General features: G+C 38.5%; 2 protein-coding genes across 2 annotated transcripts in view; one reads left to right on the top strand and one right to left on the bottom strand.

Moving 5' to 3' along the window:
- Positions 1-12,375: 12,375 nt before the first annotated feature.
- On the top strand, positions 12,376-227,709 carry DYNC1I1 (dynein cytoplasmic 1 intermediate chain 1). Its single transcript, XM_083376361.1, has 17 exons — positions 12,376-12,399; positions 25,050-25,165; positions 27,765-27,879; positions 29,295-29,385; positions 45,866-45,925; positions 47,890-48,005; positions 121,855-121,944; positions 126,635-126,797; positions 131,830-131,929; positions 136,897-137,022; positions 163,167-163,313; positions 170,025-170,138; positions 176,824-176,957; positions 177,610-177,754; positions 197,634-197,774; positions 206,650-206,775; positions 226,775-227,709. The coding sequence occupies exons 2-17, from the start codon at positions 25,058-25,060 to the stop codon at positions 226,883-226,885; spliced, it is 1,887 nt and encodes a 628-aa protein (XP_083232487.1). The 5' UTR covers positions 12,376-12,399; positions 25,050-25,057; the 3' UTR covers positions 226,886-227,709.
- Positions 227,710-229,898: 2,189 nt separating this feature from the next.
- The window catches only part of SLC25A13 (solute carrier family 25 member 13), a 153,744-nt gene continuing 128,515 nt past the window's right edge, over positions 229,899-255,127 (bottom strand). The window contains exons 14-18 of the mRNA XM_083376358.1: positions 250,834-250,974; positions 240,314-240,452; positions 232,200-232,358; positions 231,708-231,798; positions 229,899-231,462 (exon numbers count right to left, since the gene is read on the bottom strand). Coding sequence (XP_083232484.1) covers positions 231,285-231,462; positions 231,708-231,798; positions 232,200-232,358; positions 240,314-240,452; positions 250,834-250,974 — 708 coding nt within the window. The 3' untranslated portion in view covers positions 229,899-231,284. The remainder of the gene's footprint in view (positions 231,463-231,707; positions 231,799-232,199; positions 232,359-240,313; positions 240,453-250,833; positions 250,975-255,127) is intronic.

Below are 255,127 nucleotides of genomic sequence, written 5' to 3'. Positions count from 1 at the left end.
AAATAATATTTCATCCCAGTCCACAACTGAGACCTACAAATTTTGTGTTTCGTGTTTTTCAGAACCAACCTTGAAATTGTTCTTTATATTTGTTCTCCAAACAATTTGCTGTTTGCTGTGTGCATGATGGATAATTTTGGTGGTGAGCAGAGGACATGAAGGGAAAGGGTAGAACATGACCAACTCCTATTTGTTGTTGTTAGCTGCGAAGTCATGTCCGACCCATCGCGACCCTATGGACAATGTTCCTCCAGGCCTTCCTGTCCTCTATCATCTTCTGGAGTCCATTTAAGCTCACACCTACTCCAGCCACCTCATTCTCTGTCGTCCCCTTCTTCTCTTGCCCTCAATCTTTCCCAGCATTAGGCTCTTCTCCAGTGAGTCCTTCCTTCTCATTAGGTGGCCAAAGTATTTGAGTTTTAGCTTCAGGATCTGGCCTTCTAAAGAGCAGTCAGGGTTGATCTCCTCTAGGACTGACCGGTTTGATCGCCTTGCAGTCCAAGGGACTCGCAGGAGTCTTCTCCAGCACCATAGCTCAAAGGCCTCAATTCTTTGGTGTTCGGCCTTTCTTATGGTCCAACTTTCACTGCCATACATTGCAACTGGGAAGACCATAGCCTTGACTATACGCACTTTTGTTGACAGGGTGATGTCTCTGCTTTTTAGTGTGCTTTCTAGATTTGTCATTAGGCGCCTGTAATAGTGAATATATTCCTCCTCCTCTCCAGTCTTTATTGGTCGATGGTGTACAGCATGGGAGAAAGCATGAGTCTTTGAAGTCATACTTCACTTTCAGATCCCACATCTAGTGGTGAGTTACACTAGCAGCTTGTGTGCAGTGATGGCAGTGACTAAACCAGAAGATTTCTCCAATTTTAGCCAGATGCTTGCAGTTTTCTGACTCATAACACAGAATGAAATGAGAACACTAAGGACACTATTTGTAAAGGTTGTTCAGTTAATAGAACAGACTTGAACTGTTTATATAAAAGATTTATATTAAAAGAACCTTGGTGGAGCAGTGGGCTAATGCCTCCTTAAGTAACACCAGCTGCCTGCAATTAGTGCAGGTTCGCATCCCACCAGGCTCAAGGTTGACTCAGCCTTCCATCCTTCCGAGGTAGGTAAAATGAGGACCCAGATTGTTGGGGGCAATTAAGCTGACTTTGTAATAATGCCACTGTGGTGTGTGTGAAAGCCCTAATAAGCAGGCATATACATAGAATGAAGGCTACTGCTAAGCTTGTAAGCCCCCCTGAGTCTTCGGAGAAGGGCGGGATATAAATGGAATTAAAATAAAATAAAAATAAAACATACTCCTAGTTCTGCCCTGCCATCCCATGGGCAGCTACAGTATGTACAGTCACTGCACCTTAACGTGCCCTGCAGTAAATGACTAGGACAGAATTATTCACCAGCCTTAATATAGAGAAAGCGAAGTTGAGATTGGCTTTAACACACCCATGTAAGAGTGCTTAGTCTAAAGTTTGATATGGTGATGCTAAACAGTAATGTGCCCTGCACAACATACTAGAACATTCCCTGACTTTCAGCACCTCCCATGTATTATTAAGTAAGAACCACACTTGCAGATTTTGTTAAACTGCAAAGGGGGAGGGGGCTGCTGCTGATCATTTGCATTGCACCGACAACTAATTAGCTATTGTGTCTCTCTAGCTACCGCCCCCCAGGAGCTTTTAAACAATTTCCCTCCTATGTCAGCAATTTGACAGGAAGTTAAGAAAGGACACTTGTGAAGCCTAGATTACACTGGAAAGCCTGCAGGCAGCTGACAGGTAATTATTCCTAATAAGGTGTTATGAAAACCAATGCACAGCAGGTGCAGTGAGGAGGAAGAGACAATCTCCTGCTGTGTTTGCATGGAGATCAAAAGCTAAGTGAATGGATATGAATGGAAAGAATCCTGGTATTGGCATAAAAAATTAGAAAGCACCAGAAAATGGACTTTCCCTAACATTGGTTGCAACATTTTGCTAAAGGAGAGGTGCCTGGGGTTAAAGTCAGAGGGGATGCCTCTCCCTAATTTTAGTTAGAGGAAGTGCAGCAAGCTTCTAATCTATATATCACTGGCAGCTGTTGCTGTTTTCAGCTGTGCGCTGCAAGCTGGTTGCAGTCTCTGTGTAAATTCATCTCCATTGTACTTTGCTCCTGCAAAGATTTAAAGTGCCACTCTCAATTCGTGTACTTACTTATCTGCTCATTTGCAATATTTGTAAATATTATTTGTAAGATTTGTAAAACTCCCAAATTTCAAAGCAGATAGGGTCCTCAGCAGGCTGTCTCAAGCAGAGTTACATAAATTTCTTATTTACCCTGATATTATGCCACATAAAGCTTTATGAACCATGGTGGTACAGAGGTTAGAGGTACTGCAGGCTAATTTTGCTGACTGGCAGCTGCCTGCAGTTTGGCAGTTCAATTCTCACCAGCTCAAGGCTGACTCAGCCTTCCATCCTTCCGAGGTTGGTAAAAATGTGGACCTAGATTGTTGGGAGCAATATGCTGACTCTGTAAACTGCTTAGACGGGCACTTAGAACTGGACCCAGAAACCTACATCCATATTGATTAACTTGGTATCCTCACACAAGAATAAACCCTGATTTCAATCCCTAACTTATAACAAGCCACAATGCCTGACTTCTATGGTCCCTTAAATAATAAAAATCCATAGAAGAAACTTCCATGAAAGACTGCTGCTAGCATGCAAAGTGGCCTTGTTAAAATTTTCACATATTGTCCCTACAAAAACTTGCTTTCAGGTTGGGAGAGGTGCAATAGATGGCCAGGCCATTCTTGGACAATATCCTAGCTGATTATTAAAGTCAATATGAACTGACTAAAATGTATATAGTATATTTTATGTGTGTGTCATGTATGTGTTTCACTTTGAGAGCAGACAACTAAATTTCATTTTTGATGTGTGCCATTGTGCCCACAGTAAAAATGACAATAAAAGTTATCTTATCTAAAAGGCCAGGAAATACAACCCAGAAAATAGAATAGAAGTGGTGATAAAATGGCAATTTTGTATGGTCCCCTTATCGTGGCACAAATAGATCATGGCAACTATCTTTATGATGAGTCTGAATATGAGTCTAAAATGACCAGCTGAGGCATTTTAAAGGCATTCTTCTGACACAATTTGGATCAAGGCATGCTCTAACAGTCTTCATCAAATAAATGGTTGATGATACTGGCAGAAGTTGGATCAGCCCACTTCCTATTGGTTATTTTGGCTGCTGTTAACTGGCCCCCTTTCCCCTGGGCAGTGCCCTTCATGGATATTTTGTTTTGGGCAGTGCTTTTTTTGTGTAAAAAAAGGTGCTGGAACTCACACATGTCATACAACCCCCCTTGCCTACCCTACAAGGTTCTATCCAAAAAAGGTGCCGGAACTCCATTCTGAGCGTTCTATGGGGGAAAAAGCCCTGGTTTTGGGATTGTAGCAAAAACTGGATACTTGGCTTCCACTGGCACCTCTGCCTGTATAATGCCTGACTGAAGTTTTCCAATGAACCTGTCAGGCCTCATTTTAGCTCCTTGTATAACTGGGTTTAGTGCTTTTCAAAGAGAGCAGATCTGTTTTTTTATTATCTTATGACTATTACTCAGTGTTGTATTTTATGATTTATGATGATTGCATTTTATGAGTATGATCAAGATTTATCACTTGTTGCTTGTATGGACAGTGAGAGCTTATGCATCAGAGACAAATCCCTTGTTTGGCCAATCATATTTAGCCAATAAATAATTCTATAAGTTTTTCTATAATTAATTGAGAGTGTGCTAGTTCTGTCCTGCATAGCTTGATCTATGACTTTGATTTCCTAATCTGATCAACCTTGCAGGTCTGGTATCTCCAAGGATATAAGCCAATATAGCAGCAAAAAGTAGATGACATCCAACTGTATTTCTAATATAGGTGAGGGAGTTAGTTTTCTGAACCAGTGCTTAGGATGAGGACTGAAAAACTGAAACTTTATTCAGACAAGACAAAGTATGGGCAAAGTGGTACCTTGCCTCTGTCCTACATGATGAGATTTTGGGTTTGGATGCACTCCTACTTCCAACACATTGCCACTAGAAGACAGGTGGCACAACACCATTTGCTGACCTCCTTACTGAAGGGGTTAGCAATTTGGGCGGCACAATTTATATTGGCCGACTCATAAACTGAAGCACAGTATTTTAATACAGATATCTATTGGTGTTCACTGTTTGCTGCAAGGCATTAATATAGACACAGTGCCTCTTTAAAATGAATAAGAATTTAACGCTGCCATTTAATGGCTCCCTCCTCCCCAAAAAAGAAGGAATTGTAACATAAGGAAGGAACTTGTCCTTCCTTACCTTGGTAAGAAAGAGTTGCCTCTAGATAAGATGGATGGTAAACAAACAAACAAATAAATAAAAGATACTGTCATTTACATAACTAATGTTTGAATGGTGATCTTCTCCCCCAGTAGCTAATCTATCCCAACTTAGCTTTGATTAACTTTTTGATATTTATTAATGCATTTAGTTATTTCCATGTTTTTCCACTATGCATACTTTATTAATATTTAGAAAGAGCCAGTTTGATATAATAATTAAGGCACCAGGCTTGTAATCAGAAAACTGTGAGTTCTATCCTATCTTAGGATGACCCATCTTAAGCCAGCTGGATGACCTTACACCAGTCATACTCTCTCAGCTCTAGGAAAGTGTCACTTCTGAAATCTTGCCAAGAAAACTGCACAGACCTGTCCAGGCAGTCACAAAGAGTCATTACTGATAGGAAAACATAAAATTAATAAAATAAATGTACTGTTTAGCTGATTTCTCATCTCTTTTCCATCAGTCAAATGATCTTTGATATTTTGCAAAAATTTAGGCATATTCAGAATTTTCATTTCCACAAAAGGAAGATCTACAAATATTTATGGCTGCTCTTTCTATAGATAGTCTTTGACTTACAAGCACAACTGCACCTGGAATTTTGTTCGTTAAGAAGCAAGGCCTCTTTAAGGAAAAGGTGGAAGAGACAGGATCAGAAAAAGGAAAGGAGTTGTGCAGGAATACAAGCTAATTTGAGGGCTAATCCACATGGAGCTCCATTTCCATCTGTCCTGTTTGCCATCGTTCACTCCCTAGAGACAAAAATGGATGATCTAAAATTTGAGCTGGCCACAAACAAGGAGTGTATATCAGAGGTGATGACCCTTTGAGAGCTGTACGCAACTAAATTTTATTTTGATGTATACCAATTGGTGTACATTCAAAGTCACAATAAAGTTGTTGTTGTTATTAAATTATGCCATTAAGTCAATCATCATGACCAGATGTGATTTTACAACTAATTTTACTGCAGTTGTTAAGCAAATTACTACAATCATTAAGTGAGGTATGAGATTATTTATTATGTGAATCACACAACCCTTAAACAACTCTGACTTCCCCAATTGAGTTTGTTTGTCAAAAGCTGGCTTGGAAGGTCCAGATTGCAATCACAATTACCGTATATACTTGAGTATAAGCCGAATTTTTCAGCCCACTTTTTGGGCTGAAAAATTCCACTTCGGCTTATACTCCAGTCAACAAAAAAACTTACCGAGGACTTGTGCGCGGCCGAGGCTTTGGTGCTTCCGGGATCGCGCGCACCTCTCCCAAGCCACCGCCGTCCGGAGACCTGCCGAAGTTTGGGGAGGTTTGGGCACCCCCAAACCTTTCCGCTGCGGAAAGAAGCAGGCAGGCAGGGCGCAGAGGTCCGGAGACCTGCCGACGTTTGGGGAGGTTTGGGGAGGCGCGCACCTCCCCAAACGTCGGCAGGTCTCCGGACCTCCGCGCCCTGCCTGCCTGCTTCTTTCCGCTGCGGAAAGAAGCAGGCAGGCAGGGCGCGGAGGTCCGGAGACCTGCCGACGTTTGGGGAGGTTTGGGGAGGCGCGCACCTCCCCAAACGTCGGCAGGTCTCCGGACCTCCGCGCCCTGCCTGCCTGAGTGGAAAGAAGCAGGCAGGCAGGGCGTGGAGGTCCGGAGACCTGCCGACGTTTGGGGAGGTTTGGGGAGGTGCGCGCGCACCTCCCCAAACCTCCCCAAACTTCGGCAGGTCTCCGGACGGCGGCGGCTTGGGAGAGGTGTGCGCGATCCTGGAAGCACCGAAGCCTCGGCCGCGCGCAAGTCCTCGGTAAGCTCCGGGCGGTCACTTGCTTCGCGTCTCCTGAGGGAAGGGGGGGCGACTGGAGCGGGCGTGTTTCTTCGCCTGCTGGGCGCCGCAATTTGCCCGGGGAACACGCGGGCCCCGAATGGCAGCGTGGAGCGAGGAAGCGGACAGCCAGGGCTTCCCCGAGAGCCGTGGCCACACAGGGTATTCCTGTGTATTCAGGCTTGCAAAATGGCGGATCGAGCCTCTGCTGGCGGCAGAGGCTTGCAGAGCGCGGATCCAGCCTCCGCCGGCGGCGGAGGCTTGCAGAACGGCGGATCGGCTTATACTCGAGTCAATAACTTTTTCCAGTTTTTGGGGGTGAAAATGGGGGTCTCGGCTTATACTCGAGTCGGCTTATACTCAAGTATATATGGTATGCTGCAACCATTATAAATGTGAGCCTGTGGCCAAGTACCTGGACTGTGATCAGGTGACTGTGGAGATGGTTCAACATTCATGTACGGATAGTCTTTCTTGTATAGAATGTCCTTGACTTACAACCATTCATTTTAGTGACAGCTCTAAGTTACAATGGCACTGAAAAAGTGACTTATGACCTGTTTTCATACTTATGAACACTGCAGCATTCCCACGGTCATGTGATCAAAATTTAGATGTCTGGCAACCAGCCTGGGTTTACAATAGTTGCTGGGTCATTGATCATCATCTGTGACCTTCCCAGCTGGATTTCTACCAGCAAAATCAATGAGGGAACCAGATTCACTGAACAACCACATGATTCATCTAACAACCATAGTGACTCACTTAACAATTATGACAAAAAAGGTCGTAAAATCAACTACCTTACTTAGCCATGGAAATTTTGGCCACAATTGTGGTCATAAATTGAGGACTATTGTATATGTGTTGTTTGCTGTTGTTTCTGTTTTTAAACTTTCTTTTAAGGCTGTTAAATGTCCAGAGCCATGAATTTAAGATGAGCAACCATCTTAAGATGGTTCGGGAGAAGGGCGGTATACAAATTAAATTAAATTAAATAAATAAATGAATAAATTTGCTCACCTGGAGATGATGTCTTAGAATTCCATACCATACAAGACAGGTACAAAAAAGAGGAAAAAGTTAAAAAAAACGTGAGGCAGAACCAAAAGAAGATGGACACAGCATCAAAGACACAGCATCGATTAACAATGGTTGAGGTAGCCAAGAAGAGCAAGAATTAGAACTTTATATCTCTTTGACACCCAAAGCGGTAAAAGAGGAAGAAGAACCATTTAAATTGAAATAAATAAAGTCTAATCAAAATTCCTAGACTTCCTCTACCAAGCTGAAACTTAATATCTAGAAATTACAATACCTGAACAAGCCTCTTCCAAATCATGGCATTTGAAACAAGTTAGGGATCTCCTTCTTCTGCTGAAATATTCAGAGGACTTCTGATAGCTGCTGATGATTAACCATGGTGAGCATGAGAAGGAGAATTGTGGCTTAACTGTATCTTTTCTGCATCTGCCAATGCCTGATATTATAGACCTTCCCATTAAGGAATAATAGAAGAGAAAACTCAAGGTAGTCCTCTATTTGCCACACACACACACACACACACACACACACACACACACACACACACACGTGTGTGTGTGTGTGTGTGTGTGTGTGTAAATTTTAGATTGCTAACAAAGAATTAAAGGGAGACTGATATGCATTTCAAACTTATTTGTTTTCATCAGTCAGCCATACCTTTCTGAGATTCGAACCTGGCAAGGTAATCTAAATAGTTAGCCTTGCTTCTCAGCTAACAAAGTGAGATAGAGCTTGTGGCCTGGAGGTTAAAACAACTGCCTAATGTGCAATCAGCCCAGGTTCGAATCTCAGAAGGGTATGGCTGACTGATGAAAAAAAATAAGTTTGAAATGCATATCAGTCTCCCTTTAATTCTTTGTTAGCAATCTAAAATTTACACAAATATGAACTGTCACTGTTGTGACTACTGCCTGTGGACCCAAGGTGCAGACTATGCTGAGAGAGACAGTCCAACAAATAATGGCAGGGTGTAAGATGCAGACAGGAACAGCATGCATTGAAAGGCACAACCAAGTAGCTGGCCTTTGTACAGAAACATCTGTACAATATCTGTACAGAATATGGGCTAGACCTTCCTTAGTCTAGATGGGAGATCCCACAGAAAGTTGTGGAAAGTAAGAAAGCTAAGATCCTGTGGGATTTCCAGATCCAGACAGGCAGGTAGGTGCTGGGCAGTCAACCAGACATAGTGGTGGTAGACAATGACTAAAAGACAGTGGTGGTACTAGATGTAGCAGTGCCAAGTGACAACAATCTCAGGAAGAAGGAGTATGAGAAACTGGAGAAGTGCCAGGTCCTGTAGGAAGAACTAGAGATGATGTGGAAAGTAAAGGCCAAAGTGGTTCCAGTGATGGTAGGAGCACTTGGGAGTTGTGAGTCCTAAGCTGGGAAAGTGGCTCCAACATCAGAATTCTCTGTTCCTGCCTCGTGCTCTGCAAATTTGTTGGTGAACAATTTCCATAATTCCCAATAAATATGGAAATTGTAGTCAGACACCAATATAATGCCCCGTAATACAACTCTTTTGAAGACAGATATCTCCTTTCAGATTCAAAGTAAAGCTTCATCCAGTACAATACCTTTATAATACCACATTATTATTCATGTAATTTTAAAATCAAATATAAGTAATTAAACATTTTAATTATAAAATGTTTTCAAAACAGGCAATATTTGAAATATGTACTAGTATCTTTGAGAATACCCACCTAATTCTCAACTTGCATGATAATTGTATGATTTATAATGCGTAGCTATAGGTATTTCTCTTTTATTTATATGCCAGCATGTTGCTGATGCCACAGCTACCAAATCTGTGTGCTTATTGATAGGTTATCTTTGCTGTAAGATTAAAGTACATTACAAAGAATGTGACAGTTTAGTCATCTTACACAAAATGGTGAAACATAATAACATAATTCTGGAGAGATTAATTTATTTTTGTCAGAGCACTGAATTACTGTATGATTTGTGCATAATTGTATAGTGTGTATATACTTGGTGACTATTTTAACTCAAAGAATTTTAATACTACATCAGTTGAGGTTTAGAAGAAAATTGTTATTATTATCTCCATGTAAAATACAGATTTTGTAAGAACATGCAGGGAAAACTAATACTAAATAAATTGCTATAATAGTTAAGACAATTATGCCTCTGACAGCCATGTAACATTATTATTTAACTTCTTAATCTAGTCTTAACCAACCCTCCCCATACTTTATATTTTTATTCATTAAATGTTTATTTGTCCTTTGTTATAGCAAAAAGTTTTAACAGAACAGCTTGTAATGTGATTTAAATAGAGCTATAATTTAAAATTTTAATATGAAATAAATAGTTCTGCTTTAAAACACTGACAATATAACAAATCTTACAAAATAGAAAGATCTTTGGAAATGTGTAACATCAAAAAGTGAGAGAGAGCCTGGTCAATTGCTTTGGAGAAACAACAAAAAGGAATACATATTTCTGCAGCAATAAAATTAGTAACATTATCATTTTGAGAATTTTCAACTATTTTCTGCCCCTGAAATATATTTTTATAGTCGATAGCCATACAACTTTAAAGAATTCTATATAATATTCTTCATATCTTGGGATATGTATGTATGTATAACCAAAATTAATACTACCCAATAAAAAGAAAGGAAAAATAAAAAGAAAGAGGTCAAAGGGAAAGCCAAAAGTTCAAGAAAGAAAAAAACTAAAAAATAGAAAATAAAGAAAAAAGATGTAAAGAAGTAGCTTTCATCTACAGCAATTATATGTACAATTATAAATTTACATTTTATCTAAATCACAGCATGTGTCTCTTCTTTTTATAATCTATCCTATCTAATCACCAAAAGCATAAACAGTAAGTTCATTTTTTCTGTTTTCCAGAAAAATTCCATAAGTTATATAAGTTATAATATTGTTGAATAAATGGTAGTTTATGACTGGTCTTGTCTGGCCATCCTAGCATCCTGAGGTCACACGATCAAAATCTGGGTGCTTGGCAACACATTCACACTTATGACAGATTGCCAAGCAACTCCAATTAGGTGATGATCATTTGCAACCTTCCCTGCCAACTTCAACTGGCAGGGCTAACTTTCTCCCACCTGTGCACTGTCCCTTCACCACTCTGTGTTTATATTGGCCATTCATGCACTCCTGTGCACTCTACCCAACCCATATCACATCTTTGCACCCTGCCCAACCCATGAGGCTCCTCCCTTCCACACCCTCTTCAATCCTCTTTGACTCACACTTTCCTCAATTTGTGCCACATTTCTCTGATCCCCTTGCACTCTCCCGGACACATACCGTTCTGAACTGCACCCCCTTGTTCCCTTCTCCGCCACCTAACCTGTTGCAGGCCTTGGACTTGCAACTTCCTGCCAGCTTCTCCACTGATTTCTTGTTATGGGAACTCAGTAGGAAGTTGCCTTGCCTAACAGTCATGGGATTTAGCTAATGATGGCAACCAAGACTGCAGATACTGCCATTGCTAAATGATGTGGTCACACTTTACAACTACATTGCTTAGCAATGGAAATTCTATGCATTTCAGTTAATTAATTTCTCAAGTGTAAGTTGCTTAAGTGCATTCTCATAGGTATGGACCTTAAAATGATGCACATAATTCAAATTAATCCATCCAGATCATAAAGGAAAAGACATCAGCTTTCAAAGCATTGAATTCCATTCATGAATGAAAAAAAAGATTATGCTAAGCTTGATATTTGGAAGTAGACTTGAGCTTTATTACTATGTATTTACTGAAACAGCACTGTGTCTAAGTTAAAATGCTATTTTTTTTCAGCTAAAAACTGTTAGAACTGACTTATTGATTGGGATATCAGAGTGCTGTTCAGAAGATTCAAAGGTATGCACAGTCATACCAGGTGTGTAGAAATTTCTAGAGAATCCAGTGAATAAATCTGGGAAGACGGAGAAAAGGATGGGCAATTGTAATTGCAGTCAGTGATATCAAAAGAAAAAATGCAACTGAGTCCAACTGATTTTGATTTCATAACAGTTAGAACAAGTTAGAACAGTTAGAACAACTAACCAGTGGAACAACCTGCCTCCAGAAGTGGTGAATGCTCCAACACTGGAAGTTTTTAAGAAGAGACTGGACAGCCATTTGTCTGAAATGGTATAGGGTTTCCTGCCTTAGCAGGGGGTTGGACTAGATGACCTCCAAGGTCCCTTCAAACTACTTCTTCTTCTTCTTCTTCTTCTTCTTCTTCTTCTTCTTCTTCTTCTTCTTCTTCTTCTTCTTCTTCTTCTTCTTCTTCTTATTATTATTATTATTATTATTATTATCAGCTGTTCTTGCAATACTGTAATACTAAATACTGTAATAATAAAACATTTAGCATTTACCCTGATCTAAGGAATACTTAAATATAATGATTCGGGTTTAGGAGGCTTCTGTAGGATAAAATCTGAACCTTGGCTGCAAAATAAAGTTGTCTTCGTCACTCTGTCTAGGCATCGTTACTCACTCAAATCCAGTGGTGGGATTCAAATATGTGAACAACTGGTTCTGTGTGTGGATGCTGCTTCTGGAAGTCCATTCTGGGCCTGGGCAACAAAAAATTAGCTACTGGTTGTGCTGAAGTGGTGCGAACTGGCTGAATTCCACTGCTGGTCAAATTTATGGCTAAGAATAGTTTTAGGTACATACATTCAGAATCATATCCTTCATGTAAAATATAGAATAGTAGATTCCTTTGAATCTATATTTGGTGACCTTTCCCCCCCCTCCCCCGCTTACAACTGATAAACAGTTGTTGCCCATAGACCAAGGCTGGCTTCCCCCTTCCCTATGGCTAGCTGCAGAATGCGTTAGTTTAGCCTTCTCTGACCTAGAATCGTTAAGGTCCTGTGAGGAGGGCAATGTCGTCTGAGCCTCACCCGAGGTGGGAGGGAAGCAGCCGCGGCGGGGCGGAGTCTGGCCGGCGTGAGGCAGCACATTTCTAGAAGAGGCGATCGTCGCAGCAGCAACCGGGATTTCTGCTCTCGGTGGCAAAGAGAAGCCAACCGAGCATCTTTCCAGCAGTAACAACTGGTACCACCTAGCCCGCAGTCTCCCCCTGCTCGCTCTCTAGAAGCTGCCTAAAGCAGCAAGACAGCCTAGGATAAATCCTTGCGCAAGGTAATGCTAGCCCTGCCACTGGGTTGAATTTGGCTCTCCGTGGGTGATGCCCTGTTCTTCCTTCCTACCTCCCATCCTTACCCCTCCCTTTTCTCTGCCCTACAAGATGCTGCGGTTGAATCGTTTTTCGGGGTGGATCTACCTAGATAGCGACCGAGAGGGAAGGTATATTCCGCAGTTAATCTAAATGCGGTTCATGACTGTAAGTCTGGACTCCAAGATGGTTTTAAGGGCTTCAGCTGGCAAGGAGATGGTGGCTCGTGAATTTTCTGAATGTATTTATTACGCGCTCCCCCCCCCCCCGGAACTGTTTGCAAAATATGAAATACTTTGGCATTAAAAGTCTTTCTCTGAAGTGGGAGTGTCTTCCCGTAGAGAATGACAGGAACATTCCCTAGGCTAGTATCTGAAGCTGGTGCAGGAGCTCCGTAATTGTGGACATGATGGTTTGGTCAGATTCGATGATGCTTTAAACCGGTTTCCATTTCAGCTTCCTATAGAGGAGGCTCATTCGTTCACAATCGGTACTTGGTGGTAGAAGGAAATAAAATACTACTCTTTAGAGCAGTTCTTCCCAATCTTGCAGTGTTAAGATGTGTGGACTTCAGCTCCCACAATTCACCAGACAGGAGTCGCAGTATGCACATTTTAAAGTTGCTAAGTTTGAGAAACATCGTTTTTTTTAGAGGATGATTCGGTTTAGTCTGACAGGAAAGAGATTAACCCAAATATGGAAAAGGGTAACCTATTGATTAATTTAAAAATAAATGCCAGTTATATTTTTTGGGATTCTAGTCTTTATTTACATATTTATTTTTGCAAGTGTTTGTGGATTGCCTAGCACTGACAACACCTGGTAGTTTAACAACAAACAAGAAATAAATATGGCCTCCCTGTCACCCAAATATTCCATAGCAACCGGCTTCCAATTGCCTTTCATTTTTTTAAATGGTGTTTTTCTATCTTATAGAAGATCAAAGAGGAAGGCAGCTAAGCACATCTCCAGAGACAAGGTGTTCCTAGGGTCTTGACCTATATAAGCTTTGCTTCTTGCAGATATGGGATCCCAACTGTTCCCTTTTGTGCATAGAAGGTAATTTGTAATAAATTGCTGTGGTTTTTATAATAGGTTTAACTCCAAGTGGATTAAAGTGCTATTGGTTGTCCTGGTCCTCATTTGTCATAGTTCCATTGAACATAGTCAAAGGTCTCTTAGTAGGATTATGGGAATTTAAGTATCAACTCATTGGTAGAATATCAACTGAGAAAATATTAATTAGGATGTAATTCACTATTAAAATAACAAGACATTCAGCAGCTTTCATAGTTTTTTGCTGTATAAAGTAGAACAAGAAATTCACATTTACTTCAGTACTACTTACTTCTAGGTAAGTGGTACACATTTGTATTAATTGATATATAAGCTAAGGAGACTAAATAAAATATGTTAATAGGTTTCCTATGAAATATTTCTTAAAATATTGAATAATGCATGTTATGTGAATTTAAGCTTCATAATTATTTCACTTGTTCATTATGGTGCCTTTTTAAATTTAGAGCAAATGGTGAGGATTTTAAGTACCTTTGGAATGTCATCTAGTGAGGTTCCCTGATTCCTTATGGTTTTTTTTTAATATTTTGTGATGTAGTTTAAGGGAAGACTGGTCATTGTGGAGAATTCAGCAGATCATTTTCTGTTGGTGCATGAAATAAGGCTAGAGGTTATTGTTGGAACTGGTCAGCTAGATTTCACCTAAATATTGGAACAAGGATTAAGAACTGTGTCAAAGTAAAGCTGATACCATAGAGAGACATTTGTTTTTCATTCTCTAAAAGTATTAAAATAGACAACTATCTGTTAGAGGTGTTGTACTTGCAAGCTGCCTATAACAGGGCACAGGTTGTTCCAGGTGATTTTTAGGATCCCTTCCAATATTAAAAACTTAACAATTCTTCAAAAAAGCAACCAGTTATATATTTAAAATGTTGCCAACTTGATTATTCTGTGCAAATATTAGGGTGTCAAAGCCTACTAAACAATATCTCAAGCTACCTCCCAGTTGCATATACTATGTCTTCCCCCTTTTTTTCTACATTGCATAAAAGCCTCCTGGATCTAGCACAGGGGTCTTCAAACTTGGCCCTTTTATGACTTGTGGACTTCAACTCCCAGAATTCCTCAGCCAGGCACGCTGGCTGAGGAATTCTGGGAGTTGAAGTCCAAAACTCATAAAAGGGCTAAGTTTGAGGACCACTGATACTTTCCAGGAGATCTGGGATTCTAACCTTCAGAATCTCTAGTCCATGTTCAGTAAAAAAAATAGTTTTAGAAATGCCTACAAAAAAGAGAGAGAGACCTTTTCTTCTGAACGTTAACCTTAGCAGAATCTTTCTGTATGCCTTCATTAATAAGACACATTTTCAGTGATGAGGCAGCCTATTTTATTCTGCTACGTTGGGACGGCATGAAATAATACACGTGGCTATCACAGAAAAGATCAGTTAGATTTGCCAAGTTATCTATAAATAACAGATGGGGGGATTTTAGAGCAATATAAAATCAAGTTGCAAAAAGATTGCCATCCCATCTTTCTATCTCTATAACGAAGTCTGTCAATGAAAGGATGCTAAGTGCAGTTCACTAATTATTCTTCGGAGAAGAAAATAAACTTTGAAAGGATTGAAATTTTAATACTACATTATCTAAAATTTTAGAAACACTATAACATATTATAAAATTATCTATTCTTTTAGTTAGCTGATATCCCTAATCCCTTCCAATGGTGATTATAAAAATTACATTGTTTTTATAATTTTATAAAAACTTATGTTAAAAGTGTAGTGTCATTTTGCTTGGGAGAGAATGCTTCAGTTATTCCCTTCCCCTTTTTGTATGTGGAGAACAGCAAATGACTTTACTAATGAGAAAAAAAATGCAGTGTCTGGATAATTGTGCATAGGAAGCTTGTTTAAGTGCTTTGAATGTGCATTCCGGGCCAGCTAATTTTTGGCATCTTCTTTTTGGTATCTACATGAAAAAGCTAACTGTTGGATCGGAAAAGTCCAACAGGAGTAAAAAAACATTGCAATAATCTAGTATTGAGGTTTGATTTTTAGTTATTATTCTTTATAGCTTAGTTACTCAAGTAAGAGAGTATTACATAAATAGTCAAAATGGTCCCATCCGTGTTCCATGAGCCAGAATGTTTTTTGTGAAAAGTTAATTATATACAATAATACAATAAAATAACAGAGTTGGAAAGGACCTTGGAGGTCTTCTAGTCCAACCCCCTGCTCTGGCAGGAAACCCTATACCAGGGGTAGGCAACTTCGGTTCTTTTATGACTCATGGACTTCAACTCCCAGAATTCCTGAGTCTGCTGAGTTGAAGTCCATGAGTCATAAAAGAGCCGAGGTTGCCTACCCCTGCCTTATACCATTTCAGACAAATGGTTGTCCAATCTCTTTTTAAAAACTTCTACTGTTGCAGTAGTAGAACAACTTCTGGAAGCAGGTTGTTCCACTGATAAATTGTTCCAACTGTCAGGAAATTTCTTCTTAGTTCTTTTTTTTTTATTGAAAAGTTTTACAATACATTTTATCTTTAACAATCCCTCCCCCGCTCCCTCCGCCCAACCCTTCCTAACCCTCCCTAACCCTCCCCCCCTTCCCCCCTCCCCCCTCCCCGACTTCCCAGAGCTAAATACAAGGTATAAAAGCAAAAAACAATCATAAACAACCATATGTTAACAACAATAAACTATTAAGTCTATCGCACTCTAGCTCGTATGAAATGACTACAAGCAATACTAATATCACATAAAAAAAAGAAAAAAACTTATTCAAATGCTAAGTGAAACTTTTTGGTCCCATATTTGTTCTGGATATAATCAATCCACTTTTTCCACTGCTCGGGGGTCGCATAACTAGTTCTTAGTTCTACGTTGCTTTTCTCTTTGATTAGTTTCCATCCATTGCTGGTTGTCTTGCCCTCAGGTCCTTTGGAGAATAGCTTGACTCCCTCTTCTTTGTGGCAGCCCCTGAAATATTGGAACAGTACTATCATGTCACCCCTAGTCCTTCTCTTCATTAAACTACATACCCAATCCCAGCAATATGCATAGGGGACAAATCTGTACTGCGATGTTTTATTGTAGATTCAGTGTGTCTTCTTTTATAAGAGATGAGTGAAAGCTGAGACCTCAAGAGTCCTTATAGGTTTCATATTCCTTTTATTTGCTCTCTAGAGCTTCCTCCTATGACAATGGCCAAAAACTGATAGAGAGTTTTCCCATTTGAGATGGGGAGCATACAGATCTGTGTTATAAACTCAAAAAACAAAAAAACCCAACTCCTTTACCCCAATCCCAGGAAAAAAGCTAGCCTGAATAAGACAAGACTCTATTCATTTTGCAATATAACTCTGGACTGATTGTTTTTCTTCTGTCTACAACACAGTCCTAGAATCCTTAGAAACCAAAGAACTGAGTACTTCTCTAGTCACTTAAAGATCAGAAAGCATATCCAACTTATCTTCAAGAAGAATTGTTGTATTTTATTTTTTGTCATTTACATATCTTCCAAACAAGTCCCACTGTATGGCTATCATTTAGATTTCATAAAAAAACCCATAACTTATGAAAGCACAACAATTAAAATGTAACATCTAGATCAGGGGTGTCAAACTCAATTTCATTGAGGGCTGCATCAGCATTGCGGTTGCCCTCAGGGGGCCGGGTGGGTGTGGCCTGGGTGGGCGTGGCCTACTGGGTGGGCGTGGCCAGCTCTACATCATTCGCATCAAGGGTGCCTATGGGGACCTGGACAGGAGTGGGACAGATCTGAGGGTCTCTGGCAGGAGGAGGGTCTCTGGGACAGGGCCAAAGCAATGGGGGCCGTTCCCTCACTGTTTCCAGGATGGCTTCGCGGGCCACATGAAACCACTTCGCGGGCCGGATCTGGCCCCCGGGCCTTGTGTTTGACATGTCTGATCTAGATTAACAACATCTGAATTAGATCAGAGTTCCCCAACCTTTCCAGTTTTGTGGACCATAACGGAGGCCAGAGAGGAGGTGGTTTCATGTGAGTGGTGCGCAAGTGAATGTGTACACACAACTCCATTTGCGTGAGCGGTGGGCATGCTTGCCCACTGCTCCCGCAACTGGAATGTGTGTGCATGCACAAGGGGAGGGATATGCATGCATGCTTGCCCTCCATTTTGGGTGGCCTGTTTTGAACAGCTCATGGCTCAGTAGTGGGCCATGGCCCAGGTGTTTGGGGACCCCTGAATTAGATCATTTAGAGATGGCTGTGTATCCTTTGGGAGAAAGAGACGTATAACAATAAAATGTGTATATAGTAGTAACGGGGAAAAGAAAAAGTGATATATGTGTGACTTCTCTTTTTTGTTCTCATATTAATAGATTTGTAGGTTTATTTGTTTGTTTGTAGATAATAGAAAAACATGAAAGAGTTATAAGCAGAATACAGGTAGTCCTCGACTTTTGACCACATAAATTTGCTATTGAGTTTTTCCCATTTTATGACTTTTTTGGCCACAGTTGTTAAGTGGATCACTACAGTTAAGTTAGTAACAAGGTTGTTGAGTGAATCTGGATTCTCCATTGACTTTGCTTGTCAGAAGGTCACAAAAGGTGAGTGCAAGACACTGCAACTGTTCTAAATATGAAACAGTTGCCAAGCATCTGAATTTTGATTACCGTATGTGAGTGTGGGGATGCTTCAGTACTAGTAAATGTGAAAAACAGTATTTATTTATTTATTTATTTATTTGTTTGTTTGTTTTATATACCGCCCTTCTCCCGGAGGACTCAGGGCGGTGTACAGAGCAAAGTAAGTATACAATAAACCAACAATAAAACAAATAAAACCCCAGATCTACAAATAAAACCCCAAATCTATCAGGCCAGGCCGGCTTGCTGGAATAGATAGGTTTTTAAATCTCGCCGAAAGGTGCGAAGGTCGGGGGCCATCCGGATTTCGGCTGGTAAGCGGTTCCAGAGGATTGGCACACCCACCGAGAATGCTCTCCCCCTGGGGGTCAACAGCCGGCATTCTCTGACCGGTGGCACCCTGAGGAGGCCCTCTCTGTGGGAGCGCACAGGACGGAGGGGTGTTGACGCTGGCAGTAGGTGCTCCCGTAGGTATTCCGGACCCATGCCATGTAGGGCTTTGTATGTCATCACTAGCACCTTGAATTTCACCCGGAAGGCAACTGGAAGCCAGTGCAGCTCACGAAGCAGAGGTGTAATATGGGAGTATCGGGGAGCCCCCAAAAGCGTCCGTGCAGCTGCACTCTGTACCAGCTGAAGCTTCCGAGTGATTCTCAAGGGCAGCCCCATGTAAAGAGCGTTGCAGTAGTCAAGACGAGAGGTCACAAGTGTATGGGTGACTGTACGTAAGGCATCCAGGTCCAGATAGGGTCGTAGCTGGCGCACCAGATGAACCTGAGTGAAAGCCCCCCTAGTCACAGCTCCTATGTGATCTTCTAAGGAGAGCTGTGAATCTAGGAGGACACCCAGGTTGCGAGCCCTATCTATGGGGGGCAGTAACGCCCCCAATATTAAGGGATGGAATACTCTGAATATCCTGACATGCCGGTATGTACAGCCATTCAGTCTTGTCCGGGTTGAGTTGAAGCCTGTTCCTCCCCATCCATTCCCGGACCGCTTCCAGGCAACGGGACATCACGTCAAGGGCATCACTGATGTGGTTTGGGGTCGAGATGAAAAGCTGGGTGTCATCAGCATACTGATGATAACCCACTCCAAAACCACGGATGATCTCACCTAGCGGCTTCATATAGATGTTAAACAGGAGAGGTGAGAGGACTGACCCCTGAGGAACTCCATAAATGAGAGGCCTCGGGGTCGATCTCTGGTCACCCGCCAACACCCACTGTGAATGTTCCAGAAGGTAGGAGGAGAACCACTGAAGAACAGTGCCTCCCACTCCCAATCTCCTGAGACGCCGAAGTAAGATACCATGGTCGATGGTATCAAAAGCCGCAGAGAGGTCTAATAGGACCAGGACAGAGGAATGACCCCTGTCCCGAGCCTGCCAGAGATCATTCATCAGAGCGACCAATGCCGTCTCCGTGCTGTGTCCGGGCCTGAAACCCGATTGGTACGGGTCTAGATAATCAGTATCTTCTAGGAACAGAGGAAGCTGATGCGCCACTACACTCTCAACAACCTTCGCAAGAAAGCGAAGGTTGGAGACCGGGCAAAAGTTGTTTAAAACAGCTGGGTCCAGGGAAGGCTTTTTGAGGAGGGGTCTCACCACCGCTTCTTTCAAGGCTGCGAGGAAACTGCCCTCTTTCAATGAAGCAGTTACCACTGCATGGATCCAGCCTCGTGTCCCATCCCGAGCCGAATAAACCAGCCAGGAGGGGCACGGGTCCAATAAGGATGTAGTGGAGCTTAGCTTCCTCATGATCCTTTCTACCTCCTCCAGAGTCACAGGATCGAACTCTTCCCAGATAACATCAACAAGACTGTCCATGTTCTCATCGTCAGACTCTGCCCAGTTGGAATCCAGACTGGTCCGGATCCGAGCGATTTTGTCCAGCAGATGTTGGCTAAATTCCTCAGCACGACCCTGCAAGGGATCCTCCTTCACCTCTAGATTAAGGAGGGAGCGAGTCACCTTAAACAGGGCGGTCGGGCGATTATCTGCGGATGCGATAAGGGCAGCAAAGTAATTAGACCTTGCCCTCCTTAGCGCCGCGAGATAAGACCTCGTAAAGGACCTTAGTCGCGATCGGTCGGATTCGGATCGGCTGGATCTCCAACAGCTCTCTAGGCCCCGTCTCTGCCGTTTCATCTCCCGGAGCTCCGTAGAAAACCATGGAGCCCACTGGGATCTGCAACGGGTCAGGGGCCGCATGGGTACAACTCGGTCGAGTGCTTCTGTGGCTGCCTTTTCCCAGGCTTCCACCATGGCACTGGCCGAGCTATGAGCAAAGGAGGCAGGTGGGGGGCCAAGCGCTGTTTGGAACTGCCCAGGGTCCATAAGCCGCCTAGGGCGGTACCATTTCATTGGTTCAGTAACCTCACGACGGGGAGTGGCAAAGCGGAAGGTCAGCCGCAGGAGATGATGATCTGTCCATGACAGGGGCATAACAATTGGAGAGCCCCCACCCAGATCATCTAACCACTGTCCAGATAGGAAAATCAAATCGAGCATGTGTCCTCCTACATGAGTTGGGCCCTGGATTATCTGCGTCAGGTCCATGGCCGTCATGGAAGCCATGAACTCCCAAGCCAACTCAGATGATCTCCCCAGGGATGGTAAGTTGAAGTCACCCAAGATCATAATTTTGGGGAACTCAACCACCAGTCCCGAGAGGATGACAAGAAGCTCGGGCAGGGCTGCTGCTACGCGACTAGGTGAAAGGTACACTAGCAGAAAGCCCAACTGAGCCTTAGGGCCACATCTAAGGAGGAGAGACTCACACCCGGCTATTTGGACAACAGTGGCCTCTCGCGGATACAGGTTCTCCCTCACCGCTACTGCCACTCCCCCGCCTCTTCCCTGAGCCCGAGGCCTGTGTAGCACCCGGAAACCTGGTGGTCAAAGATCTACCAAAGGGACACCACCCTCAGGTCCTAACCAGGTTTCCGTAATGCAGGCCAGATCCGCATGTTCACTCTCAACCAAATCTCGGATGAGAGGAGCTTTATTGACTATGGATCTGGCATTAAGATATACAAGCCTGAGCTCAGGTGGTTGATTATCTTCGCTCCCGGTACCACGGGCCGAAACCAGAGGGTTGGAGTGCATCACCGCTTGAAGATAGCGGGGACGCACTCCCGGATGTTGATGCTGTCCTCTGTTCGGACACCTACCGTCGTTGGAATAGGTAATCCCAAACTCCGCTTCGGGGCCCCGAGGGTAGCCAGTCTAAGCTCCCTCTCAGCGTGATCAATCTCAGGCCTGGCCTGAGTAGCGGTTGGTGGACACCTCCCGGTATCTGACCGAAACTCTAAACCCTCCCCTCTCCCTAACCCCATAAAAATTTAGCTAGAAAATTAACCAGGGACCTCTTATTAGGTTTGTAACCGAGGCCCCTATCCCTGCCCAGCCATCTCTCTGGGTCCCAACAATTGGGCCCTTCATCAAGAGGTAGATTGGTAAGTGAGGCGGGTCGCATCCAGGAGGAGGGGGAACCCCTAAGGGCGAATAAGGCAGTGATGGAGTACTTGAGACGAGTCATTGATTAAAGAGTGACTTCGTAGCTAATAGACATGTCCATGTAAGCCATTATTTACAAATGGGGAAGATGTTAGTAAGATGTTAAAGTAATAAGGGACTCAATATTAATTAAAATTAGGTATTGATTAGGTAATAGGTATTAGACCCGGTCAATTGCTGCCATTGTTGCCGTTGCCGCCGAGCTCCAGAGGGGGGAGGCAAGGCTACACAGTCAGTTGTTTTGCCAGTCAGTTGTTTTTGCTCTCCCCCTCCGAGTATGTACGTCGGGTGAAGTTGTTCTAGTCCGTATGTAAGGCAGCGGTGATCGATTGAGGCTTGAACGGCGTTTGTTACTTGATTCTGGGGCCAGCTGATCAGCGGTAGACCCGGTCATTCCTGCCGTTGCCGCCGCCGCTCCTCTGCTCCGGAGGGGGGAGGCAAGGCTTCACACCGCAAAACGGTGCTAGCCTGCTGTTTTTGCTCTCCCCCTCTGAGTATGCACATCGGCCGAAGTTGATCTAGGCCCATGTATAAGGCAGCAGGAATGGATTGAGGCTGGTGGAGGCGTTTCAGAGTTGATTCTGGTGCCAGCTGATCTGCGGTAGACCCAGTCATTGTTGCCGTTACTGCCACCGCTGCTCTGCTCCGGAGGGGGAGGCAAGGCTTCACACCGCAAAACGGTGCTAGCCTGCTGTTTTTGCTCCCCCCCCTCCGAGTATGCTCCTCGACTGAAGTTGATCTGGCCCCATGTTTAAGGCAGCAGGAGTCGATTGAGGCTGGTAAAGGCGTTTCGTAGTTGGGTCTGCTGTTTTTGCTCCCCCCCCCCTCTGAGTATGCACCTCGACTGAAGTTGATCTGGCCCCATGTATAGGGCAGCAGGAGTCGATTGAGGCTGGTAACGGAGTATGATGGATGATTCTGGAGCCAGCTGATCAGCAGGAGACCAGGCCTTAGCAGCCGTTGACGCTGCTGCGGAGGGGGGAAGGCAAGGCTTCACACCACAAAACGGTGCTAGACTGTTGTTTTGGTACTCCCCCTCTGAGTATGCACCTCGGCTGGGTCCCAGTGAGCCCCTTGGTCACCCATTGTAATGGCTTAATGTGGAGCTCACCAACTGCCGTCCATGGTCGCCGCCATCTTGGGCAAAAAAAAAGTCATAAGTCACTTTTCTCAGTGCCCTTGTAACTTTGAATGGTTATTAAAGGAACTGTTGTAAGTTGACTACTTATATAGCATTGTCTGGGCAGCCAATAAAATCATAGTTTCATAGAGGGGATCTTGCTGGTCTTTTAGTCCAATACAGGAATCTTCAGATTTTCTGTACAAATTCTTGAAAACTTTCATTGATGGAGCAAGCACCACTTCCGTAGGCAGGCTGCTCCATTGCTCAAAGGCTCTTACAGTCAGGAAATTCCTCATTTCAGTTTTGGTTCACTCACTGTAAAGCTTCTACCTACTGATTTTTATCTTACTTTTGGGTGCTTTAGGTCCCATGAATAAGGTATGACAATTGCACAGCAAAAGCTAGTGTAAAAGTACCCATGGTCATAAGAGAGAAAAAGAGATCCTTCATTATTACTGCACTTTTTGGATCTGTTTGACTAAACTGCCCAAATTCTAGAAATTGGAAGTTCTTTACTAAATTCCTCTTGGACTTGTTAGATAATAGCCTTTGGCAGCTTGTGCACTGATTGCTTCAAAGCTCTGTTGATGTATTTGAACAATGCTGCAGAGTGTAAAAGTAAGCATAACTAATGGGTTTCCTTGGGCTCTATGTGCCTCTGATGGAATCTTTGCTCAGTTGTGCTGAACCTAAATCAATAATAATGCTGTTAACTTGTTATAATCCTGAAACTATTATTTCTCTTTAGCCTTTCCCTGTCCTTAATCTCCCCCCATCCCTCCATTAACAGTGATTGGGATTACAGTAATCACAACTAAGGCTAATTGGATTGTTTTTTAAACTCAGAATATAATCGGAGTGGGAATTAAGTTACAGGTTGAGGGGGGGAAAAGAAGTTAGTCAGAAACACAATTCTTCGTAGCTAAAATAATGTTGCTTGTCTATATAGTCATAGTTAAACCATATGTGACTGGAGGAATGTGGAGAAAATGTCGTGACTTTGAGTCAACAGTGAGTCATTGGCACATAATCAGTCAATTCACCAATCAGTCAAGGGAAAGTAATGTATATTGAGAAGGATTATATTTCAGAAGCTAGCTTCAATTAGTTCATTAAAAGATGATTGAAGAAAGTTGTACTCACATTTATACTCAGGCCAATCTAAATTGTTCTTCTGAGATTATTATGCAAATTGGAGGTAGATCTGTTCTTCAGATTATACCTGCCTGTGATTTTTTCAGTTCTAAGTTTAGAAGTTGTTCAAATGATTCATTGGAAAGCAACAGCTGATGCTATAATCATTGTCCCCTTTATGATGTTTCAATTTTTTTATTTCCTACCATTTATTATGTGAAAATAATTTAATGAATGAATGAATTAATAGTAGTATGAATAACAACAACAACAACAACAACAACAATGGATAGTCCTTTAACCCTTGGGGGCCAGTATTGACCATTTTCAGAACCTGGATTAAATAGAAGGTAAGAAAATTGTATTTGTAAGATAGGACTGAGCAGTTTTGGGGACACCAAAGACTGCAATTCAATCTCCTAAGTTTCTAGAGGAAACTTGCAATCCTCTTGCAATCCTTTTGCAAACCGCTGGCCAAGCCATGGTATTCCTCGACCTAGGAAAAGTTGCACGCCCCTATCATAGCCGTTAAAGCAAATTGTTTTTAGTTTTACAGGGGCTGACCAGTATTTATGAGCTGCAGAAAAAAATATCAAATTGTCTTGTAAAATCAATGTTTTGATAATGTATTTACTCTATTGCAGGGGTGTCAAACTCAATTTCATTGAGGGCCGCATCAGCATTGCGGTTGCCCTCAGGGGGCCGGGTGGGTGTGGCCTGCTGGGTGGGCGTGGCTAGAGTGCAAATGGCCTACTGGGTGGGCGTGGCCAGCTCTACATCATTGGCATCAAGGGTGCCTATGGGGGCCTGGGCAGGAGTGGGGCAAATCTGAGGGTCTCTGGCAGGAGGAGGGTTTCTGGGCCAGGGCCAAGGCAGCGGGGGCCGTTTCCTCACTGTTTCCAGGATGGCTTCGCGGGCCGCATTCAACCACTTTGCGGGCCAGATCCAGCCCCCGGGCCTTGTGTTTGACATGTCTGCTCTATTGTATATTTGCTTACCTTTTTCCAATATAATTAGGCTATTATCAAGGAATTCTTTCGATCACATCAAAACTCTTTCCTCCTTTTCCACTCTAGATGCCAATCAATATTTGACTGGAGGTAAATGGAGGTTAAAAAATATTATTTTTTTCTTCGTTCCCAACACTGATCATCTTCTGTTTTTACTTCCTAACCAGTAATCATCATGTCAGACAAGAGTGACTTAAAAGCAGAACTGGAACGTAAAAAACAGAGATTGGCTCAAATAAGAGAGGAGAAGAAACGGAAAGAAGAAGAAAGGAAAAAGAAAGAGGTGTGTGTGATGTCTGTTAAGGTATTGTTCCTACTTGTTATTTATGCAAATAGTAAAAAAAATACAATCCGGTACAATGTCAATCTTTGATGCTCTCTATCCATCTTATATTTTGTGTTCCCTGTCTTGTAATTCTCTGAACTTTAATAATCATATTTATTTCCTTTTTAGTCTATAACTTGTATCCATGCCCAAAGTATGTAGGTTTCTGCTTGCTGACAATTGCCACAAGAGAGCCATTGTAAGTGGTTGAAGCTGGCAAAACAGGATTCAAGCTAGACAAAATGATTATGCAAATGTTAAGCAGATGTACCCCATTGTCAAGATGGGAAGAATATAACCACATTTCCGTTTGCTTGAAAAGCAAAAAGACAAAAAGGCTTAGCTCTTAAATTGTGGAACTTTTATTTACAATATAGGGCATGATATTGGTGATCTGAAATAAAATGGACTTCTGTATATATTTGGCTTCTATCTTGCCTGTCTGAAACAAGTGATCTTAGTTGTGGCTTTCTGTGAACTTCTCCTCTAAATAAGGTTAAGAGTTTAGATGTATCACCATGCCTAGTATGAAGCCTAACAATGGCCAGTTTTAATTTGGTTGAGGACCTATTGGTTGTTCTTTCATTACTTAATACTTTGTATCACAGTTTGCAGACCTATAATCCAGAAGTGTCTAGCTTCTTTTTCTTGCTTTTTGGGGCCTGATTAAACGGGGAAATAAGGCTGGTGTTGTTTGTAATTGGGGTATAAATACAAAATGCTGTTGATAGATTTCAAAATAGTTGTGGCTTGAAATTGAATTGTTTATTTGTGAAAATGTAATTTATCTGTCTGTCCATCCATCAGTCCATCCATTATCTATCTATCTATCTATCTATCTATCTATCTATCTATCTATCTATCTATCTATCTATACCTATCTATCTATCTATCTATCTATCTATCTATCTATCTATCTATCTATCTATCTATCTAAAGCGTATTTAAAAATTCAGTTGAAGTCTGTATCTCCCTCTCATTTTATCGCTGGCTAGTTTGGTTGCTAAGGTAGCAAATTTGCATTTACTGTTCTTCAGCAAAATAAATGATAATTACTGTTGCATTGTTGGCCTCCTGACTTTAGGCTTGTTCTTTTAATTTGATATATTATTTGGTATATCCTTGAGAATGCACATGGGAATTTTTAATTAAGGAATTTATGCTCCTCTCTTTTTAATTCAGTCACAGTGCAAAATAGAGATGAGAACTGTCAGTGAAATCCATTTTCAGACAAACTCGGGAAAGAATTAAATGATGGTATTTCTCCTTTTGTCAACAATAGCTGCAATATAAAATATCTGTTATCCTTTGGATATCATAATGGAATTAATTAAATACGTATTTTACAATTCCCTAAATATTTGAGTAACTTATGTTCTAGAAAATACAGACTAGCTTTTTCAAAAGCCCGATAAATGTATTGTTATCAGCTAAGCTATGTGGTAGATTTCAAATAATGCTTATCTCTCATAGACTTTGTATCTGTAATGGTGCTGATCTTATTATAGTATGAATTTTATAAGAGTCTTAAGTGGGAAGTTAAATCAGGATGCTTCTGAGTATGTAAGCATTTTACCAGCAGATAAAAATAGCAAGATTACACATCCATGTACATGGTTGTCTCTTTCATACGTTCACACAGACATTACACATGACGTTTGTATAATAAGGCAATGACTGTTTCATCACTAATGATTTAAAGAACCTTCTAGCCTAGCCTTATCCAACATGATTGTTGCAAGTGATACCAAGTTTGACTTAATTAATGCATTAAAGGCACAGCGATGATTGGATGATCTAGATACTATACTACCTGCCCACTTGCTATGCAGTTAGAGTCTTGGTGTCTGGAGAAACATCAAAAACTGCTTCTGCTCCACGTGTTGCATGCAGAACTGATCTAGATTTGGCCAGAGCTCCAACACACGGTTAGACAATTTCTGACATGCAACAGATATTTCTTATTTTGGAAAATATTAATCTCATTTTTTTCTAGCTACACAACAGCAATAGCAGTGCAAAAGATTAAAATTACCATCTTAATATATATATAAAATCTAGACTGATTTGGTACCTAGCTTGGTATTCTATTGGTGTTGGAATTATGTGATTATGTTAAAACAGCAATAAAAAGACTTGTTGGCAGGGCAAACTAGCCAAGATTGTCCACCATGTTTTTACTTTTTCAGAGGCCAGTTGAAAGTTAGGGAAAAGGGGCCAAATTTACTTCTGAGAGTTTAAAGAAGCTGAAGGTATTCATATACAAAACATGTGTTTTATGGGAAATTAAAAGATATTAATTTAGTAATGGTTGTTGTTCTCTTTGCAGTACACTGTATGCACACATGCAATTAAAGTGCCTTGTTTTTCCTTTAAAAACCATATATGGTTACTGAGGTAGAAATTAGGATGAGCATCGTTTTCACTTACTCTGCAGTTTTGTTGAAAATCCCACCACTTAACCTGCTACCTATCCTGGGAGAGAAGCTGCCACATGTCTGTGAATCATTCTACTTATTTTAATTCTCTGCATAATTCTTCAATATTGTTAATTCAGGCAGATTCTCAGCAGAAGAAGGAACCACCCCCGGAAGATTCTGACTTGGATCGCAAGAGAAGAGAAACTGAAGCTTTACTGCAAAGCATTGGTATTTCCCCAGAACCACCTCTAGGTACTCTAGTAGATCCATTAATATTTTTCAGTTTCTGTAACATTCATGCATTATCAGTGCATGCTTTGCTTTTATCGTCTTGATGTGTCTGTGATGAGATATATGTGGATTATACATCATGTAATACATGATTGTATGGCTAGTTGACTGCAATTCTCATTATCTTCTTTGCTGAATGTTAGTTTAGTATGACAGCATAGTTGTCATTCATATGCCACAGCTACACCATTAATAGCTTGTGTTCCATCCTTCTTGGTCTAGGTTTTGAGTTATTTATAATAGTTGCCACTTTCAAGATAGATTTACTTATTGAACCCAATAATAAAATGCACATACATAAATTATAAAACAAAAACAACTTTATTAGTTGGTTCACTTGGATTTTTATTCAGTATTTTCCCCTCACACACACACACACACACACACACATATATATACATACATATACATATACACACATATACACATATACATATACATATACATACACACACACACACACACACACACATATATAATTTAAAATAAATTGTTTAGATACAGAGTCAAGCAAGAGAACTTTAATAAATGCTGATTGCATTTTACATCTGCTGGGCTGACTGGAGGTGTGGGGAGGGGATGACTACTTGTCCCCCCACAAGCCAGAAATGGGAATTATAACATCACAAAGCAATAGTGGTCCCTCTGGAATCCCCTTAGTTTTCTCCCAGGAAATTTGAGATTTTTGTAAAGGATAAGGAGTAATATTTTTATTATGCTGGCAGAAAAATGCCAAAGATGTTGAAGGAGGCTTGAAAAAAACACTTCACTATGAATTCACTTCTGCTGGAATTATTTACCATAAACAACCAATTTGAGCAGAAAATTATGTACTATTACACTAATAAATATTAGTGATCATAACGACCCAGGAAGCCATCCTGTTTTACAAATATTCAAATAAATGCCCAAAATATCTTTTCTTTCTTAATTATACTTGTTCTTGTTTTCAAGATTTCAAAATTGCAAGGCTTTTTTTTTTGCTCAGAATTGTCCATTATAATTTCATTTTTAAGTAGCAACAAAAACATTAAGCCCTAACTTTGGTAAAACAAAATTATTTAAAAAATTTCCAACTGCCTGCCCATGCTGAAAAATCAGTTTTACCTGGAGTCAACCTTGACTTTTAATTTTTTAATATAAAAAATTGGGTGCTGATATTAACACAGTACATGGGCCAATTTAAACCTCCCTAAAATTTATTTAGAACTGACTAATTTGTTTCCTTTGTCCTCCTGTTTTACCATTTAAAATCCTTTTGCATGTGCAAGCATTTTTTTATTTGGATCCCGGTTTATAATTTTCTTGACGGTGCTCTACATCAATGCAATCATTGCATGTTTTAACATGGGATACCTGTTATTTTCATTATTTAGTCCCAACCCCTATGTCTCCCTCTCCGAAATCAGTGAGCACGCCCAGTGAAGCTGGAAGTCAAGATTCGGGAGACTTAGGACCTATAGGAAGGTAAGATGAAATTCTCACTGTCTGTGCTGTCTACTTTCCTTGAGGATATTTTTTATGGAAATATATGTCTGTAGTGTGAGACTGAATACTCTGTTTTAGATAGCATAGGCAGCAAAATTAAATTATATCAGAACGATGACTCACGGTTGTTAATATCACTATGCAAGTCTATAAGATGGTTCTAGACATAGGACATTAATGGAGCTTATCCATTATGGTAATGAGTTGTGATGGTTGTAAAATGAGTCATCTGACTAGACCCATTTTTATGACCTTTTTGTGGTGGTCATTAAATGAACACTGCGATTGTTTAAGGAATGTTGCAGTTGTTAAACCCATTATTCACTGTGGAATGTTTTGCAAAAACTGGAAGTAAATTCCCATTTTCGGCATAATTGTCATAAATTGTCATGTGGCCTTAGCACCCTGCAAAAAAATCATAAATGCAGGCCGGTTGCCAAGCACTCAGAATGCAGCTACATGATCCCATGTGGGCAGTTGGAAATTTGGAACTGGGGGAGAGGTTTGTTACAATTTCAAATGGTCATCAAGCAACTGGTCATAAGTCAATGGCAACCTGTAAGTTGCATTTTTATGTCATGTCATAGCAAACATTTCATCACTTGTTCCCCGTCTTGCCTTCCCTCCTCCACTTGCGATATTCATGTTGCAGAATAAAAATCCTGTATTAGAAGGATTGTCAGAGGAGTTTCCTTTCATTGAAGCTCTCTATTTTGATATTGACTTGGGGCATGAAGACTGCTGGCTATTTAATTATGATTGTTGAAGAAGCCACCATTGCATGGATTTATACAAAACCAAGCCAAAACCAAGCAAGCCATATTGTGGCTTAGCATGATGCGTGAATGCTTCTTGGTTTTAGAAAAACAATATTCTCATCCATTATGTTTTAACAGCTTTAAGAAAAATATGGAATAAAAAGTAGCAGCACTCATTCACTGTATTTTCTGACACAGATGTCGTTTGTACACATATATCTTTTAACTGATACAGCTATTAACAAATTGCCTTATAATTATTAATTTTAAAATAAAAATTGTCCTGCTTTTGTTCTTTGACATGAGATTTCTAGGATGAAATAAATTTCCCCAAAATTAAACCTTTTGAAACATAACTATAGAATTAGTTTTTATTTATTTATTTATTTATTTATTTATTTATTAGTTTTTATAAACCGCCCTTCTCCCGAGGGACTCGGGGCGGTGTACAGAGGAAGGAAGGTATACAGATGAACAATAAAAGTAATAAAAACAATAGTGAAAACAAACTGGGACCCCAATTAACGCTATCATGCCAGGCCGGACTGCTGGAACAGGAAAGTTTTTAAGTCGCGACGGAAGGTACGGAGGTCGGGGGCCATCCGGATTTCGGTTGGTAAGCTGTTCCAGAGGGCCGGCGCACCCACTGAGAATGCCCTCCCCCTGGGGGCCACCAGCCGACATTCCTTGAGCGGTGGCACCCTGAGGAGGCCCTCTCTGTGGGAGCGCACAGGACAGTGGGGTGCTGACATCGGCAGAAGGTGCTCCCGTAGGTAGTCCGGACCCATGCCATGTAGGGCTTTGTATGTCACTGTTAGCACCTTGAACTTCACTCAGAAGGCAACCGGAAGCCAGTGCAGCGCACGGAGGAGAGGTGTGATATGGGAGTATCGGGAGGCTCCCAAGAGTGTCCGTGCCGCTGCACTTTGCACCAGCTGAAGCTTCCGAGTGGATCTCAAGGGCAGCCCCATGTAGAGAGCGTTACAATAGTCTAGGCGAGAGGTCACAAGGGCATGGGTGACTGTACGTAAGGAATCCAGGTCTAGATAAGGCCGTAGTTGGCGAACTAGTCGAACCCGAGAGAAGGCCCCCTTGGTCACAGCTCCTATGTGGTCTTCTAGGGAGAGCTGCGAGTCTAGGAGGACACCCAGGTTGCGGGCCCTATCAACAGGGGGTAGTAACATGTCCCCGATGTTAAGCAATGGGACATTCTGAATATCCTGGTTTGCCGGAACGTACAGCCATTCAGTCTTGTCCGGGTTCAGTTGAAGCCTTTTCCTCCCCATCCATTCCCGGACCGCTTTCAGGCAGCGGGACATCACGTCTAGGGCATCACTGATATTGTTTGGAGTTGAGATAAAAAGCTGGGTGTCATCAGCATACTGATGGAACCCTACTCCAAAACTGCGAATGATCTCACCCAGCGGTTTCATGTAGATGTTGAACAGGAGAGGCAAGAGGACCGACCCCTGAGGGACTCCGCAAGCGAGAGGCCTCGGGGTCAACCTCTGTCCCCCTGTCAGCACCGACTGCGAGCGACCCTGGAGAAAGGAGGAGAACCAACGCAGAACCGTGCCTCCCACTCCCAGTCCCCTGAGGCGTCGCAGCAAGATACCATGGTCGATGGTATCGAAAGCCGCCGAGAGGTCTAATAAGACTAGGACAGAGGAATAGCCCCTGTCCCGGGCTCTCCAGAGATCATTCATCAGAGCGACCAATGCCGTCTCCGTGCTGTAGCCCGGCCTGAAACCCGATTGGTACGGGTCTAGATAAACCGCTTCATCCAGGATCTGAGGAAGTTGGTGCGCCACCATGCTCTCAACAACCTTCACAAGGAAGCGAAGATTGGAGACTGGACGAAAGTTATTTAAAGAGGATGGGTCCAAGGTGGGCTTCTTGAGGAGAGGTCTCACCACCGCCTCCTTCAAGGCGGTGGGGAAGTGACCCTCACTCAGAGAAGCAGAGATGACCGCTAGGAACCATCCACGTGTCCCCTCTCGAGCTGCATAGGCCAGCCAGGAAGGGCACGGGTCCAGTAAGCATGTGGAGGAGCTCAACCTTCTCATAATCCTGTCCACTTCCTTAGGAGTTACAGGATCAAATTCATCCCAGATGACGTCGATAAGACTGTCCATGTCTTGTTCTTCCATCTCAGCCCAGTTGGAGTCCAGGCCAGTTCGAATCCGAGCAATTTTATCCAGCAGATATTGACCGAATTCCTCGGCTCGACCCTGCAAGGGTTCCTCCCTCACCTCTTGGTTTAATAGGGAGCGAGTCACCCTGAACAAGGCAGCCGGGCGATTATCTGCGGACGCGATGAGGGTGGAAAAATAGTTGGATTTTGCCACCCTTATCGCAGCGAGATAAGACCTGGTGAGGATTCTTAGACGCAATCGGTCGGATTCGGATCGGCTGGATCTCCAACGGCTCTCTAGGCCCCGTCTCCGACGCTTCATCTCCCGGAGCTCCTCGGTGAACCATGGGGCTCGCTGGGATCTGCGCCGGGTCAGAGGCCGCAAGGGTACAACTCGGTCCAGAGCCTCCGTGGCTGCCTTTTCCCAGGCTTCCACTAAGGCATCCGCCGAGCTGTGAGCAGGGAGTGCATGCGTGTCCCTAAGCGCTGCCTGGAACTTATCAGGGTCCATTAGGTGCCTAGGGCGGTACCATCTGACTGGCACCGTGCACCCACGGTGGGGGGTGGCAAGGGGGAAGTCTAGCCGCAGGAGGTGGTGATCGGTCCATGACAGGGGCGTAACAGTCGTGGCATCCCCACCGATATCATCACGCCACCGTCCAGACAAGAACACCAAGTCTGGGGTGTGGCCTCTCTCATGAGTCGGTCCAGAAATTATTTGCGACAGGTCCATGGCCGCCATGGAAGCCATGAACTCCCGAGCCAGTTCGGACGATCCTCCCAGGGACGGTAGATTAAAGTCGCCCAAGACCATGAGTCTTGGGAATTCAACCACCAACCCTGAGAGGGCATCGAGTAGCTCGGGCAGGGCCACCGCTGCACGATTAGGTGGTAGGTACGCCAGCAGCAGGCCCAACTGCGCCCCTGGGCCGTATCTCAGTAGGAGAGACTCACACCCGACCATCTGAGGGACGGTGGTCTCTCGCGGGCTAAGGGATTCCCTGATGATAACTGCCACTCCCCCACCCCTCCCATGAGCCCGAGGCTGGTGCAGCACCTGGAAACCTGGCGGGCAGAGGTCAACCAGGGGAACACCACCCTCTGGGCCCAGCCAGGTTTCCGTTATACATAACTTTCACTGATTATCTTCTTTTCAGATATATTTCAGGGCAGATTTTTTGTTTATGGAAAGATCCACGATAGTGATGATTAATTTTATTTTCATATTGCTCTTCTTCTTGAAGAGCCAGCACGTTAATGTTATACTCATGCTGCTTTGAAAAGGCCACTCAAATCTGGCTCATAACCATTCAGAGGATGGTCTTCTTTTGAAGAGTTATCAAAAAAACCCAATGCTTTTTAGGGATGTTCTCTGGTGAATAGCTGTCCAATCAATGTAGGGTCTACAATGTAACACATTGGCAGGTAATCAAATTTTCTTTAAAAAGCTTGTATAAAAATTATTTCTGCTATTTTGTCTTTTATATAGCAAATACCTGAAGACAAAACAACAATACTTTTGAGCACTTGTTGTGGATTGCATAACTGCAGCCAGACTCTTCATGTAGATCTTGTTCACCCTCTTTTTAGGGGCTACCATTATCTAGTTATTTCTCTATGATAGGGACGGGGAACCATAATCCACAATTTGTGTATTGGGAAGTCCTATGAGCCTTATAGAGCATGTCTTGAGCAGCTTAAGTTTTTGTCATAGCATTGTGGGTTATGGCTTATCTTAAGGTATAAACTGGCATTATCCTCTTATTTTTCTTAATAGAGAAGTTAGCAGATGTGGAATTTTTAAGATCCAAAATGGATGCCTTAAGCCTCTTGTACTATTTTGAATTATTCTCAAAACTGGACTGAAATTTCCTTGTCCATATTCCAGTGACATTAAGAATTCATTGCCTACATCCCCTTTCTACAAGGTGTTTCTCAAGATACCTTTTAGGCTATATCAAAATGTCCTGTGCTCCTCCATCAGATCTTCGGCATCATTTTGAGGGTTATGGCTTTCCATAAAGTATAAATAACATTGCCATTAAGTTCCCATTCCTGACAGAGAACATTTTGCTATTGATCCCTATAAGTTGTTTCTTTAGTGTGGTGCTGTCCAAAACAATTTTTTCCACTTCTGCCCTAGAATGTCATTGAGCTATTTGATAAATCAGAAGTGGTAGCAGAAACTAACATGTCATTATCCTCTCTGTGATTACACAAATGAAAGCCACCTCAGATAAATGGGCAGGTTTGCAAGCAGGAGTGGAAGACCACTTGGCCTTCATATTGAATGCCAGGGTGCTGGGCTTGTGATGTGGGGGCAATGAAAGGAATAGAGATAGAATGATAATGGGCAGTGTAGGAATATTAAGGCTGTTAGCTGATATTACTTGTAAGGAGGATATGGTTGTAATTGGACTTGCATTACATTTAAAAGAGACTTGTAGATTTTCCATCTAACTTTGGATTCCGTAAACTTTTATTTATTGTGGTCTGTTTGAAACTCAAGTTTTCACCTGACCAATTCGATGCAACACAATCTTTAATGACAATATGGGTATGATAGTTGGGTTTTTCTTGGGTTTTTTGTTTTGCTTTTGTATAGGGTTGGAAATGTATATCATGAGGCTAGTGTGCTTCTGAGACATTCTTTTTGGGCAATCTAGATACAAATTATCTCTATCATAATCCAGTCATAGAAAATGATATTTTGTTTTTATAACCTTTGATTTAATTAATATATACTTGACATGCATTTTTTAATTCAGTTTTAGAACACTTGTAGAACTTTCTTCATAAAAGACACAGACATTTAGGCAGAGTTGGTATAATTTCAGTTTGCAAACTTAGATAATGAAATTCAAAGATATATTTATTTATTTTATTTATTTAATTAGATTTGTATACCGCCCTTTCCCGAAGGACTCAGGGCGGTTTACAGGGTAATTAAAACAAGAAATACAAAAGTTAAAAACGATTAAAAAAAATTACAACAGTCCCTGAAAAAGTAAAAGCCCCCAATTGAAATTAAAATTATAGGTCATTACCAGCACCTTGAATCTCACCCGGAAGGCAACCGGAAGCCAATGCAGCTCGCTATTTTCTATTTCTGAGTAAACAGTCAAATGGCAGTCAAGATTTCAATTTCTTGGACTTCCGGTTTGCCATCGCGGCCTTGGCAGATGCATGGAGGTGAGCTTTGTCTCCAGCGTCCAATATTATCCCACTGGGGGACCCTGGAAAGGGTCAGAAGTTGCCCTGTAGGGTGACGAGCAAGGAGAGGACCCCTGCTTGATCGTGGAAGGGCAGCAGCCCTTCTGCTTGATCCAGGGCAGCTCTTCAAACCAACGGGAAAAAGATCGGCCATCACAATATGGCCCATCACTCAGCTGCTGACAGCCGAAGTCAAACTTACTACCAAGCACACTGAAGGCAATGCGGATGTAGCTGGGTGAGATTTTATCTTCTCTCTAGCCTAACTATTTTCCTGTAAAAGCTTCTTGAAGTATTATCCCCCTATGAGGAGAGAGGGAAGGGAATTTCTATCCCACCCTCCAAGAATAGTGGCGCCTAACTACCCAGGGGAATTAATTGAATTGGATTTATATGCCTTTGAAACTTGGGGACCCTAAAGTGTCCTATTCTTACTGGAAATTCTTGTTATTATCTGCAAAAAAGAAATAAAATTGGAAAAGAACCCAGAAAAATTTGGGATTTAAAAAACCTTAAATGGTACCAGTGACATCTTGTGGTGAAGCTTGGTATGGCAATTTGTTATTTCCTAAAAAGAGGCTTGGCTCACAGCCTAGACCTAGATAAGACTGTGTTGACCTTGGCACTATTCAACTGTAAGAGAACAGTGAAACTGGCCTACCTAAACGGTGAATGCAAACCCTTACTGATTTTTGTTTAATAAACAACTTTTACTAGAAAGACTGTTTACAAATACGCGAAAGAGATGGATGAAGACCAGCAAAAAAAAACCTTTCCATGCTAAAAGCAATACATGAAACCATCCTTGAAGCTTGTGGCAAAGTGAGACCTAAAATAAAAGACCAAGACGCCAGCTTAGATGCACAAAGCCAAATTTGGATTGCAACTAAAGAATCAACAGTGCAAAAGACAGCAGAAGAAGTGGAAAAGCTAAGGACTCAATTGACCAACAAGTACAGTTGATGGATAATTCAGACAAGGAAGTGACAATATTGAAAATAGAAATGACTTTCTATGTAAACCAGGAGAAATGTCAGAAAGAAGAACAGATTGAATTGAAGACAAATATACCAGAGCAAATATGGGGGACTGGAATCACAGGGCAACAATTTAATTAATACAAATAGGCCAGTCCTTCCAGAAAACTGGCAATCAAATGGTCTCCTTTGATTCAAATAACACATATAAAAATGGAGGGAGATTTATTTAATGATCTAAAAGTTATTGATATGGAAAAAAGCTAGAATAAGGTTGAAAATTGGGATTTTGATTTATTAGAGGGGATTTTATATTGTCAATTAAAGGGTTAAAAGGAGATGCTGAAATAAGGGGAATTTAGGTTATTAGATTCAAAATAGACATTAGTGGAAAATAAGGATTTGATTTGTTTAATATTGAAAAATTAGATTTAAAAGGGAAATGAAAATTAACTATCAGGAATATGTTTGATTTATTGACTAACCCAGGCAATACACACACACACACACACACACACACACACACACACACACACAGACACACACAGAGTTTTGATCTATTAAAAGGGGATATTTTATTATTAAGTAGAAGATTTAATATGGTGGAAAATAGAAAAGTTTTAGGAAATAGAACAAGATTACATTTAAATAGGTAAAATGTGTATTTTGGATATTATAGTTTTTTATGAAGCGAGATAAGGGAAACCTTGGTTACCCAAAATTTGAAAATTATGGATATTAAAGGTTAATTGGAATATTGATGAGAAATTAAAAATTATGTAAAAATTAACAACAGGACATGGATTGTTTTATGAAGATTAATTAAAATATGTACAAGCTAAAAATGTATCAATAAATGTAATAATGATGTTTTCATTGAGTTGATATAATTAGAAATATACTAGCTTGAATATGAGATAGTAAATGTTAAAGGAAAAAGAGAATAAATATTTGATTATGTAACCTGAGATTTGTACTAAAGATTTTGTTATTGAATTATTGTTTAACCCCGCCACCACGTTGCATTTTAAATACTTAAAACTGGAAAACCAATAAAATATTATTAAAAAAGATTTCAATTTCTCCTACTGTCTAGATATTTTCCATAATCAGTATTCTGTGATTTTCATCACGTTCCCTAGATTCAGAATAAATAAAAGTACTTGTTAAGGCAGGACAACTGTAAAAATAATACTTCTAGTAATCAAAAATATTGAATCAGTAATAGCTAATTACTATTTTGATTTGTTTCCAGGAAAAAAACTGGTTCTTCTGAAAGTATAACTATAGGTATTACACATCTGAAAGATTAACATTCCCCACCCCACATTTTACAGCAATAAATTTGTGTTACAGTTTTCACTTACAGGTAGTCCTTGGCTTATGCCAATTTGTTTAGTGAGTGTTCGAAGTTACAACCTCATGAAAAAAGTGACTTATGATTGCTGTTCACACAACTGTTGCAGCATCCTCATGGTCACCTGATCAAAATTCAGACACTTGGCAACTGAATCATATTTATGACAATTGCAGTATCCTGGGGTCATGTCACCATCTTATGTGACCTTCTGGCAAAGAAAGTCAATGGGGAAACCAGATTCACTTACCAACCATGTTACCAAGTTAACAACTACAGTGATTAACAACGGTGGCAAGAAAGCTTATAAAACTAGGCAAAACTCATTTAACAACAGTCTCACTTAGCAACAGAAATTTTGGGTTCAATTGTGGTCCTAAGTCGAGGACTACCTGTAGGGTAAAACCCCATAATATTCTCAGTAAGGACACATCAGATATCAGATACAACTGTGCAATGTATACTTTTAGCAGTTAAAGTTGTCTCACTTTATACTTGGCTAAATTAGATTAGATTCTACCTCTCTGTTATCTTTGCCCCAAGAAAGGGAATTAGTTTCGGAGAAGCCAGAGACCTCAGCTTAATGAGTCATTTTGCATGTGGAGTTTGTGGCATCATTAAGTATGCTGATACTCTCATTCCTCAAGGAAGGGTGGAATTCCATTCTCTGTGCTGTTCTTCTCATTAGCAAGTTTGTTATGCTATAGAGTAGTTCAGAGAGGAAGGGTTTTCCTGTTTCCCTAAGGTGATATCTAGGGTGCCTTACCAACCAAACTTTTAGCACTGACTAGTATTAATTAATGTAATATGTTGCAGCTATTGTAATTAGTGGCTAGCATACATTGATCTAGTCATGAAATCCTTAATTAGATTGCTTTTCTTTTAGAGGTGGAGACATCTACTAGTCCCAAGGAAATCAGTGATATAATTTATATAAATTATAAATATAACTAAATAAATAAATAAATAAATAAATAATTTACTCTTTCTATTGTATACCCATAGAGAAATATACATGAAAAATGCTACATGGAATAACAGAAAGCCACATGGATGCTTTAGCAAGGCTCCTGGAAGCCAGAACCTCAAAGGAATACACATTTGCTCAGCAGCTAAAAGCAGCTTATTGTTGGCAAAATCCACTTTTGCAAATTTGCATTTTCAAATCTTTTATGTTTTATCCCTAATTTGTAAATCTATTACATATATCAAAGTGTTTTTTTAAAAAGAAGTAATTTGTATGCATGAGTATGAAAATATATGGCACTCTCCTTATAACTTGAATGCCACAAGAAAGTTTCTACATTTCAGTTGCTCATCTCTTTCTGAGATGCTTTAATTTTCTTAATGGGGATTAATGTTTATGATGCTTTAAATGATGAAGTTATATTTCACGCTTTTAATTTGAGCCCTGAAATTATTCTAATTAATTATTTTGCCATGTCATCATGTCGTCTTTACATTGCTTTAAAGTCATCATATTAAAAACACTTAATCAGTATTTCTTCAGTTAAATCATTCCCTTGCAGTGACAGTTTAGTTACTTTCTGGTTGCTTTTTGAAAACAAATGTGATGACTATTGGAATGATATTGCAAATTAATATTCCTCAAGTAATTACTATAGCTTTAGAAACTGTGTACATATGGTTCATTTATTACCTGTACAAGACCAGCTTAATTCTTAATAAAATTTTATATATATTTGATGCCCTGCAGTGCCAAATTATTTTTTACATCTTGCTGTCTTTTGGTCTTTTGCTTCTAAAATCCTCAGTGAGGAATTCTGGCTGTTGAAGTCAATTAGATCTGCAGGTCAGCAGTTTATAGAAGGGAGCTGTTAAACAATATTAAGCTTGTCTGGTTGCAATTTGTTTCTTAGTCAGATTAGATTTTATTCAGGCTGTGAACTGATATAATATACAATATTGTATTTGACAAAAATACTGAAAATGCTCTTGAAATAATAAAGGATTAAAGACCTGTTGATTTCCAGATAGGACCCATGGATCACCAATCCGAAAACTAAATTTCACATATCTCACCAATTTATGGTTGCTTAACTACATCTTGCTAAAGAAACCTTAGTAACCTCAAGTAATTTGTTGAATCATTAATAATGGTTTATTATCTCAGTGTCTAAATTTAATAATGTTCTAAGCCAAAATCATAGAAACATAATGATGCCTGAGAATTATGTGTGAAACCAACTTCTGAGTTCCCAAAGAATCATTAACATGACTTGGGTTTTTATTGGGAAACCTTTTCAGATTAACTAGATTTAGGACTGAATATATAATGATAGCAAATACTTGTGCATGGGTATGAAATGTTCTTTTACATATCATTGTTCAATCATAATTAATTCCCCTGAAATAAAAAGAAGCCAGTTTAAGGCTGCAAGAAATGAGCAAATGCTCAAAATTAGCTAGTTTCTCATTTCCAAGCTTAAAGAAACATCTTAGTCATATTTGCAACAATTATATAACACAGCCACTTCTATTTATAAATGATGTATATGGGTCATTTCCAGTCCAACTAACTGCATGAAGTATCACAACAGATGGGATGTATCATTGTAACTCAGTGATATGCATCTATACCACACACAAAAGACTGATAGGCACATCTCTAATAGTTCTGTGCAATCTTTGTCTAAAATTCTGGAAACCTGCTTCCCAGTGATGATAAACAATATGGAGCTATATTAGAAGTTAGCAAGCTATCGTCATTCAAATATTAATGAATGGCAGTTCCTAGCTTCCTTCACCATGGATTTTACTGACTAGTTAATCACAAGAGGACATAGATTGCCTAATTTTGAACTGAACATTAAGTTTAAATACGTTATAAGGAAGTTAAGCTATGCATACCGATGTATTATGTGGGCTTCTTTATGCATGATGTCATGCTACTTTCCAGGTTGTTTGTATATTTCTGGACATGATTCAAAGTTTAAGTTATGAATTTTGAACTCCCAAATCAATGATATGCTCTAATATTTGGCCACATACTGCAATGTATATGAGATTTTACTCAAAACTAGTAAAGCTGCCTACATTTCCTTTAATTGTTCATTATTCTGGAGGCCTGTTTGCTTCTGCATTACTTCTCTCACTTCCTGAGATCATTAAGATCTGCAGGAAACAGAACTCTCTCTTGACACACTGTCCATCTTCCCAGACAGATTTGGCATTGTCTTTGCTTCCTTCAGTTCATTTCACACTCTTTTTTGGAAACATTTCCTTGTCATTTCTTATCTGGTATACTTGTCTGAGTCAGTCTTGAAGTCTTTATTTTATTGGGTTCATTTTGGTTGTAAGTGTTGTGGTGATGTCTTGTGCAACCTACTTTGACTGTTATCAGATGGAAAAACGGAATATTCATGAAAGTAGTAATTAACCTCAGGCACTCAGAAGTAGGTTAAATGCTGGAAATCAGAACTTTCAAGAGAAAATCTCATATTTAAGCCCCTGGCCAGCCTTCAAGATAATCCTGTTCATTCAGTAACCTCTGTTGTTTTTTCCTGCTGAGGATTGTGTTCTTAAGCTTTTTCTCTAATGACATTGTAATGGTATCCTCCCTAGTGGAATATTGTTTGTCACTTGGGGAACTTGTCGCATTTAAAGAGGATGGTACAAAGGAGTAATGAGTGCCACAAGCAAGCTATGTGTATTTTTCTCTTTCTTCTAAGTAATCCGGGATGTTCTGGTATAAGTGGCCCCCTGAGATTCACAACTTTCAGCTCTGGTGCAGATTCAGAAACTCTAATGCTTCTGAGGTCATTAAACCATGAGTTTAACTCCTCTGTATTCAGTGAAAGTTCGTGAAGATTTATAGTCCTGATATGCTGCAGTTCTATTTCTGATTCAGAATATCCAGGATCCAAAGTTTTTGAAATTTCTTGAATGTAAGTTTTATTGAAATGAATGGCTTTCCTCTGCAATTGATTGTGTAAATATGTTTTATTGGTATTATACAGTAGTATTGACTGGCAGTAGATTTAGGATAGTTCTTTTAAAAAAGAAGTCACGTAACAATAAATCATGGGAATCTGGATGAGTTTTTTGTTCCAAAATGTGTCTTAAAAATCTGTTATGTATCACAGAATATTTCTTTTTGTGCTTTTTATTGACATTGTTCTCAAAATGTAAAAGTTTAAAGAAATTCGTCAAATATTTAGAATTATTTTATCAGAAACCATTGAATGAAATGGGCCTTGTTCAAAGTGATTTGAAATTACAGTAGCCATATTTTCTTAAGAAAGATAAAGGGACAAACCTGAAAAAAGACAAATCTGAAAAAGGTTCATAAGGATAAAAAAAGTGGTTTATAAACTTGCCTTACAAGGGAAAATTCAACAGCAATATTGAAAATTCAATAAAAACTGCATATTCTAATAAAAATATCTGAAATCAAGTAGTATATGTAAATTTATTTCCCTGTTTTTCACAGAACTGTGAAAGGTTGCATTTAGTGATACAATTTGTGTGGGAAAAAGTTATATGACCAAAATAAAGGACATAAAAAGTGAGTTTGTGAAAAATAAATCTAAAGTATAGCTTTCTAAAGTAAAACACTTCATAAAAGACGTATAGTCATTGTACTTGAAAACCATCTCAATTACCAAGTAGAATAGGGATGAATAATCTGAAGAGATTCCCAACTCTCCTTTCTCCACAATAACTGGAGTACTGCATTTCTCACACTTTTTCATTATTTCCCCCTTGAAAACAGCAGATAATAGGTGAATTAATCTCTGATAAGCTTTAGAAACTTAAACTAAATAAATAAATCAGGGAGAGAACTTTCATCACCACCTCATGTTATCCATGGCTGCTATGACCCTGTGACAAATAAAAAGTGTGATCCTAAGTTGCACAAAGTTTGTCTATCTTGGGGTAGAGAAATCACAACTAGCTTGAAAATTCTGATTGCTCAAAAGCCATAATATCTGAAGATAAGAATAGAAAACTATACTGAAAATGGATTGGAGTTTTGAAAACAGAAATTAATAAGACATGTTTCGGTACACAGTTATGGAAAGCAATACTAAGTCTACTTCTAGAGATGTATATTTATTAAAACTTTATATTTAGATGGTACAGAAGCTGTTCCACAATGTTCAGCTTCAGATCATATCCATACCTCCTAGGGAGGTTTTTTGAACAGCAAAACTCTAACAAAATGTAAGCATGGATTTGCTCAGAGTGAAATGCTTTTAAAAGGCCTGGGAAAAAAAATCTGATATGACAAGGAAAGTATCAGTTGTGACTCTGACTAAAAAATTCTCCAGAAGGAATTGCTGCTGTTGAAAAGATTCTTCCTCCACCTTTATGACAGGAACTAGAGAAGGGTTTCTAACAATCCTTTTGGGTATGGACATGCTGATGGTATGTGTAGGGATAATCCACCAGGACAGGTAAACCACTGCAAAGCAGAGCTGGCCTGATTATTGTCTAGGAACTGTGTGTGTGTGGATGTACCTTGAAGTCTTCCAAAGGTTACAGTAATGAGAAAAAAGACCACCCTTTTAAATACATAGAAAATAATTATAGTAATTTCATTAACATTTAAATTAAATTTACTTTTTGTCTTGATCACAAAAGGTTTTTTTCCTGGCTGTAAAGCATTGCCATCTTGTGAAATGTAAGAAATATGCTTTCTTTGCAGCTGTATTTAACCTGTGGAGCTGCACCCTCATGGAGGCCTTGGGGTAGATTGCAATCATCTGTTCCTTGATAGCTTATTCCTGATTGTCTTGTATTGGTTACAATCCCCAGCGCATAGCTATGTATCATGGTTGTTCTCTATTTCATTATTCTACGGAGTTATAATACTAAAATATAAGACTCTTAAACTTACTTTGATAATTGAAGCAATGTACAATTTGATAAAAAATAACATATTTTTTACTAAAAAATAGTAATTTAGGGTTGAAAATGTTTCAGTTTTCTACCATAAAGAATAAAGTCCTAATGCCAGTTCCATAGTGCTATTTTCTTGCAAAGGAAAAGGCTACTGAAACAGCCAGAATTATCAAGACTTCCCCAATGTAAATTATGTAACTACCCTTTGCATCTTGATTGCTATAATGCTGGCTGCAGGAATTCTTGAAGTCCGTACAGCTTAAAGTGTTGAGAAACACTTATAATGGGAAGCATTCATCAATCTTTGAGGAAAATTAGTCAAATACTTTATGAAATAGAGTTTAAAGTGATATACAGCTATACAGATTTCTTGATTCTAAAAAAAGAAAAAAATGAGTAATTTGCTGTCATAACAATCTTTGCTTCAGTCACTTCGGGAAGGTACAGTGTTAAAAAAAAGAATTTACCTACAGGCTTTTCTTATAAAAGATATCAAACATCCCATTAAGAGCCAAGCTCAACATGCCATTTATCACATCCACATGAAATTATATCTGTCCCTACTTCCATAATCATTACCCATTTCTAGACTTGGCTATTCATAGAATTATTTCCCACACTTCGTTCAGAAGTATAAACAAGGCATAGGTAATCCTTGACTTATGACCACAATTGGAACCAGATTTTCATTCACTAAGGAATATGGTCATAAAATGAGATGTCATATGTCATGTGGTCACATCACTTAGTGATCACAATCCCAACATTGCTGTTGTTAGGTAAATTTTACTTGTTAGCCAAAATCTTACCCCAATCCAAGCCATTCCAGGCTTGGTCCCTCCAGCTTTGAGCCTCAGTCAGGTAAGGGACTGTGTCCAACTGCCTATCTCCCTCTTCCCCCCCATTTCTGTGCCCTCATTTGCAGGGCATTGATCACCCTGCTTTGTAGGGCATCAGAATCCTACAGCTGCTTGCCATGCCTTGGAAGCTGCAGCTCTCTCCCAGTCCAGTTGCCCTCTGCACTTCAGGACCCCTGTCACCCTGTGCTCTGCTGCCTTGTGTCACCTTTGCCATCTTCTTGCTCTCGCTGCTAATGAGGCATGTCTGGCCTGTCTGCCGAGCCCTGCTAGGGCTGGCTTTGTACTGCAAAAACAGAAAATTAAAGCTGAAAGTAGCTCCTGAGGCATAATATGCCAAAACAACCCTTTGTAAAGATCTCATAGGCAGCCCTGGGCTGACTTTGAGCTGTTTTGGCTCCCCTTTTCATAGTGCAAAGTCATTCTCTGAAATCCTGTGATTCTGTAGCTAGTGTCTCCCAGCAACTAGAGCAGGCACATCTTATCAGCAAGTGGGAGCAAGAAGATGGCAAAGGTCAGCTGGGGTGGCAGAGGGCCTAAAGGCCATAAATGAAATGAGAGATAGGCAGTGGAGGAATTGAAGTGCCCTTGTGGTTGTAAGTGTGGGGAAGCTGCCAAGTGCCTGAATTCCACTTCCCTCCTTCCCCTATTATATCTTTTCAGAGTTCTTACCTCTAATGTTGATTATGCCTTAACCAGAATGTGCAAAATGTCCCATACATACAGCACCAAAGGTTGCATTCTGAAATTTCTTTGATCACTCCACATTTTGTGCCTGTGGTACAGTCAATCAGCATGCAGCATTTCTAGAATAATTAAACTGCATTGTCATTCCAGTGCTTTTGAAGTGCTCACTTATTTATAAAGACTTCCCTTTGACTTGTATATTGTTGTAAAAACAAAGTGGGAATCTGACCATATTTATTTTCTGTTGGAATTGTTCATGAATAATGGTTACTTATTAAACATCTGAAGCTCATTCTATCATGTTCATTATTTGTAATTAAGCATAGCTTGGCAAAAATCACATATTTGAAGCCTTCAATACTTGCTGGTATAATGTTTGTTAGATTGACATATAGTCTTACTGAATTAACCTGCTCTTGTCTGATAAAGAACACTGTGATCCTACATGTGTTTTTCTATGGTGGTTTTGGAGCTGTGTTCTGTGCCTGTACAACATATTATGGCAAGTGATGAAGTGACTTCTTTTCCTTCATCCTTTCAGTTAATTCTGTATGTTCTTTTCCGCCCACCCATTCCTTTGTCCTGTGCGGCTGATTAAACCTGGCTAGGACCCTGCAGTGGGACACAGACCCTTCAGTGCTCCAGCTTCAGTCTGACTCTGAACTTGGGTATATGTCCACTCTTGTTGTTTTATGTTATAGTATGACTTCATTGCATGAACTGACTTCCTAAGTAGGTTTTTTTTTTCTATATTATTTTCTTCTCTATCCTTATTGTTGTGATTGTTATTAATAACTTTATTTAATTCTATTCAACTTTCCACATCGTCTGTTCAGTTCTGAAAATTTGGGAGGAGCCATATTATGCCAAGAAAATTTTAGCAAGACTCTCTGAAAGGGTCACTTCTGAGCCATCCCAAATTTATTCAGATGTGGAGTTGTGTCCAGTGGTGGGATTCAGCCAGTTCGCACCACTTTGGCAGAACCGGTAGCTAATTTTTTGTTGCCCAGGCTCAGAATGGACTTCCAGAAACAGCATCCACACGGAGAACCAGTTGTTCACATATTTGAATCCCACCACTTGTTGTGTCGTCTACTTTCACAGAACTCTGGGGGTTGTAGACTTCTTTTTGTTTCACTGGAGATGGAATGTTGAAGCAGCATGTTTGTGGAAACTGTAACATGCATGTGGATATAGTCTAACAACATGTATTTCTCTAACGTTATCAGCATGCCAAATACTTTCCCTACTATGCTTTTGTGTTCATTGCTAGCAACATTCTTTTCATATAGTACATCAATGTCTTTCTCTTTTCGCCTTATACAATCTTATTTGTATGATAATTTTGAAAGTTACAGCCAATAAATAATGAATGTAGTTAATCTTTAATTCTTTAATGTAAAATATTAATGTAATACTTCTGCCCTGATTGTTTTTAACTTAAAAAGGCTGTCATGTTGTGGAGCAAGTCATCACCCTTAGCATCATCCACAAGAAAACCTTTGGATACTACTTCCGCCGTATAAGTGTTTGTAGGAAAAACAAAATAAATATATAACTGCAATTTGGAGCTTTCTTTGGAAAAATTTCTGTTTGTCTAACAAAACCAAAAGGGGTAGGAAAAGGGTTAACGATAGGCAAATGGGACAATTTGGTACAATCCTAACAGTTTGGATTCTGTAGATATTTTGTGAATCCACCCACCTACCTATAGGCATCTGCTACAAATTGCAGTAACAGAATATATTGTGCAGTGGCATAAGTCACAGGGTCTGTGTCATGATGCTCCAATTCTTGTTTCATCACTTGCCTTATCCCCTAGTTGCTTATGCTTATTCTTGCCATTTTATGAGAATATTTATGACATGTTCCATAGCTTTGCCTGCTCTAACACAGATAAATATGTGTTATTATTTCTGGAGTAAAGATAGCATAAATGAAGTGTAAATTTAGAAGGAACTCCACTGGATATGTGCGAGTTTATTTCTGAATGTTTAGCCTATAAGAATGATATAACAAGGTAGCCTGACTTGAAGAACAGTGCTTTTAGTATAGTCTTAAACATAGAAGTACTGGTTTATTTGCATTCTACAGAAAGAAATCTAGGAGTGTTGAAGAATTCATATTGTATATCATAATAAATAATGTGTCTGATCTTTTAGAGCAGCGATAGTCAACCTGTGATACTCTACATGTTATTTCCAGTGTCCCTCACCAGTAGTCTGGTGTCCTGGTGTCCTGGTGTCCTGAGAATTACAGTTTAGCAACATATGAGTGTCACGGGCTTTTAATTCCTCTTATAATACTTTATGGTGGTTTTTTATTCAAACTACTGTGGTAGATAAAAAGATCATCCAAGAATTGGAGAAACAAAAACTATGCTTTTCTTTTAAAGGCTAAGTTGCTACAGAAGTCAGTATCCAATTTGTGGAATTTTTTGCTAGGTGCAATATTCCAAAGCAATCTGGAATGCAAATCTTATCTCCCTAGTTGCATGAATATCTTGTCCTCTAAACTAAGAGAGAAATCAAGGGAAAAGATACCTCATCCTGGGAAGCTGACACCCTCCCCCCCCCAAAGAATTTCAGGAAGCTTGTTTCAGTCCTCAATGCTTTGTGTGTGTTTGTTCTAGTCGCCGTTTACACAAGCTTGGAATCTCCAAGATCACCCAAGTAGACTTCTTGCCTCGGGAAGTGGTGTCCTATTCCAAGGAGACTCAGACACCGTTGGATACTCATCGCTCTGAAGGTAACTTTAACTTCTTATACTTCAGAGAGGAATTTTATTTCAGTATTATTTTAAGATATGACAATAATTGATACTTCAATATTAATTCATATTCTTTATTAGGAATCACAAATCAACTTTTGCTGGCTTGTTTTAGAAGCAGTCTTTTTCACAGTTGTTTGATTAAATTTGCTTGCTGGCTTATTTCTGATAGAACTACGTTTTTTAATTATTTACTTTTCAAGCTCAGCTAGGTAACTTTTTCCTCTTTAGTTTTTATTGGTTTTTTTTGGATGATAGATATCATCCTTGACCATCACTAGTACCCTGCTTCTCTTTTAAGCCTTTAAATTACTTGAGCCCAAAGTAATTAAATAAAAGCTAAAATTAGATTCTTCCTCTCTGATTATCTCTTTGCAATTGGAGAGCTGTGATTTAAACAGCAGGGCCTTTTTGGTGCAAGCATTTCACCAATATAGGCAATTAGCTGCAGTGTTGTTACTTTAGAAGATCTTCTGTGGAGGAACAAAAATCATTTTTTCATCATACTGAGTTCGTTTTCCTTATGCTCTACATTCCCTTTTGTCTGTGCATATTTTTCAGCATGTTCTGCTTCTGCTGAGTTCTGGAATTTGGGACAGGGGGAGGAGTGTTTTGATGTTGATTATTTCTGATGATTAAGCACACTTTGTAAATTTGATTTCATTGCCAGCCTACTCTTTGGTGAAGAACAAATGAGATATAACCTTTAAAATAAATTCATTTTCTGGGACATTTGCCTACGTGCATTAGATTTCTTTTCTATTATGTCCATGACCCCTTTGGCATTGCTCCATTTAGTTTATGAAAAAGCAGTCATTGCCTCCAGATTTAATGGAGGTTCATTTCAGGAGGTGTCAGTGCTCATCATAGAAAATACCAACTTGGAGAAAGGTGATCTAAACATTTACTGCCTAAGTTGGTGCCTGGAACAGGTTCCAAAGTGTTCAAAAACATTGTTTCTTCCTCAAAAATGGGTATTGATGAAATTAATGTGCCATTAGCTGGCTATGATAATTTGAATCCAACATAAAGCTATTATTTAACATAGTTAAAAATTCTACTATGTAATTTGACAGAAAGAGACTTCTCCAAATCAGAAACCTGGAAGCAACTTTTCTAACAAATTTCCTTTAAAGACATTCATTCTATAGACTAACATTGCTCTCCTTGTACAATGTGTGCCAGACTTCTTGTAGATTTTTAAAGGTGAAAATCAAGTTATTTTGCAAGAGAAATATGGTTTATCAATGGCAAAGGCTTACTCTTCTACTGTATTTCATTGTTTTAAAAGGGAATTTTATTATATACTTCAGAAATTTACAAAGGGTACCCTCTAGTGGTTCAGTTAAAACTGACATGGGGGAAATAAAGGAAAAATAGCTTGCAAATTGGTGGCTGTAATACATATGGACTTAAAATTGATTTATCTATCTGGAAGGAGCTAAAAATATATGGGTGAGATTATAGAATTTTCCTCTTACCATATTAATTCTTCTTATACATGTACTTTTGCTTTGTTCCCAGAACAAAAATAAGTCTTCTTCTATGAAAAATTGTTGTTAGTTGCGAAGTTGTCCTATCACGTCCCCATGGACAATGTTCCTCCAGACCTTCCTGTCCTCTACCATCTTCTGGAGTCCATTTAAGCTCACACCTACTGCTTCAGTGACTCCATCCAGCCATCTCATTCTCTGTTGTCCCCTTCTTCTATTGCCCTCATTTTTTCCTAGCATTAGGCTCTTCTGCAGTGAGTCCTTCCTGGCCAAAGTATTTGACTTTCAACTTCAGGATCTGACCTTCTAAAGAGCAGTCAGGGTTGATCTCCTCTAGGACTGACCAGTTTGAATGCCTTGCAGTCCAAGGGAATCACAGGAGTCTTCTCCAGCACCATAGTTCAAAGGCCTCAATTCTTTGGCGCTCAGCCTTTCTTATGGTCCAACTTTCACAGCCATGCATTGCAACTGGGAAAACCATGGCCTTGACTATATGCACTTTTATTGGTAGGGTAATGTCTCTGCTTTTTAGTATGCTGCCTAGATTTGCCATAGCTTTCCTCCCCAGGAGCAAGCGTCTTTTAATTTCTTGGCTGCAGTCCCCATCTGCGGTGATCTTGGAGCCCAGGAAAGTAAAATATGTGACTACCTCCATTTCTTCCCCATGTATTTGCCAGGAATTGAGAGGGCTGGATGCCATGATCTTGGTTTTCTTAATGTTGAGTTTCAAGCCCACTTTTGCACTCTCCTTCTTCACCCACATCAAGAGGCTGTTTAGTTCCTCCTCACTTTCTGCCATTAGAGTGGTATCATCTGCATATCTTAGGTTGTTGATATTTCTCCCAGCAATCTTAATTCCAACTTTTGATTCATCTAGCCCTGCCTTTCTCATGATGTGCTCTGCATATAAGTTAAACAGGCAAGGTGACAGTATACAGCCTTGCTGGACTCCTTTCCCAATTTTGAACCAAACAGTGGTTCCATGTCCAGTTCTCACTGTTGCTTCTTGACCCGCATATAGGTTTCTCAAGAGACAAATAAGATGGTCTGGTACTCCCATCTCTTTAAGAACTTGCCACAGTTTGTTGTGATCCACACAATCAAATGCTTTAGCATAGTCAATGAAGCAGAAGTAGATGTTTTTCTGGAATTCTCTAGCTTTCTCCATGATCCAGCATATGTTGGCAATTTGATCTCTAGTTCCTCTGCCTCTTAGAAATCCTGCCTGTACTTCTGGTAGTTCTCGATACATATACTGCTGGAGTCTAGCTTGTAGGATTTTAAGCATAACTGAGTGCAATGAGTGCAATGGCGCGATAGTTTGAACATTCTTTGGCATTGCCTTTCTTTGGAATTGGAATGTAAACTGACCTTTTCCAATCCTGTGGCCACTGTTGAGTTTTCCAAATTTGCTGGCACATTGAGTGTAGCACTTTTACTGCATTGTCTTTTAAGATTTTGAATAGTTTAGCTGGAATACTGTCACCTCCACTAGCTTTGTTGTTGCTCAGCTTTTCTAAGGTCCACTTCACTTCACATTCTAGGATGTCTGGCTTGGGGTCAGTGACCACCCGATCGTGTTTATCTGGGATGTTAAGCTCGTTCTTGTATAGTTCTTCTCAGTGCTTTTTTTCTAAAAAAAAAAAGGTACCGGAACTCAGAGGTGCTGTCACTGGGAGCGATGCCAGTGTCTTGCTACGGCGTCACCACCCGTCCTTTGCATCCTGCCCCTGCAGCTTGGAGCCACATGCCACAGGGATTCCCCTCCCCACAGCCACCGTGGGGATTCCCCTCCCTGCAGTTGCCACGTCACGGCCCATGCTGAGCCCCCACCCAGAGCTGCTCCGAACCCCGACCCAGAGGTGTGTTCCTCGTGGGAGTGGTCTCCAGCGCTAAACAGCTGATGGCCTCTGGCACCGGCACTCATTCACTTACTGCCCCATCACTTCCAAATGCAGTGAGTGAGCGAGCAAGTGGCATTTGGAAGCGTTTGGAAGCGATGGGGCAGTAAGTGAGTGAGTGAATGAGCAAATGGTGTTTGGAAGCGTTGGGGCAGTAAGTGAGTGAGTGAATGAGCAAATGGCGTTTGGAAGTGATGGGGCAGTAAGTTAGTGAGCGAGCAAGAGGCCTTTGAAAGAGACGGAATGAGTGGGGGAGAGACTGAATGAGGTGCCTTTGAAAGAGAGAGGAGTGAGTGAGAGCGACTGGAGGCTTTTGTGTGTAAGGTGTGAGTGAGTGGGGGGGGCTTTTGCAAGCGAAGGGTGAGAGAAAAAGGGAAAGCCAGGCTTAGGCAACCTTGGCTCTTTTATGATTCGTGGACTTCAACTCCCAGAAGATGTTACATAACATAACATCAACTGGAAGATGTTAAACTGTCCTTCTGTTTCTTTCCTTCCCAAAAATTGTGTTATTGAGTACTCTCTAAGCTCTGCTGATCAGCTTGTCCTGGATTGTTTTGCCGCAAAATGGAATGGTTTGCAAGTTGCAGTTGAGACATCTCATTTTAGATATATCACATATAATTGAAGATTGTAATTAGTTGCATGTACACGTTCAGCAAGTGTGATGTATTTGTGCTGGCATTTCTAGGCCTCTTTCCAACCACATCCAGAAAAATTTGTAACAAACATTAGAATTCTTAAGGCCATGTTTGGTATTTCCCAACAATCTGTTACTGGAAGGAAAAAGCAATCCCTGATGTGTTACTGATCTCAGAGAAGCATTTGCATGTATGCAGGTATCCTTAGGGTGCCATAGTTATGGATGAGAAATATTGGTTGCAAAGTTGGCATTTCTGGATGTAATACAGACATTTTGGACTTATTTTTGTTTCTTTGCATGTTTGATATTTTTAAAAAGGCATACGCTACTGACTACACTTATGCACATATGTAACATCTTTTGCTAGGATACATGACCACTGCTTGTCCAGAATGTGAAAAGTGAAAGATTGTGACTAAACAAAATTTTAATGTACAGATAATACCACCAGAAATTATTTTAGCTTTTTTTAATAAATGTTGTTATTGATGTTAAGCTCACCATGGAAAACATCATATATTGTTATATATATACTAAGTTAATTATTTAAAGACTGAAGTGCAATATAACTAGATCCTAAATAATCTATTTTTCAAAACACACAACAGTCCAAACAGTAAAAGTAAAGTCCAAATTAAGAATATTTCATTCTTAAGAATTGTTTAATTTAAAGTGGTTTAGTTGTAATAGATGGTTAGATTCAAAATAGTTTTCACGAGTATGTACAAAAGATACTATTTTTTCCTAGCATCAGCTAAATTAGATATATTACATTGAGAAAAATGTTTCTCATTTCTTTCCTGTTACCTTTATTGATTTCATTGCAGAGATGTTAACATAGGAAATAGATTATTTTGTTATCTAATTTTACCTTCCAAAAGACAGAAGTAGATGAAAAATGTGAGGGTCTTTCCTGTTGGCTTTTTTGAATTAGCTGTTTTTAGATTCTAAAAGTTTAGTTCCTAAAGAGGTAACCCTGTAAATAATTTTAATGTCCTCCTCTAGTGCAGGGTAGGCAACCTTGGCTCTTTTATGACTCAAGGACTTCAACTCCCAGAATTCCTGAGCCAGCATGGCTCAGCTTGGAAACCTCTCCCTTTCCTCTCAGCATGGCTGGCTCGGGATTTCTGGGAGTTGAAGTTCATGAGTCATAAAAAAGAGCCAAGATTGCCTATCCCTGCAATAGGCTTTCGAAAGCCAATAGAGGGAGCATTTTTTGTTGTTTTTTGCAGAAAAAAAGGTGCCGGAACGCCGTTCTGAGCGTTCTATGAGAAAAAAGCCCTGGTTCTGTGTAGTTTTGCTACCTCTTCTTAATCTCTTCTGTCTCTGTTAGGTCCCTGCCATTTTGGTCTTTTATCATGCACATCTTTGCATGAAACGTTCCCTTTATCTCTCCAATTTTCTTGAAGAGATCTCCGATCCTCCCTATTCAATTGTTTTGTTCTACTTCTTTGCACTGTTCATTTGTGAAGGCATTCTTATCTCTTCTAGCTATTCTCTGGAATTCTGCATTCAATTGGGTGTATCTTTCCTTTTTCCCCTTGCCTTTCACTTCCCTTCTTTTCTCAGCTATTTGCAAAGCTTCCTCAGACAGCCATTTTGCTTTCTTGCATTTATTTTTCTTTGGGATGATTTTGGTTACTACCTCTTGTGCAATGTTGTGAACCTCTGTCCATAGTTCTTCAGGCACTCTGTCTATCAGATTTAATTCCTTAAATCTATTTGTCACCTCTACTGTGTATTCATCAGGGATATGATTTATTTCATATCTGAGTGGCCTAGTGCAGGGGTGTCAAACTCAATTTCATTGAGGGCCGCATCAGCATTGCAGTTGCCCTCAGGGGGCTGGGTGGGTGTGGCCTGGGTGGGTGTGGCCTACTGGGTGGGTGTGGCTAGAATGTGTATGGCCTACTGAGTGGGCATGGCCAGCTCTACATTGTTCGCATCAAGGGTGCCTATGGGGGCCTGAGTAGGAGTGGGACAGATCTGAGGGTCTCTGGCAGAAGGAGCGTCTCTGGGCTAGGGCTGTGGGGACCATTCCCTCACTGCTTCCAGGATGGCTTCGTGGGCCACATGAAACTACTTTGCGGGCCGGATCTGGCCCCCGGGCCTTGTGTTTGACATGTCTGGCCTAGCGCTTTTCCCTACTTTCTTCAGTCTAAGCCTAAATTTTTCAATGAGAAGCTCATGATCTGAGCCACAGTCAGCTCCTGGTATTGTTTTTACTGACTGTATAGAGCTTCTCCATGTTTGGCTGCAGAGCATATACTCAATCTGATTTCTGTTTTGGCCGTCTGGTGATGTCCATGTGTAGAGCCATCTCTTGGGTTGTTGGAAAAGAGTGTTTGCTATGACCATCGTATTCTCTTGACAAAATTCTATCAGCCTGTGCCCTGCTTCATTTTGTACTCCAAGGCCAAACGTACCTGTTATTCCAGTTATCTTTTGGCTTCCTACTTTAGCTTTCCACTCCCCCATGATGATAAGGACATTATTTTTTGGTGTTAATTCTATAAGGTGCTGTAGGGCTTCATAGAACTGGTCAATTTCATCCTCTTCAGCACCGGTGGTTGGGGCATAGACTTGGTCTACTGTGATATTGAATGGTTTGCCTTGGATTTGAACTGAGATCATTCTGTCATTTTGGTGATTGTATCCCAGTATTGCTTTTCCTACCCTTTTATTGACTATGAAGGCTACTACATTTCTTTTGAGAGATTCTTGCCCGCAGTAGTATACCTGATGGTCATCTGAATTAAATTCACTTATTCCTGTGCATTTTAGTTCCCTGATTCCTAAGATGTCAATGTTCAGCCTTGTCATCTCTTGTTTGACCACATCCAGCTTTCCTTGATTCATGGATCTTACATTCCAGGTTCCTAAGGAGAATAGATCTTTACAGCATCGGACTTTCCTTTCACCACCAGATGCATCCACAGCTGAGCGTCCTTTCGGCTTTGGCCCAGTCACTTCATTCTTTCTGGCGCTACTAGTACTAGCCCTCTGCTTTTCCCCAGTATCATATTGGACACCTTCTAACCTGAGGGGCTCATCTTCCAGCATCATATCTTTTTGCCTTTTGGTACAGTCCATAGGGTTTTCATGGCAAAGATACTGGAGTGGGTTGCCATTTCCTTCTCCAGTGGATCACGTTTTGTCAGAACTTTCTGCTATGATGTGTCCGTCTTGGCTGGCCCTGCACGGCATAGCTCATAGCTTCATTGAATTATGCAAGTCCCTTCGCTGCAACAAGGCAGTAATCCATAAAGGGTTTATAGTGTTTAGCTTTCCATTTAATTAATATATAAACAAATGCAGTGCCAGTTCAATGGTATATGGTGATCCTAGGCCACATTGACTGATGGTGCCACTTCCCAACAACACAAAGATTTGCATTTTTACAATTATTTGAAAAACAATGGTTTTGGTACCCCTAAAGTTTGCTGCCCTAAACCAGTGTCTACTTGGGTATCCCTTAAAGCTGGTTCTGAACAGATGGATCAGGAAGCCTAGGTGGTGTCAAAGGCCTGCAAGCATGTCAGGAATCACAAGCAGCATCTGGAATAGCTCAATAATAACAATTCTCTTGTACTCAAGACAAAGAAGAATTCTTTCCATCCGTTGCTAGTTAACAACAAAGACAGTCACTTGTCTGAGATGGTATAGGTTCTCCTTCTTAAGCAGGGGGCTGGACTAGAAGACCTCCAAGGTCTCTTCCAGCTTCTATTCTATTCTATTCTATTCTATTCTATTCTATTCTATTCTATTCTATTCTATTCTATTCTATTCTATTCTATTCTATTCTATTCTATTCTATTCTATTCTATTCTATTCTATTCTACCGTATTTTCCAGCGTATAAGACTACTTTTTAACCCATGAAAATCTTCTCAAAAGTCAGGGGTCGTCTTAAATGCCGGGTGCTGAAAATTTAGGGACAGGGCTGGCTGGAAAACCTGGAGCGGATTTCCCATTTAGTCTGCGCAGGGAAAGCGGGACCAATTGGAGAAGAAGCTGCAGTCTGTGATTTTTTACAGGCTGGGGTCTGGGCGTCTTTCCTTCTAAAGTTGAAGAGCAGCTGTAGTATATCCCAACTTGAAAGGCAGGTGGGGAAGGCAGCAGCCAGAGCAGCGGCTTAGCTCTAAGAACACATCTGACTCAGGAACTGGGCGGGCTGGCTGGAAAACCTGGAGCGGATCTCCCATTTGGTTTTTTTTTTAAATCCCATTTATATCCTGCCCTTCTCCGAAGACTCAGGGTGGCTTACAATTTAAAGCACAAATCAATGTGCTTAGCAATAGCCTTCATTCTGTGTATATGCCTGTTTATTAGGGCTTTCACACACACCCCAAGCAGCATTATTACAAAGTCAGCTTATTGCCCCCAACAATCTGGCTCCTCATTTTACCTACCTTGGAAAGATGGAAAGTTGAGTCAACCTTGAGCCTGGTGTGATGCGAACCTGCACTAATTGCAGGCAGCTGGTGTTACTTAAGGCTCTGCGCAGGGAAAGCTTTAGAGTGAATTAGGAAAAGTGAAAAAGTTAATTAGGAAAATAGGGAACGGTTGCTGGAATTGGGTATGTGTAGTTTAACGAAGAGAAGGGTGAGGGGTGACATGATAGCAGTGATCCAATATCTCAGGGGCTGCCACAAAGCAGAGGGAGCCAAGCTATTCTCCAAAGCACCTGAAAGCAGGTCAAGAAGCAATGGATGGAAACTAATCAAGGAGAGAAGCAACCAAGAACTAAGGAGAAACTTCCTGACAGTTAGAACAATTAACCAGTGGAACAACCTGCCTCCAGAAGTGGTGAATGCTCCAACACTGGAAGTTTTTAAGAAGAGACTGGACAGCCATTTGTCTGAAATGGTATAGGGTTTCCTGCCTTAGCAGGGGGTTGGACTAGATGACCTCCAAGGTCCCCTCCAACTTCTTCTTCTTCTTCTTCTTCTTCTTCTTCTTCTTTTTCTTCTTCTTCTTCTTCTTCTTCTTCTTCTTCTTCTTCTTCTTCTTATTATTATTATTATTATTATTATTATTATTATTATTATTATAGTTTAATCCACTTGCACTGTTTTATGTTTACATGTTTGATGACAAACAGCCTTGTGTTTATAAGTGACAGTTTTCCTACTAAGCACCTGCATGTCATAAGCATTTGAATTAAAATTACCATATTAAAATCAAATCTGATGTTTTTTAATTTTTATTTGGTGTGCGTTGGAGGAGGAGTAGTCTTATACGGCGAGTATAGCCCAAACCCTATAATTTAACAGGAAATGTAGGGGGTCGTCTTATATGCCCAGTCGTCTTATATGCCGGAAAATACGGTATTCTAATCTAATCTATTGAGTGCTGTGGGAAACAGAGCCAATTCCCAGTTCTAGGAACAGAATTATTCATATCTTGCCTAGCACATAAGTGACAAGGAATAGAATTCCTTGACCAACTGAATTTTGTAAAGAAACCAAAGAATGGTTACCTCTGTTTGTTGTGAAAAAGAATTCTGAAATTTTCATTTGCTTATGGCACTCCAAGGGAATTCTCTGTAAAATAGAATCATTGGTTTATGCTTCTGTCTTGTGACACAGTCTAATTCAGTGCTCCCCAACCTTTTTGGCACCAGGCACCAGTTTCATGAAAGACAATTTTTCCACACAATGGGAGGAGGGAACTGGCTGTGTGGTCTGGTTCCTAACATGCATGGACCAGTAATGGCCCATGGCCTGATGATTGGGGACCCTTGATCTAATGTATACCACCTATAGTCACTTGTCTGTGAATGAACAAATAATAATAATTAGATTATGAACTTAGGAAACTGGGGTTCATCTTCTTGCTTGACCATAGTTCTTAATGGGTTCCTTTGAACCATTCATTCTCTTTAAATTCAGCCTAACTCAAGGATTTGTAATGGGGAGAAAGTTAGGAAAGGCCCCTTAGACAGTACCTGAAGAGACCAAAAGAGTAAGTTCAAAGAGCTTTTATCTAATACTTATTTATACCTGGATAGAATACTTTGTTTTCAATAGAGAACTGTGATCTGTTTCTTATTACTACTTCATGTCTCTTTTATTACTTCTTGGGGATGATTTATGATTTATTTTCCTCATTGTTTGTTCATCAGTGTAAATATCCAGCGAGGTTCCCAGTTCAATCCATTAAAACAAATGGGCAGTTGACATGCCTGATGAAAACTAGCCCCAGATGATGGCTGATGGCTTTGATTTCAGAGTCTTCATGTCGGCTGCAAGTAATGGGCTCTGTATTTTCTCTCATCCTCCTGTTCTGACATTTGAAATCAGCACTGTGTTGTGCACTTGGAGATGACCCCTGTATATAAACGTAACCCCATTTAGTTAAAAAAAAGGAAAAGAAAAACATTTTCAACTAAGAAAAGTCCTGCAGCTCAGCATATCTATCTAGTTAAAGTTCACTAGTCAAACAATTTCCTTCCATGATCTAAATGTTTTAATGCAGGTGTTTCTTTATATGCCATACAGGTGTATAATAGCTGCAAGTAGACCTATTCAACTTTGTAAAAGCAGAAATGTGACTTTTACATTACAGGCAGTCCTCAACTTACAGTGGTAATTAGGACGGGAATTTCTGGTTGTAAAGCATGAGGCCACGTGACAATTAGTGATGGAAATCCCAGCATTCCTGGTTGTCATTGTTGACTGAATTCCACCATTCTTAGCCAAGAATCACCCCAAGCTAGCTATTCTGGGCTTGGTCCCTTCCAGCCCCGTGCCTTGATTTTTTTTCAAGTAAGGGCCTATCATCCTTCAGCTATCCCCAAACAGCCTCTTCCCTGCATCTCTGTCCTTTTGGCTGTTTGTCACCTAGAATGGCAAGCAGTCCTCAAACTGCGTAGCTTGTGCTGTGCATACTGAGACTCAAGGGCTTCTTGGCACTCAGCAGGTCTGCAACCCCTGAGGCAAGTACAGTGTGAAGCAGCAGCTGCCTGGCAGCAGAATGCAAAGCCCCAGCCACTCCAGCAGAGTAGTGAAAGCCACAGATGCCTCAGGAAGCCTCCAGCTACCCTAAGTGGTACAAAGGCACAGCTGCCCCAGTTCAATCCCAGCTGTATTTGCCTTTGCTGCCCTGCACTCCAAGGCCCTGTGCTCTGCCACCCCAGTTGACCTTCATTGTTTTCTTGTTCCTGCTGCTGCTGAGGTTTGCCCACCCTGTCTGCTCTTCCCCAGGTCTCATAAGGAAACAACCTTGTGAAAGGCCAGTCAGGGCATGCTTGGTTGGCAATGGAAGCAAAAATGTGGCAAAGATAAGCTAGGGTGGCAGGGGCCATGGAATGCAAGTGAACAAAAGGGCAAAGATGGGAAGAAGATAATCTGCCATTAACTGTGCTGTTATAAAATGATTTGTAAATGTCACTGTGATAGGTTTTGTATGACTATTTTATTTTCGTTAGTAGTATAAGTAGTCCTTGAAATTGACAGAATAACAGAACAGAGGGATAAACAAGTCCAAAATAAACCTGAATTAAAACACTGATTGTGATCCTAGGTTTTTGTGGAAAGACAGCTTACAGACTTATTGTAGCTGATTATAAACAGGAAGGCTGTCTGGGTGAGACCAAAGACCAGTATACTTCCCAAAATGGTGATCCTGAAGTATACAGAAGTCCAAGTAGAACATATTTGCAATTATTGCAGGAAATCATGGGTCGTAATGACTAATTTCATTGATAGGGCTCATGTGGGGCCTGCTAAGTTCTGCAGCTCTGGTGGCTTAATACAATTGTTTTATTACATTAGTATATTGACAGAAAAGCTGGATCTGTAACTGTCTAGAGTAAAAACATACAATCCCTTTCTTAAACATTCATAATCATATGAATGAAATACTCAGAAGGGTATGGCTGACTGATGAGAACAAATAAGTTTGAAATGATCATATCGGTCTCCCTTTATTCTTTGTTAGCAAGCCAAAAAAATTTACACAAATATGAGCTGTCACTGTGTGACTACAGCCTGTTGATGGCCTTGGGCTAGGCTGAAACAGGAAATAAGATTTGTCCCATGTCTGGGACCAAGCAAGTGTATTCCGAATAAATTAAAGATTTTACCAATTCATAATGTTTAAGTAAAATATCCTTTTGGTAGCCATTTATAAGACTGATATCACATTAATTTCGTATCATGTGAAAATAGTATGAAAAAACCACATATATTCAAGGTCTAAAAATGGATTTATCTAATGCATTTTAATTTAATTATTCCAGTAGTGGCCTATTATATTATATATGTCATTTAACACAATCATTTTTGACAGATAAAAGTGCGCTGAATGATGGATTCTCCTGTCTTATTCTTCTGTGGTTAAAATTTCCTTGTGAAATCACCCACATGTGGCTGACCTTACATGTCTAAACCTATAATCTTATGCACATTTACTTGGCAGGAAGCCACTGTGAACTCAAAAGAATTTACTTCTGAATGAACACATGTAGAATCAGTCTGTAAACTGATTTTTAGAAGTATACCACTTTTAATACCTTTGATATAATAATAATCCTTTGATGTGGCTCCAGATAATTGTTAATAATAGTATGCCTCAGTTATTTTTCCTCCTCATTAAATCATATAGTTACATGTAGTATTATAATTTTAGACTTTCATCACTTAATATTAAATCTTGGACATATTTATCAGGGTCCCTCTCATTGTTTACTGTTTTCACAAAATGGATCATCATTCTACTAAATGATATGATATGCTATATGACATGATACAAGTCTTCCAGTACTTGAAGGACAGTCACAGAGAAGAGGAGGTTGACCTACCCTCCAAAGCATCAGAGAGCAGGACAAGAAGTAATGGGTGGAAGATCATTAAAGATAGATCCAACTAGAGCCAAGGAGTAATTTCCTGACAGTTAGAACAATTAATCAGTGGAATCAGCTTAGCTTTGGAAGTTATGGCTGCTCCACCCATGGAGGCTTGCAAGAAGAGACTGGACAGCCATTTGTCCAGAATGGTATACTTGAGCAGGGAGTTGGACTAGATGACCTACAAGGTTCATTCCACTTAACATTCTGTGTTCTAAATCAGAAATGTATCTTCTGCGAAACTTTGACTGTATCTTGCTGTAAAATTTTACAACCACCAACCTACATTAAGGGTTTTTCTCAAAGATATAAGCTTTATTTTAATGTTTTTCATTTCATTATGGATATCTATTTATTTTACTGAGTCCTTAAATACTGTAAAATAAATGGGCAGTTCTAATCAGATGACACATGAAAGGAAAGGTATAAAGAAATCCATAATGTGAAAGATACACTCTCAATGCCTCTTTGCTTTAATATATAGGCTTGAATAATTAAAGTTAAATATAAATTTCTACTTAATTGAAAAAGTTAATATTAATTCTGGATTCTTATTGGTTATGTCAATTGAAAAACTGTGTCTTAGCTATTCCTTTTATCAATCTACTAAAAAAAGAACTTGGAGGATACTAGCTATATCTTGCAATAATTTTATAAGTATTACTTAGTAAATATCATGTGGGGATTCTTGATCTTCTTTAAATGTCTGCATTTAGTCTGTTACCTCCCGTTGATAGGGCACGCAATTTAGGCATCCTCCTGGACTCACAACTCAGTTTTGAAGATCATATTGGAGTCGTGGCCAGGGGGGCATTTGCCCAGGTTTGCCTGGTGCGCCAGTTGTGCCCCTATCTGGACTGAGATGCCCTACGTACGGTCACTCATGCACTCGTTACCTCCTAGATAGATTACTGCAATGCTCTCTACATGGGGCTGCCCTTGAAGACCACCCGGAGGCTCCAGCTGGTGCAGAATGCGGCCACGCGGGTAGTGATGGGAGCATCCCGATACTCCCATATTACACCCCTCCTGCGTGAGCTGCATTGGTTACCGGTTGTCTTCCGGGTGAGATTTAAGGTGCTGGTACTTACCTTTAAAGCCCTACATGGCCTAGGCCTGGGATATTTGCAGGACCGTTTGCTGCCGGGAACAACTTCCCATCGCCCAGTGCGCTCACACAGAGAGGGCCTCCTCAGGGTGCCATTGGCTAGACAATGTCAGCTGGCAACCCCCAGGGGGAGGGCCTTCTCTGTGGGAGCACCAGCCCTGTGGAACCAACTCCCCCTTGAGCTCTGGATGGCCCCGGATCTCCGGTCCTTTTGCCGTGGCCTTAAAACTTTCCTTTTTCATCAGGCTGACCTGGACTGACGACAGGGTTTTTTAAAATGTTTTTTAATTTTTAATTGTTTAGTTTAACTTATTTATTGGGGCTGTTTATTTAATTTCTTTTAACTTTTGTATTGTTGTTTTTATTGTTGTTAGCCGCCCTGAGTCCTTCGGAAGATAGGGCGGCATATAAGTCAAATAAATAAATAAATAGATAGATAGATAGATAGATAGATAGATAGATAGATAGATAGATAGATAGTCTTAGCCATCTACATCACTATTATTTTTGACAAAATAGATTGGACCTTGGACATTGTTGAATGTTCTGTTTGCCAAAAGACAGAGAATATTTAATGAATTTAATTAAAACTATGTGTAGTTCCTGAAAAGAAACTCAGCTGTTTTGCCATCTTGAATTAATGAAAAATTCATTAATGCACAAGGATAACTTCAGATTGTATTCCATGCTTATTATAGAGTATGGATTGATTATAGCAATGTGTTAAATTGTAACACCTCTTCTCCGTGAGCTACATTGGCTTCTGGTTGCCCTCCGGGTGATATTCAAGGTGTTGGTAATGACCTATAAAGCCCTAAATGGCTTGGGTCTGGACTATCTAAGGGAACACCTGCTGCCGGCATCATCTTCCCATCATCCTGTGCGCCCCCACAGGGAGGGCCTTCTCAGGGTACCGCCGGTTAATGAATGCCGGCGGGTTATTCCCAGGGGAAGGGCGTTCTCTGTGGGTGCGCCTGCCCTATGGAACCAACTACCCACAGAACTTAGGACTGCCCCCGACCTGCGCTCATTTCGCCGGGACCTGAAAACTTGGCTCTTCGATCTGTTTGGTCCAGACTGTGGGGTTGTTAATTTAACTGGGTTTTAGATTTACTCTTGGGGCTTGAATTTAATTTAATTGTTTTAATTGTTTTAAATTTTTTGTATTCATGGTTTTAACTGCCCTGTAAACCGCCCTGAGTCCTACGGGAATAGGGCGGTATACAAATCCAATAAAATAAATAAATAAATAAATATTATTGGACACAGCTATTTTGAGGGCAGAGGAATAAGGTTCTGATGCCTCCTGGGAAATAAACAATGAAACGTAAATGATTTTTTAAAATGTTTCTCTTAGATGTTGTATTTTTATCAGCTGATGATAAATAGCCTGAAAATTATATATTTTATATTATTATGGATCCCATATAATTGAAAATTTGGCAAGTTTCTAGACAGCCACCTAATGAAACTATATTGAAAGTAAATCCATTATAATTAGTAAAACTTAAGTATATTTAAAAACCTATATTGGAATATCCTGCAAGTAAAAGACCTCAGAAACTTTGGTTAATATTATGGTATTCTATTATGATAGAAACAGTAGAGGGAGAAAAATCAAACCAGAAGAAAAAGAAACACAATGGTACTGTTCTTTTCATTCTTAATGGGTAGCACCAACTGCGTAATTACCATAACGAAGAGCATCTAAAGTTGAAATGTACAGTCGAGTCTAATTTATCCTGAGTCTAATTTATCCTGAATTTTATTGCCTACTGAAACATACTTGACAAAGTAAATGAAAATTAAAAGTGTAGTTTTGCTTTATGAAGATGAGAAAAAAATGAGTTTAGCTTTGACTACAAGTCATCCTTTATTTATAATCCTAATTGAGCCTGGAATTATGATTGTAAGTCATTGTGGATGTAAATTTAGGCATCACATGACTGGACCCAATTTTTAAACATTTTTTGTGGTGGCTGTTAGGGGAACGCCATGATCATTAAATGAATCAATTTTCTCCAATGGACTTTTTTTTTGCTGGAAACCAGAAGTAAACAATGGAAATTGGCAAGAAATGTTGCAAATCTGCATATAAAGGTGAGCTGGTTGCCAAGTACCCAAATTGCAGTCACATGACCATGGAGAGGGGGTATGTGCAAAAGTGATCATAAGTAGGTTTTGGGGGTCTGTGGTAACTGAATGGTTGTTAAGCAACTAGTTGTAAATCAAGGACTACCTGTTCAGTGTACAGTAACATTCCTTGTTTGAAACAAGAAGACATTATGGAATTGTATTAACAAGACTAATTAGCTGAATGACAGTAGCTATCAAGGCTTTGAATTGCCAGTGGGATGTACAGTCTCCTGCTGTGACTGTGAAGCTGAACACTGAATCTGTTGAGCAGCTGTTATTATGATTGTTTGATGGTGTGTATATCACTAAAAAATACTCTTCCATGTTAAATTATTGCAATAGTTACATGATTGTATTTTTCAAGGATTTATAGTACTGAGTGTACTTCTCTATATTTAGATTTCTAGTAGACAGATACCTAGATAAAGTTAGCTATATAATTTGCACTGTCTCTTTTAAATGTTGTTCTTAAAATCTTAGTTTGTTTCATTGCAGTTATCAGAACTGAGTTTGTTTCATCAGAATTTTTCCTGTTTCATAAACCAAAAAGGAGGATTGATTATACTTCCCCTTTAAATAAGCAATAGGTAGCTGATGAAATGATTTTGAGCAGGAAAACGATGCAGGAGAACACTGTTCTTCCTTAATGCTCATCAAAATAAATCTGCAACTTCCATCCTTTAGAGGTGAGGAAATATTTATTGAAAATGCAAAATAGCTGAAGAAATGATGATAATCCTAAATTTCTAGATGGTCATGAGAATGTACATTGTGAATTAATCTGCTTCCTCTGAATACCAAGATGTAGGGGATCTATGTTACATAAAGCAGCTTATTTGGGAATGGGTATTGAAGAATAAGGTGAGAACCAGCTGACATTTCAGAGCACATATCAGATCAACATTAGATGCTCTAATTGTTTTCTGTGAGTGTCAAAATATTTTAATATTAATATATCTACTTTCTAATACAAATTAGTAAAACAATATCAACTCTGGATGTGGCATGCAAAGTAAGACAGTGAACTACATTGAGCTAGATATACGAAGTATAGAAAAAGTATGTAGATGATGAAAATGATGTATTAATTATTTTAAATAAAAAATAACATGACTGAAAGATTGGTTAGAAGATGGCTATCTTTTTCAATTCAGGTTAGACATCTTATCTGGAAATCATAAGCTGTGCATTAGATAATGGCACTTACTGATGTTTATAAGAACATTGATGTTTATTAGTTGTTTCTTCTACCAGTTTTTTTCCTCAATAAGTTATACATAGCTGTTAAGAAAAATAAGTGTTAATTAGAATACTAGTTGCAGCCCTTAATGGATTTTTAAAGTATTAAAATACTTTATTTTATGTGTGGGGTTTTTAAGGGTGCCAAATTTGTTGGCACCATAAAGAGCTTTCATAAATAAAGCATTGAATTCCAAGGCAGAAAAACGCTTTGGCCCTTTTTAGCACTGGTTGGCAACTTTTTGAAGCACTGCACCTTTTCCTGAGATTATGAGTCCTGGAAAAAAAATAATTTTCCTGAATGAGTTGTAAAGAGTGCTGTGTCTGTGTACACACAAGCTATAAATCACATTTTTGCCTTGGAATCCAGAGCATCAGACCATCCTTATGTTATTGCTAAAAGGCATGTGGCTCTGCTTATTGAGTCCTCATCTTTAATGGAAGATGTGATGCCAATCAACAAGCATGAAAATCTGATACATTTAAAAAGTGTTATGGTTTTAATCGTTCTTTGAATTAGTTATATTAGTTGGTGCTTAATTTAGCTTATCGAAGAAATTATGCAGTGCTTCTAGACAAAGTAAAAAAGCAACTTAATTTGCATTCCTATCCCTCAAACCCCTCTTTCTAAACTTTCCAATGAGTTTAACCAGCTGGTGGATGAGGTTTAGCTACAGAAAAATAAACCAGACTTTGCTATGACCAATATTCAATATCAAAAGGAGAATGTCAACATGTCTTATTCTTTATTGAACAGTTTGTGGTGGTCAGATTGGTCGGAAAATTCCATCTGGGTTTACTGGACATAATGTTAAATGTTGCTGATCAAAGAACTTCAGATCAAAAAGGCAACCTCCCACCTCCAGAGTCAGTTGGCTTATGTGTCTTTGGAGTAGTAGTGTATGTTTGATTACAAATTGTTTTAATTTCTTTCTCTGTATTCTTTTCCCTTATTCTGAGATAACTTCATAGTTGGGGATTTATGTCATCCTATTGGATCTGGGTGTGAAAGTTTTGGTCAAACCAAAAAGCCTCTTTTATTTAACAAATCTGGCAGATGGGTTTCTTTGGCAACAGCTGCTTGCCATGTGATGTAAAACTTCCTGTCACTATAATTGATGTGTTTTTATTCTTCTCACTTCCTGAAGCCTGATCGGAATTAAAATTGCCATTGGAATTTCCTGTCAAAGCAACTCATTTATTTGCTGGGCCAGAGCACTGACAGTACTTTGATTGGACTTTGCCTTTAGCTATTGTTGAGCAAGCAGTTTGCTTCAAATTATATTCCTTTGCAAGATTTGACTTCCATATACACCACATCTGCAAATATATACAGATTGTCCGTCAGGCAATAACCTCATTTTTTTCCCCATTAATGAAAATCCCACATGTAAAACTGTAATGATTTGAATATCAGTACCTCGCCACCTGCTAAGACCTTGGCTTTTGTATTTATTTGGAAAAAGTCCCTGAGGTATTAGAGCTAGACTGTAGTATGGAAGGTTGCCGTAGTTGTTCACAAGGAAGATCTCAAAATTCTCTTAATTCTGTTTTAAGTTATAGTGATGTGCTAAACATTGGATGTTTTCCTTTTTCACATACACAACCATGTGTTAGGCCAGCAGTTTTTGCATGCATTGTGAATTGTGTTTTCATTTTTTTCTAATACAGACTGAATCCTGAAATATAATGTTTAAAATTTCTAAGCTGTTCCAGTATCTGTCCCAAAATTTATCAAAAATTGTCTTCCCCTGCAAAAATGGCTTCTGGTGTTTTGTTTTTAATCATATGCTCAGGTTGACTGAGGAATTTTTTTCAAACTTATATTGGGGATGTTATTAAACTTTTATTGTTGGAGATATTGAAGGATATGACTGCTGTATATTTTCTGTGTGATATCTTTCTGTCTGTTTAAGGCGTCTCTCCACACCTACTCATCTGAAAAAAGCTGATGGGGGTGTAGTTCCTTTTGAGTACCTGTACTTTTTGGGTACCTGAACACATATAAATTTAATTTAAAAAACACTGCAGAGAGAGGGAGGGAGAAGAGGAGAGAGAGAGAGAGAGAGAGAGAGAGAGAGAGAGAGAGAGAGAGAGAGAGAGAGAGAGAGGATGGATCTTTGAGCAAAGTTACAATCATGGACTTTTCCTATAGAAGGAAATTGGTTAAAAGGTTTTAGTTAGTAGGCAGAGCTGAAACCAACTACTTCCACAAAAATCTAGGAAGTTTTTGTTGAAGAAAAATTAAAAAGCTATAATGAAAGAATTCCAGCATATGCAAGACTCTTTTGTGCCTCTCTTCTCCCCCCCACTCCCCGATATAATGGGTTGCTTGGCCCCAGTGTGAGCAAAAGGTCAGTTTCCCTTTACAGTTTTTATTTGGGTAATAGCTAAATATGATATCAGAATGTTTATCTGGGACAACCTAATCTCCGTATAAGGGGAGAAGATGATTTTTGTTAATTCTCTCAGACTCTGTAAGTTTTTCTGTATCCTGAATATCTTGTAAGAATTGGAAAAATTTTGGGACAGTCTTGGAAGCTGTCAAGGCAAAGGAAAATAAGCACAACTTCAAGTTCATGTCCTGCAGATATGAAAGGGGTAAGTGGTAAGATGGCTCCTTCAAACTCAAGTCATTATTTCCATTATTGTTTCTTTTCCAAAGGACACACTTAGATTTGACTTCTCTTAGTTCTGAATTTATGATCTGTGTGCAAAGAGAGGCATTTGCACAGACTTGAGGAAGTTATTCAAGCTGTCTTCCTTAGTATTTAATTGAAACATGGGGAAATTTTTAGAAAGATAATTATATAATGAAATACTGGATATTCAGATGCATCAATTGACCACCTTGTACATAAATAAAAACAAGAAGTTCCACAATGATCGTTTCATAGATTCAAACAATATTGTTTATTAGGGGAAAAATCCATATCTTTATTATATATTAATTCATCCATTCCTCTGATTGCTAAGAGTCAACAATGACTTGACACATAATCACAGAATATAAAAGCAATACAATTAAATGGATATTGCTGAAATATAGCAAATTAATATGCTTAATATGATTCCATATTGAGAGAAAAACAAATTATTCTGTGATTTATCATAGCCCTTATTTCTGCTACTGTTAGATGTGCCTTGTATGTCTTTATAATTTGGATTATAAATTAAAATTCAGCATTGATTCTGGGTAATGAAGATGAAGAATTAAACCAAAAAACAAAGCAAAAAGTTCCTCCTACTATATTAACATTTAATATAGGAGGAGGAACAGCCTAATTGAAACAGACTCTATAAAATAGATGGACATACTTCAACCTATACCAGAGTTTGGTGGAAAACACAGGTTTTCAGAGATTATTTAAAGATTTGCAAGATTGAAACTGTCTGGTCTCCATGAAGTTGCTATCTCTAATACAGGTATGCAACAGAGAATACATACTTCCTAGATCATGGCTTAATTGATGAGATATGAATAATGCTTGATGTGTTAGATGTTACAAAGCAAGCAATAAAGAAGGGAGAGAGGTGTTATCTCAGATAATCAGGCCTTGACTTGATAGGACTTTGTAGAGGATAATGAACATCTTGAGTTGAATTCAGGAAATCAGTGTTAACCGCTGCATCTCACTTGGCAGAGATATTACATGAACATATTGAGAGATTCCTTGACTTGCTTATTTGATTTTGTTCTGGATCAGTAGCAGTGCCCAAGTGGTCTTCCAAGGTAGTCTCATGTAAGTGCATTGGAATAATCCACCCACAAAGTGACAAAAGCATGCTTGACTTTGAGCAGAGACTTCTAGTCCAGAACAAGGCACAACTGGTATTCTGCATCTGTGCTAAACCCTTCCTTTTTGTATAGATTTTATTAGTTTTCATAGGGTTGCGGATAAGGTGGGGTTGGAATTAGGGTTGGGTTGGGGTTAGGGTTAGGATTGGGGTTGGGGTTTTTCCAAATAACATTTTCAATATTTAGCAAACAATATAATGTCTGGGTACCTGTGTTTAACTAACAATAATAGATATAGTTAATTATCATAAACAGTACATTAATTGATGCTAATATATATTCAAAATTACATATCACGTTCCTTTCTCTCTGACTCGTTTTTCTAACCATTGATAAAAATTGTCCCATGTTCTAAAATACACTGTCTTCTTTCTCTTTAATTTTTAAAGTCAATCTATCCATTTCTGCACACTCTAAAATTTTATTAATTAATAATTCTTCAGCCGGTAAGTTTTCATTTTCCCAATGTTGGACAAATACAATTCTTGCTGCCGTTAATATGTGTAGTATTAAATATCTGCAATCTTTCTCATAATTAGTTCCTATTATTCCTAACAAAAATAATTCTGGTTTAAAGTCTATTTGTTTTTTAATCATTTTCTCCAACCATAAATGTATTTTAACCCAAAATCCTTTTGCTTTGGGGCACATCCACCAGATATGAAAATAAGTACCTGGTCTTTGTTTGCATTTCCAACAGTTGTTTGAAGTATTTTTAAACATTTTTGCTAATTTCTCTAGTGTGATATGCCATCTGTAAAACATTTTATATAAGTTTTCTTTACACAACACTGCTTTAGTTAATTTAAAATTGCTTTCGCATAACTTTTGCCAATCTTTTAATTCTATATTATATCCAAAATTCTTTGCCCATGTTATCATTATTTCTTTTACTTGTTCTTCCCCCCTCTTTAAATTTAACTGAAATCTATAGAGTTTCTTAATCAACTTTTCATCTCTTTTTAGCAGTATCTGATCTAATTCTATCTGTTCTTTATAAAATCCCATTGTTTTAACATCTTTTTCATATCTCGTTTGAATTTGCAGATACGGTCACCATGCTAGATCAATGCCTTGTTCTTGTAAATCTTGTCTGTCCTTCAATTTTCCTTCATTGTCCAAAATATCTTTGTAAGTCACAACTTTATTGTAGTTAATTAAATTTAGATAAGCAAAAGCTTCCATTGTTGAAAGCTATTCAAATATCTTCATACAAATTTTTTCTTTTATTTTTTCCCATTCTGAAAGGAGTGCATTCCTTATAAAATGATTTTGGAAGTATCTGTGTATTTTATTCTTTCCATACCACAGAAAGGCATGCCAACCGATTTGTAGGTCATGCCCCTCTAGGTACAAAAGTCTTTTATCTCTAAGCATTATCCATTCTTTAAGCCATGTTAGAATGGTTATAACTTCCACTCTGGGAGTCCAAATCCTCCACTGTCTTTTGCTTCTTGTAGCATTTTCACTTTGATTCTAGCTTTTTTTCCCTTGCCAATATTATTATATTCAGTTCATCAAAAAAGGCTTTTCCCAGTCTTACAGGGATCATTTGAAATAAAAAGAGTGTTTTTGGTAAGATATTCATTTTCACTGTTGCTATTCTCCCCAACAGTGAAAGTTGGAAGTTTTTCCACTTTTCCAAATCCAATTTTATTTATTTTAGCAGTCTTACATAGTTTTCTTCTTTTATTGCTACACATCTTACTGTTAGATAAATTGCCAAGTACTTGACTTTTTTTTTAACTATTTGAAGATTTGTGGGTTTTTTTTCTTAGTTGATTTTTTTGTTTTTCTGTTAAATTCTTTGTTATGTGCTAAACCCTTCCTGACCTTAGCTGCCAGCTGCTCTTTGAAGTGAAACACACACTTCAGGACTAATGTTAGACAATTTCTGCTATGAAAGAACCTTGTACCTATTGTCAGTTGGTTATGTTCAAGACTGGGTCCCATCCACTCTCGAACAATTTCCCGGCCATGAGATACGACCTCAGTAGCATCACTTGTTAGACCAGAGATTAAGATATTCAGCTGAGTGTCATATACTGATCATGCCTGACCCTATATTAACCAATGATCTCACACAGTAGCTTAATGTTGATGTTAAACATTAAGACAATAAGAGTTCACCAGAGGAAGGATTTTGTTTTTTATTTTGACATTTTTGAGCTAAATAGGATTAAGGTGGTCTTGTGTAGAAAATATGGCAATGTGAAGCTGAAGCTTGCCTTTCCTGGGATATCCTCATTTCTTTGAAATAGCCAATTTCTATTTATATACTAAATGTCTGCATGTTTATATACATTTAAATGCTCCATTTGCTGCACTGGCTTTAGCTTCTTGTTAGCATCACTTCTTGTTAGCATGATGTTCCACAGCAACAAGGCAGCTGGAAAAGTGAAACATGTGTTCAAGATTTAGGTGGTGCCTTTATTTTCTTTCATCAAGGGAACCAACAATAATAGGTATTTGTTATGACAGTATTAAACAGCAAGTTATAGGGTCTGACTCACCTATTGTTTACAGTGATGAAACTGTGGTTATTTTTTCCTAAAGCCATATCCTTAAAACCAATTAAAAAACTAGGCTGATGTTGGTATAGCCATCTATCTGGAAATTTGTTATCAAAAAGCAGGCAATCTCTTCTTGTGGGAAAAATGCCCACTTAAATTAGGAAACAAAGTGATTAGAGAGAGATGCAATAAAGTGTGTTGTATTGGCTTGCAACTTTGTAAACCTTCATTTCACTTTTAAAGGTCTTGATATTTGTTCCTTTTAGGTATTGTCTCAAACGTTGAATTCTTTTTGAGAGCTGATTTTTTTCACTGCTCTAGACTCTTTAATCCTTGCTTTGCATTAGTCTGGTTTCAGGTTATATATCTTCAGAGATATTCCTTAAGACTTCCAAAGATAATATAAATTACAACATGATCTTTACAGCCATAATGGAACAACCAGTGCTTTTTTTGTAAAAAAAAAAAAAAGGTGCCGGAACTCACACATGTCATACAACCCGCCTTGCCTACCCTACAAGGTTCCATCCAAAAAAGGTGCCGGAACTCCGTTCTGAGCGTTCTATGAGAAAAAAAGCCCTGGGAACAACTAAATTATATTAATAAGATCATAGAATGGCCAGATATATTATTAATAACATTGGCCTTTATCATTCTCCTTTTTGTCACCATCAAAACTTTCTGAACAGGAGTATCTACTGGTCAAAAAAGTCAAGACAGTGACTGTATGATCACAACCTATCCTTTTAATCTGCATATAAAATGGAGTGAGTTTTGTGTGGTTATGATTGTCTTCTTGATTTTCTCCTGTGAATTCTCCTTAAGCCACTGATCCTCAAATATCAAAATACAGCTGTCATGTTCTTCCATGATAGACAGGCAAATGTGAGCTTTTGTATAGGGCCTCAATTCTGATGGCAATCTTTGTTTTGGTTTTGAAGATACTGTTCTTTTTTTCATTTTTTTCAGTAGTTCTACAGAAGCTTTAGATTTTTTGTTCCATGATGAAGAAATGCATTTCAACCACTAAATGTAGGCTTTTTCCAAAGTAAAAATGGATGACTAAAATAGTTTCGTTTTGCTTTATTGTTGTTCAGAATTATTAAACTTGAATGAGCTTGTTCTGGAATTCATTCTTGCTTTGTGTGTTTCTGTTTTTTCAGATAAAAATATCAGAGTAGCTCATTCAGTTGGGTGAATGACAGTATATTCACCATGCAGTTGTTACAATTCTCTGTCAATGTATTTTTAAGTTAATATTTGTGAAAAAAGATACATACAATTTTCAAATCCTAAGTGGTATATAACAAATTAATAATAATAATAATAATAATAATAATAATAATAATGCCATATCCTTAAAACCAATTAAAATTAGACTTTATATAATAATATAAACTAGCAGTTATAGCTTTCTGTGTAAATTAATCCTTCTTCCAGGCCCAAAATAAAGAGAAAAGAGCAACATGAGAACATCACAAGGTACTTATTATAACTTCTATAGATTGAGAATGTGGGGTTTGTTGCCTGTGGTTGCAAAAGAAGGGGGAAAACATGCTAAATACATTTATAGTGATAAATATGACACGTGCTCTTTCTAGGTAAATATTCTCCTTAATCAGAGACACTGAGAGAATCAACTAACTTATGAGCTGGCCTATATTCTATGTACTGATAATCATTAAGTGCTGACTACAGGTGCTTAATGATTTATATACTTGCATGGTTGGACAAAAGCATAAAATTATGACATTTGTCAGATGATGTCACTGCAGATACATCACCATTATGGTTTGCTGCAGGATGCTGTTGCATTCCTCATCTATTGTGGGGATGCAGGATTGGGTCTAGGATAGTTGGCTGCATGGCATTGGCTGCAAGGCTCTGTCCAATGGGAAGACAGAGGCCCATCACCTGGCACTCAGGTTTGCTGCTGGGATGGGCGGCTAATTGTCCCACATTGCAAATTGGCCGGGGGCAAGTGTCCCTTGGCAAATCACCAGGGATGAGGGGATGTGGGACGATTGATGGTGGATCGGTGGTGGGGGAAGAGTGCTGACAGAGGGTCAGCCAAGGATGAATGCCTGCAGTGGATCAGCTGTGGCAGGGGGACAGGGCAGGCAGAGTGAAGTGGCCCAGCTGGATTACATGAAAATAATCTTTATGAATGAATATCAATAAAGAATCAAATTCATAGTGTGAAGTGGTGCCTATAAATGATGAAAGCAAGCATAATTTATAAGATAGGGAGTTATTTATTATTATTAAACTTGTATACCACCCATCTTGTCAGAGTTATAGCAGAAAATAATGTTGGTATAACTATATGTAGCTGTATTTCCTTTAGCTGTGTTTTCTGTATATGCATAACATTTCCTCCCACAAGGGAACAAAGGATTCCCCCCTTACAGAGTGAAGTTCATATGTTCGTATTCGTATTGAGACTATTGTCATGTGTACTGGGTGGGAGATGATGTTACCAGACGGAATTGGAAGAATAGAGTTAACGTATGCAACTTTATGATTCTGTTACACTCCTGTTATCTTTCTCTGCCCTTGATGAAAAAAGTGATTTGAAATTCCTTTACGAATAAATTGAAATTTAGTTTGCTGTTTCTCAGTTGATGATGGGAAGTTTTTCAATGTCAGGAATAATAGTGCTACTTGTGACCAACAATTCATTCAACAATTCAACTTCATTTTCCGTTTTCCTTCAATTTTGAAAATAAATAGCATAAATGAACCAACCTTTAGCAGTAAAGAAGAGTTGAATAAATTTGTATATGATGCTGCTCAAATTACCCAAGAAATTAGTGAGTACTAATTAGAGATAACATCTCTTCCTTTCACCTAGGTTTTCCTCAGAGATACCAGGCTATTTCAACAGTGGTAATGTTTCTGCTGAACTATTCCATTCTGGTTCACTTTGTCCACAAGATAAATACACTCCACTTGCCTGCCAATTCATGATTCTGCCTTGTTTCTTGCAGAATTAAGGGGGCTTGATCAGATGTAAATTAATTATGAGAACTCACTGGCCAAATGATGATTTCAAGCTGTCATGCATTTTTTTTGGCATTAAGCAGTGCAAGAAACTAGCATGTACTACTGGTATAACAGGAGACAACTCCTATTCTTAGTGGCTTTGCATAAGAGCATAACCATGATTTTTTGTTCTTCAAGTGTAGGTTTCTAATTCATAATATGCACTTGAATAAAATTTCAAATAGATCACTAGTACTAGCAAAATGCAGATTTTGCAGAAATATAAAACAAAGAATGTTTTTGCCATTCTGATAGAAAATAATAGTGATTTATATTAAAGCTGCAAGGTGTTCTTTTGAATCTTAATACCAAAATATACAGCAGCCAGTAGAGTGTGCTGCTGACTTAAACATGATATTTACTTGATACTACTTCATTTTTCTGTTTTGCAAAATTTAGATCTCTGCTTTATTGTACCTCAGATGGAAAAAAAAGCATCAAACAGTTCATGGACATAATCTTCATTTTTCATTCAGCCAACATTCTTGACATACCACATATTCATGGTAGAAAGTGGACTTTAGACAAGAGACATCTGCTTTGATTATTTTTTGTTTTAAATTTATTTCCTTTGAGATTGAACTGTCAATTCAAATTAAAATTGTTGTAGAAAGCAGTGACATCATACCATATTTCTTGCAGCAAGTGCACAAAAATCCTGAAATACATATGTGGATATATTCATTTTTAACATAAGATACTCCAGATGTTTTAGAATCTAGAAATAATGGTTTTAGCAAAGGCTTGCATTATTTAATGGTAGTATAAGAGTGATATTGTGTAGATGACAGTCTATTAATAAACTTACTTCAAAATAAGTTCTATAATTTTACTAGATCTTGAATTCTGCCACGGAATGCTACAAGGAGAACTCCACGTATCAAACATATGTGTAAATGTGATTGTTCTAGAAAGCACCAATGTACCACTAATGTTTCCTCTGTAAGAAGAAACATAGGATAGTCATCTTCTCTCAGGAGAAATTATAAGCACTCGCCCAATGAACTTTTAAGTAAGATTTCCTCTGTTTCATTCATGTATATGTATATGTGTGTGTGTGTGTATGTATGTATACATATATATATACATACATATACATACATACATATATATACATACATACATACATACATACATGCATATATATATATAAATACACATACATACACACACACACACACACATATATATATACACACACATATATACACACACACACACACACACACACACACACACACACACACACATATATATATATATATATATATATATATATATATATATATATATGTCTTGATTGTTTTGAGCAATTAAAATTAAAGGGAGACTGATATAGCTATTTCAAGCTTCTGTGCTCTCATCAGTCAGCCACACCATATATCAGTCTCCCTTTAATTCTTTGTCAAAATCCAAATTTATTTAATACAAATAATTGTTGCAATTGTGACTTGCTGCCTGTGGATGGCCCTAGTTTGGGCCAATACAGGCAAAAGATTTTGCCCATATTTGGGCTGACGAGGTGCTCAAAACACTCAAGACATATCTCCTCCCCTTGACTCTTCCTTCCCTAATGCAGCTGACAAAGTGAGAAAGAGCCTATGGCCTAGAGGTTAAAACAACTGCCTAACATGCAAAGCAACCCAGGTTCGAATCTCAGAAGTGTGTGGCTGACTGATGAGAAGACAGTGCTTTTTTTGTAAAAGAAAAAGGTGCCGGAACTCACACATGTCATACAACCCACCTTGCCTACCCTACAAGGTTCCATCCAAAAAAGGTACCGGAACTCCATTCTGAGCGTTCTATGAGAAAAAAAGCCCTGTCTATATCTATCTATCTATCTATCTATCTATCTATCTATCTATCTATCTATCTATCTATCTATCTATCTATCTAGAGATAGAGATAGATAGATATAGAGATAGATAGATAGATAGATAGATAGATAGATAGATAGATAGATAAATGATAGATAGATAGATAGATAGATAGATAGATAGATAGATATAGATATAGATAGATGGATACACACACACACACACACACACACACAAACACACACATATTGCAAATCAGTGGGACTGAAAATGCCAATGCCGATTCCAATGTATTTTTGCAATGTATTGTTCCATTGAGGAAATACTGAAGTATAAAGGTCAACTGAAAGCTGAGGTATTTTCCTTGTTTAATTAAAATTAAACTTAAAATAATTAAAATTAAACTTATGTAGGAACATTTTTAATTTCTTTTATTTAGAATTGGTACTGCAGCACATGGCTAATTACAGCTGCAAGTTTATATGGCTAGAGTCTGTTCAAATCATGATGTACTATAAAGAAGCTTTTTTTTAAAAAGAAAAAGAAAAACAGCTCAGTAGTGGTTATTGATGCTGTTTGTTTTTGTCGTTCATTAGGAACTCAGCAAAGAAAAAAACACATCTGTTACTAGCAAGGGTTTAATGGGCACAACAGTTCAGCAGCAGGCTGTTTTTGGCTCACTCGCTTCGGTAGGAATTGATTTCCACCTTTAGCTGAGTGGTTTCGATAAAGAAACCAAAATGCAAGAAAGAGAACAAGGTTTGTGTGTTGGGGGCATAAAAATCTATATTTATTTTTAGGTTATTGGTTCAGCATTTCATGTTCATTTTGTATCCTCTCCTAGTAAATGAAATCCATTCCCTATTATTTAACAGGCTGCCACCTTAGGGCAAATCTTTTATTGGGTGAAATTCTCATATTTTTAATTCTGGCTTTTTAAGGCATAAATGAGGATTACGTTTAAATGAAAATTGTTTATAGACTATGAAAGAAATAAAAATATTTCTAAAATAATATAAATTATAAGCTATTTCCTTTAACCTGTATCATTGCAATGATATTAGAAATATTATTATAAATAAAAATATTCATATTAGAATAATGATGCAAACGTGTTAATTTCTGCTCTGTAAAAAAAAGTGACTAATAATTTCTTGGTAAGCATGTCTCCTCATTTTGTTCATTTTGTTGTTTTATTCAGGGAAGTAAATGGCAAATGCACGTGCTGAGAAGCTATTGTGAACTTGTGTGTACATATATGAGTACTGCTACTAGAGTAAAAAAAGAAATACTCCAGCAGTGCAGAACATATTTGCCAACAGTTAGTTAGGGCACACTTTACAAATGCATGATTATTCAATTCCAGGAGAATAAAAAGACAACCCATAACCTCCTAGAGATAGAATGCAATTGATTTTTTTTCTTTTGATTGAAATGACTCAGTTTTTGAGAGAGTTGTAGAAAAGTATTAAAACTGGAAGGGAGAAACTGGGATTCTCGTTTTATATCATACACTCACTGTACGAAAAGCTGACTGCTGGTCCAGAACAATCATGATACAATATAATTAATACCATTTTGAAGAGTTATTCATTCAGTTGTAAGACCAAATCCTGTTTTCTTATCTTTCTGTGAGCGCAGTTGAATAATTATGTAATTTGCACTCACTCTGCCAAAGACCTTCAACAACTTATGGACTGTTTTAGCAAGGTCTGCCAAGACTTTGGACTAACAATTAGCCTGAAAAAAACACAAGTCATAGGTCAGGACGTGGATTCACCTCCCTGTATTACAATCTCTGCACAAGAACTGGAGGTTTCCATGACTTTGTGTACCTTGGCTCAACTATCTCCGACGCTTTCTCTTTAGATACTGAGCTGAATAAATGTATTGGTAAAGTGGCTACCATATTTTCCAGACATACGAAGAGAGTATGGCTTAATAAGAAGCTGACAGAATGTACAAAGATCCAGGTCTTTAGAGCCTGCGTCTTGAGCACACTCTCGTACTGCAGTGAGTCTTGGACCCTTCACATACAGCAGGAGAGAAAGTTGAACACCTTTCATATGCGTTGTCTCCGATGTATTCTTGGCATCACCTGGCATGACAAAGTTCCAAATAGCACAGTCCTGGAATGTGCTGGAATTTCTAGCGTGTTTACACTATTGAAACAGCGACGTCTATGCTGGCTTGGGCATGTTGTGAGAATGGCTGAAGGTTGGATTCCAAAAGATCTCCTGTATGGAGAACTACTGCAGGGAAAACGCCCCAGAGGGAGACCAGAGCTGTGATATAAGGATATCTGCAAGAGGGATCTAAAGGCCTTGGGAATGGACATTAACAGCGGGGAAACCTTGACCTCTGATCATTCAGCCTGGAGGCTAAAGACGCAGCATGGCCTTCTCCAACACTTATGCGGCAGGCTGAGGCAAAGAGGCAGTCCCAGAACCAGTGAAATCTGGGGGCTGGACAGGGGACAGACTGTATCTGCCCTCAACGCAGAACGGACTGTCACTCTCGAATTGGCCTTTTTAGCCACACCAGATGCTGCTTTAGGACCCCTTTCTAGAGCACGATACCATAGTCTCTCGAGACTGAAGGATGTCGAAGAATACTATTATACTATAGTATAACTAATATAATGTTATACATTATACTATTAATATTACCATGCACTGTGTGGCTTTAAATTACAAGAAGGAATTTTATTAATCTTTTGGGACATTTACCATTGCCATACCCATTTAGTTTAATGTGTGGAAATGTCAGCTTTCTGTGTGGAATGAAATTGGCCCAATGAAACAAAATTTGGTTGCTTGTAAAAGATTGAATTATTTTTAAGAAGTTGTCAAACAAGGTGGCAAAAAGATTGAATTATTTTTAAGAAGTTGTCAAACAAGGTGGCCAAATTTACATGAGGAGTTTAATATGGATATTGACTTGAAACAAAGTTGAAACTTTGTCAGTGAACAGATTACTTTTAATTTACCTTTAAGGTAAACCCAATTTAATAAGTAGATCTGATTAAACCTCATCTGACCAATACATATTTAATATATATTATTACTATTAATGCCTCCAAATGACAAAACATTGGCTTTATTCTTATTCTTCCCCTCTGCAGTTTGACTATAAAGTATAAAAGACTAAAAAGAGATTTTCATAGACATCTCAGCCTCTGAACTACCCAAGGAACTGAAACAGCAAAGTTTCACTGTTGGGCAAGCTTCCACACCAGCTGCCTTTCTTTCCTCTTGCTTTGCCTCTTTTTAACCTCACACCCCACCTTCTAAGGGAAGGCAAAAGGCTCACTCACCCTCTCATGAAAGATGGCCTCCATGTTTATGTGTCTCCCACTGCCACCATCGGCTTCCACACCACATGGTCCGACCCAGCCAATCAAGCCACGCTCTGGCTGTGGTGCTCTTGCATCTCATGGCTTCTCCTAGAGGAGGCAGACAGTGCCGGAGGGGATCCCGCTCGCACTGTACCACCACTGGGGCATTTTCAAAAACAAATGAGGATAGAAGGGAAACAATAGGTAAAGAACACAACTCTGAAAAAAAAAAGGTGCCGGAACTCCGTTCTGGTGTGTTCTGTGACAAAAAAAGCCCTGCCTGTGTATAATGTCTAGTCAGAAATATCAGCCAGCATGCAAATTTGTAAGCTGCAGTTTTAGAATATGTTTGCTTATTTTTTTACCGGTAGGATATCTTTCTTTCTTCTACCTATAAATAGACTTTCCTTTTCCATATGTTTAGTTCACTTCCATTTATACAGTACTGCAAGCTTTAATCTGTTTTTTTTTTAAAAAAACAACCCAGTTTTAATAGGATGGACTGAAACTTAAATACAAATTTACTTTGGGTGTCTTTGTGGTTCTGTGGTGTTATTCAAATAGAAAAGAAGGGAAGCAAATAATGTCAAAAAGGTTTTCCTCTAATTCTGATGAAGTATAGCTTTTGATGAGTAAAGGAGTTACAGCAGGGGGCAGCATCTAGCCAAACATGGCTGATCTTGAGAAAATTAAGAAGTATCAGACCTGGGCAATGCTTGGATGGAGTGCCACTAGGAAATCCCAGGGGTGTGGGCTTGAAAAGAAACATCCTAGAAGAACCTGTGATGAGAAGCCTTCATGTTTAGATCCGTCTAGAATCTAGACCTTAGGAATAGAGCATTATCCACTAGCACCTAGGTTTTTTATTATTATTATTACTTTGATACTTTCAGCATGTTAAAAATGCCTGTGGAGAGTATTACAATGCATACATTTATTTCCAGTTATCCTTCATGATTAAAATGTTAAGGATTAGGTGCTTAAAAATGTTGAATGATTAACACATATTTAGGGGCATTTCCATTTGCTGGAGGGTAAAAAAACCTATCAAAGTGGTACCTGGGAACATACATCAAAATCCTGCTTCTGTTTTACATGTAGCTTATTTGTTGCACACTAAAAAATGAGGCAGGGCAAACCACTATCTTTATTTTTTGACCCCTCTCCCGAGTAAACATTCATATTTTAAAATTTAAAATTTAATGATTTAGAATGTATTACAGTCTGCTTGGATGAAAATGGGAAGTCAAGTCAGGAAGAGACACTGGGAGATATATTAACCCAATGCATCTGAAGAGATTTTTAAGGCATTATGCCATTACCAGTGAATATTTCTTTCAGTAGACAATAATATAATTTTATTGCTTGTATTTCAGTGTTATCAACATTAGGAGTGACTGTCTCTGCCTGCCACACAGCAAAGTTTTGTTTCATTTAAAATGCCTTTAAGAAGGTGTCTAAAGGCAGGAGTCTGTTGTGGGTAACTGAAATGTCATGTTTATATTTCAAAATGCTGACCGAATTGCCTGCTAGTTGGTCTCCTGCTGGGCAAAGTACATATTTAGAAATTACAGCATTGCGATTGGCTGTCTTCAGCCACTGAAAATGGCTAAGAGCTGGCAGTCAATTAAAACTGGGCTGGAATTCAATACCCAGAATTATGCTGAGCCTATTTTAAATGATGCATTTGAATTCAGGCATTTGCTATAATATCTTTTTGATGTAAAATTACTTGGAAATGAAGTCCTTAAATTCTTGCGTTAATTTTTGAACATATTGTGAATAGGACTTTTTCTTAACCTTGGCAACCTTAAGATAATAGACTCCAATTCCCAGAACTCTCTAGCAAGCATGCTGGCTGAATTGAAGTTTACATATCTTAAGGTTGTCAAAGTTAAAAACACTGGTGTATTGGCACACTCTCAGCAGGGCTACAGTGTTATAGCCCTTTTCATTAATTGGTTGAAAGCATATCAATATTTCTAGGTTTGTAAGGATTATAGCCAAAAATATCATTTGAAAGTGAAAACAGTGAAGAATAAAAGGAAAGTACAGGTAGTCCTTGAGTTATGACCATAGTTGTGCCCAAAATGTCTGTTGCTAAATGACACTTTTGTTAAGTCTTGACAGACTTAACAGACAGACTTGAACATTGGGCACTGTCTAACAAAATGAAATTCAGTGGTGAAAAAAGTAAGGTTCTACATTTAGGCAAGAAAAACCCAAACAACAATCAGGAGATGCAGGAACTTACCCACAAATGCACAAAGCTTGGGGAGTAAACAGGATGAACTAGAAGCAATACATGAGGGAGGGTATGACATACAGTAGTTGGCATTACAGAAACCTGGTGCGATGAAAGCCATGAATGGAATGGAATGGACTGGTAGATAGATACATATTGTTCAAAAGAAACAGGTCTACAAAAAGAAGAGGGGGAGTTGCATTATATGTAAGAGAACACTACATATCTACAGAAATGCACATGATCCAAGATAAAAATCTCCGGGTCAATATAAAAGAGGGGGAAAAGTGACATTACCATAGGTGTATATAACAGGCCACCCAACCAATCAGAAGAAATAGATGAACTCTTTGCCAACAAGTTAACAAATGTTTGTAGGAAGCATACCACAGTAGTAATGGGAGAGTTTAACTATCCAGATATAAACTGGGAGACAAACTCTGCAGTGAGCGGGAGATCAAACAGATTCAGTAATACTGTAACATTTCACTATGGGGAAGTATAAAGAAAAAGATCAGTAATAAAAAACTTCTCAGTAGAAATGGACTCAGGGAACAAAGATTGCTCAAAAAGCAATTTAGGGCAACTGATTTCAGAAGTCACAGCAGTTGCAACAAGAACATTCTTGTTAAAGGCATATATCCTGTTAAATACTTGTGTATTCATGTAGGCCAGTATTTCTCAACCTTGGCGGCTTGAAGATGTGTGGACTTCATCTCCCAAAATTCCCCAGCCAGTATAGCATAGTTGGCTGGGGAAATTCTGGGAACTGAAGTCCATACATCTTCAGGCCACCAAAGTTGAGAAACACTGATGTAGGCTGTTGTTACTATGTTTAATTGTCATCTAGATCAGGGGTGTCAAATTCAATTTCATTGAGTGCCGCATCAGCATTGTGATGCCCTCAGGGGGGCTGGGTGGGAGTGGCCCATTGGGTGGGCATGGCTGTGGTGGTCATGGCAGACTGGGTGGGTGTGGCTCGGGTGGACACGGCCACCTTGATGTTGCTCATAGGGCATGCCTTTGTGGGCCGGGCAGGGTTGGGGGAGATCCAGGGGGTGGGGTCAGTGGTAGGCAAGAGGCTAATCCTGCAGGGTGAGCTGAGGCAAGGCAGGGGGCAGGGCAGGGATGTCATTGCCATGGGGCAAGGTGAGGCACGGGCTGGGCAGCTGCTACTTGACACCATTGGCCCCCACACACAGAAGCCAGCAACCACATGGGGGCCAACGGTGTCCGTCAGCAAACACAGCCTGCCAGCCCCTCGACTGGTGCACTCTGGGCTCTGCAGCCTGCTGCAAATACTGGGCCAGCCCTCCAGCAGTAGGCAGTGTAGGGGAGGTGGAGGTGCGTGATGCAGACTGCCAGAAACGCCTACTCCATCACATCTGTTTTTGCTTGCGGTTGGAGAACAGGTTGCTACTGGTCATCTCCTTTCCCCCCTTGCAGATCTTGCCTTTGGCCCACGTGTGGAGCCTAACCCTCATGCACCTGACGCACCTTGGTCCCACCTTGGGCCAGCGCTGCCAGCAGCTTATGCAGGTCCATTAGGCTACTGCCGCTGCCACCACTGCCCCAAATGCCTGGCCTGCTTAGCACAAAGGAGGTGAAATGGCCAGATAACAAGCTTGAGTAGAAGAGGTAGAGTATGCCCAGGGCCAGCAAGCAAAAGGCCAACCCGAGCAGGGAAAGCCAGATCCCCATAGGTGCCATGGCCCCCCAGTCCCAGCTAGGATTGCGTGCATCTCCCCATCTCTGCTGGGCCTGAGTGGCCATGTCATCGATGGGGATCCAGCTTTCCCCGCTTGGGATGGCCTTTTGCTTGCTGGCCCTGGGCATACTCTACCACCTCTACTTGAGCTTGCCAGCTGGCCATTTCGCCTCCTTTGTGGTGGGCAGACCAGGTGCTTCGGGCAGCGGTCTAATGGACCTGCGCGAACAGCTGGTGGCCACAGCAGGTACTGAGGTGCACAAGGAGAATACACTCCACCCAGGGGCCAAGGGCTAGACCTTCAAGGGGGCTGAGGTGACCTGCTCTCCAACCAAAAAGAGACGGGACAGAGTAGGTGTGCCTGGCAGTCCATATCATGTTCCCCCCTTCCTCTGCATGCTGCTGGTGCCGCCGCAGCGCTACTGCTAGAGGTCTGGCCCGGTATTCACAGTGGGCTACGCAGCCCCTGCTGCTGGATGCCATTGGCCCCCATGCACTCACCACCTCCTGTGGATGCACCTTGGGGTCCACTGGGCTGGCTGGGGCCAGGGCCAGGGTGGCATGGGCCCATAACTCACCATCTCCAGGACATCCCTGGGGGCCAAATATTGGCCATCACGGGCCGGATCTGGCCCAAGGGCCTTGTGTTTGACATGTTTAATCTAGATTATTGCAATTTAGTGTGATATCTTGTTCTGAATATGTAGATTTCATTTGGGGATGGTGATTTAAGAGAAGTTTTTTTTCTGTTAGAGTTCAGCAGTAGGAAGACTTCAGGATGAGAGGTTTGTAGAATTAAGAGAACAATTTGGCTATCTGATAGGATTTTATTTGTTTATAAATAGTGTATTTGTTTAATAAATATGTTTACGCACAGGTGACATTATGTACAGGGCAACTGTCATTTTTGCATCTGTTTTCTAAAACAGAGGTGCTTACTATTCCTAAGTTACAACTTAAATCCAAATTCCTTTTCCAATTGAAGTATTGTAGCATTAAAGGCTCTAATTGGAACTCTCCAGATAACTTGAATTCAGAATTCAACAGAGCCAAAGGCTGCATTCGCAGGGGAATTCTGGAATTTGCAATGCACAAACCTTGGGAAAACTTACAGATCATTATCCTAGCTTGGTAAATTTCATAAAGCATATATATAGGTCCTCCGAACTTGTTCCATTTCAGTTGGGCCCCTTTAAGAAAACATCCCTGGTTTATCGTAAGTAGATTATGACTTTCATGGTATTCAAGTGTCTATCCCTGAAAGGGATCCCTACATTTAACAAAGTCTCACCTGCTCACCAATTGTTCAGAGGTTAAGTTGCAAGCAGGTGGCACTTGGCAAAGCTTGCTGAAGAAGGTGAAACCTTTATTTATTTGATTTTTGTTTTTAAAAATCTTGACACATGTGAAGTACCTTCCAGCGAGGGGCATTTAATATACATGCTTCAATGCTTTCAGACAACAGGTTATGTATGCTCCTCTTTAAAAAATTCAGGAAAATGAAATCTGTGCTCCTTTGAAAAGCTTAATCCAATTGTGGAAATAGAGTATGTGATAAGGAAATGCTTTTACAAAGGAATGCAAATAATATGAACCTGGCTGCTGTGTTTTGTTGGCTGACAAAAGGAATAATATTTTTCAGTGGCCAAAGGAGTTCGCTTGGAAAAATGGGAAGAAATCCAGAAAATTGTCAAAAGAAAAAAATATATCTTCAAATACAACCAAATTCCAGAAATTTTCTGAAAGAGGGAAGGAAGGTTGAAAGAGCTGTTAACATCAAGAATAAAAAAGAACCACTAAAAAGTTCTCATGGTTGATCCGGATTTATCTGAGGTACAGATGAAAGCTCTTGTTTGCAGAGATCTATTCAGATGGATTTAGTTCCTTCTGCTCCTTTGTTTTATAGTTCTGCCAAAAAATGATGGGACTAATATCAATTGTTAACTATGATATACAATTGTTAGCGACTCTGGAGAATGCGTTTTTGCTGAAATAATAATAACATTAATGAGGGGAAAAAAGAAGGGCTGAGCATTTTTTTTTATTAGTAGTTTTATTAGTTCCAAGCCACCGGTTATTGGAGCCAAAATTTGAACTTGGTCTATGCATAAATACAAAGCTTTTTAATCAAGAGTAACATTGATAATTCATCTCACAATATTATATCATAATTTTATCTACTGCAAGAACACTATGAGACAGCTTAGATTTGTAAGTATATTTTCATTAATAGTTTGTATATCCTTGTGCGGATAATTAGTCTCACTAAACAGACTCAATGCAAATGCACTGTGTGTGTGTCTGTGGGTCTGTGTGCATTTATTGAGGTAAGTTTGGAGAGCAACGGAAAAGCAGAAATGAATGGGCTATGGAGCGGGGAACATGGAACATGGCCACTGGAAGTATAAATTGAGTATGAATCTAAATCTCACATCTAAAATGAATATGCATCAAGAAACCAGAAGACAGATTTTTTTTCCTGATGGTTTTTCTACTGTCTTATATCCTCATTGTAACCATATGACTTAGGTTAGATTAAGAAATTCATAGGTCACTTTAAATCAGGGTTGCACAGATCTAAACATCAGGGTTGCATATGCCCCCAAACATTGGCATGAGATTGCAATTTGTGCTTGACAGACAAGGAAGTAGATTTACTTTTTTTTAACTTTTAGATGACCACTGTTCTTAAGAAATGTTCTCAGTTTTTGTAAGCCTTTTTCTTGTCCATCTGCTTCTGTAGTAGTTTTCTTGCACATTACCTGAAGGCCAGTTATACCCTTTAATATAAAAAAGGTTCATTTTTGTTTTTGTAGTCTTGTAGTTTAATAAACCTGAGTATAAACAGCAGTGTTTCTTCTGTGAATGGGGGTACCAGTAAACATATCAGAAAGGGGGCTTTCAAAATCTGGAATTATATCTTATTGTATCCAAACTAACTAAGTTTATATACAGGATTGTAGGGTCAAAGATGCAGAAGAAAAGTGAATACGCTTGGTTGGTTATTGCTGTTTACTTCTTATAAGTTTGGCTCTAATGTCGCTGGCTTAATCCTGTTAAGAGATACCCTTGAGTCACAGCATTATTGAAGTAGTGTACTATGTGTGTGAGATACTTTCTTTTAATGCTTCTCTATATAGTTAACCATCCAAGTATTAAGTAGATCCTGCTCAGTTTATGAGATTATCCAAGATTAGTTGATTGTCAAATCTCTCCATAGTTCCATTGGCTACTTTGTGGTTGACTCCTTGATTTATACTAGGCCTATTCCAGTATCAATATTTTTTACAGTCTCCATGTGAGTAAATCTATATAGTCTGTAAGTTGGGTGTAATGAGATGAACCATGAGTAGTTTAATGAGATGAACCATGAGTGCAGTTTAATTGTCAGCATAAAGGAGCTTTAATATGTTCAGTTCTACACAATAGGGATTCCAGATAGTCCCAAATTCTTTGCTGTCAGGTTTCTATAGAAATCTTAGCACTTACAGTCAAGGGCAAACTTTTCTAAAAGGAGGTGCTGATCATTTGCACAAATGTATTATTGGAACAAGGCTAGTAAGAAATTTGGATAAAGAATTGCATTTTCTCAGTTGATGCCCTTCATTGTATTGGGGTACTGTATTTATTATTCCAGGTAGAATTTTCCACCATTTTCTTTTTTTTTCTTTTTTTTTATTGAAAAGTTTTAACATACATTTTATCTTTAACAGTCCCCTCTCCCTCCCTCCCTACCCCTCTCCCCCTCCCCCCACCGACTTCCCAGAGCTAAGTACAAGGTATAAAGACAAAAAAAACAATCATAAACATCCATATGCTAACAACCATAAACTCTAAAATCTATCACTCTCTGGCTCATATAGGATAATTACAAACACTAATAATATTAAATACATATAGAAAAAAAAGGAAAAAAGAAAAAGGAAAGGAAGACTTATTCAAATGCTACATGAAACTTTTTAGTCCTATATTTGTTCTGGATATACTCAATCCATTTTCTCCACTCCATAATATAACGTTCTTGCGAGTGATCTTTCAAGTAAGCCGAGATCTTTGCCATCTCTGCCAGGTCAGAAACCTTTAAAGTCCATTCTTCTACAGTCGGCAGTTCCTCCTTCTTCCAATACTGACCTATTAAGAGTCTTGCTGCCGTAATTAAGTTCAGCATCAACTTAGTGTCCACAACCATAGCATCTGTGATTATTCCCAACAAAAAAAATTGCGGACAAAACTTTATCCTTTGCTTGAAAATCTTCTGCATATTCCACCAAATTTTTATCCAGAAGGCCTTAACCTTTTTGCAAGTCCACCATATATGAAAGTATGTTGCATCTTCATCACCGCACCTCCAGCATTTTGGCTGATAATTCGGGTACATACTTGCAAGGTTTTTAGGATCTAGATGCCATCTATAAAACATTTTATAAAAGTTCTCTCTTAAATTTTGAGCTTGTGTAAATTTTACGTTCCTCACCCAAATCTTTTCCCACGTGTCCATTGTAATAACCTCTTGGATGTTTTGGGCCCATTTTATCATACAATCCTTAACAAGTTCTGTTTCTGAGTCAATCTCTATCAATGCAAGATATATCCATTTAATATGTGCTGGACCCTGATTTCTAATTTGCTTTATCAAATTTTCATCAGTCATTGTAAAACCAGTTTTCTGGTCTTCTTTCCACCTGGCCCGTAGCTGGATATATTGAAACCAAGTTTGAGCAATCTTCTCATCTCGCAAGAGGCTGTATGGTTTCAGACACCAGACATTTCTTTCCAAGCTTAAAATCTCCTTATACGTAGTCACATCATGTTTAAAACCAACATTTATATTTTCTATCGTGTGTTTTGGAATTGCCCACAATGGTATCTTACAGTCTAACTTATGTCTATACTTCTTCCAAACTCTCAGCAATGCCTGTCTTAAAATATGCACTCTAAACACATTATCTACCTTCTTATCATACAACAAATATGCATGCCAGCCAAACAACAAGTCGTGGCCCTCAAGATTTAATAATCTCTCTTGTGTCAAATTAATCCAATCACTTATTCCTGCTAACGCAGCAGCTTCATGATATAATTTAAAATTGGGCATTTTACGACCACCTCTTTCACGAGTATCCTGCATAATCTTAAGTTTAACTCGTGGCCTTTTCCCTGCCCAAACAAATTTATTGATACCTCGCTGCCATTCCTCCAGATTAGAATCTTTCTTAAGAACCGGTATCATTTGAAATGGGAATAAAAATTTAGGCAGGACATTCATTTTCACTGCTGCGATTCGCCCCAACAAAGACAATTGCAATTTTTCCCAACTCTCCATTTCTTTTTGAATTTTTCCCCATAATTTTTCATAATTATTTTTATATAACTTTGTATTAGAGGGCGACACCCCCCCAAATATTTGACCCTTTTAACAATCTCAAATCCAGTTAACCCTTCTAAAAGGGCCTTTTGCGATACTGTCATGTTTTTAGCCAGAATTTTAGTTTTTTGTGCATTAACTTTAAATCCAGAAACCTTCCCATATTGCATTATTATCTCCATCAGGTCCACAACAGAGTTCTCCGGCTGAGTCACTGTAACAACCAGATCGTCTGGGAATGCTCTCAATCTATAATCCTGATCTCTAATTTGTATACCCTTAATTCTTTCCGAATTCCATATTTTTACCAATAATATCTCCAATGTTAACACAAATAACAAAGGTGATAACGGGCACCCTTGCCTTGTACCCTTCTCAATATTACATGCTTCTGTCAAGCTATTATTAACTATTATTCGGGCTGTTTGTTTTTGATATAATGCCCTAATTGGCTGCAAAAATTTATCCCCAAAATTCATTTTATCTAAAACTTTCATCAAAAATTGCCAATTCAATTGATCAAAGGCTTTTTCAGCATCTAAAAAAATTAGTGCCGCAGGGATCTGGTTGTTCCTTTCCAAAAATTCTAACACATCAACTATATGCCTCACGTTATTTTTCATTTGCCTACCACTAATAAACCCAGTTTGGTCCCCATGAATCACCTGTTGCAGAACCCTCATCAATCTATTAGCCAACACCTTAGCAAATATTTTGTAATCTGTATTTAGAAGTGATATCGGTCTATAGTTTTTTACTTAAGTAACATCTTGGTCTTCCTTCGGAATCAAAGAGATAAAAGCAGTTCTCCAAGACGGAGGCACCTTTCCCCCTCTCTGAATTATCTGGAACAATTCCTTTAACGGTTTTATCAACTCTAATTGTAAATTTTTGTAGTAAGCCGCAGTCACACCATCCGTACCTGGCACTTTATCCACCTTCAACTCCTTAATTGCTGTAAGAATTTCTTCTTCTGTAATCAATTGATTAATCTCCTCTTTTTGTGCTTGCGTAAGAACCGGGATGCTAGCATTCTCCAAATATACATCAATGTCTTTTTCATTAATCTTCTCCTTTGCATATAATTTAGAATAAAAATCCACAAAGGCTTCCTTAATAAGATCCTGTTGAAACACAACCTTTCCCTTATGCTCAATTTTGTCTATATTAGAAGCCCTTTGCTTTTTCCTTAGTCTGTAAGCTAGCCATCTACCTGGCGTATTAGCATTGCAAAAAGTATTATGCCTGGCAAACCGCAAATTGGTTGCCACCTGGTCAGCCATTAGTTTATCAAATTGTCCTCTTAATAGCTTAATAACCTCCTTAGTCCTCACATCCAATGGGTTCACAATCAAGGCCTTCTCTTTTTCCTTAATTTCATTCTCCAATTCTTTCCTTCTAGCTTCCAAAGTACGTCTGTGTTTATTATTCATATATATCAACACCCCTCTCATATAGGCCTTGCTAGCATCCCAAACCATGTCCATAGACGTATCCTTATTCATATTAATTTCAAAAAAATCCTTCATCCGCTGTTTACATTCTTCCACATTTTTCTGATTTCTAAACAAGTTCTCATTTACGCGCCATGAGCGCCTATCTCTATTGTCCTTATTGATCTCTAACCATACTGGACTATGGTCAGAAATAGCTCTTGCACAGATCTTTACCTTCTTAATCCTAGAAAAAAAGTCATTAGTCAACAAAATGAAGTCAATCCTGGAAAAAGATTGATGTCTATCAGAAAAAAAGTATAATCCTTTTCATGCAGGTGTGTGTCACGCCAAATATCTCGCAGTTCCAAATCATCCTTCATTTCAAAAAAAGATTTAGGCAATCTGGCATGACATGGAACACGCTTAAAAAAACCAGCCTTATCCATCTGTACATCCAAAACACCATTCCAGTCCCCCATCAAAATAAACGATTTGTAATCCAACTGAGTAAGCTTTGTATGAAGTAAACTAAAAAAGTCAGCTTGTTATACAAGCTGCCTATGATACTAAAGTTGTGATAGCTGATCAAGAAGTTCTGGTTCTAAAAGAAATTCCTCCAAAGATTTTAAGGAGAAGGAAGGATTTTACATTTCTTGTGCAAGAGCTCAAGCAACGAGATATAAGGTTCAGATGGGAGATCCCAGCTGGGTTGATGGTGATGCATGAAGGTAAAAGGTACCGTCTGGTTACTGTGATGCAAGCGCGTGATTTTTACAATAAGGTTTTAAAAGCAACCCCATTAACACTTCTGGAAGCTGCAAAGGGATCTGGAGAAGGAGAACATCAAGAGGCTGAAGATGGACAGACAGAGGAGAACGGTGCTGGAGGAGATCAAGTTACAACTTCTTTGGATGATCCCAGAGAACAGAGGGTGACGCGTGCTGCTTTAAAACGATCAAAAAAGATAAAAGAACAAGATCAGCAGAAGTCTATGGAACTTCCACAACGTACTTACAGCCAAGCAGTGGGAGGAGCACGGCCTAAAAAAGATAGTCCTATCAAAGCAGTGCTCCAAGAGCTTTGGGATGATATGCATGGCAACTAAATTTTTAACTTGGAACGTTAATGGACTAAATTCACCACAGAAGAGGAAGAAAGTTTTTCAATATTTAAAACAATTCAAGATAGATGTTATATGTCTGCAAGAAACGCATATTAGGGTTGTGGATCAAAAGTATTTATCGAACTCAAGGTTGGGTACGCAATTTGTTGCTTCTGCAATGAATAAGAAAAAAGGAGTGGTTGTTTATGTTAAAAGTGCTTTAACAGCAGACTTAATTGAAGCAGATAAGCATGGAAGATACGTTATGATAGAGTTGCTGCTAGAAGGTAAAAAGACACTTTTAGTTGGATTATATGCTCCTAATCAACAACAAGCTGACTTTTTTAGTTTACTTCATACAAAGCTTACCCAGTTGGATTATAAATCTTTTGTTTTTATGGGGGATTGGAATGGTGTTTTGGATGTACAGATGGACAAGGCTGGAGCTTTTAAGCGCGTCCCAAGTCATGCTAGACTGCCTAAATCCTTTTTTGAAATGAAGGATGACTTGGAACTGCGAGATATTTGGCGCGAGAGACATTTGCAGGAAAAGGATTATACTTTTTATTCTGACAGACATCAATCTTTTTCCAGGATCGATTTTATTTTGTTGACTAATGATTTTTTTTTAAGGACTAAAAAGGTGAAGATTTGTGCAAGAACTATTTCTGATCATAGTCCAGTTTGGCTAGAGATTGATAAGGAGAATAGAGACAGGCGCTCATGGCGCGTAAACGAGAATTTGTTTAGAAATCAGAGAAACGTGGAAGAATGCAAACAGCGGATGAAGGATTTTTTTGAAATTAATATGAATAAGGGCACCTCTATGGACATGGTTTGGGATGCTAGCAAGGCCTATATGAGAGGGGTGTTGATATATATGAATAATAAACATAGACGTGCTGTGGAAGCAAGGAGGAAAGAACTGGAGAATGAAATAAAGGAAAAAGAAAAGGCTTTGATTTTGAATTCAGAGGATGTGAAGACTAAGGAGGCTATTAAACTGTTAAGAGGACAATTTGATAAATTAATGGCTGACCAAGTGGCAACCAATTTGCGGTTTGCCAGGCATAATACTTTTTGCAACGCTAACAAACCAGGTAGATGGTTAGCTTATAGATTGAGGAAAAAACAAAGGGCTTCTAATATAGACAAAATTGAGTATAAAGGAAGGGTTGTGTTTCAACAGGACCTTATCAAGGGTGCTTTTGTGGATTTTTATTCTAAATTATATGCTAAGGAGAAGATTAATGAGCCTGGGACATCTTTTTAGAGCTTGGTGGTGTCCCGGAGCGCCCTTCAGCTGCTTGGGGGAGCCGCGTGTTGATTGATTAACTACGAATCACGGCTTGGAGCAGCGCGGGCGTGGAAATGTTGAAGTGTTTGTCGGCTTTTTGGAGGGCCCCGGCTGCTCGGAGGAGGTTTGGGAGAGCCGTGTGGGTCCGGAAGATCTGACTGAGCCCCGTGTTGAATTTCTTGGTGCCGACCAGCTGACTGTGCTCTCGGTGCCGACCAGCTGTCTCCAGTTGCTCAGGAGCCGGATGTTGGTTGAGTAACAACTCCCATTATGAACTACGGTTTGGAACAGCGTCAGCGTTTTAAGCTGGAGTGGTGGAGACGGCCCTGGTTGACGTCTGAGACGGTTGGCGGTGAGGGGGTTGGAGTGCCGCGACCGTCTTGGTACAGTGACTATGGCTGGGTGGAGTATGGACTTTTATGCCTGGACATCTGGAGGCATGGACTATTATGCCTGGACATCTGGAGGCATGGACTATTATAGTTCACTGGACCATATCTTTGAGCCCCACTCCGTGACTTTATGGGTTTTTTACCCTAATCCATCTCGCTGACTGGTTTCGCCTATTGTCCTCTCCTTTCCTTTCCCCCTGGGCTGTGGAAGGTGCCGGGTGTATAACCACTGTGAGAGAGTGGTTAAGAGTTAAGAGCTCCATCTTTTCCGTCCTAGAGGTGAGAGCTCTAGGCGGTATCTCTCTCCCCGGCTGTATATCTCAGGCTGCTCCCCGGTTCTGACCGTTGTGAGAGAACGGGGATTGTCCCGGGGTTACCCTGCTCTAGTGGCAGAAGAGCTGGGTTTGCAGTCTGGATATTCCCCTTCCATTTTTAAGATCCTCCCTTTTTATTTATTCGATCTGGGTCTGTTTCTTGCTGTATTACCCAATTTTACCATGGTTTTGAGATACTCCAGCACGGTTTTACTCGCTCTCAGGGGTGCCCCCCCATCCTGGGAGCGACCCGCCTTACCTTTTAATTTACCTCTTGATGACGGGTCCGACTGTTGGGACCCTGAGAGATGGCCGGGCAGAAACAGGGGCCTAAGATATAAATTTAACAAGAGGCCCCTGATTACTTTTTTAGCTAAATTTTTTGTAGGGTTAGGGAGGGGGGAGGGTTGTGGTTGGTTGGAGAGAGGGGGCACTCTGCCAACTGCTGTTCAGACCAGGCCTAGTAGAGATCGCGTTGAGAGGGAGCCGGGGTCGGTCACCTCTGGAGCTCTGGAGCGGGTCGTGGGAATGCCAATTCCCACGACGATAGGGAATGGCTGCAGGTGTAAGATCAGAGGGCCGTATCGACCTCCGGGAGGGCCTCTCCGCTATCTCCAAGCGGTGAGACGCTCCGACCCTCTGCCTTCGACCCAAGGCTCTGGGAGCGGGGATGTGCAGCCACCTGAGTTCTGACTGGTGTACCTAAATGCCAGGTCCGTTGTTAATAAGGCTCCCCTCGTCCGGGATTTAGTCGAGGGTGAGCAAGCGGACCTGGCTTGCATTACGGAAACCTGGTTGGGCCCAGAGGGTGGTATCCCCCTGGTGGATCTCTGCCCACCAGGCTTCCGGGTGCTACACCGGCCTCGGACTCAGGGTAGGGGTGGGGGAGTGGCTGTAGTTATGAGGGAGACCTTATGTCCGCAGGAGGCCACCGTTCCTCAGATAGTCGGGTGTGAATCTCTCTTATTGAGGTTTGGTCCTAGGGCGCAGTTGGGCTTGCTGCTCGCATACCTTTCGCCTAGTCGCGTAGCAGCAGCCCTGCCTGAGCTTCTCGATATCCTCTCAGGGCTGGTGATTGAGTTTCCTAAACTAATGGTTTTGGGAGACTTCAATCTACCATCCCTGGTAGGAGTATCTGAGTTAGCTCGGGAGTTCATGGCTTCCATGACGGCCATGGACCTGACGCAGGTAATTCATGGACCAACCCACGAGGGAGGCCACACCCTTGACTTGGTTTTCTTATCTGGTCAGTGGTTAGATGATCTTGGTGGGGGCTCCCCAATTGTTATGCCCCTGTCATGGACCGACCATCATCTCCTGCGGCTGGTCTTCCGTTTTGCCACCCCCCACCGTGGGGTTCTTGAGCCAACTAGATGGTTCCGCCCCAGGCGCTTAATGGACCCTGAGAGGTTTCAGGCAGCGCTGGGGGCCCCACCTGCCTCCCCAGCTCACAGCTCGGCGGATGCCTTAGTGGAGGCCTGGGAAAGGACGGCCACGGAGGCACTTGACCGAGTTGTACCCTTGCGGCCCCTGACCCGGCGCAGATCCCAATGGGCTCCATGGTTTTCCGCGGAGCTCCGGGAGATGAAGCGTCGGAGACGGGGCCTAGAGAGCGTTTGGAGGTCCACCCGATCTGAATCCGACCGATTGCGACTAAGAACCCATATTAGGTCTTATCTCGCTGCGATGAGGGTAGCGAGATCTAATTATTTCGCTGCCCTCATCGCGTCCGCAGATAATCACCCGGCCGCCCTGTTTAGGGTGACCCGCTCCCTCCTCAACCAGGAGGTCAGTGAGGATCCCTTGCAGGGGCGTGCCGAGGAATTTAGTCAACATCTGTCGGACAAAATCGCTCGGATTCGGACCGGTTTGGACTCCGACTGGGCAGTATCGGATGATCAGGACACGAGTGATCTTGTCGATGTCATCTGGGAGGAGTTCGATCCTGTGACTCCGGAGGAAGTGGACAGGATCATAGGGAGGCTGAGCTCCACCACATGTTTATTGGACCCGTGCCCTTCCTGGCTGGTTTATGCAGCCCGGGAGGGGACACGAAGCTGGTTCCAGGCGGTTATAGCTGCTTCTTTGAGTGAGGGCAGTTTTCCCGCCACCTTGAAGGAGGCGGTGGTGAGACCTCTCCTCAAGAAGCCTACCTTGGATCCGGCTGTTTTGAATAACTTTCGTCCGGTCTCCAACCTTCGCTTCCTTGCGAAGGTTGTTGAGAGTGTGGTGGCACATCAGCTCCCTCTGGTCCTGGATGAAGCGGATTATCTAGACCCATACCAATCGGGCTTCAGGCCTGGGTACAGCACGGAGACGGCATTGGTCGCGCTGGTGAATGATCTCTGGAGGGCTCGGGACAGAGGATACTCCTCTGTTCTAGTCCTATTAGACCTCTCAGCGGCTTTCGATACCATCGACCATGGTATCTTGCTGCGGCGTCTCAGGGGATTGGGAGTGGGAGGCACGGTTCTTCAGTGGTTCTCCTCCTATCTCCTGGGACGTTCGCAGTCGGTGTTGACGGGGGGGCAGAGGTCGACCGCGAGGCCTCTCGCTTGTGGAGTCCCTCAGGGGTCAGTCCTCTCGCCCCTTCTGTTCAACATCTACATGAAGCCGCTGGGTGAGATCATTCGTGGTTTTGGAGTTGGGTATCATCAGTATGCTGATGATACCCAACTTTTCATTTCGACCCCAAACCACCCCAGTGATGCCCTCGACGTGATGTCCCGGTGCCTGGAGGCGGTCCGGGTCTGGATGGGGAGGAACAGGCTTCGTCTCAACCCCGACAAGACGGAGTGGCTGTGCGTACCGGCATCCCGGGATATTCAGGATATCCCATCCCTCATTATGGGGGGTGAGTCATTACCTCCTGTAGATAGGGCTCGCAACTTGGGAGTCCTCCTAGATTCACAGCTCTCTTTAGAAGACCATATTGTAGCTGTAACTAGGGGGGCGTTCGCCCAGGTTCGCCTGGTGCGCCAGTTGCGGCCCTATCTAGACCGGGATGCCTTGCGCACGGTCACTCATGCGCTCGTGACCTCTCGTCTTGATTACTGCAACGCTCTCTACATGGGGCTACCCTTGAAGACCACTCGGAGGCTCCAGCTGGCACAGAATGCAGCCGCGAGAGTTGTGTCGGGGGTCTCCCGATACTCCCGTGTTACACCTTTGCTCCGCGAGCTGCATTGGTTGCCAGTTGTCTTCCGGGTGAGGTTCAAGGTGTTGGTAATGACCTACAAAGCCCTCCATGGCATGGGTCCAGAATACCTTGGGGAGCACCTGCAGCCGGCGTCAACTTCCCTCCGCCCAGTACGCTCCCACAGAGAGGGCCTCCTCAGGGTGCCGCCGGTCAAAGAATGCCGACTGGTGGCCCCCAGGGGGAGAGCGTTCTCTGTGGGTGCACCGGACTTATGGAACCATCTTCCGGTAGAGCTCCGGATGGCGCCCGACCTCCGCTCCTTCTGGCGCGACCTTAAAACCCATCTCTTTAAGGAAGCGGGCCTGGCCTGATGGGATGGGGTAGGTTTGTTATTATGACTTTAATTTTAAATTTGTACTATTTGTACTATGGGCATTGTTTAATCATGTTTTAATAATTTTAACTTTTGTATTTGTTTTTTACGTATTGCCCTGTTAACCGCCCTGAGTCTCTTGAGAGAAGGGCGGTATATAAATTAAATAAATAAATAAATAAATAAATAAATAAATAAATAAATAAATATACTCAGTTACGGGCCAGGTGGAAAGAAGACCAGAAAACTGGTTTTACAATGACTGATGAAAATTTGATAAAGCAAATCAGAAATCAGGGACCAGCACATATTAAACGGATATATCTTGCGTTGATAGAGATTGATTCAGAAACAGAACTTGTTAAGGATTGTATGATAAAATGGGCCCAAAACATCCAGGATGTTATTACAATGGACACGTGGGAAAAGATTTGAGTGAGGAATGTAAAATTTACACAAGCTCAAAATCTAAGAGAGAATTTTTACAAGATGTTTTATAGATGGCATTTAGATCCTAAAAAGCTTGCAAGTATGTATCCGAATTATCAGCCTAAATGTTGGAGGTGCGGTGATGAAGACGCAACATATTTTCATATATGGTGGACTTGTAAAAAGGTTAAGGCTTTTTGGATAAAAGTCTGGTGGAACATGCAGAAGATTTTTAAACAGAGGATAAAGTTTTGTCCGCAACTTTTTTTGTTGGGAATAATTACAGATGCTACAGCTGTGGACACTAAGTTGATGTTGAATTTAATTCCGGCAGCAAGACTTTTGATAGGTCAGTACTGGAAGAAAGAGGAACTGCTGACCATAGAAGAGTGGACTTTAAAGGTTTCCGACCTGGCTGAGATGGCGAAGATTTCGGCCTATTTGAAAGATCACTCGCAAGAACGCTATATTATGGAATGGAGAAAATGGATTGAGTTTATCCAGAACAAGTATAGGGTTAAGAAGTTTCATGTAGCATTTGAATAAGTCTTCTTTCTTTTTTTCTTTTTCTATTTTAGTTTTTCTATATATATTTAATATTACTAAGGTTTGTTTTATCCTATATAAGCTAGAGAGTGATGGATTTTAGAGTTTATGGTTGTTAGTATATGGTTGTTTATGATTGTTTTTTATATATATACCTTGTATTTAGCTCTGGGAAGTCGGGGGGGAGGGGGGGAGGGGGGAGAGGTAGGGGGGGAGGGAGAAGGGAGGGGGATGGGGGATTTTTAAAGAAAAAATTGTATGTTAAAACTTTTCAATAAAAAAAAAGTCAGCTTGTTGTTGATTAGGAGCATACAGTCCAACTAAAAGCGTTTTTTTGCCTTCTAGCAACAAATCTATCATAACGTATCTTCCATGCTTATCTGCTTCAATTAAGTCCGCTGTTAAAGCACTTTTAACATAAACAACCACTCCGTTTTTCTTATTCATTGCAGAGGCAACAAATTGCGTGCCCAACCTTGAGTTCGATAAATACTTTTGGTCCATAACCCTAATATGCGTTTCTTGCAAGCATATAACATCAATCTTGAATTGTTTTAAATATTGAAAACTTTCTTTCTCTTCTGTGGTGAGTTTAGTCCATTAACGTTCCAGGTTAGAAATTTAGTCGCCATGCGTGTCATCCCGAAGCTGTTGGAGCACATCTTTAATAGCCCTTCTATCTCCTTTGGGCCGCGCTCCTCCCACTGCTTCACTATAAGTACTCTTTAAAGGTTCCATAAACTTCTGCTGGTCTTGTTCTTTTATTAGTTTTGCTCGTTTTAAAGCAGCACGTGTCAGCCTCTGCTGTCCAGCAACCACCGACGAGGCTGTAATTTGATCCCCTCCAGCACCATTCTCCTCTGTCTGTCCATCTTCGGTCTCTTGAGATTTCCCTTCTCCAAATCCCTTTGCAGCTTCCAGAAGTGATAGTGGGGTTGCTTTTAAAACATTATTGTAGAAATCACGCGCCTGTGTCACAGTAACCAGACGGTATCTTTTCCCTTCATGCATCACCACCAATCCCACTGGAATCTCCCATCTAAACTTTATATCACGTTGCTTAAGTTCCTGCACAAGAAATGCAAAATCCTTCCTTCTCCTTAAAATCTTTGGAGGAATTTCCTTTAAAACCAAAACTTCTTGGTCAGCAACCACAACTTTAGTATCATAGGCGGCTTGAATAACTTCATCTCTAGTTTCTCTCTTTGTAAAATGAACCACTTTGTAAAATAAACTTCTCTAGGTAGCTTTCTCTGTCTAGCAATCCATGAATTCACACGGAAAACTTTATCCATGCATCCCTTTATTTCAGATGCTGGCTGACCCAGTACTGCTTCCAGAGCCTCAAAAATCAGCTGCTTTAGGTCTTCTTTAATATTCTCTTTTAAACCTCTAATTCTAACAGCGTACTGCATCTGATGATACTGAACAAGACTCAATTCTCTGTCCATTTTGTCCCTTAAATCTTTATTCTCCAGTACCTTTACTTCTAATGTGGCATTCTTTTGACTCAGGTCCTCCACTTTTTCATCCAAACCTTGCACACATTCAGCCACGCTTTCCACTGTAGACAAAATGTCTACCCTCATCGCACTGAACTTCTCTTCTATCCTCTCCTCCAGTTTCTCCAATTTCTCCTCCACCTTTGCCAACTTATCACCCAGCATTTCTAATATTACCTGGGATTGTTTTTCAAGAGCATCTTGTAAATCCTTCAATGTCAATGCAGCAGGAGGAAGCAAAGCTTGCAACGATGTCTGTTGCACCGGGGAAGTTCCCGCACTCCAAAGAGTTTTTGAGGGAGGTTTAGACGCCATCTTTTTACTTTCACTTGTTGCGCACTTTCACTTTAAGTTTATAAAGTCCATTAAGCTAGAGAGTAAGAATAAAAGTCCTCTTCACCTTATCCTCCTGTACCGCTCTGCCTGCTCCTTCTTATTCCAGGGTCTTTTCTTCTGGCAGGGGTGGTCGCAAATGCCTGGCTCTGCTCCAAAAATCCGGAGCAGATACGCTGAACAGCTGGGAGCAACCCAGGCTACGGGGGAGTTCAATCCTTCAGCCGCCCAAGCTTTAAGCTCAGGCGGCCCCGGAGAACTCAACCCCTACCTGGGGCCTCACCCCCTCCTCTTCTCCCGAGGAGGGGGCTTCAAATCCACCCGAACAGCTGATCGGCGCTGTTCCGGGTGAAAACAACACAGCTGAGCAGCGGGCAGCCCGAAACGGCTGTCTCCGGCGCCGCGCCGCCACCGGAAGTCCACCATGTTCTTTTTTAATACACCACCAACAACAACAATAAAAGTTGGAAGGGACCTTGGAGGTCATCTAATCCTATACCATTTCAGACAAATGGTTGTCCAGTCTCTTCTTAAAAACTTCCAGTGTTTGAGCATTCACAGCTTCTGGACACAGGTTGTTCCACTGATCAATTGTTCTAACTGTCAGGAAGTTTCTCCTTAGTTCTAGGTTGCTTCTCTCCTTGATTAGTTTCCATCCACTGCTTCTTGTCCTGCCTTCAGGTCCTTTGGAGAATAGCTTGACTCCCTCTTCATTGTGGCAGCCCTTGAGATATTGGAACACTGCTATCATGTCCCCCCTCATCCTTCTCTTCATTAAATTAGACATACCCAATTCTAGCAACCATTCCTTATGTTTTAGCCTTCAGTCCCTAATCATCTTTGCAGTCTTCTCTGTACTCTTTCTAGAATCTCAACATCTTTTTTACATTGTGGTGACCAAAACTGGATGCAGTATTCCAAGTGTGGCCTTACCAAGGCATTGTAAAGTGGTATTAACACTTCACGTGATCTTGATTCTATCCCACTGTTAATGTAGCCTACCACTGTGTTGGCTTTTTTGGCAGCTGCAGCACACTGCTGGCTCATATTTAGGTGTTTGTCAACTAGGACTCCGAGATCCCTCTCACAGTTACTACTATTGAGCAAGGTACCATACTATACCTGTGCAGTTAGTTTTCCTTGTCTAAATGTAGAACCTTACTTTTTTCACTATTGAATTTCATTTTGTTAGATAGCGCCCAATGTTCAAGTCTGTCAGGATCCTCCTGTGTCTTAAGGCCATCTTCTGGAGTGTTGGCTAATCCTGCCAGCTTGGTGTCAGCTGCAAATTTGATGAGTTTCCCATCTATCCCCTCATCCAAATCATTGATGAAGATGTTGAAGAACACTGGGCCCAGAACAGAGCCCTGGGGCACCTCACTACACACTTCCTTCCATGTAGATGCAGTTCCATTGTGGACCACACGCTGAGTACAGCTGGTCAGCCAGCTACGAATCCATCTGGTGGTGATGCTGTCTAACCCATATTTTTCTATCTTATCAAGTAATAGGTTGTGGTCTACTTTATCAAATGCCTTACTAAAGTCAAAGTAAATTATATCCACAGCATTCATCTGGTCCGCTAATTTTGTCACCTGGTCAAAAAATGCAATAAGATTTGTCTGGCATGATCTGTTTTGGCCAAACCCTTGTTGGCTTTTCCAGAATCTTCCCAGGTATTCAGATCAGTCTGTAGTTTCCTGTATCCTTTTCCCCCCTTTTTTGAAGATGGCAACTATATCAGCTCTTTTCTAGTCCTCTGGTAGTTCCCCAGGAACATTTCTCCCTAAATGCTTTTTGCATTTAGACTGACTTTAAATATTGAATTTGGAAACAAGTCCTAAGAATAGTCCTAGTTTGTGCGATACATTTTTATTTATCCTTACTGTAAAGCAGGAGGCAAGATATTTCTTTCTTTCTTATTTATTTCTTATTTATTTATCCACTTCTTCTGAATGCTTGTAAGCTGTAGAATTTATTCCCTATATTTCAGAATTCTTTATGGATTTTTCCTGTGAAGATTAATTAGAACACAATGGTATGTCTTTAGTGTTTGTATATCAAAATGTTTTTCCATAGCATTAATGAGATAGTGTATTTTTAAAAAAGATCTAAGTTTATAAACAGCTAATCAGAACCCTCTCTAAAGAAAAGTGGAGTGGGTGCCTTTTAATTACTGCTAAGAAAAGATTTAAATACTTAGGAAGATAATAGCCTTTATTGCTATTGTAAAATTATTTTATCATGTGCGTTTTGATGCAGTTGAAAATTGGATATTTTTATACACAACAGTCCGTGCCACCTATTTTTAGCATGTATGATGACGGGAGGCTTCAGGGTGCAAAAAAAGTGTCTGCAGAGAGGAGGCATCTGGCATGCAATTGTGATCTTGGAACAGCTAATAAACCTAGCAACACTGCAGCTTTGTTGAAAAAATGACCACTGGGGGGAAAATATACTCGCACAGTAATACTTACTTGTGAATAATTTTTCCATGGATTGTCCTACAATATTGTGATGCATTCAGAGGAGAAACCCAGACATCCTATCAGCTCTATCCTTCAGAATAAAAAAAATCTTTTTGAGGGAGTATGTTTCCAATTTCTTTGACAATGAAGAGCAACAGAAAAAGAATGAAAGAAGAGGTATATGGAATATGCCGTGTTGCACATTCCTGTACAGGTAGTCTTCAGTTCACAACCATTCATTTGTTGAACATTCAAAGTTACAATGGCACTGAGAAAAGTGACTTATGATTGTTTTTCACACTTACAGCTGTTTCAGTATCCCATGGTTACGTGATCAAAATTTGTGTGCTTTGAACTGATTCAGTTGCAGTGTCCTGGGTTCACGTGATCACCCTTTATGACCTTTGGACAAGCAAAGTCAACGGGGAAGCCAGATTCACTTGACAGCCACGTTACTAACTTAACAACTGCAGTGATTCACCTAACAGTTGTGGCAAGAAAGGTCATAAAATGGCAAAACTTACTTAACAAATGTCTTGTTTACCAACAGAAATTTTGGGCTCAGTAGTGGTTGTAAGTCAAGGACTACCTAAATTTCCATAATGAATCCAAAAAACTTTGTATACTTGTGTAAAGCTCTTGTGCTAGGCCAGAGAAGTTTAGACCTTTTTTTATCTTTCTATTGATTCCACCACTCTTCTGAAAGGTATTAATAAAGTGTTTTAAAAATAATTTCAGCATAGTATTTTGAGAATGGAGAAAGAAATTATTTCAAGGTTTCAATGTGTTTCAATGTGTTTCAAGGTTTGTGGCTAAGGTCAAATTCAGACTGGAATAGGAAGGATAAGTTAAGAACATCTGTCACAAAATGGGGGGCATTTTTATGATGCTGAAATAGTAACAAAGATTTTTTATACACACACACACACACACACACACACACATAAAATCATTCAGAGAATTGATCTATTTCTTACTCTAATCCAGTGACTAGGATGCTTTCTTGACTGAAGATTATTACTTTGTTTTCTCTCTTTTTAGTTCAGAAAAACAGACCTCTTCTTAGTCACCAAGGCTGTCATAAATATGTCATCATTCAGCAGCATTCATTTCATTTGAATTTGGTTTTTGAAAAACATTTGGTTTTGGTGAATATCCCAGCATGCAGGATGTTTCTTCCAAAGCTTAGCCTGCCAATCCATATTTTGCAAATTATACTGGATATTTCTTGTTCAAAAACAACAACAAAAGAAACTCCAGAAAATTTAGTAATTTGTCCAAGTCTGAAACAGTAGTATTTTCAAGTGGTTATTTTAATCTGTGTGTATAAACAAAAGAGAGCAACAGAGTAATATAAGCATGATTTAACTGGGCATACTGGATTTGATTTTTTTTAAAAAAGTGGAACAAAACAAATTCACATTTTAAAAATGTTAGAGCCAGATTTACGAGGACCAGCACCTAATTGAATAGATACATGGACACAGACTTTTTGCAGAAAGAAGGGAATGATGGGTCATTTGTCAAAGGCCTAAAATATGGCTCGAGTCCTGATCAAATTATGGTTCAACTAATTCTCAGATGGATAGATAATTTTTATTCAAGAAAGTAAAACAAATATATTCATGTAACATTGCAAGAATGATTTTAATATTTGTAATTTACCACAATGAATGATATACTAGGCCAGTGGTGGCAAACCTATGGTATGTGTGCCAGAGCCCACTCAGAGCCCTCTCTGTGGACATGCATGCCGTCACCCCAGCAGAGTTCACCAGAGTAGGGAGCACATGGCGTTTGGAGCGATGGGGCAGGAAGTTAGCAAGCAAGTGGCATTTGGAAGCGACGGGGCAATGAGTAAGCGAGTGAGTGAGCATGTGACATTTGGAAGCAAAGGGGCAGGAAGTGAGTGAGCAAGTGGCATTGGCCCCCTGGGGATGCCCTGGAGATGGTGAGGGACTGGCCCCCACCACCCTGGCCCCACCCAGCTCGGCGACCCCCAAGATGCGTGGATAGGAGGTGGTGAGCACACAGAGGCTGACAGCACTGCGGTGGCACTGGCAGCACACAGAGTCGGGGGAGCACATGATGTGGACTGCTGGACACACCTACTCTGTCCCATCTCTTTTTGGTTGGAGAGCTGGTCACCACTGGTCATCTCAGCCCCCTTGAGGGTCTTGCCTTTGGCCTGCAGGTGGAGCACATTCTCCTCATGCACCTCAGTACCTACTGTGGCCACCAGCTGCTCGTGCAGGACAATTAGGCTGCCACCCAGAGTTGCAGGCTTGCCCAGCATGAAGGAGGTGAAGTGGTCGTCTAGGAAGCCCCACGTAGAGGAGGTAGAGTACGCCCAGGGTCAGCAGGCAAAAGGCCACCCTGAGCATGGAAAGCCGGATCCCCTCAGCATCATGGCCACCCAGGCCCAGCAGAGATGAGGGAGGCATACAATCCTAGCTGGGACTGGGGGCCATGGCAGCAATGGGGATATAGCTTTCCCTGTTCAGGTGGACTTTGGCTTGCTGAGTGTGGACATGCTCTACTGCCTACTTGAGCTTGTGCTGGATGGGCCAGGTGGTGGCAGCAGCAGCCTAATGTGATATGCAGGTTCTGAGGTTTTGCTTGGTAAAAAATACAGGAAACCAGAAGTTGCCTTCAAGCTTTATATTTTTATTCAGCTGAACAAAGACGGCCTCCTCTAAAAGAGAGCAGCGGTTAAAGACAAGAAATCCTTGTATTTATTCTTTCTGGTTACATAAGCAAGCCATCCAGCATAGCTGACACACATATGATAATGATTTCACCCAGTAAGTCTGGCATACTGTAGATAAGAGAGCAGAAGTAACTGTGTTCCCTTTTGGGTGTTTCCCTAAAGATATCGTATGTTCTTGGGTGGGTTAGGACATTGGGTGTTTTCCTTTCTGGCCTTTCATGACCTTGCATCTAGGACTTTGCAAGAGCCCAAAGACAGCAAGGCCATCGGCACATTCAAATTGATATTTCTTATAGGTAAAGGTAAAGGTAAAGGTTCCCCCGCACATGTGTGCTAGTCGTTTCCGACTCTAGGGGCCGGTGCTCATCTCTGTTTCAAAGCCGAAGAGCCAGCGCTTGTCCGAGGACGTCTCCATGGTCATGTGGCCGGCATGACTAGACGCCAAAGGCGCACGGAACGCTGTTACCTTCCCACCGGAGTGGCCCCTATTTTTCTACTTGCATTTTTTACGTGCTTTCGAACTGCTAGGTTGGCAGAAGCTGGGACGAGTAACAGGCGCTCACTCTGCTACGCGGCACTCGGGATTCGACCCGCCAAACTACCGACCTTCCGATCGACAGACTCAGCATCCTAACCCACTGAGCCACCGCGTCCCTGATATTTCTTATACTGTCCCCTAATTCCAGGTCAACAAATGGACCTGCGCAAGTTGCTGGCAGTGCCAGCCCAAGGTGGGGCCAAGGTGCATCGGGTGCGCGAGGGGAATAGGCTCCACATGTGGGCCAAGAGCAAGATTTGCGAGGGGGCTTAGATGACCAGCAGTGACCTGCTCTCCAACCGCAAGCAAAAACAGATGGGACAAAGTAGGCATGTCTGGAGGTCTTCATCACATGCCTCCCCCCTCCCCTACTCCTCCTGCTGCTGAAAGACTGGCCCAGTATTGGCAGCGGGCTGCGAAGCGCCAGAGTGTACCGGTCTAGGGGCCGTCAGAGTGTGGCTGCTGACAGACACTGTCAGCCCCCATGCTCTCACTGTGTGTGGAAGTCGATAGTGTCAGGCAGCAGCTGCCCCAGTCCCTGCCTTGCCTTGCCCCATGGCAATGGTACCCCACCCTGCCTCACCTCACTTCACCTCGCAGGACAAGCCTCCTGCCTACCGCCCAACCCACCAGAGATCCCCTGGATCTTCCCCAACCCTGCCCGGCCCCCACAGGCACCTCCCATGAGCAAAATTGAGGTGGCCACATCCAGCCTAGCCACACCCACTCAGTCTGCCATGACCACCATAGGCACGCCACCCCAACTCCTCTGAGGGCACCACAAAGCTGATGCGGTCCTAGCACTTTGCAATAAATAAGTGGGTTTTGGGTTGCAGTTTGGGCACTTGGTCTCTAAAAAATTCACAATCACTGAACTAGGCCATTAACTTTAGCAGATAAAAAGAAAGGGTGTGGAGAAGAGAAGATAATGTAAGGTGCAATGAAAAATGGAGGTGAGACAAGTAAAATGTCTGTTGGTCTCAAAAGTAACTATGGTAAAAAGGTAAAGGTAAAGGTTCCCCCGCACATGCGTGCTAGTCGTTTCCGACTCTAGGGGCCGGTGCTCATCTCCGTTTCATAGCCGAAGAGCCAGCGTTTGTCCGAGGACGTCTCCGTGGTCATGTGGCTGGCATGACTAGACGCCAAAGGCGCACGGAACGCTGTTACCTTCCCACCGGAGTGCTCCCTATTTTTCTACTTGCATTTTTACATGCTTTCGAACTGCTAGGTTGGCAGAAGCTGGGACGAGTAACAGGCGCTCACTCTGTTACGCAGCACTCGGGATTCGACCCGCCAAACTGCCGACCTTCTGATCGACAAGCTCAGCGTCCTAACCCACTGAGCCACCGCGTCCCTGAGTAATACCTGATTATTTAAACTAACACAATCTCTACAGATGGGGAAGTTTTCATGATCTACAGAAGTCTTTTTCAGATTATGTTAAGCAAAAGTGAACTAAAATATGACAGAAGATGATAAAAAGTTTAGCATTGTCTTTTTAAAAAAAGCCATTTGTTTCCAGAGCTTAAATGTTGGAATAGTTCTTTTTTTAAAAAAAAAATTTCCAAAATTTCCTCCTGTAAAACTCAAGAAAAAAGGATTAATTTCTGCCGCATCTATTGAACATAATTGGAGTTGAGGAGATGAAGCAGGCACCAAAAAATTTCTCACCCCAGCCTCCATGCTTTTGTCAGTCAGTCTCCTTGGAGCTTACATTCAGGACCCCATCCATGTTGTTTGGAAATTATTGGAGCTCCAATCAACACTTTTCAGGGTGGCATGAGTTTTAAATAATACCGAATAGTCTCAGGACTTGGGGGGAAAACAGTTTATAAATTGTTTCCAGAGGCCAGAATGCTTCTGCGTTTGTTCTTTCGTTGTAGTCAGTAAAAAATGTGCATCCATTAACATTTGAATATTTCATCTACTAACCCATTTCATATACTAGAAACCGCTGGCATTTTATACTGAAACCCAGTCACTACCTGAATTAATGGCTACTGTCTGTTATGGGGCAATAGTAAGAAGCAGAGGAAAATATATCCAAAGAAGCTTAGAATTAATTCAAGACAAGAAAGCTTGGTAATTTCTTGTACATCCCCCCGCCTTTGCCCAGCAATTGAATCTGTTTTTAGTTTAGCTATCAATTAGCAATAAATTGAATTATATACCAAAATGTTTGAAAAGCAATCTCTATTTCATTCGAGTTGCATCATTGGTCTGTATTAAATGTTCAGCATTTTTTATGATTAAAATGCCAGTAATCTCTTTTTTAAGTGAAAGAAGGTTGCAAGATATTTACTCTAAAATATTAAATCTTTACTGTAAATCATTAAATCTTTTGTAGAAACTGGAGAAGATTTGTGTAAGTAAATATAGAATGACGTGGTGCATTTCTACATTTTGCTGGGGAATAAATAATAATATATAAAGAGGGGAAAAGAGAGAAAGAGAAAGGAAGCAAATTAATAGCAGTGGCTTTCCAACCTTCCTTAAATTTCCCTTTTAGTGTTTTATCCTGCTAATGTTGCTCTACTGGAGGACTAAATAATGGATCACAGTCCAAACAAATCTGGGTTAATTTAGGAACATTAGCATGATACAGCCATGAGAAAAATGCAAATTCACCCTCTAATACACATTTGCCTTAAAAATGTTTTTTGCTTTTCAAGCAGAGTAAAAGATCTTGCTGAAGATCATGGTGGTCTCTAATGTATGTTCATGTATTTCTTAGAAACAATAAGGCTTGCCATTTTAAGTTTCCCAGTCTAACCTGATACTAGCAGTACTAACGGTCTAACCTTGTACTCTCATCCAATATTAATCAGTCCTAATCCCACTTAAAGAAGGGATGCGGTGGCTCAGTGGGTTAGGACGCTGAGCTTGTTGATCAGAAGGTCGGCAGTTTGGCGGGTGGAATCCCGAGTGCCGCGTAGCAGAGTGAGTGCCTGTTACTCGTCCCAGCTTCTGCCAACCTAGCAGTTCAAAAGCACGTAAAAATGCAAGTAGAAAAATAGGGACCGCTATGGTGGGAAGGTAACAGCGTTCCGTGCCAGCCACATGACCACAGAGAAGTCCTCGGACAAGTGCTGACTCTTCGGCTTTGAAATGGAGATGAGCACCGGCCCATAGAGTCGGAAACGACTAGCACGCAGGTGCGGGGGAACCTTTACCTTTACCTTTTTATCCCACTTAACCTTTTTTTAAAGAAAAAGACAAAGTGTGCAACATGTAGAGTGTTCCCTGTCATCATCTCCCCCAAGCCCCGCCCCAGTGATTTTCTCAGGAATTTATATATTTTTATTAGACTCACTGAATCAATAGAGGACTGAGAGTATGTTCCATGTGTCTGTATGCAAAGCATACAATATGTAGCTTCACCTAACAAATGTGAAAAATGTTCACAGCCAGCATTTAACAATTCCATTTGCAACTTGTAGACATTACTACCTCCAAAATACATACCTAATTTCTGCCATGTTTTTTATCGTGGCTTATGAGATAAATCATTATTGACTGGATTCACATTGCTCACATTAATAAAACATAGGTTTTGAGTTTTCATGGTGAGTTTGTAGTGTAGGATAAAAACAGATACTGTATATCACATAGTGATTTAGTGCAGGGTGTTAAATCAGAGTAGGAACTGATTTGCAGATATTAAGGATTACATAGTTGGTCAACCATAAATAATTCTAACAATGTTTATGTGAGGCATGTGATTTTTCTTTTGTGTGTGTACCAACTGACTGCCTGTTGCACAAAATCATAAAGTATGCTTGGATTTCTACAAGCTACTAAGTCAAAAACCAAACAATTACATTATGGGTCACAATTTTCTTTCTCATCAGAAATCACAAAATTATCTCCTTATTGCCTCACTGGGAAATTTAAAAACTAATGTTTGGACATTGATGGGGATTGTGATAACTGATGTTTTTTGTTTTTTTTTGCTTTTCACACCTTTAAAACTCCTTGGTGGAACTCTGTGCACATTTGGCCTCTTCAGTTTTTATAGGCAAAACTGAAGCTGTGCAAAAACCTAAAAACAGCAGTATGTAATTTTATGTCTATAACTGAAACAATTTCAATATGTGCCAAGAATTTAGAAACTTTTTTTATAGCATGATTGCCACCTCTCATTTTGCCCTGATTCCTAATGTCACCAGGGTGCAACGATTGGGTTGAAAAATCCTTATGTGTCAGGTTTTTATTTCTAATGGAGACCACGCACACCTTCATAGTTGACTGCTCCTGTGTTGCACTGCTCACCAGGCCAGTACCTGCACTTCTATTTTTTTTTCTTAGTGTGCATGTTCTCTTGCACCTTGGATTGCCACCTTCTTGTTAGACTCTGTATCAAAAGGTCAGAAAACACTGTATTCTTCAGCTGTTTTTGCTGTGCATGGGTTTCTCCATATAGAAACATGGAACATGTTCCTATTTCACCTCCTTCCCCACTCTCCCACGCAAAGATATAGATAATGCATTCCTCTCCCTTTCTTTCTTTCTTTCTTTTTTTGAAATATCCCTTTGGTGTTTTTTTTACATAGATGGAAATGTCAACTTGTTAAATCTTTTTTTTTTACATTTGCTCTTTCTGGTATACTCTCTCTCTGTGTGTGTGTGTGTGTGTGTGTGTGTGTGTGTCTGTCTGTCTGTCTCTCTGTCTGTCTGTCTCTGTCTGTCTCTCTGTGGTTCTGTCTCTGTCTGTCTGTCTGTCTCTTTGTCTCTCTCTGTGTCTCTGTCTCTGTCTCTGTCTCTTTCTGTCTCTGTCTCCCTCCCTCCCTCCCTCCCTCCCTCCCTGTCTGTCTGTCTGTCTGTCTGTCTGTCTGTCTGTCTCTCTCTCTCTCTCTCTCTCTCTCTCTCTCTCTCTCTCTCTCTCTCTCTCTCACTGTACCTCTCTCTCTGTGTCTCTGTCTCTGTCTCTCTCTGTGTGTGTGTTTGTGTGTCTCTGTCTCTGTCTCTTTCTGTGTCTCTCTCTCTGTAACTCTGTGTGTCTGTGTGTGTGTGTGTGTCTCTCTCTCTGTCTCTCTCTGTGTGTTGACTCTTTGTCTCTCTCTTTCTGTCTCTCTATCTATCTATCTTTGTGTCTCTGTCTCTTTGTCTCTCTTTGTGTGTGTCTCTCTCTCCCTCTCTTTCTGTCTCTCTCCCTCCTACCTACCCTCTGCCCCCCCTCTCTTGCTCTCTCTCTCTCTCTCTCTCCCCATCCCTAAAAAGTAAGGAGAGAGGGAAGCTTCTCCAAGGGTTTGCACATATATTTTGAAAAATAGTTCTGTTGACAGAATCGGCAAGCTTTCGTGACTTTTAGGTTTGGCCAAGCCATTAATGCATTTATTGCTTTTGGCATCAGGTGACGAGTGGTTAGTTGCTTGAATTTTCTTTCTGTCTCTCCTTTCTTTTCCCCTCTTTCTAAAAGATGGGTATATTTTCCACCCCTTTGCCATTCCTTTTTCTTGCTAATAGCACCAAGTGACAGCTTTTGATTAGAGGAGACTTGAAAAGAACCTGGCAAGCAAAGCCATTACATCAAAAGTCAGACAGATGCTGGCTCTCAAGAACCTTTTCTGGATGGCAGGTGGTTACCCATCCTGAAAGATAATTCAGCTTTCTCTTCTTGCTCTTTGACTTTGAAATGGGGGAGGGGGGAGAAGTGGATTTGGGGAAAAGAAGTTGGAGTGATAATTTGGTGCCATAACATTTATAATTAGCTTTTCCCCCCCCTAAAATCTGGTTATAAAAATGAAAATAATGTTGTAGTTTTATAAGGAATGAGATTGTAGGAATAATGTGACTCATTACTCACTGGTGTCTGTAAATCTGTGCCTGGATTTTATCACTTTAGACAGTGAATGAGTTGATTGATGAAATGGTGTCTTCCATAACCCTTCTCTGAAATCTAATAGAAGGTCTACAGTTAGTTTTCTGTGTGAAAGTTGGGGGGAGTAATTCTTTATGGAACATTTAATCATGAGCCCAGAATCATATTTTATTCTCCTAATGAGCAATCCCCAAGTTGTGCCCTTTTGTACCCCAGACTTAGTCACATATATTTCATCTTCTTAACTAAAATAAGTAATCTCAGTTATGTTTGTTTTGGGTCCCTCCTATGGAGTTGGTCCCTGGACATTCCTTCAGCCTCTTCTCCAGATGGTATCACATCTGGGCAAATGAGAACTATGAAAGGAGAGACAATAGTCCACAGTGAGAATATTATGAAATTCAACACCCCTCTCATCCCAATTCTTCATAACTCGTGATATTATAAAACATAGAGTAGCTTCAAAATGAAATCTTTTTTTCCTCTGAATCTTCTTTGGGGATTCAAAGAGGATGCTTTAACATGTCTTTTTCTTCCACCTCCTGCACATTAAATTCTTTACTTGGATTTCAGCCACCTACGTGTATTTAATTCTTTATTTTAAAATAGTTTTCCAAAATGAATTCAACATTATAATCTTAGATAAATGTTTTTTCTTTAAGTATTAAATATCATACTGGGTTTGTAGTAATAACTGATAGATATCTTCAATAATCTTTACTACAGACTGAGACTACAAAGGACCTGTCAATCATTAGGTTAAATCTTAAACACAGATGATTTGAATTCACATTAGCAGCATGAGAGAGCCCCCCAAATGGAAGGGAGCTGTTTGCAGACATGGTGATAGGACTACCTCTGCTGCTAGGTTTTCCTGCTATTTGCCTGAGACACTAAATCAAAGTGAAGTTTATGTAAAATTCCAACATTGTGTGGGTGGGGGCGGGGGGATGGAAAGTTTCCATTTAATTCCTGTTGAGATTTTCCTGTTATAAATCTGCTGTCAAAATAAAGTGTTTAAGTTGTATTATAATTTTAGACAGATTCAAATCTTGCCCTTTGACTCAAGACAGTTTACCAAAGACTATCTTGACTACCTTTAATGCCACAGGTCTTCATTAGCTGTGACTCAAGAAAAAGGGGAGCAAAAGACACGGTGCTTTGTCATTGCTCATTGCTTTAGGAATGGGCTGATGAAAAGCGAAAGAACACATACATTTCAAAGTGCTAAAGGTGTGCATGCTAGTTTAACGTTCAAATAGAAATGATGAGGTGTCTTATCAGCTTGAAATTAAGTACAATTTAGTTTTTAGAAACATTGAATTGGGAGAATAATATCTAATAGTTAGCTCTGATTTTGTTGTAAAATAGACCCACAAGATTACCTAAACACTGTGGAGTGCAACTTTTTTTCTTTATTTTATCCTGTTGACCATTATATGCACATATCAAGTGCTATTTTGTAGGACTATTTTTTAAATTATTTATTTGCAACATGTATTTATCACTACTTGCCAAACTCTGGGCAGTTCATAATCAAGTAAATTTGTATTGTACAAATGTAAAAGAATAAACACTAAAATGGAATCCACTATAATAACATTCAAATAAAATTTTTAAATGGCTAATCCAGTCCAATAGCTTCTAAAAGGAGCCTGATCAAAACAGTTGTTTGGACTTAAACAGTGCCTAACTGAATAAATTAAATTAAGTGTTTTTTTGCATATATATTATACATATATGTCTATAATAATTGAAAGGATTGCTATGGCTTCCCTGATGTCACTGATTTTGCTGGTCCTGCCTACTTGACATCTACAGATAGACTTCCTTCTACTAACATGCATTATATAAACATAGAGTGAATATGTATTTTGGCTAGGTATTATTATACTTATGTGGGCAAATACATGGTTTTATATTTAATAGCAATAAACAATTGGCTTATTTAATAAATGTTAACAAATTCATAACAATGTGATATTTGAACCTAAGCAATGTCATATGTTTCTGTATTACATTTCCAGGGAATATCGGTAAAGCGACCTAATTGTGGTTTATCAAGTCTTAATTAATTTATATGTATCACTAAATGATAGCATAAGATATGATTTACAGATCATATTATGTAAATAATGTTATCTCATTATTCAGAGCTTACAAAAATCTTTCATCCCTTTTTGTGTAGATAATGACCATTGCTTATCTATCAGTTTTTTCGTTACTCTCTGTAATCCGCACTTAGATTAATGAATATTTACTAATCAGCATATATTGGCGGGGATACTTTTGAACATATATAGAGCACCTTTGCCTCAAAGGTTTGTAGCTGTGAAGAACTCCTAGACACAATTTGAATTTAAAAGCTGGGAAACCTCCAGGGCAGAGGCTGTCAACTGCATACAGCCTGTGTGGTTCTGTGCAATTTAGTGGTGAATATTTGGAGTCTCTATAGCTCTTTTAAGAAATGCACAACTTTTACTGGAGACCAACAAATAAAAGATAGGAAAAAAGTAACCTAAATATACAGAATTATTTTAATAAAATGGTTGAATTTCTACAATTATCAGTGCAATTGCAAATATCCACCATGAATTGTGGAGATACGAATTTTCAACTAGTGCAGCTAAAGGGATTGCTACAATGATGACTTTTGAAAGTTTCCTTAAACATATTCCTTATTTTTCTTACATAACTGCCTTTCATGAAAAGAATGTGTTTTTAATTAAAATAATCTCCATTACCTTACCATATAATCACTTTTCCTTGAGTCACTGTCCCCATCTCAGGAAATAAAACACCAACTTTGCTAACATTTAGGCACATACTAAAAACTTGTAAATCCATCCTGATATTTGAGATATTGCTATTCTATTAAGTTATAATTAATAGTATATATACATGTTTAATCCCAAGGTAAGTTTTTATTTTATATTAAAAACATTTTTGCATCCCACTTAAGATATTTTCCATAGAAGTATATAAATACCAAACAAATAGATGCTGAATTCATAGACTTCCCTCAGTGAAAAATTGCTCCCACAAAAAAACAATTTTAGTAGTTTTGGATGAGGTTTAGATGTGGTATGCCTGACCCTTTGGAAAGATAGCTGATAGCTACCAGTTAGAGTATTTCTTACAAATAGTTTCAGTGCAGTATCTCCTGTGAATGTTACAACCTTTTTCTACTGTTTTTATTATTATGTTTTTATTATTATTACCAGATTATAATTTGTATTTCATATTTCTATATTGTGTATGTTTGACTATAATGTGATTCTTTGGGTTTATTTAGATTTAAATGCAAAATAACTAGAAGGCAAAAAGATGTTGACTTGAGCACTCCAAATTTATATTTCTTATTATTTACTGTATCTTTATAATCTCATTGATTTGTCAACATTGTTTCTTCATTGTTATAAACAAATTTTTAAAAAATTGAAGAAAAACATTGGTTTGTGTTATTCTGGAGCTGTTACATTTTGTCACTTCTCTTGGGTTCAAAACATGTGACACTGAAAACAGTCCAATTGGTTCTGAGAAAGATATGGCTTACCTACAATTATTCCCAGGTCGTACTCTTGTCATTGGTGTGGTTTTTGGCCAGCACTACATCAAGCAAACTGGTTGACCCAAACCTAAGTCTGATCAGATTTTTTGTTTTTTAAAAAATGTTGCACTCTGTTAAATCAGCATCTTCATGACAAACAGATCTGAGATTTATTTAAGATCAAGATAAGAGACTGAATGTAATTTGAGGTCCCTTAAAAGAATTAGATTGATGATAGAAAAGTAAGGATCACAACACCAAAAATCCTGATCTGGATTTGGGAACCTCTGAACAAGCTTATCACTTTGCTACTACCTTTTTGGTTGCCTCTTCTTTTCCATGCTATTGAGCCCAAAATAAACAGAATAACAGAGTTGGAAAGGACCTTGGTAAGTAAATAAATACAATTAAGGAGTCTGCTACTATGAATGCTTTGTTCTGTCCACTGTGTAATCCATTTAATGCTTGTTGAACTAAAAGTGCAAAGGCATAAATCAGTTTCCTCATTAGCTGAATTATTTTACTAAATGTCTTTGCCATATTCACTAGTACTCTAGTACAGAAGTGGTGAAGCATTTCAAAAAGAAAGGGCCATGTTTGGTCCATAGCCATGACCAAGGGGCAAAGAACTTTGAGATTGTTGTGACAACCAAGGAAAATGTAGTCAGGCCAAGGAAAATCAGTTTCTGGGATTCAATAGATACTTTCCATAAGAACCATAGGCAGCTTTCCATATTTAATTAATAGGAAAATAATTATATTGAGTGATCTAATAGAGGAAGCACTGCAAATTCTTGTAGCCAGGCGTTCAGTTTATATGGCTTATTGGGCAATTCTAAGATGCCAAAAGAAAAATCATAAACAAAACACCGAGAGCCATTTCCTTGCCATTTGGCTTCCATACTCCATCATTTGTCACAAAATGGAAAAATAAGACCTGCCTTTCTAGGGCAGTGGCTGAGTGCAGTGAAACCAAAGCTTCTTGAAAACAAAATCAACACTTAGTGGTAAAGTGAAAAACCAAAAGATGGAAATGTGAAATGCTATACCAGCAGATTGAGAATAGTCATGCCAGAAATAGTTTATGCTGTAATCTTAGAGAGGTTAATAGATAATAACATGAATCTAAGTTAACTTGGAAGGGTCTAAATAGGATACTATATTTTCAGGTTTCTGTATACTATGTACAATGAGGCAAGGAAAATTAATGCATCAAGCAATTCTTTTACAATCAAATTGTTGAAATTCATAATTATATAAGTGTTTTATTTTTGCACAAAATCTTTGGATAGTTGCAGAGTCTATCGCTTGTTGCATTTATTTATTTATTTTGCTAATGTTCTGTTTCCCAATTGTTTATAAGTAACTCCCTTCTTAATTATTATTTGTGTAATTTATTTGTGTACTAGTCGTACTTTCTCCCCAGAGACTGCTCTAGTTAAAGTGTACAGAGGGTGCCTTCTATAGATAATTAATCAATACTTTATTCAAGATTCTCCTGATTCTCATCACTGGATGGGAGTTCTGGAAATTGGATTTCACACATCTGGGCACCAAGTTGAAGAAAGCTTTGGAGTGGTTCTACAGTACCTAACAATACTGCAATACCATGATATCACATTTTCAAGAAATTGTGCATATTGATATTTAATTAATACAGTATATTGGGACAAAACCAGAACAGGGGTTTTCTGGGACAGTGTAGAAAATGTTAATGGTGACTTCAAGCTGATATCTGTTATATTAACAATTCACCAGGACACTATAATTAGCTCTGAATCTTGATATTTTCTTTCAAGTAAATCTCCCAAGTTTGTTGAAAGGCTAAAATGGAAGACTTGATATGTACTATCCTAATTTCTAAAAGTGCAGTCCCAAAACTGGACATAATACTATTAGTGGGTCTGGCCAATCCAAATTGGATCAAACTATTACATTCTGTTATTTGAAAAAGTAGTTTATTTTATAAACTATAAAAATCTGTCAAACTGTATTATGCCTTCTGATTGGGACTTTAACTACTATGAGTATAACCTTGGCTGTCAATTATTTATATATAGGATGCATTTACCATTCAATTGTGATCAGTAGTGTTCCTTGAGTAACATTCATATAAAATTGATAGTGGTTTTGGAGCTGAAAGACAACTTTGAATTTGCATTCTTTCCCCTAGCCCAGGGGTCAGCAACCTGAAACAGTGAAAGAGCCACTCGGAACCGGTTCCCTCACAAAAGGAAAAACTGGGAGCCGCAAAAAATGTGTGCGCATGCGCATATGCGCAGAACAGGGTTTCACTGAAGAGTGGAGCCAAGGCGAGATATGCACCTACCCTGCGTATTTGAATTGATTGGTTGAAATTTTTTAGTCCCACTTTTTTGGGGGGGGGGACTGCACATGGCAGAGGACTGAGAGCCACAGGAGACGGCTGAAAGAGCCGCATGCGGCTCCGGAGCTGTGGGTTGCAGACCTGTGCCCTAGCCCAAATTTGCATTCATTTGTTCATTCATATTGCAGGATGTACTTAGAGATAATTACATTTATACTAACTCACCATACCATATAGAGTACTGTTTAATAAATCGAGATATATAGCTTGCTTTCCATATACTAACATGCAGTTATTCAAGGGAGAGAGAGGAGTAATTTCTAATTATATAAAATTAAAATATGGCTCTGCTTTAACAAACATGTGCAGAAGTACTATCCTGGTGAAAATCTATGGAAATGCAAATCTTGTACTCCAGGGAGCAGTATAGATCATAGCTGTTGAACTGGTGGTACATATAGCAGCAGAGAGGACTGTCTGTCTTACATAAATCTTAGGCAATAATTAACTCCATGGTGAACTGATTCAACAGCAATAGTACTAGCTGCAAGAGAAACTAGAAAAACATATCCAAATGAAAATATCACTTCTATAGAGAGTGGATTTATCATAGCAGATAGAATGCATGTCTCCAGAATAGAAACAAAGCTTTGTTCTGTATAATGTATACAACAACACTATATAACAATATGTATAATTTTGGAAATTAAGGGTGTAGCCTTATGGCTTCTACCGTAGCCATATGTTTTTGGGGACTTCTCCCTATGAAATTGGAGATGAGGCTTGAGTCTCCTTGTTTTCTCCAACTCATTCTGCTAGCCTCCAATTCTGACAGGAAATTTCTATTTCAGGTCATGAAATCCTGATTTCAGACAACTTTAAATGGAAGATGTAGAAAGGAAATTAGGATGTAAAGCCTTCCTTCGGGGATCTTTCAAAGGGGTTGGAATAGAATTTAGAACTGCAATTGTCAAGTCTCCCAATTTTTTGCAAAAGATGAAGTAGGAAAGAAAAAAGTGTCCCTAAATGAATAAACCCAGGTCAGGAAAATGTCGGAGAGTTGCAAATGTTTATAAATATAAAATTAAATCCTGAAGGTTTGTAGATAAAGATCTAGAAAATCTTGGGTAAGTAAAATTATCTGTTGTCTCTTATTCCAGTAATTGAATACTGGCTCTGAAAAAATATAGTTGCTAAGTAAAACATGTTTGCTGTATATAATTTATTTTTTTGAATTGTGTAAATTTTATAAAATGTTGCAAGAGAAGAATTTTTAAAATGTTGTCCAATATGGGAATGCTTCTGAAGATTTGGGCAGTTCTAGAGAGTTTTGAAATGTAAGTGCATTTCAACTTTGCTAAATCATGTGTGGAAAGTGTATGTGTGTAATGTGTATGTGTATGTAGGATTAAAATGGCATAAGTGCTTTGGGAGAGAAACACACACAACGTAATAATTACATTTGAGTCTAAGTTTCCCCCAGATATTTTGCATTACAATAGGATTAGCCCATTTTGATGTTTTGTTCCTGGAAGAAATAGTTCTTCCAGCACTATTGTTGATAAATTCTGAGAAAACAGAAAAATCTGAAGAGATAACTTATATGATATAATTGTCTCTATTAATAAAATTGTCTTGGTCTTCTGTTCCTTTGAGTTCTTCATCTAGTTCAATAATTCATTTTTAAAATTACCATTATAATACTGAATCCATTTCCTCTGTATCAAAATATACTGGCATGTGGTATGTTCATAGGTATGCATATTATGAAAAAAAATGAAAAAACTATGTCCATTTTCTGTTCAAAACCTAAATGGCAAGATAGGAAAGCACTATTCTATTGATGCCCTGATTTTTATAGGTATTAGCAATGACTGGATGATTCCTATTTCAACTCAATTACGCAATCAAATAAAGTTGTCTAGTACTTCAGCCTGATGATTCACCCAAATAGGCTGCTTGAGTGGAAGAGGATCTTCTGTTTTATTGCTCTTCTAATGGTCCTTCAAGTCACCCTGACACCTGGTGACCACATGGCTAGTATCCATACAGTTTTTCTGGCAATGTTTTGGGATGTGGTTCTTCCTAGGGCTGAGAGAGAATGACTGGCTCACAGTCATCCAGCTGGCTTCATGCCTAAGGGAGGTGTTCTATTTTAGAACCTTTAAATTGGAGCCAGGGACTGTATCCAGGACCTCACAGATGCAATAGCAAGCTTACCACTGAGCTACAGCATTACTTCCTTCCTAAAATGTACTCAGTTGGGCTTAAGAGGATATAATTGGTAGTGGGTATCAGCCGGAGTCTCCAAACTTTCATATAATTTAAGGTAAACATAACCAAACAGGAAAAAGAAACATATATGAGTAGAGTAGAAGAAGTGAAAGCAAGGCAAGCATAATTTGCATAGGTCAGAGAAGGGCAGTAAAACATCTGTTAGTAGTAGTTGACATGTGTCAATTTTCAGTGCTCATTAAATTCATATTAATGCTGAGCCACTCTTAAACTCCAAATGTATGTCCCAGTTGCTGTCATCTCAAGTTGAGTGGTGAATGGTCATTTTTCAGAACTGTGCCGATCCTGTTTACTTGTCAGTAGCATCTGACCTGGGGTCAGTATTGTATTTAACCTTTTGTTATAGGTCAAATCTACCAAGAATGGAATTGTTTGAATAACAGGTGTCCCCTTAGTAGAGTGGCTGACAGACTAAAACTGGTACATGTTTTTTTTTCTTCTTCTTTCCGTTTATTGGCCACAAAGAAGCATCTTAGGGACAAACATTCAAACTTAAGATCACTGAGAGTGGAGATTTGCTGCAGGATAAGAAAAGAGCAGGCAGTTAATTTAACAATATTTGAAACTTATGACTGTTTGTTTCTGGGTTGGTATATTAAAAAGCCATTGTCTTGGGTTTTGACTGACAAAAGAAACAACTGTCATATTTTTCTGGAATTATTCTTTCTATTATGTATATATAGAATTGCTCATATACTACAAAACAATGTCAGATATGGAACACCTAAGATATGTTTCATGGTGATGGAACACATCAAGAGCTGCAGAATAATTAAATATAATTGGATGCATTTCTTCTTAAGAGATGTCTGTGAAAAATTATTATTTTTGAAAATTCAGTTATGTGGATTATGTTCTTGACTTGTACATATCTCACATTTCAAAATAAAAATATTCTCAAAGAGGCACATAAATAAAATAATAATGTAATATTAAAATATGCCACAATTATTTCATCTTTTGTATTTTTGCTGTAATGTTTTTTCTGAGATAAGAAAAAAGATGGAAGAAGTAGTAGGAATAAATGGGAGAGTTAAAAGTTAAAGTTTACTTGATGCAGAATGCCCATTTTGCATCAAGTAAACTCTAAAGAAAGTTAAACAGTATGGCAGTGAAAAAGCAGCACGGGGGAAAAAAACCCCGTTGTTTTTTTTTTTTTTTTTTGAGATTCCAGACTAGTGTACATCCACATGCATCCAATCCCTTTGCTTGTGCAAAGCCAGATTGGAATCCTCGGGCTGCTCCTTCCAGCCCATTTTGGACCCCATCCCAAAGTGAAGGGAATGGTTCCCACCCCATCTGATTGCTGTGGGGCTTTGTTTCCAAAGACCTCTGCATAGGCTCTGGACAAACCAAGATCCGGGACTGAAAAGGCAATGGGAGTGAAGGGCTGTTCAAAGGAGGAGGAAGAAGGAGAAAGTGGGAGAAGTCGCTACTGTACAGATGAGGCATGACAGGTGTCGGGACGTAGTAGGCCTCCATTATTTTCTCTTCAATACTCTCCCATTTATCCTTACTCCAAGTGGGAGAAGCCCAAGGGAGACCTCCTTCATCACCCTGCAAGCAGAGGCAGGGGAGCGGGGAAGACAGGCTATCCAGATGTGCTGCATAATGGCAGCAAACACAGGTGGGGGGAAGCTTTCCCCTGCCTGCCTCCGCTTGCTGCCACCATGCAACATGTCTGGATCATCTGTCTTCCCCCCCCTCCACTTGCAGGGTGATGGAAGAGGTCTCCCTTGGGCATGGAACAGGATGTCAGCTTCAGTCGGTATTTTGGAGAACCTCCTCCATCACCCTGAAGACCGTGAGAGTGGCAAGACCCAAATGGCTGAAGGGAGGAGCCGAGAGAGAAAACCTCAGCATCAGATTGGAAAAAAAACTTGGGAAGGCCAGGTGTGGAGACTCAGATTTATCATAACTGGTTTACCATACTCAACAAACAATTAGGTATCGGTTCTGCCAGCAAGCTGGCTGAATCCCACCATTGCCTTTGGATCATGCAATGCTTCACATATTGATTCTCCAGATTCAATTTCTATATGGCTCCCTTTTGTTTTGTAGAGGATGAGGAAGATGATGAATTGGTGGAACTGAAAGCTCAGAATGAGGCTGAGATAGAAACTCAAGAAAAGAGAAAAGATGTGAAGGAAGGTACGTAAATAGATGAAGATTAAGATGGAGTACTTGATGTCCATCAGTAGCCTCTGGTCTCAGTTAAGCTGTATTGTGTCATTATTTGTTTTGTTATTGGTGTTTTATGGTTTTAACCCTATTAAGGCACTTCCAATTGCATTTTATGAGCTGAGCAACTATATAAATAGTTTGAATAAAATGAATATATATGTTTAAGATTATAACCACAATGTCTAAAATCTGTTAGCTTGTATGTTAACTTTTTTCTTTGATCATTGATCAAAACAATTAACTGTATGATCTGCCTTCTGCTAAGCCTAGAAATATATTGCACTGAATTTTGTTTTGTTTTTCATACTTTTTCGCAACGTTCCAGTCTAGATTTATTAAAATTAATAGATATCCCATGGTCATAGGCCCATCTTTTTGACACATGAGAAAAGTTCTCTTCTCATTGCTCTGACTATGAAATGTACTTTCTTGGGAGTTTTTTCAAGCATTTAGAAACCTGCGAAGACAGATTCATTTTGACAGGCTTATCAACCTGAGATGCTGTTAATATCTATGCCACTGTTCATTACAATTTTTATTAAGTTTTCATATTTTGTTTTGTCTTAGCTAGGTTGACTGCTTGCCAGAGCAGTGTATAAATCAAATAAGCAAATAAATTCCTAAATGGAAGGGCCAAGAATTGTCCATGACATTTCCAGTTTAAAAGGATTGGATAGATTCCACTAGTGTGGAAAACTTGATTTTGGAGGGTGGTTATGGTCAGACTAAACTCAGTGGGACAAATGGTCTGAACAGATCAAAAGTAGTTTCCTAGATTTTACCTTCTGCCTATAGCACTAATAACTAATGTGGCTGCTCCTGAACTCTATTAACCTAAACTGACACTTAAAGAGATTCTGCTCACTTGAACGCAGGTCTTCTTATCAGCAGACAAGCCAATAGTCTTAGTAAGAGCAGAACTATACTCAGTTGTTGAACTGTGGTTGAGATTTGGGTCATGTTTCCTCTCCTTGCCACATGAAAGTAACCATAATTTGTGTATCTCTGGAAGACGATGTAGTGAATTATGAGTGAATACTTTTTAAAAGCCAAGTTAAATAGACTCCTGAAAGACATATATTTATTTTAGTTTTTCACGGGCTTGCAAGCGAGTTCTATGTATACCTCAGCTGTATTTGAAAGATAGCCATAACTAACATCATCTCTTTTTTTGTTATAGTTTAGTCTAGTCGAAGTGTTTTGTGTTGCCCCTGGCTCCTCTTCTTGTTTCCTCAAGCCAGATCTCAAGCAAAAGATACTTGTAAAATCCCTTTCCCCTCCCCCCCTCGTTCTCTCCTTTCTTTTTAGTAGTAATAGTTTTTGAGACACTCAGACCACAGGTTTCAAAAGGAAGTCTGCTGGTTGAATCAGAGACAGCAGTACTTTGTGAGGATGTTAATATTTTAGAAGCTGAAAAGAAAATAATAAATTGGAACTGACACTGGAACTGACACAATGTTGGTTAAGTTTCAACTAGCTGCCTCATTTCCTTTTGTACCATTTCAGTGTTTCAAAAAAAGCTTATCATCATAACATCTACAATAGTCCCATAGATATGGAACAGGTGAAACATGCAGTTTTTTTCCTCATGAAATTTACCTCAGGATAATTAAAGCTGGGGCTCATTGTTGACTCCTCTTATGAAAGCCATTGCTTGAACATGGGATATAAGAATCAGCAATCCCATAAAAGTGCCTGTCTACATGCACAGAATATTTTTTCCTTCAGTAATCTTATCCATCCAGCATTTGAAATGGAAAAGATTAGTTTCAGGTGACTGAGAATAAAAAATTATCCACAAATATGTAGGGATAGGATTATCATGTAAATAATTAGCAGGAATCACAGAAATTCATTCTTAACGACTTTTTAAAATATTTTTTTCTTTCTTTCTTTTTTTTAAAAAAAGGATTACTTTATTGATGATGTACAGGATCTTTTAGGTGGTTGCCACATTTTCTTAATGTTTTTAATCACAAAATTCCATCATACAGACTATGTAACTTTTGTTTTTGCTTCAAGACAATGATTACTAATATGTTAGGGGCAACACATGTATTTTGATTAATATTTCCTGCTGTTATTGGGTTTAGCAATATTTATTCTGAATTAAGGGCTTTCCTGAAAATTAGGTTAAATGCATGTTTTTGTTGGCATGGAATGACAAGGTTACTTTTTCCATGAAAAGCAAAATACCCTTTCTTAAAACTGTTGCAAAATTTCTAATAGATATTTATAGTACTATTCATATTTCTAAAAGCAGCTAAGCTGGATCAGTGCTTCCATTATGAATCTTGGTTTTGAAAGATTCTGTAACCCACTATACAATTTTTCCCCAAATTAAAATTAAAATTGTTTGCCACTTAGAGACATTTCTTTTAAAAAGTGAGATTCAATGGAATATTATCTGATAAATTTGCTATTTTATCATTTGTAATTTTAATAGTAACAAGAACAAAAAATATAGAAAGTTGCTACATCCTTAGTCAGATTTCTTTGTACAGTACTGATTGGCGCTAATTGGTACAGATAAAAGTTTTCCTGGCCTGAGGTCTTCAGAAATCATATAATTTCATGCTTAGAATAGCACATTTTTTTAAAAAAGGGCTACATATTAAATGACTATGGAGATTCTCAGTCATCCAGGTAATGCAGAAATTTTAGGTTATCTTTCTTGTTTAAATTTTGTTCATTGTCTAAAACAATTATGCTTTCATATTTATACATAAGATTAGCTAATTTTAATTTCTGGATACTTGCTGTTTGCAGTCATTGTGCCATTAAAATAAAACTTGTTTTGCCAAAATGTTAAACAGAAATTATTTTTATCCATCATATTCTATGCTTCTCTTACATTTTTTCATGTTTAAAAACAATACAAAGAGTGGTAAAAATAATGTTCCAATTACTAAGTCCGGTTATACTTTTGTAGTCATGTGACATATATTGATTGTGTTAAATATAGTTTGTTGAAAAAGGTGCAGTGTCTTGATTCACTAATGCTAAGCTTTACAACCATAGTTACCAAACTGTGCTCATAGTGAACTTAGAGGAACACCAGGGGATATTTTAAATTTTTGAGGGAAAGGCAATGATACTTTGATATCTGCCAAACAGCATGCAAACTGGGGCTCTGTGAAAAAAATACTAAGACATTAAGGCTGCCATGAAGCGAGAAAGTTTGGAAAACTCTGGTTTACATGATCTATACAGTTTTAGAATTGCACATTGTGCTATGTCAAAATCTAAGAAATTGCATTATGACTAAGTATGAAATAAGAACCTTATCAACAATACCACTTTTAGATAAAAGATATCTGTCTCTCTCTTTCTCTCTGTTATATCTATCTAAAGCATTTCTGATTGGTGCTAATTGGTATGCTGAATATAGGTTCACTGATGTTATAATGCAATATATGACCTCTTACCTGTTTGCATACCTAAAATTATCTGGGTTTTTGTATGTTTTGTGAGGAATATGGGACAGAATTCACTTAGTCTTGTTTCAAACATAATAGAAATAATTAAAAAGAGATAGCAGGGCATTTTTCATTTTAGGATGATCTAAATTAAAATAATGTAGTAAGGAATGTTTAGATATAATTTGGGTATTAAACAAACAGGAAGGATGAAAATGTTTATGGACATCATAAGAAAGTGTTTGGTTTCTTCTTTCGTATTGCAGTGGGATCACTCTCTAATAAATATTCAATCTTCACTCAATTTTACAGTCTGTACTTTATAATCATGCCTTGGTAACCACATTTTGGAACATATTATCTGTAATAAATGTATTCTCTAATTCCTACCTTTATAATTTTCCTAATACATCAACCTTATCCCTGTATTTTAAATTGAATTCTAATATTTTCAAAAAGTTGAGCATGATGAGTTTCCAGTAATTAGAAAGGTCCAATGTTATAAAACTGTCTCCAAAAACTTTTCTTTATGTAACTTCTGTTTATGATCAATGGAGTAACGCATGCATTTTAATGAGTTAAGAATATTTTAACCTAGCTATGTTTTAGCTCATATCTGACCATCATTTGTCTTGAAAAATAGGGTTATACCTTGTTAATACTGCGATAGGAAGTGATCACAAAGTCTGAGACAAAAAATAAAATAAAATCCCAGGACAACAAGCTGCCTCCATCTTACTGCCAATAAAACTACATGATGTATTCATTTAGCCATCAAGACTCAAGCTCAACTTCATATTTTAAGAACCTTTTAGGATTTGTTTGGTTTTGAAACTGAAAATGAAGATGGCTTCTGTATTGAAAGAGCATTTAAGACTACTTTTTTGTTAAGGCTGTTACACTGCTTTTCCAAGCTTGCCTGGGTCATAAGCATCAATAAAAAATATTTCCTGAAATCTGAATGTGAAATTTATTTTATTTTGTGATCTTAACTGTTTTCTTCTTCATAACAATAAATATGCAGGATATAGGATGTCTTTGGTATAGAAGCCGCATTCTAGGATTATGTAGTGATATATTAATGAATTCATTTTCCTTTAAAAGGCAGCAAACCATCCTGTCTTACCAATTTCACTATACGTTTCATAGGAAGATCTCATTTCTTTGCTGAACAGTAAGATTCATCTGGAAATATTTAAACGCTTGTATGTTTAATGCTGCCAATATTCTTTTGGAAGCTCCTCCTAGAGAATTGACAGAGGAAGAAAAGCAACAGATTCTACATTCAGAAGAATTCCTTATATTTTTTGACCGGACAATACGTGTGATTGAGCGAGCTCTAGCAGAAGATTCAGACATTTTCTTTGACTACAGTGGCCGGGATATAGAGGAAAAAGATAGGTCAGTGCTTTCTTCCCCCCCCCACCCCCGTTTTTAAAAAATCCAATAAGTAAAAAAAATGGGCATTTCTGACTTACAGAGACCAATACTTCATTGTTCAATACATCTGTGGCGATAATCTGAGTTCAATGATGTAATAAAATATATTTACTGGATCTTCTTCATTAATTCTAGATGCTTTCAAGGTTCTAAATTGTCTTTATGCTGCATAATCTTATCGTAACATATTGAAACAGAAGAAATGAATATATCAGCTTTTATCTAGATCAGTGTTTTCCAGACATAACAACTTTAAGATGCTGGTTGGGAAATTCTGAGAGTTGAAGTCCACAAATACTGAAGTTGCCAAGTTTGAGAAATACTGATTTAGATCAACATCTTCTAGACTTTAAATTAAAAGGCACACAACATTCTTAGGGTAAATATCCCTTTGCTCTTTGAATGATTCTACAGGCTTAATTCTAGAAAGTGTGTGTGTATGTATGTGTGTGTACACATAGAAAACTGCTAAATAGAATGTTACATATATTTGTGCATGCTGTGGGTGTTTTTTATTAAGTTTTCAAAATATTATAATTCAGAACAAATTAACAAACAAATCAGCTAATACAATCTTCTCCAAAGTGGAATTAGTTCTAGACTACAAGTCCCAAAATCTTCCAGTCATTATTGTCATTGAAACCAGTACTCCAAAACATAACAGAAAAACAGAATAATAGAGTGGCAAGGGATCTTGGAGGTCTTCTATTCCAGAGGTCCCCAACCTTTTGGGTACTAGGGACTGGTTCCATGAAGAAAGGTTTTTCCACAGGCAAGAAAGTGCATAGTTTTGTGTGCTGCCTGCATCCCACAGATGGGGCTTTGCTTGTTTGTGCAGACTGGTTGCTGGCATGCTGTGGCCAGATACCGGTCCATGTATAGGGGTTGGGGACCCCTGATGTAAACTATACACAAAGCAAATCATGGGTCAACTTTTCTCAGATCCTTCAGATGAGAAGGATCTGAGAAAAGGAAAAAAATATGCACAAGTATGAAACAGGTGGCATGATGTGGCCTGGTACCAGTCCACGAACCAGGGGTTAAGGACCCCGATGTAAACTATACGCAAAGTAAATCATGGATAAACCTTTCTTTTCTCAGATTCTTCAGATGAGAAGGATCTGAGAAAATAAAAAAAATCTGAAAAATATACACAAGTATAAAATAGGTGGTTCCTGGCTCAACAGTAGTAATTGCAAGAGAGATCATGGAGTCCTGTGGACAACCATTTAAGTATGTGTGCTGAAGCCAAAAAAGCCAACAGAGTCTTATGCTGCATTAATATAGGGATACAATCAAGATCACGTGAAGTGTTAATACCAGTTTATAATGCCTTTGTCATGGTTCTGACTAATGAAACACCTCAAATGATCTTCAGGCATTGTTTATTCCAAAAAGTCTATAATAATGAGAACAAGACGTCGGCATGGCATGGATAGATGCCAGAATCTGAATTCTCCTCCCCTGAACACATCGTATCAAACACAATTCCCTCCCTTAATTTAAACATCATAAATCACATTCTCCAATTAGTTTAACATGCAAAGCTTCACTTCCGTTCTATAATGGGCCATTCCGTAGCTTATTAAAAACAACAGGGGTAGCATTCTCCTCCCCCCAGGTTCATTTGTCAAAGCAAAAATATCCAATGTTTGCAGCGTTGACAGCCTTGGTAAGACCAAATGTGGAATGCACGTTGCATCCAGCTTTGGTCACCACACCATAAAAAAAGATGTTGAGACTCTAGAAAGGGGTCCTCAAACTTTTTAAAGAGGGGGCCAGTTTATTCTCCCTTTTTAAACGGAGCCAGTTTATTGTGGGGCTGAACTATAGTTTGAAAAAAAAAATAATGATTACAGAACAATGTAAAATCAAGTATAAAATGAAAAAATGAAACAGGAAAAACGAATTGGTTAATTATGTGAATGGGTTTTTAAATGAAGAAAATATACAACATTTCCAGTTAATTCACACATGTTTTGTTTGGGAATGCAACTGCTGGTTTTTCTGCAAATAGTTTTTGGGTTGTGGGAAGATAGCAGAAGTTTTCCTCCCTCATTTGTTTAATTAGTATGTCCAATTTTACTTCAAATGCTTTCACATGTGAATGCATATCACAGATGAACTTCTCCTTTCCTTGAAGTTACACGTTGAAACTGTTGAATAGCTATGTTACATCTGTCAGAAAAGCAAGGTGCCATTTTCATTCAGCATTTCTTGCAGACGTCTCATGACCCAAACTAGATAACATCAGCAATGCCAGAAGAGGGGGAGGGGTTGGGGAATTGAGGAGGAGAAGAGAAGGAGGGTGGCTGTGGAGTCCTTGGTGCTCTCTGAAATGGGTGGCTTTCTTGCAGATGTCTCATGACCCAAACTAGGTAACATCATCAGTTCACTTATTATCCCATTTTGGGTTCTGAAACATCTGCAAGAAAACCACCATCCTCAGAGACCCCCACAAGGATCCTTCATTTTAACCCTGAGTCAGAAATATCATCCTTGATTGGCATTCCGGACCTTACATTGCCTCAGCTCCATACAACCCCTCACAACCCCAAAATAACCTTCCAGGAGCAAATTCTTCTCCTTTTTTCTCACTCACCCGGCCACTCCTCACAAATACCTTACCCTTTGCCTGCTCCCCTTTGACCCATAACTGACGCCCCACTCCAGCAGCCCCACTCCAATCCTCATGGGGGTCAAGCTCACTCAGAGCTGCTGGTGGGGCTGGGTCTGTCGGCAATGGTGGGAATGATGTTGAGAGCCACCGGCACCAGTTTCCTCTTGCCCAGCATGGCAGCAGCAGCAGCAGCAGTAGTGGAGGCTGGGGCTTGCGTTCCATAGTACCTAGCGAGGGACCCTCCTCAGAAGAAGCAGCAACAGTGGAGTCATCATTGCCCAGCTTGGCTGCCCTAAGTGAGGCCGAGACTGCAAGCAAGGCCTAAACCTCTCAGCCCGGCTCTGAGGTAAAAATGTGAGGAGGCGGGAGGAGGAGAGGAATGGGGCATGGCTGAAGTGTGAGTGTGCATTTGGGCATGCAAGGAAGAAACTGGGGAAAAAACTTCTCCTCCCACCAACTTGCCATCCCGCCATTGGCTGGGGCTCTCACCACCATCCTCCCAACCTCTCCTCGCAATTGGACTGCTTACTTGGGAGGTTGAGGTGGGCCGGATAAAAAGACAAGGCAGGCCGCATGCGGCCCATGGGCCATAGTTTGAGGACCCCTGCTCTAGAAAGAGTACAGAGAAGAGCAACAAAGACGATTAGGGGATTGAAGGCAAAAACATGAAGAACAGTTGCAGGAATTGGGTATGTCTAGTTTAATGAGGGACGCGGTGGCTCAGTGGGTTAGGACGCTGAGCTTGTCGATCAGAAGGTCGGCAGTTTGGCGGTTCGAATCCCAAGTGCCGCGTAACAGAGTGAGCGCCTGTTACTCGTCCTAGCTTCTGCCAACCTAGCAGTTTGAAAGCACGTAAAAATGAAAGTAGAAAAATAGGGACCACTACGGTGGGAAGGTAACAGCGTTCCGTGCGCCTTTGGCGTCTAGTCATGCCGGCCACATGACCACGGAGACGTCCTCGGACAGGCGCTGGCTCTTCGGCTTTGAAACGGAGATGAGCACCGGCCCCTACAGTCGGAAACGACTAGCATGCATGTGCGGGGGAACCTTTACCTTTACCTTTAGTTTAATGAAAAAAAGGACTGGAGATGGCATAATAGCACTGTTCCAATATCTAAGGGGCTGCCACAAAAAAGAGGGGTTTAGCCTAGTCTCCAAAGCATCTGAATGCAGGACAAGAAGCAATGGATGTAAATTAAGGAAAGGAGCAACCTAGAAGTAAGGAGAAATTTCCTTACAGTTAGAACAATTAATCAGTGGAACAACTTGCTTCCAGCAGTTGTGGGTGCTCCAACACTGGAGGCTTTTAAAAAGAGATTGGACAACCATTTGCCTGAAATGGTTTAAAATTTCCTGCTTGAGCAGGGTAGGGAATAAAATGGGTCCCCAACCCCCGGTCTGTTGACCAGCACCGGGCTGCAGCATGCCAGAAACCAGTCCGTGCAAATAAGCAAAGCCTCATCCACAGGATACAGGCAGTACATAAAACCATGCCCCTCCAGTCCACGGAAAAACCTTTCTCCAAAGAACTGGTCCCCAGTCCCAAAATGTTGGGGACCTCTGGTTTACATAATATGTAGAACTTCTGAATCTAAATGGAAGTATTCAGCATTTGTTCAAAATATCCCCTAGGAAGCAAATAAGGGCTCAACATTTCTTTTGTCAGTGTCCTTCAGATGTTTGGGAATATCAGTTTCAATTATAATGCGGACTGCAAGATTTTGGGAGTCATAGTCCAAAATCCAATTCCATTTTGGGGAAGATAGTATTAGCTGGTTTGCTTGTTAATTTGTTCCAAATCATAATACAATATATTGTTGAATAATTAATAAGCAACACACAGCATACACAAACATATGTGACATCCTCAATAGCAGTTTTCCACATGAAATTCATGTGTTAGTTAATATAATATGAAGCCCAGGATCACAACTAAGCCAGTTTGAATCTATGCTATACTCCGGAAACTATTTTTTATGTGGACCAATGAAGACTATATGAAATGTAGGAAATTAAAGTTAAATTAAGAAAGAAAACTATGTAGATTTTCATCCCACTTGTTCAATATTGTTTGTGATTTTCTACAGCCTGAGTAAATTAAGGAATTTAGACAAATATGGAACCATCCCTTTCCACTCATCGTAATTGCTTAGATATAACATATTTATACTTAGACCATTTCTTTCCTTTGGTTAAAATTATGGACAGGACAAAGAGGACATCAGGCAAAGAAACATACAAAATTGAAATAACTAAGGGAATGTAGTAGAAAAGAGAAACAATCAGAACTAATAATTGACAAAACAGTTTATTATTTTAAAATGTCAGCCCTAATGTTAAGTAGTGACACAATCCTTGTTCAAATCCATGTAGTGATGTCCAAGCTGGAGCCAACCTTTCCTTCAGCCGACAGTTTTATGATGAGCATTGGTCTAAGCATCGCGTTGTCACTTGTATGGATTGGTCCCTTCAGGTGAGATTTGTAATTTGTTCTTTTTAATATTTTATGTTTTATTGTTTTTAAGATGATTTTATATGTTTATATGTTTGTTTTAAATCTTTGATTGGCTAAAAAATTGACAGCTATATAAATGTTTTAAATAAGGAAAAGAAATAGACTTTTAATTTTTTGGTCATTTAACTATGTTTTCTTTCTTGTAATCATCCATGGGTGTTGGAACCTATATGTAACTTAAACTAGGTGTTAAACTTGGCAGTTGCTCTTAAAACACACTAGGAGTAAGACTGTCTAAAAGATAATAAAATAAATAAGCACACTATAATGCTAGTAATTCCATGTGCTTCAATTTACGTTTTTGAGGAACAGGCACTAAGGTTATAATATTATGTGGTAAGCTGCTGTTGAGAAAAACTTGTGATACTGGATATTCAAAGAAAATAAGATTTAAATGCTACCCAAGTCACACAAGTTCATGCAGCTACAACCATATTAAGATGGTCATTTGTAAGAAGGCATCTTGCCTTGAAAAAGGATGTAAAACTTAACTGTTGAATATATGTTTTACATGCAGAACATCTCAGTATCCTTAATGGGATAGACAGGAAGCAATGAAAGAAGTTTGCGAGAGTCACTTTTCACTGAAATATTTGGTTACATCAGACATGTCAAACACAAGGCCCGGGGGCCGGATCCGGCCCACGAAGTGGTTTCACGCGGCCCACGAAGCCATCCTAGAAACAGTGAGGGAACGGCCCCCACTGCCTTGGCCCTGGCCCAGAGACCCTCCTTCTGCCAGAGACCCTCAGATCTGTCCCACTCCTGCCCAGGCCCCCATAGGCGCCCTTGATGCAAACGAGGTAGAGCTGGCCACGCCCACCCAGTAGGCCATATGCACTCTAGCCACACCCACCCAGTAGGCCACGCCCACCCAGTAGGCCACACCCACCCAGTAGGCCACACCCACCCAGGCCACACCCACCCGGCCCCCTGAGGGCAACCGCAATGCTGATGCGGCCCTCAATGAAATTGAGTTTGACTCCCCTGGGTTACATTGACTGCAGTGAAGCATCCCATGACAAATTTTGTCCTATTGGGACATATCAAATATAGGTAGTATGGGGTTATTTTATGGCATTCAAATCCTCTACTGGGAATTAAAATTTGCACTTTATGTGTTTTATAACAAGTTTATTCAAAGTTTAATTACAATAGTAAAAGATAACACAACTAAAAAGAAAAATAGAAAGAAAAAAATAAAAAGTGAAAGAAAACAAAAAGAGAAAGAGCAAAAAAAATCCCTAAGAAAATGACTTCCCACCTTCATCATGACAAATATAAATAGTTTCATTAGCTCTTCACATCTAATTAGCAGATATAAAATTCTTCATATCATAATTCAATTTTAAAATATTGAGAAATCCAATAAGCAATATCTTTCCTAATCCAAGTGTGGTAATCCAACAAACCAGTTAACAAATATAAAATTCATCTTTCCAAATCTCTACTCTTAACTGTAAGCAAACCCAATACGTAATGTATTTTCTAAGCCAGATGTTAGCTAGTCCAGAAAGAACCATCCAAAATAACAACATATTCCATGTTAATTCTGATTAAACAAGCCAACTGGGTTCCTTTCTTTAACACAAAACTATCTTGGCCTTTAATTCGTTCAAATGGTTAATATGCTTATATATCAAGCCGCCCTGAGTCTTCGGAGAAGGGCGGGATATAAATGGGATTAAAAAAAAAGTGTCTTCAAAACTTTAACAAACCTCTTCTGTAAATCCAGAAGGAAGAAATTCTTCCAATTACTATCTCGAATTGGCATTTTTATTTCCTTCTTATTTTTTTAAAGTCTCATTTGATTATTTTTGAATATCCAATGACAGATATCTGTTTACTTTGTTCTCCACAATCATGTCATGTTATTGTTCCAAATCTTTTTCTTTTCTTCATTTTCTTCTGAGATTATATTGTTCATAAGAACACTCAACGCAACTGACTGTTGATTCAATGTCCCGGTGACATTCCTCAAAAATATCAGTTGCGTTATAAGTTGCTTTCTTATAAGTTGTGCAAATAACAGGTCTTTTTGGATTGTTGTGATGCTAACACAGAGAAACAAATCATATGACATGTCAACTCTCTATATTAAGACAACAGTCTTAGTATATTTTGAATCAGTTATTTTGGGTCTAGGAAATGCAAACCTGCATCTAGCTTGAGAAAAGTAATGCAGATATTGAAGTTCATTTTTATTTATAGCATGTAACTTCATCTTTATTGCCACAGTGGTTTTTGCATTCATGTGTTTTAATTAAATCCATTTTGCAACAGATATGTCTAAGTACGTGGGTGGCCGATAGGCCTATGTGGATTTCACAGAAATAGGAAGCAACCCTGAGGAAAAACGTATCTTGGACTATTCAAGTGGGGGGGGGGGGGAAATTACATGGAATTCTTATCTGATAGTTTTTTTTAACAAGCAGCATTTATAGTATTCCCACAACAGCAAGATAAGCCCAACTTGGAAGGCAACTGCCAAAATATAATTGTTCATTCCCTCAGGCAGGCAAGTATACAGGGTATTTTGTCTCCTGTTTCTTTTTTCTGGGTGGCCTTGTTTCACCTTCTTTTCTTCCAGCTCTTATCTCTCTTAGATTTTCACCTTAGCTACTCTCACTGCCGCCATTTCTGATCCCTAGGTTTCATGCTTCAAATTTATAGTTATAGAGGCAGACGTACTCAGAATAAATTCTGATGTGTTCCAGTCTTTCCTTTTCTAGTAGTTTGAGAAAGGTGTCGCAACTTTCAGAATATTATAGTTATGCTGACTGGGAACTGTAATCCTACCATAATTAAAAAGTGCCAATTTGAGGATAGTTATATGGCCTCATACATTGTAATGCTTACAATGCTTGAGTGGCTCAATGAAAGTCACACAGTGGAATCTTCTGTTAACCAAGATTAGATAATGTCAATAAGCACTCATGTTACTGATCATCAGAAATAAATGTAGAAATATCAAAAATATCTTCATATGTAAAGCCTGACCAAATAGTCACTTCAGGGAAAAACCTGTCTTTTGACTTTCATTGATTTCCTTGATGTCGTTTCATTCCAAACTGCCTCTGATTATTGATACACTATTAATTTTAGATTGCAAGGCCCATCTAATGAGGCCCTTTTGAACTATTTTGCTTTGAGCAATGAACAGTGCGTTTCCTCCCCAATTCAGGGTTCGAATCCAAAGCCACTCAACCAATTATAATGCTTGACATATAAAATATTGAAATGACTCTGCAGAAAACATAAGATCAACAACCAATTGCACAATGGAAAAAATCATTTTTTTAATATGCCCAAAATTTTATTCTTGAAGTGACCATTTTATTCTGCTGCTGAGAGTTATCAAATGAAGCTTTGCCGAAGGCTCTCCAATATCTGAGCTAAATCATATATATTCATAGACCAACCCAGATATAGATGTAGATGCAGAATTGTACTGCAAATAGAGGATATATCACTATTCTATCTTTATGGTATAATATATTACTGCTTATAATATATGTTCTGGGTATGTTCTGGGTAATATAACCAAGTGAAATGTGTAGTGATAGTTATGATTATTGTGAAAACAAGAAACAATTAAAAATATATTTGATAACTACAGATAAAAATAAAGCAATATGATTCCTATGATTAATAAGGTGGAAGACAAGCAAACATTAAACAAGTAAAGGGAAATGGATCAGTGACTGAATCTTCACATACAAAGTTTGTTTTATTGTGCTTCTGTCAAAGGCACAAGTCTTTTGGAGAAAAGCTGGCAATTCCTTTATAAAATTACAAATCATTATTTATTTATTTATGAAATTTATTTGCTGCACATCTTGTATTTAGTGGCTTAGTATGGCTTACAATGGTTAGTATAACTCATAATAGTATAATTCCAACAGTCTCTATTAATATTTTGTCAAGAATAGATAGCAAGCACAGCCTAAAATTTAAGGGCAAATGTAGATGTTGTACTCCAATGTGGTGATAACCATTAATTTAAATAGTTTTTTTTAAAAAAAAGCTAGATAGAGGATCAAGCTATCATTCTATGGCTATTATTCTTGATGATTCTGTATTGTTTCCTGTATCACAGGCAGCATACTCTTAGTATCAGCTACTAGGAAGTGAGAATGGATGTTGGTTCTTTCATGCAGACTTCTCAAGGACACATAGCTGGATGCTCTGTAACACAGAAGCTAAACTTGTTGGGTTCCAGTTTCAGTAATTGTGTGTTTCAATAATTTCAAGTATAAACCATGATTTTTCTTTATTTTTTATTTTTGCACCAGGTAGGATAAACATACACACGCAGACATATAATGGCTGTGTGCACTTCACAAAATGCACCTTCCCTGAGGCATTAAAGTAGCTGTTTGGCTTGGTTGTATTAAAAGATATTTTTTTTGAAGGCAGCCAGGCCACATACTTCCATTTGCAGAGACTTCACATTTGTTGTAAGCTCCACTGAGGTAGAGCAGCTGGGCATAAGCATGCATTGGGAAAGCCCATAAAGTACCCAGTCGACCCTATAAGAAAATTAGTCTACTTTGTGCTTTGAGGAAAAGGTATTTACTTCCTTCTGAATACTTTGCAAAGCTCTAGTATACACATGTACTTAAGTTTAACCATTCACCAATCATCAGCAGTGCCACATATGTCAAGTAGATGTGAATGTGGAATTCCCACCAGGTGAGCGAATTGGCTGATGAAGGCAATATGGCATGAGTTGTCCTTTCATCATTAGTCCACCTAATTTCAGATCTGGTTACGTAGGCAATTTTTTTTATTTTATAGGACAGTCTGTCTTTCTTTTGCCAGACTTTCGGATGGACCTATCTGCTTATGTGATTTTACTCAGCATGCATCATTTTGTCCATTACAGTGTATCCAAATTTAATTGCCTTTTACTTTCTTTACAGTATCCTGAGTTGATGGTTGCTTCGTATAACAACAATGAAGATGCTCCACATGAACCTGATGGGGTGGCTTTGGTCTGGAACATGAAATTCAAAAAAACAACTCCTGAATATGTTTTTCACTGCCAGGTAAGACAGTTTATGATGATTATTTCATAAAGGATGGGCTGAAGATTACTGTGCCCAATCTGCCCACAGCTTGGGCAGATTAAAGTTAAAAATAGAAGATATAGAAAGAAAGAAAAGAACTAGCAAGTATGCTAATATTTTCAGAATGCATTCAGTTTTCTAAAACAACAACATAGGCTGATTGGAGACTGTGTGTCATTTTTTGTCTATTTTAAACAATCCCTAAGAGAATTTATTTATAAAAACCTCACACTTATGAAGTAAATGTGGTATACCACTTCCTCCTCCAGCTGGCAACATATGCTTTCCCACCCACATAAATTCCCTTGTGTTTTCTATTTCAAAGCAGCTTGTGCTCTGCTTCACTTTGTTTGGAATGATATAGCTTTACAATGCATCAGCACAGAGAAGACTTGCAAATATTAGCTTTGCCAATGGCAGGGTAGAATTGAGTTCACCATTGCACTTTCTATCAATTATTGTCTGATTTTCCAGTCCAGCACAGACAGGTGTCTCTTAGATCACTATTAATATCCTAGTGTAAAAATTGAGGCAAGAAATCAAGAAGTATATCTGGAAAACCAAAGAAGTGTTTTCCTAGCTGTATTTTTTTAGATCTTCTTGAGACAAGAACATTTATTATTATTATTATTATTATTATTATTATTATTATTATTATTATTATTATTAGTAGTAGTAGTAGTAGTAGTAGTAGTAGTAGTATTACATTTATATACCGCCCTTTCCCAAAGGACTCAGGGCTGTTTACAGGGTGATTAAAAAACCAAAATACAAAAGTTAAAAACAAATTTTAAAAGAAATTATATGTGTCCCTGTCTAAATAAAACCCCAGTTAAAATAAGATTAATCCTCAGCCTGGGCCAGAGAGCTCGAAGAGCCAGGTCTTCAGGCCCCGGTGGAATGAACGGAGGTCGGGGGCAGTCCTCAGCTCCACTGGCAGCTGGTTCCAAAGGGCAATAAAGATAGTCCTTGATTTACACCCATTCATTTAGTGACTGTACAATGTCACGATGTTACTGGAAAAAGTGACTTATGAATGGACCTTGCATTTACATGTCACAACTTTCTCACAGTGATGTGATCAAAAATTGGTGCTTGGCAACCAGCATGTATTTACAATGGTTGCAGCATCCCAGCATCATGTAATCATCATTTATGACATTCCCAGACAGCCTCCAAAAACCAAAGTCAATTGCAGAAGTCAGATTCATTTAACAACCCTGTGATTCACTTAACTGGAGTGATTCATTTAACATTTATTGCAAATTTGTAAAATTGGGCATGGCTCACTTAAAATTGGGCATGACTCACCTTACTTTGCAATTGAAATTCTGGTCCCAATTGTGGTCATACGTCGAGGACTATCTGTACTCATAAAATATAGAAGGTCCTTTACTGACTTAATTGTGTATTAGTTAATTTTGTTGCACAGGAAGGAGCAACGTAATTTTAAGTGTTATTGAGATATTAGGAGATCTGCCATGATTCTAGGCACAATATCTCCTTTTACTAGCTAAATGACAGTTTTCAATCTCAAAATTCTAATCAATTATAATTTTACCATCTCCTCACTTTCTGCAACCAGCAGAAAGTCTTTAGTTTGTCCTCAATCTGAAATAATAAACTTATTTTGGACTGAAAATAATACAACTTAATGCTGTTTTGGTTAATGAGGTATGAGATTCATATTTCACATGATCAAAATATTTATCATGGAGATAAGTACTTCAGAGTTTCCCCCTACATTTCTATCTCTAATTTATTATGAAAATATTATATTTCAGAAGTAGGAAGGACAAATTTAAGTACATCTTTCAAATATCATCATTGTCTTTAATAATATGCTTTTCCATAAGGACATTACAAATTTTGTTTCTGTTGATAATTAGATGCTTGATATCCTTTGAATATCCATCATTCAGATCTGAAACCTCAAACTGTCCTCTCTGCTTAGAATAGTTTGCAGGGATATTATTCATTTTGAGAGAATTTAATTCTTGAAGATTTACAGAACATCTCTGACATCTTCATTACAGAATTTGTTTGCCTTTGCCAATATAATGATCATATATTCATATATTCAAGGTTTTGTTTGAATAAGAACAGCTTGCTGAGATTAAAACTTTAATCAGTGAAATCATTTGAGATCTTTGATGAGAGTTAGCCTTTTCATTTTGTTCCTGATGGAAAATTATGTGGGGTTTCAAACTTCAACCAACCTGAATGAGACCATGAAGTAGCTACAAATATACAGTGCTAGGAAATATTGTTCCACCCCTTAAAACACTCTTCACTATCTTAAATGCTTTTCCTAGTACATTTATAATGAGAAACACATATGATTTGCCATACTTATATAAAAGTAAGAGTGTGGGAGAGAATGAGAAGAAAGGTGGATATAGATATGATTTTTCTTTTTGATGGACTAATCTTAGAATGCATGATCTGGAGGGCCTAATTTGATGGGAGAACTATATTCAAAGACTGAATTCCTTGACATATTTAGAAACAAAAACTTTCAAACATTTTATCTTACCTCAGGACTTGGAAGTGAGGCCGGCTGTGTTACAGATTATCATGATGTCATGCTTTGGTTACTTGGTAAAACCAACTATGTCATTATTTAGTCTCATATTTGTGTATCTGGAAAACTGCAAAAGAAATGTTCCCTAACCTGCATCTCAACTCTTAATGTCTTTCTTACTTACCATATCCACTTTGCAAAAACAATAGTAATTGGTGGTAGCTGTTCCATATGCTTAAATAAATGTAGACATGTTCATTACATCTAATTTGAACAAACATAATTGCCTCGTTCAAAAAACCCCTAATATTCATTAAAAACTTGAACCTATTAAACTGAGCAAAAGTTTTACCAAGTACATGTCCATGAGAGTGTATGTTAAATTTAACAAAGTACTCTCAACTATGATATCAAAAATAATTTGGACAGTAAATTATGAGTTCTTCTACATATGTGTAGAGTTCTTCTACTCACTGTTTTAATGCACCACTTTTTCATTTCAAAACATCGTTGGCCTTATTAATATATGTATCATATGAAAATTTAATTGGCATCTTATTTATTAAAATTTAAATGATGAGCAAATTTGGAAGAAATAGGTGATAACATTTTTTGTGCATGCCACAAATGAACGATTCGAGTAGCTATAATGGTCATGTTTAATACTTTGTATATTGGCTGCATCACTGATCAGTGTAATAAATAAAATAAATTATATCTGGATGGAGATTTAAGTCCTCCTAACTACATAGTTACATACCACTCTAATGGCAGAAAGTGAAGAGGAACTAAAGAGCCTCTTGTTGCGGGTGAAGAAGGAGAGTGCAAAAGTTGGGTTGAAACTGAACATTAAGAAAACCAAGATCATGGCATCCGGCCCTCTCAATTCTTGGCAAATAGATGGGGAAGAAATGGAGGTAGTGACAGATTTTATTTTCCTGGGCTCCAAGATCACCACAGATGGGGACTGCAGCCAAGAAATTAAAAGACGCTTGCTCCTGGGGAGGAAAGCCATGGCAAATCTAGACAGCACACTAAAAAGCAGAGACATCACCCTGTCAACAGAAATGCGTATAGTCAATGCTTTGGTCTTCCCAGTTGCAATGTATGGCAGTGAAAGCTGGACCATAAAAAAGGCTGAGCGCCAACGAATTGAGGCCTTTGAACTATGGTGCTGGAGAAGACTCCTGCGAGTCTCTTGGACTACAAGGTGATCAAACCGGTCAGTCCTAGAGGAGATCAACCCTGACTGCTCTTTAGAAGGCCAGATCCTGAAGCTAAAACTCAAATACTTTGGCCACCTAATGAGAAGGAAGGACTCACTGGAGAAGAGCCTAATGCTGGGAAAGGTTGAGGGCAAGAAAAGAAGGGGACGACAGAGAATGAAGTGGCTGGTTGGAGTCCCTGAAGCAGTAGGCATTAGCCTAAATGGACTCCAGAAGATGGTAGAGGACAGGAAGGCCTGGAGGAGCTTTGTACATGGGGTCGCAATGGATCGGGCACGACTTCGCAACTAACAACAACAAACTACATAGACCCACGTAAACCTTGATCTCAAAAAATTAAGAAGTTTTATAATTGATCAGTATTTCTTTATGAAGACTAAAGGCCATAAAATAGATTAAGAAACAAAAAATAAAATAAAATCCAGAAACAGTGGCACATCCAAATCATTGCCAAAAGTATATACAAACGCGTTTGCTGACACCAGAAATTCTGCTCAACTGTAGAAATTCTACTCAACTATACGATGAAATGTGTAGACCAATGTTTGAGAAAAGTTTATAATATGCTTTTTCCCATCTTGCTTCTTGTACTGCTTCAGTTTGTACCTTCTGAGTCAAATTTTATAATTAGATACAATTGTTTTCATTAATATATTTGCATTCACTGAAAAAATAATGTAAGTTTAGTCATTCTCAGAAATAAAATATAAAATGCATTATTAAAATAAAATAATATCTCACAAAAATCTCAACAAAATAAACAATAACAAGAAGCATAGGAATAATTTTATTTCATACTTTTAGTTTTTTTAAAGCAATTTTGAATATTTTACTTACTGTTAGATCAATAGTGAATCAAAACATAATCCAAAAAAGTCATTTTTATCTTGGTTATAAATATTTTTCTTTTCTTTTTTTATTTTACAATAAAATATTGTTGATAAGCATTAATAATGATAAAACAAGCAATAATCAATAATATAAACAAAATTGCTACTAGATAACAGATAGAAAATTAGGAAATAAATCAAACCTGGCAGAATAAAATGCAATTATTCAAAAACTCAGAAACACCAATTTTGAAGCATTTTATGTGGTTTTCTTTTTACGTTTATAGATATAGTGCAGTTCAGTTGACCGGGTGTGAGTACAAGTATAACTTAAATAGGCACAGCTGATATTTATTCTGCATGAGTTTGTTTAATAGCAGAGATAAAAATACCAATCTATAAAAGCCTATTTTAGTATGCTTATACTAAATAAATTTACTTTAATACTGGAGGATGGTATTTCTAACTGAAAATGGTCGGAATGCAACCCTCTTTCTATTGGTTTATGCAAATCAAAGTATACTTGTAATATGTGAGATCAGTACTGAGAAAATAAAAGTGAAACCAGAAAAGATGAGGTTTTTTTTAATTAAGAATAAGATTCTGTGGGCCAGAATAATAACATAATTTCTCCTTGTTTCATTTTATTTTCTTTCTAAACATGCTTATTGCCATACTAGTATATATTTGCTTCTCTAAGGGAGTGGAGGTGTTGAAAGGCAATTTGCTTAGCATAAAACCAGCACTTTCTTCTTTATGGGTTCTTCAAAATAAGTCTCTATTACATTGTAAAATTTAGTGTGGTTAAATTTATATTTTATTTTATTCAATATTCAATAAAATTGAAGTTGCCATTTTTTAAAAATTCTGAATGTTAATAACTTTTTTGGTAACTTTAAGCAGGGATGGGCAGTATGAAACTCCAAAGCCTCCGTCTTTTTTGTTGTTGGTAGTACCTAGGTTTTCTCCAGAGTTTCTGGAAAATAATCTCTGCCTTTTTGAGATGGGATAGTAATGGAAAGCAAAGCACTGTTCTACACACAATATTTCAATAATATGACCAAAGCTTCCTTATATTCAAGCATGGAAAAGAAATGAGCTTTAGCAAGAGAATTTGCTGCATACTTGGCCTTGTCAAGGCGCTTAGTGTTGTTTCACAAAGTTTTGTTCAACAGTTCCAAGAGCAAAAAGGGATTTTCACTCATATTATGCATGTTCAGCATCTCCAGTTAGGTGACTGGAAGAATCAAAAGCATGCAGAGAACATGCGCTGAAGTCTGTTCTGGGTACTGGAACTATCAGGGGTAGCCTCAGCATGACTTGGAGTGATGTAAAACAAAGCAAAGTATCTTCCTTTTAAAAACTGAAAATGCCATATAAAAGATGTTTCACATTGGCCTTTACTAAAGGGATATATTAATTCCAAATCTAAGAATCCATATTGCAGTGAATGAATGGCTATGAGACCTTGCATGAACTGGCTATTTTTAACCTGGGCCCGCTGCCAGCCTATGAACGATTTCTCTTCTCCCTGTGGGTGGAATAAGCAAAACATTCAGTATCAAAAGTTTTGTTTTTCATTTCATGTAATGTTTCTGGGAAAGAAATATACCCACTTATTCTTTTCCTGGAAGTCTTCTTACAAAGTAGAAAGATTAAGAAAGAAGGAGAAAATAAACTTTCCCCACTGTGAAGGATCTGGGGCAAAGAGATATTGTCATCATCTTGCCTGAGATAGCATACAGGTGAAACTCGAAAAATTAGAATATTGTGCAAAAGTTCATTTATTTCAGTAATGCAACTTAAAAAGGGAAACTAATATATGAGATAGACTCATTACATGCAAAGTAAGATAGTTCAAGCCGTGATTTGTCATAATTGTGATGATTATGGCATACAGCTCATGAAAACCCCAAATCCACAATCTCAGAAAATTAGAATATTGTGAAAAGGTGCAATATTCTAGGCTGAAAGTGTCCCACTCTAATCAGCTAATTAAGCCATAACACCTGCAAAGGGTTCCTGAGCCTTTAAATGGTCTCTCAGTCTGGTTCAGTAGAAATCACAATCATGGGGAAGACTGCTGACCTGACAGATGTGCAGAAAACCATCATTGACACCCTCCATAAGGAGGGAAGCCTCAAAAGGTAATTGCAAAAGAAGTTGGATGTTCCCAAAGTGCTGTATCAAAGCACATTAATAGAAAGTTATGTGGAAGGGAAAAGTGTGGAAGAAAAAGGTGCACAAGCAGCAGGGATGACCGCAGCCTGGAGAGGATTGTCAGGAAAAGGCCATTCAAAAGTGTTGGGGACTTTCACAAGGAGTGGACTGAGGCTGGAGTCAGTGCATCAAGAGCCACCACACACAGACGGATCCTGGACATGGGCTTCAAATGTCGTATTTCTCTTGTCAAGCTGCTCCTGAACAACAAACAATGTCAGAAGCGTCTTACCTGGGCTAAAGAAAAACGGATCTGGTCTGTTGCTCAGTGGTCCAAAGTCCTCTTTTCTGATGAGAGCAACCTTTGCATCCCATTTGGAAACCAAGGACCCAGAGTTGGAGGAAGAATGGAGAGGCACACACTGCAAGATGCTTGAAGTCCAGTGTGGAGTTTCCACAGTCTGTGTTGATTTGGGGAGCCATGTCATCTGCTGGTGTTGGTCCACTGTGCTTCATTAAGTCCAGGGTCAACACAGCCGTCTACCAGGAGATTTTGGAGCACTTAATGCTTCCTTCCGCAGACGAGCTTTATGGGGATGCTGACTTCATTTTCCAGCAGGACCTGGCACCTGCCCACACTGCCAAAAGCACCAAAACCTGGTTCAATGACCATGGGATTACTGTGCTTGATTGGCCAGCAAACCCGCCTGACCTGAACCCCATAGAGAATCTATGGGGCATTGCCAAGAAAAAGATGAGAGACATGAGACCGAACAATGCAGAAGAGCTGAAGGTCGCTATTGAAGCATCCTGGTCTTCCATAACACCTCAGCAGTGCCACAGGCTGATAGCTTCCATGCCACGCCGCATTGAGGCAGTAATTGCTGCAAAAGGGGCCCAAACCAAGTACTGAGTACATATGCATGCTTATACTTTTCAGAGGTCCGATATTGTTCTATGTACACTCCTTGTTTTATTGATTGCATGTAATATTCTAATTTTCTGAGATTGTGGATTTGGGGTTTTCATGAGCTGTACGCCATAATCATCACAATTATGACAAATCATGGCTTGAACTATCTTGCTTTGCATGTAATGAGTCTATCTCATATATTAGTTTCCCCTTTTAAGTTGCGTTACTGAAATAAATGAACTTTTGCACGATATTCTAATTTTTCGAGTTTCACCTGTACAGAAGATGGAAAACAATTGATCATTCCCATGTGCTTTATTTATCTGTTCCCAATATACAACATTTGTTTGGCCAGGTAGACATGGCCCCATTTTAAAGGAGTCATTCAACAAAAGACCACAATTATAAAGTTTTTCAGATGTTGCAATAGTTCTCTGGAGAATTATATAATACAGGATTATAATGACAAGAGGATGAACAGGTGCTTCTTTACAAATATAAACTGTTTGGAACTTAAAAGGTCAGTACAAAGTAATAACTAATGCAGTACTTTATGTTATTATTATTGATCTCAGTAATGTCCATCTGCTAAAAACATGGTTGGTAGAACATGTATCATTTTCAATTTAATGCATTGCTTCTGTATGTCCTAAAGGTGCTTTTTTTTCAGGAGGCAACTGGACTTTCTTTGTTTTTCCTTGAAAATGTTTTGTTTCTCATCGAAGAATCTTTTTCAGTTCAGATTGAATGGTGGAAAATGGAGAATTGAAACGTCTTCAAGGAAAAACAAAGAAATACGTGTTGCCTCTTGAAAAAAGTAACTTTGGGACAATGATGATCTGGATGACTGAGTATCTCCATAGACATTGCTTCTGTATGATCTCTTAATTCCAGAGCATTATAGCTTCTTAACTCTTATATAGTTTCCATCTATGTATTATTCTTCCTAAAGGGAAACAGGACCAAACTGAGATCATTGTTTACTATTATAAGAGGGCCCATTTCCTTCTCATCCTGCAATCAAACAACACATTATAGTTGTTTGACCTAACTTCAGATGTTGGTTTTTGGAATTAAGTGGAGTACAACCCGATGAAGCTAAAAATCTGGAAATGCCCTTGTGCAGCCATGAATTGTGGTTTTGTAGCCTTGCTTGGTAGATTACTTGGCAGTAAAACTTTGGGAGTGGCATCTATTTTAGTTCTTTTTACAGTACCCTCATCCAGTGATCCTCATTTAGAAGGCTCCATGTCACTGCTAAGCTGTCAATTTCTATGTGGGACATGGCCCTAAGGCTTTCTATTTTAATTTCAATAAAAGCTGCCCAAGCTTGGAAAATATTGTGGTTTGGTTCTAGACATCAACCACTTAACCACACTGTGGAATGTTTCTTCCCTCCTGTGCCTGCCCCCAACTTTTCTGTAGTGGTTTTCATACACTGTCATTAAATTATGCATTTGACCACCCCTCATTGCTTATTCTGGTGTGGTCTTTCCTTTTAAACTGGGTGGATAGAATCACAAATGCCTATCTTAGAATTAAACACAGTGAAGTTAACTGAAAATCTGTATTTAGTGGCCAGCATTGGCTAGAGTTCTCTCCTTCTCCATTCCCTACCGCTGATTTTCATTTCTTCTTTGCTGATTTTTTCTCTCCCCTAAATAAAAATATGTCACTTTTGTTATATACAGTGATGTAGTAGCCTGGTTTATAAGAATATGAGAAATACAGCTTCTTAACCCCTGTTACATACTTGTGTTTCTATAAAATGTGTTTTGAGATTAAAAAAGAAGGGGGAAAATGAAACAGACTCTTTTGCAGCTTCATTTTAATTTGCTAAAAAGTTTTAGTGTAATTTTATGATGTCCCTCCATTATTTTCATTTTTCTGAAACAATTATTGCTTCAAAATAATCTTCAAAAATAATCAAAATTTCTTCATAGAGCTAAAGAGGATTTTCATCTTTGTACATAGTCATACTAAGCAACATTTTGGGAGTAAATACTCTGAATTAGTTTAAATTTGTTGTGACCTTTCTTGGATCCCATACATATTTTATTTAAAAAGTTCCTGATTAAAAAAACACTGAAGGGTACAAAAAAACAGCATGGAAAAATGAAACAAATCAAAGAAATGTCTGCCCCACTCAGCCTAATAAGAGAACTCTTATCAAGACTTTCTGCTAACTGCCTAAGTCAAGTATTGGATATCCTTTTCCAAGATAAGCAGCTAGTTCTATAAAATAAAAATTGATTAAAGGCAAAAGTTTGCATTTGTGAAAGCAGGCCTGGCATGTTTTCAGATCTTTCGACTACTCCTTAAAGCATCCAAATCACAAGCTATATTTTATGAAGTTAAATTATAAGAATATTGAAGATGTGCCAAGCCACAAAACAAATGGTGACAAAATCATCGAACGTCTTAAAAAGAATGTCTTTGAAAAAACAAAAAACAAAACCTTTGTCTTTCACAGATGGCTTATATTGTGGATATCCTAAAGTGCATCAAAGCATTTGTTTGGTTTAAGATGTGGGAGCAAGATCCATTGATAGAAATCATAAATATGTCCTCATTGTCTGTAGCATTGTTGATATAGTGCAATTTTATCAAACAAGGTGAGATCTATAGTTTATTACTTGCTGGTTGAAATACATTTTAGTACAATCCACAGTTAAAACATTAGGGAAAGCAAGATAAACATTTTTAAGATGTTAATCTCTTCAGGAGAATCATTGGGAATTTGAAGTATTTAACCTTGGCAAGATAATGTATGATATTGTCTTTCATGAACTGTCTAATGTTTTTTTGAAAAAAATATATCTAGAATTGCTCCCATTCTGGTGATCTTTTAGAGATCTCCTCCAAGAGCCCCTAACTTTAGTGAAGCCCACTAAGTTAGTGAGATAACACCTAGAGAATACAAGAGGTTCCCCCTCCTTCGGGGCCACTTAACAGATCTATCTGTGTCTATGTTAGTAATAATAAATAATAAATAATAAAACCTTTATTGTCAAATTCTTTCTGAATAGCTGGAAATCCACAATGAGCCTTCTCCCCTCCCCCTTCTACAGCCAGGTACTTCTTCTAAGCTGAGTATTAGCTTTACTGATATCTTTGTGTGCCAATGAACATAATTCAGTCAACAGAACTTGGCAAAACGTCCTATTTTCTGTCACCTGTGCTCACTTCTGACCAGGAGGTTTTGCTCATGGCCACTCATACCTTAGTTAACTTATGATTGGACTACATCAATATGGGGCTGCTCTTGAAGATAGTTCAGAAACTTAGGTTTAACCAGAAGGCAGTGTTGCAAGGTGTAATGTGTCCAATTTGTTACATCCATGCTACTGTGTGAACTGTACTAGTTTCCAGCAGATTTTTGTTGTAAATCAAGGTACTGGCAATCACCTTTAAAGCCCTATATGGCATAAGACCAGGTTACTTGTAGGACTACGTTCTCCCAAAAACATCCTCCTACTCCTTATGCTCCATAGAGAGGGATATGCTCCAAGTTCCCTCTTTTGATTGTAGCCACTTTGCAAAGTTTTAGAAATGTATCTTTTTGGTGATTACCTCTGGGCTCTAGAATATCTCCACCTCATTATCTCACCACACAGATATAGAAAAGGGTCCAATTCTCCTCATCTTTGCGAAAACCATTAAGACCTGTTTTTCCTCCTGAAGCATTTGGATCCAGTTTAGTGGGATTCTTCCTTTGTTGTATTTATTATAGTGTTTTGTTACCAGATTATAATTTTATATTTCTATATTGTGTATGTTTGAATATAGTATGGTTATTTTGGTTTATTGTTTTATTTCCTGTTGTATGTCTTTTAGAGTCACATTGAGTTGGACAGCTCTATGATTGCAGTAAACAAATGAAACTTGCAAATTAAATCAGTAGGCCACTTGTGTCCTTTGAAAATTTGTTTACAAAGCAAGGTCACGGGTGCGAGGGGTGTTGGTGGCAGGCTCCCCCCCACGGGGCTGGAGCCGGCACGGCTGGTGCTGTGGGAGCAGCAGGGCCCGCTCTATATGGCGGGGCTGCGCGGGGTGCACAGTGGAGGCAGTGTGGGCCAGGCGATGCAGGGCGGCCACTTATGCACACAGGGCAAGGCAATGGTGGTGCAGGTCCAGCACCAGGTAGGCCACCAGTCTGGCTGACACGGGTGAGCACAAGGATGGAGTGCACATGGACTCCGCAGAACCCACCTCCCACTCCTTGTTCTCTCTTACTTACCTAGTTGAGATGGTATAGTTGGGCAGCAGGGAGGGATGCAAAGTTCCTGCCTACTTGCTTTCGCTGCAGACAATTAGCCGGTGCAATGTTTGCTAGCTAGGTCTTTTGGTGCATCAGCAGCAATTCCTATTGGCTTTAGAAAACCAATAGGCTTTTGAAAGCCAATAGAGGGAGTAGCATAGCTTGTGCAAAAGCTTTTTTTTGTGTGTGCAAAAAAAGGTGCCGGAACGCCATTCTGAGTGTTCTATGAGAAAAAAAGCCCTGCTTTTATGTTTTAATCTTATGATTTTAAATATATATATTTGGAAACCTCTCCCTTTCCCCTCAGCATGGCTGGCTCAGGATTTCTGGGAGTTGAAGTCCATGAGTCATAAAAAAGAGCCACGATTTCTAGCCCTGCAATAGGCTTAGGAAAGCCAGTAAGGGAATTGGGTTTTTTTTCCCTGCAAAAAAAGGTGCGGGAATGCCGTTCTGAGCGTTCTATGAGAAAAAAAAAGCCCTGGTTGTGAGTGATTTTGTGGGATGTTTGATCTGACTTGTTATTTTTTGTTTTATTGTGCATGGTGGGACAGATTTCAGTTTTGATCGTGGTCTCAATATTCTGTTGTTGTTTGGTGTTGTGTGTGTTTGTTTTGTTGTGTGTGGTTATTTAGTGAAGTTGCAAGATTTGTATCTTGGATGTTGTGGTCAGAACTGGTGTTTGTGTGTAGAAGTGTCAGATGGTGTGTTGGTTATGCAAGTTATCATTCTTGTGTTAGAATTTTGTCTGTTGTTTAGTTCAATTGGAATGGATTGTGTTATAATAATCTCATCTGTTGTGTTGATATGGTCAGGCTGTCAGCCAGTGCATGACTGCACAAGGCGGGACAAGACTTACGCACCTAACAGCTGATACACACCAAACAGCTGCTAGGCGCAACTTTTAAAAATCAAAGTCGGAACCACTGTGATTATACATGAGCAAGCTTGTCACGAATAGGCCACACCCACATTCCACAAGTTGACCATTATAACTGCCATATAAGTGTATGTACTGACTCCCTTATCATTCATCCCTTGCTCTGATGATGTCAACAGCTTGTTGACGAAAGCTCAGCAATAAAGAAGAATTTCTCTTATATCCTGTAGTTCATTGTTTTTATTTTTACTGATTTCAAATGTGTGTGTGTGTGTGTGTGTGTGTGTGTGTATTTGTTTTCTGAGGTTTTCGCGGGTGTTTGTATGTAGATCTTCTTTGGTCATTCGGGTTTTTTCCCCACGTAGAATTGGAGGTATCAGGTATATATATATATAGGTATAGGTTTAGGTAAAGGTAAAGGTTCCCCCGCACATGCGTGCTAGTCATTTCCGACTCTAGGGGCTGGTGCTCATCTCTGTTTGAAAGCTGAAAAGCCAGCGTTTGTTTGAGGACGTCTCTGGCATGACTAGACGCCAAAGGTGCATGGAACGCTGTTACCTTCCCACTGTAGTGGTCCCTATTTTTCTACTTGCATTTTTACATGCTTTCAAACTGCTAGGTGGGCAGAAGCTGGGATGAGTAACAGGCGGTCACTGTTACGCGGCACTCGGGATTCGACCTGCCAAACTGCCAACCTTCTGAGGATGATGGATGAGATTTCGTCGAAACGTTGTTCTTATACCTTCAATTCTACGTGGGGGAAAAACCCGAATGACCAAAGATCTACATACAAACACCCGCAAAAACCTCAGAAAACATATAAATGCATTTCATTAAGCACATGTTATATAAAAAGTGGACATCAATTCTTTAAATTGCAAGGCAGTATTTTTTTCACCCAGTAAAGGATTTTGAACAGAAGAATTTAATTTTGTTCTTAGGAACTCCAGTTTATTTTTTAACTAAGAATCCATATATTTTTTACATACCTTGGGGAAGTATTCCTGCCCTATCCCTTGCCCCATGTCTCCATCAAGCACATATCTCTGCAGGACTTTTGAAAATATAGAGAAAATTGTAGGGAACATATATAGTTGAATATCCCCACCTCCTACATACACATATTTCATCAATTTATCTTTAAAAGAATTTTAAATGAAGAAAGTGTGTGAGCAAGATTTAAAGTCAAAACTATATAAGGAGGAAATGGCAAACAAATGTAACAAAAAAAATCTAGAGTCTTTTCATTCATAAGAAAAAAATTTCTTATTGGAACAATCAAAATATTTTTATTATCCATTAAATAATATTTATTAAGTATAGATTTGACAGCTGATAATACACATTTGTTTAGTATTTTTGTGGTTATGATTTTAATACTGCATCTTCTTATTCTTCATGGGTACATAGCAAATGGTTATAGATTTTATAATGAACAACATAGACAATGCTGATGCTCATATATTTGAAATATAACTCTGGATGCTGAAAAGAAAAATATTTGAATTAAGCCACCATTTGTAATAACTCTTTGTCTTGCTAGTTGCTTAAGTTCACACTGGGAACTCTACTATTTTGAACTTAGTTGCAGACACAAATGTAAAGGAGAATAGTTTGTGGCAGCCCCTTAAATACTGGAATACTGCTATCATGTCTCCCCTGTTTCTTCTTTTCTTTAGACTAGCCAAGTCCAAGTCCTGCAGCCGTTCTTCATATGTTTTAGTCTCCAGGCATTTGATCATTTTAGTTGCTCTTCTCTGAACTTTTTCCAAGGTCTCAACATCTTTTTTGTAGTACCAATATTGGTTGTAGTATTCCAGGTATGGTCATACTAGGGTTTTATAAAGCGGTACTAATGCTTCACATGATCTTGATTCTATGCCTCTGTTTATACAACCCAGGATTGTATTAGCTGTTTTGGTTGCTGCTGCACATTGCTGGCTCATAGTCACTAGGACTCCGAGGTCCCTTTCACAGTTGCTGTTTTTGAGCCAGGTCTCGGCTCATCTAAAACCTTTGGTTTTTCCTGCCTAAATGTAGAACTTTGCTTTTCTCCACATTAAAACTCATTTTGTAGGATAGGGTGCATTGTTCACGTTTGTCAAGATCTTTTTGGATCCTGAGCTTGTATTCTGGAGTGTTGGCTATTCCTGCCAGTTTGGTGTCATCTGCAAATGTGATGAGTTCCCCTTCTATTTGCTCATCTAAGTAATTAATGAAGATATTGAAGAGTACTGGCCCTAAGACAGAGCCTTGTGGTATCCCCACATCATACTGTGCATCCAGATATAGACAAATTAAGAGCCTTCATCCCCCCTCCTTCTCCCAACATATCTCCATAATACTTTCACAGTATTCTGGGAGATTTTGCTCATTTTCTTCACATAGCACATACATTTTATAAATAATAAATGTTCATTACTGCCTCTAAGGTTTAATGCAGTTTGCTAAATAGATCCATCAATCATCGCCATGGCAGTACAGGTAGTCCTCAACTTATGACCACAATTGAGCCCAAAATTTTTGTTGTCAAGTGAAACATTTGTTAAGTGAGATTTGCCTCATTTTACGACCTTTTTGCCACAGTTGTGAAATGAATCACTGTTAATAACATGGTTGTTAAGTGAAGCCGACTTCTCCCTTGACTTTGCTTGTCAAAAGGTTACAAAAGGTAATTATATAATCTTTGGACACAGCAATGGCCATAAACATGAATTAGCTGCCAAGCATCTGAATTTTGATCACATGATCGTGGGGAAGCTACAGAGGTTTTTCCAGTGCTGTTGTAATTTGAATGGTCAATAATTGAACTATTGTAAGTCGACAATTAGCTGTACTCCTATAACCATCCCTCAGTATTTGTCTAATACATATAGTAGATGTCTTGAAAGCCTTGAGTCTTTTATTACTTGATGAAAGCTATGTACCTCCCTAAGATCCAAATATTCCCATAGATCACTCCTGAATAAAACTGTAATTTATCTCTTGACCAGAAGAGCTGCAAAATAGGAAATCCCTCCTAGAACATAATAATGCAAATAAAAGTTATATTACTTTCCTGGCTAGAAAATGCTGCTTGTGACCATGTACTGAGTTTGGGCATATGTTGTTGCTTTTTAACTTTATGCAGGAGGTGGCTTTAAGAAAGCAAGCTTAAATTGATTGAGATGACTAAACTCACCAGAGCACTTTAGATAAGGCTAGAGTGGAGGCTTTGAGTCAATACTTCAAGATTATAGATAAAGATTCAAAGAACTGAGGTACTTTAGATGAAAAAGCGGGATGATACTTTTTTTCTCCCATTTCCTCTCCTTCCATTCTGTCCATGTTTAGAGACTTTGGATGTTGAATCTATCAGCCAGGATCAGCTATGCTTTACTGTCAGCTATAGAGAAGCAAACTAACATGTGTAGGGTCTTTGTTTAAACTGCAGAACCTCAGGACTTACTGCATCAACCAATAAGTCTTCTAGGTTAGAACAGAAGATATGATAAACGGGCCTGGTTTATGAGAAATCACTTAGTCCTCTCCTCTGACAGAGTTATAGGATAGTTAAATACGACTGAGACATATGGTGTTCAACATTGACATTTGATACTGGCTTGTTACATTGAAACTAGGCCTGTTTCAGAAGTTGCAGTCACAAACAAATATATTTTCCCCATTCAACTGATAGTTTTATCTTTTATAATTCTACCAGTTTACCTCCCCAGTTAATTGAGACTCTGGATAAAGTACAGGAATTAAAAATAACAGTAAAAATTAACCAAAATGATATTAGTTTGACAATGTATAATTCACTTGTTCTCAATCACTCCAAGCCTTCACAGCTTTGTAAAAGAGGGATAAGATTGCACATATTTACTCTTCAGCACAGATATATTTTTATTGCACAGGTGTAGAATATTTTGCTGCAATTAGGATAAAATATGATCAAATATATTAAGGAGCATGATAACCAAGCAGTAAATAAATCATCCTGTATGTACTGGATTTTCCTTTGCTTCATCCTTCTGCCCTGCTGCTCAGTACTTCCTGTTTGACTCTTCCATTTCTTTGATGCTTCCTTTGTGGTTACTTCCAATTAAATCAGCACTAGATAATCCTGGAGGCTGTACAGTTGCCATGAGAGCACTCCAGATTCTTAATCAGATCCATGTGTCCAATGTGCGGTGCAGTCCTATACTTTCTTACTCAAAAGTAAGCCTAGCAGAAAAATCAATATAGAATTGAAATCTAAGCAAGATGCTGTAGCTGACTGTGGTAGTAGCATACAGGAAAAAGTCCAAATTCTATTATGAGAAAAGTTATCAGGCCAATTCAAAATCTCACATCATCTTCACCTTTTCACTTTCAAGAAGGAAAGAAGGAAGCAAGGAAAAGAAAGGAAGGAAGGAAGGAAGGAAGGAAGGAAGAAAGAAAGAAAGAAAGAAAGAAAGAAAGAAAGAAAGAAAGAAAGAAAGATGGAGACCATGCTGATATCCAAGCTATGATTTTATTTAGTTAAAGACTAAACAATTAAACAAAACAATAAATATAGAAAAACAGTATTATTAAAATATAATAATCACAGTTAGTACAGAAGAATAAAATACGGTAAGCACAATGATGGAGCCATCTTAGAGTATCAGTAGACCCCTGGGACCTCTGGCCTGATGACATAGTCAGGTCTTGAGAGGCTTTCAGAACATTAACAGAATGTTCTATATGGTGAGTGTGATCACATTTCTAAGAACCCAATCCTAGAAATGGAGGATTGAACTCCCCTGAGACCTCAAGTCTGGAGAGCTTCACTTCCAACCTTCAAATGGACCTGAGTAGCTCAAGCAGAAAGGTTGCAGTGTAGCAGGAGCTTGGTACAACAACAATCTCAACTAATCTCAAGAATCCAACCTAATAAACAGGGTCTCACATTGATGATCTGTGGTATAGTGCTCCTGAAAGCTGTGAGAGATTCCCAGGTGACAATCATCACACCTCACCTCTGCCCCAGAATCTTTGTTCATGCCACACCTGAAACCTAGCTGGCCATATCTCTGAAAGGACTATGCCACCCACTGGACCTAGCCAGGTCTTGATGATACACGCCAGGTTAATTCTCTCATTATTAGATCACTAATGAGGGAAGCCTTATTACAGACCAATCTGGCACTTAGAAACAGCAGCCAGAAGACAGACCCTGTGTGCTGACAGGGTATTGGCACTGAGATTAAGGAATTGGAATGCAAAACCAATACAAGAAAATAGTCCCATGTTCCCTGAGAATGATCCATTACCTGTTTCTCACCATATCTCCCTATGCCTGTCACCACTATTACATTGTGGCTTACTTCCATCCCAGTTCCTCAATAATAGCCCCATACCCATATCCAAACCTCCCAAGATCCAAGACGGAGAACCTCCCATTGCCATCTTTAACCAGGCCTGGAAAGAGAAGCTGCACACCCCAAGGCACTTTAGCTTCACAAGCTCTTGGTGCCAACCACAACATCCTCACCCACTGTAATGTACACTCTATAGCACATTCATAAAGAGTCTCTTTGGGTAATGAGATGGGCAGCATATTAACTAATTAAATAGAACATATTAATAATCTTTTGTTCTGTTTGTAGTGTAGGAGTTGTTATGAATGTGAGCAGTATGTTATGAAGGAGTGGGTGGTGAACACTGAAACGGCTCTTTTAAATACTAAGATGTCACACTGCACATAGGATTTTGTGAAAAGCTACTGAGATAAGTTGTCACTGCTGACTTCACTATATGTGAAGATTCATATGGATTCATTAATAAAATTCTGGGTTTACTTTACTTTCATCTAACTTTCATTTAACAAAAAAAAAAATAACCCTAACCTTTAGAGGTTGGATGATGAAACTATAAGACGCATGTGGTATTTACCATCCCCCATCATTTTTAGTTGCATCACTAGAATTGGGTAGCAGAATGTCCCATGTGGGCCTTTGCCATGCAGGGAAGTAGAAGACAAATAAAGGTAGAACTGCAACTCTTTTGAACTTTGGGCAGGGGAATTGAAGGCTAACACCCTCAAATTTATCTCTGAAGTAGAGATAAATAATATCCTGCCAATTATCACCAATTATTCCAACAGATTTGCATGAATGAGAATTCAGATGATAGCAGTACTTGTGTTTAATTTGTAAACTACAGGTAGTTCCTTGACTTATGGCTGTAATGGAATCTGCTCAGGTAGTGACAGTCACTAAATGAGTGGTTTGTGCTATTTTAATACCACAACTTATTTAAGCTTGTTTCCCAAACTATCAAGACAACTTAGTACAATGTTTAATTAATTTTAGATTATCCCTAATTACTTAGTGACATGACTTTTAAATGATGCATTAATGCAAGAGAACACTTTGGGTGACTGAAATAGTTTCTTAGATTTTCCCAGAAGCAACATTTAAATTGAAAGATAGGAAGGGATTACTGTAATTATAAAAATGTGTCCAAGTGATAAAATATAGAGTTCCAAATGTTAATGAATTAGAAACAAAGCAAGAAATGTAAATCAAAGAACTTAATGATAAACATTGCTCATCTATCCTTCTTCAGGTTTGTTTTTATCTATCCTTCAGGTCTGCTATCTTTCTTCAGGTCTGCTTATCTATCCTTCTTCAGGTTAATTGATGACCTTTAAAATTCCACCAGATTTGCATGAATGAGAATTCAGATGATAGCAGTACTTGCGTTTAATTTGTAAACTACAGGTAGTTTCTTGACTTATGACTGTAATGGAATCTGCTCAGGTAGTGACAGTCACTAAGTCATCATGTGACCAACCTGATTTAATGACCTTTTTGTGACAGTTGTTAAGTGAATCACTATGGTCATTAGGTGAATGCAGTGGTCTTTAAACAAAACCATTGTTTGCTATGGGATATTTTAGCCCAAACTCAGAAATAAACTCAGGTTTTGGGGAAAATATTGTAAATCACGGTCACATTACTGTGATAATAAATTTGGACCTATTGCTGAGCACCCCAAATCTGGTCACATGACCACGTAGGGTTCTGGCGGTTGGAACTTTGGAACTGAATTGTAAATAATTTTTTTTGGGGGGGGGCTGTTGTTACTCTAAAGACTCGCTAAGTACCTCATTGTAAGTTGAGGAGTACCTGTATTTGTCTCATGATTTGATAGCTCTTTATGTCCAGTTCAATTTTCAGAAAGATGAGAGCAATACCTCTGAAAAGCAATGCTGGGTTCAGAATGAAGAATATGATATTTGTTCTTTTCTATAATGAATGGTGCTATAGTACTTCTGCTTTTGTGAAGAGCTTTCTTCTAAATATTTTTATTAGATCAACACCTTCTTCTTTCTCGTTCCTCTCCTTTCTCTTTTTGTCAGCTAAAGACTGCATACACAGAGCCCTCTCTTAATTTTATCCCAACAATCCTGCAAAGTAGGGCTGAGAATGACCCACAGGTCCAAAATAAATCAATGTATTTCCACAATTAAGGCCTTCAACCTGGGTTTCTCTGAATAGTGATAACATCTTAACAAATAGTTTGCATTGATTTTATTAACCGGTTAATATATACAACAGCTCCACCTTACTTGGATGTTGACTTTAATAGAGAATATTCAGTGAAGGAAAAAATAATCTATTGACATAGGATGTGGTTAAAAAAAAAGCAAATGAGTTGAAATGAACATTTTGCTTCTGGGCCTGTGTGATTTCCATGTTTCAATATTGTGGGAGAAATTAAAAATAAAATAAAATAAAAAGGATCTGTATTCCTAACTAAAGGCATTTTACTTGAGCCCATTTAATAGGAAAAGTTTGTGAATTATTATACACAATTCATTATGACTTATCACATTGCATTCTTTGACTTGGAGGATGCCCAACACAACTAAGTTAACACAGGGATTGAGTTACTTCTTATTTGAAGGGAGGGTGGTCTCACAGGGAAAGAATGGTGTTCTTTGACAAACTGAAGAGCTTCTTTTGTAGCTACCTGTGTTGTACTTAACCTTTTTAACATTAGGTGCTTAGTTCAATCAAGTGTTTTTTGACAAAAATGAAGAGTGAAAACTGTGGTATGCCCTTTTGAGAAAAAGATGAGGTTTCTTATTATCATTTTTTTTTAAAAATCAGGCTATAGATTTCAGAGCATAAAAGCACATTATATAAATTGTTATAAAATGGAACATTTTTTTTAAAAATGGTACTTTTTATAGGTCATGTGGCATTTAATTAAATAAGTGGAAGACCAGAAGGGTAACCTATATTTAAAAATATATTCTGTTTTATATTTAGAGCAATGCCGTATTCCTTAGAAATATGTATAATTACTACTTCCTTGCTTATCACGATTAAAAACAAAGCTTGAATCTAATGTAGTCCTAAAGTTACAGTTTTTGGTTTTATAGTTCACTTTATTTCTTGCTAAAATTCATTTGTTTATTTATTTACTGGACTTGTATATGGGTCTGCACTTACAAAATAATAACTAACTGGCCTTGATGCAATCTCCAAAAATAAAATAAATGAAACTGAAATGAAAGATCCATAGTCTAAGTCTTGCTAGGCCCTCAATATGCTTGAAGTTTATAAATAGTGGTTAGGTCAATTTATGGCAAGGAAGATTTCTCTGATGGTGTATTCTGACCAGTCCTTGACCAAAAAAATTGTTGCTGGATTGGTCAGACCCTACCATCAGTGGAGTAGTCACCTCATAAGTAGATGCTGGAGTTGTCAAAGAATAGCAACAAAGAGATGGAGAACACATCACGCATCTAACCCAGCCTCCCTGTTTGCCTGCTTCCCTCAGATGTGATGAAGATAGTCTACAGCAAGGTAAGAGTAAATTTGTAATATGAGAGAGGGCTTCTCCTACCCCCCTCTGCTTGGTAGTCCAGAGAGTCAATGTACCGGGCTACTCTTTGCAGTGCTTTTTTTGTAAAAGAAAAAGGTGCCGGAACTCACATATGTCATACAACCTGCCTTGCCTACCCTACAAGGTTCCATCCAAAAAAGGTGCCGGAACTCCGTTCTGGGCGTTTTATGACAAAAAAAGCCCTGACTCTTTGTAATAATGACCTGTCCATTTTCAAAATTACTCTTAAACACTCTAAACTTCAGTCTTCCAATCTTTTTTCCCATTGTAAGAAATCCTCTCTACTCAGATCTCTGCAATTTAATGTAACAGATTTGATAAACTTGTTCTTTCCCTTCTTTATAATGCAGGTAGCCCATTTTGGAGAGCTTCATGTGAACAAAATGATGGTTCTTTAGAAAAGGCAGACATTGGCAGAGCAAAATCTTTGCATGGCAACATGTCTGCATACCTGCATTTTGAATGTTGTTCTGAGTTCTCTGAACTTCCTGATGTACCATTCTCTTTCTTTCAAGGACTTAATACTTTTTCAATAAAAATAAATTCAGTTTGTGGCTCTATTTCAAATCAGTTAGTTTGATGGTAGGAGTAGAGCAATACCAGTTTTGGATTTAGAGAGCTGTATGGCTAGCTCTCTTTTCATGTGGTTGCATGAGACATTCTTAGAAACCCCAAACAGTTTTGAAGATCCTCTACTGGAGACATTCACAATTCATCCCTCCCTTTTTACCATTAATCCTTCATGTTTTAACAAGCACTAAAGTTAAGGCAGCCTACACTCTTTCCTGTCAAATTGCCCTGCTTTCCTATATTATTTTTCTTGAATAAAGCAATCTGCTCCCTCCAATCCATATCCTTGTAAATCAAAGGAATAGATGTCAACACATGCCATATGAAAGTCTAAACTTCCTTTTTTTAATTAAATGGGATTTTGACATTTGGTTTGAAGTGTTTGCTTTTCTATCTCTTTTTTTGCATATGTACATACACATACAAAAAACTATGCAAAATCTATGAATTGTTTTTATTGGGGGAAATCTCATTTTTCCCTCTGAAACCACAAGTAATTTCCAGCTCCAAAATCAGCAATATCCTTCCCTAACTATTTAAAAACTGATATTTTTAGTGAAGCAAATTCTGTATCTCTTTTTGTCAATACTTTAGGTATTTCACTCATAGATAGTAAATTCTTTTAAAAAGAAACTTCAGTCAATCCTGTTATGTAAGGATGCCATTTAGAATCAAATGAAATTGTCTCCTTTTTGATGATTATAGAAAGACTGACTTTTCAGCACAATTTATTTCACAGGATATTTGCTATGTATTTTGAGGTGTAGCAATAAATCTAGCTGTATTCCTGCCTTTTCACATGACTGACAAGATGTTTGAAACAAACTAATGATCTTATATGATTTTATGGATATATAAATATAAGCTAAAAATCAAAATATTACCTGCAAAATCGGAACTAGAACTGTGATTTCTCTAGTCTGGTAGTATTCTATTATTCTAGTATGTAATATTTGTAAAGTTTTGGAAAAAAGGGGGTTTCTTCAGTTTAATTCCAATAATTCGCTCATTTCGCAGGGATTTGAAAACTTGGCTTTTTGAGCTGTCTGGCCCAGACTGAGGGGTTTTAATTATTTATTAATGGGGTTTTAGTTTAAATTCAGGGACTTAATTTAATTTTAGTTTTAATCAATCTTAACTTTGTATGTATGTATTTTTTATTTTTCCCTGTAAACCGCCCTGAGTCCTACGGGAATAGGGCGGTATACAAGTTTAAATAATAAAATAAATAAATAAATAATTGTTTCTAAAATAACTAATATGGGGTGAGTGTTGCTACCAGTGAAATTCTTTTTCTACAAAACATCATCCCACTTTGACATACCACTTCTAGAAAGATCTATTCAGTGTGTTCCCTAGAGATATTTAGATACTGAGATATGTGCAGCAATTAATCTGCAATAAGAGGAAGGGGTTTTTTTTGCTGGCTTTCTAAGCTTTATATTATCTTTATTATTCTATCAGCTTTTATTTGTGGTATCTTAATATCTATTGTTATAAATTAATCTCAGTGGTAAACATAACTTGAGTGATTACTTATTTCTTACTTAATAGATTTGAGAAATTTGTTTCATTTAGATTTCTTTCAGTTGTCCAGCTTTTCCCCGCTCTTCCATCTGCCCAGAAAATCTAGTCTGACAAATGATTTTTGAAGTTTGTTTGTGGACCTACTTTAGACCTTATAAGAAAAAGAATGGAAAGGAGAACAAACAAGATGGGAAGAAAAGAAGTAACTGGACACATATGGAAAAAGTAGGGGAGATGCTCTGTTCAGAATTAGAAAAAGGTTTGAAGTTCATCAGGCAAGCAGACCTCTTCAGGTTGAACCCTCAGTATCAGAAATCTCTTGTATTTCCCATCCATTTGTTTGCTTCCATTGCTCTTTTGAGAGAACGTTAGAAACACCCAATTCTAATTCATAAGTCTATATTTGGAAATGAGAAATCTTGGGAGATAAATATTTTCTCTATGTACTCTTCCTATTTCCACAGTTCTCAAATGAAATGGTATTTCATCACACCCTAAATAACCCAAGGAAATGACATCAACGTTGTTGAAGAACTTCAGCAAATGCAAACCCAAGTCTTTTTTATATTAGTATAATTTTTCTTTAGCACTCTTCTTTTCGGCAGAGAGCCGTCCCTACATATGAAAACACTGACACAAGCTGCCAGTTCACACTCACCATGTGTGTGTCAGATGTGGGCACTTCCTATCCAAGATAATGCAAATGGCTATCTGTTATGAGTGTGTTCATCTGTGGTTAGAGAAATGTGCCATCACTAATCCAAATCTGGTTTGGATTAATTATCCAAAATAAAAACAGCACAGCACAGCCTCAGCTTGTACAAAATGAGAATCTTCAGATCTGTTCCTACTGAACTCAGTGATATATAGCAGTGTAAAAAAAGCTGACAGTAGCAGTCATTCTGGACCAATCCCATGTAGTCTAGTATTTTAGTCCAGTGGGAAGCTTATGAACTACTGTTAAAAAGTAAATACAATTCTAATATTTTTTCAAAAATTCATTGCAATCAGTCCATACTAGCCAATTCCATGGGCTAGTTTTGTTAGATCAACAAATAATTATCCGATGCTTGTTCCTTTTTGAAATCATGATTTTATTCAGGGTTTTGTATATTCCATTCCACGTTCAATGCATCAGATCAGAGATTACCAGCTTTGTACATCAGAAAATTGGTATGTTATATGGTCTTGTATCATTTAACACCTGGCCTGTGGAGGCACTTTCCCTTGAACTATTACTGACACAAATCACAGATGCTTTACATTTCTTGAAAAAACTTGCTATTTTCTTCAGTAGAGTTTATATTTCGATGTATGTGTTTCTGTGTGTGTGTGTGTGAAGGGAAGGGAAATAAAATATATCCTGTACTACAGATATTACATTTGAAATTATCTGCTTACTGTCACTTCATGCAAGATTTGTAATTAGTGATGAAACATATATCTGATTAAAACAGTTCTTCCTAACTTCAGTGTAAAAAGATATATTTCATACCTGGTTTTTGTCTTTAGATTTGCTATAATTTGCAAACTTGGGATGGCAGATTATGCTGCTGTTAAATCTTAAAGACTCTCTGCTGAGTATTTCTACAACCTTTTGCATGACAAAGAATACCCTTTGGAAATAATGCTAACTACTACTTTTGGACACATTATTTGGCATTTGAGTAATGATTAATGATGGTATACAATAAAATAGTAAATAATTATTTAATACAGGAAACTTCTAATGAAATAAAAGTGGTATCTGAGGGTATTGGGTAGATACTTTCTGATTATTTTACTACATGGGACTGGTCCATATAAAATAGAACTTCTGCTTAAGATAGTTTTATCATGGGTAGCTTTGAGGTTTTATTTACATTATCTGTCATTTACGTTTTAGTCAACTCATCAGATGTCAGTTCATCACTTGATATTTGCAGAATCCAATGATGGTTTGGATGTGTGACCAAGTCATTGAAGATCTAGCATCCTGAACAAGCCTTTTTCCTAACTTAATTTTACTCCTGTAATATTCAGTAGAATTGGTTCATATATTTTCCATAAAAATAACCATTTATATTCATTAATAATTAGCTATATATTATCTTTTGACCCAAATTTATATTGTCTAATTGCCTAATTGTCATAGATATTAGCAAAAAAGGAAGACAATCTGGGAGGGAGATAGTTCTTTTAGGGTATGGAAACATGTGGATGCTTTGTGCCATTAAGCGAACAATTTTTGAAATTTTTCAATGAATGAAGCATCAAAGGAATGTTTGTCTCAGATATTAAATCCAGATCATTTTTGTAACTGAAACAAAACAAAGAGACTTACAAGTAAGATTTTTTTTCGTATTTTCTACACTTTTTCATTTGTTCTAGTCTTCTGTGATGTCGGTCTGTTTTGCCCGCTTTCATCCAAACCTAGTTGTTGGAGGAACCTATTCTGGTCAAATTGTGTTGTGGGATAATCGTAGCCACAGGAGGACACCAGTTCAGCGTACACCTCTTTCTGCAGCTGCGCACACGGTAAAAATTATTTAATGATTTATGGAATTAGCTGGATATAGCACATAAAGCTGTTATTTGTTAAAAATAAGAATATTCAGTTGTCAAAGAAAGTGGGATTATAGGATTGCAAGTGATTGGGACAGTGACCATTCCTTTTGTTTTAACAAAGTGCTAAACTGCTTTGCTACACTTTTGGTCCATTCTCCTCTCCAGCTGTGGCCAAAAGGATTTAATTGATTTAAAGTGGGGTGGACTATAATGAATGAGAAAGCCTATGGAATAATAGCCTGGTAATCCTACAGTTTTGTTATCATAGTAAATTTACCATTCCAAAATTTGACAAATTACTTAATTGTATACTTTCCAGAGAAAACCAAGAAGAGACCCAAGGTACGTATTCCTAGAATGGCCACTCACATTTCAGCTATTTTTTTTTAAAAAAAAGACTGAACAGTAAAATACGTTAATATGCTAAAATAGAGTATACATCATTATAACGAAACATCATGTTACAATATTTTCTGATTGGCAACTTCAAAGTTTCTGCTCTCTTTGTTTATGGTTTTTATTTTAAACCTGATTTGGAATGAGATGATTTTAAAATTGAGAATTGTCTTTTGATAATCCTTCATGCAAAACATACTGCAACTGTGCATCCATAGAACTTCCCAATAGCACACTGATTAAATTGTCAGAAAACAATTAAATAATTAAGGTATGGTTGCCAAACCAATAAATTACATGAAAAAGCTTAGCCATAGTGCATTGATAAAAGTTTTTAAAAACAATTCTAAATTAAAAAGGAAAGGGGAGGGGGAAATCTGAAACTGCTTTCCAGTTGTAATGTCAGTATAGCTCACATCGCATAGTGCCACACAGAAGCAAAAATATGCCTGCTCCTGAAATAGAAGACTGACTTATAAAAATGAGATTGAAGCCTAGAAGTCATTTCACAGAAAATGGATTAATTCTGCTCTCTTGAAAAAAAATTATCTTAGCAATGTCTTTTAAAGAAATAATTACAGGTAGTCATCAGCTTATAAGCATTCATTTAGTGACTGTTTGAAGTTACAGTGGCTCTGAAAAAAGTGTCTTACAACTGGTTTTTGCACTTACGACTGTTATGGCATCGCCACAGTCATGCAATCAAAATTCAGGAGTTCGGTAACCAGCATATATTTACAACCGTTGCAACATCCTGGGGTCACATTTGTGACTTTCCCAGCTAGTTTCTGACAAACAAAGTCAATGGGGAAAGTCAGTTTCAGTTTTCCAAAACTCAGTTGAATTAATGGATCAAATACTGTTATGATTTGTTATTTGCGTAATAACATCATGCAAGCAAGCAATGTAATTATATAATTGGCATAGTTGACTCATTTCACTGGTGTGATGATATATTCTTTAATTTAATGGAGAGGTGGGAGTAAGGGATACATCTGTTAAAATGAGATTTCCTTGTAGTTTAATAATCAGATTGCTTTTTAAAAAACAATAAGTAATTTTTAAATAGGAATGTAAAGCATCTTGGTTATAGTGTGATTAAATAGCTAAGGTAAATTTGTGGTGGAATAATTAATTTATTGCAGGATATCAGTGATTCACTATACATTATGACATGATTGGTTATCTCCTTTTTCTATTACCCTCCTTCCCCTATTAAAAATGAAATGCAATTGTAAGGACACTGGGGAAAGGCTGAAGAGACTATGCATTTAAACCTTTCTCTTTTAGTGTAATGGAGAGTGGATGAAATACAGGTCCTTCTCTCATGCTGTTTCTTTCCCCACCACAAACTGTCCAGCAGGGTAGAAAATGATAAAGGACTTGAAGTATTCTGGATCAAGCTGCTGTATTGTGATTGATCCCTTTGTTAAGACCCCTGTGCTGGTCTATATAAGCAGATGTTATCACTGTTAACAGCTCTCTTCCAGATAGCAGAACTCATGAAATACCTTGATCATCTAGAAATACCTTTATTTGCATGCAGATGAGATTACAGCAGATGAGGTGTAGTCAGATGATTTATAGATGGTAATTCAAGGTCAAAAGACAGTTACAACTCCCAGTGTCTGCATGCGTATCTGCCAGTTATGGAGGAGCACGTGTGTCTGCTGGCTATGGAGGAGGAGAGTCCCCAGGGAGAAAGAAGGAGGAAGTCCATCCCAGAAAGGGTAGGGGTGTAGGGCACATGGTCAGGAGAAGGAGGAAATATGTCATAGGGAAGGAGGGGTTAGCTGACCCAGATAGATAGCATATTATAATTTTCCCAAACAACCATGTTGTGGCAGCACATGAAGAAAATCATATCTTTCTTATGGTGCTTTTTAAATGAAAGTAGTGTTCATCTACCTGATAATTGCATTAAGTAATAAAATTACATCACTTCAGTAAAGAAGAAATAGATGATAAGATTGTGCCTTGTATCCAGTTACACGATTAGTTTATGTAAATACCCATCAGTCTGGATCTTCTTTAAGGCAGACATGTCAAACTCGCGACATCACGTGACGTTGCGAGATGTATCAGGATTGTTTTGCCATTGCCGGCAATGGGGTGGGCACAGCTTCCGGATAATGCATCCGGCTCGCGGGCTGGCAGTTTTACACCCCTGCTTTAAGGGAATTGAAAGTAACCAAGCTTGGAACATGTGAAAACTAATATGAAGCTATTAAATAAACACTCTTTGCAATATTTATGTTGAACTTGAATCTGAATATCCTAATCCAAAAGATACAACATTTACACACACACACACACACACACACACACAAACAATTTTCAACAGTTAATACAAGACCATTTATCAAAAAGAAACATTTATTCCAATATTTTTGCAATGAATTGAGCAATGCACATTCAAGAATTATATTAATTTACCAATTCCAGTCATAATGTTCTGTTTATATCTGCTCCTCAAATAGGGCTTGGGCTTCATAGTGCTTTACAGCCCTCTCCAAGCTGTTTGCAGAGTCAGCATATTACCCCAATAATCTGGGTCATCATTTTACTGAGCTCAGAAGGAAAAAGGCTGAGTCAACCTTGAGATGATCAGGATTGAACTGCTGGCAGTCAGTAGAATTAGCCTGCAATACTGCTTTCAAACCACTCTGCCACCATGGCTCTGGATGCATCCTAGGCCTGCATTGGCTTTTTGGCAGCTGCAGCTCATTGCTGGTTCATACCATACTTAAGTGATGTCCACTAGGACAGAGCTTGTCAACCTTTTCACAGATTGTACCACTTTTGGGACATGACAATATTCAGTACCACCAGTGCTGAGCAAGGTGTCAAAAACTGGATCTAAAAAAATGGGGGGGGGAGGCAGATTTACTGATTAGATTCCTTTGTTGTTATAGAAATGGCTAGTTGATACTGTTATGGAAAAGTAAAAAGTTGAGGTTCGATGTTAATGCTTCATTCTACTGCAACAGAGGAAGTTGGAAGTCAGTGCCTTGTCTTTTCTTTTTCCCTTCTCTCCCTCACTTTTTCCCCCTTCTTCCTACCCATAGTGCCCTACTATTTGTTTTTGTATGTTTGTATTTTATTCTATAATCTAATAAAATGTTACAAACCATAAAAAAGGAAAAATGTACCATTTTAATTTCTTCAATGGCAGTTCCTTTGCTGAATCATTTCCCCTTTGCATTGATAAATGTATGATGGATTTACCCATATTTATTAATATGCACCAGTATCTTGATGGTCAGCTGGCTGGTCGGCCCTTCTTCCTTTCCCTGTCCTCTCTCTTTTTCCTCCCTGCCTGGTGGGCTCTGCTTCTACAGCTTCTTCTCCGTCCCCTTCTTTCCTTGTTGTCTTTTCCCCCCTCTCCCATAAAAATCACTTCCTATTATATCTTCTCCTCTCTCCATCCCTCTTCCTTTTCTCTTCGATGCACCTCCAGCTGATTCCTCTCCTGAAGGCTGCATTTCCCTCCCCCCCATTGTCTTCATTTTCTTCTCCCTCTCCTGCCAAAACCTCCTCCATTTATATCCTCTCCGCCCTCCTTTTTTCTTCGTGCACCTCCAGCTGATTCCTCTCCTCAAGACTGCGCTTATCTGTTTCTGTTTCTCCATCCCCTTCTCTTTCCCCACTGTTGTCTTTTTTTGGTCTCTTTTTTCTGCCAAAACCTCCTTTTATATCCTCTCCTCTCTCCCCTCCTCCTTTTCTCTTCGGTGCACCTCCAGCTACACGCTACTTCCAGAAGCGCCAATCAGTTGGACCCTGGCATTGATCCTGGGGTTTGTGCTGAGCCCGGACAGCCCTGGAGCTCCAGTTGTCTCTCCTTCAGGCTTGTGTGGTGCTCCTGCCACTTCAGCTCATTCCCCTCACTGCTACACTTGTCTAGGATGGTCGCATACCACCTGCCAGGTGCCAAAGTATGTGTACCACCAGTTGAAAAGCCCTGCACTAGGACATCTAGATTTCTCTCACAGCTACTACTATTGAGCCAGGTACCACTTATTCCAGTATTTCTCAGTCTCAGAAACTTGAAGATGTGTGAACGTCAGCTCCCAGAATTCCCCAGTCAGCATGAAGATAGAACTAGATGTACTAGAATAGAGGTCTCCAACCTTTCTGGACTCAAAGACCAGTGGGAAGGAGAGCAGCTTAAAAATTGGTGTGACTGTATGTGTGCGCACATGAGGTCATGCACACTGGTGTGGCACTACCAGCCCCATTTTCACATGCATCATGCGCTGCCACCGTGTGCATGCATGAACGGCCGTGCACCTCCCACAGCAGCTAGCAGCCCATTCTGCATGCGTAAATGGGCTACGCAAACCACCCGGGCAAGCAGTGCATGTGAAAATGGTGCAGGCTGCAAACACCTGCCCTGCACTAGCATCACCATTCATGCCACCGTGCATGTGCAAATGGGGATGTGGGCGCTAGCACTAGTGGGGTGGGAAATTCATGCCCACATGTGTGCATACCGGCCAGTCATTTCCACGGCCCACTGGCTAAGAGTCCATGGCCTGGTCCTGGGCTGCAGACCATAGGTTGGAGACCCGTGTACTAGAAGACCATCAAAGCATAGATAACAATTTTGTAGACCTGTGCTGCTTTTACCTTATGCATGAAACCATAAGCTTACTGTAGTACTAAATAAGAATTTCTCCCTGACACAAACTGGAACGTACATAATTTGTTGCCACCATCTACTGGTTTCCAAATTTCCTGAGCTTATGCCTGTAATTTGATGCTAAGATACACAAGAAAAGAACTATACCACATATTACTCCTTAATTTTTTTTTCACACCCACTGCACATCTGCACTGAAGATAACAGGAAAGTTAATTATTATTGTTTAAATGAAATCTCTGGGATGATTATTTCATTTCCAAAATAAATAAAAACAAAATGGCACCCTCTTCTAGGACAGGAAAGAACCCAGAGATTCTCTCTGAAAAGTAAGTTGTTGTTTCCATCTCCCCACTTTTTCCTTGCCTCATACTTGGTATCAGAAACACACTTTTCAATCTGCAGTGAGATTGCTGATGAAATTGATAGCTGACAGTGCTTATTAAAGCCAGGCTTTGCCCAACAATATGCTGTGAGGAAAATGGGAATCCATTTTCATGCTACTGAATGTTGCCCCACCTATCTGAACTTTAGCCTCTTTCATCCATGCAGTTCCCAGTTTTGGAGACTATATTACCAGCTTGTATGAGCACCATAGTGAGGAGGGCAAATGTCCAGTAAACTTTTATATGAAATGACTTAGGTTTGTGTTATTTCTTACAGAGTACATGTGAAAGGCTGCTTCTGTCAGACAAATGAGTAAGAGGCAAATGGAGATATATTTAGACATATTGAAAAGTAGTTCAAAACTTAGAGCCTCAGAATGAAGAAGTTTGGTTTGCATGCATGTATACACATACTAACTGAATTATAGTTCTTATGTGGTGTTTATGGTTCCAAAAGCTTGCAACATGTATTTCTTCAGGGATAGGGGTGGAGAGAAATATATGTAGGTATATGAAGTTCTTCTCAAATCACTATGAAAATATTACATGCAAATGTGTTCTTAAATTTTAATGTAAACTGTCTGGATTCTTGGAAGGTGGGTGGCATATAAATCAATAAATTTCAGTAGTCAAATTTTGAAAAAAAATTCTGGAAGAAGATTTAAAGCAGATGAGGTATTTGATATCTCCATAAAACTATCTATAGTATTCTTCTTCTGTGGAGTTCCAGTGTATATATTAGTAAAGAAGTATTTTAAAGAAAGGGCAGCAGAGATTGATAAATGAAAGTGGGGGGAAGAGAGAAAACTAAGACACATTGAAAGGATATAAACAAAGTCAATGGGGAAGCAAGATTCACTTAACAATCATGTTACTAACTTAATAACTGCAGTAATTCACTTAACAACTGTGGCAAGAAAGGTCATAAAATGGGACAAACACATTTAACAAATGTCTCACCGTCAGAAATTTTGGGCTTAATTGTGGTCGTAAGTCAAGGACTACCTATATAATTTATGCTCCTATGTAATGCTCTATTTTCACAGTAATAATCATTTCATTTAGAGTATGACAACATAACAAAAGGGAGCAGAGAGAAAGCAAACTTGAATCTCTTACAGGATCATCATATTTTGGCTTTCATATTTGTCAAAAGGAGAAGACTCAGGCCTTGAATGAGCATCTAATTTCCCTTGAAACATATAAAACATTTAATCTGCATCTTCAGATATTTTTTGGTATTTTGTGTGTTTTCAGCACCCAGTCTACTGTGTAAATGTCGTTGGAACACAGAACGCTCACAATCTCATTACCGTTTCTACAGATGGCAAAATGTGTTCTTGGAGTTTGGATATGCTTTCAACTCCACAGGTGGGTTTGTTTTTATTTACACAAGAAGAAAGTGATGGCTGATACCTATTAGTGGAATATCATTCGTAAAAGCTAAAGCCTCACATCCTATGCAGACTAAAACCCATGGATGTACTTTAAAGAGTACAGCTTGCTTCCAGCAATTGCCTTCTCTTAGAGCCAAAACCCATTTCCTCTGTCTCAAATCATGTAATTAGAGTAATGCGTTAATACGCAGGTCAGTTTCAAGTGTAAAATGAAGTAATCTGTTCTAAAATACAGGTAATCATGCACATTGAGGTATATCATGCTTATTCCACAATGCTGTTTATCCAGTGTAGATTTCATTGTTATGTAGCATATAGTACAGATGTAAATTTTATTTGAATCAAGAAATTGTTATAAACAAAGAAATCATAACAAAAATTAGACAAATATGTTTCTCTTATTCTTAAATATTATTGTTAGGCAATCTTCCCAATATGAAAACCAACAAATATGAGCCAGCATAAGGAATCTGAGAGTTGGAGCCTACCCTGTCTGATGGGTATTAAATGGAGGGGGGGGGGATTTATAGGACCAGCATTTGCCAGTTTGGAAAACAACAATAGTAATGTTGTTTGCGATATAGTTGCTTTGGGATACTTGTTTATCTCTAACTTTAAGAAAAGTTGTCTGGAAACTTATTAACAAATGTTGTGAAACAGAATCCACATGTTTGTTCAATTTATATATAGCCAAGGCTGAATATTTATTCTTTATATGAAAATAACTTATAAATCATAGAGGAAAAGTAATTCCTCCTCCTTTGTAAAATAGTCCATTACTTTAAGCAAATTTATTCTCCCTACCTCTGATACCAAAAATGAACCAGCTACACAAATTTATTGAACTAATGAAGAACAGAGAAATCTAAGACACACAGAGTGGATAAGTTTACGTTTGTCTCCCATATCGAATTAGGTTCATGTAGTGCCTAGGGATAAGTACTTTAAAAAAAAACCTGAGCTGCATTCAAAGGCATTAGTGAGTAGAACACCAATTGGTGGGATGATGCACATGAGGGGTGAGAGAGTGTGGAATGTTTTCTTGCTGGAGTGGAAACTTTTGTTCTCTAGAACATTTTAGACTACATTGCAGTTTTATCTCTCTCTCTTCCTCTCTTGTGTGTGTCTCTATGTCTGTGTATTTCTATGAAAGTCATAGAAAATGTACTCAGTAAAGTGGTGTACTTAGTACAATATTGAGACAGAACATAAGATAAATAAAAATTAAAGAGATGAGCAGTGCCAGCTCGAGCAAAAAATAGGAAATAGGAAATGTGCTTAGGGTTTTTGTTTAGGTAAGAGAAAAATAATATAATACATATTATAGTTATAGACTGAGTATACTCCTTGAATGTAGGGATTGGAAAGAATCATCTAACTAGGTATTTGGGAGAGTAAAACTAAGGGAGGGAAGAAGTTATTCAGACTTGCATGATTCTGTTGCTGTAAGTTTACAATAAAGGTAGTATGGCATTTCTTGGACATGATTTGGCCTGAATCAAAAGTTGGAATTAAGATTGCCGGGAGAAATATCAACAACCTAAGATATGCAGATGATATCACTCTAATGGCAGAAAGTGAAGAGGAACTAAAGAGCCTCTTGTTGCAGGTGAAGAAGGAGAATGCAAAAGTTGGCTTGAAACTTAACATTAAGAAAACCAAGATCATGGCATCCTGCTCTCTCAATTCCTGGCAAATAGATGGGGAAGAAATGGAGGTAGTGACAGATTTTATTTTCCTGGGCTCTAAGATCACCGCAGATGGGGACTGCAGCCAAGAAATTAAAAGACGCTTGCTCCTGGGGAGGAAAGCTATGGCAAATCTAGACAGCACACTAAAAAGCAGAGATATCACCCTGTCAACAAAAGTGTGTATAGTCAAGGCTATGGTCTTCCCAGTTGCAATGTATGGCTGTGAAAGTTGGATCATAAGAAAGACTGAGCGCCAAAGAGTGAATGAACCTTTATTGTCAAAGTACAACCATGTATACACTGAGATTAGCTGAGCCTCCCTTCGTGCTCCCACCCCCCAATTCACAGTGACAACAAACCCTCCATCTTATTACACCATGTGAACTAATTGCACCACACACCAGCCTCGCAAGTCAATTCTGCATAAAGTTTATAAAAATTATTTCCCGTTCAAAAGCCTAACAGCCCACAGATAAAAGCTGTTTTTCAGCCTGTTGGTGTGGCTGGCTATACTCCTATATCTCCTACCCAATGGTACCGTCCAGGGTGTGAGTCATCCCTGAGAATTTTCCTCACTCTTCCAAGGCAACGAGCCCTGGCGATGTCATCCAGTGGTGTCAGGGAACAGCCCACAATGTCTTGTGCTATGCTCACTACCCTCTGTAATACTTTCCTATCTGCGGCTGTCAGACCAGCATACCAAACCACAATACCATAGGAGAGGATGCTCTCTATAGTAGACCGGTAATAGAGGGTCATTAGCCATTGTTCTACCCTGTTCTTCCGCAAGACCCTGAGAAAGTGAAGCCTCTGTTGGCCCTTTCTGACTACCTGGGTTTTATTAACTTTCCAGGTCAAATCTTTGCAGAGGTAGGCTCCCAGAAACTCTCTCCACAAAGTCCACCCCAATGTAAAGTGGGGCAAGTTCCTCTTTTTTCCTCCGGAAGTCTAGCTCCATCTCTTTTGTCTTGCTAATATTCAGGTACAAGTTGTTGTTACAACACCATATGGATAGTTTTTGTACCTCCGCCCTGTATGCTGTCTCATTCCCACCTGTAATAAGACCCACCACAGTCGTATCATCTGCAAACTTAATTATCGCAGTGGATGGGTCAGATGATACACAGTCATATGTGTATAAAGAGTACAGGTAGGGGCTAAGCACACAGCCCTGTGGCGACCCAGTGCAAAACTTCAGGGGGGTGGACAAAGCAGACCCGACCCTCACTGTTTGTAACCGGTCCCTAAGAAAGTCTTGAATCCAATCGCAGATGGCGGGGGAGAATTTCAAGTCAGTCAGCTTCTCGATGAGAATGCTCAGCAAAATGGTGTTGAAAGCTGAGCTATAATCAACAAAAAGCATCCTGACATAACTTCCAGGTTTCTCGAGATGACTGGCTACAGAGTGTAAAGCAGTAGCTATGGCATTGTCTGTCGACCTATTCCCCCTATAGGCAAATTGATGTTTATCAAAATCCAGTGGGAGGCATGTCCTGAGATGTTGGAGAACCAATTTTTCAAAGCATTTCATGACTACAGACGTTAATGCAATAGGTCTGTAGTCGTTCAGGCACTCAACTGCAGTTTTCTTGGGACTGGGACAATGGTAGCTGCTTTCAAGCATGATGGTACACATGGCTTTTGCAAGTAGATGTTAAAAATCCTTGTCAGGACCCCTGCTAATTGGTCGGCACAATTCCTAACCACTATCCCCAGCACCCCATCTGGGCCTGTGGCTTTGCTGGGATTCACAGCCTTCAATACAGCTCTCACTTGGTGTTCACACAAGGTGAGTGGCTGAGAATCAGAAGGCCGGCCAGCAGAGGCTACGGGGTCTGGTCTTTTTACCTCATAGTGAGTGAAGTAGATATTTAGCTCCTCAGCCAATGAGGCATCGGTGTTAGCCATGCTCATCGTACTGCCCTTGTAGTTGGTTAAGTGCTGCAGTCCCTGCCATACTTGCCTCGGATCGTTGTCTGCTAAGTCGTTCTCCACCTTGTGTTTATATTGTTGTTTCACCATCCTAATGCCTCTTCTCAGATTTGTCCTGGCCTCTCTGTATGTGTCCCTGTCCCCTGCCTTAATGAGGCAGTTTAGCTCTTCCAATCATGGCAAAAGAAGAGAAAAGGGCTGGAAATGCCTCAGAGAATTGAGGCCTTTGAACTATGGTGCTGGAGAAGACTCCAGCAAGTCCCTTGGACAGCAAGGAATCAAACCGGTCAGTCCTAGAGGAGATCAACCCTGACTGCTCTTTAGAAGGGCAGATCCTGAAGTTGAAACTCAAATACTTTGGCCATCTAATGAGAAGGAAGAACTCACTGGAGAAGAGCCTAATGCTGGGAAAGATTGAGGCAATAGAAGAAGGGGACAACAGAGTATGAGGTGGCTGGATGGAGTCACTGAAGCAGTAGGCATGAGCTTAAATGGACTCCAGAAGATGGTAGAGGACAGAAAGGCCTGGAGGAACGTTGTCCATGGGGTCGCCATGGGTCAGACATGACTTCGCAACTAATAATAACAACAGATATTTCCAATTGGGTCCAGTAGATATTTCAAATTATGAGTTATAAATTCAGTTATGTGCTTTAGATTTTCTCCCTTGATCTCTCTTTGATTTGATTTCTGTCCATGTCATTCTTGACTAGTGCTTCTCTAAGTTATTGAAACTGGATCTTCTTTTAGCTTATCTGCATGTATAACTATGCTGCATTTCTCTGTATGCAGTGTCTAGAATCTCAACATGACATAATCACTTCCCAAATTCCAGTGCTTTTACCTCTTGAATCAAATTTTCCTTAGATCTAGGAGAATGCCTTCTTCATCCTTCTGAAAAACTACACATTCAGAAAAGGGACTAGGTTAGGGTAATTAGACCAATATTATTAAATAAATGTTGAGGAAAAAAGGAAAAACTTTGATTAAAAAAGAGAGAGAAGAGCAGCTTTGGGAGGATACTGAGAGGAAAGATTGGCTAGAAATGGAAGAGTAAAGGAGAAATAAAGAGTAAAGGAGAATTTAGGGAGTCTGATAGACTTACTTACAGGAGTCCAGTCACCAGGAGAGTCACATTTACGTCTAGGGATTTCAGAACATAGAGGGAAAGTGATCCCAAAGATATCAAAATTCATAAAGATTATAAAGATTATAGATGCCTATTTTTAAAAATATATTTTATTGATTTTTTAACATAATCACCTTAATATTTGGTAAACTACGTGTTGTCTGGGTTTACATTTAAAAACAGCCAATAACAATTAGTTTCTACAATTCTATAATCCCCAAATAGGTTTGCTTGATGTTCTCTTCTTCCAATAATATTCTCTTTTGCCAATCTTGAATTGATACAATTCTTACTATTCTGACATCTTTGTAATCCATTTTATCGAGTCTTCTTTCTTGTCCTCACTTATGTTGTGATCTTACAGTATAAGTTATCTTTTCCATATCCAGTATTTCCTGCAAGTTTTTTTCCACCTGGGTTAAGTTATACTTCCTTTTATTGTTAGGTTCTATCTTTAAATCTCTTTCTTCTGGTTTATATTCAGTTGTCTGTTTTATCTGCTCACTCTCTATTTTTATTTTCTGAGAGTTTTTTGTTGTAAAATTAAATTGGAGATATATTCATTTATATTTTCAAAGTTATTTTTAATTTCCTTGTAGTTTGAAATCATTGTTGTTTGAATTACTTGCAACATAGCATACATCTCCTCCTGGAAAGTGTTTCTTTTTTCTTGGTGTATTCTTTCTGCAGATCTCTGGTTTTCCATGATAGCCAAAAATCAGGGTTTCCCTTTCTCTGCAAACAGCTATAGAGTTACAGTTGAGTAAGTATTTATAATCTAGAAAGGTCAATCTATTTCTAAAGTTTGTAATTCTCACTTTGTAGGTAGCCCAAAATTTTTCCTCTCCAGGAAATCAATTATCAAGTAGAAGAGAGAAAATCAATATTCTTACCCAGTTCCAAGAACATTGTTTACAATCAGCTTAAAATAGTGCTTTTGGGCTTTGGTTGCTTGTAGCTTGGGCTAGAATCTGGAGTAAAGCTAGCCTTTCTCCTGCTGGTTTCTGGAGGGCTTTCCCCAAATGATTGGATCGACTGCCATCTCTCTGCAGTTGGCTGGAGTTCCCTCCTTCTTTGTTGCCTCTCTGGGGTGACTTCAGGCCCATTTAGAAATTGGCCCTAGGGTGCAGAGCCCCGTGATTCCTCAGCTGCTGTGCTACTGCGCAAAATCCTATAGAAGTCTATCTTACTCTGTTTGAAAGAGTAACTACCTTTTGTAAATGGCCTGAGAGTCAATGGGTGGTTAATTAGGCCTATGCTTAATAGGAATGGCTCTAATATTAGTTAGATTGCATACTAAAATTAGCTGTTCCCTTCCAGCTAGGGAACTAATGGATCATTTCCATGTTAAAGAGGTAATCTATACAGGGATGATACAATTTCTTATACCTATAGGCAAAGGCGTAGAAGCTACACATATGATAAACATGAAGGGAATTGTGAATTCCCAAAGTAAGATTTTGGGTGCAAGAACATCAGAAGTGGAGATTATTATATTAGCAACATAGATTTAAATGCTGTTTCAGAGACTTAAATAAGGCTGCAATTTACTTTGGTAATTAGTGTCACCTCTACTGCAAGGAGATTTTTGTAGGTAGAAGAGAGAAAAACTACAGAGATTCCATTCCAGTTTCCTTACCACTAAACATCAATATAATATATTGATCAGCAAGAAACAAATAGCATTAGTAGCATAAACCAATGATCTGCAGAGAATTTTTGGAAGTAAAGAAAAAGACCTACTTCATCCTTTCATCTAGGCTTCCCAGCAACACTTTTTAATATTATTAGGTCCTCAGGAATCTGCAGGTAGATTCTTCCAGCTGGAAAAGTTTCATTACTTCCCTCCCAACCTTATTGTGCTCAAGAAACAACCAATTGAAAAAAATGTTTCTAACCTATTTTAGGAGAGTATGGAACTAGTATACAATAAATCCAAGCCAGTGGCAGTTACTGGAATGGCTTTCCCAACTGGAGATGTTAACAACTTTGTAGTTGGAAGTGAAGAAGGCACTGTCTACACAGCTTGTCGCCATGGAAGGTACTCTTTCTCCTATCCACCAACACACACACCCTTTTTTTTGGCTATATGATTGTGCTCATGGCATTTTGTAGATGTGCAATGTGGTAAAATGGCTGAGATCAAGCAGGTCTTCCAGTATTAATGCCTTCAGGCAGTTTTTTAAATAATTCTCTCTCTCTCAGCTATCTATCTATCTATCTATCTATCTATCTATCTATCTATCTATCTATCATTCTATCTACCTATCATTCTATCCATCATATCGCTTTTATACTTCTTATAAACAACTCATTTCAGCAAATATATTCAACGTGTCTTTTTCAAGGTGAAAAAGCCATAGTATGCTATTCAAAAAAGGAAATCAGAGCTTTTATGAATGTATCACAGGGTTAAGTTTAATCTTTTTTAAACTGGTTTTAACTTTTGTATTGTTGGTTTTTAATTCCCTGTAAACCGCCCTGAATCCTCAGGGAAAGGGCGGTATATAAATGTAATAAAATAAAATAAATAAATAAATATACACTAAAACCGTTTAGTTGTTACCCAACTTCTTAGCAAGAACAGGTGATTTTAGTCTTGCTGATTTTGAAAATGGAATGCTTGTATCATAGCATTTTCAGTGAGAAAAACTATGAAGGTTTCCTAAATGAATGTATTTTTTTTCCTACAGTAAAGCAGGAATTGGAGAAGTTTTTGAAGGTCACCAGGGCCCAGTAACAGGGATCAACTGCCACATGGCAGTGGGTCCAATTGATTTCTCTCATCTGTTTGTTACATCATCATTTGATTGGACTGTCAAATTGTGGACCACAAAGGTAAGAAATGATATTCAGGAGACTTTCTTTAGTCTTTGTCCTCTTCACCAACTGTCAAGACTAAGCAAAAATGGATGGTACTATATTCATCTCACAGCGTTATACCTGATATAATAGATAATGTTTCCCCAGGGATACCTTAGTAGGATAACTTTTTCTGAACTATTTCACGGTAGTTTCTGGATTAAAAATAAGTGCACCCAGAAGACTATATAGTTTCCTTCCCTCCTTGCTGTCTTTCTCACACATTCATGTATCTATTTATTTATCCAATATTCTTGCAGTTTCTCTCTCCCCCCCCCAATAAAAACTCATCTTACTATTCCTCCAGAATTCAGAATTGTTGGGTCAGAAGCAATAGTATGTTGATGTAGGCCAAAAGAGGGTATCATTTGCAGCTGCACCAATGCTTAGGAAAAGGTTTCCATTCATAGATGTAGAAGTAAGCACACAGAGTTGAGGAGAAAGGGATGAGCTTCATCCAAATCCCTCCACCAATGTTATGCACTGAGGAGGAAACCCAGTTATTCTAACTGTTGGTATTTCTATAAGGACAGAGCCTGAGCTTGTCTATAGTATATCATATTTGATATTAGTAAGCTATAAGAATTTGGTTAACACATTATAATATCACTGCATTGCCATTTTTCCCAACCTGCAAATAGAAACTGAGAGATGGGAAGCTGTATAAGGCCATACACTGAAATCTGGATTTAAATTAAAATTTATTGTATTAGAAATACAATAAATTTGAATTTAAATAACTTGATATTTTGCAATATTTATGAAAGTGTTGGTTAGACACTTAAATTTTTACATTGATATAAAACTCTGCCTATTTCAAAGCAAAATAAATTTCCCAAAGTTGAACTTGGATTTTAATATGACATTTTTCTTTATATTCCAATTCAGAAGGTTAAAAGAAGGCCATAGTAATTTGCATGATTGAGTGAATGAATACATGAAGTTAATATAAATTTTGCTAAATGCTTTTGGAAGGTCAGATGTTAAATAATCAGACTGGTTGCATACTCCTGAAATGAAGGACTGATCACTTCACATTGGATATTGTCAGATGCTGGTTGCTGCACACTACAGTGTAGCAAAACTAGTGCTGGTCATTATTAATATTAATATTGTCACATTTTATTAAGTACAAGATGAATGCTAGTCTGTATTTGTAAATCATAGAAGTCAAGTGCTGAATATAATTATCTAGCAAATGTTTCTTGAATCTTTCCTGACTAGGCGAAAAATGGAAGAAAATGCCATCTATGTGATCTTTTTCTGAATATAAAAGTATTATACAATGATTGGAAAAGTAAGATTTGCTTAGCAGCAGTTTTTCATAGCTTTTGACTGAAGTTGAACTAAGACCTACTATGAGATACCAAAATGTAAACTATTGCATAGTGGGTCTGACGCAAGGAAGAGACGCCAGCCGGTGTGTGAGTTCAGCTCTTTATTGGTGGGGGTAGCGAACTGGGGAGTGAGGGTTACCTGGCCTCCTTAAATACCCGGCCAGGTAAGCGGACAGCCAATGGGGTTGGCCCTAGGTTTCCTGCCGAAACTGGGTTTCCCGCCGAAATCGTTTGGACCAACTCCCCCTGGTGGCTGTTGCTATGCAGGTGCCTGCATACATAACACCCCTCCCCCCTTAGAGGAGAGCCACCTAACAATTAACAACTTGCACTAACTACAACTATATACACTGTATCAACAATTAAAAAAACAATGCAACTGTGTGGAGGTTACTTGCACACATAGTCCGACAGGTAAGCAGGGGTCCTGTGTGGCCGGGTGGACCGTCTGGGTGTGGTTGGGCCCTGGGCTTGGACCGCGGGTTCTAGAGGCCTTTGTGCAGGGGTGCCAGGAGCTGGGATCAGGAGGCCCTCCTCCTCTGGTTCCTGCTCTGTGCTGTTTCCGGCTGGGTTGACCTCTCCTGGGGTGTGGCTCTCCTGCTGGGTGTGTGTGGTGCACTCAGGGACCCTTCCTCTGAGCTGGTCGATGTGTCGCCTTATGCGTCTGTCCCCCTCCACCCCCACGATGTAAGAAAAGGGTCCTGTTTTCTCAACCACTGTCCCCGGAACCCATGGATGTCCTGCCCTGTAGTTCCTTGCCCAGACCAGGTCTCCCACGTTGAGCACTCTGTGTGCCGGTGGTGATGGCGATGACGGTGATGATGGTTTGTTTGTTTTTATTTGTTTTTATATACCGCCCTTCTCCCGTCTCAGCTGCTAACCGGTCTGGGTGTAAACGGTCCAGCTTTGTGATGAGGCGCCGACCCAAACGAAGTTCTGCCAGACTCTTCCCGGTACCCACGCATGGTGTAGTGTGTTGGGCAAGTAGGAATTTTGCCAGTCTGTGATGCCAGTCCCCGCTGATGATGCGCCGGAGTGCATCTTTGGTTGTCCTTACCATCCGTTCAGCTTGCCCGTTGGTCGATGGATGGAAGGGCACGGAGGTGGCATGCCTAATCCAGTTCGCCTTCAAGAACGCCTGGAAATCATTAGCGGTAAACTGAGGTCCGTTATCAGACACAATTACGTTGGGGAGGCCGTGTGTGGCAAAGAGAGCTCTGAGCACCTGGATTGTCCTTCCCGAGGTCATGTTGGGAAGAGGGACTACCTCTAACCACTTGGAGTGACTGTCCACCACTACTAAAAACAGTTGGCCCTGGAATGGCCCTGCATAATCAATGTGGATGCGGGACCAGGGTGTGTGTGTGTAGCCTCCCACTGGTGCACTGGTGCGTGTGGCATTTCTGGCCTGGATCTCTGGCACGTGTAACAGGCCTTGACCTGTTCCTCAATGTCCTTGTCCAGCCCTGGCCACCAGAAGTAGCTTCTGGCCAGAGCCTTCATCCTGACCACCCCCGAGTGTCCCTTGTGTAAGGAGTCCAATACCCTGGCCCGTACTGCGGTAGGGATGATGACCCTGCTACCCCAGAGAAGACATCCCTTGTGCGTGGAGATCTCATTGTGTCTGGTGAAATAGGCCTGGAACTCAGGCCCCGGGGACTTGTCCTGCCACCCCGTGCAAACCCATGAGTGTACCCTGCCCATGATATTGTCTGTGGCTGTGTGACTGGCTATGTCCCTGGCATGAACTGGACACTCTGGTAATTCCTGCAGGGCTAGGATCTGCATTGCTGGAGCTGGGTCTGGATCCGGGGTGTCTAGGGGTAGCCTATTTAGACCGTCTGCATGGCCCATCTCCTTCCCTGGCTTGTGCACCAGTTTGCAATTGTAGGCTGCAAGGAAGATGGACCACCGGAGCATTCTGGGGGACAGAATTTGGGGGGTCTGCCTGTCTGTTGTGAACAGGCCCAGGAGTGGTTTGTGGTCCGTGTAGACAGTGAACTCCCTGCCATACAGGTATTCGTGGAATTTTTTGATTCCTGCCACGATTGCCAGGGCTTCTCTGTCAATTTGGGCGTAGTTCCTTTCTGCTTCAGACAGCGTCCTGGAATAATAAGCTATGGGAATTTGTGCCCCGTTGGGCTCAAGGTGACTGAGTACTGCGCCCACACCATAAGGGGATGCATCGCATGCGATGCAAATGGGCTTGGACTCGATGAAATGGGTTACTGTGGACTTATCCGACAGTAATGCTTTCAGGGCCCTCAAGCTCTGGTCGTGGGCGGCAGTCCAGACCCATGCTGCCTGCTTGTCTAGTAGCCTGTGGAGTGGCTCTGCAATGGCTGCCTTGTGTGGGAGGAATGCATGGTAGAAATTCAGCAGACCCAGGAATGCCTGTAGCTCTGCCTTGTTCTTGGGTGTGGGTGCTAGTTTGATGGCCCTCACCTTGGATTCTGTGGGGTGGATTCCCCTGGCATCTACTCTGAACCCCAAGAATTCTGTGGAAGGAACACCTATGCTGCATTTTTCTCTCTTGAGTTTGAGGCCAGCTGTGTGCAGTCTGGACAGCACCTCCCTGAGCCTACCTGCCAGTTCCTCTGCTGATGCTCCTGCAATCAGGATGTCATCAAAATAAGGGCAGACTTCTGGGATGCCCTTGAGTGTCTTCTCCATGACTTCCTGGAAAATGCCAGGAGCAACACTGACTCCAAACTGCAGCCTGTTCACCCGGAACGCCCCCCTGTGTGTTACTATGGTTTGAATGTCAGCTGTTGCCCTAGTAACTGTGAGTTGCTGGTACGCCTGCACAAGATCGAGCCTTGCAAAGATGGCGCCGCCTTGGAGGGAAGCGAGAACGTGGCTGACCGTGGGGACCGGGTAAGTGTGCGGGTTCAGGGCGCGGTTCACCGAGCACTTATAGTCGGCGCAGATCCATATTTCCCATTGGATTTGAGGGGGGTTACGATAGGGGTCTCCCACTCCCCCCCGTCTATGGGCTGTAAGATTCCCTGGGCCACCAGCTTATCCAGTTTGCGCTCGATTTTGTGTTTGAGTGTGAAAGGGACTCACTGCGGCTGAACCCTAATGGGGGAAACATTCGAGTTAAGCTTGAACGATATGGGGGCCCCTGTGTATCTGCCCAGCGACCCGTCAAAGACATCTGTGAACTCCTTGCAGACGGCCTCGACGGAGTCCCCCTGGATCCGATGGATCCCGGAGACTGGGATTCCCAGGGCCTCAAACCAGTCTAGCCCGACCAGACTGGCTCTTCGGCCCTCTACCACTACAACATCCAGGTGCCCTTCGCGACCCTTAAACCCCACCGAGATGGTAGCCTCCCCCTTTACCTTGACTGGCGAATTTTGGAAATCGGTCAGGGTTAAATTTGTAGGCCGTAATTTAATCCGCTGCTTGCTCCAGCTCGTTATGTAGTTAAGGGTCTCGTCCGAAATGATCGAGACCGCTGATCCGGAGTCAAGCTCCATGCTGCAAGGGACACCTTGCAAGCGGATTGTTAGTCTAATTTTGGGTTTGAGCAGCCGGCGGCTACCCGTGTGGTTAATGGCCAGCCGGCTCTCAACATAGCCAATTCGCGTTTTGGTCGGGGCCCCAGTACCTTCGAACGGCGGTTCCTCCAGTTGCAGCTCGTGGATCTCCTCTCGGGGGTGGCGGCTACGACAGACCGTGGCTATGTGGCCTGTTTTCTTGCAGGCCTGACACGTGGCGGACCGGAACTTGCAGAGGCTGCGCACGTGGTTCCCACCGCACCCTGCGCACCTCTGAGTTTTGGCGGCATTGCTGGGAGGCCTTGGCTTGTCTGGGCATCTGTCTCGCTGGTCAGGGGTCAACTTCTGCTGGAGGAGGTCGATGCTCTGGTCGTCCTCCTCTGTGGCACTTTGCTGGTGGATGCTAGTCACCCGGTTGCTGGACCAGGTTTCCTGGCACGCTTGGACGGCCCCGCAGGCCGCTTCGTGGGCTAGGATGGCATCCTCGGCTTCCTGGAGCGAAACCCCCTCTCTCTCGAACAGGCGCTCTTGCAGCCACCTGTCTCGTAGGCCGCAGATCAGCCGGTCCCGTAGCCACTCCTCCACGTTCAAGAACCTGCAGGCGACGGTGGCTTCTTGTAGGGTGGCGAGGAAATTGGCACCGGTCTCGTTGGGGCGCTGGTCCATTTTTTTGAATTGCGACTGCGCGGCCACCTTGGAGCATCGGGGCTTGAAGTGGGCGTTGAGCCTGGCCACGAGGTCCCGGTACGCGACGGTGTTGATGGCCTCCTGGGCGAACAGGTTTGCGGCGATCTCCAACAGGGCTGCCCCCCCGATGCAGAGCAGGGCTGCCGCCTTCGCACTGTCCTCTGATATCTGATTGAACCGCATGTACAGTTCAACGTGAGCCAGGTAACGGGCCCAGGTCTCGGGGTGGCGGGTGTCGAACTCGCGGGGTTGTCCGGCTCTTGCCATGGCGGGGCGGTTGCGGTCTCTGTCGTGGTGTGGTGTGTGGTCTTGGTTGCGGATGCGGATGCGGTGACCGGCGTGGCCTGGTTGGCTGGTCCAGTCGGCTGGCGGTTGTGGGGGAGAAGGAAGGAAAAATGCCTTTCCCTTCAGCTTGCGGAGCATTTCCCCAGTGACTTCAGCTCTTGGTCGGCAGCAATCCCACCTTCGTCGCCATTATTGTGTAGTGGGTCCGATGCAAGGAAGAGACACCAGCCGGTGTGTGAGTTCAGCTCTTTATTGGTGGGGGGTAGCGAACTGGGGAGTGAGGGTTACCTGGCCTCCTTAAATACCCGGCCAGGTAAGCGGACAGCCAATGGGGTTGGCCTTAGGTTTCCCACCGAAACTGGGTTTCCCGCCAAAACCGTTCGGACCAACTCCCCCTGGTGGCTGTTGCTATGCAGGTGCCTGCATACATAGCATAAACTACAAGCCTTTCTATATAAAACTTATGCTCAATCACCCAACTCTAGTTTTCCCCCAAAGACATGTGATATCAAGACAGACCCGTTACATGAACCTTTTTAATTATAGCATATCTCCAAGATCCAAAGCAGTACTATCATGGGAAAGAACTCTTAGATCCCTACAAAACGTTAATCTTCTAACAGCAGTACCTAGAAGCCATAATCTTTAGGAACATAGGGAAATACTTCAGTAATATATAATTCAGGGAAAGACAAGTTATTCTGAACCATATAATAACTGTAAAATGCTAATTCTTGACATAGATTATTTAAATTTGCCTGTTTTTGTTGTCTAGGTTGCAATTTTAGTCTATAAAGCCAATGTAATTTTGATCATTGAATCATGGGATCATACCACACCCATGAAAGCTGAATTAAAATGCCCCCAAAATCAAGATATATCCTGGTATTAGCTGAGACTTCAGTGCATTAGTGCTTTGAACATGTAAACTCTTTTCTAAAGGCCACCTGTTCACTAATAGATACCAAGGATTATTAGCTAGTGTTAACGTGCAACAATCCCTATGCTGTGTACCCTGTTATCATACAAGAGAATTATACTATTCCACATGAAGAAAAAAACAGATTTGCATCTCTTAGACATTGTTTTGTCAGAGTATCTCTTTATTCTGCCATGCATCAAAAAGAATATGTCTGCTCAAGGGAACTGAACAAGTCCGAACAGGGTTTCAAAATGCAATTTTTACTGCTTGTTTTCACCCATTAATTCTACATTCAGTACTATGGAAAATATACTGTATATTCAAACACATTTATCCTATAATATATATAAATTTAGTGTGCAATACAATATTAATATTGAAACTCTGTTAGGAATATTTGGATATTACTGCATGAGCTATACTAAACTGTTAAATATGTTACTGTTATTCCTTGATGTTTAGTTTTCACTTCAGTATAGGTACATATTTCTAAGCTCGCTGTTATGATGAATCTTCCACTACTTCCCAGAAATTAATAAAAAATATCGTTTAAGTTTGGGATTTAAAGATAGAGGAGAGACTACATGGAAAAGAAATGAACTAGGATTAACTAGATGGATGAAATGATAATTTGATAAAAGAGAAATTCAAAGACAAAGGGGAAAAGTATTGAATGATATTACTGTACGTCATTGTTTAAGAAAATTAAAATGGTTAAAATAGATGTGATATTACATGCATTGAGGCTTCTACAGGTAGTTTTCAACTTAACAGCCATTCATTTAGTGATCATTCAAAATTAGAATGGCAGTGAAGAAGTGATTGTGACCGGCCCTCGGATTTACAACCATCACAGCATCCCTATAGTCACATGATCAAAATTTGGGTGCTTGACAATTGGCACATATTTATAATAGTTGCAGCTTCCCGGGGTCATGTGATCACTACGAAGTCAATGAGGGCAGCCACATTTGTTTAATGACCATGTGATTCATTTAATAACTGCAACCATGGGAAAGAAGGTCATACATTTGGGGAGGACTTCCTTAACAACTGATTGTTCCAAATATAAGGAAGGGAGGGAAGAAAGGAAATTTCAAAGACTTTTCTTTGTCCTCTTTTCTCCCCTGGCTGCTCTTAAACTTAACAAATTGAAACTCTGGTCCCAATTGTGGTAGAAGGTTGAAGAATACTATATAATGCACTGTTTTGGTTTTTTTTAAATAAATAAATTGCATCAACTAGTTAGGGATTAAATAATTAGAATTATAGCATCTGTGGAAAAATAGCCTTCCAATACTGAGGAAAAAGCCTTCATCTGAAAATGATGCTTTGAGAAGAAATTCCCATGATGCCAATGAAGTTAGGGTTAGGTTCTTCATGCTTGCTGCAGCCTTTCCAAGGTTCAACCCCTGACTCGGCTAAGGATTTCTATGTGTTTCTGTATGTTAAATAGAAAGAAATATTTAACATCATGTTAAATGTTATGGCTTACTGAAAAATATATCACGGTCTTACAATAGTTTGTCACATAGTTCAAATAGTAATCCATTTCTCCTTAAACACAATTGCCACAACTTTCCTGTTCTTTTTCTCAGTCTAAGTGGATGACATAATGTAATACTGACTAATCTTTTGCTTTCCATTGCTTCTGCTCCTTATTGGGGGAGGGGTTCTGGTAAAACTTAAGAAGAGAGAGATGCTTGGACTCTTAAATGTGGTTTCTTCCATGTGGTCAGGTACAGTAGGACTGGAAGGAAGTTTTGCCTTTGATTTTTTTTTCTTTCTTCTTAAATTAATTTCCTCTAACTCCCACTTGTACCATCTTGGTCAATTGGTATTCCCAAAGAAAGCACATGTTTGCTTTATACTCATGCATCCTTCCTCCTAATATGTTTTTTTTCTCTTACTTTGTTTCAACAAAATAATTTAAACAGATGCTTGTTTGATTCTTCTGTGATCTAAGTTTCACCTTAGTAAGACACAACATTCCTGCACAATACAAGGCAAACAGTACTATATAGTTATTCATAACTTTGGCTTGCCTGCAGCTACCTATCCCTTTCCCAGAATGTATTATTGTGCCCATAGGAAAAGTTGAAATGTCTCAGCACATCTGTGTGTTTGTGGAGATTCTCAGTCATCCAGATCATAGTTGTCTCAAAGGTGCTTTTTCAAAAGGCAGCTGGACTGTTTTTTCCTTGAGGAAAAAGGTGTTTAGCTTTTTATCCAAGAAGCTTCATCGGTTCTGGCAGGAGGATGGTAATGATAATGATAACTTTATTGTCACTTTGAATGTACACCAATCGGCATACATCAAAATGAAATTTCGTTGCATACAGCTCTCAAAGGGTCACCACCTCCGATATATACTTCTTGTTCGTGGCCCGCTAAAATTTCACATTGTCCATTTTAGTCTCTAGGGAGTGAATGATGGCACACAGGACAGATGGAAATGGGGCTCCATGTGGATTAGCCCTCAAATTCGCTTGTATTCTGACAACCTCGCCTTCTTTCCTTTTTCTGATCCTGACTCTTCCACCTTTTCCTTAAAGAGGCCTTGCTTCTTTTCGTCCCTGGAGCATGCTGCCGCTGCCACCAACTCCTCCAAAAGCCTCTCTCTCTTCCTCTGGGCCTGCCAACAGCCTCATCCAGTTCCTTTGCTCCATAAGCTCCATGTCCTCTCCTCCTCTGCCTCCTCTGGAAACAGCCCATGCCAGCAAAGATTGTCGGTCGTATGTCGTATGTTACCTTAGTTCCACCATGTTGCTCAAACACATTAAAATCTTCCTGATCATGTGGCCTATAGCCCTTACTATCCCTCCCAAAACTATTTGCCTTCAAGAGCCAATGCAGCCGTAGCCATTCCAGGCGCCGCCATCTTAGTTGACTGGTGGGAGTAATGGAAGCATTCATTCTGACAGGATGTGTGTGTGGTGGTGGGGGTTTGAAAGGGTCATATTTCTTTGCAGTCATCTGGTTGGTTAGCACTTTCCCCGAAGAGCTCTTGAGGCCACCTGGGGATTTATCTGTGCCCTCAAGGTCATCTGTGTCAGAGTGCAAATGGGAGTGGAATCTTTCTTGGAACTACTGCAAGAGCTGCGTTGTAAATAGGAGATAGCTGGTGTCTTATCCTTCTCCCTCTGTTGAGAGAGGGCTGCTCATTGTAACATAAATGGTCTCTTTTATCCCTCTTTCAAACCAGTGGTCCTCTCTATTCAGGATGTGGACTTTGCTGTCTTCAAAAGAGTGACTTTGTCTTTCAAATGCAGATGGACTTCTGAATCTTGTCCCCAGGGTTTCCTCTTCTATGTTGTGTTATGCATTTGGGAAGTGATTGTTTTGTTTCACCTGTTGTGTTCTCAGAACAGCTGTTATGCAAAAATAGCATCCTGAGAGCACTCATTCCTTTAGGCTTATTTTGCCAAATTAGAGAAACTTAAGGTAATTCTCATTAATTTAGTTCAGACATGTCAAACTCGCGAGGTCACGTGACGTACTGGAGCTTTTTTCCCATTGCCAGCAATGGGGTGGGAGCGGTTTGACAACCCTGGTTTAGTTGATTTCTACATTCTGCCAAAGAACAATGTGAACGTTCAATACTCACATGAATACATACACCTTTGGGAGAATAGTAATATTTGGTTGTAATCTTTTCCTTTGATTTATTTTATCAATAAAAGAATCCCTATTCATATTTGTTCCCAAATGCAATTTAAAGTGCTGGGTGTCAGCTTTCAAAATCCTACATGGGTTGGCACTGAAGTACCCACAAGGCTACCTCTTCTAACTAGGACTGACCTGAGTCGGTTACAACTAGCAAGGTAAAACTGACGAAAACACCAAAATCAGAAAATTATGATTTTCTGGCAGTTTTATTTCAGGGGTCACAATGGTAATTGTTCAGTTTGACTCACTAATAGATGTTTGTTTTGGGGGGGGGTTATAAATTTAATTGTTTTAACACTACTGTGAATATCTTATTTCAAATGTTTTAATTACTATACATTTCTGAGAGTCTGTGGGATGGATATAGCAATAGCACCTAAACTTATATAGCACTTCACAGTGCTTTACAGTTCTCTCTAAGTCAGACATGTCAAACACAAGGCCCAGGGGCCAGATCCGGCCCCTGAAGTGGTTTCATGTGGCCCGCGAAGCCATCCTGGAAACAGTGAGGGAACGGCCCCCACTGCCTTGGCCCTGGCCCAGAGACCCTCCTTCTGCCAGAGACCCTCAGATCTGTCCCACTCCTGCCCAGACCCCATAGGCACCCTTGATGCGAACGATGTAGAGCTGAACATGCCCACCCAGTAGGCCATACGCACTCTAGCCACGCCCACCCAGGCCACACCAACCCGGCCCCTTGAGGGCAACCGCAATGCTGATGCGGCCCTCAATGAAATTGAGTTTGACACCCCTGCTCTAAGTGGTTTACAAAGTCAGAATAATGCCGCCAACAATCTGGGTCCTCATTTTACTGACCTTGGAAGGATGGAAGACTGAGTAAACTGTGAGCCAGTGACATATATGTTTGATAAATAAATTCTGAGGAGGCCACATTTATCATTATCCTGATATTCAACAAAGACAACTGTGAAGAGCTTAAGCCTCCTGAGTTAAAAATTATATAATATACATCTTTCTAGAAATTTCAGGAATAAAAACTCTCTACCTTAAAATAAATGCAAAATATTATTATATTATGCAGTCTGTTATAAGTTATTTTGGGCACTTTGATTTTCTGGTCTCTGTCTTTTATTTACTTACTAAGGAAATCAGACTCTACCGAATATTTTAATAGAAAATTTTAAAATAAAATGAAAAAAATTGTTCTGATAAACATATATTGCAACCTTATGGGGAAAATATGCAGGAAAAAAGTATGAACTTCAAAATATACATCTTTGCATTTTATAATGTACATATATTACCAGAACATTTGAATAATAACATTTATGGATGTACAAGTGGATACAGAACATTCATAGATGCATAAATGGGTGCACAAAAATGTTTTATTGGGAAAATTGTTTGCCAAAATTATGTACACTAAAATCAGTTTAATTTCTCTAGGAGCGATATGCACAAAAGATAAAGCTGAATGTTTATCAGACTGTTAATTTGATTTAAAATCCTATAACTCATGTGAAGAGCAAATGCCCCTAAATCTATGTACTTTTACAAATGACTTTTCAATCTTTTTTACTGTAATCAGCAATACAAAAGGGCTTATATACATGGTACAGAACCCAGTTAGAAGCATGAGATATCTATATGTTTCCTTTTACTCCAATTAAATCTCCTATTCACAAGTGGACAGTATGAATTATCTCCAAAACTGGGTGCCCTTTTCACACATTCAAAATGTTTAGGTCCCAAATGACTAATAGAGCAGTAGATAATAAGTATAGCAATATAGGCCTACTCATTTGAAGAGAGAATAAGTGTTGTACAGTGCCCTATTTGGGTTGATCTTATGTTTTGCCACTGCATTCAAAGTTGACTTTCTGTGGCAATATAAACATCTTTAAATGGACCGGGTGTGTGTGTGACAAACTATTTTGGGAAGAGAAAAGAAGCTCCAATTAAATTTATTGTGTCCCACAACAAAGAGTCATACATGTATGCAGAGCATGCTAATCATTTCAGTGAACCGTGTGTCCGTCTGTTTGGTAAGTAGCATATTGGCTTATATGATAACAGTTCTGTATTTTATACAAGCTCAGCATTTTGAGTTTTGCTCAGAACTAAAGCAATGAATGAATTTTCTTCAGAGCTCAATTTTGTTGTCAAAAAGCCAAAGTGATTTCAAAGGAATGGGTGGAGTTGCTTGTTCAGGCAGGATTTTTTACTTTTTGCCCTTTACCTCTGGAGCCAGAGGTCTGGCTTCCATCCAGCTGTATGAGGAGAAGATTATGGTCTTTCTCTAGGTAATTTGAAGGAGCAAAACCAAAGCAAAACCTGGTGGTCAAAAGTCGGCCCTGGGTTTTTCCACAATGTTTTTCTTGAATTTGCTTATCTATCCCACAGTAATCACTGTATTTTTTTAAGAAAGACTTTGAGCAGTCACATGTGCAAAATAACAGGTTTTTTCATATAAAATAACCTATATATTTGTTATTGGTAGAATAATGGCTGCAAACATGCAGAAAAATAAATGCTCAAAACAGGGAAAGATACTACTTCAGCCCTTGCAAATGGCAACTTGAGTAAAAAAAAGTGACTATCCTAAAAATTCAGAGAATATGTAAAAGTAAAATACAAGTAGGTTAAACTACAAGTAAGTTACTCAGTTCTGATAAGCTGGAGCTCTTCTATTTGCTGATAATAGATTTGTGGAAATGCTTTTATAGATAAGCTGGAAATTGAGCAAAAGGCTTAACCTTTAGCAGTAACTGAAACCATTTTATTCACAGAGAAGTCCTTCTGAAGTTAATAGGTGATCTTGCAGAGTGGTGAGTAGAGTTGGGTGTCTTCAGCTTCTATGCCTCCAGTGTTGGCATAATTTCTGTCTCCAAGTAACACTGTATTTTGTCAGGCTGATCTGACACTTCATCAATTGTATTCAGTTTTTAAAATGTACTTGCTTTAGGGACTGTTTATATATTTATGCATTTTTCTTAGGGTTTTTTTCTGAATTTGAATCCTCACTGTACTTAGATTTGAAGAATCGAGTCATGTTCCATCAAAGATGGATAAAACATAATAGAATGTGGTAATCTATCAAGACTACAAAACAGTAATTTAAAGCATCAAAGCTCAAAAGTATGAGAAAGGAATAAGACCAATCAGCTCTATTAACTGTTCAAAATCTGAGTGCTTTGACCATTATACTGTAATTTTTCTCCAACACATTGAGTTGAACTTCTTTTGGATTGAGTTTCCTAAGATAGCACTGCTGCTCAGAAGGCCTGACTATCTGTATCATGACAGCTGTGGCCTAACTTGTATGGCCTTTATTAATTTAGTAATTTGAAATGCTGGCTGCTTGTCAAACTTTAGGTCAGAGGTCCCCAACCTTTTGGGCACCAGGGACTGATGGAGAGAGGTTTTTCCATGGACCAGAGGGTGCATGGTTTTGTGTGCTGCCTACATCGCACGGATGGGGCTTTGCTTGTTTGTGCGGACCAGTTGCAGGCATGGCATGGCCCGGTACTGGTCCACGGATCAGGGGTTGGGGACTCCTGCTTTAGGTGGTTTATTATATAAAAACAAAAAATGACAGGTATAATTTAAAACATCCCACTTGCTGTCTGATGATTGAAGAAGCTTTAAAAATCTCTATGGGAAGTAACTATTTTTACTACATTTCTAAAGGGTAGGAAGATGGCAGTTAATCTGACCTAAGGAGGTCAGCTATTTTACACAAGTTGTCTTGTCCTCAACACCTTTGATCCCGCACTATTCTCTCCTAGCTAGAAAATAGCAAGGTCCCTAGCTGTACAGGATTTTATAGGCAATAATCAGAATTGGTGCTGGGATCACTTGAATTGAGCTGGAAAGCCTACTGATGAACAGTGGAGCATTAGGAAAATGGGTGTATTCTTCTAAGCTAGTTAGTGCTGATCAACATGTATGTATATTTTGCACCAACTGCAGCTTCTGAATCCTCAAGGGGAGCCACGTGTAAAACAAATTACTATTGTCATGTCTTCAGCATCTCCTGATCCAGGAAACAGTGGTGAACCACTGAAGTTGGCAACAGGCATCTATTACAACATAGCCATTTTAATATACGGTACCCATTTTATGTTACAATAACCCTATGAAGTAGATTGAGAAAAAATAATAGATTCAGACCAATCAGACCAGCTTTGCTAGTACAAGCTTAACACCATACTCTATAGTCCACTGCTAATTTTACTTTTTTCAGACTAAGATTCAAGCTCTTTCAATTATTTGAGTAGTAATTTTAATTCTTTTTAAGTTGCTGAGATAATAATCAAACCCATATAAACTCTAGGATCTAGCACAACTTGAGGGAGACTTTATTTTTGAGATGTTATATTTTTATTTTCTATTGGTTTTAACCATTGACAAAAAGATTATGATAAATTGTTATAATTAAAATGGAGTTACCTTAGTATCAAAAACATTTCTTCATTTTGTTTGTTTTTAGACTTATTAATAGAAAAATTAAAAGTACATAGCACTCAGTAACAAAAATTAGAAATAGTTTCCACAAAATTGGTTAAGCATGGCTATGTATGTATAAACTTCATGCAACTCTGAAAAACTTGCTTGTGGATTCAGCCAATGTTCCTCCAAGAACAGCAATTTTTAAGATAGCTGAAGAAGGAAATTAAGAAATATATGCAGAAGAATCAATTATATTTGTAAAAATTAATTTGAATTCAATTTAAATGAATTTTGTCATCATTCAGTCAATATTTTTATCTTAGCTATACACACACACACACAATTTATTTCATGGAAACTGAGTCTTATTAGGAGAAGTGATTGTATTAGTAAAATGACATTCTCAAGTACAGTACTAAAGACTAACAGTGGTTCCAAACATAAGATCTCATATTCATTCATTCATTCATTCATTCATTCATTCATTCATTCATTCATTCATTCATTCATTTTCTGAAGCCACATATCTCAAGCAAGTGGCTCTGGGTGGCAAACAATCATAAAATGGAAAACAATTACAATTAATGCAAATCAAATATACATAGGAACGGAGAAAAAATCATCATAGATACAAGTATTTCAGAAAACAGAACCCTCACCCATGCCATTATTTATGAAGTTATAAAAAGTTTTGTTTGCATTATTAAGAATTTGTTGGGATTCCTAGAGATTAGTAGGAATAATTGATGCTTAAGCTCTTTTCCTGAATAAAAATATATAAGAATGCATTGTTAATCTCATGTGGAAACAAATTCTTTTTATTGATTCCTTTTTATAAATTCAGCTAAGATGGCCTGATATTAGAGGAAACCACAAAAGTTTAATCACTATGTTATCTTGGAACCCTTTTCTCTTGCCTTCCTTTACACTTTGCATATAATAATTTCCATGTGAAGGTAATACAGATTCAGTATCATTAGGATGTAAATCAGGACATAAACCACCAAGCAAGCACCTCATAACAATTTTGCAGTAAGTCTGCAATATTCTTGCCCTGAAACCAGCATAATAAAAGTCCAAACTTGTCAAGGAAAACAGAAATAACATAAAAAATAGCTCATAGTATGTGATAGAAATTTACAGAGTCCTTAAAAGATTTGGAGGGTAGGTTATTCTAAAGCAGAGTTTTTTTAGACCTAAATAAAATGTCCAAAGATGAGTAATTTTTAAGAAAGTAGTGAGGAATTAGAATAAATGTAATATGCACACTGTAAGTGTCCATGCAAGTGAAGTTCCAGACTAAAATCCGATATACTAGACAGTAATGGATATTTCTTCTGAGTAAATATGCACAGGATTACATAGTATGTTAGATTAAATTTTGCCAGGTACTAAAGAAAAGTGTCAGATTTCACCAGAAGCTACTGGAAGAGAGACACAATGGGCTGTTCTAGTTTGAAAACAAAGGCCTCTGTTATTCCTCTTCCTCTTTAACTTTATCAGAATACATGGGTTCCTTGCAAGGCAAAGATAAGTAGTGAGTACTTCTTACTATTATCAAAGCTGGATATAATTTCATATCATGTACTAAGTAAAAAGCTAATACAACCTCATTTGTGCAGCACTATCTTAATTGTCTGACTCATCTTCCATTTTTCAGAATTTTTCCAAGTACAATAAATATTGCATTTGACAAAGGTGATAAAAATGAAAAAAAAGGTTATACAAAAGTGATACAAAAAATGTAGCAGCAACTCAATAAACCTAAGAACTTTTGGGTAACATTTATGCAAGCTGTCCAAATGAATGCAAAGTGAAAACAGTATGGCTCTCTGATGAGTACAGTGAAGAAACTTTGTAAGAAATACAATTCATAAATATGTCTTAATTATTCTTTCTATGAAATGGCTTGTCTCATGAAAAAACAAATCTGATAGATTTTGTTATAGCTTTTAAGCAGTTAAATGCTAGTTAAAACCTGTGAACATGTTCACATGATTTCCTTTAAGTAGTGAAGTTCTTAACGAATGGCGCCTCCTGGATTAAGGAAGATCATCCATGCAGATCATCCATGCAGGGAGGCAGCTGAAACTTTACCTAGACACAAGTTTTTATTTTCATCTTTCTGTGTACATACTATTCTTTGAGGTAGGCCATCAAAATAAGGGGTTTATCAAAAATTACTAGAAAACCTTATAGGATGAGCATGCTACCTCTGGCATTTACATGCCCACTCTTCTATTGGGGAAAGGCCTAAACCGGCCCTATTTTGTAACTTGTATCTTCATATGCAGTACTTAAGAAGTTGATCATATTAACCTCATTCTAAAGCCATCAGAATTATGTCAAATCCTGTTTCTTCACATGAAAAGTTATTATTCATCTATGATTGTCTGAATAAAAGAAGGAGGATTTAACAGAAGACTTAAGTGAGTGGATAGATTATAGATGTTTATAATGCAATGTGTTCTATAAGATACATAGTCTAAACATTGGGAGAAAACACTGAGCAATATTTTTAAAATTTTCTTCATCGGCTCTGTTTCTATCAAGATTTTATAACATCAGCATTTAACAATTCTAAGGATCACCTTGTGAGTTGCTGCTTTTGGGAAGAAAAGTGAAAATCAAAAAGGCAAGCAAAATGAACATTCATTAAAGAAACAAAGAGGTCATATTTGCCTTCTATTTTATTTCATGATGGCAAAGTTAAGAGTAATAATAAAGTACCATTAAGTCTTTCTTTTTTCTAGCAGTTTCTTTGCTTTATGGTCTTTAATGCTCTTTCTCAAGATAGGAAAAAAAACAATGGAAAAATTATGGGAAATGACAAATGAGAGGGGGGAAAGTCCTTAAGAAGCCATGTATGGATCAGGGCATTTGCACAATAAAGGTTTCATGCAGAAGCACTCTTGAGAAAATTTCAAAGAACAGCTTTCAATACAGACTCTAAATGTCTTGGACAATACCCAAAGATGCTTTTTCATGAGACAACAGGACTTTCTTGTTTTTCTTTGAAGATGTTTCACTTCTCATCCAAGAAGCTTCTTCAGTCAGAGCTGAAGAAGCTTCTTGGATGAGAAGCCAAATGTCTTTAAAAAATAAGAAAATCCAGTTGCCTTCTGAAACAGTATCGTTAGGATAACTATGACCTGGATGACATTGAATCTCCACAGACATCTTGGACAATATCTCAGATAACTTCCCTGCCAATGTTTATGGAAATCCTAGTCTAACATTTGTGGGAGGCACCAGACTGAGAAAGGCTAGTCTTGTCAATCTTGAGAAGGCAAAGTTGAACATCTGGATATTTTTTGATAATGTTTCTGAAATTTTGGTAGTGAATGCTGTTCACTAAAGGACTTAATCAAATTAGTAATGTATCCAAACAAGTGAATGAGAGAAATCACATGCAGTCAATGGAGAGTTGTAAATGTGTATCAGTCCATAGCTAAATGTCCTTAAAATGTCTGGTCTGAGTAGATATTTTATGCAAGTCAATTCTTATAAGGTTAATTGTCCATCAAAGTGAAGAACGTTCTGAAAAATTCTTAGATCAGACTGAGAATTTTTGATCATCCAGATGTGAAATTACAATTTCCTCCATTTCTCACTACTGGCCATTAATAATAGAAATGTAAATTACAGCTTGCTCACATGTAGAAGGTGACATATATTTCATAGTTGCTCTAAAGCATTTCTGACACTAATATATGAACACAATGAACAATTATTGAAAAAAATATTGAAAAACTTCAAAGAAGTTCAGTCCTATGTATGACTATTTTGTGTGTGATCAATTCCATCTTATAAAACAATTGTTAAATCCTCAGAAGTTTAATACTGAAACTTCCAAAATTTTCCAAGTATATTTGTGTTTGCACATACATACCTATTTACAGATATACACAAATATACACTCAGTCACCTGAATTCATGTAAAAATCCTGTTGTTTAGGCTTCTGTGGTGGATAATAAGAATATTTAATTTCTTTATTGTTTTGGAATTTTCATTATCATTTAAATGTTATTTTACTGTTAACTGGGAACTAGGTAAAGCTATTATTCAGAATTGAGAATAAGGAGAAGCAAGTAAGTATAATGAATAATTCATCACACCCAATTATATGTTACAGTTCCCATGTACTTTTAAACTTGTCTCGCCCGCCTGTCTATTGTGAAATGAAATGATGCGTAAATTCGTAAAAGTCAAGCGGCAGCGCCACACTCTTGGCAGCTGCACGCTCTGAAGTTCGCCACCTCTTTTCTGAAATGAGAATCTCGAATACCAAGTTTGGGGGTGGGTGAGATTTGTAAACCTCTCTAGACTCTGCAGATCACATTGCTCTTACCAAAAGAAAAACAAGAGAACAAAAGAATCGCTTGAAATTAAGGCGATGCGATAGACAGTTCTATTAGCAGAAAGCGATGGCATAGAGTAGGAGAGAACAGAATTTAGGGGACCGCGTTCAGCCATCTAGATGATGGGACGAGGAAAAGGAAGTTGGTGGCATGTTTGGGAATAGCGCAAGCTGTTTGCGTTATTTGCGACTTTGCGCAAGGAGCACTAGGTGGCAGTCATCGTCTTCCCTTGCAAAGCGGGAGCCTCTCTGGAGACTTCTGGGTGTAAGCTTGAGCTTATGTGAAAGAGGGAACGAGAAAGATTTTCTGACTAGGGGCAAGTCGATCCCATAGCATAAACTATGGGTGGCGTTTCCCTAACCCCTCCACATTGTAGTAGCAGTAGCGGCACCCTTTACCTATACAGTATGCAATGTATGGGAAATCGTTCCCCTTCCCAATAATTTCTCGTACGGTTACTCCCTCTCCCCGGACAATGGCTGCCCCCCCTCCGGGAGAGCGCCGCCGCAGGCCCGCCTTCTGCGTCCCCGGACCTTTCATCTGCGGGAAGTTTTATGACACTTGGTTGAATGTGCAAAGTTTTTAATTAGACTCTCCAGACAGCCCGAGGCGGCAGTAGCGCCACGAAGTCTTCCTGCCCTTCCCTCTGCTTTTTCCCCTCCCCCCTTTTGCAGCACAACAAGCCGCTCTATTCCTTTGAAGACAATGCCGACTATGTCTACGACGTCATGTGGTCTCCTGTGCACCCCGCGCTCTTCGCCTGCGTCGACGGGATGGGCCGATTGGATCTCTGGAACCTGAATAATGACACCGAGGTGAGGCGGGGAGGGGATCGGTTCTTGGGAGTGGAGGGAGCTGTCGACTTTCTTGCTATTGTTTTTTTCTTTTTTAACGTTTGCAAAGAGGAAACCGGGGAAGAGAAGTGGGCTGCGTTGCCTTCCTGAGGCTAAGCCTCTCCGTGGCATGTGCAGCACATTCGAGAGAAAAAATGGACTTTCCGCTTTCCTTGTTTGCTCCATGGCCCTAACCAAACCTGCCCCAGATTTCCATGCCCTTAGGTTTCCAAGAAAAAGCCCAGCCGTCGTCTTCTCCGCAGGAAGCGCGTTCACTGATCTCTGTATACAGGGTGTCTAAACACTTATTTCACCATTCTTTTTTTATTTCTGGCAAATCGAATAGCTTGCAAATCTACCAAAAGTGTAGGGAAGAACCCCCTCCCCCCCGTTGCACAGTCGCTTCTGCTGATTTGTGGAAAAACATTGCCATTGATACTCGATTATTATCACCACACGAAGCCCGGTGCGCCACGTGAAGGCAGCTGTCCTCTTCTACAGAGGGGCTGGCGTCTAATGGGCGACGGTACCTACTCCTCCCACTCGACTGTGCCAGATTCCTTTAGAGAAACTTCCCCTTTGTGGTGAACTACATTTCCCTTCATTCCCAGTCAGGAAGGTTATACTGGCTCAAAATGATGGGAGATGCAGACTGGCATCTGTAGCACCACTTCTATTCGTTTATAGACCGCAACAAAAAGTAATAAGCTTTTTGGGGATGGTGAATAACTACTTTTGTAGTAATCAGCCCACCACCACCCTATTCTAACTATGCTATGTTATAAAGGACATTTTTTCCTTCCCACTTGGGGTCTGCAAGCTTTTTGTGTAAGTAGCAGGCTTAACTATGGTCAAGTAGCTCAAGAACAGGTTCTTACTTTTTTATCCAGAAACATGAGCAGAGATCTTCAGAGCAAGTTGATTAACTCTTATTTATTTGTTTTACATGCTAAAATTTGTGGTTGTGTTAAATGCGCAATGTGTTCTGACAAATTTCCTTTAATATTTTTCTACTTTACTGCAGAAGTTTATGTAGGCTCATGGATAAAAAAGGAACATAGTCTCCTGTCATGTTCTTTGTGTACATAACTCAGTGTTTGATTCAATATATTAAGACATAACTGTTTATTTTTACCTAATACTGTGCTATAATAATAACAGCCATTTTGGTTTGCAAACCATGGCTCAATGTTTTGGCTATAACCCAGCCAAGTGTAATTATTCAAGAAATCGCCTTTGCTTATTAACCTGGACATTCTAGGCATACTGGTAGAGTATCTTCTACATTTCTCACCACTTGACATTCTTCACTGGGAATGCTGGGAATCTCAGTCTGCATATTTGAAGATAGTTCATTCAAAGAAGACTGCTATGTATCATGGTTAAGCAAACCATTGCAGTGGGTGAATTCAATCCAAGACTGCATTCTGGGATATATATTTCTGAGTGTATAACGTTACACTGTAAAAAAAAATCCCAAAAAAGCTCCACAAAATAGTTATGTTCAGTCCTTTCCTGACTGGGTTAGACCATGTTCATTAATTCAGAAGGCCCGAAAGCTTGCTAAACCTGTACAAGGTTGTGTTTAAGGATAATTTGGTTGAGATCAAATCTTGTTAAAATCTCTGGAATTTATATTGGCTGTCATTTTAAATATAAGTACTGCCTGATTCTATTTAATTATTTACTCAATATTTAGTCCACTGAATTCAGTGGAACATATTCCTGGATACAGATGAATGTATGTGCAGCCCTGTTTGAATGTTGGCTATTACTACTTCTGTAGTAGTTTTTTTAAGTAGCAATCCTGATACTAGATAATTTTACTGTGGCTTTGTGAACCAAGCTATTGTGATTTGTAAATTATAATTTATCTCACGCATATTACATGAATCCAGCCACTCAGTAAACTAAGATAAACTATGATTTAGTGCAATGTGTGAACTTCCTCTCAGCTTCACGGTACCAGTAATATGGGGAAAATAAAAGAACATGGAAGCACTAAACCCAGGAGTAGAGTGATAAAATGATGTAAATTACTTCATTTTAATGTTAATATACATAACTAGAGGGAAAATTGCTTCTATAGAAATGTAGATTTACAGTGATTAATAGGGAAAATAAGCTGAGGAAAATTAATTAAAATATTGTAACTTTGTATAGTAAATGGATTATAGTGTTTTTGTCCTCAACTATTTTTAAAAATTTAGAATTTTTAAATTTCCTATTTTAAAAACATGAAGCATATTATTATTTAATTGTTTATCCTTCATTTTTTAATATATAACTCAAGGCAATGAACATACCTAATACTAAATATAGTATTTTTTCACACAATTTCTGTGCAAATCCTGGCTAGCGTCCTTGCAATTAGGTCTGATTTACACATGTAGCAGAAGGGAGCTCCCCTTACAATTATAATAAACGAGTAATATTTTTAAGTGTTCTTTTATAGAAAAACCAACTAGCAGACACAGGTGGAATACCAGTAGTTAGTTAAGACAAGTTGGATTAGAAAGAACCACTTTTTCTCTTATTTTTCTTGAAGAAAAGGCTGCATGGGACAAAATTCTTTGCTTGCAGACTCTTAAGGGTTTTCAGTCCACACTGAACCTCTTTTTCACAATCTTGCATTTAAAGACCTAAGCTAGGATATTATTAGTTAGTAGATAACATTCTGAAAAGTAAACCAGGATAAAGCCTCAATTTTGCAAAGTTCATTTGTTGTGTGAGGTGATTTCTCAAGAAACTATGTACATATCAACCAGGCATGTACCTAATGAAGGCAGATACATTATCATTTTACATTTATTATGGCAAGGCTTATTTGAAGCAAAAGTAAAAATAATAAAAGAAATATTCTTGGGATATTCTGAATTCATATTTAGCAAACAAATTATTCATGCTGGTGTAAAGCATATTATAGTTTAAGACAAATTAATATAATTTATTCTTAAGTTACCATTATTATTTAGTTCCTATTTATGTTCTGTGTGAATCTTGTTTTTAAACTGAGATGTGGGTTATACATTTTCTAAATAAATATTTTGAAAGCTTTCACCTTTTTGTGTGATATATATTTTCTCTTTTGAAGAACACATACTTTTCTTTGCAAGATTCTCTTGAGATTAAATTTTTGAAATGTAAGAGTGAAGATTTCTATTCCAGTAGCAGCCAGAAATATAAAAAGTGGAATCATATAGAGAAAACATTGTTGCCTATTTAGCATTGGAAGAGCTGAAGTGGGACATAATTAAAAGGAAGAATTTGAGAAGATACATTTAGTACATGACAATCAATATTTTTGCTGTAATTGTTTTTGCTGTTCTTTATTTGTCTCATGTTTTTTATTCTGAATTCAAAAGATGTGGAGTTATTTCTCTTTCCCCATGGTGAAATAAGAGTGCATATTCTTTATTTTTACAGAAATAGTTTCTTGAATCTTTTATTGCCTTTTTTTGCAAAAACAAGCTTGCCATTTAGCAATAATGCCACAACCAAGGTTTGAACTTGAGTTCTGATAACTATTACCTCATACAAACTAACACATGCATTTTTGAAGTGTTTGTTAGTTGAAATTCTGACAGAATTGTAAGATAATAAGGTAATGCAGAATAAAGCAACGAGGCCTGTAAAGAAACTACATGAAAGTAATGATGATAATTCATTTCACTTTTGTAGCTGCAGAAGAATAGCTGTATAGCAAGAATATAAAATTCAAGGTATGCATTGGTACGATACATGCGTGAGACAGCAACTGTTAAGGCAAGACAAAATTTAATGAATCGGGTGGTATGTGAAGGGGCAGATGAGTGAATTTATGTACTTGTGGAGATATAGCACAGAATTAACCCAGCAAATACAGCAAAAGCAATATAAACGATTTTCTTTTTCACTTTTTAGTCTTCCTTTCATATCTCTGTAATGCATTTCATAGCAGAAAGAAAATACACATTTTTTTTTACTTATTTGGCTGTAACTCATGTAAGACAGGTAAGAAAGGACAAATCCTGAAAACTGGATTGTCAACTAGAGACTAGTCTTTTGAAGTGCTCTTAGCAGGAAGTTTCAGAGGCAGCTTAATTATAAAGTAGCTGAATAGGGAGGATTTTTTTCTCCTTCAGTTATTACTTTGAGGTAAAGGGACAATTTGGAAGAGGGAACACATCTTTACAGATGTTATTGTTAGGAGATTTAACTGTCAATATTCTAAAAATTCTTAAGAGCCAATCTTGCTGCTTTTAAAATGAATGGGAAGAAATTTGTCCCCTTTTCAATTGAAACAGCAAGTCTTCTTTACATAGGGATGTTGAAATTGATCAGAGCAAAGGAGTTTGTGAAATTAACAAGAATATAGCCATAGAATTTACTTTACTTTCATTTGTTTAATTACTTTATTCTCATTTGTTTGGACTGCTAGTATACGTTACATGAAGAAATGTCAGGATTTTTTTTCTCTCTTTTTTCCTGTTAGGACACCAGCAGGAATAAATTCAATACAAGCATGTTGCCAATAAAAACTAATCAGAGACCCACAGTAGCAACCAAGGAGAAAATTCTTTAACAACTGAAAATGATTTTCCTTTTGATCCTTTGCCTGGCAATTTAAAACTACAAAACAATGGTTTTATTTCCTGAGAAGTATTGGGCCACAATCCAGGCAGTGTTAAGCGCATTGGGCATCATTTTCAGAGATAAAGCAAAACCAGTCCTAAACTTAGATCACTCCCAATAAAATTAAAGAAAATGCACCTTAGTTTGAACTTAGCTTTAATAACTTAGTTTTTAGTTCTACATATCTATAATCACAGAAAAATATGATTTGTTACTAGATAGAAGGATTTATCTTAGACTAATAACATGGTTGCAACATTACAGTTTTAATAGACTAAGCTGTTTAATAAACAGACAAAATTATTGGTAGGTAAGTTGGTTGGCATTATAATTTGTGATAAAAATGCAGGATCTTAGACATTGTTTTAGAACATATGATTTTCAAATTTCCAGTTTAAATCATTGGGAATTTTGAAAATCTTACCGCTAGTGTTGCACTTCAGTCCCAATGATTTAAATTGAATTTGTTTTTCCACAAGTTTGGGATCAAGTTATTGATAAGCTTAAGCTGACTGTTTTGATGCAACTCAGTTGCAGACAACAAATATATTGCCAACTATTGGCAATATATATCTTGTAAGGTGCCACATTGTGTGTTTTTATTGTGACAGAGATATGCAATATGGATTCTCAGTTGAGTATAATGAACCTACCAATCCATAGCACAACTTGAAATGACAGGTCACAGTAGCTTTGTTCCTAGAAGTTGCTTCATGCACTTCATGTAAATAATGGTAAAGCTAATTAGGAACAGATTATAGATGTACACAGGGTTTTAAAATGGGCCCTAAACATTTAGGGTATTTATAAAAAGGTCCTGGAAAGGCTTCTTGTTGCAACTCTTGGAAGAAACTGCAGTTTTGAACTCCCTGGGACAATAACAGCAGCTTTCCAAGTTCATAGCTTAATTAATTTAGTTTCAACCCTTATATCATGCTTTTCTCTTAAATATTCAAAATAGATAATGGTGAAGAAAATATTGTTTTGATGATAAATGGTGGCAGAAATACAAATTAGTAAGACTATCGAAACAATGCAAAAACTAAAAGGTGACACCAAAAGATGAACACTATAATTCAAGTATATTAAGCTTCATAAAATGAACCATCACCTCTCAGAAAGTGAACAGGGATCACAACCTTAAAGAATTTGTTACTAATCTTGGGTGCCTATAAGTGTAATACAGCATATTTTATGACAGTGTTCTAAATCTGGTGCTTTGCAGATGTGTTGGCACTACCAATAATGGAATTCATACCCAGCAGAACCAAAGAGTGGAGATGTCTGCACTCTAGCATAGAACAGAATACAACAGACCCAGTGAAGTCTGTCAACTCCGTACAATTATCTTGAAAATTGTTTTATGGATATATAGATAAATTTTAATTTGCAAAATTTTTGATGCTTGGAGAATTCCTTTTTAAAATCACCATTGGCTTTCTGTTTGTTAAAAGGGTTGAATTACTTTTCTTTTTGATGCAGGTTTTTTGTAATCCTTAGTTGATTATGGGAGTTTGTTGTACTTGTTTATCTCAAAAGCAATAAGGGAAATCCTCAAAGCTTAAAATAATGTTGATGACCAGATATTAAGTTGTTTGTCAAATGGGTCTGAAAGTATTTTTTTCTATTTCATGTTTTAATTCATTTAATTAAATAATAATAGAACTCTAATAAATATCCATTGAACTATATTCTCTTAATGAAGTCAATAACCATATATTTAAAATGGCATGACTTGAGAAGAAATGTTATCAGTATTAATTGTATTTTCTTACATTTGAGGCTAAAACAAAATTCTGCATTCATGCCTCCTTTTGAATATAATTTTTAGTTACATTCATGTCTTCTTCATGAATGTAATTTTCATGATATAAAATGATTTCATAAATTATATCCTGAACATGTATCCAATGTAGTTAGCATTTTTCTACCAATTCTTTCATATTAAATAATACATTATTACTATTGTTATATTAGTCTTTTATCTCACCTTGTTTTAAAATATATGTTTGGTCAACTCAAGGCAGCAAACATACTTAATAATCTTACATTTTATTCTCCCTACAATAACAATCCTCTGAGGTGGATTTAACAGAGAGGGTGTCTAACCCAATGCCACCGAGCTAGATTTCATGCATAAGGAAGTGTTAGAACTCACAGCCTTCTGGTTTCTAGATGAATATCTTAACTACTACATCAATGATGGATGCAACAGTTTTGGGAGAGAAAGCTGGGAATATTTATTTCCAGATTTAATACTTCTCAGATAGATACTCATTTTACATTTGGATGCTAGATTTTGATAAGAAAACCAGAAATCCTTGTAGAATACCCAAAATATTTGGAACATTGTTCTAATTTGTCTGGACTTATGTAAACAAAAATTACATGCTTTAAAATTAAATAAACTTGTTTTAATAATTTCTCCACAAATAATTTTTTCAAACCCTAGTTCTACCTATGTTTGTTTAATGGTTCAATCACAAATTGAATTGCAGTTTTAGTGTTTTTTTCATTCTAAGAAGAGCAACTCTATGGGGCTATAATCATATGCTTAATGCTTTTGTTATGTAATTTGTAGCATATTTTTAAATTAGGTTTTTAATTTTTAAATTTTTAGACTGTCCTTCACTCACAACATAATATATTATTCTATAACTGTGTTTTCTCAACCTTGGCAACTTTAAGATATATGGCCCAACTCCCAGAATTCCCCAGCCTGCATGTTAGCAGTGCAGAAGCCAATGGAAACAATACAAATTCAACTCAACAAATAGAAAAGCCTGGGAAAGTTAAAGGGTTTTAATCAGATGTTTTGGAGAAGACAATTTTGGTCCTAAGGATAGTATTACAACACTGGTTGGGGACTTCTGAAAAAGTCTTTTTATAACTTCTTAATTCACTTATCAAAGAAAGCCCATCAGATGGTCTTAATATATACTCTAGTGTGGTGTGATTTTAAATGCAAATTTATACAAATGAAAATCGCTTCTTAATTATAGAAGTTTCCTTTGTCAAGTATTTAGCAAGCATTGACACCTGAAAAAATTAAACTATCTTGAGTTATTTTTTAAATAAGTCATATTTTCTGTTGAAAATATTAATAAACTATTTCTGTTTGTATAAATTCTGCTGAAAAATATTTCAAAGAATCTCAGAACATCAGCTAAAAATTAAATTTTATCCTTCCTAAAGTTAGGCTGACCTAACTTTTGACAAGCAAGGCAAAGTTTCAGAAAGAAACACATTGTTTCCCTCACATAAAAAAGGACATCAAAGTTGAGTGTGTCCACTTAGCAATCTTTTCCTTTATCTTAATGTTTGCTATTAGGTTGAAGTTTGTGGGTCCAGTCAGTGACTACTGGTTGGTAAGAAATTGAGTAGATTTTGCTCAAAAATTATCTTGCTAACAAACCTATGAAGTAAAATTTGAATCCATTTCTGAAATATTTATGCTGAGCTTACTTGTTACTGAATAATTTAATTTTATAAAGCGATGGAAATAAGAGTATGTGTACATGAGGATCCAGATGGTATTCCACCTGATACATGTATTACATCTAAACTGATTTAAATTCAGAAACCTCACTCGATTTAACTTCAGTCTTCAGATTTCATACTTACATATAGTTGTTATTGTGCAGTGTATAGAATATGTAGACCAGTTTACTGTGCTGCATGGCTGCTATGCTCTTGACTTGACCAGTTTAGCTTTTGCAGTTCCTCATGTGCTTTTCCTGGACAACATGTTCCTCAGTTTTGCAAAATGAGATGTAACTTAAAGAAATAACATGAAAGTTATTAATGCCCTACTTTTAGTTCTCTTTTTTGTTTATTTGTTTATTTCTGACCTCATCCTGTGTCCTCTAAACTAATTGCTTGAGGTCAGTAAAATGTTTATATAAAACCTACAAGGATAGGATCTCTCAATTTTCAATTTATACTTGGTACCACATGTAAGCTCGTTAGTCTTTGCCAGTCATCTTTTGATCATCTATTAGGCCACACCAAAAAAAAAACCTGCTGGTTTTAGCATGTCTCCAAGCTTGGATTAAAAAAAACAACAACTTAAACATTTGTGTCCCTTGGTCTCCATGTATTGTCAATAAGCCTTTCTGCCATTTAAAGTTTAATTTTCCTCTGCTTTCCCTCTCTTCATATTTTTCATGTAAAAGACAATGAATTCCTTTATAGCACACATGTTTTATAAATGTCCTCATCCATATTGCAATATCTTTGATAGGTTCCAACAGCTAGTGTGACTATTGAAGGAACTTCTGCTCTCAATCGTGTCCGTTGGAGCCAGGTTGGGAAAGAAGTAGCTGTCGGCGACTCTGAAGGACGAATCTGGATCTATGATGTTGGAGAGGTACTTAAACTTTACAAATATTTGGATGTTTTGGAATGGTTTTCAAAGAATATTCATGCAGTGAACTTTGTCTGGTTTGGGAAGCTAAGCAGAGCTGCTTAATATTTGAATGGAACAAAGATTTCTACAGAAAGTCATAATGATTGAAAGATAATAATGCTCCTGATGATACAACACATAATCCTTATATATTTGCATCCTAAAATTTTGTTGCTTGCCTTTCCTGATGCCCTGCAAGCACTTATAAGATAAGAGGCCACTAAGGAATGGCAAAGGGCTAGAATGTGAAGTGGAAAAAAAACAACAACAATCAGGAAGAAGCCAATAATAAATCCTACTGTCATGCAGGTTACCTGGAGGTGATTATGTAATTATCAGGAGTTAAGCTTGAATTAAAAGAGACTTGACCTTGATCCTAGTATTGGAATTAAATTAGTGTATCAGTTCAGAGGCATAATTATCTGATGCAATGTGAAATCAGTCCTTTTGTGAAACCAGGGGAACTTCAGTTTGTAGTATACAAGTACTTGAAATGTTCCTTATGCTACAGTTGCTAAGATAAATTTCAAAAGGTACACCCAACACATTTAAAATGGATGATAATATATTCATGGCTAATTATTAATGCTGTTAATTTGATTGCTGTTTATTACCATTGACTTTATTTTAAAATGTATATAACACCTTGATTTCATTCATTCAGAATTATGCAATAAAAAGTTCTTTAATATTTTTAAATAGGTTCTTACCCTAATTGAACTTCCATGTTTTTCCAAATTCACAAGATACCAGTGCACTCAAAAAAGTGCTTCCTTTTAGTTCTATAAAATAAGTTACCGCCAGGCCAATCAGCTTCTTGGAAAGACTTGCTGTTTAGTTTTAGTCTTTCTTTCTGCAGACTTCTGGAAAGAATTGATTCTACATGTTTTATAAGCGCTGCATACATACATACTACAAAATGGGAGCATCTGTCTTTCTTTACACTGAATAAAGATCTCCAAATGAGACATAGAGCTAATAACAATGACCATTTCTAGCATTTTAGATAGAATCTGATTGGTTGCTTTATATTCCAAGTCCTTTTTTTTTTCTAAAGAAAAACTCATCTTTGAAGCCTTTGGGACACCGTATCCTCATGTCCTATTTTGCAGAAGATAATCTTTGCTTACATTTGGCTTCCCCATCTAGTTAAATGTGTCAAACTAGACATGTCAAGGTATAACTCCAAATCTTCCAGGCCAAAAATACTATTGGTTTATATATGTAATCCAAAGTTAAGCAAATATAAAAAATGTATTGATTGATTTTATTTATAAGCATAGCATAAACCATGAGAAGGTATCCATTAGCATTTAAAGCGCTGACAAAGTACGGTATGTAAAAAGATAAACTGATTAATTTTCCTTACTATCATGGGGAGTTTTAATTATATTACTATTTGAATGATTGCAACTGTTTCTAAATACGCATATAAAATTATGGAAATAGTGCCCTTTGTCTTCTTTCTGTGGGCAATACATTCAGAACATAATTGGTTGGATTAATAATGGAATCACTTTTTGTTTTGTAAGTAACTGAAATAGTGGTTTCTAGACTGCAGAATGGAGAGAAGTTTTATTTAATATTTCCTTGACATACTGCCTACAAATCCTACAAAATCCCTCTAAACAATCTTCTAGATTGTACCTAAATAAGAGAAAACATTCACACTTTACCATCTTATCCTCAACTCACAAAAAGTTAAACTGTGAAAAAAGTTTCTGAAATATTAAACAGCTGTGTCACAATATCAGAGAAGTAATAGGTCTGTCTTTTTTAATATAATCACTGAAAGAATTGTTGAATAGAGAAATTATATTGTTTTAGGTATTCTTTGCTCATACTCATAGAACTGATTATACAGTGAGATTGCCCAAAGAGTAATGTGTAAAAGTCAGGAATATAGGTATTCTACCCCAAGGGTTCATTAGAATAGATGCTTTTTTTAGCCATTCCAGCACTTCATTGTCTACAGTATAATCTATACCAGGGTTCGGCAACCTTAAACACTCAAAGAGCCACTTGGACCCATTTCCCAGAGGAAAAAAAACACTGGGAGCCGCAAAACTCACACGCACACGCGACGGGGGGGAATTTGATTGAAGAGTGTGCATGAGTTCTCTCCCTCCCCCTCTCCCTCTGTCTCCCTCTCTTTCTCTCCCTCCCTCTCTCCGATCTTCTGCTCACCTGGCAAGCTGGCTTCACGCTGTTCTGGACAAGCTGACACACATTCTTATTGGGCTGGCTCTCCTGCCCTTGAGAGCTGCTGCTTTTTACTGCTTCCTGTGGAGACGCAGCAAAGGCAGGAGCCCCGCCCAATAAGCTTGTCAGCTTCTCGGAGAGCAGTGTGAGTTTTACACACACACACACACACACACACACACACACACACACACACACAGAGAGAGAGAGAGAGAGAGAGAGAGAGAGAGAGAGAGAGAAAAGGGAAGTGCAAGTGCCTCTCTCTGTCTCTCTCTTTGTCTGCAAATGCCTGGGAGCCGCAGAAGGCCGAAAGAGCTGCATGTGGTTCCAGAGCCGCGGGTTGCCGACCCGTGATCTATACAGTGGTGTTCATAGTAAGCCACCATTGTTATCCCCAGGGTACATATGAATATTGAAGTTGAAAAAATGCTTTTTCTATACTGTAGGAAGGAGATTTGTAAAAAGCATTTCTTAGTCTACAGCCATCTTTCATTTTATTATCTTTCTTATAAATAATGAATAAAATGGGCCATAACGCTGTTGCGTAAATGTGCATGCTAGGTAAGGATGAAAGAAAATTGTAAAGAAGAGTAAGTTGTAGGGTGAAGAGTAAATATAATGTAAATTAGCAAGCTGAATAAACCATGTGGCAGTGCAGCTCTGAATTCTTCCCTACAATAGGCTAAAATTGAAACAAATTGAAGTCAGTATGGTGTGTGCTTGATGGACTGTGTCTCTTTGTTGCTGAATGCAGCATAAAGTATACCATCTGCATTACTGTTCCTGGAACAGTTAAGGGTGACTTATGCAGCAATCAGCTTTTATAGACAGAATTTGTTTTTTGTCATTATCTGTGATAGTCTACTGAGATCTACGCCTCCCCACAGTAGGGAAATATTATAGAATATATACAGATTTAGCTTTAACTTACACAAAGTGATTTTATGGCCCATAGCAAAATTGCTTGAGCATGACTCATATTTTTGGCTTGTGCGTGCTTTCTTGGGAGCCGCTTTGGCTTGCAAATGACTGCAAAACATCTTGGTATATCGTTATCATAATTGCTAAACTGTCTGAAGTCATAATACTCAAATTTCTGCTATGGCACTAGTAGGACACTTGCTTTATTTATTTATTATTGGGATTTGGGTGTGGGTTTTCTGAAATACATACATATAATTTTTTCTCATTCTGAGTGATCTGACAGACACTAGAAATACCTGAATTGACAGTATAATCTCTTCATGTCTGTTGTCTGGAGTCTAGACGGGTTGGAGATATGGCTGATTTCTCATTCTTGAAGCTACTAGGGATATAGTGTTCATCTCTTTTGCATCAGCCATTAAAATTGAGTTATCTATGTTTTATCTATGTTGTGTGTTTTGATTTCTAATATTTTCCTCTTCACTTGAGAAGCACAGTTAGAGCTCAATACAAAATACATGAGAAATGGAAGTTAAAATCAGAATCCAGTTGGGTCATGTATTAGCATCCTTTGTATTAACTGATTTGTAGAATGGGATTTTGCAGCCAAGGTGACTTAAGTTCTGTCCTCACTACTGATGCTAGAATGATCTTCTATTCTTGTGTCACTGTGTTTTTCTGGGGCTACTCTGTCTCTTCTGCAGCTGAGTTGATTGACTTCTAGCTCACCTCCTGCTTCAAAGAAAATGCTGCAAATTATGTTTTGCAGCACAGATCTCGACTTACAACGTAATTGAGACCAGAATTTCCACTCTTCAATAATGTGGACATTAAGTGATTCACACCTGATTTTAGGATCCTTTTTGCAATAGTTTTTAAGTGAATCATCACAGTTATTAAGCTTAAAGACATGCCAGTTGCCAAATGCCCAAATTTTGATCATATGATTATGGTGATGTTGCAAATGTTGTAAAGGCCAGTTGTAAGTCACTTTTTTCAATAACATCAGTGGTGACAAATTCCTCTTAGTTGAGGATTACCTGTATTTCCTTTGCAAGTGTGGGTATGTGACAGATTTCCAGTGGGAATTCACATATTATTTTAGTTCCTTCGATTCCCTTCCCTCCATAGTCATGGCACTTTACAAGGCATCTCCATCAGTTTTGGACCATTTTTGAAGATAGATATCATTCATGTTCTCTAAGCAAGAGCCAGTTTGATTTACCCCAGAATAATAAAGACACAGGAGTGGGGAGCTGGGGAGGCAGAGTTCTGGTATTTTTGTGAAATTCTGGACCAACAATAAAGACGGTATCTGAGAGTTGTGGAAAGATTACTGTTTGCATTTGAAAGCATATTTGGAAGTATTATTGCACCCTTTGTACAGCATCTCCTGTGAAAATTCTAATATACTTTCTGCAGTAGGTGCACAACACTTACTGCAAGATCTTTATTGTCCTTTTCCAGTAATTTAGCTAAAATACTTCTGTTTTGTTGCACACAAATTGCCTTGTGGACATTTGTGATGATGCACTAGAGCTTCTTCCCCTATTTGTACTAGCTGATAGTATTGGAAGAGGTTTGGGTGCATGCATAGTTCCTGTGCTGAAGCTCTTTCAGCTTTTGCAAATACCAGGCTGCCCAAGAACCAAGGCAGGTAGACTCTTGGCTTTGCCTTTGTCTTCAAAGCTCCACTGAAACAGATGAACTTTTGTCAAGTTTCTCCTTCTCTTTCCAATGGAATTTGCAAAATTCAAGGTGCTAAGGGTTTTTTATCTTGTTTTTCTTCTTCTCCTCTCTCTCCCTCTCTCTTTGTCTGTGTGTGTTGGTGGTGGATTTTGTTGCTGTTTGATCTGCAGCAACTTGAGATGGAATGGTGCTTTTTATTTCTTCTTACCATTTCAAGATAAGCAGAAGTGAAGAATATGACACACATTGCCTTCAAATAGCTACTAAGCGTTTGGGGAGTAAAAATGGTGGTGAATAGCCCAGCTTAGTATTGTTGAAATAAGTAAAGCTAATTTTCACTAAGGAGATCTCCTAGTTGGCCCATAAGTGATTTAAGATGATTGTAGCTTGTAAGGTTTACGTTCCCTCCTCAAATGTCATACAAAATAAAGTATTGCCAGCAAGAAGGCAAGTTAGTCTATTAGTTTCTTTGTCCTGATCTCTAGCAAGAAGATTCTATTTTTAAAAAGACAGCTCTCTGTTGGAAGATTGGAAAATAAAAAGGTCAACCAGGAGCTTTAAGTTGATTCTGGATAGAAAACTGAATCAGCATGTAGATTACCGGTTTGCAGAGTTCAATCATTCTTTGTTAATATCAATTATATTTCAGTTTAAATAGCCGGGTTTATTTCTTTTATCTTTCTACATTTAACTTATGTGTATACATAAAAGAGTATTGCCTAATAATGTGAGTAAATAAGCAGGTCTTTATGACAAAGCTTGTCTTAAAAGTTGGTTGGGCTTTGGTGAACCTCAGAAATACAAGTTAATCATACTTGTGCTATAAAAATTTGGATGGCAGAAAAAAATAATCCTCCGACACATTCTATTAATACCAATTTCTGCTACACAAATTTAATAGAACTAAGAAAGGCATCTCAGCGTAGTTTTTTTTTGTCTGATGTGCTTAAAAATGTGTCCCTCATCCTCAATTTTTTTTAGGGAAACGTAAGATAACTTTACTAAACAAATTCCTGAATTTGAAGTCTCAAAAATAAATATCTTCCAAGAATGACACTAGGTGGAAATTCTCTACTGGTAATTAAGTCCACAGAATTTTGTAATATTGCATTACAAATATTTTATTAATATTGCATTATACATATATGCTGCACAATATTACTAAAAGGCATATTTCATACAATTTTGTAACATTGTAGAGCATTCTAATGAGAGACTATAAAAAAAGCATTTAAAATGCTAATTATCCAAAAGCAAAAGTAAACCATAGTTACTTACTTTTTGTTTTTATTATTTACAAAAAATAAAGCAGATTGACTAAGAAATAATTACAGCTATCTGTAGTAAGGGAGCTAAATGAAAAAATGATCAGCACCAAATTTGGCGTAAAAACTGTACTGCATTAATGTAGTGGAATAATTATTTTCACAATTCAAGCTAACAGACATGCTCTTCCTGATTGGCATCAGCATATGTTTTCTGGAGAAATGGTTTCTGAAATAAGAATTAGTTTGTATAATTAATCATCTTTATGTTCTTCTGCGGTTTAAACTGTTGCTTTCAATAGCAACCTTGGTCATGACAGATCACTTAATTACAGTGTTAAAAACTTTTTTAATGATTGGTAAAGTTGTAAGAAAGATGGAGGTTTGTTATGATAAGGTACAGATTAGCTTAAAATTACAGAATGTTAAAGTACAAATCAGGTTATTAATGCGTTTCTTAGAAACGTAGAAGCACCATGCCTGATGTACAATTTTAAGCTATTTACAGACTTTGCAGACTTAAGTGATGTGCAGACTGCACATTACTCAAATAGACAGATTTGATGGCATTTAAAAAGCAAGTCTTAATAACTGATGGAATTTGGGAAATTGGAAATAAACTTTTGCATTGGTGAAACATGTGGCCACAGCTACCTACTTTAAACAATATAATGCAGTGCAATTTAAAACCTTGTTTAATAGTAACGTGGGCCCAACAAAGCATGATAATTGAAAAGGAAAATTAAAACTACAGCTTTCTTTTAGTGAGTCAAACCCAGTCTTAAAAGATTCTTCAGATGTTTTTGGAATTTATTTATTTATTTATAGTTTATTTATTTTGATTCTTTCACATCAGTGTTGCCATCTGGCAAATATTTGGACAAATGTCTGCAGTTTTCTTTGCAAAATTCTAGAAGTGATTTGTCATTGCCTTCTTCCTAGGGCTGAGAGAAAGTGACTATCCCAAGGTTACCCAGCTTGCTTTGTGCCCAAGGTGAGACTAGAACTCACACTGGTTTTTAGCCTGGTTCCCTAACCACTGCATCAAACTAGCTCTCAATACTTGACATAAGCCAATTTTGTACTGACATAAGACCAACTGACAAAAAACCAATTGACACAAGCCAACCAAAAAGCCAATTTTGAAAACAAACTGTCAATGAATAAGAAAATTTATGTACAAGAGGCAGAGCTGGGGCAGAGTTAAGCAAGTCAACAGCCTAGAGCACAGGTCTGCAACCCGCAGCTCCGGAGCTGCATGCGGCTCTTTCAGCCGTCTCCTGTGGCTCCTAGTCCTCTGCCATGTGCAGTCCCCCCCAAAAAAGTGGGACTAAAAAAGTTCAACCAATCAATTCAAATATGTAGGGTAGGTGCATATCTCGCCTTGGCTCCACTCTTCAGTCAAACCCTGTTCTGTGCATGCGCGCATGTACACGCATGTGCACACATTTTTTGCGGCTCCCAGTTTTTCCTTTTGTGAGGGAACCGGTTCCGAGTGGCTCTTTCACTGTTTTAGGTTGCTGACCCCTGGCCTAGAGTCATTCTGTTATCACAAATAGTCTAAGCCCAACCCCTTTTGAATTCCATCGATCCTTATCTGGTATTTATGTAGCGTATGGCTGGTCACACACAGAATTAAAAGCACTTCATATTTACAAGTTAGAACAGTTAAAACATTTTTTTTAAAAAGAAGCAATTATAAAACCTAAGAGGAAAACAGAAATAACATTTCAGAGTTTAATGTCGAGTTTGGAGATCTAGTCAGTAGCTGCCGTTGTTACGCAGAGGAAGTCCTTAAAATCTCCTGGGTATCTTCTATTAGTGCACCTTATCTGGTGCCAGCTTGGTATCAAATATTAGTTGACTAGATTTGTGTGTATAAGCTTGAACAAGAAATCTCTTTAACTGCAACTTATGTATCGTCCTGGTTCTTTTGCCTGACAATAAGTATTTGTCCTGAGACAGTAGCCTTTATACCACAGGTCGGCAACCTGCGGCTCCGGAGCCGCATACAGCTCTTTGAGCCGTCTCTTGCGGCTCCCAGCCGCCTGGTGCGTGCGCACCTCTTCCAACGGGCAGTGGTGCGCGCGCACCTCTCCAAATGGAGAGTGGCACTGCCCGTTTGGAGAGGTGCACGCGCACCTCCCCGAATGGGCGGAGGTGCACGCGCACCTCCCCAAACCTTTGGAGAGCTGCGCGCGTACCTCCGCGCGAATGGGCAGCGGTGCCGCTCTTTCAAGAAGCTGCCGCGGCCCGTCTGTGAAGCTGCCGAAAGCGGCAGCTTAGCAGACGGGCCGCGGCAGCTTCCTCAAAGAGCGGCGCCCCTGCTCATTCTGAGAGGTGCGCGTGCACCTCTCCGAACGACCGGAGTTGCGCGCGCACCTCCCCAAACCTTTGGGGAGGTGCGCGCGTACCTCCGCGCGAAGGGGCAGCGGTGCCGCTCTTTGAGGAAGCTGCCGAAAGCGGCAGCTTCCTCAAAGAGCGGCACCGCTGCCCCTTCGCGCGGAGGTACGCGCGCACCTCCGGTCGTTCGGAGAGGTGCGCGCGCACCTCTCGGAATGGGCAGGGGCGCCGCTCTTTGAGGAAGCTGCCACGGCCCGTCTGCAAAGCTGCCGAAAGCGGCAGCTTTGCAGACGGGCCGTCGGGCAACCGGGAACCGGTTCCATCTCATTTTTAAAAAAATGGCAGCCGCGTGCGTCCGCGCATGCGCAAAAAACTTTTTTGCGCATGCGCGTGCATGGACACACGCACGCGGCTCCCTCTTTTTTTAATTTGTGATGGAACCGGTTCCCAGTGGCTCTTTTTCTTTTTTAGGTTGCCGACCCCTGCTTTATACCAAGTCTTTTTACCTTGATGGTTCATGTATTAAAAACCTACTGATCTGTTTTTAGACAGCCTAAGTTTAAGTTATTTTAAGCAGAGGAATCAGCTGGAAGGGGACAAATAATAAAAGAATCATGGTATTATTCCAATGCAAGTTATATTTTTGTAGTGATGTACAAAAGAGGCAGAATCTGTGTTGCAATAACATGATACAATTTTTGTCACATCACTTCTGATTTTAAGCCTGTCAGTTAACATCTTAAATAAGTTCATCTTCAAAAGATTAATTTAGTTATGCCTTTTGCCTGAAACTTTGGAGAAACATTGTCACTCATGTGGACTAGGATAGGCAATAAGGCTATTTTTCATGCATGGCCAAGCTTCTATCCATTATAACTCTGTTTTCTAAAAAAAGAAAAGATTTAAGTATCATCCTCTATAATTGTATTTTCAGAATGTCTATGGCTGCATTAACTAATAAAAAACAATTAAAAGAAAGTATGGAGAACACGGCTCTTGGAATTCTTTCCAACTCCTTTATTAGCAGAGGTCACTGAAAGCATCTAGTTGTGTGTTGTATCTCTGTGTAGGTTTCTGCTTTCCCCTATTGTTTTGTGTGTATGAGGGTACTGGGCAGCATAAGGGAACTGGACATGTTTTAATAGGATTCTCTGATTACTTACATTGGAACATTTAGATGGAAAGAATGCTACCCAACAGTTTTTTCTTAAGTGTTCTTAGCTTTTAGTTGAAAGTTTTTTAAAAAACATATGATGAGATGATAATGGTCATAGAAAATATGTAGAAACATTTAGTTCTGAATAAAGATTCACAAAAGGACTCTGATCTGAAACATTGCAGACAAAAGAAATATTCCCATATTGATCCCATGAGTGTCTTTGAAGTTCAAGCCTGCATATCCTTACTGGCAGGAGTACGACTGAATGGAGAAGTGACAAATTATTTTTTCTTATGAAGACTAAGAAAGATTGAAGAATGGATTTATTACACCTAAATAGAAATTACTTCTGTTTGAATTTTGTTGGGAAAATAAACCCACTGTGGTGACTGAATCTGTTATATTTAATAGGACAACAAATGATAATAAATGGAGATATTTGATCCAGGATGAATTAACTTTTAACTTTTGGGATAATTTAAGATAGATAAGATGCTATGGCAAACTTTCTATGAGTATGTTACAGTTTGTATGCATAGGTAACAGTTTATAAACAGAGGGTTTTGAAACCTTAATTTTGTCTGTTTATTATTATTATTACTCTTCCTGTTAACTATAACTATTTTGTCATTAGTATATAAAAGACAGGACAATAATTTGCAAATAAATTAGTAATTTAGAAAAATTGAGGGGGGCTGTTTCACATGGGGTGGAAACTAATATTGTAGTAATGTATTAATCAGTATTCAACGAGGAGGGGATAATGTGTTTTTTGTGGAGATTTTTCTTTTCTTGACTGTTCTGTGTTTTTCTTATTTTTTGTCTTTTTTGGAGTTTTGTATTTTAATTTTCTTTTGAATAAACTAAAAAATAGAATGGAAAAAAGGAAAGAATTAAAACAATTGAGCCTGCCGTCCAGGATAGAACAGGTTCAGAAAAAAATAATAGGTAAACTGAATTAACATTTGAAATATTAATACATACATTAGATGGCACATTGCTATTTTTTGCTACCACTTTGGTTAAACCTACTTATAAGTTTGTCATCGGTTGACTGTTGGTACTTTTTGTTTTTCGTATTAAATTTCTTGGTTACCATCTTTTCCTATAACATATTTAAGAACCTATATTGAAACTGTTTCTGTTAGCTGAGTTGAACCAAAAGCTTAACAGAATTTCCAAAAAGAATGCTATTGCTAAGCACATTGATTTGTGCTTTAAATTGTAAGCCGCCCTGAGTCTTCGGAGAAGGGCGGGATATAAATGGGATTAAAAAAAATTAACAAATGAAAATTAAATAACTAATCTAAAGTAATAATGATTTTAGGTCAGGCATGTAGTTCAATGCTAGAGCACATGCTTTATTTATGAGACTGTCACTCTAGCCTATGTGGCATAAAATGTTGCTAGTAGGATTGTCTAGCATGGTATCCTGCATTGTAAAGAGTATGTTAGCTTGATTTTTAGCAACTTTGGCTTCAAAGTATACTTAGTTAGGCGAAGAAAGGCTATTTAATTTCAGCCCTCTTAGATTCAGATGAGGAATCAAGATCATAGGGTCACTTGTTAGTGCACTTTCTCAAGAATTTAGTCCATTTGATGTTTCTAGAACAGCAGGATGGAGAAGGCAGAACTAAACTTTTCAGTGTAAGGCAGGGGTGTCAAACTCAATTTCATTGAGGGCCACATCAGCATTGCGGTTGCCCTCAGGGGGCCGGGTGGGTACGGCCAGGGTGGGCGTGGCCTACTGGGTGGGTGTGGGTAGAGTGTGTATGGCCTACTGGGTGGGCGTGGCCAGCTCTACATTGTTTGCGTCAAGGGTTCCTATGGGGTCTGGGCAGGAGTGGGACAGATCTGAGGGTCTCTGGGCCAGGGCCAAGGCAGTGGGGGCCGTTCCCTCACTGTTTCCAGGATGGCTTCGTGGGCCACATGAAACCACTTCGCGGGCCAGATCCGGCCCCCGGGCCTTGTGTTTGACATGTCTGGTGTAAGGTATGGGAGTTTCAGCAATGTCTTCAAGTTATGAAGTTTGGTCCAGTGTGGAGTCTTTTTGGGTGGTAGTTCTTAAGTTGCCGGCACCACCGCCATGCCCGTTTGAACAGTATAGAAACAGAGTTCATAGCAGAAGTTAATTGAGACAAACCCTTGCAAATTAAATTTAAAGAAGGGCAGTCTACACAGTTCTTCTGATACCTGCTATGCAGTGGATGGAAGCAGTCTTCAGTCTGCCTGTGGTATTTCACCCCTTCAGTTATGCACACCAGTGTATACATAGAGCTGATTAAAATCATCTGCATGCAGTTTTCTGGCTTCAGCCTCCTTGCCAGTGGTTTCATCCATTGTTAGCACGGAGGCTGGGTTCCCCGAGAGTTAAGCAGAGCGGTGCGCTTGTTAGGCTCTGGGTTCCTTTGGTGGCCTTTTTCTTCTAGATTACCACCCACTTTGTTTCCAGCCATGTGTGTGGCACTGGGTGCTGCCTGAAAAAATACTGACTTTTTAAAGCTATATATATATATATATAAAGAAAAATAACGAAGGAGTTTTGATACCACCGCAGGATCAAAGCCAGAATAGGTAGTATATATAATGGTATACATTTGCCTGTACTGAATTAGCAGCAAAATATCTTCTCGGGCCTCAGACTAATCAAACCTCTTCCAGAGGCAGAGTAAAAATGTGACATGGAAAGTTTTTCCTACGAGATTGCAGTGCTGTAAGATTTGAAAAGGATGGGGCATATTATTGTTAAAAGGAAGTGAAAAATTATCTGTATATATATATATATATATATATATATATATATATATATATATATATATATATATATATATATATATATATATATTTGTCGACTTGTGTTCTTGTCACAGTTTTATAAAGAAAAAATGTCTCTGCAGAAATCTAGATGTAAATCACAGGGCTGTGCTCTAGCACTGAACAAAGTCAGTAATGGTAAAAATAAAACATCCACCTTGACTGACAGCAATTCAAGAAGGGTTTTAACTTGAGGTAGGACAGAAAAGACTCCACTGTCTCTGTTTCTGATTCATGGTCCTGTGTGGAGTTCCTCTTCTAGTATGTCAAATAGGAATTGTGTTGTTGTTTTTTGAAAAAAAAAAAGCCTAGGTAACTTTTTTTTGTTGACCAAAAAATACTGTGATGAGGTAGGAAAAAAAGGGGGATTATCAGATTTTGGGATGAACAGGTCCATCTTTCCATCAGAGTGGTTCTCTTTCTCAGTTGGTCCAGTTGCAGCAATTGCATAGATGGCAAGATATGTGTCGGGGGGGGGGAAGGTCAAGAAATGAATTGATTGCCACATCCTATAGAAGGAATCTGATTTTCCCAATGTGTATTACAAAATTGAGAACAGTTAAGATTCTCATTCTCTCTCCCTCTCTCCCTCCCTCCCCCTCTCTCTTACATGCACACACAATTCAATTGGCAATTGGCAATTTCCAGAGATGTTAATCCAGCCACATTATCAGGTGAATCTTTCCTGCCTTAGAAAATCAAGCAGCTAGAAATGAACTAATGCTGCTTATTCAATATTTCTGCTTCTTAAGTTCTCTGGAATCTCAAGTGGGGAAGCAGAAGCCAGAACATTTACCTTAATAGCTTCAAAGAATTTTTACTTGGTTGGTGGCTTACTTGAAGAGTAATGTTTGACAATATCCACCATCTAGGATGCAGAGCCAATACGATCTAGAGGCTATAGGAAATCTTACAGTAGATCTCAATGCTGAATGCTTTTCTTAGAGCAACTTGTATAGTAAATAGGATGATGGAAACTGTTTAGAACAAACAGTTAATAGTAATGCTCTCTTGAGATACGAGTTTTCTGAAATGATTTTGTTAAATTGAAAGATTACAAGGCTGCTGGTAAACCACACTTTTAACTTTATTTGTAAGTTTCATCTTAATCATTATAACCTATTTGTCTTGCTGATGCTATTGGAGGAACCAAACTAAAATTAACTCAAATTCTTTTTCGCGGTCCTTAATTAGCCAGCTTTGCAAAATCTTTTTAACTAGTTCTCCTGGAGCCACACATAATTAAGAACAGAGAATATCAAAATGAGAATGCCACGATGCGAATTTCTGTAAAATAACATTCCTCTTTCCAAATAAAGGCTTCTTTCACCGAATATGAAGAAAAAAGTATGATGAAATAGATGCCATCCAAAACATTTTTGCATCTGAAAAAGAAAACTAAAACGGCTTTCTCCCATTTTCAATTTTGTGAAATGGCCAAATAAATGGGGGTTGAACACTGAAAACAATGCCACAATGCCTGCAGGTCAGTTCCTAAGACAAAGTGCCTCCCATCCTTGAGTTTTAGAAAATTCTGAAAAATAGCAAAATAATTTTACATTTGGAGAAGAAATTGTATCATTGTGTAAAAAGGTTATCCAGCCATATCTTGCATAGGACAATATGAGAAATTACTTACTAGTTAGAAGCTTATTTAACACAGGAGAGTTGAGGACCATCAAAGCGGCAATGATATACAGGTAGTCCTCAACTTACAACAATTCCTTTGGTGACCGTTCAAAGTTACATCATCACTGAAAAAGTGACCTACGACTATTTTTTTCACTTACGACCATCACATCATCCCCACGGTCACATGATCAAATTTGAGATGCTTGGCAGATGACTCATATTTATGACAGATGCACTGTCCAGGAGCCATGTGATCACCTTTTGTGACCTTCTGACAAGCCAGATCAGTGGGGAGCCAGTTTCATTTAACAATCATGTTACTAATGTACAACTATAGTGATTCACTTAACGACTGTGGCAAGAAAATTCGTAAAACGGGGCAAAACACATTTAATAAATGTTTCACTTAGCAACAGAAATTCTGGACTCAATTATGGTCCTAAGTTGACAACTACCTGTAAAGTGGCTACATCAAACCTAAGGGCAGGGTTTTCTCATTATTTTGTTGAGGGTTTTAAAATATTTAGCATATTGGAATTTTTTTAAAAAAATCTTTAAACTCTACTTTGGGAGTCAAGCTATATTTTTTTTTGTTTCTTCTGCCCAGAAATGATGAGAAACAAACTTCATTTTTGACCATCATCATTTAACGATTGATATTTCCTGAAATAATCAAAGGCTGGGTTGTTTTGGATTGACTAACTATCTTGCTGTATTCCAGAATGCCCTAAAGTTTTTTTTTAATCAATTATTAGTGACAAAGAGCTCTGAGCTGGATACAGCAAAAATAAGGATCAAGTGAGAAAACGATATAATGATGCAGCCTTCATCTACTTTCTGAGGCATTGTACCAGATTTAAATTACCAATTTGGAAAGGATCAATTTCACTTAAGTTGATAAGAAATACACTCTTATGCAAAGGGTATCCACTTAGGTTTAGTAGTTTTCCTGCCCGCACCCCTGTGGGGCACAATTGACAGTTTTGCAGTGGGAAATTATATGTAAGAAGCGATACTCTTAGCATGGTATAAATGAAATTGTATGACTTTGTCTGGAATTAATTAATTTCTGAAATTAATTTAAAAAGTACTGGAATCTTTGCCCCTCCTTAAAAGGTATATCCAGTAGAAAGATAGTTGCTCTGAGTTGCATTTTTACTTAAGTTACAAAATGGCTTTTTCTTTAGCAAGGACTTGGAAGCCTTCAGCATTTTTACGTATATGTTTGTAGTGGAAGTCACTATGGCCTGGAGGAGAAGGGAAATTGCTCCCATAGTTGAATCCATGCCAGAGAGATTTGGAACATAAAAGCTGTTGTGTACAATAAAGACAGTTTTCTAAGAATATAGAAAAGCAGACTTGACTTACAGTCCCACTTTTGTGCATTATGGGACAGTATTTTGTATCAGGACATCCATTTTTGAAGTATTTACGTACTGCCATAGAACTAACAAAACCATAACTTTGTATGTACTAACCAATTCCAATTTATTTTAGATTATTATTGATGCTGATAGTATTATCTCTGTGTGAGCAGGCATTCATAATTATCTTTGGGGCAATATTGCTTGCATTTCCATAAGATTCATTTTCTGTTGCTATTTTGCGGTGAAATAAATATAAAATTAAAATAAAGTAAAATTATTCGTTTTAATTACTCTACTTCCTTAGAGGAGTGCATATTATAGCCTCCTTGATTAGTTTGTGTAAATTCTCATACCTTTCCTGTGCTGGGCAGACACCTTTGATGATATAGCTAGAGAGGTCTGGGAAATGAAGAAGGGGAATTGAATTACAGTTTCTCTTTGTGCCCTGGGCTAGATCCTAATGATTTGCAAAAGGATAAATATTTTATTTCATTCTAAATTTTATAAAAGCAGTAATCTGGGGAATTGATTCAAATTTTAATGGAGCATATACTTTAGCATGGAGAATTTTCTAGTGGAAATCTCTAGTGGGACTGGGAAAAGGTTGTCTGAATCTGCAGAATTCCAACAAGTTGAGGTGGTATAAGGCAATCTTGTTCGTTAACAATGCATTCTAGTAGTGAATGATAATCCCTTACATTGGATAGATCAGGGGTCCCCAATCCCCAGTCTGTGGGCCGGTATGGGCCATGGCATGTCAACAACAGGTCCACACAAACAAGCAAAGCCCCATCTGTGGGATGCAGGCAGCACACATAACCATGCAGTCTCTGGTCCATGGAAAAAAGCTTTCTCCATGGAACCGGTCCCTGGTGCCCAAAAGGTTGGGGACCTCTGGGCTAGATGCTTGGTGCTCTGTACATTCTTACAGAAAAAATGAACATCAAGCTATTCTAGGACTAAACATTTTGCTGAAGTAGGTATTGCTCCCCCCCCCTCTCAAAAAGCATTATCATGAACCAACACAACACTGGATGTGATGCCATAGAAAATCCTGCCAAATATGAAGTTGCCAAAGGAGTACTGCTAGTGAAGTTCAGAAGTCTACTGTGAAATGTTATGAAAACTCATGACGAGCCATGCATAACAAGGGTGGGGGCATGTTGACTTCCGGTGTGATGTTGGTTCATGATAATGCTTGTCCGCACACCACTAGATTTACCCAAGAACTTTTGAAGCAGTTCTGTTGGGATGTTTTTGATCACACACACACACACACACACACACACACACACACACACACACCCTGCATAGCCCAGATTTGGCACCGAGTGACTACTACTAAGGTATTTCAAACCTTGTAAGACATTGTGACAAGTGCCGCAGTTTGAATGGCGATTATATCAAAAAGTAATGCAATGTTGTAGTTTTCTAATGTGCATAATAAATGTTCTGAATCTGTGAGTGTCATTGATTACCAAATGGAGGTTTATTTCCAAATTTTAACCCCCAGTCTGTTTCAGAAAACCTTGAGGCTCCAGTGGTGCCAGTGGAAGCTTTCAGTTATATGGGAGTAGGGTTAGGTAGTTTGCTTCTGAAGGAAAAGAAAAATTCAGAGAGACACAGGAAAAGCACAAAAACTAGATTAAATAATTTGGACAAATTTTCCACTATTTTATCTTATAGAAAAGTTAGTTTTGCATGTATAATGTATCTTAAGGTCTTTCTATAATTTTTTGCCCTGCACTATAATGCTGAAAAGAGGAATCTTCTAGTCCATATCATTATTTTAACTGGGGATTTCAAGATCAATATAATCTTTTTAATTGATTTTAAGTTTTGTAATTGTATTGTTTTTAAAAAAACCTTGTGAACCGCCCTGAGTCCTACGGGAGAAGGGCGGTATATAAATTGAATGAATGAATGAATGAATGAATAATTTAATATTCTTAATGTATCCATATGAAACCCATAAACAAACTCATCTCTGCCTCCTATGAACACAAAAAAGGTCCACTATATCAAGCCAAGGATGAGGTAATCTAGCATTCTCAACCAGATGCATATAAGAAACTCATGAACTTGGATAGCCCATACAAGTCGCTCCCAAAGACTGGTCTTCTGCCATTGTTCAAAGTTACTACTTGCCATTTAGGATGTAGTGCACAGTTGTTCAGCTTCTAACCCTAGATAACCTGATCTTCCATGCATTTTAAAACCATAGTAGTGACCATTGCCAAATCTGTCCACTGCAAATTCCATTGTTTAATCATTTGTTGTGTAAAAAAGTCCTTTTACTGGTATTATATCCTGTCATGTCCTCCCTGATCAATTTTTGTTCCAAGTTTGCTTATTATCAACTTATTCATGAATAAGTATTTGGTGCTTCCCCAATAATTTTATCTTATCTCTTCCGCCTTTCTTTTCTTAATATTGTTCTCTTTACATTACCCAATTGCCTACTGAATCTCTGTCTCTTCCTGAACCCATTTGTTCCCAACCCCTTTCTCAACTTTATTTACTTTGAGATGATTTGGAAATGAAGTTATTGACACTTAGCTTTGCGTTATATGAAGTCAAAAGAAATCCGTTATTCTAAAAGTACATATAGTAATGTACAACTAAGCTTGTGAAAAGTCTGTGAAATTTGTGTCCTCTGAACTAAATCTTTTAAATACTTCTTAATGTCACTAAAATTTACTTATTGTAATCTGAGATATTTCTTTATTTTATAATCTCTGATATTATGTTAATGGAAAGTTGCTGGAAACATTGCTAGGTTTAATGGCTGTCAGGCAATGAAAGAACATACAGATAAGGCATATACTGTACCTAATGTCTTCCAACAGTTTCTTTCTCTCACAAACATCTGGGGAGAAACTATAGACTTAATACTCAACCATAAAAGAACATGGTTGATATAAATTCATTGTTTCTTACCTCAGCAGCTATAAGATGTGTGGATATCGCCACCCAGACTACCCTGAGCCAGCCTGAAACCTGCTTCAGTTGCAAATGCTATTCTAAATCTTAGTTATGAAAATATACATTGAGAAACAACTTCAATTTTGTTTTGCATTCTCAAATATTGTAACTAAATTGTAAATAGCAAGGATTTTCTTGGCCTTCCCTTTGAAGCATCATAGGGATCGGATATTTATGCATAGTTTTAAGTAATGAACCAGTGTTTGAAGGTTATCTTTTTAGTTTGCTTTTGACTTAGAGCAGTGATGGCAAACCTTTTAGAGACCAAGTGCCCAAACTGCAACCCAAAACCCATTTATGTATCGTCGGGTGCCAGGTGGGGTGGCCCATTGGGTGGGTGTGGCCCATTGGGTGGGCATGGCTGCAGTGGTAACAGCACTGGGTGGGACTAATTCAATTAATCAATTCCAACTTTGTGAGATCTTTTTTCCCCCATGAGAAGTTGAAATTGATTGATTGATTGAACCTTTTTTTATTTTGCATACAGCATTGGAGGCCTAAAGCAAAAAGATTTTATAAAACCCAGCTGAAGGCCTTGGACTGGGGCGACGGCGCGTGCCCACAGAGCGGGCTCTGCGTGCCACCTGTGGCACGCGTGCCCAAGGTTCACCACCACGGGCTTACAGTAATATATAAAAACAGGGGAACATCATTTGTTCAAGGCTTTCTAATTTCTTTTTTGTTTTCCTTTGCCATCTTGAGTTTGAACAAATCTACTTAAAATATTTGTTTAGCAACAACAGGTGTAGAATTCAACAGATAAATTTGACGTTTGCAACACTGATTCTGGCTTGTTCAGCCTGATATGGAAATATTGCACTGGAAGCAAAAAGTCTGATCATAATTTATAGTCATGTATACAGAGATGCACACTGTGCACAACCAGAGTTTTCTGGTATGACAATTCTAGGATTCTTTTTGGACATACATAAACCAAGTGAACTAAAGCAGGTTTAGACTGCTTTTAACTCCTGACACACACAAACCTGCAAAGCTCTTTTAACTAATTGCTTTAGCTATGCCAACCATTTATTTATGCATGGTAGTTTTTAGTTTCAAATTATTGAATTATCTCCTTTGTTCATCTCTTTCTTTGTTGGTTGAAAACCAGGCAGGCTTAATGAAGTCAGCTGCTATTGGAGAAATGGAAGGTTGATGCTTTTGTCAAAAACGTCCTTGAAAACTGGCTATCAGAGCCAGTTGTTACCAATATGGCTTCTCCACTTAGGCCCATATTTTGTAATGTGGAAATTGCAAACATTCAGATTACTTTAAGAAATCACATGTTGCCATCATAGGACATCTAGGCCACTCATGGTCACTCATTAAAATGTAAAGTTCCTTCAAGTTTATAGGAGGAAATTCTTTTGATTTCAAAGTTAAATTCACATTTGTGTCCTTGTAAAAAGGAGTCAGTCTTTCCCTCTCTGATACTGAAACTGGTTGTCAAAATTTTATAGGTTTTACAGTTCCAAACAATAATTGCCCTTAATGATGATTACAACGATAAACTGTTGCTTTGAAACTCCGCTCTCCATACACTGTAATTATATATACCTCTTATTTCTTTATCCTTACAGCTTGCTGTGCCTCACAGTGATGAATGGACTCGCTTTGCGCGCACTTTGGTAGAGATTCGGGCCAACAGAGCTGACAGTGAAGAAGAAGGCACCATGGAAATAGCTGCTTAGGAAGAAGCCTAGTTCTTCCATCCTATCTGTTGATGAAATCTTCATTGAGCATTAGTTCAGTACACTGTTGCTAGCAGTCTTCCTGCCAGCATTACTTATCAGGTTCTTTCCTACTAATCATGCTGTGCTTAGTAGCCTGGAAGTATTCAAATAGTTTCATCTCATGTTTCTCCTAGCAATTATAAATAAGAAAAAAAGAAAGTTATGTTGCTGCCTAGTTGATTAGTAATTGCAACAAGCAATTAAAAAACTAGGTAAACTTGGGCTCACAACCTTTTTGAGGGGGGACAGTCCAGGTAAATCTATATGAAGTCAGATATGATTGGATGCAGATGTGATGTGCTTTGTGACCTAGGAGTGGGCCAAAGATTTTAGATGTGGTGTTTCACATGGTGGCTTACATAATGAATGGATTATGTACTGCATCTATACTATATAAATATGGCTAATCATTACTGGTTGCGGTCTGCATGGAACATATTTATTTGAAAGCAGTAAAGCATGTGTATAATGAATCATTCATTGCCTTCCCATGCATGCTGGAATAATCTTGAATTCCAAAATAACAATTACAGGAAGTCACTTTGTAATAAAATGGTATTTGTAATAGGTTGAATAAATCAAACTTTAAAAATACCTGTGATTTCCTGGCAGTTTAATATTTCATGTTGGTCACATATATTTGTTACAAATCAATAGTAACCATCTGAATTGGGCTGCAATTGCTGTTACTACTAAGTCAATGTTGCAAAGTGTGCTGTAGCCATGTGTTACTGTTTTTGTATTAAACTTATCTCCAACAGTAAATGAGAGTATTTGAATAAAGAGGCTTATATAGTTGTAATATGGCTCTTTTTTGCTTTTCTTCAGAAAAGAAATCAAATTCATTCTTACAGATTAAAATGCTTCCAATGTTCCTCTAATGCCACCCTTAGGAATCAACCTGCATGGAAATTATTATTATTATTATTTTGTAACAAGGCTTGGTGATTAGATGTAGTTTTCCCCCCCAACATAATGCTTCCATAAATCCTGTGAAAATGTACGGGGTTGGCTCAAGATAACTTGCTGCATGAAAAGAACTGCTCCCACCCCAAGTACATTTCATCCACAGAAACCAATTCAAACTAATGTGACAGAATTCTTTTCTTCATGTAAGTTAGAGCAAGTCAGACATGTCAAACACAAGGCCCGGGGGCCAGATCCAGCCCGCAAAGTGGTTTCATGTGGCGCACAAAGCCATCCTGGAAACAGTGAGGGAATGGCCCCCACTGCCCTAGCCCAGAGACCCTCCTTCTGCCAGAGACCCTCAGATCTGTCCCACTCCTACTCAGGCCCCCATAGGCACCCTTGATGCGAACAATGTAGAGCTGGCCATGCCCACCCAGTAGGCCATACGCACTCTAGCCACGCCCACCCAGTAGGCCACACCCACCCAGCCCCCTGAGGGCAACCGCAATGCTGATGCGGCCCTCAATGAAATTGAGTTTGACACCCCTGGAGCAAGTACTAGCCTTGCTTCACCATTCATGGATTTTCATGTAGAAGGCATATCCAGTCAATGGAAATATATGTTTGCTCCAAAACTGCAAAGTATCAGCTCAGAACAGAATTTATCAAGTCTTCTGTTGTTGTAATCAAAATTTTAAATCAGTATAAACTGCAGCATCAGAACTATACTTTAGGTTATGATTTTTGAATAATTTGAACTTGCAAATGGTTTTATTGAAAGCTTAAAAAATTTAAGAATAAAAAGCACTGCAAGTCTGTCTAGTGGTAGACCCATTTTGTACTGATACTAAGTAGAATAGGCTGACAGATTTGTCAGTAGCAAATAAGAGCTCAGCTTCCAGTAGCTTTTTTTTCATATTAGTTCTCAACAGATGTGGGACCACATGAAGAATTATATCTTTATCTAATGGAACCCTACAACCTGTTTTAGATATTTTGGTTTCAAGAAAAGACAAATTGTGCTGTGGAAAATCAGCAACTTTCTGTTAAATTTCAGTGGTATAATTCTAAGAATGCAGGAGTTTTAGAAAGTAGCCCTTGGGGCAAAGATTTTTCCACCTTGCATAGTTCAAATTCCTCATCTGGCCTGCGGAGAAAATATAACTGCACAGTTATGCATACTTGCAACTGCTAGGAAGTATTTGTGAAGTTGGGTTTTTCTGCCCATATCTCTCAATTCTTAAAAGATTATGTCATCAAATTGTATGGTTCTAATATTCTGAGAATCATAGACTGAAAATTAAAAATGAGAAATCCGAAGGTGTCCAACGTTTTCACTTTGGAATCTATTAGAAGGAATTTTTAAATTATTTTATAAGAGTTTGGGTACATTTGTGCTGTATTACAATGTAATTTAAAAGTTGTACATATCCAATATTTGAAGAGATCAACAACCGACACACAGAAATAGTTGCTAAGTTAGAATTACAAAAAAAGTTATTTTAGCACACAAGCATATAGGCGTGCACACGCACACACAAACATACATGTTGGGGATTGTTCTCAATTATTTTGATTCATCCAGAATATATGTGTGTACGACTTCTGGATTGGAGACTACATTCCAAAAAGTAATGGCAGTAACAGGACATATATATATATGTTAATTCCATTTATATCCTGCTCTTCTCCGAAGACTCAGGGCGGCTTACAATCTAAAGCACAAATCAATGTGCTTAGCAATATTGAAATCTCTTATGACATGAGGCAATGTTGTATCCCCTTTCTGCTTCCAACTGAATGCTGTACCAGCTCCAGGATTTCTTTTTCAAATCCCACATAACTTACATATGGAATTGAGACCATGGACAGAGCTGCAAGCACACAATTCCATGCAAGGAGATCTGAGTGGATCATTTTCGAAGTAACTGAACAGGCAAAAGATTTGTTTTGGTGGTGGTTGTTCATTTAAAAATCTTTTAATTCAATAAAATTGATAACTTTCACACAAGTATTTTCTAGTTACAACACAGCAATTAAGGCAAACACCATTAATCCAGTGCTCAAATTCTTTTATTGCATTTATTTAAACAAGCAGCAGTTACTCTTAAGTGCATTACATAAAAAATATTCCAAATATTAGTAGGGGCAAATTCCAGACCTGTTGATAGCAGCCTCCATTCAAGTCAATGCAGCAAAGCACGGAAAATGACTGAGAGCATACAACACTATCTGTTGGTGACTCTTGTGAAATGTCATTGTGGAGAATAGGGCTACGTTCTTCCACAATTTTCATAAATTATGGAAAACTACATTTCTTTCCCAGGTTTATCTAGTCATAATTTTGTCAGCAGGAATGTAAATTGCTTAACATTTGTTTAAGTTACAAAACACATTGCCCATCAAAGCTCTATTAACAGTGTTTCTCAATCCTTCAATTCCCAGAGTTCTCCAGGCAGCCTTACTGGCTGGGGGATTCTGGGAGTTGATCTTCACTCATCTTAAAGTTGCCAAGATTGAGAAACATTGCTCTATAATATAATTCAGGAATGCAATGTATGTAAAATAAATTTTCAGAGTTAGGTACGGCTCATACTGATACATTTTGAATCCTATTAAAGTTAGACTGAATATGTAATCAATGCATAATCTGATGTTTAAATAATTCTTCATATAATATGATCTCTGTTGCATATAAGAAAATCCTAGATACATACATACATATATGTGAGCGCACACCTTAATTTGTATGCATATACTGTACACACACACACACACACACACACACACACACGTACACACGTGAATGTATATAAGAGTATATCCAACAGAGCCATAAAGTTTGTTTTGAAAATAAGTAGTTGCTTTGGAATACCTGAAGGCATAAATTTATCATTCCTTAAACCAAAGGTATATTTCCAGGTACTGTCTGGTATCTGTACAGGGCAACTGCATGATCCCAGAAAAAGCAGCAGCTGTTTTAAGCCATTGGAGATGGGCTACATTCACATATTTGTACAGTAAAGCATATTTTTTCCCTTTGAATGTGAAGTGCTGCTCAGCCATGATACCCACTTAAACAGTCATGATGCAGAACATCTTCATCCGATGCCAAAGGCCATATTCTACCATCCCAACATTCCCTGTTTGCCCATCAACAAGAAAAATAATTAAGTATGAATCAGCCCAAGTACATTCACAATTCCAAGTATAAGTAATGATGGAGGGGGAAATACATTCATGGGTCCAAATTAACAATATTTTAGCAGAAATGTCACAGTGATCTGACATAGGAAGCACAAATATACACCTAAACTGGAAAAATGGGGAAGGAAAAGAGATTTCTAGATAAGGCTTCGCTGAGACAGAAAAACTAAAGGATTAAAGTATAAAGATTGATCAGATACATGGGTCTTTTGCCAACCATTATTTATAAGTATGTTTTGGCTTATAATGCCGTTCTAGAGGTAGGAGACATTGATGAAAACCGAGGTAGGTAAAGTCCAAATTTACTTTCAATTCCTGCAAATGTGGCAACAGCCAGTTTGTAACCCCCAACATGGTCAGGGTTAGGTGCAGGAAGAGTGATTCTAGATTTAAGCACTGGTTCAGATCCTGCTGGCTTTCTGCAATTCAAAAAAAAAATTAAAAAAATTAATGCAACCTTTAAACAAAATTTCTTTGAAAATAAAACATTTCTGTAACCCAAGCCCATTTTCCTCTTTCTTCTTACTAGTGACCCATACCCCTAGATCATAATGTAATTTCAATATTCACTTTGAACTCCAGAAGTATGCTTTTGCTCTTTGATAGCATATTGATTGTCTGGATCTCTCCCACTAAAGCAAATTAGTTAATTTAAGGTACTTACACTCCTCCAAAATCAATGTAGAACCATCGCTGCAGTAGCTCATAAGTCACCAGGGTTACTCCAAATTGAGGGGATGAACGCAATACCCTAGCTGAAAATAAAATGAAAACATAATCATATTTAACATTCAGGCTTACAGAACCACCCCCATCCCTTAATAAGGTAAAGGTAAAGGTTCCCCCGCACATACGTGCTAGTCGTTTCCAACTCTAGGGGCCGGTGCTCATCTCCGTTTCAAAGCCGAAGAGCCAGCGTTTGTCTGAGGACATCTCCGTGGTCATGTGGCCGGCATGACTGGACGCCAAAGGCGCACGGAACGCTGTTACCTTCCCACCGGAGTGGTCCCTATTTTTCTACTTGCATTTTTACGTGCTTTCGAACTGCTAGGTTGGCAGAAGCTGGGATGAGTAACAGGCGCTCACTCTGCTACGCGGCACTCGGGATTCAACCTGCCAAACTGCCGACCTTCTGATAAATCCCCTCAATTGTTACCTGCAGCTCCTTTCCAAAAAGCCCTTGGACCTTCTTCTCTTAAGATCTTTCCAAAGCAATCAATGACACCACTGTAAGTTGTTTGTCCTGCCCGGGCTGCTACCTGTAACCTTGTCTTTATCACATCTGCAGGGGTCACTAAAGATGCAGCAGGCATTCCTTAAGAAAACAAGGGAGGAGAGGAAACCATTTTCAAAGAAGTCACTTGCATTCTCGGTTGGATGCAGTTTCACATGATTCACCTAAGAGTTTTGGTACAAGCAAAGTTTACATTTTAATAAAGCTTGTTTTTTTTAAAGGAAGCCATCTATTAAATTCCCAGTGGAGAATTTAAGAGAGAAGAGAGAGGGAGAAAAATATATTCTAATACACTAGCAAGACTGAGTCCAAATAAATAAGTCTTTGCATTACTTCTGAAGATGCCTAATGTGTAAGAAATCTTTAAATATTAAAGAACTTAATATAATGTTAAATTATATATCAAACCTTTAGTTTTGATAATGAAAAGTTGTAGTTTTATCAAGCACAGAGAGTGGCTAAAATAATTATTTTGAGAAATTGAAAAGTGAAATTTTTAATGCCAAGGAATGATCGTCAGGTATATGTGAACTGTTTTGGAAAAGACAATATTTTGTACTAATCAAAAGATGCAACAATATGTGTTATCATGTCAGAGATTATGTGATATCTTACAATAATGTAAGATAACATTGTATCTTACAATGTTTTATGTTGTTAATATTATAGCAATACATTTATTAGTAAACCAGTGACTACTGATAAGCATTAAATCTAGTGTACATTTTGGGTTTTTTGGTTTCTTTTTTCTTCTTAGTTTGTACTTCTAACTTTTTAAAAATTAAAAATTGCTCTTTATCTCCTCCCCCAATGCCTGAAACTTGGGGAACGTCTTCCAGAAAAGATAATTGTAGCACCAATCACAAACCCTTTTACCAAACCATTTACCAGCCACTGACCAAAAGCAAAATAGGCAGCCCTTCCTAAGAAAGTGGGTTGATGAGTAAAGAAAGCATTTTGAAATGCTCTTGGATCTCAAGACTTCTCTTGCATGGTTAGAAAAACTGGTTCAGCCAATTCTTGTGGAGGGTAAAATCTGTTTGTTTTTGAACATAAAATATTCAAATATCACATTTCTTTTCCATTTGACAATAGAAAATTCAGGAGAATTTTTTGCTTCTTTTCTCCCTTTCCATCTGAACATGATTGCAATTAATATTTTTTGTATCTTTTTATTTGCCTCAACCAAGTGAAAATATTTGTGAAATGAGGAAAAAAGAAATAAATTGGCATTTCTTGAATTCATACAATGTACTGAGGAAATAGGGCATTTGGCTGTATTTTTAATTAAAAGTAAAGGTTGCCCTGCACATGCGTGCTAGTTGTTCCCAACTCTAGGGGGCGGTGCTCATCTCCGTTTCAAAGCCGAAGAGCCAGCGCTTGTCCGAAGACGTCTCCGTGGTCATGTGGCTGGCATGACTAGACACCAAAGGTGCATGGAACCCTGTTACCTTCCCACCGTAGTGGTCCCTATTTTTCTACTTGCATTTTAACATGCTTTTGAACTGCTAGGTTGGCAGAAGTTGGGATGAGTAATAAGCACACACTCTGTTACACGGCACTCGGGATTCGACCTGCCAAACTGCCCACCATCTGATCGACAAGCTCAGCGTCCTAACCCACTGAGCCACCGCGTCCCTTCTATTTTTAATTAGTGAATAAGAAATACTTAGAGCATATTTAAACTAGCAAACAGTATAAGTTCTGAAGTTTTAAAATAAGACTCTTCTGTGGTTTCTGTTTTTTGACCATCTACGCAAAGTACTGAAAATCAGGACTTTTCTCCACCTTGCTTCCTAATTTAGGCATGCAGCTTGTTAGATGTCTGGAATGAAAAAGAAAGTTGTACATAGGAACATGTTTCCCAACTTAAAAAGTATTAAAATTCAATCGTGTTTTGTATTCCTTCAGCCAGACACATATATTTTAACATATAACATTGTCTGTAAAGTCTTCAGACATATAACATTGTCTGAATAGTCTGCAAGACTATTCCTGGCAAATAAACAACAGAAAGCAACAAAGATTTAAATCACAGCAGTGGGCTTGATCCCTCAACCAGTTTCTATATAGCATGTCAATGGAAGGCAAAAAGCACATTGTATCTAATAATTTTAGAATGCCAATCAACATTTTTTGAAAATAAATATAATGGAATTTGCCATATTTAGAACTGAATAGGGAGGGGAAATAAAAAAATGGAAGATTGTACAGTATTCCGAAAACACTGTCTCTTCTTATTTTATTACTTTTCCATTCTGCAGCATTTCCAAACCAATGTGGTCAGACAAAGATGCATAAATCTCCTTTGCTTTTTTCCCCTCCTTCTTCTCTCTAAAGCTTAATAATTCTGTAACAGTTTTCATCCAAACCACTATGGTTTGGCTCCAGAACACAATCTCACTTTTTTTAGTAGACTGCTTTGAAAGAGATGTAAAAGTGTGTGTTTATCACTAAAATAAGAACTGCTTCTCCAGTCTCCAAAACCAAAAGAGAGAAAGAAGAAGGTATTGTGACTTTTCACATTTAAAGTCCGAGAGATGTACACTCTTTTATGTGCAAGAATCATTGGTCTTAAACTTTTCCACAAGTAATCATTCTGGCTTACACTTAATAGAAGCTGGACTTTTACAATTTGTTAACACTTGAAAATACAGCAAGCCATATGGATGGACATATATTTGTTCACAGAAATGGTGCCATCATGTAAATGTGGTTGGGATGAAAGTCAGCTGATGTCCACAAATGTTTACAAGACAATCCCAAGTGCAGATTGTTAGCTTTGTGAAGCAATGGCCAGTTTTGTTTTTTGCTGAGTTGCAATTACATCTATCATAAGGAATTCCTTATGGAATTGTGGAACCAGGAGTTTTCAAATCCCATTTAACTGTATTGTTTTTAATTGACTTTAATCCCTTTAAAACAGACATTACATAAGAGAACTAAAAAGCATATTAAAAAAATACCAGTCCTAACCCCCCAAATAAACTTATTTCACCAAATAAGTACAAACAAATGTTCATACTGTATCATCTATCTATACATACGTATGCATGTGTGTATATGTGTGTGTATATGTATGTATATGTATGTGTGTGTATGTGTACACACACACACACACACACACACACACACACACACTGAATAGCAGAGTCAAGACATACTCTAAAGCAGACATGTCAAACACAAGGCCCGGGGGCCGGATCCGGCCCACGAAGTGGTTTCATGCGGCCCGCGAAGCCATCCTGGAAACAGTGAGGGAACGGTCCCCACTGCCTTGGCCCCTGCCCAGAGACCCTCCTCCTGCCAGAGACCCTCAGATTTGTCCCACTCCTGCCCAGGCCCCCATAGGCACCCTTGATGCGAACGATGTAGAGCTGGCCACGCCCACCCAGTAGGCCACACCCACCTGGCCCCCTGAGGGCAACCGCAATGCTGATGCGGCCCTCAATGAAATTGAGTTTGACATCCCTGCTCTAAAGAGTGGTGAGTTCAACAGAAAATAACCTGAAATGGAAAAATAGGGAATGCATGGGACAAAAATCCACATTATAAATACTGGTAACAAATGATAATGAGAGACTGTTTTAGTGGTTGGAGTTCAAAGAGAGTTATTGTATTTGCAATAATTTAACAAAGGACAAAGAAAAAAACTTTAAAAATGCTAAAAAATTACAAAAAAGTTTGAATTTCACATATAGGATGCATGGCTCAAAATCTTTTTATTTTTTCACATGATTTATCCAACTTTAAATCCATTATATTTTGGCTAAATATATGAATTTTAAAAACAAAGTTATTTTTATGGCTCAAGTATTTAAAAACTGAATTGGGGGGGTGTATGAAAGGTATATTTTTTCTGTATTATAAAATTATTAGTGGATATGGAAAAGGACACATAAAAATGTATGTAAAATAGTACATGCTCTTAAATATTATTTATTTTTTATTTATTTATTTTAATTCCATTTATATCCCGTCCTTCTCCGAAGACTCAGGGCGGCTTACAAGCTTAGCAGTACCCTTCATTCTATGTCTATGCCTGCTTATTAGGGCTTTCACACATACCCCAGCGGCATTATTACAAAGTCAGCTTATTGCCCCCAACAATCTGGGTCCTCATTTTACCTACCTCGGAAGGATGGAAGGCTGAGTCAACCTTGAGCCTGGTGGGATGCGAACCTGCACTAATTGCAGGCAGCTGGTGTTAATATTAATATTAATTATTACATTAATGGTATATTCCAAACAGCTTCTTAAAGGTGACAAATTGTGATCAATATACCTATCTTCAAATCACAATCTGATCATGGGATTCGGTAGGTGACCATTTCATCAACTACCTTCACTGAGCTATTGTGAGACTATCTGAAATGTTGTGGAGAGATGGCTCCTTACTGGTATCAAATCCAATACCTGATGATAAATTCACTGACAAATCTTGGATGAAAGTATGATTTTTCATTTTAAGCAACAGCATGAGTCAAGAAAAGCAGTGGTATCTTGTATCACTTTAACTGCTAGAGCCAAAAGTAGATAATCTAGGCATCAGTCAAAAAGCCTATTTGGCTGCATAGAACTTTCTGTGTAACAGACTCAAACAGTGTTTCTCAACTTCGGTAACTTCAACATGCATGGACTTCAACTTCCAGAATTGAAGCTGGATGGGGAATTCTAGGAGTTCTACTCTACACGTCCTCAAGTTGCCAATATTGAGAAATATTGCTCTAGATTTTGAGTAAAAAAACCTGCCAATTAAAAAATAACAGAGACAATCTAGTATTCCAGAAATATACAGGAGTTAAAGCCTGCTATTTCAGAAATGAGCAAACAAAAATCTTTCTACTGAATTTTTCCATTTAGAATACAAAATGCAAAATGTTCGAGAAAACATGTTTTTGAGGGCAGTGGGTGACACGATGCCAAAAAAAAGCGTTTTCTGATGATTCTATGATTCCCTTTAGCAGAATCACAGCAGGATAGAAAAGTATTTTCTCTTTTTCTTTTCATTCCATGCAAAAGAGGTATGGTTTCTCCATAGCCATTATATTTCTATTTTTTATCTTAATAACAGTTTTTCCTTTCTGAACCCATTAGAATGCAGCAATTCAAATATACTGTCTCAAAGTAGCTCACCTACTGTTTCTTATACATGATAACAATGACCACAACGTTTTTCATTTTATACATAACTTTTTTCTTTCTTCCCATACAACACAAAGTCACTAAAGTCAATGTCATTGATTGTACCCCTTCTCTTTCTTGACACATATTTGGATCCTATCATTAATTGATATTTAAATATTTTCTAAGATTTTATGGGTGAAAAGTCTTTTTCAGTCAATTTTTCCCTTCTTCTACTCATTGCCTACATCATTTCAACATTTATTTTATTCGCATTCAGACCATTATTCCATATATGCACCAGAAGCCTAGTGGATTCTGAACACAAATTCAGTTTTTGATTTCAAGATATATACTGTAGATATATCCATCCTATCACAACCCTGGAAATCAATTAAAAGTGTCCCTTTTTGCATCACCACTCAGTATGGCTGACAAGAGCATGCAGATAGTTATGCTGCTGGTGGGCAAGTGAAAGAAAATGCAGAACAAATGGTGGTAAGAAGAAAGGGGCTTCAAGGAGGTCAACAAGTACAGCACAACTGGTAGGGTGGATTATTCCTGAAACAACCATATTACATTGCACGGCAGTATGCAATAGCTGGTGTTAGCTGATCACCAAGAGCTAAGCAGGGTCAGACCTAATTCCCAATTGATTGGAGTACCATGAGGATATTGCAAATATACTATGGGCTAGTAAAAGGCAATGATAAAACACCTAGAGCTGTCTCCACACAGTCATCAGAAGCAGAGCTCAAGGAACTTTTTAACCTTTTCAACACTACCACATACTAGACCTCTTTTCCCTAAATACACACAAATCTTTTAAAATACCATGTTTATTTATCTATTGATACATCATCATGTGGCCCAGAAGTCTATAGTTCATATTATATTTCATCCAAAGACATATCTTATTATGCAGCATGGTTTAACTGACATATAAGAAGATGATAGATAGATAGATAGATAGATAGATAGATAGATAGATAGATAGATAGATAGATGATAGATAGATAGATATAAGAGAGAGAATAGACAGGCAGACAATATGATTATGGCTGCGATGTTAAATTACAATATATACAGATACATCCATCAGCTTATGAGGTAAGCTCTTTTTGCAGAAGTGGCAAAATGCAATAAAAACAGTACGCTGAAGAAATTAAAGCTGTGAAAAGGGAAGGAAAAATATAGATTCAATTTTCACCAACAGCATTCACTACACATCTCTATCTTTCTAGAGACTTTTCATGCATTTCCTCTATATGATCAATGTATTTTTTCAATCTACTTTTTTGTATTGATTACTCACTTGTATTCAATTTATATTAATTTAATACATTCATTCATAACTATGTATTTATGTTTTATTTATTTTATTGCAGTTTCTTTGTTTGATTGTTGTTGGTCATCTAGAGTTGTGGGAGTCAGATGGGATACAACTTTAATAAATAACACTTAAGTACCCCTTTTTTTCTTCTGATGTATATTTCATTGCCATATAATAAAACTGGCACAAGAAATAAAAATCATATTCGTACTCCAAGGGTTTTCTTTTGATTTTTGTATAACCTGCAATAATTCATTCATAATTTTCTTGTCAAACAAAACTACTTTTATGTTTGATACATTAATTTCCCAACCCATACTCCTCATTGCATCATGCAATCTATGTAATAGTTGCTGCAAATTATTCAGGTTTTCAATTAACAACACATGATTTGCATGCCTCATCATAAACATTACCATATTTATCCATAAATACATTAAACAACTAAGGAGATTCCATCCATTGTTTTACTTGCTATTCAATTTTCAACTGTAGCATTTATTCTCAATATAATCAAACTATTACATACTGCACAAAGCATTATAAATTTCAAGCTTATTCCCTTTATTATGTTTTCTTTAAATTACAAAATAGCATAATAAACCTTTTCAACACTCCCACATTAATCAATAACATGCTGGAAAGAAAAAGCTAGCCTGCATACTCTTTATTCATCTACTACATTTACTACATTTTGCTTGTCACCCTTTGTACCAATGCAACCCTTGCACTATTTCATACAGAATTTTGAACAGAATTCAAAAAGCCTTCTTAACAACTGTAAAGAAGTCCTTACTACCTTTATCAATTGCATAAGGGAACAGTAATATCATGTTTTCAATGGTCAGGTGCAGATTCAATCTTTGCATATATGTTAAACATCTCACAATCACTCCACAAGCAAATCACATTTCAGTATTTTTAGTTATTTTATTTACAATTGCAATCTTACTATATCTTTATTGACACTTATGACTTCATTTTCATTATTTTATCTTGGATACTAATATCAAGAATATTTCTGTCAACATATCACTATTATTCCAAAACACATCTATAATATACTCTTTCCCACATTCCCTCACTTCAGTTTTATCCAAAAATATTTCATTAATTTTATGTCTAATTCTATTCAGTCTAATATTGGCTAATTTTTATATTGTGATTATTAATATGCAGAGAGAATAAATGCATTTAATATAATTTTAGAAACCTTAATCAAGGTTATATTTTCTAATATGGGTAGAGGAACAGTCTATGTAGATAAACATGATATCAATAATTTTTATTATTATAATGCATTCATATGCTTTATTTGTCAATAATTTTATATGGCTTTTTAGAGTTCAAGGAGAAATATATAGTATTCCCTCCAATATTTTCCTGCAACCACCACCCTTCCCAATAGGTAAGATTATAGTAGAATCATTGGTGCAGTGTCACTCAATATGTTTCCATGAGGATGGACTGCATCCTGTTCTTTCTAGTCCCAATCTAACACCTTTTCAAGCAATGCAGAGCTGCAGTTTGGAATGTGTTTTTAAAAGGATAATCTTTTAAATGTAATAAAAACACTTACCAGCTATTGCTCCTGCCAGAAGCAAATAACCAGGGCCCACTTGTCCATCTTCATATGCAAAAGCAGACTTTGTATGAGCATAACAAGGGAAGTAAATGGCAGAAAAGGGAATGTCACGAAGGAAGCAGGCTTTGGCTCCCTAGGAAAGGAACAAATATAGACAATAAAAAATCTATAGTATGAACAGGCAAATATATGAGAGAGGATCAGGATGGAAATGGATTTAGAGCTAACCTGGGGAAGGTTTGGGGTAGTCATTAAAGAGGGACTCAAATAACAGATTACATAATTAAAAGATTAAAGACAATGTGAGAAATCCACTGAGGGATTCAGCAAGAGTAGCAAAATCATATTTCTTTTGTCCCTATCCCATGAAGAATCAACTATAAGGGGTAACCAAGATATATTTTATCCTAGAGTCATACCGAAAGTCAGAAAAATACCTCTGGATTATATGTAGTCTAAAGAATGCACACAGCTGAACTGACATTACTCTATTAATCATCTCTCCCACTTCTGGGGGACCATTTCAAACTTCCAGATTTAGATTGATATCAAGGGTTTTTTTTTTACAGGAGTGACCACACTGTTTCCTCAAGGACCACTACTTTATGACAAAATGAGTTCTTCATTCACTGGACTCAACCAGTACATTTCTAACAACCTTAATTAGCCAGGTCCAGGAGAATCAAGAATGATTGTGTTAATTGTCCTTTCATCATACCACAGGTCTAATAATTCAACAGAATCACTTGCTTTAGCCACTGAGAAATATTCCACCCTATTCAGGAATTCATTAGATTCTGTAACTCTTTGAAGATGGAATTGTTTGTTTTATTCATCTAATTTGTATATTGGGCAATCCTGGCAAATTAATCTTCTTGTCTAACCTAGAAACAGACCTTATAGTACAGAGGATAAAGATAAGCAGAATGGAATGGAGTGGAATAGAAATAGAAATAAAAATAGAGTAGAGTAGAGTAGAGTAGAGTAGAGTAGAGTAGAGTAGAGTAGAGTAGAGTAGAGTAGAGTAGAGTAGAGTAGAGTAGAATAGAATAGAATAGAATAGAATAGAATAGAATAGAATAGAATAGAATAGAATAGAATAGAATAGAATAGAATAGAATAGAACAGAATAGAATAACAGAATTGGAAGGGACTTTGGAGGTTTTCTAGTCCAAGCCCCTGCTCAAGCAAGAGATCCTATACCATTTCTGACAAGTGGTAGCCCAATCTCTCTTAAAACAATTTCACCCCTATCAGTTTTCTGATCTATGTGGGTATTGTATGGAATAATAGACAAGCATAGCTTTTCTTAGCATACTTCTCACATCTCAATAATGCATGCCAAATCTACCTCTGAACCATGATTAAATCACAATATAGTGGTTTTATTTCTTATTAAAGAACAGATGGACATTAAATAACAGCACCTTCAGGCCAGGGAATATAGTTGGTCCCTATTTTCATGGCCTACAGGAAGCAGTTAAAAATAAGGCTCCATAGTGTCTTTGGGGAATTAATGCTACACAATTTTTCATAATTATATAATTATAGTTGTTTATCTCTAGTTGTGATTTTAATTAACTTTATTCTGAATTTATATTGTTTTATGATCTCAATTTTATAAGCCACCTAGAGTTTGGATAGTTCCAGATGGTTGGATGCATTCATAAATGAATAAATAGTAGCTGAATGTTCATGACTTTAGATATGGTACAATTTCTACAAGGGAACTGTCTGCTAACTTTGTTCTTCTTCTGATAACCCTACCTTTCCTTATATCATGCCTCCCATTCATAGCTATTATTTTAAGGTTGCTGTTGTGCCCTCACTGCTTTTTTTCCAGTGCCTCTCAGTCACATGTACCCTTAAGTCAATCCTAATACAAAGAAAAAACTCAGTACACGTAATTTGCCTATCTCAATAACAAACTCTACTGGGTTGTTCAGCATAATAAAAGATAGTCAATCACATTCTGACTCTAATTTGTAGACACCACCTATTTCCAAGTTTCATTTAGTTCCACTCTATCTTCTCCATATTGAACTTTCAGAGTTAATTTGCTTTGCCTCAAGCAAAGGGGTAATCAAAAAGGGGTTTAATAGTATATATAGTGTCTAGACTACTTCTTAATATTAGTGCTGTTGTAGATGTTATAAGAAAGCACACTGATAATGTTTTACTTCAGAGCATAAGAAACAGGCATTGGAACTGTCCTGGTTTCTCCTCCTGCTAGGTATGAGGGACAAAAAATGAATCCAAGACAATCCCAAGCTTCTTTACTGACAGCCTATCTGTCCAGGAAAGCAAGACAAATCTGAAGAAAACTGCTGCAGCATGAAGTAGTTCCATTTAGGAATCCAAACTTTCAAGATTTTTCTTCTGTACGATTTGGTTGTCCAGTCAGATAATATTTCAACACATTTAAAATATTCACTGCCGTAGAGAATCTATGTACAACGACAGGAAGCAATTTTCTTCCCAAAGTTTACAGAAATTACATCATCTAATCATCAGCATCAGCATCATGACACTGAGGTTATGTTACAGCTACCCGTTCTGGTAGACTCATGTCAGCTTAAAAATCTCACAAAAAAAACCCCCACCAAACCCCAACAACAGTTAAAACAGATAAAAACAGCCTCTAATAAAACCTTCATAATAAAAGAAAATCACAATAGAGGCCACACAACACATTAACTCCAGGCCTGAAACCAAATATAAGTCAGAGCCAGTGTGCTCTCAATATCACTAGAGGGTGCTGTTCCAGAGAACAAAGACCATGGGGAAAAACAGGCAAATTACCCTGGTGCTGAAAGATGGCATTTAATACATAGTGCCTAGAAAACATCTAATATATCAAAATGTATTGGGCATGCAGAAATGACCGGGGATAGGTGATCTAGGCTCTATGACATGAAAAGCTTTATAAGCACTGACCAGCATCTTGAATTTCAGCCAGAAGTTGACTAGCAGTCAATGCAGCTCACTATAGCAGCAGTAAATACACATGAATACTGTGAAGCACCCTTTATTGCTCTTGTGCCAGCTTCTGGATAGTTTTCACAGGCAGCCCTATATAAAGTGCACTGAAATAATTTAACTGTGAGGTGACCAGGGTCTGAGTTAACTGTCTGCAAATAAACCTGGGAGTTTCCAGAAGCCCACTGATATTTCTCCTTTTTTTGTGGACACCACTAGTTTGAGTTGAAAGAATTCACAGGGAGAAAATGAATTTACTCTTACAAAGGATAAATTCTAAGAATTTGCCATGAAACTTCATATTAGTCTGTTAAATTGTTTAGCTGTATCTTTTCAGCAGAAAATGTAATTCTGAAATTATTTGCCAAGGACTAAGCTGCTCGAATAAGTCTTAGACAAAACTTCTTTACAATATTTAGCTTGCTTCAATCTGGACCATCATTTTGCTCTCTTCGAAGTACAATTTAAGATACTACACTTTTCATTTAAAATGAAAAACATTAGTTGAACTCTACATTATCCCTAGGTTTTTGTTTTAATTCTCTGGGCTACCATTACCAGCTTAAGAAATCTCATTTTCTAATAGGAGACAAGATGCTTATTGTATTTTAAGATAACCTCAAACACCCTTGATACTTTTCCTTATGTGCTGTATGGATTAAGATATATTTATTTATTAATCACTTTTACACCCTGCTATAAATCTGAAGGATTTCCAATGCTTGATGAAGTTTGGTCAGTTGCATTCTTAGCTCTGCTCACTTTTACACCAGCAGACATATGAGCAGCTATTCTAGAGTCATGCTATATTTATTTCCATATGTTCCATATGGAAATTCATAAAACCTGTGTATTTGCTTGTGTTCTGTGAAACTTGGCGAAATAAAATAACTGGTGGGGGAGGGGAGGGATGGAATGCTTCTGTGTAACAGGCCTCCTCAATCCTTTCTTGCACCTTCAGAGCATTACTGCATTTGAAGGGAGAAGATGTCCATTTTTATGTTTTAAAGGATTATTTTATTTATGATATTTCAGTTTGTTTTCCCATAGCCTTCCTTAATTGGCATTAGCTGGCTGCAGTTGATTAATCTGAAAGTAAATGAGGCCTGCCTTTAAACAGGCTTTCCTAGAGTTTAAAACAGAAGGGTGAGAGGAAACTTGAGATGGTAGAGAGGCTGGCATGGAGCCAAAGTTTGTGGCTAATATAGTGGATCATTTGATCTTGCTTTGTTTACACATAAACCATTTAGGTCTGATAGATATTTTATTTCGTATGTCTAAAAGCATGTAACCAGGGGTTCTTTTTAAATTATGCTATTTTCATCTTCGAAAGAAGATTACTATAAACATAAAAAATAGCCAATTTAAACATTTTAAGTTGGTCATCTTTTTATTACAATTATATTCTGTCCTCTCCTAGGGATACATTGAAGTTGGTAGTTAAAGTACACATTATACTAGGTTTGATCCAGATTGAGGAGGCTGAGCATTGTAGGCCTGAATGTTACAAAAGAATGGACCAAGTATATCAAAATGCCAATGACTCAGCTTAACAAATGCAGTGTATGAAGCTGAACCATGATTTCATTTCAACCTGTTAAAATGTGCTCCCAAACTAAGGCCTTTTCAGATGGTATCTTTTATTAATATTCACATCATTTGGGTGCAATATACCAACAAGCAGCTTCAATTATTCTTGATAAAAAGTTAGGATCATCTACCCAAGTGTAGTTTAGTAAGTTGGGCACAGATCTGCAAGGCATTTGCCTCAAGACTTGGCTCTTCTTCCTGCCTGATCACCGGCTCCTCACTTTCCCTCACATTTCTCTAAGAACTCCTCAGAAGCTTTTTATTTTTGGATTGTATCTTGATGCATAATCAGCAGGGGGGGGGGGAAACACCCAGACTGTCAGAAGTTTGGACAATCAGTTCAGCTGGGGCAGATTCTTTAGCTTGCTAATTTCTGTTTATTTCAGCCTTACCTGCAAATAAATAAATAAATAAGGATTTAAATAAATTATTTCTACTACAACAGGAGGGTAATTACATTCACAAAGGCACCTCTGTGTCAGGACTCTGCACAAGGAGCCAGAAGGTCTGGGAGACGAAGGCTTAACTTAGTCTCCTGCAGTGAATGCACATTGTCTGGTGGAGGGGGAAAAATGCCAGACTGGTGGGACCTCGCAGAATTCAAGGCAACAGAGGTACACCTTGTCTGAGAGAGTTATTTAATGCTCCTGGCACCTGTACTTACCGCCATCCCCTCTTTTCCTACCTTACAGGTTTAGAATTTATTTGGCATGTATAATTGTTATTTTGATCCTATAGCAATAAACAATAGGCAGCATGTCATTTCTTGATCCGTTAGCATTCTTCTTGGGTTTCACCGGCAACTTAACCCTTCCAATTCAGCCATGAGGCAACCTCTTTTACACTCCTTTCTTCAAGCCATCTTATCTTGCTTTAAATGCTCCAGTTAAAGGTTTAAAAGTTGGGACTGACAAATCAAGAATTGGTGATTTGTTCTTGCTGTCAGTGCCAAGTAGGTTTACAATGAATGACTAAATAACAATGTTTTCTTTTGTAAACTGAAATTGAAAAATGAACAGTTTTGAAATCTCAGACTTTGGCAGTCTTACCTATTTTTTTAAGTATAGTATGAATAGAAAGATTCGATGTCTTGCATATCTTGCATAAATACTTCATTTTCACTAGATAATAATATATGATATGACTATACTTTGAAGTATCTTCCTACTTCACATCAGATTAGTTGTTTTGATTTCACATCTAACTCTCAAAAGAATTTTGACAAATTTTTCAAATCAATTGCAAGCAGTATAATTTTTTCTTTAAAAATTGTAAAAATTAAACCAAATTAAAATAATGCTGGTAACTGTAAAGTAATGCAAAATATTACATCCCATTTAGAATAGTAAAGGAATTAAACAGAAACAGTGATTTTCAAATTTTATGACCTTTCCTGAAATACATTTTTGTAAACAAAAATAATTTGTGTACCTATTCTATAAAAGTTGAATTAAATATAAAATGAAATTATGAATTTCTTGAACTTCTACAAATAAATTCACTGTTATTAAACTTGTAGTCACTGTCACTACCATCATTATCATGTCATAGACTAGTGAAATCTTGAGTTTTAATTAGCTATTACTACTACTACTAAATTAGTAATTAATTACAACTAATTAAATCTAGAAAGTTAATGGAATGTGTTCACAATCTGTGCCATTATATTGTACCATGCTGACAACCCCTGTCCAGACAAACCAGATAAAATGTACACCTTCTTAACTTCATTTAATAACACATCCAACAGTCTGTATGCATTATAAAAAAAGTCAACTGTCTAAATAGCAGCTAGTAATTCATCTAAAGACAAGGAAGCTCTAAGATCCTTTCTCATTTTGCTAACTTTTTTTATTTCACGTTCCTTTACCTGCTCACCTTAGCATTATTATTCCTGGGGTTTTTGTCTGTTACCCATAACAGAAATGTGGTTAGTTTTCAATTCTGTAGCTTCAAGTATGGATTGGATGCAAGATATAATGAATTAGATCCAGTAGATCCCTTTTTGGCATAACCCAAGTAGTCACCTGAGACATTCATCTTTAAAGTTTAAATCACCTTGGGAATTGATATGCTTAGTACATCTCCTTCCTTTTCACTTGTAAAAATTTGCCTTCTGGCTGCAATTTCCACAGGAGAAAACTGTCACAAAGCATCTAGGAAACTAAAAATGCAGTTGGAGAAAAGAGTACTGTAGAGAAGACAATTGGGACAGAAGTGAAGCAGCCAGCATTATTAACAAAAAGATTCAATGTCACTGTTTAGACACAACTGAAAATTTAATAGAATAATCTTGCTTCAAGTCCCAAACAAGACAATCAATAGCGCAGTGATTCAACCTATGCTATGGATGCAGACAAAGCAGAAGCAGGACAGTTTTATGGTAATGTATAACTGTTAGTCAATACAGCATTTAAAAAGTCATACTAACAATATAAAACTGAATTGGAATGCTAAAGGTAGAAGTCAAATAACATTTGTAACCAAATTTATCCTCAATATATCAAACAAGCAGGAATTAACACAACATTACCTGGAAAATTGTTTAGAGTAAATACCCAATAACTTAAAAGAAATTCTCTTTAATAATTCTGCATACTAAAATCAAATTGACTATATATACTCTGCAAGCAAAAATAGAAGTCCTTATACTGACTAAAGATAAAGCAGACCAAAGACAATCTGCAAAGAAAGTAAAGTGGTTGTGCGGTTGATATTTTGAAAAAAGAAAATTAAGAAAGGTCAAAAGCAAAAGACAAAACATTAAGAAGAACATCTGCAACTAAGGAAGAGGCAAAGAATTATTTCTAAATAATTCAAAAATTCAGTGTGACTATCAAATGAAGTGCAAAGACATTTTAAAAAATCTTCAAAATTATGGAATTTTTTTGTACAAAGTTGAGCAAGATAAAAGGCAAAGAATAGAATAGAATAGAATAGAATAGAATAGAATTCTTTATTGGCCAAGTAGGGTTGGAAACACAAAGAATGTCTCGGTGCATAAGCTCTCAGTGTACATACAAATCATAGTGATAATCATGATCAAACAACATGAAAATACATTCATCATAAATTGTAAAATACAACAGTTCATCATAAATCATAAGATGCAACATTTAGTGATAGTCATAGAATACTAGATAATCAATCAACATAAATCATACTAGGATACTAAAAACAATATAAATTGTAAGATACAAGCAACAAAATTATAGACACAAGATGATAGGTAATAGGAAAGATGAGGAGTATCATAGTAATGCAGCTTTACTAAGTAGTTTGACAGTGTTGTAGGAATTAATTGTAAAGCAGAGTAACGGCATGGGGGAAAAACTGTCCTTATGTCTATTTGTTCTGATGTGCAATGCCCTATAGCATTGTCCTGAGGGAAGAAGTTGAAACAGTTTATGTGAGGGATGTGAGGGATCTGTAGATATTTTCACAGCCCTCTTTCTTGGTTGTGCTGTTTACAGGTCCTCAATGGAAGGCAGGCTGGTAGCAATTGTTTTTTCTGCAGTTCTAACTATCTGTTGAAGTCTATATCTGTCTTGTTTGGTTACAGTTCCAAACTAGAGAGTTATAGAGGCGCAAATGACAGGCTCAATAATTCCTTTGTTCATACTGTATCTACCAGACAAAGAAGATACAGGAAGAGATTGAAGGAACACAAAGAAGAACCTGAGAAAAGAATCGCAAAATCAAATCAATGATATATTGTATGTAAATATTTTATGACTAAACTAGAACCAGACATCCTGGGAAGAGAAATTAAATGGGCCTCAGAAAATACTGGTAACAACAAAGCAATAAGGATAGAATACCAGCAGAACTGTTTAAAATCTTATAAAATGATACAGTTAAAACACTGCACAGTGGTTTTAATCAGGTTGGAAAAGAGAGCCACAGGACTTGAGAAGATAAACTTATATTCTAGAACTAAAAGAAAACTGTTAAGAATACTCAAACTACCAAACATCTGCTCTTAGATCATAAACCAGCAAGATAATGCTCAGAATTACAGGTAGCCCTCGACTTATGAAACTGCTGTTATAAGCCACTCAGAGTAACTTCAAAATGAGATGGAAGCAAATAAATGTAATAAATAAAATGAATAAAAAATAAATGCTGCTCCTTAAGTGGCTCACTATGTGACCAAACCTGATTTTATGACCTTTCTGCAGTGTTTGTTAAGCAAATGTTGTGGTCATTAAGCAAATATCATGGTTGCCAGGAAATGGACATTTTTTACCATTTTGCAAAAACCGTTGTAAATCATGGTGATGTGACCATGGGACACTGCAAACAGATGTAAATGAGGGCCAGTTGCCAAATATCCAAAATGTGATCATGGGGGCGGGAGAATCAGAATTTCCAGATCAGCTTATAAGTACTTCTGAGGAGGTCCATCAGAACTCTGAGTGGTCACTATATAATAGGGCTCGCAACTTGGGAGTCCTCCTAGATTCACAGCTTTCCCTAGAAGACCATATAGTAGCTGTGACTAGGGGGGCCTTCGCCCAGGTCCGCCTGGTGCGCCAGTTGCGGCCCTATCTAGACCGGGATGCCTTACGTATGGTCACTCATGCGCTTGTGACCTCTCGTCTTGACTACTGCAACGCTCTCTACATGGGGCTACCCTTGAAGATCACTCGGAGGCTCCAACTGGTACAGAATGCAGCCGCAAGAGTTGTGTTGGGAGTTTCCTGACACTCCCATGTTACACCTTTGCTCCGCGAGCTGCATTGGCTTCCAGTTGTCTTCCGGGTGAGGTTCAAGGTGTTAGTAATGACCCATAAAGCCCTACATGGCATGGGTCCGGAATACCTTGGGGAGCACCTGAGGCCGGTGTCAACTTCCCTCTGCCCAGTATGCTCCCACAGAGAGGGCCTCCTCGGGGTGCCACTGGTCAAAGAATGCCAACTGGTGGCCCCCAGGGGGAGGGCGTTCTCTGTGGGCGCGCCGGATTTATGGAACCATCTTCCGGTCGAGCTCCGGATGGCGACTGATCTCCGCTCCTTCCAGCGTGATCTTAAAACCCACCTTTTTGAACAAGCTGGCCTGGCCTGATGGGATGGGGTTGGGTTTTATAAATTGGTCTTAACTTTTAATCTGTACTAATTTATTACGGGCATTGCTGTCTAATTACTTTTTAATAATTTTAAATTTTTGTATCTTGTTTTTATTATGTATTGCCCTGTTCACTGCCCTGAGTCCTTCGGGAGAAGGGCGGTATACAAATTAATTAAATAAATAAATAAATAAATAAATAAATAAATAAATAATTGGTAGTAAGTCAAGGAGTGGTGGCGCAGTAGCTGGAATGCAGTTTTGCAGGCTAATTCTGCCAACTGCCAGCAGTTCAATCCTGACCCAGCTCAAGATTGACTAGCTTTTCATTTTTCCAAGGTCAGTAAAATGAGGACCCAGTTTATTGGGGGCAATATGCTGCCTCTGTAAACTGCTTAGAAAGGGCTGTAAAGCACTGTGAAGCGGTATATGTCTCAGTGCTATTGCTACCTGCACCTTTATCTACAGGAGAATTTGCCTTTCTGATGTTCCAACTACATATTACAAGTGAGAAAATCATGGCCATAATAATGCATACTTTTGCTGACACTGTAATTTTTTTGGCAATTAATATTTTGTTCAAATATATCATAGTCTTTTTCTTAGCAGGAGATATTTCTCTATTTAATGGCTAGATTTACCATTCCTGAGAATTTTTGAGTCTAGAAGAAAAAAGCAGTTCATATTTCAAGTCCTTCTTCATTTACTAGGACTGGGCTGGCATTGCCTGATGACATAATCTTAGTTTGTTTTTTAATATTGACAATAGACATTTTCTTCTCACCTTCAGCAAGAGATTTTTTAAGTGTTACTGTGAGATATACTAATTTTACGAAACTCAAGCTTTCAATTCAGAAGTACAGTCAAAATGAATTTACCTTATAAAGCCCAAAAAATCCCAAGTCCCGCAAGACAGTAAGGGCACTAACACGTGGACCAGTTGTTATCTCTCCAGCCACTTGCAAGCGAATTTTAACAATTTCTAGTGGATTTGTGAATATCACTTGAGATCCTCCGGCCTAAAAAAGAAACAATATTTTGAACATGTAACCATGCCAGCACAAAGAGAAGATAAATTATCTTAAATACTATTGGAACAACACATTCTTGTTCATTTCAGTGGTGTTTCCATGAGTTTTTTTTACATTGAAATCAACAAAGGCGGCAGTGCTGAGCACTTTGAATTGAAAATTAAATGTGAGAATTCACTCCTTAAAAGCAATTACTTTTCTAGATTGCAAGATACTGCTTCTAAATGCTAACCTGAGAGACAACCTAAAGCATACAACAAATATTTAAAACCTAAATAGACAACTTAAATCTAACCGGCAAAAGACTATAGGATTGGAGGAAAAGGGCAAATTATTGGATTGCCCCACCCACGCAAACACATATATACAATTCCTCAATTTTGGCATCTATACAAAAGGTTCAGCGGAACACGTGAATTTAAACTAATTTCTTCTGCTTACCAAAAGTTATTGAGCTGAAAAAAATGTGTATCTCAAATAGCATTTTGCAGTTGCTTCTAGTAGATTTGAACACCCTTTCTTTCTGCACAAGACAGCTCTATTTCATTTCATTTCTCAAACCAATAGAGCATTACCACTGAACCCCAAAAATGAAAAGTTCCTTAATTCTATTTGAACGTTGGGTAATGATTTGGTCACTTAAAATGACTACTCTGAACAACTGCTAATAAGCCTTAAAGACTAAAGTATGTTATTAATAAAGTTATTCTTATGTATAGCAGCTGGAAAACTTTGGGGAAAAATGAATACATACAGGTAATCCTTGCAGAACATGTAAATATCTTGATCCACATTCTCATTCTCTTGGTCACCTAGCCTTTTGCAACCTTGGGTATTTTGGCTGCACAAAGCAAGAATATAACTTTGTCTTTTATGCTAAATGGGAAGAAATATATTGTATATACTATTTAATATATTATTTTTAGTCTATTAAAAGGAAAGAGAATACAACTGTTACCTGACCTGACCCAATCTGTGCAAAGGCCAGAATAATTAATTAATTGGTTAATTAAAAATTAAGAAGACATTATAGACCACAGGTCTCGACCACAGCTAATGCAATTTACCTTCTACTCCTCTCTCTGTATACCCTCGTCCCCAACCCCCTAGAGCAGATTTGGAAGGCTACTGGTGGAGAAATATTCAAATTCATGAAGGATACTTCATGAAGGATAGCCTCATTCACTTTATTTACCATATAATATCACACTACACAATAGCACAGAATTTCTAATAAAAAGCTACAAGTGTTTAAAATCAGTCTGTATCCCTTTTTGTTCTTATAGACAATCACTACTGCAGAGTTTATCCCAAATAACACTTCAGGTGTTTTGGACTCTCATAATTCTCAGTCAGAATGGTTAAAGGCTCTACTGATTGGGAATTATGGGATTTGAAGTCCAAAACATCTGGAGGGCACCATGATGGGAATATTGCTATAGCTGACATGGTCTGACAAAAATTTCCTTCAGACAGATGGAGGGAATCTGATACAGATGGATTACGTTAACAAGGCAAAGATTATACTCCATTCTTAAAAGTCTTTGAAATCAACAGTAATACTTGGGGTTATTAGAGGCCAAATCATTAGTTTCTGATGTTCAGCCAAATATGTAACTACAAGTCCACTCTGGGCCACTCTTTTCCAGCACTGTCCACAATTGATATGAGATTAGCCATTTCCTTCTATTTGATTTTAATGAGCTGCAACTGTGGTATCATCCCTATACTGAAATAATTAAAACAAGAATGCTTCTACTAACAATATTCTTCCACTAACAATATTCTTCCTTTTTTAAATAACAGTTTTGTGTCTTTAATATCTTAAACAACAGTAATCAGGTTGATAGCTAGGGGTTTCCATGTTGGCAAAAGAAGAACAAGGTATATAGATATATGATAGATACATAAGATAGACAGACAGACAGACAGATATTACAAGAATATAAAACTAAGCAAAACTAATACAGAATAAAGAAACAAAGAGAAGGAAAGACACAAAGGTACAGAAAGAAAAGACAAAAAGAAATAGAAGGATTTCTATTTAATTTCCTTTGCAGCAAATACAAATATAATTACAATTATTTCTTACACTATGGTTATAAAAGTTTGTTTTTTCTATTATATATTTTTTCCAATTATTTAAGGTATAATAAGCCAGAAGTGTATTTTTTTTGTTTCATACAAAAAGTGTATAAAGGGTTTCCAGTCAGTCTTAAATGTATTATCTTTTTTTTTAGTCAGAGAACTCAATATAGCCATCTCTGCAAATTCTATCATCTTCACCAACCATTGTGGACAGTGTTAGACCTTTATACTTTTGAGCATATAATATCACTGCAATTGTCGTGCAGATCTTCTCTTTTTCTACCTCAGAAATGAATTTATGCTATTCTTCTACTGAACATAAACTTAAAAGAGTTTTACAAAAACAAAATTTTACAATATATCCCCAAATCCCTCCCACCTCAAACCCACCCACTTCCCCCGCACTTCCCAGAGCTAAATACAGGATTATAGTTACAATAATCATATTCTAAATAAAAATTATGCATAATATACAATTAACCAAATTCATAATGTGCTTTAACTGCTTTAACATAACTACAAAGTACCAATAACAATATCCCACTAAAATCTACTCATAAGCTAAATTGAACTTTTTAGTCCCATATTTGTTCTGAATATAATTTATCCATCTCCTCCAAACTGAAATATATCTTTCCTGTGAATGATCTTTCAAATAAGCAGAAATCTTAGACATCTCTGCAAGATTCGAAACTTTAAACACCCATTCTTCTATAGTGGGCAAACTATCCTTCTTCCAATATTGTCCCACCAGTGCTGCGGTTATCATGTTCAACATCAAGTTAGTTTCTTTAACATCACAATCTACAACAATACCCAATAAAAACAATTGCGGAGAAAACTTTATCTTTCTCTTAAAAATCTTTTGAATGTTCCACCAAATTTTAATCCAAAAAGCTTTTATATTTCTACAAGTCCACCACATGTGAAAATAGGTAGCTTCTAAACTACCACATCTCCAACATTTAGACTGTAAATTAGGATACATGTTGGACAACTTCTTGGGATCCAGATGCCATCTATAAAACATTTTATAAAAAATTTCTCTTAAATTTTGAGCCTGAGTAAATTTAACATTTCTAACCCAAATTATCTTCCAGGTGTCCAACAAAATTGGTTCCTGAATATTTTGTGACCACTTTATCATACAGTCTTTAACCAGTTCCGTTTCCGAATCCAATTCAATTAAAGCATTATATATCCTCTTTATATGTGCACAATTTAAATCTCTAATTTGTTTTACTAAATTTTGATCTGTAATTGTGATGCCAACCTTTTGATCTGACTTCCACCTAACTTTCAACATAAACTTATCTACATGGGATTCTTGATTTAATGAAGCATGCTGTAGCAACCAGCAAGTTATTAAATTCAAGACTGCTATACAATGAAGAAACTGCAACTCAACAGAAGGCTGACAAAAATGAAGAAATCAGCAAGGGAGTGCTCATTAGATACTAAGCACTTTGCAAATACACAATTTTTTGGACAGGAACAAGAAAGCCCCCTAGCTGAATATCTGGAAAATGGCTTATTGTGTGACACACACACAAACACAAAGACACAGACACACACAGAGAGCCATACATACATATACAAACACTTTAATATATTTAATAAAAACTAAAGAAATAATTTAATAAATTTCCTTTAGGTCTAGCAAAAATAACTTTCCTCCAGTTTGCTTCCTTCATAGCAAGGACTTTCCAAAGCTGGAGAAAGTCCTTCCATACCAGTAGATTACTATACAACTGATCTCTGGGGACACAATGGAAGGATCTTTTGTAGAGCATTATGAATTAATGCAATTACTTGAATTAAATAAATAAATGTTTTGCCTCAAGCACTGGTCATATATGCTTTTACAAGAAGTCAGGAAGAAAGGCATGTAAGCTTAGTAACCCTAATCACTGGATAATTTTTGTCCTCCTAAAACTGAGGATAAATCTTACACATACGCATTTTTCTGATATACAAATATACACATTCACACTCAACTAATTTGATGAAGTGGAATATCTGAAAAGAAGAAGAAGTTTCAAGTTATAAGGAA

This window comes from Vipera ursinii (genome assembly GCF_947247035.1).
Source record: "Vipera ursinii genome assembly, chromosome: Z".
Taxonomy (NCBI): Eukaryota; Metazoa; Chordata; class Lepidosauria; order Squamata; family Viperidae; genus Vipera; species Vipera ursinii.
This window is presented reverse-complemented; position numbering and strand designations above follow the sequence as displayed.

Excerpts from the sequence above, each read along its gene's own strand:
- DYNC1I1 (XM_083376361.1), top strand. The coding sequence starts at position 25,058 with ATGTCAGACAAGAGTGACTTAAAAGCAGAACTGGAACGTAAAAAACAG. Across the intron at positions 29,386-45,865 it reads GACTTAGGACCTATAGGAAG|GACCCTGCAGTGGGACACAG; the intron begins GTAAGATGAAAT and ends AAACCTGGCTAG. Across the intron at positions 126,798-131,829 it reads GATATAGAGGAAAAAGATAG|TGATGTCCAAGCTGGAGCCA; the intron begins GTCAGTGCTTTC and ends AAATCCATGTAG.